Consider the following 266,476-nt stretch of genomic DNA (forward strand, 5'->3'; position numbering starts at 1 on the left):
TGACACACTGTTAGTACCAAGCGATGCATGTTGTGGCATGTATGCTTATGTGGCAGCCAGCTTGGGGCTGTCGGGGAAAGGAGCGGATTGGAAGGCATCTGCACTTCTGTTCAGCCTGAACAGGGATTGATAGACTCTTCAGGGTGACCCAACATACAGTTTTCATCTCTGTAACATCCTGACCATTCATACATGTCTCACATTTATTCAAATTACTCTTATTAAAACTGAATCAGAATGCACACATCACTACAGCTTTGTTTATCTGTAGGGCCTACATTATGAGCAGTGTTGTTAAGTTTGGAACTGTAATAGATTTCAAGACACATAAAAGAAAGTTACAGGTCAGCAACAAACTCCCTTGTGATGACTTGCTTTTCCTGTGGCATAGAGATCATAGAGGTACAATGGCTTTTGCCACCCTATAATATTTAAAGCAAATTGGCAAGGTTGCATAGCAATTCACTGCAAAGAAATTACAATGCAGAGCAGGTGGTTTCTCATTGTCAGTATCTCCCAGCTTGAGAAATCTGTTGCAGAACAAAACAGAGCTAAGTGTGAATTGATTTAGTTGGTGTTGGTCCTGCTTTGAGCAGGGGGTCGGACTAGGTGATCTCCTGAGGTCTCTTCCAAACCTAATCTTCTATGATGCTATGAAGTGGGGGGATTTTCTTAATGTTTTGTATGAATACTGTGTGTGCCTCAGTTTCCCTTATGTGTTGCACAATTAAGTAGGTGGTGGGACAATGGTGTTTGATCTTTGCAGTGAACCCTAGGGGACCAGATGTGTCTGCTGTCTAGCTTCCTGTGCCCAGACAATGACCAGACATTTCGTAAATTAGCAACTGATGGCTGGGGGACCAACCCTCTGCAAGAAGCCAGTTGGCTACAACGAGTTGGAGAACAAAGAGAGAGATGGAGGCCAGGTGACCAGTTTTGCTCGGGAAACACAATAAAGGATGGAGGAGGGGCAATAGGATGTGACTGAAGGTGGGCTGTTGGAAACAGGACACTCTACTGGATTGGGTCTTGGAAGGTGCCTGGGGGGGAGGGGGAAAGCCAGGTGGACTTAGCACAGAAACCAGAAAATTATATCTAACAAAGAACTTTTCTATGCTGTGTTCCAGACAACTAATAAACCCTTCTGTTTTACAACACTGGCTGAGAGGCGGTGCTGACTGCAGAAGTTGGGGGGCATGGCTCCTTTGGGACGTGTAAGGCTTCCCCAGGTGTCCTATTCAGGTAGACTCACTGCAGGAGGCTCCCAGCATGGAACAGGGTAGCTGAAAGCTCTGAGATCAATCCCAGGAGGCGCTGAAGCCAAAGAGGCTTATCCTAGTGAGTGTGTGCCTGGAGGTGTGTCATACTGAGGGTCCTGCCTGGGGTTGATTGAGAGCTGTTCCAGAGCACTGACCCTGTGCACCCATGACAGGAGCCCATTTGCTAGAAATGGAACCATTTATGAAAGGTGCCAAATATGTGGGGCCACAATAATTGCTAATGCCCTGCCAAGGAACAGCAAGTGCTGCATCTTCTCCACAGGACACTGAGGCAACCTTTTCTTCCCTGGAAGGAATGAGGCTAGTGTCTTGGTTTTCATAATAGAAGTGTCAGCGCCCTGTCAGTGTTCCCTCCACGAGGTGACCTGACAAAGCAGAAAAAACTCCTGCTGAATCTTAGGACACAAAAGCAGAAGTTGCCAAAAATAACAATATACATAGCTTCCCTGTCCTGAGTAGAAACCCCACTGCATCCTGCAGGCTGCCACCTCACTAGACAAGGAGGGTTCAGCAGGGCCAGCAGCCCATTAAAGGCCTTCTCCTGTTTTCAGAACCTGTCCATGATGCCCTGTCACCTGCAGATCCCACAATGACACGCAAGGATGGAGGTGAGTTGCACACACGAAGTCTCAGCTGGTATTAGGACCAGGCGCAGCAAAAAGGTAAGAGGAGAATGATATTTTAAGTTTGTATTTAACAATTTTTCTGGGAAAGGGAAAGTGTTGATGCTCCCCAGGGGTAAAAGGGCTTGAGAAAATACCAAGTGTGTGTGTGTGTGTGTGTGACTCCTTTTGTGTCGGATGCATTTCCTAGTTATTTCTTTCCCCCTCCAGACCACATGCTCTTCTTATCTCATGGGCTCCATAGAGACGTCTTTTAAAAGCTCCATAGAGATGTCTGTAAAAGGCATTTCTGCCTGCTTAGTGATTCGTGACGTGCTTGCAAAAGCTCCACAAGGATGCGGTAGGAGACACGTTTCCTTGTGCATGCTGACAGCACTTGCAGAAATAGCCTCATCAAAAACAATACAGTATTTGACAGTATTAGCCCCCTACACTTTATGGTTGTTGTTACTGATTTGGTATTACTGCATACTGCAACTTACAGTAAGTCTAGTTCTATCAATGTTGTTGTAGCTGTGTCCGTTCCAGGAGATTAGAGAGAGACAAGGTGGGTGAGGTAAAATATTTTATTCGACCAGCTTCTGTTGGTAAGAGACAAGCTTTTGACCTACATGGAGCTCTTCTTGAGGTCTGGGAAAAGTACTTAGAATGTCACAACTAAATACAAGATCAAACCGTTTAGCAAAAGTAGTTAGCACAGGGATCGGCAACCTTTGGCACGCAGCCTGTCAGAGTAAGTCCCTGGCGGGCCGGGACAGTTTGTTTATCTGCAGCGTCCGCAGGTTCGGATGATCGCTGCTCCCACTGGCCGCGGTTTACTGCTCCAGGCCAATGGGGGCTGTGGGAAGCAGCGTGGGCCATCTCTTCCCACAACCCCCATTTGCCTGGAGCGGTGAGCCGCGATCAGCCAAACCTGCGGACACTGCAGGTAAACAAACTGCTCTGGCCCGCCAGGGGCTTACCCTGATGGGCTGCGTGCCAAAGGTTGCTGATCCCTGAGTTAGCACCTATTCTAAGTGACCAATCAAGAAGCTTGTCTCTCTCACTAGCAGAAGTTGGTCCAATAAAAGATATTACCTCACCCACTCTGTTTCTCTAATATCCTGGGACCAACACGGCTACAACAACATTACATATAACTCCAGCCAGTAATTTCATCACTTCTTCAATCTAGTAAGCACTGAATAATGTGAAATGAGTTAATGTTTCCAAAAAATCTCAGGATGAGAATCCTAACACATTTCAAATCTAATTGGATTCAAAGTGGTTCTATGTTCCTGAAATTCAAAGTGCTCCATTGCCCCCTGAGGGTAAAAGAGGGGGTTTATTTGTCAGTGTCTGTTCTACGAAAGCCCAATTGAGAGCAGATGTTGAAATGCATGTAAATGTGGTGGAGGTGGGGAAAAATGCATGAAAAACAAGCCTTGAGGAGCCTGACTTTCAGAGGATGAGTCTGGGAGAGCATTTCAGGCCCTGCTAGGAAAGCCTCAAAGGGGAAACCCAGCAATGAGCGGAACCCAGGGAGCTGTTATTGGCTGGGGCCACTCTGAGAGCAGGATTATTCAATTCTTATTAAGACATGGGGTGCGATAATGTATCCAGGGAGGTGGACATGTGTGTGACCCCTGTCACTCCCCTCAAGAAGCGAGGAGGATTTGGGATCTGTGTAGGGAAGCACTGAAATAAAACAGAGGAGGCTGTTACTGAAAGTTCATCTGGGAGATTTTTTTCAGTTGAATTCCATGCTGGTGAAAGGTGCTGGATTTAGGGCCCTAAAGGAAGAGTCCTCTGTTGACCCACTGAACAGGGATGGCACCCCTTTCCACTGCCCTGCCACTCCTTAGCTCAGCCTCTATGGCCCCTTCAGTCCTTGGCCTCTCCGCTGAGAGGGTTTTGCATAGGGTGACCATGGAGCCATGGCGCCCTGGGCAAACTTGTATTTTAGTGCCACTGGCCCCCATGGGCATGGCATCCCCTCCTGTTGCCTCTGGCCCCCATGGGCTCCTAGCCTCTGCACGGTACCCCCTGTGCCCCTAACTCCTGCAACCTCCTCCTGCACCCAAGTGGGGAAACTGATCTGGGTGCATGGAGCAGCTGGCTTTACTGCCCCCCCCCCCTTGAACACTGCTCCTCTGTGCACCCCAGGGGGCTGTGAGGAGGGGAGTGAGGGTTCCCTGCATCCAGGTCACTATCCCCACCGGGGCTGCATAAGGGGAGGACAGGGGAGCAGCGGCTCCTGATGCCCACCTCACAGAGGTTGCAGAGGAACAGGGGGGGGGAGTGGGGAGCAGTATTTGTAGGGAACCGCTCACCTCCCTCCCACAATGTTCCTTCACCAGGAGGAACCAGGGAGAAAGTTGGGTGTGTTCCTCCCCCACACACACACGTGGCACTCCCCTGCCAGCCACCAGCAGCTTCTGACTCCACACCGGCAGCAGGTACCTCTGTGCTGCCACATGGCACCCCTCGACCATGGTGCTGCGGGGGTGGTGGCCCGGGTGACCCACCCCCTAAGGCTGGCCCTGGGGGGCCATATTTCCCACAGGGAAAATGGGACACCGCAGAGGGATCGCTCCCCCCGCCTGCTCCGAGAGCCCCCCGCTTCCCCCACCAAGGGACCGGCCGGAGCCGCTTGCCCAAGCCCTGCCCCCCTCGCGGCGTGGGGCTGGCATCGCTGAACCCCCCCCCCCCACTTTTTGGCCAAGGGTGGGCTCGGGGCGGTGCCTGCGCTCCAGTGAAAACTCCTGGCCAGGTGTATCCCCAGACAGAGGGGGTGACCGCTCTAGCTGGCCTTCGAGCTCGAGGGGGGCCCGGGTAAACGAGACACAGCCGCCGCCAGCCCGGGCTGGATTCCGTGTGCCGGAGCCCCGGGGCGGTGGTCGCTGAGCGCCCCCCTCCTCGCGCCATCTTCATCGGCAGCTGCCCCGCGCCGCGGACAAGGGGAGATTCGAACCCGCGGAGAACCTCTCAGGGAGTTGTAGTACCCTAGCGCATCCGGGTCCCGGCCCTCTCTCCGATGGGCGGGGCTGGCATATGGCTTTGAGGGCGGGCTCTGTTGCCAGGGGGAACGGAAGTGAGCACGGGGAGGCGGGATCTGTTGCCAGGGGTAACGGAGAGGGAGTTCTCGGCGGGAGTTTCGGAGTCGGGGCCCGAGCGGGCATGGGACGAGAGCGGATTGCGGAAGCGGGCTCGGGGGTGAGAACGACCCGGGGTCATGGGGGGGATGGGACACTTGGATGGGAAGTGCCTGGAGCGAGGGCAGGGTGAGAGGCGGCTGCGGTGGCTGCTGGCTGTGGGGGCTTGTGGGGCTGCAACAGGGAGTTACAGAGGGGGGTGGGGTGGGGTTGCCTAGAGCCCAGTGGTGCCTGGAGCCCAGTGTGGGATGCCTTTAAAAACAAACACACTTGCAAACGTATGAAAAACTCCAGCTTCGGTGCCTTCCTCCTCTCCCCCCACTTGTCTCCCTGAACTAGGGTTGGGTGTGTTATTTATCTGGTGACACGGGCCACTGAGAGGTCTGCCCACACGTTTCTGTGTTGCTTTGTCCTTTATTATCCCTGGGAATGTTTGCCTGGGAAGAGAGGTTTTTGTTCCTTCACCATAGGGGCTGTGTCGTGTTTTAGTGTCAGTAGAGAACTGTATGTATCTGCTAATTCTGCCTCTGAAATGTCATTCTTCACTGACATTGCAGATGTTTCTCAGAGATTGGGCAGCTGGGTTCTTATGGAGCAAAGATCGTGTTCTCATGCAAATATCCCTCCTGATAATTATAATTAAAATGAAAGCCCTCTCTTCCCCCTTTGTGCTGAGTGCTTCCTAATGTGAATCTTCTGCTTGTTTCAGAGGTGATGACAGCTCTATCTGGAATAAAGCTTTGAATCTCTGCATTTTTGTGAGGCCAGTCCTGTGCTGCTTTGTGTTGTCTTTTCTGTTAAATTGCTCATCATTCCACATCCTTTTGAACTTTCAGGTCACAGATGTGATGGCCAGCCAATTAAAAAACAGACTGTTAAGGGGTGAAACTCTGATAGAATGCCCTATACCAGACAGAATGTCCTAACTGAGAATGCTGCTGTACTTTGAATGACTTATGTTAACGGGATGCTTGGTTGGTACTACACTAACATTCTGTGTCTGGTTACAATTCTGCTTCAGTGATTTCTCCCCATACCTCTTTGGTGCTGCCTATAGATGGTTAGTTGTTGACCAGTGCCATTTCCTAGTTATGATTCCCATCAGGAGCGGCACCAGGGTTTTTGCCGCCCTTGGCGGCAGCGCTCCTCCACAGTAATCGGCGGCAGCTCCTCTTCTGAAGCTGTGTTCTCGGCGGCGGGGGTCCTTCCACTCCGGGTCTTCGGGGCACTTCGGCCGCGGGTCCCGGAGCGAGTGAAGGATCCGCCGCCGAATTTCCGCCAAAGACCCAGAGCGGAAGAAGCCCCTCGCTGCTGAAATTCCGCAGAGGGCGGTGAAATGCTGCCCCCCACATCCTGCCCCCCTAGGCGACCGCCTAGGGTCGCCTAGTGGAAGCGCCAGCCCTGATTCCCATCCTTTCTCTCATATGCCATTGCTGTGATGTTTCCATTGTTTTAACTTGTACATTGAGAGACATTTCTGTAAAAGACTCATTATAAAATCGAATTGTGTTGTAGTGGAGAATTGATGAATGGGAGGAGTTATTCCTTGAAAATCCTCTTGAATAATATTTTTCTGCAAAGGTTTATTGTGGGGAAGTACTAGGTGGTTTCCTGTATTATTCCCCAAGTGCTAATGCTGCTGTCATTTTCCAGAGCACATTCAATGTGTGACTGTGCTGCAAAGTCTAATGACACAAGCCACAATGGACCAGAAAATCTTATCTCTAGCAGCAGAAGATGCACTAGACAGACTTCAGGAATGTCTGCAAAACCTGAAGGACAGTGAGGTGAGTTGCGTATTTTTGAACATTTGAGGCTTTACTTGGATTCTGTGCATGGGCTGTAGCAGGAGAAAATGGCTGCTAGAATTGTCCTTCATTTGAAGATGTTGTAAAAGTGTGCCCCTACCAATTCACTGGACATTTGAGGTGAAAAAAATAACCGTAAGATGGTACTCTGAATGAATAGTTCTGGCTGTGTACTGAGTTTCCAAAAGCTAAAGAAGAACTTGGAATGGATTGGAGCTGTGGTGCATGTTCTGTGGCAGGGGAGGGCAAACTACGGCTCGTGGGTTGAATCCGGCCGGCCAGGGCTTTCAATCCAGCCCGCGGGGTTGCCAGCCCCGTGGCGCAGTGGGGCTAAGGCAGGGTCCCTGCCTGCCCTGGCTCCATGCCACTCCCGGAAGAGCACCGCACAGTGGAGCCGACTGCCCCACCCCGCCTCACCCCACCCCAGGAGCCACTGCCGGACATGCTGGCCACTTCTGGGAGTGGCGTGGGACCAGGGAGGCAGGAAGCCTGCCTTAGCCCCGCTGTGCGCCGCTGCCACCCTGGAGCCGCTCAAGGTAAGCAGTGCTGGGCCAGAACCCGCACCCTGAACCTCTCCTGCACCCCTGCCCTGAGCCCCCTAACTCCCTGCCTTGAGTCCCCTACCTTGAGCCCTCTCCTGCACCCCAGTCCCTTGCCCCGAGACTCTTCCTGCACACCGCACTCCCTCCCACATGCTGCACTCCCTCCCGCACTCCAACCCCCTGCCCCAGCCCTACATTCATGGCCCTGCATACAATTTCCCCACCCAGATGTGGTCCTTGGGCCAAAAAGTTTGCCCACCCTGTTCTATGGTGTACCCAGATTGGGAACTGATTTAGGACTGCCTTGTGCCTTGATATGTTCTCTGATAGGCTACAGATCAATGTAATGCTATTAGGAGGGTGTAGTTAGGTTTATCCACTCTATAGGGATGGAAAAATGTCTGACATTGCTGTCAGTCATGGTGCAATATGGCAAGGTGTTCAGGTGAAGGATAATAGCTATGTGAGTCCCAGACGTTTTGTTGTGGAATTAGTTCCTGGACAGGCAGTGCTTTTCCTAGAAGGGGATGGGATGAGCCTGCAAATGTAAATGTTGGAAGTGTGGAAATAAGCAACTGGTATCTTACAGCTATTTCCTTCTGGTTGCAGCTTGATGACCTTATTACGAGGCAGGCTGTGAAGGGAAAGGAGACTGCTGTACTGCTGAGGGGAATCTTCAAAGGTAATGGGACAACTTGGGTTTCATTGACCTCTGGATGACTTACTTTCAGAAGGCTCTTGGCTTGCCCATATAGATAAGTAGATAAGTGGGCAACTGAACTAGGTCTTCTAGATATCGTGGAAGAAGTAGGTTTTCGGGTAAAATGCTGATCATCTCTCTGTGTGATTCTGTCTAAATCCAAGCAGTCAGGCTTCCTGACCTTGGGATCAATTGAATGTGGCAATGTTACACATGTATTAGGGAAGGGGAAATAGGTCTAACCCAGGGATCGGCAACCTTTGGCCCGCGGCCCGCCAGGGAAAGCCGCTGGCAGGCCGGGATGGTTTGTTTATCTGCAGGTTCAGCCGATCGCAACTCCCACTGGCCGCGGTTCGCCGTCCCAGGCCAATGGGGGCTGCGGGAAGGGTGGCCAGCACATCCCTCGGCCCGCGCCACTTCCCGCAGCCCCCAGGGACAGCGAACTGCGGCCAGTGGGAGCTGCGATCAGCTGAACCTGTAGATGCTGCAGGTAAACAAACCGTCCCGGCCTGCCAGGAGCTTTCCCTGGCGGGCCGCTGGCCAAAGGTTGCCGATCCCTGGTCTAACCTAAGTTTTCTCAGATACCACAAATGCACTCAGGAATTAGCTAAGTTCTTTAAGAGTAGCCCTAGTTTAGGGAGCCTCTAATAGGATGTGAGCAGAATCTGAGCTGGCCTGCTGAATTGGTGAATTGTCTAGCTGGCTCCTTTTAAAATCTGCATTTCCCACCCCTGGAAAATCTGCCTGAGTGTCACAAGAAGTAACAGGATGGGTAAGAGAAGAATTTCAGATCTTTGATTCTAGCTGTTCCTATTTTCTTTTTCTTCTGGTTTTATCAGATAGATGAATGGGGGTAAAGTCTGGTCCTTCCACTTGTGATCCATTTCCTATAACTTAATAAGATATTAATCTAAGTAACATTTTTTTCCTTTCCCTTTTTGTTTCCTCCCTCCGCTCTCCTCCTTCAATAAGGTTCCCCTTGCTCTCAGCAGAATGGTGTTCTAAGGAGACTCCAGGTTTACAAACATTGTATCCAGCAGGTGGAGTCGGGGGACCTGCAGTTGGACATAGTGTCAGAGATCATAGGGCTGCTGATGCTGGAGGTAGGTGCTCATTTAGAGTGGCTTATATGTGGCCTACTGGGTCTAGGTGGAAGGGGAAGTGCCCTTTTACCTGTGAGGTGAGTATTCCAATTATTAATTAGGCCACTGGGAAAAACGAGTGGGTCACCTGCTTGAGTCTCACCCAGGATGAGGTTAGTTAATGTTTGGAAAGTGTTATCTGTGTGATTATCAGAGTTGGATACTGGGAAGTAGTTCAGACTCTCCAATCCCTTGACTTAGTCAACATGACTTATCCCCATTTCTAATGGCCAGTGTGACACACTGTGTTTCAGGGTGACTTCCTCTACTAACTAATATTGGGCTGCACCAGCAGTCTTTAATGTGGTTCTCATTGGCTTCTTGAGAGTATACTTGCTTTCCTTTTAATCACTTGTATTTATGTCTGGAGTCTTCTAGTGCATCTCCTCATACTCTTTTTTTAAAAAAAAATCTTTTATCAGGCTCGTCAATTACCAGGCGCTGCATTGGCTGAACTGGCCACTCTGTTTGTTGATGTTATTAAAGGAGGAAGCCTGTCTAATGGGAAATCCTTGGAGTTGTTTTCCACAGTTCTTACTGCACTGGCTACCTCGAAAGAAAGCCTGGTTTATGGGAAAGGTAATCCCTTCGTTTCCCACTCAGTGCCCAATCCTTTGTGGGGTGGAAAGGGAGGGGTAGTTTTAAATTGTTGGATGCCAAGTAATTTCATTTTAAAAATTACTGTAAATATTTAAAGAAACATGAAATGATAGGCCGGCTCTTACTAATTGTTTCTCTTACTGCCAGCTCAGGGATGTGAGTCTCACTACTTAGTCACAAGGAGTCTTTTGCATACCTTAGCAAATACCATTATCAAGACCAAGCAAAATAATCACAAATTATTAACCAGGGCTATTTTTGTTATTAGAGAAAGAAAAAATATTAAACAACACAAATGATTAAACCGGTTATTTCTGTTATAATCTCTTCTGTATGTTTCTGGGGAGAGCTTTTAACAGATTACACCGTTGAGCGTGAACCCTGCCTTTGGTGGGTCACTCTTCTCTTGGTAATGTGACACCAAAGTATATTGTTTCTCCAAACTATTGTGAATTCAGTTTTAGTATCTTATTAGATACTTACAACTGTTTATGTAGGGCAAAATAATTTAAGGTCTGGTAAGAAGCCTGTCTCGTTAATAATAACCTTAACAGTTTATAATTAGGCAAAGAAAGCAATCTTAACTAAATCTTTTGAAATAAAACAAAATATTTTTAAACTAGTTAGGTAGAAGAAGCCTTTTAAGGCGCTGTCTTAAAACAGGTCAATTATGAATATTAAGAATCTAAATCCAGTTAAGTTCCACTATTTCTCTGTTTATCAGTGATTGGCCCCCATCTCCTCTCCACAAATACATGGTCTAACCATCTGGTGTTTAACAGAGAAACAGTTAGTCATTTAAGTGATAGCAGCATTTTCCTATCCCAAAAATGTCAGTACAAGAGTTTAAATCTAACCCCTTGACAATGTTTTAGTTAACTTTCTCTCATCAATCCTTGATGAGGTTTTGGGGGAGGTTTTTCTGGGGTTGGTTTATTCTTGAGTCTTCTCTGTTTTTCTTAGCTGTCTGTGACTTGTGGAGTGCTTGCTGTCTAAACAAACTAGCCCAGAGTATGTGTATGGGGTGCTCACTTCAGAGTCTTTTATACCCTTCTCCTTCCTATTTTCATGACACTATAGGAAAACACACCCCTTTCGGGCTTGTATAGCTTCAAGTGGGTTGCTGTCACTCTTTCATTGGCTCCATGCCTTCCTGGGTAGTCCTTAGGAGCCCCTTCATCTTATGAATATGCAGTTTATTAATGAATAGGCAACATTTCTTTAATTGCCTCTGTTTTTCTGGCAGGAAAGCATCAGATTACTTTCAAAGCTAGCTTTAACTTTTTCTTTTTATTCAGTACATTCTCTGAGAGATTCTTTCAGTTTTATTAGAGTTTGACAGGAAATTTAAATTCTGTTTTCAGAAAGTGCAAACACTCCTGTTCTTTCTATAAAAAGGTTTTGTTCTCAAAACAGTCTTTGAAAGTTAAATAACTTTTAGACATTCTTTAACTTAAGTTGTTAATTCTACACAACAGTTTTTGGAGAATGATTTTTCTTACCTCCCTGAGTTGGATGAGGGTTTGCTTGTTCACTGCAAGCAATTAATTAATTCCCTGTTAACATAAATATTCTATATTTAAATGGCTTGTTACACTTGTCTAGCAAGGTAATTAGATTCCATGTTGGTACATAAAGCATTTTACCATTTACGTAGCAGTGATATTAGAAGCTTTGCATTTAGATAACATATTTGCAAATTTACGCCTTTTGCAAAGGTGCTTGTTATTTCAACTTTTAAGACATAAACAAAAGTTTAAAACATTTCCAACTGTACATGTTTTTCCTGGAGTTTCAAAAATGCAAGCAGAAATTTTCCTTTTTAAAATAAATGGGGTTGGTATGGACACTTCCATAGATTTATGGTTCCACATACCTTTTTACGATTAGGCCTCTGCCTAAAACATGGATGTTTTACACAGTTTTTCTTCTTGATGTTTGCTTAGGGTTACCATATTTAGTGCCTCCGAAAGGAGGACACTCCACGGGGCCCCGGCCCCGCCCCCTCCCCAACTCCGCCCCCCTCCCCAAAGTCTCCGCCCCCTCCCCTGCTTCCCGCGAACATTTGATTCGCGGGAAGCCTGAAGCAGGTAAGGGCGGGTGTGGGGGGAGGAGGCGCGGCCCAGGCTGGCCTGCCCGGCGTTTCCAGCCTGGGTCGGCTCGGGCCCTGGGGCCCCCGGCCAAGCACCCCCAGCACCGCACCGCCCGTCCCCCGAGCCCCCGGCGCGCCCGGCCCCGCTCCGCCGGCCCGGCACCGCTCCGCCGGCCCGGCCCCCGAGCACCCGCACGGCTGGCCCCGCATGTCCCGATTTTCCCGGACATGTCCGGCTTTTTGGGATTTCCCCCCGGACGGGGATTTGGAGCCCAAAAAGCCGGACATGTCCGGGAAAATCCAGACGTATGGTAACCCTATGTTTGCTATCCTTGGGAGATAGAAGTAGAAACCTTCTGGAATGTCTTTGATTAGCATTAATGTTTTGTTACAACAATACATGTATTTAGCTAGTTAAGTATTTCCAAGCATTCTGGCTATAACATACTTGTAGCTATACCTTAATATTCTGTAAAGGAGCAAACAAGCTTGTAATGACCTAATAAAATAGTTATAATTGTATTAATATAATTTTTGCATCAACATTAAGGTCTCTCTCCTACACCTTCCTTTCACTGGAATCTGCTTCTAAATGCCTTTTGCTTCTCCAGGTGAGCTGAGTGGGGGAGAGTTTAAAAAGCAGTTGATCAATACCCTCTGCTCCAGCAGGTGTGTACATCTCCTCTTCATTTCTATTTGTTAATTTAAGAATTGTTATGCATCAATCAGCATCTGGACTTTTTACAAAAAATCTATCTACTACCCACCTGCTATAAAATGAAACACTAGCCTCAGTCTAAAACCCCAGCTGCTTCTGCAATTCTAAGAAAAGTCTGCAGCCAAACTGGCCAAATAATGCCCTTTACATTGTGCTTTGCAGAGTTCCCAACCTGGGCTGGAGAATCCCCTCCACTTTGCCCTGTTCTACTTCCTTTAAATCTCAGCCCCTATGAGAGCTGGCAGTGTGGTGACTTCTCCAGCCTGGAGGGCAGGTGACCCACCTGCTCCACTGCTGCATGAATTGGCCTCAAGGGGTGCTTCGGTCTTTCCCTTTGGTTTTTCTGTTTGGCTGCTCTTCTGCTCGTGACAATAATCAGAGCCATTCCAATTACTGATGAGTAGCTGGTAACAGTTGTGAATTTTAGTGCAAATCAGGCTTCTGTTCTTACTTTGAGATAGTAACAGAAGAACTGTAGAAATGTACTAAATTCGGGGGTGGGAGGAGAACAACCAGCAATTCTGCCCTTTCTCAGGCTCTCTGTTCTTTTGTTTGACCAGGTGGGATCATCAGTGTGTCATTCATCTCACCAACATGTTCAGGTAAATTCCCCCACCCCAGTGTTGTCTTATTTTCCATCTATTTCTGCCTCCTGTTTCACAAGCAACTTGGGGACTGTGCATCAGTAACCTGCCAGTTGCACCTTCGGTATCACATGGGTGCTGAGCGTATTCATTGGGCGTGTTTGGGGACTGCACGCAGCCTGCTAAACATGCCCCAGGGACAGCACTGGCTGTGCCATTTCTCCCAGAGTCTCACTTGGCTCAGTATCTGCTGCTTGCTGTTGAGGAATAGGGACACTTGACATGTCTTCCCTTGTTCACATCAAAAGTATAAATATGTGCGAAACCAGGGTCTATGTCCCCTTGGTGTTTGCAGATACCTTTCCTTAGCCTTAGGGGGAGTTACGCATGTGCTTCAAGGGAAGGCTAGAGACTCTAATGCTCAGTGTAGGTTGTGGAGGAGTCATTTGAAAATAGATAGGATTCTTCTCCCCACCCACCACTCTTACTTCCTTAGTTAGCATCTTAGGGCACACCAAGTGGGGAGTTAAATTAATCATTTAACAGGGAACATCAATTGTGTTAGTAGTTCATAACTAGGGTTACTATTCTGTCACGGAATCCGTGACTTCCAGAGACCTCCATGGCTTGAGCCTGCAGTGCCTGGGAGTTGCAGGGTCTCTCAATCGCATGTGGTGGCTGGGAACTGTGGGGCCCCCGCTGCCACGGGCAGTGGGGGAGCCCCACAGCTCCCAGCCACCGCCATTGGGACCACTGCAGGCGGCCGGGGTGCCCCGGAGCTCCTGGACAGGTCCCCAAGGGTGGTGTGGGGACCCCACAGCTCCCCATCTTGACATACATATTTTTAGTAAAAGTCGTGGATAGGTCACGGGCTTCCGTGAATTTTTTCTTTATTGTCCGTGATTTTTACTAAAAATATACATGACAAAATCTTAGCCTTATTCATAATGTGTATTTTGTACCTGCCAATTCCATGTATATGCCTGGCTATTCATCCCTCTCTCCTTGAGTGCAGGGGACTCTGGGCTGGGTCATGGCTTTGATTCCTTGTATCTTGAAAAGTTGGCACTGTCCATTCATGTGCAAGCACAGTGTGAGGGAGGCTTTGTGATGTGCAACTTGTGCTGGAGTTCAGAATGTGAACCTGAGTTTCTGAGGCAGTTGCAGGGAGCTGAGGGGTCTATGGCAATAACTTCTATCTAGGACTTCAGGTAGCTTTTTTGGTCCCTGTGGTGCGCCTTTGGGAATGCTAGAGTACTACTGGCTAGTTCAAAGATTGAACCTGCTATGGTATTCTAAAGGAAGCAGGGTTGGGAACTGAATGGCAATGACTGGTCTGAACCTTTGATTCTTCAGGGACATCCCATTAAGTGCAGAAGAACTGCAGTTTGTCGTGGAAAAGGTCCTGAGGATGTTCTCCAAGTTAGACCTCCAAGAAATTCCTCCTCTGGTTTATCAACTGCTGCTGCTCTCTGCAAAGGTAAAACCCCAAAGGGAGTTGGGGAAGCTCTCCAAGCCAGAATTTGCATCTAATCACTATAGCAGATATGTACTGTGTGCACATATGAGAGAGAAAATTCACAAAGTGAGCTATGGATTGAATCATGCAGGGGATCAAAATTTAGTTCTCAGCCGGATAGCTCACTCCCGTGGCTGATGGAAGGTGGGAGCAGGCTCTGCTGTGGGGGATAGGGAGATGGTGGAAAGCATGTCACTGAGGAGGCGATCATTCCCACTTCTCCTCAACTGAAAGGAGGATGGCTGTGACATGGAGTCTTTGGAGAAGAAAGCAGTGGGTACAGTTCCAAAATATAATAGGCAAGGTACCTATTAGTCTTCCTAGACATGGACTCCATCTCTCTGTTCAGGGGGTTACCTGTTCTAGTAAGTTCATGGTTCACATAGTGTCACCTGCCTCTGGGTTGTGGTCTGGATCAATCTTAAAGGAAATCTCATTTCTGTGCCCCTGTTCCAAGCAGCTGCTGCCAGTGAGGTACCTGCCATTTAGTTGCGACAGGGTGGCTGTTCCACTCCCATACTCGTTGCTATTATTCCATGAATGACTCAATAAAAGAATGATCCATCCAGAGATGGTCTCTACCTGTATTGTGGGAGGCTGTTTGGATTCACTAGTTCAAGTCTAGAGTCTCAGTTACTGTTTTAGGGCTTTCCAGCTGCTCTGAATGGACTTGTCACTTAAAGGAACCATTCTAATGAAAAACCTTTTCTTTATAAGTGCGGTACAAAGGAATATACAAACAATACAGTGATCAATTGCTCTACCCCAGAAATGCACTGCACACAATGACTTAGCATGGGAAATTAAAAATATTATGAAACTAGCATTGCAAGGGGAAATCAGGGAAGCAGACTGCAATTCCCTGGGGGCTGTGGTGTCTCAGGGTATTACAGAATGTGCAATAGATTAATATAGTTTATACTGCTTTGCTATGTCCCGCCTTCCAGGGCAGTAAAAAGACTGTTTTGGAAGGAATCATCACTTTTTTCAACCAGTTGGATAAAAGGCAAAAAGAAGAGCAGAGGATTCCAGAGTAAGTCCTTTCCTATAATTGTCTTCCTTTGCTGCCTGCGTATTTGTAAGCCTCCCTGCCTTACCTGACACCCCTCTTGTATGAACTATGCCAAGTCCTGCACCAATGTGTCCTGTTCAGTGCTTTTGAGATGGTGTGCATCAATTACAACAGGGATTGTAACGTAGGGTTTTCTACTATGTCTTCTAGGTCAGTGGACCTTGAAGCTGCCACGGTGCCTCTAGACCAACTCCGTCATGTGGAAGGCACTGTCATTCTTCATATTATCTCTGTTATCAACCTGGACCAGGATCTCGGCAGGGAACTAATCAAACTACTAAAGGTACAGCAAATGCAGAGCACACTGTTAGAGCTTTTTGGGGCACGAGAGAGGGGTTTTTAAACTAGAGGGTAGGTTTAGCAGGTTATCTTTATGTAGGATTTGAAATTGTTAATACCACTATGGCTGTCAAAAACATATATAGTGATTCAGTGCGTTTGGGGTAAGAGATTCCCCCACCACCTAGGTCAACTCTGGGGTAGCATAACACCAGTCTGGCCTAAACTAGCAATGCTGGCTTCCTTGATGTTGCAAGAAGCTTCATTAAATCATAAATAACAAGGTCTTTGATTGTCCTGTCTCTTGATGTTTCCTAGGCTGAACAGCAAAGGGACCCAGGCAAGACCCTTTGTCCTTTCAGTGTGGCTCTTGTGCTCTCAGTGGCAATAAAACACAGATTTGAAGAGCAGGTATGTTTTACTTATGTGTAATCTAAGGATTCTTTTTGCATCAAGCTTCCGTGTGTGTGTGTGTGTGCGCGCGCGCATATTATGCTCCCTTTTCAGTATAGTTCAAAAATGAACTTTTGGTAATAACAAAAGAAACAAATACTGTTGGATGGATTAGGAGTCATGCTTCTTGGCTCTTGAGCACTGGAACATCCTTGTCATCAAGGAGAGGGGTTTATCCTCCCATTCTTGTGCCTCGCCTATTGACCATTGAAACACATTATGGCACAGCCTCCAGAGAGACTTCTCATCTAATAATATAATTACATGACAACATGAATGGGGGGAAAGGAGTGTAATGGGGTGAGGATGACAGCAACTTAGCCCTCTGAAAACCAAAATGAATATGTTCAAATGTAGGTGCTGGGTGACCGTATGCCACCCTCCTGGGTCATGTATCTTGGCTGCATCTGTGAGTAACGTGGGGAACAACCATCCTGGAGAAGGAATGTATTGAGATATGTTGGCAGAGCTGTGTGAGCAGCTGGCACTGACACTTCCTATACTGTGCTTGCTCTAGATGGTTCTCTCACTTGGCGGTTACCTGTGGAAATGGCTCTGGACAGACTCCTCCTCACTCACACCATTTTTATGTTTCAGGTGTTTGACTTTCTGAAAATGTCAATTGTGAGAAGCTGCAAGGACCTGCAGTTCCTCCAGGGCTCAAAATTCCTGCAGGATTTGTTTCCTCAGCAGTATGATGTAGCGTCCATAATCCTGGAAGTGGTGGAAAACAGGTTTGCTTTTGGGAGCACACTACCCAGAGCTGAAGAGCTTTTGGGAGGGAGCAGGGTCTTGGCCTAGATAGAAATGTGATGGGATTCTAACTATTACTGAAAACTGATTTCAAACCCCAAACCTTATTTCATAGCTTTATATAAGAGACCTTTGAAAAAATGTACATTTGCACAGATGTTTCCTAAGTTTCAGCCATCTGTGATGCAGAGTGGCTGAATTATAAACCACTAACCACCAACTTCCTACTGGGAATGGTAGCTGACCATTTACAGTAATGCTACCTGCTGTAGTGTGAATGCTTTCTGGACAGTGAATGAGGGATGATCCTCTGTTAGCCTCCCACCCCACCATCATTACCCCTTTAAACACCTCATATATGGTTCCAGGACCTGCCATCAGTCAGCACAATTTCTGAATCTGGTCTGGACAGCATAGTTTAAAATACTGAAAATTCCCTCAGGAATTGTAGGTTTTCTGTCTCTCCTTTGCTGGTTGGGAGGCCCGGGACTGAAGAGTCCTGTGGAGGCGTTCCCTACACTGAGAGTTGAGCATTCTTGTTTCACACAATTCCCAGCCTACATTGGGCCCCCGAGTGACCATGGAAGACTTTATTATCTGAATGTTGCAGTTTAAGACGTTCCCTTTATTAAGTTGCTTTTTTTTTCTTGCTCTGTTTAACATTTTCCTCTAGTGCTTTTGGCTGGGACCATGTTACTCAAGGGCTGGTGGATCTTGGTTTCACCTTAATGGAATCATACGAGCCAAAAAAGGTCTTAGGAAAAGCTGCTGAAACCAGTTATGGCCTTTGCAAGATGCCAGCCCAGCAGGCATGCAGGCTGGGAGCTAATATCCTGCTGGAAACCTTTAAGGTAGGATGAGGTTTAGGATAACATCATGCCCCTGCTCTCTTGTCAACTTTTTATGAGATTTTGTTCATCTCCATCATCAGGGGAACTGAAGGGTAGATGGGGAAAATCAATGGCAGAGATGGGACTAGAACCTAGGCCTATTGACTCCCAGCTCTTTGCTTTAAACTCTAGACTATCATCCACCAATTGGTAGTACTCATCCCACTCCTATGTTTTCTTTTAATTGATCCAGATTCCATCCTGGTTCAGTCTTTGTTAAGCTAGCCCAGGGATCGGCAACCTTTGGCACGCGGCCCGTCAGGGAAAGCCCCTGGTGGGCCGGGCCAGTTTGTTTACCGGCCCGGCCCGCCATGGGCTTACCCTAATGGGCTGCGTGCCAAAGGTTGTCGATCCCCAATTCTAGCCAAAGGTAACTGCTAGGGACAGCTCAAACGTTACCCTTCAAACTTGGACGTTAATAGACAGTGACCAAGCACCTGAAATCACATGAAAATCTGTTTTATGTTTTCTTTTTTCTTTTCCCCTTTTAGGTCCATGAGCCAATCAGAAGTGCAGTTCTGGAGCAGGTCTTGAATAGAGTCATCACAAAGGCAGCTTCTCCCATCAACCACTTCATAGGTAATAAAAATGAGAGAGGGAAATGTATGTGGCTCTCAGAAATCATATCATTATTTTTTTTGTAGAGGAAACTCCTGATCAGGTGACCTGAGGGTCAGAAGTATCAGGTGTCTCAAGTCCATGCAATTCAAAACACACCTCACTACAGAGGAAGAACATTGTAATGTGATAGTTCATCCCAGAACCGTGGTTGTCCATCCTTCTAGAAATGCAAACACCCTATACAGCATGCACTTTAATCCCCTATCACTATAGAACCTAACCACTATGTAGGGACCAGTCCAGAACGGACCATTAGTTCTCTGCCTTCGTCTTTGATTTCATTATTGGTATCTGTCTTTGGATGCACTGTCAGGTTTTCTTCTGCTGTGATTCTTTGGGGAATGGTTTAGTGAATAGGCGAGTCTTGCAGTGTGACCTGAAACTGGCAAGAATTAGATTTCATCTGATCTCCATTGGGAAGATGCCCTTGGGCCTACTGCTGAGAAGGCTCTCCAGCTAGCTCCTGGGTACACCCTGATAAGGTGGCCTCTATACCTGGGCTGTGTGCATATGGCACCCTGTATCCTGGTAGAAGACTGGATTAACAATATGATCATCCCAAATGGGACCTTTCCAGGTAATGGGGAGGCTGTGGATTTTCTCTTGGACTCATTGACCCCATAGAAAGAAACAGAATCCCTCTCTCCCATACCCTACTCTTTAGTGTGGACACCGCTTTGCCCTTGGCAGCAGTTGCTCCTTTTACAATCTTATTTTTCAGATTTGCTGTCTAATATCGTTGTGTCTGCTCCACTTGTCCTTCAGCATTCTTCCTCCAAAGTCACTGAGGCCTTTGACAATTTGTCCTATCTGCCTCTTGACATGGTGCAAGGGCTACTCAAGGCCGTACAGGTAAAGCTTCGCATTTCCCTACAAATGAATATGTTAGAGTTTGGCTCCAGCCGTAGCTGCATGCCACAATTATAGGTGGGAACCAATAACCTTCCTCATCTGCACATATATTTGTTAAAGTGCCTCTAGTCCTCTGCTGTGGCTGGCAGGCTATTCAGTGTAGCATGGTGCCTCTCTTGAACTAATGCCCCTTAGTTGAAAGCTCCCCTCTTGAACTTTAGTGCCCCTTACTTGAAAGCACAGTCAAGGACTCTCCCTGCTAGGACCTTTCATCTGGAAGATGGAAGGTGCCCAGATACCAGCACAGAATAGAAACAGCTGGGAATGGCCCATAGAGTTACCTTCTTCCCAATTCTATTCTAATATTATGTTTTTCTGTGCTGGGGTATTGTCTTAATAGTAGAACTGCCACCTGCTTAGCCCCCAGTACTCCATTCTGAGGGCCGCAGATTTCTCCCCCAATCCTCATGCTCCTTTCTCAACAGCAGGCCAAGATGTCTTGCTGTTGCCAGTGCATCTCTTTTCGTTCATGTTTTTAAAACTCTCTTTGGGTGTCCTTTAGTACTGATGAAAGTGTGGAAAACTAGCATAAAGATAGGAGTGCACGTGCCCATGCGCTCTCACACTCAGCGTGGTTTGCCTTATTTCTGCTCTGTCTAATAGATCCCTTCCCTTCCAGCCGCTGCTCAAAGTCAGCATGTCCGTGAGGGACTCCCTCATACTTGTTCTCCGAAAAGCCATCTTTTCCAGGTAAGATGGGATCCGTGTTCTTTGAAAAGGTGTTTAAGTTATTGTTCAGCTCTGGATTGGAAGTGGTTCTTTTACTTGGTTTAACAATCATCTTTTACTTATGGAGACCCCACCACCCCATCCTCAGTACTGTAACACAGGCACAATACCACCCTCTGGATTGAGAACTCCACAGTTCTAATCAGAGGAGCCTTGACCCTGAGCCTGTCAATTCAGAAAACCAGATGGAGACTCAAGGTAAGGAGATCAACTGAAAACAAACTCCACTATTATGTATCTGCGTAGCCACACACCTGAGCACACCAATGCCATGGGGAGCTCAAAGTGAACGGATGACTAGAAACTTTGAGCTGCCATAGTACGGCTGGTCCTTTTTTGAAATTGTAGAAAGATCTGCTCTGTGCAAAGTTCTGGATGATTTACCTTGCTGTGTCCAGTACATTAGGAGCTGCTGTGGAGTTGGTTGTTAGTCTCTGTTTAGTTACAGATGCAAAAGTCCACATGTTGTCAGGGCCGGCTTTAGGCCGATTCCCCCGAATCGGGCCCCGCGCCCTAAAGAAGAGCACCTAACTTAGGCGCCTTTTTAATTTTTACTCGCCTGGTGGCGGTCTGGGTCTTCGGCGGCACTTCGGCAGTGGGTCCTTCACTCGCTCCGGGGGTCTTTGGCAGCATTTCAGCAGTGGGTCCTTCAGTGCCGCGGAGGACCCGGAGCAAGTGAAGGACCTGTCGCCGAAGTGCCGCCGAAGACCCGGACCACTGCCGTGTATTCGAATTGGGCCCCGTACTTCCTAAAGCCAGCCCTGCATGTTGTTTAAAGCAAGCAGCCTGATCCTGATGAAAGACCTGGGGTATCCCCTAGATGTGTGTAGAGCAAAGATCCTGCTTTCCATGGCACTCACCCAGCTCAGAAAGCTACAGCTCTGCCAGAGGGAAAGAGAAGAGGTGAGAGATGTGAGAAAACCTCCTTTCTATCTCCACTGCAAACATGCAGCTTAATTTGCTGCCTGGCTCTCATTCTAGTTTCCACAGCCATTTAAGTAGCAGGTCTGTGCCCAGCGTTCTCCTTTGCTATATACATCAGTGGGACAGAAAGGAGAAGTCAGTGTCATAAGACTGGAGAGTTCAGGAGAAACTAACTGAATTGCCAAGCTGGTAATTCCTTGGGGCATCAAGCATTGCTTTAATTTTTCTTTTTTACCACTTTTTGACCCTCCATGTGTGTCAGAAAATTGCATGAACTGCTCAGAACAATCTTGTAGCTGAGCTGGTCTTTCTTAACTCCTTCTGCCCCTCCTCATGCTTCTCTATTTTTTTCCCCAACTCATAGGCAGCTAGATGCTCGGAAAGCTGCAGTTGCTGGCTTTTTGCTGCTGTTGAAGAATTTTAAGGTTCTGGGCAGCTTGACTTTTTCCCAGTGCAGCCAGGCCATCGGTGCTAGTCAGGTGAGTGCTGCTTCTGCAAGCCTCTTGAACAGATACATGCCACAGTCCCATGGAAATGGACACTGATTGATTATAATAGGTATTCAGAGTGAAGTGTTTGTCCCAACATAGAAGCCATTCCAGCTAGTGTTAGCAGCTAGAAGTGAGAAAGGAGAGACTGGACCAGGTGTACATGCCCCTTAGAGCTGCTGACCTCACAGTGTCCATCCATTCAAGTGGAGCATTCATGCTGCCAGGGTACCCCAGTGAGAATGGTACAGAAAACCCAATAATATGTGGATGATTTTCTCTTTTGGGGAGTGAGGCTGGATGCTAAATGTTTGGTCGGAGTTTCCTTGGCTGAAAGGACAGGTTTGTCTCCCTTTATGATCCAATTCTTGCATAGTGATAAATGGGAAGCAGAACACATATGCCGTCACTAATGTGCTCTCTTTCAGGTCCAGGCAGACATTCACGGCTGCTACAACTCTGCAGCTAATGAGGCCTTTTGCCTTGAAATCCTGGGCAGCCTGAGGCGATGCTTGAGTCAGCAGGCTGACGTCCGACTTATGTTATACGAGGTAAATTGGCTTTCTGCAATGTCTTCATAAATCACCAGTTTGCTCTGAAGTAGCTGGTTCTAATCCAGCCCAGGTCAATAATGACTGAATGTTGTAACCATCAGTTGGATGTTTGGAGGCCCGTGGGAGACGGATTCCAGGTCCCAGCTGAGTTCTTCCTGGGATGTTGACATTCTAGGGACTCTAATTTGTTTTAACCCTTTTGTTTCTCATTATTTTGAATCTATATAAGCCTCCCAAAGGCTTTTGATTATCACCTGTCCTTGATGTATATCTTGGGGGTAAAATGTAGTGTGGCTGACCTAGCCAGTGCTCTGCTTGCCATATCGGGGACCTGGGTTTGATTCCCAGTCTCTCCCGCTCTCAGGGGGGCTTGGTGAACTGAAGGGACAGCTTGCTTGGCTCTTGGAGGGGGCTCACAATGACGCCTTGATCTGATTACGCAGCAACTTTGACAGGCTCCAATGAGAGCCTTGGCAGGAGGGTGTATGGGGAATCTCCTCAGGCCTCCTGTAGGGGTCCAGAGGATTCTACCATCCTTTCCCTCTGTCTGTGCTTTCTCTGGGTGAGAGGCAACCATTTATTTGTCTCTGCCTTGTGGCCCTTTTGGGACTGACCGAGCTCTGTGTGTGGTGGGTCTAATATGAAGAAACCGTCTATAGATCAGAGTAAGCATTCTTGCTTCTCTTCCCTGGGTTTGGGCCGATTGATTTTTGTCGAGTTAGTGTGCATGTTGGAATGTGTTTGTCTGTGTGCTACAGGGCATGCAGGTACTTTGCTCTTCCATTGAGGTTTCACAGTCTAATTACTGCCTCCTATGGATTGCCCTCTGGAATATATTTTGTCTGGAGCAGATTTCACAAATATAGGTTGAAATTTAGGATAGTGCCACTTAATGCTCCAACGCTGAAAGTCAGACTTGGGGCTTGATGCCACCTGTACTAAAGGGATACAACTTGGGTGTGGACTCCATTTAAGACATCTGTATCTTCTTCCTGTGCTGTCTCACTTTGCCAGTATGTCACTTTTTTTACTGAGCACAACTTTATTAGCTCCCGATTAATTCCAGTGCCAAAGAGTTAAGTTCACTGTTGTCTTGCAGCTCAAAATTAGGTATGTGGATTGTTTCCTCCTCTTAGTAATCTTAGCTAATTTGTGTCTCTCTTCCCTACCTTCAGGGTTTTTATGATGTCCTCCGCAGGAACTCTCAGCTGAGTAACTCCATAATGGAAACATTGCTGTCTCAGGTAAAGTACATTCATGGAGCAATAGAAAGATGGCAGGGGAGGAAATCTAGGCTCCAGGAATTCCAAGACTGTACACAGCAAAGTGTGAGATGCAAATTCCTCAGGAAAATGTATCTTGCCTGGTCCTGATCCTACGCACTGCACGATTGCTCTCCAATAACTGTCCACAGACACCTGCTTACATAATAGTCATTGCTATCCTCCCTTGGAGGAGGGCTCTCCGTGCCCTTGTAGGATTAACTCTTCTCAACTCTGTCACACATGTCACAGTCACATCTTCCCCGCCAATTGGGCAGGTGGTGCTTTCTCTGAGAGATGTCTACACGTCTTCTCTTTCATGATCTGGAGAAGTCACGGCTGACTATTTCTAGCACTCCCAGCCCTGCCAGTACACAGATTGAGACTAGACCAAGAATTGAAGCTGGGCAGCTGCAAGGCAGTAGGGGCCTGTCAATGGGAGCCTGATGCTACAGACTTTTTTCTCTTACCCTGGTGTATGGCCTCCCAGGGGCACACCTCTGTCCCTCTCCTATGTGACTTCAGCACTGCTCCTAGTTTGCCTGTTCCCTTGTGGCGTGCGAAACAATCTAAAATTATTAGGCTGGATTTTCAGCTCTGGCCTCTCATTTTTCAGGCTCAATATCTCACTTGTAATGAATTGTGGACAACTAACTACCTCTCTGCACCACCCCAGTTAGGTAACTAGATGTGTGATTGACTGTGCCTGTAGTTCATTGTAGCGGCAGAATTACTGGAGCAATTATTTACATCCACTGATGCAGGAGTGGGTGATGTTGCAAACCTCTCTAGTCATTAACCGTCAGCTTTGAAGAGGTAAAATGCTAGTGTTGTTGGCTCTAGGTAACCAAGGGAACAGTGAGTGCCCTTTAAACATAGCTGCAACAAGATTACATAAATCAACCCCATTTGTGGTCCTTGCTCTCAGAGGATTAAAGTTCACTCCTAGTTCAGGGATGTATGAGCTGTCGAGGAGGGGCCTCTAATGAATGGTATGACAGGTGCATGTTATCCTGATGGCTCAATTACATACATGGTCCCCATTCCCATGTAACTGAGTCCCTCACAGTCTTTAATGTGAGGTATGGAAATGCTTGTACTTAATTTTACAGATGGGGAACTGAGAGACACAGAGATTAAGTGACCAGCTATTTTTTTATTCCTTGCTTTTTGTGGGAGATAAATAGGGTGACCAGATATCCCGATTTTATAGGGACAATCCCGATGTTTGGGGCTTTTTCTTATATAGGCACCTATTACCCCCCACGCCCTGTCCCGATTTTTCACACTTGCTATCTGGTCACCCTACAGATAAAGCGATACTATGAGCCAGAACCAGACCTGCTTCCCCCACTGAAACTTGAGGGATGTATTGTGGCTCAAGGAGACCAAATCTTTCTGCAGGAACCACTGGTAAGAGATATATACAGTGTATTCCACTCTTTAAAGCTCACTCATTCCATTGGCTTTTAGGTTTGCAGTTGACTGACTCAAGTCACTCCCTCTTTCTCATTAAGCTCAGCCCCTGCAGGCTTGGAGAGTTGGAGACCAGGACTGGAAACTGAATCCAGCTCTTTTGCAGTGAACTTGGGCAGGTGACATCACTTCTTCTGCCTCAGCTTTCCCACCAGTAAAATGGGGATAATATCCATGATGTTATGGTGCTTACTTCAGTGATGTTTCTAAAGTGCTTTGATAGCCCTAGATGGAAGGAGCCATAGAAATAATGTGGTTCTGCAGCTGTTATCCTCTACTGAGCCAGTCCCATTCTTGTTTCCTGCAGCTTAGCACCAAATAGTACAGAAGTACAGGAAAGGAGTCTGTCTCTTCTCTTCTGATCTCGCTCCCTCAGCATGCATTTCCCTCAATCGTTCCTTCCTAATCTGAGGACAGATTGGAGATCTCCAAAAATTCACAGGGTTTCAAAGGGGCCAAATTCAAAACCAGCCCTTAGCTTTTTTTCCTGAAGAATCTTCTTTTCCAAGCTGAGGGAGGTGAGACTGGGAAGAGACCAGAAGCCTCTGAAATGGTAAAGAAACCCCTTTGAAATCTCTTGTCTACACTTTCATCTAATATCCCTTAAATAATTCAGATATAGGTTGAACAGCAAGCCATGTGACAGTGGGTGGCAGCTATGATGTAGGACTGCAGGTAATGAGGTAGGTGAGCTGAGAACTTGCACTGAGGTATCCTCTGTTGGAATTCAGAGTATATTGCATTGTTAGAAGTTCAGATGTGGGGTTACGGGACCACCGCACTTTGAGCTTCCGTTTTAAAGCCTCAGCTGTGAGTGAGAAACACTCCGATTCCCATAGGTTATGAACTTCTGAAGCATGTTGTTGTGGCTTTTCTGCCTCTGGCTATAGTGGTCCAGCCTGTTGCTGTGGAGAATCCTGTTCCGTTGCACCAGTCTCCCTCTCTCCAGCTAGAAGGTTTGAAATGATCCCACTGGCTAAGCCCTTGTTAGCACAGTGAATTATAATATCCTGTGTGACTGCTTTCTTCAGGCCCATCTGCTCAGCTGTATCCAGCACTGCCTAGCCTGGTACAAGAGCACCATGCAGCTGCGCCACGAAGCTGAGGAAGAAGAGGATGAGGATGATGACTATGTGGGATTCCAACAAGACCTTGAAGAGATGCTGGAATCTATCACACGGCGAATGATCAAGAGTGAACTGGAGGACTTTGAACTGGTAACTCAGGTTTTCTCAGCAAGGCCAGGTAGCAGGGAGATTCTTGATTCCTGTGGGGTTTTAGAAGGGTTTTTCACTTATTCATTTTGCCTCTTAGGATAAATCAGCTGACTTTTCTCTGTCTTCTGGCGTCGGCGTGAAGAACAATATCTATGCCATCTTGGTAATGGGAGTTTGCGAGGTCCTGATTGAGTACAACTTTAACATAGGGAATTTCAGGTAAGGTGTCAAGTCCTATCCTTTAGAACACTCACCCACTGGTGAAGTTAAGAGGAATTCCTTAGCTCTTGAGTGTGTCTGGGACAGTGTCTTCAGTGTACCTTGCAAGTACAGCACAGTGCCACCAACTGTAACAGGGGAACAGTGAATGACTTCTCATAGCTCATTCCCTGCATATCATGGTGCAGATCTGCACCTAACCTTGGGGAGAGTCTTTGTTTTGAACATCACTGTACTTGTCATTATCACAGTTCGCTAGGATTTTGAAACAAGGGAAGTGGCCAAGCCAGTATGGACTGGGTGGGACCTGAGCTGTGTATTGGAAGGATAGGGAGCTTGATATGTCATCTGGAAAGTATCTTCTCTAACTGGATTAATAAAAGTTCACATGAAGAAATTGTAGCATTTTGGTCTCTATTATCAGTGTTTTTTACACCTTCTTTTGATGTTGCAGCAAGAACAAGTTTGAGGATGTTCTAGGCCTGTTTAAGTGTTACAGCAAACTCTCCGAGATCCTGAAGGAAAAAGCTGGGAAGAACAAGTCATCCTTGGCCAATAAAACCGCCCGAAGCTTCCTTTCTATGAGCTTTGTATCCACTCTGCTCACAGCTTTGTTCAGGTGAAACTGTCACAGCCTGTTTATCTCTGACTTGTATATATTACCTTAAATTCACTTCTGTGGTGGCTGCCTACCTTTTTGAGCAGTATACACTGCACACACACAAGGGGTGCAGCATGTCACTTCTGCACAAAGTACACTTGGAGCACTCTCCAGACCAGCCTGGTGTAGGCAGGGGCTGTGCAGATTGGCCCCATGCAGCCTCATTACCCTCAGTCCTGATCTGTAGTTCCTCCTGCTGCTCCTGTCCTGGGCCACACTTCAGCTGTATCAGTGCCCCTTAATGCTGACCTGGGTGGCCTCTGATGTTCCAGTCCTAGGCCATCCCCCACCCTCAGAATACCAGTGACCCTCAGTCCTGACCTGCAGCACCCCATGCTGTTCTGGCTCTTGGCCTCTGCTGGGCAGACTGCCACTTGTCCCCAACTGGGGATTTGAGTGAGGTTGAAGAGGCTGTTAAAATTCTGTTTCTTGGGTTTCAGAGTAGAAGCCGTGTTAGTCTGTATCCGCAAAAAGAACAGGAGGACTTGTGGCACCTTAGAGACTAACAAATTTATTAGAGCATAAGGTTTCGTGGAAGTGGGCTGTAGTCCACGAAAGCTTATGCTCTAATAAATTTGTTAGTCTCTAAGGTGCCACAAGTACTCCTGTTTTTTGGGTATTTGCTCCCATTGGCTTAAACGAAGAACTGGACTATGTTGCTTCCTCCCTGGAGAGGATTTTGCTGTTGGGCTAAAGACTCCATTTATTTCTTTTAAATGAAAGTTCAGATTCTGAAGCACATTTATGTGGCAAATTAAAAAGAACAGTTACGTAGATACATAGTTACATTCCACACAGGGCCCACCGAAGGTGCACTCTGGTGTGCCAAGATGAAATGCTTATAGGCTAGCCCTTTGCATTACGTTAAGATGTGTTCCTAGACTCGGAGGTGTTTTTAAAATGTTCATATGACTCTTCAGGGATAGTGCCCAAAGCCATGAGGAGAGCTTGGCTGTTCTGCGCTCCAGCAGTGAATTCATGCGTTACGCTGTCAATGTAGCACTGCAGAAGGTGCAGCAGCTGGAGGAGACAAGTCAAACAGATGGACCTGATGGACAGAACCCAGAGAAGATGTTCCAAACCCTCTGCAAAATTACTCGGTGAGTTGCTATGTAGCTTTGAGACTAGAATGCTGGACTGCAAATATGTTTTTTTTTTTTTTTTTTAAACACCTGAAACTCTCATGTAAAAGTCTGAAAGAGCAATAGTCAGTGGCAATTGTTTGAAACTGTAATTAGCACCAAATTATAACAAAATTGCCTCCTTTGTTCCTGAGACATCTGAGCAGCAGACGCCTTGATTTCTCCACCAAAGTGAGTGATTAACTAAGTGACATCATGAGAGAGATGGAAAAGCCATTCCCTGTAAAACCCTGCTTGCCAGTCCCTTTTTGGTAGTTAGTTTGTTACTCACAGTAGAAACTAGAATGGCTACAGACCAGACTTCTCAGGCCTTTGGGAGGCAATTTAGTTTGAACCCAGTTACAGTTTGAAATAGTTACATGTGAAAGAGGAGTTCACTTTTAGCCAAAAATTGTCTGTTTCCCTTTGAGTTTAAAGCCTTAGTCCTGTATCTTCCTCATTCCTCTGATGGTAGAAAGTAGATGACCGTCTAGTACCACTCTGATTAGATGTTACTTTTGTGTAATATATATTTACATGCTACACAAACATCATGAAAGAAAGAAACACATTCTGTTCTAAAGAACCTATAGTCTCTGTCTGATCCTTCAAACTCCTCCTCGTGTGAATAATCCTTACCCATGTCAATAGTTGTATTGTATCAGGGGGTAGCCGTGTTAGTCTGTATCTACAAAAACAACAAAGAGTCTGGTGGCACCTTAAAGACTAACAGATTTATTTGGGCATAAGCTTTCGTGAGTAAAAACCTCACTTCTTCGGATGCATCCGAAGAAGTGAGGTTTTTACTCACGAAAGCTTATGCCCAAATAAATCTGTTAGTCTTTAAGGTGCCACCAGACTCTTTGTTGTTTTAATAGTTGTATTGAAGTCAATGGAATTACACGTTAGCTAGAACTACCCATTTGAATAAAGGGGTTTTCATGATCAGTCTGTAAATTAAACCAGAGAAGGGTTTAATCACGGCAAGTAAAGGATTGTGTGGAGAGAGAGATGGCTAGAAGTGGGCTTGAAGAAAGGGAAAGAAGATTCTTGGTGGTTAAGAACAGGAAGACTGTTGCATTACAGGTCCCCCTCAGACCAAATACTTCTCATTCTTCAAGACTTCTCTATTTAGTTTCTCTTTTCTGTACATTCACAATCTTATTTATATAGAGCCCAGTACAGATATCTGGCCCATCAAAAACACAAACTGTAGGGAGACAAAATCCTTGTGATAAGTTGCATAAGTCTAATTGACAAATATGACACCAGTAATAAAGGTTCAGACATGGGGCGGGGGCACACTGAGCCAGTGAGGGATGGAAGGCCATGTGAAAGGGAGTGAACTTTTAAAGAGGGATTTGAAGTAGGAGCAGGAGGTCAATAGGGGAGAAGGAAGAATAAAATGATCAGATGGATCAAACAGGAAGAATGCATAGAAAACAATGGCTGTGAAGCTTGTATCAAAACAAATTCTGCCTTTAAAATGAATCTCTCTTCCCCACCCCTACTTGTGGGGAAGAGATCTTCCAGTTCAATTGTACTAAGAGAAGATCCAGTCTGTGGAGTGCAGGACTGGCGCTATTCCAGTTTTTGTGCTGTGCAACCAACTATGCTAGAACATGTGAAACTAACTCTCCACCCACCCCTTTCAGGGTCCTGTTATGGAGATACACTTCAATTCCAACTGCAGTCGAAGAGTCTGGGAAGAAGAAGGGCAAGAGCATCTCACTGCTGTGCTTGGAAGGTTTGCTGAAGATATTTAACACAGTGCAACAGCTCTACAAGCCCAAGATCCCCCAGTTTCTACGTGCTTTGGGTAGGCACTTTGGCTGTGACAAAACAGATCTGCTCAGTCCTGGACTCTCACTAATGGGGCTAGATGTGCTGTGGAGGCTTTGCACTGGACCCCTGGATGAGGAGAGAGTTGATTCCATGTCATTCAGAAGTGATGCTGGTCACTGAGCTCCAGTTGGCTTTTCTTGCCACAGGCCAGTCCCAGAGATGTGAGGGCTCAATAGAAGCAAGCAAATAGTCTCTGTTGGCAGAGCGTGATTGGAGGTCTGGCATGAATCATAGAATATCAGGGTTGGAAGGGACCTCAGGAGGTCACCTAGTCCAACCCCCTGCTCAAAGCAGGACCAATCTCCAGACAGATTTTTGCCCCAGATCCCTAAGTGGCCCCCTCAAAGATTGAACTCACAACCGTGGGTTTAGCAGGCCAATGCTCAAACCACTGAGCTATCCCTCCCCCATGGTACCTTCCTGTTTGAAATCCTGCCTTGAACCATCCTTTTTGCCCTCCACAATTCTCCAGTATGTTTTCCTCAGACTTGTTGTACCCTTTACCACCGCCGCAAAGGAGAATGTGCGTGCATGCTTGTGTATGTGTCTGTACTAAATCCTGGATGCTGGCCTCTGCACTTAACTCATCATCTCTTGCTCTCAGATATTGCTAATGATGATGCTGAGGAAGAGGAAGTTATTAACATCACCGAGAAAGCTACCTTCCAGATCCGACAGTTTCAGGTAAGCAGCAGAAATGTCACTCTGGGTAGCGAGTGGTCTCAAAGCACGAGATAACTTGGGGGTACCTTTGGATGTTTTGCCTAGGCCAGTGTTTCCCAAACTTGGGACGCCGCTTGGGTAGGGAAAGCCCCTCGTGGGTCGGGCCGGTTTGTTTACCTGCCGCGTCCGCAGGTTCGGCCAATCGCAGCTCCCACTGGCCGCGGTTCGCCACTCCAGGCCAATGAGAGCTGCTGGAAGCGGCATAGGCCGAGGGACGTACTGACCGTCGCTTCCAGCAGCTCTCATTGGCCTGGAGTGGCGAACCGCGGCCAGTGGGAGCTGCGATCGACCGGACCTGCGGAGGTGGCAGGTAAACAAACCGGCCCAGCCCGACAGGGGCTTTCCCTACACAAGCAGCGTCCCAAGTTTGGGAAACACTGGCCTAGGCTATTAGCCTGCTACCAACTGAAAAGAAAATGTCCTGTGACTGACCCACTGAGTGATTCACTGGCACCTCCAGAAGGATTTCACACCTGTTAGGAAGCTCAGTAAGGCTTAGTGCATATTGGGACTGAGTGGGGTGTGTATAAGGAGCTGCATCCCTCCATTAATGTGGTCTGTACGGTGCATAAGAAAGCAACTGTAGGGACCAAAGATACAATCCACACCTCAGTGAATATTGTAAGACCCTCACTAAAGTAGAAACTAGCTGTTATTTAACAGCTTGAACAAAATCAGATGCTCACAGATATGTTCTAAAAGCATCTTGATTATCTCTGTAAGAAATTCTGCTTTCCTTCAATGTTGGTGCTGCCTATGCTGGGGGGGCTGCTGATTTCTTTACATGCTCCAGTCTCAGAGGTTTTTTGTTACTTACCTCCTAAAATGGCCCAAGCATGCATATGTACTGGATTCTGTCCTTCCTTCCCATGATCAGAGGTCTCTGGTGAACCAGCTCAGCAGTGCTGGCGATGACTTCAACAGCAAGGAAGCCCTATCGCTTGTGACTATTATCTCCACTTTGTCCAAGCTACTGGAGCCCTCCTCTCCACAGGTACTTAGCAGAGCTAGTGATTGGTGAGAATGTGTGTGGTGCTGGCACTAGTGGAAGCCCATGATACACTGGGAGAAGGTAGTCATTTTGGTTTGATTCCAGAACCCCAGATGGTGATAGGAAGACTTTGAAATGTTCATTCCCCTCTGTGCTTGCAAGCAGACCAAACGCTGCCAGGATAACTGGCAGCCAAACATTAGCCTACAACCCTGAATGCCTTCAGGAATGACACATTTTAGGAAGGCTAAATTCATGAGGGAGCAGTAGCACTGGCTGGAGCCCTGCATAATCTAGGCAGATGCTGTACATGCTTCCCTGTGATACCTCTACTAATTCTCCTTTATTATTTGTATTGTGGTACCACCTAGAGCCCCCTACCCCTATTGTCCCGGTGCTGTCCAGTCATGACAAAGAGACAGCCCCTCCATCCTGATCTCCATCCTCCTGCTGTGGCAGTCCAGACCCCCTGCATAGCTCTGCCAGTGCACCTTAATCCTGACCTGCAGCAGTCCCTGCCCTTCCACAGAAGTCCTGGCCCTGCCCCACACACACCTCAAACCTGGACTACAGTATCCCTGCTACCTGGGCTCCTGACTAGTAGCTTCTAATCATGCTGAAGTGTGGTGTTTCTTCTATTTGGGAACAGATCCACTGGGGGCTCTTTAGCCCCAGCTCTTCAAGGAAGAATGGTTGAGTGCTTAGCCCCTCTAACACACACACACAACGTTTAAAGGGCTGGAGTAAGGGAGACCAAATTTTACCCAGCCAACGGCCATATTGAAAATTTGCCAGGAACATGAAGGCCTCACTTACTTTGGATTAAATGGAGTAGACTGTAGTTACTCTTCTCTTCAGTAAGAGGCTGTGTCCGGGGAGACCACAGACCCTCATGTGAAATGCATCATCTTGAAACAAGCATCTAGACTCTTCCTAGGTGTAGAACTCCACAGACCCTGTCTGGGCATCTGTCTGCTAGAGGTGCCTCTGATTTCCATGGATGGTTGGCTACCATTGTGCTGAGAGTATTTCTTGAATTCAGACCAATTTTTTTCAGTTTAGCATTGTCTTTGTGACTTCATTCATGTAAAACCCCTGTCCCCTTGTGTAGTTCATACAGTTGTTCTCCTGGACAGTCAAGATTTGCAAGGAAAACAATCTGGGTGAGTAAGATTTTTGAAGTAAATTCAGACTTGAGGTTCTAATGTCAATGGAGTTGCACCTGCTCACAATAGATCTGAATTTGGGCCTTTGATACTGTGCTCCTGAGTTCCTCTTCCGTTCATCCCTTTGATGGGTTCAAGCTCAAAGCCTTGTTTTATTGACAAATGCAATGGATTTGCAGAAAATAGTATGGGATGTGCTAGAGCCAGTTTAGAGTTGTCTTTGGTGGCTCTAGCAGGCTGAATGTGGGTGTGAATCTTTAATTTCACCTCCTTCCCCTCCTCCAGTAAGCATGTCAGGACTGTATTTTGTTCTGTAAAGATAGCCACTCTTCTCGGACTTGTTGTCCCGGCTTATGGTCACTCAACTGCTTGCTGATGACTAGAAATTCCAACATCTCCCCTTTTACCTTGCAGTGCAGTAGCATTTGCCTCCTAGTCACCATTCCCCTATGAGCTGACAGGTCCAATCTACCTCATTTTCCCCCTTGAAGTATGTATTATTTGAAATACCTCATGTCTCTAACTTCCTGATCTGACTAATCATAAGCTAAGGGGAATGGAGGGCAGGGATGTAGGGTCAGAGCTAAGGCTGTTTGTGGAACCTTAACTGCAAATTGCCTGACTTCCAAGCTCCTCTTTTGTAACTACAGTGTTTTAACAAGGGTTTAATGCAGTGCGTCTCCGTACAGCCTAAGCTGTCTCTCTCTCCTGAAAATGTAGGCTATAGTAAAATGCATGCTTGATCTCATCCTAGCAGGATGTCTGACAGTCCTTGAAAAGCCAGTGGAGTGTCATGCCTGGTGACTGTCATTTCCTCTCCTTTCTTGCAGAGGATGCTCCTTGCTGTAAGGGTTTGCTGACCCTACTCTTCAATCTCCACGTTCTCTACAAGAGCCCTGTCGGCCTGCTGCGTGAGCTCGCCCAGGATATCCACGCTCACCTTGGAGACATAGATCAGGTGCGGCCCAGAACCCCAGCTCTCAGTGTAAGCTTAGCATCTCCTGGTGCTGCCAAAGCCGAGGTGGAGTGTGTCTGAGCAGCATCCCTGGAAGAAGCCCCAAATCCATGCAGCATGTGACTGAATCCAAAGATTTGATTATCAGAGTCTCTCTCTTTCCCCACAGGATATGGAAGTGGAGGATCAATCACATTTTGCTATTGTGAACATCAAGACAGCAGCCCCTACGGCCTGTGTGAGTTAGAACAGTATATGTAAGACCCAGTCTCTCTGCTACTACTGTGCAGCTGGTGCCAAGACTCGCCTTGGTACGTGTGGGCTGCAGAACTTCTAATGTGCTAAACTATGTTTCAAAAACCTGTTTTGCTTTCTCTTTTCTTCTTAGCTGCTGGTCCTGGCTCAAGCAGACAAGGTCCTTGAAGAGGTGGACTGGCTGATCAAGAAGCTTAAGAACCACTTGGTATTGGAGATATCAGGTAATGAAATGGCCCTCTGCTTTGCAATGGCCATAGAGCTCCACAAAAGAAAGATAGAGATAGGTAGCAAGGAAACACCTCACTATTTTGAACAGCCAACTTACTAAGACTGCTTCTCAATATAGATGGTGAAGGCGCCTCGCTGGTGCTGGTGCCAGGAGGGAAATGTAAGAGTTGACAACCCTTAAACTGATTCATCCACACATATACTCTCTCTCTCTCTCTCCCCGCCCTCCTCGCACATGAAGATGGACATTTGTATTTCACCATCTTTAGTGTTGTGTTGATTGCTGGGAACTGAGAAGACTCCTCTCAGGCATCAAGCCAGATCCAGTCTCTGGAGAAGGCTATAATCCTGCAGCTGGGGACACTGCTGACGGCTTACCATGAGCTGATCAGAGCAGATTACATCTTAGTTCTGAGAAGGGCAGAAGTGGGCGCTTTTTTAGCACCACTTTTAGCAAAATGTGCACTGATTTTTACTTCACTTCCCCCAAAGCGTCAGTGTGTATGTGCTGTGGCTGTACCTATCTCTTCTCTTTTTAGAAGACTCCTCTCAGGCATCAAGCCAGATCCAGTCTCTGGAGAAGGCTATAATCCTGCAGCTGGGGACACTGCTGACGGCTTACCATGAGCTGGTGCAAACAGCCCTTCCTGCAGGGAGCTGTGTGGACACTCTGCTGAGAAGCCTTAGCAAGACTTACACCATTCTCACCTCCCTCATCAAACATGTGAGTGCTCTTGTGCTGAACTGGCAGGATGGGATTTAAACATCTCTGCCCATTCCCCACAACAAGCTAACAGTGGCGGCAGCTCATCTGCGGCTTGGGACTGTCAACATGATGTAGTCAAGCCAATCCTCACCCTCCTCCAGTGGCAGCATGCACATGAGTTTCCTGGCCTCTAGGTGGTGGCAGCAGCTAGCAAAGACGAAGGGTGCCTCTCTCCTGCTTAGTAGGTAAGGGTAGAGCTGCTGCCCTTGGCTGGGAGTGACTCTTGCATGCTTTGTAATCTTGCAGGCCCCTCACTGGAGAACCATGTGTCATTCACACTATGCAACTCCCCCCCACCCCCACCCCATCCCATCCATGGCTTGACACCTAGGAATGTAGAAATTAGCACATAAGGACTGACCAATGGCCCATCTAGTCTGAGATGATGCTTTGGAGGAAGGCAAAGAATTCCCTATGCCCCTGGGCAGTAGTGACATGCATGATGTGTGGGGAATGCGTCCTCTGTCCCACTGGTGACTAGCTTACACCCTGATAGTTCCTGTAACTTCCATCCTAACTAGTGTGGGCTGCAGAGGTTCTTCCTATAAGCACTCATACAGTGCAGTATGGTTGTTCCAAAGGCAACCTCAGAAACATCTAGCCCAGTGGTTCTCAACCAGGGGTACGTATACACTTGGGGGTATGCAGAGGTCTTCCAGGGGGTACATCAACTCATCTAGATATTTGCCTAGTTTTACAACAGACTATGTAAAAAGCATTAGTAAAGTCAGTACAAACTCAAATTTCAAACAGACAAAATGAGAAAGGCAGCAATTTTTCAGTAACAGTGTGGCTTGTGATGCTTTTGTATTTTTAGGTCTGATTTTGTAAGCAAGTAGTTTTTAAGTGAGATGAAACTTGGGGGTACACAAGACAAATCAGATTCCTGAAAGGGGTACAGTAGTCTGGAAAGGTTGAAAACCACTGATCTAGCCTGCACTGCGGTGAACATCCCCCTTGCTCACAATCCCTCCTTTGCCTCCTAACACTTGCACAGGACAGGAACTTCACTTTGCCATGTCCAAATAAGGTGTGACTGCATCGGAGAAGGATAACCCCTTCCCCCTAAGTGGGGAAGCAATTAGCCCTCTGAGCACAGGGAGTCTTCATTTTGTTTTTGTCTGAATTCCCTCTCCCATGTGCTCAGTGGGCCAAGGAATGTCACAGAGTGAATTGTCTCCAGCCCTTGCCTGGAAAGACAGGTTTCAGGGGATGAATGGAGGTGTCTGAAGAAAGCTCACTCTTGTGTATTTCTTGCAGTATCTCCAAGTTTGCCGCAGTGGCCTGGGCACAATTTCAGGGAGGCTGGAAAAGCTGGTGAGTGCCACCTTATTATGCTGAGGGATGAGCGCACTCACTTGTGTCAGGAATAACACTGGTATCTCGGCTCCTTCATAGGTGAAGCTCTCCGGTTCCCATTTGACTCCACAGTGTTACGCCTTCATCACATATGTACAGGTAAGTGGGCTAAGTTTCCTGTGAAACACATGCTTCAGCACGAAAGGGGGGTATCAGGAACAATGAGAAAATCAGCAGTGCCTGTTTCTGAACCCTCCATGGTGTGCCCGGAGGCTGTGATCATTCCAAACTTCAGCTTACCCTATATAAGCATGGCAAGAGACACATTCTTCTTCAGTAACGAAGGGATTAAACTTCTACGCAGACAGAGCAAGAATATTGATTTCAGCTTGGGAAAGGGAGGGAAGTGGCTGATGTGCTGGTCTTTAAGCCATGTGTTAGATCACTTTCTATTTATATGCACGTGTGGATACTGACATGTGGCTTCTTTGGGCAAGTTTGGTATTACTATTAACAGCAAATGGAAGAGACTCTCCAAATACAACACAGCCACACACCACAGACATTAATATAATTGGCAATCTCTGCTCCAGGTGATGGTGTGGGTCAGGATTAAGGTACTTTGACAGATATGTCTAAGTATGGTTGAGCAAAGGGTGCTTCAGGTCAGGACCAATGGGCATTGCCAGAGCCACGTAGGGGAGACCAGAGCTGGAATTACAGGGGGAGCTGTAGCTCGGGGTTAAGCTATGTTGGCAGAGTTGGGGAGGAATGGGGGAAAGCTTGCATAAACACCTATCCCTGGCTCTGGCAGTGCTATTAGCTTCTCACTTTTATAAACCTCCAAATCCCTCAGTGAACTGTTAACATTGCACTAGCTGCAAAGAGGACATTTGTCTGCCATGACTTGGCTACGGGCTGTTCTTGCTAGCCCTATGCTAGCCCTAGCCGTGCCCTGTGCTTTCTTCCTTCAGAACATCCACAGCGAAAGCCTGAGCTTTGCAGGGGAGAAGAAAAAGAAGAGAGAGGATGAAACTGCTGCAATTGCTACAGTCATGGTGAGCTTGATTCACTCCCTGTTAGAATCTGGTTGCATGCAGTGGATATAGCAGTGGTGTTGATTCCTGAGATTTTTATCATGACGCTTGTGATGTTTGGTGTTTTCTTAAAGCTCTGTCTCTGGAAAGCAGGTAAATATACCACAAACTCAGCTTTCATTTAAGTAAAAACAAAGTTTGTAGCCCTCCTGGCTGTGGAGAAGTTTGAAAATAGAACCCAAATATACCCTAAAGGCTCAAAAAACAAGGCCAAGAACCTGACTCTTTTTTTAATCTCCTGATTTTTTTGGTGCTTGCCTGATTATTTTGAACATTTGGGGTTGGCAATACTAGCACATTTCTGTTTCAATGTGCTGGTGGAGTGTCTTGAGAAAGATGGAGCATTTCATTTGACTAAATTAGATCAATAATTGCAAGTGAAAGTGACTGAGTTGGAAAAGTGAGAGTGGGAACTGGAGGGTTAGTCTCACTGCTTAAAGGTGCGTGACCCTTCGTATTCATCAAAAGCATTTTGCTATCTGCTGTTAAGTTTACAGCTGGTCAAATTTCAGACACTCCTGTGCCATTCAAGTGAACCAGTGCTTTGCTGATAAAAAGCAGTGAGGATAGCAAAGACAATGACTTCCTCACTGCTCCCTGAACGTAAGGTGATGCTGCTAAGGACAGCAGATTTACCTGGAGTTGGATGCTGTCTCCTGGTTGGTTATTAGAAATTAAGGTCATAACAGAAAATAAATGGAGCAGAAATGCAGTGAGAGAGTCAGAAATGGGTGCTGCCTAATGGAAAAACTCAGCTCAGGAATGGTCAGAAGAAAGAGTTCAAAGCCCTGGAGAAGTACCATGGAATACCTGCTCCAAAGGTACTCCTGATCCAGTCAGTTTAGAAACAATCCTGAACCTAAGTTGGCAAGGTTTGGTATGGAGTCGATACTTGCTACAAGGGAAGGGATGGTGCCAGTGGTGTGGTACTGAAGTAGTTCACTGACAGTCTGGGGTTGTCTGAACCAGAGATGGGCTAGAATTACAGTAATGAAGCATCATGTTCACAGTGTTCACTGAAGGTAGGATGAGAAGTAATGGGCATAATCTGCAGTAAGGGAAATTTAGGTTAGCTATTAGGAAAAACTTTCTAATTATAAGGGTAGTTAAGCTCAGAAATAGGCTCCCAAGGGAGGCGGACAAACACCTGTCAGGGATGGTCTAGGTTTACTTGGTCCTGCCTCAGCCTAGGGAGCTGGATGTGATGCTCTCGAGGTCCCTTCCATTTCCATGACTACGTCCCTTGACATGAGAAAGTGGAGTTCTGTATAATGCCTTTAAGCAATTGGCAACTTTGGTAAATAGGTTTTTAAATCTCTTCCATTCGGTTATGGAGATCCAGGCTGATGGCTGCAATTTGAGATTCATATGAATGTGTGCATTGTTACATACCTGGGCTGCTCACACTGCATTAAGTTTACTATGGGAACCTTCAGAGTTCACTTCCAACCTTCCTTTTTTTGTATTATAGGCCAAGGTGCTTCGGGAGACCAAGCCAATCCCAAACCTGATTTTTGCTATAGAGCAATATGAGAAATTCCTTATCCATCTCTCCAAAAAGTCAAAGGTAATCTGCCCTCCTCTCCAGCAGTCTGTGGCTGAAGGACAGATGACAGACATACAACAAAGCAACATCAGTGTGAAAGGCTGTCGTACCTCTACTTGGTTTTCTACATGAATGTTACTACTGCGCTTATCAATGCAACTTGCCATAGAAGAAATTAACCATCATGGCAACTTTCTCACAAATCCTGGCCTGACTTTCTATTCTAAATTGATGTTACATTCAGCCAGCTGGCATCAATGCAGGCACTTGGAGAAGTATAAGCTTTCTGACGACTTAATCATTTTGTATTTTCTTGTTGAGTAGAAACTGAAAGGGTTAATGCCATTGTTCTGCCCATTCATCTCAAGTGGTGTGAAAGAACCATTCCTAGCCAAGGCTCTCAGCTAAGATGACATCAGGGTAATATACACATTTAGGGTTCCTGCCTACTCCTACCCAGGGCTGGCTCTAGGATTTTTGCCGCCCCAAGCAAAAACAATTTTGGCCGCCCCTCCCCCCCATTTTTTTCTTACCCCACCCCCGGCCCCGCCTCAACTCCGCCCCTTCCCCAAATCCCCAGCCCTGCCTCCTCCCCCCAGCCTCTCAAGCCTGGGAAGGAGGGAGGGAGAGGGAGAAGCAGCGCGTGTGCCGCGGCCACTCGGGATCTCCCCCTCCCTCCCAGGCTCTCAAACCCGGGAGGGAGGGGAAGATCCCGAGCGGCTGCGGCGCGCGAAACAGCTGTTTTGCGCGCTGTGGCCGCTCGGGATCTCCCCCTCCCTCCTGGGTTTGAGAGCCTGGGAGGGAGGGCGAGCAGCGGCGTGTGAGCGGCAGCAGCGGAGGTGAGTTAGGGCGGCCGGGGCACATTTTTAGGGGCGGCATGGCCCGTGCCAGAATGCCGCCCCTAAAAATGTGCCGCCCCCAAGCACCAGCTTGTTTTGCTGGTGCCTAGAGCCAGCCCTGCTCCTACCTCCTTAAAAAACCCATAAGGTAGGTAGCTTTGTCCCTTTGAAAGTGGTAGCAGGGGATGTTGAACACACCCAGGATGAAAGAAAAGGAGAGTGAAAACATCAGTCTGTCACCTAGACTTTGCCCCAGTCACACACTGCTATTGGGAGGAAGGTGAGCTAGGACTCTGCCCTGGCACTAAGGAGAGGAGCGGGCAGTGGTAGAAAGCTGCATTACAACAGGTATTCATGCTGTAGCATTCTCTCCTAGCAATCAGCCTTGAAATACTCATTTTCTTTTGGTTACGGTAGGTGAACTTGATGCAGTACATGAAGCTGAGCACCTCCCGGGACTTCCGCATCAACGCGTCCACGCTGGAGAGTGCGCTGCAGGAGAACAACACTGAAGATGCTGAGAATGAACCAGCCAATGACCAGGTCAGAATTCACAAGAGCAAATGCCAGGGCTCACGGAGGCCACTCTCTCTGAGATCCAGCTGAGGTTGGGCTTTCCTTGGGCATGTGTTAAATCAGTGTAAAGTGAGCCTACCCTAGTTCCATCTTTACAGGGGAACCCCTAATCTACTATCTGCCCATTTAATGAGCAAAATGGTAGAGACCCCACTCTGCTGAGCTAAGCACCACAGTGTCATGTCACAGGGATGGCACTTTGCCCTGATCTAGCTTTCACTTAAGATGCCAGTTTTATTTTAAACTGAGACATTATATACAGTACTTTAGAAAAGCCCACATATTCATTCTGCTGTGTGTTCCCCATAACTATTGATTTTTCTAGCACAGGTGAAAAGAATCAGGTTTGACTTGTGCCTTTACACTCTTAATGATTCAGGGCTTTAGGACTGTCAGTGGTTATAGATTTCTCTTAACTCAGTGACACTCGTACTGCATTCTGTAGACTATAGACTAGTATTGGCCCAACAGGCTTGTACCTAAGTTGGGGGAGGGTGTGTCCAGGATAAAATAACTCTTATAAAGTGCTCTGCAGAACAAAAACTTCAAGAGAAGCACTGCCTTAGATTGCTTTCCATTCCTGTAGTGTAAAGGGGCCCTTTCCTCATTTCCAGTGCTGAAAGCAGAGTAGCCTATTGGCCTTTCTTAAGCTCCCCGGGAAAGGAATCTGTTCCCCTCTGACTGATGCATTTGTGAGAGTGCTAGAATGTCCTGGATCCTAGAGGCTTAATCTGTTTGCTCCCTTAAGGATCTACTGTAACACAACAGTGGTCAGCACCCTTTTGGAGTAGACCCTACACACACAATAAGGAGGCTCCTGCCTCAGAGCTTATACTCAGTCTGATTTCCAGATAAAATAAGCATGCATTAATGGGGCTTTTCCCAGTGGCAGGATCTGGGTGAGGAACACTGGCCCTGATGTGGAAAGAAGAGAGCTAGTTCCCATTCTGTGTGAGTGGTTTCTTGAAGTAGATAAACTGTTATGAGGTTAGAACCACAGAAGCCTGTTCTTCAGTAGCATAACTCATGCTTTTATTGATATTCGTTCCCCCCTAGACTGTTGCAGCAGAACAGCCAGCTGAGAGCCAGGAACCCAAAAAGAAGAGACGACGAAAAAAATAGAGCTCCTGCCTCCTTGTCAGAGTAACACTCACCCGGCACAGCTTTTCTGTTGCAGACGGGCAGCAACGCCCTGGACAACTGTACCTATAAAGAAATTGTTCTGGCAGTGGAAAATAACGCGTACTCATGAACTCTCCCTGGCCTGCTTGAGCTATGCTGGTCCAGTGATGCACAGTCGGTGCAAGACCTTGTATTTTACAGCTAAAAATTCAGCCTTGGGTAGGCTGTTTGGACACTGGTCTGGGAGCTGCCTTTGCCATTAGAATGTGCTGCTTCAATGGAGTCCTCTCCCCCAGCCCAGTCCCTTCTTCTTAGAGCAAGACAAGATTTGTCACCTGGGCTGGTTTGCTACTTGGAGCCCTGCCCTTGCAAGGACCCCCAAGCATTGGCATTCCCTGCCAATAAGTTAACTGTTTGAGAGTCTTACAGTCTGGTTGTCTCCAGCTCTATTTTCTTTTCTCCAGTGAGCCTTTGGTTATTTCGATAAGCTGATATATATCCAGAGCTTCACCTGAAAGACAGTTGAAAGCTAAGTTACTTCCACTTGGGCACTTTCTGAAAGCCCACAACATAAGTGATAGACAAACACACACCCCAAACACCATGTTTTCCACTGTTTTGTTGCTTTAAAGGCCCTAACGCTGCTCCCTCTGTGAATACAAGATCACTGCAGCCGTAGGCTGTAAAGATAGGAACAGAGAAGCCAACTATGGTGGTACAGTGAAAAAATGGAGCAGTTTATTATTAATATTCCTGTGGTTGGACTCTAGTGTTCTCTTGTTTCTGCTGACTTTAGCTGTCATGCACTTGGCTGCTTTGGTCCATGTTCCTGGAGAGAAGTTAACTGAGGTTCCTCTCACTAGGACTTGTTCACTTGTTGCGCCTTTCCTAAAATGCACTTTAGCTTAAGCTTTACCAATAAAGGTTGTTTAAAGGAGTATTGCGTGGCTTATTCGAAAACCATGCATTGAACTATTCACATTTCCAACTGCCTACTCATCTGTGCTTCTAGAGTTAGGCAGTTGGTTCTTTACTTGAAAGAACAGTCTCGCATTTCAGGAGGTATTTAAATAGCTGCTACTTAAGTTACTTATTTGCATCAATTAAAAGATGTTTGTCAAGTGATGAGTAATTATCACTTTATCCTGAATTGGTGGGTACCAGTATGACTTCAGCTTGGATTGTCTGCAGCTTTCTAAACAAGGCTGTGCTGTGCTAAGAATAGTCAATGGGAGCAAGAAGAAAGCACTAGTGTAACACTGAGAATGTGTTTACGCTGGAGGTGTAATTTCAAGGTCAAGTGCACATACCCCCACACTAGCTCACAAGCTAGAGCACTAAAAATAGAAATGAGGGTGCAGAGGGCAGAATGGGCTAGTCACAGTGAGTACAAGTCCCATCTGAGACCCCAGGTATGTACTTGATTGGCTAGCCTCTTATGGTGCTGTGGCTACAGTTCTATTTTTAGCATGTAAGCTTGATGAGAGATAGTGTTGGTATGTCTACTCACCCTAGAATCTATACCTGCAACTCCAATGTGGACATACATGTAGGGGTGACAAAGGGACAGCAAGTTAAAGGAATTCGCACAATGTTACTGCAAACCCATCACCCAGCAGGGAGGTGGCAGTCCTCTAGGACTTGCCCCAGAATTTACACCTAGAACAGGCTTTAGCTGGGAGTTCCACATAGTGCCATTGGATTGGAAATGCAGGCTGGCCTTGATGCTGAGACAGGAACTTTCTAACAGCTGGTACAAGCAAATATGTGGTCATTTTCAGGGTGCCTCGTCTTTATACAGAGCTAGGCAACTGCCTTATGGGAATTTGGTAGTTTGTACCTAGCAGGTGACCGTGACAGAGCAATGCTCAATCATAGAGCTCCTAGCTGAACACAGCTCTGTAACAGAGCATTTAAGAGCAGGAGATTAGCTGTTCATGCTTCAATAAGCTATAATCTGCTTCTCACTCCTAGCTTGTGTGAGATGATACTTACCTGGTGGGATGCCATATCTCCTCTCCAGCCCACTTGGATTTGACGGAGTTAGACAATCCATGGTCACCTCCTTCCTTAAACACAGGTCAATATCCACAGCACTGAAAAAAGCCACTGACTGAGGCAGATCCTGTAGGCCTAGTTTATAGGCAAACATGCACCTGAAAGAGTAAGAGCCACTGCATGTAAATACTTAATCCTTAGGAGAGTCTTTCCCTTCTCAGAGTAGGCAGTTGATACTAGCTCTGTGGTAAGAGCTACCCTCAGACCTGCAAATGGGCCAATTAGTGCTTTGTCACAGCTCTTCACTAGAGCCACCACTACTTTGACATCATGGAAAAGATCTTTACACAGACAAGGGGCAGGACCCTTTATCCTCCGAGACTGCCCTGGCAGGTGGGAGACTCATCGAGGCGGGCTTATTCTACTAGCAACCACCACAAGGCAATCGCTGGGTATTACAGCTTGTTTGCCAAGAGCTTTCCTTCAGTGCTGACACTCACTTTCTGTTCAGCTGGTTCTATGGGACTTTAAAAGGCAGCAAGGACCCTGATTTCACAGTTAGCAACACGCTTGGTCCCCTCTAACAGAAGGGGGAGAACTGCTTTAATAAAGCCTAGTCCTGCCTGCAGTAATAATAGCTTCAAAGAACGTTAGTCAGTTGTTAAAGATTATTTTGCATCCTATTTGCACAGCACTTTGAAGATGTAAAGTGCTTTATAACTACACAGTAGCAGGAGGGTTTGGTATTGCTGAAGAGGAGGTGGGAGGAAGAGAGTCAAGATATGTTCGGTTTCCCTTCTAAGAAAGGAAGAACCCAGACACTTAACTCAAGTTAATCCTCCCCGTCAGCGTGGGTGTGTCAGATTTTCCCAATGTGAAGCCCACTGCCACCAATGGATGGTGCAAAGCCACAGGTACCAAGGCATTAGCACCACATGGGCACAGAGATGCTCCGTTTACTGGCAGCTCTGCTTTGGCCTACTTCACTGTAACAGTGCTGGGATGTGCAGATAAGGGGACTCGTGTAAAATTACCTCAAAACTAATTTTTAAACTACAGATTAAAAACCATGTGGGTTTGACTCACTACAGCTGCCTCACTGCTCTGACCACAATGCAGCCGCACAATGGAAAGCTACTCGTGGAAGGACCCAGGGGCCAGGAAGGAGTCATGTCTGCTCTGGTGGTACAGGGCTTTAACGTGCGCACATGCTAGGAGCAGTATAGGAGCATTTCCTGACACAGAAGCCTGGCAGGTACTGACAACCATTCCTGCCCCTGCTAGGAGAACCATGACGCTTAACTGCTCTGCATTCGGTTATATAAAGGAAGATTCTTGACACACACACAAGCCTTCAAGATTTGGAATTTTAAAAGCAATTAGGTTCTAGTTCAATTCCCACCCAGTGGCTGTTGGGCCTGTGTGAAATTGGGTAGGGTGGGGTGGGGAGGGATGACAGGTATTCACATCAAAAACTCAGTACCCCAATTTGCCTGTTAGAGTGGTTAAGGACTGACTGCTACAGAGCCTGATAGCCCTCTCACTCTATAGATCCCTGTTTAGATCAGGAGTGAGGCTCACAGAAAGAGGGAAGCTTGATCTGTAATTGCCTGGGTGGTGAATGAAAAGGAACTCAGTCTCTGATGCTTCTAACTTGACTCTTGACCAACTCCACATTCACTAAGGACAAAACATAACTTAAGTGATGGACTGTTTCTTAACTTTCCTACCATACCAACACTTTCAGCCTATTCGGTCTCATCAGGAAGCACATGCCCTGCAGTTTTGCCCCTATGAAGCAGCATGGTTGGAATGTGGCTGGGTTTTTTAGAACCTTTACCGTGTTAGGAGGTTGGTGATCTGCAGGGCTAATGCTGCCCGGTAGCGATCTTCATCCTGGACCAGGTAGTGCACCTCATCATGAATGCTGATGCAAAAGCGCCCATCAATGTTGAATTCTTCAAAGAGCCATTTCATGGACACCAGCATTAGGTGCAAGTAATCTACAGCTGAGCTCTGCACCACCCAATTCACTCTGCTGGTTACAAACTGGAGGAAACACAAACCAGAAGCTAGAAGGGTTCCAGAACTGATTCCTATAGCAGGCACAGTCCCTAGGGAAGTCTGTTCCCGTAGGGTCACACTCCACCATGGAACAGTTGGTGGTAACAAGCCTCAAAGGGTTGTGTCATTGGGGCAGTGTTTGAGGATACAAAATTCCATTCAAAAACAAAAAACAAAAAAGCCCCAAACACCCACTGGAGAGAACAATTACAGAAGGGCATTGTGATAGGAAATAACAAAAGAAGTTGTATCCTAGACACTAACCAATCCTCACTATACAATTGCCCTTTTATAGGATCATGTTCCCAGCATGCATTTCAGGGGGGTTGACCCTTTAAATCTAGCAGAAGCAAGCAGCCTCACCCCTGAAGGAGCCATTTACAACTAGTTATTGCAGCTGTCTACGTGCTGGTGAGTATGCTGAACTCCTGTTATGTTATCTCTTATTCCTGAGAATATGGCACAGGCCTCTATGGTGTCAGTGGGTTCAGCAGGTACTACTCCCACCTCTGAGTCACAAGGCCATGGGCTTTAATTGTTTCACCGGGACTGGGGTTCGTCCCCAGTACTGACACTGCAGAGCAGTACTAGGTGCATGTTGCACTTCTGAAGATGCCATCCTTCACATGAGACTTAAACCTACCCCCGTTACGGGCTGTTCTGGGGGGAAATGAAAATGCCTGCGGCAGTTTCTAGAAAGCATTGGGGCTAATCCCCTTGTCTTGACCAGCTTCCTTCCCACAGGGAAGTGGCTGCAATGTTGCAGACTATGAACGGGATGGGGAGAGCTCAGTGGTTTGAGCATTGGCCTGCTAAACCCAGGGTTGGGAGTTCAATCCTTGAGGGGGCCATTTAGGGAACTGGGGTAAAAATCTGTCTGGGGATTGGTCCTGCTTTGAGCAGGGGGTTGGACTAGATGACCTCCTGAGGTCCCTTCCAACCCGGATATTCTATGATTCTATGAACTGCTGCTGTTGCATTTGGACTACAGAGGCTCTAAATTGCCAGGGCCCAATTTTGCCCACACACCTGTGTGACTTCCTTGATGTCAATGGTTCAAGTGAGGGCAAGTTAGACCCCATTGTCTACTCCATAGCTGCAGAGACCCCTGGGGTATGAAAGGCACTGTAAGAATCTAGCTTTGATTCCGTCTGTAACTCAGCTTCTGACAATTGATTCTGGAGCATTTGCTGAGTACAGAGGGGTTTATCCTCCAAGTTAAATGTTGTCCTTGCTGTAGCACAACCTTCAAGCAAAGCTGCTGTGCATCACTGTCTGTCATAGGGCAGCATTACTGAGAACTACAGCTGCACCAAAACTTACATAGGTGGAGCTCCAATAAACCTGTGGTTCCACAGGATGATCCAAACCGTTCCCAATCCAGGGCAGTATTGGCAGCCAGCCAGCAGTCCCATGGCCACTCAGACTTTGCACAAAATAGAGCCGGATGCAGTCACTTAACTACTACAAAGTTCGCCTGTTCAGACTACAGTTCCCAGCATGGCAACGTGGAGTGTTGCTAGCTGGGCGCGCCAAGGCCATCTCACTCAAACCGACAAACACCAAAAGCAAGAGTTCTGCAGGGCCGAGTCAGAGGTGTGCGTCAGGCGAGGGTTTGCGCTTACCTCGCCCTTGACAGCAGCTGGCTCCAGGGCTCTGCTGATGCAGCAGCCCAGCACTGGGGTTCTTGGGGAGGCAGACATAGCAATGCTTTCCAGCTTGTTGAACATTTCTGACTCAGTCCCTCCAGCCCACACACGCTGGCATACCACATCCCACTTTCCTCTGTGCGACCTGCAGTGTGGGGAACAGAAGCGTCACATCATCTTCCCCCAGGAACCTGCCACAAAACAGTCTCTGCAGAGGCACTGGGGTCCGAGCTTTCAGGAGCTTCACGATCGATAATAAGGGGCTCAGCTGACTAGCTTTTCACTTCTGCAGATTTAGGTTTCTGGCACATCAGCGGACTGGCAGGAAGCGAAGCCCCCCACTAAAGGAGCAGGGGATTCTGCGTCAGCAGAGCAACATGGAGGTTCAGAGGTGGAAAAGCAGGGATGCTCTGGTCAGGACTGAGATGCATTGCAGAGTTGTGGGGACAGACGAGAGTAGGAAAGCCCAGGATTGCAATAGCAGATTAGGCTTGAAGTGCATTGGCAGAGGCTGGTGGGGAAATCTGAACAAAACCTGACTATTTCATGGCTGTCTCTTTCCTTGCACAAAAGCTAAAATTGCCCTGGGCCTCCAATTTCATTTGATTAAGAGAGCTGTTGACTTGCCTCTTTCACCAGCATCCTCTTTGTGTGTATACCAGCTCTTCTTTCCCCTTGTTACTGGCACAGGGCGCATTGAAGGGCTTGCACATCCGATTTCCCACCCCAACTCCCTTTTCACACAAACAGAGGCTCTTCTCAAGCTTTGCTCCCTCACCTCTTCGTGGTTTCTCTCCGTATCCTTCGCACGTCCTGCCAAGACACAGAGCCATCCTCTGCCCTCTCCACCAGTAAGCCCAGCTCTCTCACTAGCCACTCCCCTTCCTCAGAAAGGTGATACCTAGAAAAGAGGAACCAGGAGGGATAAATGGCATCTTAGACTTAGATCTCCTGGAGTTTCAGGAACAAGAGTCATGGTTATGGAAAGGAGCAAGCCTGCTCAGAGCCTTCAAATTAATTAACTCTTGATTGGCAAGAAGCATGAGCTCCACATTCAGGACACTGAGACCAGGACAGTAAGAGAGCCCAGCAGTCTGCAATGTGCTCTACCTTCACCTCATTAGGAGGGATTTGTCTATGTCAGAGACAGACACCGCTTCCTCTCAGGCAGCTCCATAGGGGCAGCCAACCTACCAAAGGACCCTTCTGGTCCAAATCCCAGGAAGAATGACCCCGCTGGAGACAAACTGAGCTAATAGTGCAGCAAGTTTCTGGCCAACTCCTTCAACAGTGGACACAACAATGCCACAGGCAGATCACGTTCCCCACAGACTTCTACGTCAAAGCTCTGCTAAGTTAAACCACAAGGCAGCACTCACCGCCGGATCCCCTTGGTGACTGCATACATCTGCCGAGCCTTCTCCGCTGCCTGCTGCTGCGTCAGCCGGTGGTTAAACTGCATAAGCAGGCGCTCTGCGAAGGGCTGGCCTGCCCCATAGATGCGCCCGTAGTTGAAGACTTTGGCATGCTCCCGGCTGATCCCCACCGTAGAGGCTGTCTTGCTGTGCAGGTCTGTGGCGTTGCTCTTCTTCCCCTGCAGAGTCATCCAGCCAAATGCAGTACAGCCTGGGGGGCAGGAGAGAGGAGGTTAATGCAGACTGGAAATGGGTCTGAGTCAGATGGCAATGCTACGTCCTGGCCCAGCACCCTAACTGCCGTCTATGTCACATGATTGCAGGGCAGTGCTGCTCCAGCTGAACCTCTCACCATGCATGCCAGCAAAATGAGCCTCCCCGAGGACAGCAGCTATCCAGAGCTCCTGGGAATCCACATCTGCTCCAACCAGGTGGTAGCCCGGCGGGACCTGGACCATGGCTTTAAGCTCGCTGCCTACCCGGTCAGCCTGTGAACACAGATTGATGCCACTTTGAGCATGTCCTCCTACACCTCCCTCCCCTACACCATTACCAGGCTAAACAACTTTTCTCTAGTGACTGTCTGGCCTCTGCTTTCCTGGAAGATCACAACATGTGGTGTTAACAGCACACAGCTCTTCCAATGCAGAAATGCCAGCCAGAGACACTCCTGACAAGGGGAATACAGGCAAGGAGACCAACTATTGCCTTGCTCCACTCTTACCCCCCTTCCTTTGCGAGGGCCTCTGCATCCCAGATGGAGTCTAGAAGGTCTCCACTGATTCTAACTCCCTTTTCATTGAGGTCTTGCTCTCAGGCCTTGATCGTCTGGATCTCGTCAGCCCTAGGTTACTAGGCCAACTCATGTCAGCGAGGGAAGAGGGCAAAGGATTATAAAACCAGCCTCTGAGATCTACAAAGTTCACACCCAACCCAAGACATACCCCCGCTCCCCCAAATCTGATTTCTAATCCAGGACAGTTGTCACTCGCTTGAGATCTCCTGCCCTGAAATCCCACACTACTGTGCTCCACAAATAATCCCTCTCCAGAGCACTAAAAGATAGTTCTGTACCCGGGCGTTGCTGGCAGTCAGCCAGGTGGGTTCCACAGCCCGACGAGTGATGGTCCCTGCTGTTATCACCTGTGGCAGGATGGCTCCATAATTACTCTCCTCATCATAGTCTGGATGTCTGGAATAGAAGCGGAGTGTCACTGTCTGCCCACTGGAGAACAGTAGGGATGAAGAAGGCCTGGCTCTGGCTTTTCCCACACTGAGAACTCAGTAACTGAAGGACTTCCCAGTGGCTGTAGCCGAGAAAGATTCATCACATGGGACTGAGTTTCTGAAGTCCTTTTATAATCCCAGCTTGGGGTCTGATTGCTGAGCTAGTTCCACAGTCGACACAGGCCAGAGAGTTGAGACTGATGGGAGGATGTAAGCAAAGAGACTATTCCCCCTGTACTGCCCCAATTCTGACCCCCTTAAGGATTCAGGTTCCCGTAGTCTCAGAGAAAGGAAGGTCCAATAGTCAAAGGTCAGATTTAACTGAACAGGGGCCACTGACCTGTATGGCATTTCCTCACATACCTAGTTACTGATCGAGGCAACTCCCCTTTCTTCAACCACACCACCATCTGGGAGCTGTCGAAACAAGAACACATGAGGCCAGGGCTCCAGTGAGACAGACTGGGAAGAGAAAGGCCATGAACAGCAGCAGCTGAGGCAGGTAAAGGGAAGATCACCCTGGATCTTCGATTCTATTTGGGGAACCCCCAAGTTTGCATCCCCTTTTCTCATGTTCTTTCCTTCAGCTGCCCAAGGAAGCCTAAAAACACACTAGAGCCAAGCATGCTGTCTCCACTGTGCTTCTAGCCCCGGCCATGCCAGCATGTGCCGAGGGCAAGGCAGTTTTAATGATCAGTTAAGTATGTTTTTGGCACTTATGGCTGCCAAAAGATTAGTTTGTGGGAGATGTTTGTCCTCTTGCTTGGGTTGAAGCAGCACATTCTGGCACAGCGCACACACCTACAGCCCAGTTCGTACCCGTTCCCATTAACAGTGGCTGCTGCTCACTATGGAGGAGTAAAAAGGTGCCACCAATGGGCAGAGTGATCAGGAGCCACTCAGACATTTGCCATTTTCCCACCTTTAACTGAAAGCTACATGGAAATAATGCTTTAAACTGAGGGATGAAAATTTCAGCTTAATCCAGACCATGGGGCAAAATCATTCATTCACAGGATGGGACATTGAGGCTGTGATAAGAGATGGGGCTTCATCCCTCAGGCCTGCTTTCCTCCCTCAGATCCTGCATCTCCAGTACCGCAGTTCAGATTAGTCCCCTGTACTGTGGTCAGCAAACTGCCAGGAAACAGACAGTGATATTTAACATGGGAGGAGCTCCCTGTCCAAAAAACAGCAGTGGTCAAGGGGCATGTTACAATTTAGAAGTTGCTATACTCTGCTAAGAGGAGTTAGTAGCAAATCTACCAGACCCCCAATGTGTGCATTTATCTGCCTGACTCCTGGAAGTGCTAACAGTGGGGGCACATGTACTCTCAGACTATTACAGATCTACAGAAAGCTCCTTCTGCAGCACTAATGTCTAATCCCCCCACCCATCCCTAGGAATCCTAGTGGAGAGATTGTCCATATTAGATCTAGCTGGGCCTTGACATTCCCCCGACCCTTACCCATAGGAGCGCCTGTTGAACTGCCACTGCATTCCTTGGGAGTTGAAGAAACTTGCCCCTCCAGCCCCAGGTCCACAGTGCTAGGATGCTTGACCCAGTCTGCTTGCTCATTGTTTGAACTCCCTTCCTGCACTTACCCATGATTAGAGTTTCATTTTGGCTCTTTGCCTAATCCCTTTTTTTCTTAAGTGTGCAAAGTTTGTGCCCCAGATCAGCCTCTTTGGAGGCCTTCAGTGCTCCTTCCCTTATCAGCGCTAATGATCCTCAGTGCCTTAGCATACAGAGGTGCAGTACGCTACAGTTCCTGTGCAAGTCCCGTTATCAGTCACTCAGCAGCAGATCTCCCACGGGTGGGGGCTTTGCAGTTTAATTGGGGGAGAAGAGGAATTAGTGTCTATCTCACCTAATTCGCTTGTGAGCGTTCCTCCAGAACGAGATCATTTTGTTAATTTCAAGGGCCCTTGTCCCATCAGTGCCCCCAATGCCAGCCCGCAGGGTGCCATCCTCCATCTTGGGCAAGAAATCCTTGGCAAAAGGGCTTCCAACGTTGTTGTCATTCCCATCCTTTAACAGCAAAGGACAGGAGGTTGGCTTGGCTCAGCACGTTGGGCGGTTATTATTATGAAATAGAAAGGAAGCCCTGATCACTTCCCTGCCCCATTCCATATCTTTACAAGCACGTCCTTAACACCAGCCCTATCGCGAGCTGCTGACCAGGGCAGGTGGCTATATCAAAGAAGTGGGGTCTGAAGAAGGAGCGCAAGCACATTCAGCAGACAGGAACTGGGAGGCTAATCACAACCCTGAGTGGGAGGAGGCAGAGGAGGGAGAGTGAGGGGAGATGAGAGCAGAGAGGATGAAGAAGATGAGACTGTGCAAAGCCTTGAAGGAGACAGTGAGGAGCTGGGACTTGGTCCAGTTAGGCCAGTAAAAGGCTTTAGGGGGATGGGTAAGGGGACAATCCCACAGTTAAAACACTTGGCGCCCATGTGCATTTCAGTGTGGAACTGTTCAGCACACCCCAGGATTTAGCATGAGGACAGCCAGAGCTTAGTTGGGTCAGTGCAGGAGGAATGGTCTCCAGATGTCACTCACTCACTCCCCCTTTGGAGCCAGCCCTGGGTCTCAAACACCATGCCCTGCACTCCAGGGAGGGCTCAGCAGCAAACAAGAAACAGCCTATGGACTCCACACTTACCTTATGAGGCAGCCTGAAGAACCAGCAGCCAGGGATGTTGATATCATTGTAAGGGCCATTGCCATGGTGATATGTAGGCTGGCTCTCGGCACACTCCAGCTCCAGGTAAGCAGACTCTCCCTGAAACCATCCAGCATGAGACACTTGCTAAACTTAGAGCCAGAAGAAGGAAAAGCCTCAGGGGTGGGGGAAGCACCCAGTTAATGAAGTGCCACCTCAACTACACAAGCACCTGACTCCTCACACACTATAATGGAGACATCCACTGGGCTCCTGAGAGCAGCATCCTAAAGGGTCCCTGCTATGGAGGGAGCTGCTCCTCGTCAGCCATGCACGATCCTGGGCCCTCTTGTTCTGCTTGGAGCAGCACCTGTACAATGAATCCCAGTTAGTTGACACACTCGCAGTAGGACGTTCCATTTACCTGTCCGGGCCCTTTAGCTGTTCTGCCTGTTTCAGCTTCCACATCAGTATCCATCTCCAACCGGCTCAGCTCCTCCACCTGGGAACAAAGGGGACAGAAAGATCAGAGAGCTTCTTAGTATGTGCTTTGGCTTCCCAGTTAGATCAGGGGCTGCCTGGATAGCTCTTCCAGGAACCTCTCATAGTGTGAGGCTGCTGTTCTCCAGCATGTTGTTGGGCCCACAGCTCTCCAGCTTCTTCATTTTTAAAGTGAGTTGTGTGTTGGTGAAAGGTGTCGGCTTGATATCTAAGAAGACTTTAGGTATCTGTTTATCCTTGAAACAGGTACAGACTAGGAAGCCGCAGGGCAATAATGTGCAGTAATGACCTGGAGAGACAACCCTGGGGCAAATGGGGAATTCAGGCTCCATAGCTATTAGTCTCTGGCCTCTCTGCTAAGACTCTCAGCAAAGAGACCAGTTCTTTTCACACAAGCCGCTGAAGAGCCATCAGAGGACAATAACTCAGTCACTTATAACTGCGCTGGATTTGAATCAGCAGCATAGACGAAAGAGGCTCTGTACCCCATTCCCATCCAAGCCGGCCAGTCCCCTTTCTTACATCACTTTAAGTGGATGTAAGCACAACAGTGTTTAACCAGCAAGAAAGTAGCTGTGCAGAACAGGATGGGAGCTTAGTGAATGTCTGTGAGAAGAGGGCTGCTGGGCTCCAAAATGGGGTTCTCTGTTTTGGGCTACAAGAAATTCTCTTGCTTCTCACTACTTCAGATCCTTCCTTCTTTCCCTCAACCCTCTCTGAAATGACTTCTCAGTTGCTCCAAGTCACAGGCTGCTAAGATTTGGCATTAACAAATCTCTGAGTAGGGTGGCACCTGGCCAGACTTTTAGTAGCTCAAACCAGAGGGACTATGGGAGTGAAGAGGTCAGATGTCGTTTCAGTGGAGTTGACCTGAATTCAGTATTTTTTAATGTTCTGTTCATATATTGTGGGGGGGGGAAATCAAGATTCCTTTCAGGGAAATGACCATGGAAAGCAACACCTATGTGAATCAGTCAAGGCTAATGGAGACAGCCAGCCACAGGAAAAATGATCAAGGAACCCAAGTGGATAGTTGGTTTGTTTGAAGGTGCCAGTTCGTTTGCAGGGCAGGAGCCAAAGGCAGTCGGGCCCTCTCTTCTAACTCAAGCAGGTGGACTTTCTGTCCATCACGCTTTTCCAGGGGGAACAGGTCCCTGGGACAAGTTTTCTGAGCCTCTACTCCAGTGTTTCCCAAACTTGGGAGGCTAGTTGTGTAGGAAAAGCCCCTGGCGGGCCAGGCAAGTTTGTTTACCAGCTGCATCTGCTGGTCCAGCCGATCGCGGCTCCCACTGGCCGCAGTTTGCTGCTCCAGGCCAATGGGAGCTGCTGGAAGTGGCGCAGGCCAAGGGACGTACTGGCCGCTGCTTCCAGCAGCTCCCATTGGCCTGGAGCAGCGAACCGCAGCCAGTGGGAGCCGCGATCGGCAGGACCTGCAGACGCAGCAGGTAAACAAACCGGCCTGGCCTGCCAGGGGGTTTCCCTACACAAGCGGCGTCCCAAGTTTGGGAAACACTGCTCTACTCCCTTCATCCCTCAGTTCCAGCAAACCCAGCTTTACCTTTTGCCAGATAGTGCTGTTGTCTGTTAACATGAGCTCCTCTTCAAGGCAGTTGTTCAGTGAGCAAGGCTGCTCCTTCCCTCTCTCCTTACAATGCTCCTTGTACATGTGCTCAATAACCCTAGAGGGAGAAGGCAAAGGAGAGATGAGTGGTACTCAGGAACCTGTGTCTTTGGGAGTGGAGACAGGTTTCATATCGAGCATCTGAAATGGAATTTATCACCGCAAGCAGCACCCTCGGACAGAGAGTTCCCAGGCTCCACAAGGACATCTGTTCAGATAAGAAGATGAAAATAAGGGCAACTTACTCCCCAGCATCTTTCAGAAGGAGAGGCCAAAATTCCCAGCCAAACACTGTTAGCCAGAGAGGTTTTTTCTCTGATCGGAAGGGAGAAAAGCACAGGCTTCTGTTCAGGGAGGAATAGATGCATCTTTAAATGCCCTCAGGTTACTGCCTTATTTGATTGCCAAGCAGTTTGAGACTTTGGAGCTCTGGATTAATTTGCTGACCTTCTTCCCAGAATCTCCCTCCCCAAAACTGTTCAGTAAATAACCACTAAAGATCAGAAGTCTTAGCAACATGGGACTCTCTTCCAGCTTAGTGAATACAGTAACTTTACTGCTGACATCTCCTTAGATAGCCCAGCCCATCTCTCTCACTCTCCTACCTGTGTGGACAGGATGGCTCTTCTGTCTCTGAGATATCCTTTGGCAAATTGTCCTTCCTCCCAGGCACCAAGTAGCCCCAGCCATGCTTCTCAGAGTAATGCACTGGGAAACCATCCCAGGTTAGTCTCATTAGCTTTGGTGTCACTCTCATCTGAAGGCTGATGAGACTGGGACCTGGCACCCAATCTGGATAATTCAGGCGTGGGCAGAGTTTACGGTACCATCTATAGACCCAAGACAATAACAATTAGGGTGGGGAGAAAGGCTTCAAGAGCAGTTCAAAGTTTCCTCCCCATCTACTGACTTTCATTTTGGTTAACAAGGCAATATGAGAAATTCCCTTCACTATTCATGTTTCGAGGTGGTCCATCCTATTTCATCTCTTTTAGCCTAGGACAGGGTTTCCCCAACAAGAAGGACAGCACATCTGTCGAGCCCACTTAGTTGATCTAATATCCAGTGAATGATCAACGGGACCATCAGCAAATGCGAGATCATCTGAATAGAACTCACCCATCAAAAAGAAACATTAAGAGGCTGCCTCCAAACACATGCTTTCCAAGTGCTGCATTTCTTAGGGACAAGGGAATGATTTTGCCATCTCCTCTTATAAAAAGCTATCTGTCTGGAGAAGCTCGAATATTTTTTCCTGTCTCTTTGGGACAAAGGATTGCAGTGGAGTATGAGAAACCTTGGGAGTATGGGGATTTCTCTTCCTCTTCTGGGAAGAGCCCATGGTCCAGCTCAGGAACCCATTCTCAAGAACTGCCAGCCCTGAGAGGCAGTTTCAGATTTTCTTTGGGCATAGAACAATGTATATGTTGAGTATACCGTCAACCCCAGATAGCAGGGCAGTGGGGTAGCTGTGGTGCTTCCAACATGCGGGAGGGTCCATCTTCTCTAGAAGCGGGAGGCAATTTAATTTCCACATTGGCTCAGCACAGGCCACTTTGAGCAGAATACTTAAATGTGCCCAATTCTTAGTGGTGGCTTCCAGAGATGATCTCCTGTCTACTGAGAGCTGAACTGGGACCCACTAATCTCACAACAGCCAGAGTGTAACCCCGGCCTCTGAAGCAAAAGGTACATACTTCATCCACTCAGTTTCCAGGCTCTCCACTTCACTTATCCTTCTACCACCTGTTGGCTATTTAATGCCCATCAGCAAAGGCATTTAGAAAGGGACTAAACAGCTGGAATACCCTGGCCCCATGGGCAGGAAGAGGAGCTCAGATAACACTTACATGGATTAGTAATAGCAACTGGAAATGTTTCTATCTACAAACCAAAGTCACCATTAAGTGGTGAGTTATGCAAACCCCCTTTGAATGACTCACCCCGGGTGGCCTGGCAGGTGCTGGGTTCTCTTTGGTAGCAAACTGATAGTCTCCTTCAGACGCTCCAGGAAGACCCAGCTCTCAGGGACTCTCAGCTCTTCCTCTTCACTGGGGGGACCAGGATCTGATTTTGTAATAAATGTAACCTTAGCAAGGGATGTTCTCTCTGCACCCACTTGGGAATGCAGCATGATGAGAAACAGTGCCTTTTCCGACATGCGCTGCTCTTACACATGATTCCATGTTTGCTCAGTTGTTTCTGTTCCTCCTGGTCTAGAAAGTTACACTGACTATGCCTCTACCTGACAGCTGCCCTTTCCCGTTGGTTCCGATTTCCCACCACTTAGATCTGTGCTGCATGTCTTTCCTGCAACTTCACTAGAACTTAGAGATAGTTGGTATTAAACCTGTTTTCCACCCTCACCTCCCCACCACGCACACCCACCAAGAGCACTACCTTCCTGCCACTCTAGGGCAGACGGGTTTGCCACCACTTTGGCTGGCTCGCTGTTTACATCTTCATTTTTCTTCCTTACTGTTGTTTTCTTCTTCTGCTTAAATTCCTGTAGGTCCCACTCCAGGTCCCATAGCCAGGGATCATCCTTATACCTGCATGGCAGAACAACATTACACGTAGCTTGTTTCGGCTTTGCATTTCTACATTCTGCCTGATCTAGACCCTGCCGACATCCTGAATTCTGACACCTGGTTCCAGTTTACTTTACCAGGGACAAGGAGGAGAGACACACACGGACCTAATTTTTGACTATTTTCCCTGTCAAGCATTAACCTGAGGGTTATGAACAGAATAAAAGCAGTGGACTGCAGCAATGCCAGATTCCCGCATACTACCCTTTGCCAACATGCCTCACCCAGACTTGAACAGTCAAAGTCAGTCTCCATTGAATCTTCAGCCTCTACAGAGGCTGCTAACCATCTGGTGCCAAATCTAAAGATAGTTTCTGAGCTCTGAACATTCGTCTGCTAGGGATTGGATTGAGGGTCAGCCCTTATGAATATGGGGACAGATTTGGGGATCTAAAGATGAATGGCTTCAGGTCTCCTCAACAATCTTCTTAGCCATCTAGCCACACTATTGTCATATCAGTGCTAAGTAAATTCCTTTGCTGTTTTTAAATGAAAAATGCTTTCTCTTTCTGCACTAAATGCCAGGATCTAAGCCCCTTCCTCCTTTGCATTTCCCCCTGTCATGATGCTCATGACCCAGCTGGTACCTCTCCTCATAAAGCAGCTGACAGGCATCGTTGGCCAGGTTCATCAGGGATTTCTTCATCTCTTTCTGCAGCTCCTCATAGGTGCCCTGAGTCTCATCCAAGTACCTCTCCCAGTTCTGATTGACAGGCAGGTAAGAAACACCCATCTCCAGCATCCCTGCAAAGGTCACAGGATGGGGGCATCTACAGCACAAATACATATGGTATTAAGCACAACCCAGAAGGCATTTGGCCTGTAAGCACTAGGCTATTCTACAAATAAAGATACAAAATCTGTAACTTCAGCTCCATTTCCACTTAGGAGTTTCCCAACCTCACGCTACTGCCCGGAACGGTCTATGGCTTTTGCCCTCCTGCACCGGCAATTACCGAAGGCCCTAATATGAATCTGTATGTAGGGCAGGCAGAAGAAAGTCCATTTCACCAAGATCCCTCAGTCCCACCCAGGAGAGCTTCAGTTCAGAATCCCTCTCATTGAGAGCTGCCCACCTTAGCTGAGTGTGAAATTATGATGCTTATTCCTTCTAGCCAGGAGAGAGGGATCAGGGTCCCCATGCAATGGGGCTCTGTGCAGCCCCAGAGTTCTGGCACCAGTCTGCCATTGCAACCTTCCACAACATAAAGAGCTCAGATGCTGATCGCCAACCTGGAAATGAGTTTATCCCCCATCTCCATGAGGATCAAACTCAGGTCCTCAGCATGGCTGGACAAGACTGCAGCAACTGTGCCAAATTCCCTGTATCTGTAGCCAGAGTTTCGAGGCTCCGTGCAACAGTTAATTTTTGTGTCGGCTAAGGTCAAACTCCTTCTCACCTCTCCATGAAGAGTGGCAGCTGCTTTTGGAACACTTCATGAGTGGCTTGGACATCAAGGGCACAATACTTCATCAGTTCCTTTGGGGCAGAAATAGGCAAAAAGTAGGAAGATTAGACTGTGTGTATAGAGCATAGTGCAATGAACTGGCCGAGCCAAGGGGCGCAATAACCTAGTGTCATTGTGACTGTCAGCCAGTTATACTAAAGACCTCCACAACACAGTTTTCTACCCCATCCTCACAAACTTCCCCTCGGGTCTCTCCCTGGGAAAGAAATCTCAGAAGTCTGGGTCAGAGGCATGCAAATCTTAGTCAACCAATGGCCACATCGGCAATGTGCTGGGAGACTGAGACGTGCACCAACTTTGCAAGAAAAGGGACCCAATTGTAACTGCCCTGATCATTAGTATGGAGATGCTGCCCATGGAGACTACTAACAGTAGCACAAAGTGCTCCATCTTTCATTGCCCGTAGCTGGGGATGCTTTGTATGTCTCCAAAAGCCACTATAAGGAAATGGAAAATATGCTGCTAGAAAATGTTATTCCTGCTGAGAGTTCTTTTTGTTTTTATAATTAAAGGAATTCCCCTGGCCTGGCTCCTCCTCCCCGGCCTCTCCCAGAAGCTGCTCACCCTTACCTGGAAGTTGTGTCTGATGTCACTCATGCTCCCCTTGACAAACAGCTCACGGGCCTCTTTCTCCAGCGGCTCACCCCCAACATACAGGTCGTGCACATCTGCAAGGTTGTTAATGCTGCTGATGTTCACCCAGTCCCACGAGCCAATCTGCAAAGAGACAAGCCAGCAGACCAGCTCAGGGCAGGAAAAGAACTGGCAGCTGACTGACATGCAGAGGCAGTTTGTTGGACTATTTTTAAACTAATATACCTAAAGTATACCGAAAGTACAGTTATAAGAAAACAGACTATATAAAAATTATTATTTGTATTACTATAGTGTCTAGGAACCCCAGTCATGTACCAGGATCTCACTGTGCTAGGCATCATGCAAACTCAGAACAACAGATAGTCTCTGTATAATCTAAGGGTTTTGTAGGCATCATGGCAAAGGAGAGTTTTGGAAGGGGATTTGAAGGAGAATAATGAGGTAGCTTTGCAGATGTTTACAGGTTGCTCCTTCCAAGCAGTAAGGGGCAGCATGGGAGAAGACACAAAGGTGCTTGTTTGAAAATTTAGCAAGTGGGCACTGGAGGCAGACATTGGAGGCAGGAGTTGATATCTTGATAACGAATGAGAGGAGATAGGTAGGGTAGGGATAAGTCATGAAGGGCCTTGAAAGTGAAATGTTTGACGCAACAGAGCCAATGGAGGGATGATATGGTCACAGTGACAGGCGAGGACAATGATCTTTGCAGCAGTATTCTGAACAGATATGATTGGGGCACGACTGTTTTTGCCAAGGTAAAATGGCCCTCTCTTATTCCACAGACTTGCTCCTCCTGTGTTTGCAAGTGAGAGCCACTGGCTTTATTGTCACTGACCACTTCCTACTCCTGTTAGACCTGTAGCTCCTTTGAAGCTACAGGAGTGCAAGATGGCTCCACTGTGCCTTATGCACTAGGTCACCAGCAGAGGTCTGACTGCAGTCCCTTTATTACATGTGACGACAGAAGAGACAGAAAGAGCCTAGCTCAGTTTTCAGACCCCAGCTGGAGTGTACAGAGATGGCCAGTAACAGCACAATATGAAACATTCATTACAGACTCTTCTCCTTCAAACAATGCAATGGAGCAGTCTATTAAACCATTCCTTTGGGGAGGCTAGAGCTAGGTCCCCTGTGGAGGGGAAGGAGCGGGGAGGCTTTTAAATGCGAAGGAAACAAAGTGAAGGAAAACAAGCAGTTGGGATCTCTAGCACAGTTAGCAATGCACAAATTTCCTCAGTGATTCTCCTACTCACTGCAGACCCTTCAGTTTTACTGCGTGTTTTCTTCATGTGCTGCTTGACCTCTTGCAGTCCTTTCCTCTTGCCATGCTTAGCAGCCATCCAGAGGCTGCGCTGAAATCCCGTCAGCCCTGAGATGGCCATGTGCATGCTCATTGTGTCCAGGAAACGCATTCGGGAGCCCTGAAATGCACAGCAGGTTAGGGGTTCTCAAACTTCATTGCACTGTGACCCACTTCTGACAACAAAAATTACTACACAATCTGGGGAGGCGGGGGGGGAAAGAGGGTGCAAAGCCCAAAGCCCAAGGGCTTCAGCCCCAGGCGGGGGGAGGGGAGGGGCGTAACCTGAGCCCCACCACCCAGGGTTGAAGCCTTTGGGCTTCAGCTTCGGCCCCAGACGGTGAGGCTCAGGCTTCGGCCCTGGGTGCTGGGGCTTGGACTTTGGCCCAGGCAACAGGGCTCAGGCTTTGGCTTCAGCTTGGCTGACCCACAGTTTGAGAACTGCTGGGTTAGAGAACAGGCAGTCGAGGAGCCACTGCCTTTTTCACAATTCACGCACTCAGGCTTCTCAAGAATGGAGCTAGGGGGCTGGTGGGGAGGCAGTCTGGTGTCTGAGCTGCTAGTGTTCTGTGCACACAGGCAATCAACTGAGACTTGACTTTAACACTCAGCATCTTGCTCTTCTTAGTGCTGAACTGACAGAATTGGACACCCAGATTGGACAGCTTGCCCTGAAATCAGTCACACAGATCCAAGCCCTTATACAACTCCGGCAGCAATGGGAGTGCTTGTTTCTTCTGTGTTCTAAAGGCTCCTGGGGTTAGAAATGAAAGAATCCAGGCCTGTGCTATGGCAGTAAACCAAGATGCTACCAAAATGTCTTGCTTCGTTCCACTACTTACAAGCTATTTTTGTCGCATATCTTGAACTACTGAAGTCCATGTCATCTGCCAGCGCTGGCCTTCGTGACTTTCCTGATGCTAAGCACAATGTCTCTATGCTTTGGCTCACAGGGAAAGGAAACCGAAAAGCACCAAGAGGCAGACTGCTGCCTCTGTAGCACTTTATAGTTGAGAATCTCAAAGCAATTCACAACCCTTAATGGAACAAAGCTCACAATCCCTCCCATGAGGTGTGGAAGTCATGTTATTCTTATCTTACAGTTAACTAAGGCACAAGACCTGACCTTCAAAATTAGGTGAGTCCAATTATACTTACAAAAACCATGTCTAATTTGTGGATATTTACAACTGCAGATGCAGATTAGGTGAGCGTACATACAGGTGGCTGGTTAAATGTGTAACTAGCAGTAACTGCCCTAGCAAATTAACTTTGTAAAATAAATTATACATTTAACTAATTTATTGTATATACTAAATTTTGAAAATCAGGTCCTAAGTGGCTTTTCTCAAAGCCATGGACAGAGCCAAGAAGAAAGCAGGTGGATGAAATGGACATAAAATGAGGAAAGTACTTACTTGGATCAAGTACTGCTCTTTAATGTGTGCTCGATCAAAGGCGACATTGTGACCCACCACCAATCTCTCTGTCCAGTCCTGTTTGGTGAGACAGCTTGAGTTCAGAGCAGTTTCTAGTGGAATAAAGTCAGCCAGAGTCAGTTGGCTGGACCAGGTATAGCGTTCTTCTACCAGCCGCTTACTGCACCAGGAGTACCTGGAAAGGAAGCATGTTATCTTTTGGATTACTTAAAATTGTGAAGACTGATTCCCCTCTGCTAGTCTTAGTAGAAGGACTAAGGAGGGATGAGCCAGGAGGCCAAATTCCTCTCTCCCTCTCCCCAGAATTTGACTTTTCAAGCAGGGCTAAGCTACACTGGCAGGAAGCAGCGTAGGGAAGTTTGCACTGCTGCTGCCCAGGTTTTACCTGTTCATGTGCAGAGGCTGTGAAACCAGCGCTGAATTCACTAACTAAATCAAACTGCAATTTCACAAGTAGGCTTTAGAATGGGCCTATGTCCAATAGCTACAGCTCCATGGGACCATTTACTCGCTATCAAACCAAGTATTTAGCACAATGGAGAAGCTCAGCTCTGCTGCTCCTCCATCCATCGCCACTGTAGTAACAGTTAGTGTTGTGGCTTTTCTTGCATATTACAGTCATCACATCTTACCAGGCACTTGGAGAAACAGCCACTGCTAGTGTTGGGCAATGGCCTTCTGCCATGCACACTTCAACATCAAACACTAAGGCTCGTTCTTCAGGGAAGTCTACAGCCTTCCTCTCACCATTGGGTCCGTACTGTGTCCAACCAACTTCCCAAGCCCACTGTGAGGGCATGGGGGGCACCTCGCAGTGGAGCAGCTGATTAGCAGCTTCCAAGTAAGGAAGGCTCTGCTTCTGCGCCAGAATCCGGAAGTGCTCATCAAGATTGTTCCCGTACATGCGGGGCAGCTGCAGCTCCACATCAGGGAGCATGGATGTCTCTTTGCCCCACAGGTCATGCTTCTGCAGATGTTCCACACTCCTCTGGATGTCAGCATCTGAGTACTGCACTTGAGCACCCCGGAAAATCTGCTCGTGAAGAACCTTGGACAGCATCTGGATGTTTAGTGGGTTCATGCGCCGTTGGCTGGTGCCAGAATCTTGCATGACCTCCTCTTGCACTGGGCGACTGGCTGAAGAATCTGAGGCACATCTCCCATGCCTGGCTCTCGATGATGGAAACAGACGTGCTATCGACTTCCTCCAGAGTAAATGTGTCATCTTCAGCCAACTTTAGTAACATGGAGAACGGGCAAGAGTCAGCCCTTTTTGGTGGGACAGGTCTGCAAAGAGAAACGCAACAGAAGGATTGAAATTTAGCATAATTCATTTGGGGCTTCCCTCCCCCCCAAAGAACCTGAGCACTTGCAACCACCACTAGCATCACTGGAGCAGAACCAGCTTGGGACAGTTTAAGAAAAAACCCTCCAGTGTAGACAAGGCTATAACATTGTGATACTGCAACTACTTGGCTTATCCCATTCCAGTAACTCACTCCACCCTCCCATGGGTCAATGAAACCCCATGTGTCCCATCACTCAGCTCCTCCCCTTGGGCTTTTCCCTACCAGCCAGGGGAGTGTCCCTACCCTCAGGCATCTCTCTGCCAATCTGCTCTCCCAGCCCCACAACGGGGCTCAGTTTCCCCTCAAAGCTGCAGTCCCCCCCTTACGTGTGTCAGCCTCCCCTTCTACAAAGGGTCTCTCCCCTCACACCCAGGCTCCCTATGGGTCTCAGCCTCCCCCCCACATTCCCCTCCCTGCAGGTCCCCTCACCACCCCCCGCCTCCCTCTGGGTCTCAGCCTCCCCCCCATTCCCCTCCCTATGGGGCTCAGCCTCCCCTCCCCCCACATTCCCCTCCCTGCAGGTCCCCTCACCCCCCCGCCTCCCTATGGGGCTCAGCCTCCCCTCCCCCCACATTCCCCTCCCTGCAGGTCCCCTCACCCCCCCCCGCCTCCCTATGAGTCTCAGCCTCCCCCCCCATGCCCCTCACCCCCCCATGGGTCTCAGCCTCCCTCTCTCACCCCAAGCCCCCTATGGGTCTCTCCCCTCCCCCGGACCCCGCATAGTTCTCAACCTCCGGGGGTGGCTCCCCCCGGCCCCCTCACCCGCTGCTCCCGCCGCTCGGGGGCTGCTCAGCCCAGCCCGGCCCGGCCTGGCCCGGCGGCGGGACAGTTGCTGCTGGCCGCGTTGCGAGCGGGGTCTCGAGGCTGCAACTGAGATCAGATGACCCTGGCCGGGCAGGGGGCGGTGCCCGAGGGGACCAGCCCACACCGCTGGGCGCTCTTTCCGGGTTTCCGGCTCGCGCTCTCCTCCCCGGGCCTCGCGGTAGATGGACCCATCCGCAGCAGCCAGGCCGCTTTCTCAGCTTCCTAAGGCTGTCTTTAGAGCTCTAGCAGAAGGTGGCCGCGTGGCCTAATGGATAAGGCGTCTGACTTCGGATCAGAAGATTGCAGGTTCGAGTCCTGCCGCGGTCGCAAGTTGATGGGCCAAGTGGGCTGAAATGAATTTTTATAAATATATTTATAAACCCCCTATTTTAAAGTGGGAGAAAAAGGAAAGAATTCCAGAGCAATGTCCACAGGGCAAAGCCCAGACCGGAGGAGTGAACACGAACCCAGTGCTGATGCAAAAATCACCTAGCCAGTGATAGCAGTTAATGTTTATATTTATTTTTATTTCATATTAAAGAGCTATAATTGTATATGTATTTGTTTTCAAAACGTTTCAGATTATTTTTGAACCATCTGGGTGAAATTGCAATAATAGTAATAATGAATTAATAGTTGTAGCTAATAAGATCCTGGAGCATGTATCCCAAAACACAGAAGAATATTCCATAATGCAGGGGTAGGCAATCTATGGGACGTGTGCCAAAGGCAGCACGCAAGCTGATTTTCAGTGGCACTCACACTGCCCGGGTCCTGGCCACCAGTCCGGGGGGCTCTGCATTTTAATTGAATTTTAAATGAAGCTTCTTAAACATTTTAAAAACCTTATTTACTTTGCATACAACAATAGTTTAGTATATATTCTAGACTCATAGAAAGAGACCTTCTAAGGACGTTAAAATGTATGACTGGCACGCGAAACCTGAAAGTGAATAAATGAAGACTCGGCACACCACTTCTGAAAGGTTGCCGACCCCTGCCATAATGAATCCCATAGGGATGCCACAGCAGATCCTGACTCAGTGCATGAGTGGGAGAATATTCCAGAACAAGGCCTGTTGAAAATATAGAGCCTTGATCCTGCAAACAGTTATGCATATACTTAACTTTACTGCCCGGAGAAGCCCAATTGACTTCCATGAGGTTACTCACAGTAATAAAGTTAACCATGCTTGCAAGTGTAGCAGGATCTGGGTTTATGGCTGTACATTCCAGACCATGTCTTATTATGAGGATGTATGAGTGTCTGTTTCAAAGTCAACACATCATACTGGGCATCCCAGTTACCCTCTCCTGCAGAGTTTCTCAAACTTGGGACACCGCTTGTTTAGGGAAAGCCCCTGGTGGGCCGGGCCGGTTTGTTTATCTGCCGCAACTGCAAGTCTGGCCGATCGCGGCTCCCACTGGCCGCGGTTCGCTGCTCCAGGCCAATGGGAGCTGCTGGAAGCGGCACGGGCCGAGGGACATACTGGCCGCCGCTTCCAGTAGCCCCCATTGGCCTGGAGCAGCGAACCGCAGCCAATGGGAGCTGCGCTCGGCTGGACCTGCGGATGCAGCAGGTAAACAAACTAGCCCGGCCCGCCAGGGGCTTTCCCTGCACAAGCGGCATCCCAAGTTTGGGAAACACTGGTCTACTGCAATGCATAAATGGATATAAAACACTGTATATTATTTTAAAATATATGTGTGAATATTCAGGAGAAACATAGTATCCCCAAGTTCCATTCTTGTTCACCCTCTTTGCAATTCATTTTTCAGCCTTTTTTATCAGGGTACAGTATTTCTCACACGTACACACATGCTGAATGCAACATTCTTGACTTTTCATTTTCCATCCTGTGTCCTGCAACCACCTCAGGCATGTCTAGGTATTTGCCAGTGCATACATTTTTTTTTCTTAGTAGTCTTTTGAAGAGGAGATGTTTCAGGATGATCGTATTTGATTATCTAAAGATCTACAGACAGTTACTTGTCTCCAGCGTGGATGCAAAATGACCCAGTATCAAGAAAAAAATTATAAACCAGTCCAGCTGCTCCTTATCCAGCACATCCAACCATAGGACAGCATTTTTTTTTTTTTTTTTTTTTTTTTTACACACACATCTCAACTTGCTAAAGCCCAAATGTGGGACAAAGACCGTGGCAGTAGAGACAGTGTAAATCACTAGACTCCAGGATGCAGAATTTTAAAACACATAGTTTATTAACAGACAGTTACAACGTAATAGTTGGGAAAATCTAAAATAATGGACAATGTGTTAAACAAAGATCAGCATTCCTGCCCCCGGAAATCTTACACACTAAGGCTCAGATCCTCAAAAGTATCTAGGCACCTAACTCCCATAAGCTAGACACCTAAACATATTTGAGATTTTGGGCCCAAGGCCCTGATCCTGCAAGCTGTTCTGCACAGACAGACCCTTATGCCTACTCAGAGCGCCACTGAATTGACGGAACACTAAAAAGGCACAGGGCCCACCTTTGTGGAGTAGCTTTCAGGACTGGAACCTAAATTCTCTCAGATTATAGCCTGACTCAAGCATCACGTAATGCCTAGCTCTTAAAGTAAGAACCACACACCTGCATGCAATTAGCCTGAATTAATCACCCACATAGTAAAACACATGAGCAGCGGAAACTAACAGTTTCTATAAGGGGGAGAAACAGCAACTAATTGGCTAACAGAGTAATACTGCTGCCAGCCTGCCACCTCTTTCCTGCCCCTTAGGTCAGTTTGTTCCCTTATAAAGGCTACATTGGGGGGGGGGGAAAGGAAGCCTGGTAAGGGAAAAGATGTGAGCAGGGCTGGCCTAGCCTATGAAAAGCGTGTTTTAGAGAAGTGGTAAATCACTTTAATGCTATTTTTAATTGTGCTAGCTGTGAAAGCAAATGTGTACACAGCATATTGTTAAATGTTATGGTGCTTATCTACTAAGGCAGTGGTTCTCAAACTGGGGGTTGGGACCCCAAAGTGGTCATGACCCCATTTTAATAGGGTTGCTAGGGCTGGCTTAGAGTTGCCTGAGCCCAGCCTCCTGGGGCTAAAGCCTAAGGGATTCAACCCTAGGTGGCAGGGCTGGGTTACAGGCCCACTGCCTAGGGATGAAGCCTTTGGGCTTCGGTGCCCCCTTCCCCTGCCTGGGTGGTGGGCTCAGGCTTTGGTCCCCCCTTCTGGGGTCATGTAGTAATTTTTGTTGTCAGAAGGGGGTTGTGGCGCAATGAAGCGTGAGAACCCCTGTACTAAGGTAACAAGCATTATTAAAATACCAGAGAGAATTTTTCACAAGAGAGTCATGATCCTGTTTGCTCAGAGAATATATTATCTGAGTTTTTATGGAGTGGTGCTGCTTAAATGAGCCAAACAAGAGTCTGCCTGAATATTCGTGCATCTGTTGTGCAATGTGGTGGTGCTTGAACATAGAAGAGTCAGTACTCATGCCACAAACCTCTTCCAAAGCTGGAAGTAGAGACTACCAGGCTTGTGCAGGCTGGATGTATCCTTCCTGAGGGTGAAAAGGAGGATGGCTGGCAATAAAAACCAGGTGAGAGTGGTGTCTGTGGTTAGGACTCTCTTTAAAGCAGATCATGGTTCTAAAGTTGTAAGTGTAAGGCTTGTATAAGCACAACCAACCCCACCAGAAGTTGCTGGAGGAGCGGGGTGGGATGTGAGACGCCTCCGAGTATTAGCGCTCCCTAGTTTGGCCATAAATACCCAAAAAAACCCGGTTCCCTTTTAGGTTTAAAATCTGGCCATAAGTGTCACCATGGGAGCTGCTGAATGCTCTTGACAGCCTGGTCTTTCTTTAGTTAGCCCTAGGTGTGCATTTTGGGAAGTGTGGGGTGAGGGTTGGCCCCTGTGCTGAGAGCTCTCTTGATTATCTAGCTCTCAGGAGGAAACTGAAGGGTATAGGAGCAGATAGTAACTGGTCAACGTGTTGCTAACTTATCTAGCCAGCACATGGGGTGACCCAACAGGGCTGCCATTGGGAAAGGTCAGTATTCACTTTGCGGAGGTGAAAGTGGAGCCAAACAAAGTGCAACTTACACTAATGGGTCATATGCTTTGTGGCTTCTGTCGGTGGAGCACATTGCACCCCCCAGGGACTCCTTGTGTTCTTTCACTCCCCAATTCATCCCCTTCCCTCTCTAGACTGGCAGCAGTGTTCCGAAGTTAGTGTGTTACAGACACAGACCAACCGAGATTGAGTTGTGTGAGATCTCCCCTCACTCGGCCAACAACTAACTTGGTGCACTTGGGCTGTACAATGAACAAGGTTTGAACTATGCAGCTGTCTAAACAAGGTTTCTATTGCATTCAAACTACAATGGGGAAGCTTTATGAAACACATCTTAAAACTCCCCACTTCCCACGGAGGTTTAGCATAGGCTGTGTTGACATAGGCTTCCCCACTGGTATTTGTGAAAATAACCAGTTCACATCCCCTGAAGGGTGTATTATTAATTACTGACAATTCACCAGTATGTGATTGCCACCTCTGAGTTACATAAACTCACAAAGGACAGGATCAAGTAATTTGGCTTAACTGGGGCTGATTTTATTAATGTCTCACTAAACTTGCCCAGTTTTGCTTAAAATTGGTATTAAACATCCCCTTCAAATGTATGCAGATGCCTTGGGCTAGTGCATGAGAGCCAGAAACTGACTAGGCTGGCCAAACAGAAGGGAAACCTGTAAGGGTGGAAACAAGTGAGACCTGACCTCTGACATGGTCTTGGTTTTGATAACCAAGTGCTAGCACAGGAATGAAGGTAGTGATTAAAATATGTTTAAACTGGCCCTTCCCTTTATCACCAAAATCTGTACAGTTAATGAAAATAGGTCTAGAGTCCTCTAGCAGATAGGTGGCTTTGTGGTATATGAATTCTTCTGGGGAACACATCCTTTCTCTCTGCCTTTTACTTAAAGCTTCCTACTTTCCCTGTATTTGCTTATGCAAATCTAGAACAAAGAAATCTACAGCAAGGTATTCAACCAGTGAGGAAACTCTGCTAGTGATCTGCAGGAGGTTCCTGGCTTTCCTGTGTCTGGTTTCATAGGTGTGTGCAGCCTATTTCATTAGGGTGTGCGCCCAGGGAGCCCTGCCCTAGTCCTGCCCCATCCACTCCCTCCTACTTCCTGCCCCCTGACTTCCCCCCTCAGAACCCCCCAACCCCCCTGCTCCTTGTCCCCCCCCGACTACCCTCTCCTGGGACCCCTGCCCCTAACTGCCCCCTAGGACTCCACCCCCTACCTAAGCCTCCCTGCTCCTTGTCCCCTGACTTGCCCCCCTAGGACCCTACCTGTCTCCTGACTGCCCTGACCCCTATCCACCCCCCGCCCCCTGAGAGACCCCAGGACTCCCATGCCCCATCCAATCCCCCCTGCTCCCTGACTGCCCCCTCCAGAAACCCCCCGCCCCTAACCACCACCACCCCCTGGGTTCCCACCCCCTATCCAACCCACCCTGGTTCCTGACTGCCCCCACCCCTTATCCAACTCCCCTGGCCCGGGACCCCTTACCATGAGATGAGGCTGCTAGCCTCCCTGGGGAGCCAAACACTGCCCTGCAGGAGCGCACAGCTCCGGCCCCCAGAGCACTGCGCGCGGCAGCATGGATCCAGGGTGTGGATTGCCACGGGCACGCAGGGGCGAAAGAAAATGCAGGCCTGTTATTTACCAGGCTGCACGTAGCAATAGACTATATTGGTAAGGGATGCAAGGAGAGTATGGGTCACGATGCAAGCTGCAGACACACACACACACACACACACACACACACACACAACTAAAATTAATCAATTTAAAGTTTTATTGGGGATAATTACAAGGGGTAAGGGAGCAGCGTTTGATTAGCTAATAGAGTTAATGAAACTTAAAACACACAATGACTAAAATATCTACTAACAATATTTATAAACAAAGATGCAGCATTTAGTAATAACTGATACTTACAAATACAAACCAACGCATAACGACCGGCAAACGTAGACACTCTGTTAGAAACACGTGAGCTGAGAGAGAGGCTTCGAGGTGATCAGGCTCGGTTACGGGTGTATACAGGATACACAGGATTCGTTTTTCTTTCTCCTCTCCCTGCCTGCACATGGCAGGCAGGCCCATAAAGTACCAACTATGACATCATAGAAGTGTCATAGGGGACAGGGCCCAAAACCTGTTTGTGTTCGTTTCTGATTGGCACAAGCAAAGTTTACACCAAGTAGGGGAGCAGGTGCCTCAAAGTCTGGCTTCGGCCCCAAAAGGTGAGGAAATGCATATTGTTTTAGAATGCGTGCAACACTGAATGACAAAAGAAGAGGCCAGGGCAATACCGGTATGGGCAAGTTTTACAGGATGCAGACAGGAACTCATCTCAACACAGGGGAGGAGGGAGCATGTCTGCCTCACGGCGGAGCCAAATGCTGCCCTGCGGGAGTGCGCAGCCCTGGCCCCCATAGCGCTGCACGTGCGGCAGCATGGCTCCAGGGGAGGGAGGAAGGCCAAGGAGGGGCCGGCGGCTTATTGCGCTCGGCTGGGCGCTCCGGCCCGGGATCGCAGACCCCACGGCTTGCCACGTCGGGGAGTGGAGCCATTTGCCCGCCCCTGCATTAGGGTGTGCCTGGGCACACCCGGCACACCCCGTGCACATGGCCGTATCTGGTTTATGTGCTCTCGAGTCTGCGGTAGCTGCAAGTCTGTCTGAATTGTTCCCCTTTAAGCTTCAAAGACTCCTGATGCTGCTGCATTGCTGGGTCATGCTGCTGGGTGGCACATCTTGGCTTACTTCTTGCAGTCTTGCAGTGGCTCATGAGTGTGGGTACCAACCCCAGGGAAGACTGTTAGGAACCAGGCCACAAACCCCAGATTGGTTCTATACTTAGCGCTATACTTAGATTTCACCAACCAATTTTCAAGTGTACACTCCTCAGGCACTTAACAGCCTCAATGTGGGGTCACAGACAGTCCCATGGGGTATTCTGATCTGTCTTGCCACTCAGGTGAGCCTACCATTGTGATAGATGGTCTCTTACACCAAAGATCACAGCAATATTCAGGTTACTTACTCTAGGTCAATTACATCTTTGATCTCACACCAAAGACTATCCTTGTAGCCAACCCTATAATAAATTATCTGAAGATTCCTTATATTGGAAAAGGAAATGAGAGTTATTTACAAGGTTAAAGAAGGTAAACATATACACACAAATTACTTCCAGTCTTCAATTAAAAAAAAAATAGAAGCTTCTATAATCAAGCTTTATATTTCCTTTTAGGGCTAACCCAGACTAAGCACTGGGGATCTTTTGCTAAGTAATCCTTTTCCCTCAGAGTCAAGCAGCATGAAGATACAATTCTTCCTCTTATGGGGGGTTTTACCCTCCCTGCTTCTAGTTGGAAACTCAGCTGTTGAGAGGAATTCACTTGTACATCTCTTCTTAATGGAGTAGGGGGTAAGCAATCAGTAAAGTTTTTCATCCTTTTTGATGTTCCACACTAATTGATCTGATGCCGATGGGCCTTCCTTGTGGGGCAGAATATAACACTTTCTGTTGGAGGCCACCATTTCACACTAATGTCTCTCGCCTTTCTGGTGCCTTACAGCTACAGAAGCTTACAATGCAAATGCTCAAATATTACCTTATAAGATGGGATACAGATGCTGTAAGGGAGACCAACGCATGCAGAAATGTACAGACATTGAATAAAATCTAAACACTGAGCATATTCCTAAAATAGGGATTAGAATTCTAACAATACTAATACAGAGGAGCCAGACTGACTCCAGCTACGTATTTGTCCATGTTTGTTTGAGATGTGGGGGGTTAGGGGGGTCTTGGCATGAGCCGGCACCTGGTCTGCCAGCGTCACACCAGTTTCCACTGCAGCCATGCCAAGTGAGCATATTGGCTGGTATGAGCCACTGAGAAAGCAAGTGACAGTGTGGGACAGGAAGGTGAACCCTCTGGCTACCTGGCTAAATAGCTGCCTGTCCTGTCTGTTGGGTTGGGTCAGAATCAGGTTACAAGCTAGACTAGGGGTCAGTAACCTTTGGCATGTGGCTCGCCAGGGTAAGCACCCTGGCGGGCCGAGCCGGTTTGTTTACCTGCCGTGTCCACAGGTTCTGCCGATCGCGGCTTCCACTGGCCGCGGTTCGCCGCTCCAGGCCAATGGGAGCTGCTGGAAGTGGCGCGGGCCGAGGGACGTACTGGCTGCCGCTTCCAGCAACTCCCAATGGCCTGGGATGGCCAGTGGGAGCTGCGATCGGCCGAACCTGCGGACACGGCAGGTAAACAAACTGCAGGGCGCTTACCCTGGTGAGCCGCATGCCAAAGATTGTTGAACCCTGAGCTAGACCATAAGATCACCTGGCCACTGGAGTTTGAGACAGGGACCAATGAAAACTGATCAGAGGTTTGTGCAAGTATTGACTTAGTAGTAATTCTAGCATAATTTACATGGCCTAGTTAAGTGTACAATGTATGCATTTGTTTATATATTTTTAACTCCCCTAACCTTTCTCTCTAGCGTATAAACTCCTTAGTAAAAGGAGCATGATCCCTGTCCTGTTTTGGGGAATGCAGTGCTGGTGCTGGACGTAGACTCTGGAGATTTCCTGGGGCTAAAATACAGGAACAGACTACACAAATCTGCATGCTGAATTGAAAATGGCTAAGGTTATGTTAGACTCAGCTGCACCTAGTGCAGAGCTAGGTGGTGTGGCCAGACTCCAGCCTATGTATGCGGGGGGGGGCACTTGATGGAAAAAGTAGAATGAGGAAAAGACTAAGTATCTTTGGTCTCCCCCGTCACATCACAACCTACGTCATCTGGTTCCACCTCCTGACTCTTGTAGCATTCAGGAAATGGATTCCCAACAGGGTGACTTGCCACTTCGCAAAAAGTCACTTGAATTTTCTCTTTCAGCAAAAGTGAAAGGAAACATTTCCAGCTATCCTCAAGGTGATAGGACACTCCAAACTATTGACTCTCAGTCTCTGCCTTCTGAGCTTGACTCTTGCAAGAGGCTTGAGCTTTGGGATCTTAAATCCTTTACCTAATTTAGCCTTCAAGTAACTGACGGCCAACAAAGTGATTGTAGAATGAGGAAACAACCATTGTGCCGTCTAACTTGTCTTAAATGTATGCAATGGATTCCTTGGTTGCAATGCCCATACACATTGGGCAAGACTGCCCTCCATCTCTGCATGCTTATTTCCCACAGACGACTGGCATTTGCGTTAGTGGCAAAGGCATAGTGGATGTGTGTGCCCTGCAGAGCAATGGAACACAGAATTCCAGTGTGCTTTCCAAGTAGTTTCACAGATGCATTCACCAAAACTCTTCCGCAGCACAAAACGGAACTACTTGCCACCCACCAGGTGGCAGTCTAGACTACTCTTTAGTTTTTTAAATAAGTACTGAACAGCAGGCTCTGAGTCTCTGACTTCTGGCACTTGAGAATGTGTGTGTGTGGGGGGGGGGGTTAAACCTGTGACCTGGGAAACTATACTGAAAACACACATAACATGTGATTGAGGTGGCTCCTCTGTCATGGCCAATGTAGGTAAAATAAGTGGTTAAAAACCTTACGTTAATTCAACATTAAAGAGCTGCTAGAGACAAAAAGTGGCTACATATTGTACCACTTCAATCACCAGGCTGATCCCTGTGGGGCTGGGCTTATCATAGTTCAGACTTCAGTAACAAATAATTACTTCTGTCAGACTCTCACAACAAACACTGCCCTCCTAGATGGACCTGGAGTTCATTCTGGTTCATGCACCATCAATTGTTAAATGCCAGTTGTAGGAGCAAATTTGACCCTAGGCTGGGGTTGTACGATGGGTTTACAGAGGTGGTGCTGCTGCTGGCAGAAGTTGGCTTTCAGAGTCTTACTGATGCTGATGCCCAAGCCAGAAAGAATCAGACTTCGTTTCCCAAATCCCAGGTTGAGTCTGCAGGGTTGGCAACAAGGAAAAAATAATCTTGTAACTTGTAAACTTGACCTAAATTCCATGCTGTGAACCATGGAATACCACCAAGTGTCTCGGCTACTGCAGCATTGGTCACAAAAGCGTTGCTGGCAAGTCAAGCGAAAGTTGAAATATTCTTAACAACACTGATTCAGCCAACATGTCTGGCCACGTAGGGTACCAGGTAGACTGTTATGGCTCTGCTGTGAGTTAAGCATTGCAAGAAATATCTAGTAGTGTTGACTCTGGCTTTTAAACATGTGAACTTAGCTCTCCTCATCTTCTCCATCCATTCAGATTAATCACAATTGCAAAATGTTCCCCTTTGGCTTGTTTGGTGGGGGGAGTCTATGTAACCCATGTCTGAATAGGTCAAGCTGGGATCTGACTTCACAATAAGCAACACATGGGTGGGGTGGGGTGTCTTGAAATGACAACAGCAGGAGAAAGGGCCCTTGAATGGCCGGAATGGAGCACCAGCTTGCACCAGAGGGGAGGCAGGAATTGAGCCCCTCTGACATCCAAGCCCATAACCTTCAAGCTGGGCAGGGTTATGAATGGTTCTTCCCAGTATCCCTGTGTGGAGTGAAGGACATGCTGCCTCCGTGTGGATGGAGTGGACTATCTAGAATACTAAAATCTCTGGGAGCTCCCTACTGAGCAGACTTTTATCCACGTTGTGTTACGGTGATGTGAGCAAGCTCAATAGGGAGTCTTAAATCCTTACACACGCTAATATAATATAAACTTCTCCTGGTTGAGGATTAGCCACATGCCAAGTTCAGGGTTACTTTTAACTGTAGTGTTGATTACTAAGCAATGGAACAGGAGATCTTCAAGACCATCTGTCCTGTTGACTATCCATGGTACTCTTGAAAATGTGACACTTCACTTCCACTACTCAGACTGCTGAATGGGCTTCTCCAAACTTTACAAAAGTGAAACTGGGAGATTCATTGAATGAAGCTGTTACCTTAACTACCTAGCATTAAGTGCCATGAAAGCTACCGTCCTTAACCCAAAAAGGTCCAGTCTTGAGATGTGTGTAACACTGAATGCCTAGGATATGTTTCTACACTAACCATCACTTATTCCTGCCAAAGAGATGGCAGAGGTGTCCCCACAATGGCAGACCCTGACATTTGATGCTCTGCCTTGGTGTCGAGAGGTAAAAGCTGCTCTCAAATCGGCCAGTGAAATATTATTGGGACGGGAGGCTGTTCTTTGGATACTGACTGTAAATGTGGTGCTTTAGAGAGCTTAATCAGCTGGCTCTAAAGCCGAAGCCAACTTCACCAAAGCAAAGCTACTGGGGGAAGTCTCAGACTTCTGAGTTGTCAACAAAGTGAACCTTGACTCTTGCCTTTCTCTTTCAGTGCTCAGAGTTCTGAATTGCACCACTTCAGTATTTGCACCGTGAAGCATAAGTAACACCGGAGCACCTTGAAGACCAATAATACCCTGAAGCACTAATGGCACAGCTTGGTGCTCTAGAGTTCCAGTGAAGCCACAGACTATCCCAGACACAAATTCTCCATAGAAACATTCATTGAATGACTTGGCATCAACCAGTGTGGCTCAAACTACTTTCTCCTCTTTGCCAACAGGGTCTTGTCAATGACCTTGGAAAACATCATTCTTTAGACATGACACCATGATGTGCTGGAGAGCAGGAAAGATCCTGGCGTTAAAGTAGAACACAATGTTGTTGTGTGTGTGGAGGGGAATCCCCTGGATATCAAATCTGATGGGGTCCCTTGGCCAATGTTTGTAAGACATTTCTGCTATATAGGAATAAGACAGCTGGAACATCGGCTTGGATTGTTTTCTCAGACACACACAGGCAGTTTGCAGAATGCAAGAATGAGGGGTCAGAATCTCCAACATCTAACTCACTCACTGGGAGCAAACAATGACTAACTGTGTATTTATCTCCTAACTTTAGCTTCCGTATATGGACCAGCCCTTCCAAGATCTATGCTCGTGTCCTTTAAATTGCGCACTCCTATATTACATCTTAACTACTATTGCTCCTATCAATGAAAATGGAGTTAGATTGATTTTTTTAAAATAATTAGGAGTTGTGTGAAATTTTTCATGATTGGACTTGAAAGCTTCCCTTCTGGCACTTTGTATAATCTCTCTGCAGCCAGCCTGAACTGAAGTGTGGGGAAGGAGGATTGAGGGGAGGAGAGTAATGGGTATATTCCCCCCCCCCAGTAATATTTTCAATTCTGTCCTGCCACCAGCCTTCTCAGGCTGGGGAAATGGAGCCCCCATACATGGTACTGAACTCAATGCATAGTTTTTCAAGCCTGATTCACTCCTCCTCCCTCCTCCCCAAATGGGCTGCTCAAAATAAGTTGGAGGCAGGGGCTAGCACTCCCCACAGTGGAGTCATCTGGCTTGTCCCGGTATACTTTGTCCTTCACTTCTGCCCTGTGGGCTTGCGGTATGCGCTGGTTGGGGAAAGGAGCTCACAAACTAAGCAGCAATGACTAACTCTCTCTGACATGAATGAGGCTAGAAGCTCTTTAAAAGAACAGCCAAAGACTGGACTGAAAGGGCCTGCACTGTTGGGCCTGGGGATATGCTGGGAGCCTGAGAGTAAGGGGGAGGCTTGAGTCTCCCTTACAAACTGTTGGGGGGGCAGGGAGAGGGAGGACCTCCCCAGTGCCCCAAGGGCTGCCAGTTGCAGCCAGGAGAGGAATGCCCAGGGAGGGAGGCAGTAGTGTGGGATGTGAAAGTGGAGAAATTAATAGAGTAGCCGCCCTGCCAAGGGGAGAAGGCAAGCAGGAAGTGGAGAATCACTGTCCATGGGGGGAAGAGAAGCAAGCCACTGGGAAGTGTCTGAAGGGGAAGAAGAACAGCCTGAGGGAGGTGGGGGAACACAGAGCATAAAGAAAAGGGTTCAACTCCTAGTCTAGAAAGACATATTGGTCAGTAAAGAGCTTAAATATGAAACGCTCCTGATAACCTTCTTCCAGGCAGGCCTGCGTCTGCCATAGTGCGCCCCCTGGTGGCGTCGGAAGGTAGATTTCTGGCCAAACTCAAAAACAACTGAAGACTTTGATTAGGTTTTAAGGGGGAAGAGATGAATCACCTGGCTGTTGGGTAGAGACTGCTAGGGAAAAACTAAGCTCGGGGAGAAATATGTGGGGAAGCTGAGTCTTGTCTGCAAGGAGTCTGATGACAAAGTGGGTTTTATGTAGCGTTGTTGGTCCCAGGATATTGAAGAGACAAGGTGGCTGAGGTCATATCTTTGATTGCACCGACTTCTGTTGGTGAGAGGGACAAGCCTTCCAGCTTATGCTGCGCTCTTCTTCAGGTCTGGTTTCAAAGCCGCTGTGGCAGTCTTGCTATGTTTAATACTGCAAGCCCTCTGTGTCGTTAAAGCACTCAAGTGTGTGTGTTCTGATTCTTTATTTAACCAGACGATCATAAATACCTTAAATGTGTGTATAAGAGAAAGCAATGGGAGGGGAAGGTGGCTCTGGCTGGCCTAAGTGTGAGTACAGCTGCTGTTTCTAAAATTTCTGGCTGAAGTTCTCCCTTTCCCCTGTACTACCCGACCTCCTGATCCCCGCGCCTCCTACCATGTAACTGGGAGAGTGTCGGTCTAGGAGCGGTATGTTTCTTGGGGGGCGCTGTAGCTCCATGCAGTGTAGTGACGGCTTGTGTGGGAATGGCTCGGCATTGCACGCTGCGCTGGGGCTAGTATGTTAGAAGAAACGCGACTACTGGGCGATGCATGTGGTATTCTGACGTCTGGGGTATTTTAAGAACAAGTAATAGTGAAGAGAGGCCTGACTCTAGCTGCGTGAGATACTGACTCTGCAGGTCTCTTATTTCCACACGTCCCATGCTGGCACTCACCCTAGAGAGGGCGATAACGGTTTCCCAAGCAAGACGCAAACACGTGAAACAATAGACTGAGCTCCGTATTCCAGTAACGACTCTGGGCCTGGAAATACCCCCGCCGGTAACAATGCCCAGCGTGGCTCTGGGCTAGCAAGCTAGGGCTGCAGCGCAGCGCCGGCCGAGATGGGTTTCCGTATCTCGATGGTGTAGAGTAGAGCTCGGGGAAGGGCAGGTTCTTCGAGTCGCGGGGCTCTTGCCTTCCTTACAGGCGGTGCTGGTATTCCGGGCAAACCGCGCCTCACCGCCAGCGTTTACACGTGTGATGCCCCATCCAGCGCGCTGAGTCACAGCTCGGCAGGGCCCCTGGCTGGGTGCGGCGTGAGGCGCTGCGGGGAAGGGTGAGCCGGTCTCCTTTGGGGCCGCTCGCTAGAAACCCCCAGGTGCAGCGTCTGCGGCCACAAGCCCCGGGGCTCGGAGGAAAAAGCAGGTCAAGTCTCTGCCCCGCTCTCTCCACCGATTGGCCTGGGCCAGTCCTGGCTCGTCCCCCCGGCACCGGTTCCTGGGCGCGGGCTGCTTGGCCAGTGCATGGAAACGGGCCAGCGAGGGGCCCTGGCGGGCAGCGCTAACTGGGAACGGAGCGCAATGGGCTGCCCACCCCTGGACTACACTGCCAGCCCGGGGCGGAGGTTCCTCACGCCGGGGTCTCTGCTGGAGAAGCCGAGGGGGGCTGGAGAGTTCAGGGCCGGGGGTGCGGCTGGCAAGGGCGCCTGGCGTCAGAGGGGCGCCTCGGGGCCCGGGCGTGCAGACCCCTTCCCTCGGCTGCTTCCAAGCGGCCCTGTAGCCCCGCGGTGCGCCCGGGCCCGGCAGCGTCTGGTGCCGCCTGTTTGCCGGCTCTGCTCCCTGCGTTCCGCTCCAGATGCCTCGCCCCAGGGACGCCAGGGCAGGTGCCCTGCGCCCTCCACCCCGTGCCCCTTGGAGCCCTGGTCAGGGTCAGCAACAGGAGACGGGGTGGCCCCCGTTGGCAGCTCCCTCTGCAGTGCCCTCCTGCTTGTGGGACAGCTGGGGGCAGCCTCTGCTCTGAGCTCCCTCTGCGGCCAACTTCCCTTCCATCGCTCCAGCGTGGGCCTTGGCAGGCTGCGGCGAGGCCCTTCCCCGCTCAGTGCATCTGTGCACGGGAAGGGCAGGGCTCCAGCCCCGGAGGCCAGAGTGTGAGCCCCTGCGCCCCTAAGGATTCAGCTTGCTGCCTGTGGGCCGCCCCTGAAGCATTGGGGGTGGGGAAGCCGGACCTTGTGTGTATGGATGGGATCGGGGACGCCCCCCCAGGGCAGAAGATGCGCTTGGCGTCGGTATCAGGGACTAAGCCCTGTCTGGTCCCTACTCGGCCTTTTCTCTAGCCCGTGCTATGTCCTTAACTGAGCACGGGGTGGGGTGTTTGCTTCCCCGCCGCGTCCTCTGCAGCCGAGCTTTGTTGCACTAGCCGGAAAGGGCCCGGCGATGACCTAGGAGCGTGGCCAAGGGGCTGGGGTCACTCGCACACTCAACCCGGACTGGACTAGCGATCCCTGGTTCCTGCAGCTGCTGTCAGGGGCTGAGGAGATCAGCAGCCTGGCCATGCTGAATAGCTAGGGGAGCCCACGCCGCCTTCTTCCCCCGAGGGCGGTGCGAGGGACTGCTGCCCCCAGATCAGGGGCAGGCTTTCACCAGGGCTGCTCGGGCTCGGGGCCAGGAGGCTGCTCCGGGGGAGTTATAGACCCCACAGGCCAAGCGGTGAGCCAGCTCTGGGGAGTGACTCTCTGCGGCGGAGGAAACTAGGCGGGATTTGTGCCTCTCTTCACAGCAGAGCACTTGGGGGCAGATCTAACCTGCCTGGAACGTGTCGGCCTTTGCACGGGGGTAGATCTTGTTCTCGCCACGTTGTGCAGGTGGTTTTCCTCCTTCACCCGCAGAGGTAGGAGCGACGGGAGTACTAGTCCTGGCTCAGCCCTCTGGGTTCCAGTGGGGCCTTGAAGTTCAGCGGACTCCCTGTCACCCCCACCGCACCTCTTCCAGTGACCCGCCCTCAGCCAGTCCCCTCTTAAGCACAATAGGGAGAGGCTGGGACTGTGCACCTGTGGGATTTGACTTCTTCCTTGTTTTTATTTTGCGTATGTTCCCGAAGAACTTGGAATAAAATCCCAGAGCACCAGGGCTTTGCTGAGCGCCCCCCCCCCCCCGGCCATTGAGTTTATACTAGATTCCCTTTAGCAGGTGCAAGATGGAAATGCAAAGCCTGCTTTGAGTTCTCACGGTGCCTGAGAAAATACAGATTTTCTACCTATCCGGTGCTACAATATGTATTGGGATTGCGTTTTCTTCAGGCAGGCGAAGGGCACTCGTGAGGTCTATCAGCTCTCTCACTGAGGATTAAAGACACAATCCAGATCCTTTGCGATGGTTAGATTGATCAGAAACTGTTCTGTAATATTTCTTCGGGTTTTTTTTAATGTCATGTACTGTTTTGTTACCCGCAAACTGACAACAATCGATTTTTGTGGACAATATTTGATCTTAAATTACATTTTAACAGCAAGCAGCAGTCATATTTTGTTTTATACTTCCTACTCCATATACCCCCTTAAATCACCCAACTCTCTGCCATTTCTAGTTAATTAAAAACGACACATTTTAATAAACATACCTGGCAATATTCTCTGCTCTGTATTTGAGATACGAACTAGAGGCCCTCCCATAAATGTGCTTCACCTATAAGCTACCTCTAGACTGGTTTAAACCTTATAGACTCCAAGATTTCGATTATCTGAGAACTTGGAAAAGTTGTGTCAGATAGGTTGAAATAATTGTTTCCAATATCCGGTCTCCTACACTAAAACTGAACGAATTAAGCAGATACAAATGTAAAACTTGCATTAAAGAGAAATTATGTCCATTTTCAGCTTAAAATTCATTTGTAAGATGTTTTCAGGGGTCTCTCTCTCCTCTGTCCATCTGAGAATCAAGTTCTTCCTACTTCTAGTACTGGGATTAAAGAAAAAACGAAATTCACAACTGCAAAATACGTGCACGTTAATTTTTATCTATATATCTATATCCACACACAATATTTTGTTAGTGTCATTAACTTGGTAAAAACATCCCCCAACCTCAGTCCAATGAACATTCCTTCAGTCAAACCCTATGGCAACAAATAAAATCATCCCGATGATACAAGAGCAGCAGCATTTAATTTATGTCTTAATTCATGGGGAGGGGAAAAATATAATTCATTGACAAGCTGTCTGCGGTTTAAACCAAATGCAGCATAAACAGCAGACAAGCCCAGAATCGAAACCTGTGTTTTCAGTAACAATATTATTATTATTATGACAAGAAGTTTTAATGCAACAAGCGCGAACCATCTCAAAGAGGGAATTTTAACACTATAGATTTGACAAATAAGATTGGAATGAAACAGTTCTATAAATTGCATCTCTACTCTTGGTCGTACATACATTTCAGCTCCAAAATGGGCCACTAAGTGTCGCTGTTGTCCACAGCAGCTCTGACAGTTCCACTCAAAACAAAATCGGTTTCATTAGGCTTTAGCGTCAAATGCAACCCTAGCTCACACTCTTTAAAAAAAATACAAAAATTATCGTCAAATTATCCAGATTTTTACTTCTATTTGCAATACACGCATTTAACAAACTCTGTAATATTTCTTCACGTTTTATTTTTGGTGAGGGCTTGATGTTTTAATTTTGCAATAGCATCGGACTCTCATAGGAGACCGATTTAAAGTACAAAAGGGAAACCAATGAATTTTGTGTCATAAAAATCCTAGCAGTGATAACGTCTCCTATATTTGACACGTGTTTGTGTATGTAATATAGATATAAATATTGTCCATAATGTCTCACACCCTGTATATATACATCTCTAGCGGACGTTGTGTAGGATTCAAACACAAAGATGCCGTGTGTAATGTTTGTCACGTTTAGTTCTATAGCTATAGACCGATGTAATACATTTTATACAAGAAGTGCCGCGTTAACTTGATAGATTAAATAAAAAAGACGTTTTTCTTCTTCAGCACCTTTAGCACAATCCCAAAGTGTGTCAAATTCTCAGCCCTACAGTTAAAGAAAACAACTTTTTATCGTTGGCTGGTTTCTTTTATTTTCTTTTTAATAGTGTGGTCTTTGTTTTGATATTCCGGGAAATTTAAATTTACATATTTTTTTCTGATATTTTTACATGGGGGGGGATCGATGTATGATTCCCCCCCCCCTCCATTTTGTTCGTTAATGGAAACTATCGTGCGTTGAAAGAAAGGGAGACAGATTTATTTGTTCATTGCAAAATCCCTCTGAACATTGCAAAACGTGAGCCATTCTTTATGGCGGAGTTTGTCCATTAAAAATAACGCATTCCTTATACAATACCAACGCTCACGATTTTGGATTAAAATATTGTCTTTATTTTACATCCGAGCACATTACAGTATCATTGAATATTTTTTTTAAAGAAACTGTCTCGAGCACAACTCAGTTCGAAAATCAAAACGGGGCTTTTTGTAGTGTAAAAATTAAAGCCATTCTAATGCCAACCCTTCCAGAACATCACACTCAGTGTTACACCGGGAACGAAAAAAAGAAACCCACCCACAACGGTTTATTTCCCAAATGAAATGCCCCTTTGAAATCTAAATATATTTTTTAAGGAAGGGGGGATTCATCGGGTCTGTGCCTCTCCACAACAGCTGCCGATTGAAGCCAGAACCCCGCAGTGCTATCAACAACTGTCCAAGCTCTTCCTTTCCCCCCCCCTCTTTTTGGAAGAAGTAAACAAGCATGTTACCTTAACATGATCGCAATAAACAGGCCAGACAATGGGGACACGGGGACTTTGCTTAACCTCGCATGTCCTTCTTCATTGAGATAGACCGGACCCGCATTGTTAGCATCCTGCTTCAGAGGGAAAAGAACAAAATCTAAAGGTCAGGGGTCAAGGACTTTCCCATTCTTCTCTCGTTTATTTCTCTGCCCTTTTCACTCAGGGGATCATAAAGAGGTCGCCTGGTGGCACAGAAGGGCTCCCGTGCATTCCTTTACTTGAAATGAGGGTGTCTGTGAGCAAATACATCCGATCTCTAGCTGGATCCGAAGCTAGAGACCCAGAGATCGATAGAGCCACACACAGCTTGCACCTTTCTCTATATAATAGCATATTAACATTATGCATTTTCTCTGTGTATACATGTGCTCCAATATCACCCTGCCTACTGCACGTCAAAGGGCAACTTATCATGCCATGGAGCCTTTTTATTTCAAAACAAAGGGAGAAGACTGAATAAGGCCCGGCACTATTATAAATGGTGGGCCAGGTTTGAATTTCAACTTGCCTCCTTCTAATAGACTAGTAAGATTAAGCAAAAATATCCAGGTGTATTTAATGGGTTATCGATAGAAAAACGAATCTGTCTAGAAGAGAATTGCCTGTAAAATAGTAGGGGGAAGAGACATTTTAAAATGTACTTTTTCTGGGGCTGATGGCACCGCCTAATGTGAATCTTTTTGGTGGTTTATTCGGTTATTTTATCTATTCCGCAGGCGGCCAGGTAGTATCCAAAATACCATTTTTGGAATATTGTACGGATCCCTTCAATTTCGACTGTAAGATATGAACACACCGAGCAAATCCTTTATTAAATAAGCTCAAGATGGTCATGTGCAAAATGGATGGACTGGTGGGTAATATAGTTACACGCTGCAAGGCTAAATATATGAACCGCGGGCATGCAGATTCACGTGTGTGTAACTAGATAGATGTAGGGAGAGAATGTGGTACTATAGTGTGTGTGTCACACACGCGGGAAAGAGAGACGTGTTGGAGAAAGATTCTCGGCACAGCCTAAACTCGGACCAGGGCGCTAGAAATGTCGGTATCCTCCCCAACTATCCTCTGCTCGCCAGGGTTAGGAAATGCTACTGCAGCGAGCGCATCGGGGGAAAGGCTGCGCGCCCAGTGCCGGCTGCTGCTTCGCAAAAGGAAATAAACGCCAGGCAAAGAGAGGCTTGCCAGGGCAGGCTTTCCACTTTCTGCAGGGGAAAGTGCCCAGGGAATCGGAGCTCAGGGAGGGAAGCGGCTGCGCCCAGGAAAGTCAGAACGTAGCGAGCAGGTGTCCGAGTGCCCGGCCTGGAGCTCCCGGCCAGCTCCAGGGGATGCGGGGCCGAGCAGTGTCCTGGGCGGTGCCTCTTACCGGGGGGCCGAGAAACCGAAAAATGCAGCATCGGACAACCGGGGATGGGACCCGAGGGACTCCCCGTTTGTCCCCCAGCTGCCCGGGCATTTGTGGCTCCGCTACTAGCAGAGAGAGTGTGGATCCCTTAGCCCCCGCAATCCGCCGAGCTCCCGTCGCAGCGCTGGGCAGAGTCCTCAGCCCGGGCTGGTCCATCGCTTAGCAGGGCTGATGGCCGGGCAGGCTCCCCCCCACGCCCTGGCTGAAGGGACGCCAGGTTGTTTGGAAACAAACCCTGGAGGAGTCAATTCCGCCTGGCGATCGGTCTTTCTAGGTTCTGCAAATGCTGCTTGTCCGGGTACGTCCGCGTCCCCTTTCCCTTTCCATCTCCCGCGAACCGGCACCGGTTCCCAGCCGACTCCAGAGCCACAGGCCGGCCTGCCTGTAACAGAGTGGGATTTACAGGTAGTCCCCTGGATCTCACCATAGAGCGCCCATAGAATTCAGCTCGGATACAAGTTTTTGCCCTCTCCCCCCTGCCCTGCCTTTCCAACCACTAGGCTCGGGGAAAGTTTCCTAGGCGAGAGAGAGCCCGCACGCCAGGCCCCCGGCTCGCTCTTCCCCGGCTGCCAGTGTCTCTCTCCTGTGTGCAGCTCGGCGTGCGGTTCGTCCCCATGTTCCTCTCTTTCCAAGAACAAACTTTAACCCAGGTGGGCATCGCAGCCATTCGCTTCTCCACCCTTTTAAAAATCATTTCACACCCCCCCCCCCCCCCCGCCTGTCTCTCTCCCCATCACACGAGAAGCCCAGGGGAAGAGTTTACAGAATTTCTTTTCTTTCTCTCTCTCTCTCTCTTTTTTTTTCCCAGGGGCAGAGGCATAGGAGAGCTGGAACTGCCAACGCGTTTTATAGGTGACGTATGGGCCTACGTGGGGAGCCTGTGCCCAAGTACCACATCTTATAGGCTTTTTCTCCTGAAATGACATCTCCCTGCAGTTCTCACCCCCCCCTTTCAGTCTGAAAAAGCAGCCCCCTTTTTCTGCTCAGGAGATAAGCCCCAGAGCTCCAGAAGTGCAGAGAGAGAGCGAGGGGAGGAAGCTCAGACTAGATATGTGTGTGTGTGTGGGGGAGACCCTCCCTTTTGGGGCTCAGGGCTAGCCGAGGAAGCCAGGCGGCGAGGCGAGAGGCTGGGCATCAGGTGGACCCCCCCAAGGTAAGACACCTCTCACATTTGGATGCGTTTCTTAAAGCGTAGGCGGCAGCTATTAATGTCCTCGGCTAATGCCCTGCAAACTCGGTGCCTTCTGTGGCCTCGGGTGAAAGGCTCTTTAATTGGGTTTGATTAAAGGGGAAAAAGGGAGGGAAAATGCCCAACAGCCCAACTGGGTCCTCCGCGTCCTGAAATTAAGTACCGCAGCCCCCTTGAACGCCTCCTTCGGCTGCAGGTCCCGGGTTTCGGGTGGGTTTGTTTGCCAGCTTAAAAAAAAACCACCCAGAAGCGCGTGCGTGTGTTTAAAGTCTTTTAAGGCTGCTGATTGTCTTTCCCCTGGTGATGGAGTTCGGGTTATCCCCCATCTCCCTTTACAAAGGCGTTCACACTCTGGAGACACCCTTGTCCATGTTTGTTTTGGTCCGAGATCTGTTTCTCTTGGCTCACTGTAAACCGATGCTCTGCAGGCGCGTGCATATATAATCTATGTTACATATGCCCTGGGTAGTAACTGTTCATTCCCTCCAGAAAGGACTGGGATACGCAGCAAATAAGCCCTGCTCCCCAGCCTCGCACTAATTTCGGTGTGTGCCTGCCTAAATGCATTCAAGCTCGGCTTGGCAATCGGCTCTCTCAATAGAGCCCCAGTGTGACCTGAACAAAGAATTTGAAAGTAGTTAAATTGCAGGACACGTCCGCTGCCTGGGTGCTTAAATTTTTTTTTAAAAGGAGAAAAGGAAAGGAGAGAGACTTTTCTTTGGGCTGGTGAGAAAATGCTCAGGGTAAAAGTTGGTTTGGCGTCTTCATTTCAGCGGCAATGGAGCAGAGCTAATTCAATAGGAAACGGGGGGATTTTTTAATGAAAAGACCGCCAGGGTTACAACAAAGTTAAGCTCTTGTGAATTAATTATTAGGGCAAATAAACTTTGAAGGGGGGGCGGCTTTACCGTGAAAGGGTGCGACTTATTGTTATTTTAATGTTTAATGACAATGCAATGCGATTTCGACCTAGACTGAGCAAAGGGATTTCTGGCAATTCCAGGGAAGATGGATGGATAAATAATCTAATAACTGATTTAGAATCAAATACTGTAAAATCCAGAGAGCTTTGATTTCTGTTCGCCATGTCATCTGCCTGATTTCTTATGGCAACTTTCAGCTGCAAAAATCTAAAGGCATTCCGGGTGAGGAGTTGTTTTGTTGTAGATAGCCTGTTTATTTAATATGATATCAAACAAAATAATACAGTGTATGGTATCTCCACTGGGTTTAAAATAATTGTTTCAAGGCTAGGAAAGAGCTAGGAGGCAACACAAATAGGGAATGGGCAACTGGCTGGAAAGATTTTTAAATACAAATCAAAGCAAGCTGTAAAGCAGGAAATCTAGGGAAAGGGAGCAAGATAATGCAGAGGGAAAGGTTGTTTAAGGATAGTGGGTTTTTTAAAAGAAGGTTGCATGACAAAATTAAAGGAGGAAGAGAATGACAGAAAGAGAAATAGGAGAGAAGGAAGAGAAGGAAAGGAAAAGAGGAAAGGAGAAATGGAAATGAAGAGGGAAACAGCGAAGGAGAAATTAAAGCGCCTTTTTATATCCCCCAAGAATAAAAAGCCAGTGGAAGCCTGGACACTTCGAATTATACGTTGGATGGCAGGGAAGCGGACTGCAATGGGTTAACTCGATTGCTCATGAACTTGGCCTGTCTGTCCGTCTGGATTTTGATGGATGGGTAGACCCCGCTGACAAGTTCAGACGGCGGGACCTCCCCTGCTGCTCCAGCGGACTGGAAAGCCAGGACAGCGTCTCAGAGCCGCAGCCCCGCGCCCTGACACCCAGCATCCGCTCTTGCTCTCTGCATGCTGCAGAATGGGAAAGCGGCGCCCCCTGCCCCCACCCCCCAAAAAGTTCCCCACTCCTGCGCTTTAAGCAACCCTGAAAGTCCCGCCGATCCGCCTGCTGTTGGGGAAGGTTGGGAGTATAAGAGCCTCGTGCCAAGAGTACTGTGCGTAGGGCCGTTGTTGAGTTTCCAGCCGAGCCGGAAAGCTTTGTACTTTGTTAATCCGAGTTAATTTTCAGCATTTGGACAGCGGCTAGGAAAGCGAACCGGGGGAGCCGCAACATTTCCAGGGAAGAAATGACATTGACCCAGGGAGATGATCTTGTGTTGTCACAATGGAGTGGAATTAGTAGCAATATTCTGAAGAGGGGAAATAACAAAACACCCCCATCTGCTGGAAGGGGCAGGGGCGAAGCGGCGATCTGGTTGACTGGGGAAGGCGATGTTGCAGTTGGGGTGATTAGAATGTCTTGCTCCCAAACGCTGAGAGAGGAGCATTGTTTTCTCACTGCCTATGGCAGGGGTGTGAAGTAGAGAGGGAGGCGGGTGTCTTGCTGTCTCTCCCATCTCCCTCTCGGTATTTTCGGTGTGATGTGGCTGAGGATATCACTGTGAACATGCCGAGCTGCACATGTACAATGGGATGTAAATACCCTCCAGGAGCTATAGCTATTGGGATCCCAATAATATTATTAGGATTCACCTGCAGAATAAAATGCAAACCCTAGACAATAAGCTATTCAGAGAGGCATTTATGACCCCAGCTTGGCCATGAGATAGGCTGAAATCCAGGAGAAATGCAATCGGGATCCAAAATCCCAGTTAGCTCGGGTGGGTTTGGGGCTGGCATGCACTCCCCCAACCCCACGCCTCCCACTCACTCCCCATCCCGAGAAAACGAGAGCGAAGCATTTACCTTCCCAGAAATCAAATCTCTGCCTTTCAGTTTAGCGGCTAACCAGGGAGGTTTGAGGGGTTCGCTGGAGAGCTGGACTGTTAAAAGGCTTCCCGAGCAGCCTATCAGATTAAGAATTGCCAGGGTTTAATTGGGACGCCTTCGGAGTCTTAATTAAAGGGTAAGATCAGGGGGCTGCGCTTCCCGTTTGGTGGAGACTGCAGGCGCCCCCCCCCACACACCGCCTGTCTCCCCCCTCCCGCTCCCCTCCTCCCCTCTGCCATGGTTGGAGTGAGTAAAATGCTGCTGGGCTGACGTCACTGCGGGCTCAGCCTGCCAGCAGAGGAGGCTCCTGGAGAGGAACCAGAGCCTGGAGCTAAGAGAAGCTGGGAAGACACAAGGAGCCCAGCCAGGCTCCTGGCCCGCGCATCGCCGCCGGAGAGGTCCGGGGTAGAGGGCCGAGCCCCGGCAGGAGGAGCCGCTAGAGGGGATCGGCGCCTGCCTGGCTGGGGATTGCCACCGCCACCGCCTCGCTCGCCTTCCCAGAGATCGCCGCCGCCTGCTTCCTTCCTTCCCTCCCCTTCCCTTCGTCCACGCCTGGCCGCGGAGTGTAAGTGCGCGCTCGCCCCTGGCCGCTGCCTCTCCGCCTCCCCGGCGCGGCTGGCGTGGGGTCGCCCCTCGGAGGAGGAAGGGAGACTTGCTTTGGGTGCAGCGCGAGGGGACTTGGTACAGTGACCCCCCCCCCGGCTTCCAGTGGGGCTGGCCCTAGGCCGGGGGAGCTCGGCTCTGGGGGGACTCACTTGGGAAGGGGCGATTTCGCCCTGCTCTTGGACGTGCCGTTTAAACAAGCAACGGGCAGAGGGATGGAGCTGTCGCTCTGTGTGCCAGGCGAGGTGTGTGAGGGGCTGTAGGGATCCTCCCTCCGCCAGACAGAGCCTTGACCGGTTGGCACCGTGGAGCGTGACAAGGCCATGGTCAATGGAAACTCTTTCTTCTTCCTTTTTCAATCCCACAGCCAAGTCCATGGGTGGGGGGGGGGGGGGGGAGAGAAGAGGCGTGATCCGGGGCCAAACCGGAATCGGGCGGCTTTGGGTCCAATGCACGATTATGGATGCTTTAGAGAAGGATACTAAGCAGAAATTGAGGGCAAAAATATAATTCCAGTAGGCGAATGTGTATCCATTAGGGTAGCATCTCTCGCTCTCTCTTCCCCCAGGGAAGGGTCATAGGAAACAACCCAGGGCGAGAACAGGGACCTTTGTTGTAAAAGGGATAATTTTTAGGGAGGCCTTAGAATATGTATTTCGGGAAATAGATCAACTCCTATTCCCCTTGGAATTTTTGTTTCTCTGAGACCCATTGGGTGAGCTGGGGTCATCGTCTGCTTCCAAGGATTTCAGCTGATCGGATGCCCGAGAAGTTGGTAATTTATAATCAGAGCAAGCTTTTGTCACAAGCTTTTGTAAGGTGTCTCCATTGAACTCTAGCCGAATCCAGCTGTGATTTAAACAGTCTTAAAAGGCGTGGTGCAAATGTGTGTCTGTCTGTAATGTCGTGTACATTTTATTAGTGTTCAGAACAAACAAAGCGGGTTCTAACGCTTATACTGACCCATCTCTAAGTGTGTATGTGTGTGTTTCTCTCTGTGTGTGTGTGTGTGTAATGCAGAATAGAAAAGGTTTCAGAGGGGTAGCCGTGTTAGTCTGTATCAGCAAAAACAATGAGGAGTCCTTGTGGCACCTTAGAGACTAACACATTTATTTGGGCATAAGCCTTCATGGGCTAGAACCCACTTCATCAGAATAGAAAAGGATTGGCTGTTACTCTGAAATATCAGTAGATCTCAATAGATATTTTTAGAGACAGGGGTTAATATGAAGGTGAATTAAAATTTTAGGGACCCTTTCAAATAAACCGAAAGGGGAAAACGTTGTAGTACTGAGAGCCCGTGATTCCATCGTCTGGGCCTAGAGTTAAATAAAATAACAAAAAGGGAAGTTTTACCTTTTGCGAAGTGGCCGGTCTTGCGAACTGGGTGTCAGACAGAAGAGAGGTTTGCGGTGATATGCACTTTGCTTGAATGATTAAATTCGCTGAATTTCAGAAATGGTTAAAGTGAATCCCTGGAATTTTGCATTAGAAAAAAATGTCGAGGACAGTGTTTGTTAATTCCCCAGATATTCACTGTCACATATATACTGCCCTTGGAGTTGTTCCGTTTAGGGACTGAATCCCAATGAATGGTTATATTGGAAACCAAAGAGACCATTGAATGCACTTCTTTTGCTAGAAATCCTCCCTTCTCTCTTTTCGTCCTCTTTTTCCTTTTTTCTTTTCCTTCTTTTTTCCGTACAGTTTTTCGGGACGGTTAATATTACCTCATTCTCCATTTTTTTTGTTTTAAATTCTTAAGTTCGGTTTTCAAATGAATGGAACAAATAGAATCATTTTAGGCCGCAGTCTCAAGAAAAAAAATGTGTGTGTACACACATGCATACAATTGTATATAGCGGAATGTATGTATGGGTATACACACTATAGGCATTATTTTTCCTTGAGGCTGCGGCCTAAAATCACACACACTCACAACTGTATGGATTTTGTATAATCAGACAGCCCGCAAAAGAGCAGGTCGTCCCAGAGAAAATTTCATAGTTTATGTATCAATTTCAAATCCCTGACGATATAAAGAGAGCGATACAGCGCTGGTGCTATTGTTGCTCTGTTTCTCAAGTGCGTGGCTTGCATTGATATGGCTCTTAATTACTAAATAAAGCAACACGTTTCCTAAACGCCCATCGGGAGCTGCAGCGTCAGTATAAAGTTGGCAAAGCCCCGATTGAGAGAGGCAAAGAAAAACAATTAAGACGAGATGCACTTGAGACTGCAAGGAACTGGGGTTACTCTAGGTTGGCTAAAAATAACTTCTCCTAATTAAAGAGAAGTGACGTCAGACGTGCAGGACGTAGAAAGGGGGAAAGGCAGGGGGCTCTTTACAGGATGATCAAATTAAAGAATTCAGGAGCGGCCTGATTATTACACGAGGATTTCGAGGAATGGAGAAGCAGCGTTTCTTTACGCCGGCTGCTTCACAACTAAGCTGGCCCGGGGACATTTCAGAGGCTCGGGTTCGTGGGAATGTGATGCTCCATTGATTCCTGGGTGCTAAATACACACTAGGACACGCGGAGCATATGTATCTTTCGCTAGCTCTCTGCACCCACAGAGGCGCAACATATACAGATTTGTTAATTTCACAGGGCAGTGTATATGTGCCGCCCACGGGCATGTATACATGCTCCCGAGCACACGGAGACCGGGCGCTGTTATTATGCAGGCAGGAACATATTTCTGCACACACACACACATCCCCTATATCCATATCTCCCTCTACATATCTAAATATAGATACCCAGAGACAGACACGCACAGCGCCATGTAGATGACTATGTGTTTTGCCAGTGAAAGCTCCTCGTTCATTTCCAGTTACGTCTCTGCACACACAGACACCGAATACCGATATTTTTCTGGATCGGACCGAGCCGCCAGGGAGATGGGGCTGTGAAGCGCATTATCCAGAGCAGAGAGCCTGCTTGATTGGAACCTGGAGGAAGCACAGACGCGTGTCCTTGTAGCAGGGCCTCTCCCCCATCCAACACACACGAATGGGGAGCGTGTCACACACACACACACGAATGGGGAGCGTGTGGCCGAGCCGCGCGGTCTGTCTGGCCTCTGCTTCGCGGGATTGAATTTCATTCAGGCCTGGTGGATTAGTTAGGTAGCAGGAGCCCCCAGATCAGGTGGGTTCAACCCCCATTGCCTAAGGCTTGCCGGGTTGGAGTGTCTCCCCCGCCCACCCCCAGGAGAGAACCCTCCGGTGCGCCGGAGAGGGCCTGGCTTGGGCTGGGATCTCTGGAGAATATCTGGATCGGGGGACAGTCCTCGGCGGGTTTTGTTGCAGTCTCGGGATGGAGCTGGTGCTGGAGGGGCTGCTCGAAGCCCCGCTAGGGGAACAGCAGCGCCGGGGGGATGGCAGCAGGTTTGCAGCACCATGGTCAGTGCCACTGCCCGGCGGCGGTAGCGCTGTGCCCAGCGCGGGCGGAAGGAGTCTGGACTTGTTTCCTGGCTCCAAGGAAACCTGACTGAATGGAGCCACCCGATGTATGTCAGCGCCGGGGCGGCTCGCTCCGCATCCTCTCGGAATGGAGGGCTGGGGCGAGGCGGCTGGCCTGGCCCGGTTTGGCTGATGGCACACAAATGAAAAGGGACCCCGGGTCGCTTCATTCACAGGCGCCTTCGCTCCTTTTTCTGCGCCAGGGCTAATTCTAGAATGTCCCCGCTTCCACGTTCTGTCCGTGGAGTCATTCCACGATGGACTGGATTAAACCAACGGCAGCCGTGTAACCCGGTCTCGGAGTGAGATGCCCTCTTCTGTGGGCAGAGGCATTGCTACCGATTTAGAAACTGCCAGCTGCCAAGTTTGGGAACTCAGGGGGCAGCTGAGATGGATACGGCTCGTTTTAAAATCGGGGTCATTTCTTTTAAAAGCAGGCAAAGGTGGTGTTTGTATGGGTCCATTTTATTTGTACGTGACTGACGACTAACGGTGGCTCTGCAGGAAGTGCTGGGAGAGCTGTGGGAGGGTTGTTTTAATAGTAGATGTTCTAGTTATTCGGATTTTAAAAGTAAATTCTCCCTCTGCACTATCTATCTATCTATCTATCTATCTATCTATCTATCTATCATCGTTATGGGTATGTCTCTCTCTCTCTGTGTGTATATATGTTTAAAATCTATGGCTATCTCTCTGTATTTATATATAAATAACATATTGTGTGGGGCGATTAAAATAGCCCCTCTGAGGCTGTGACATCTCTCAGAGAGAAGAGGGAAAGAGAAACAAAGGCGCCGATAAGTAAAAATGTATCTCGGTGTCATTCCAAGTCTGGGACACCCGCGCCGGATTAATTTAATGAGCATTTAAATATAGAGAAGAAAGCCGCAAACATGGATTAACCTCCTAAATCCCGTTTCCCAACATTTCCATCTGTCTCGGGAAAGGCCTGCGCCCTGATGTGGGGACGAATCTGGTACCTGGGTTCCCCGGCGCTGGAATGAGCAGAGGCCGAGGGAGCCGACGGCTGGGCTGGTTTTCGAGTGTCAGCTATCAAGGAATGAGTTTGAGTCCAGTGTTCCAACTTGATCTGATTTCTTCAGGTGCCCCTTTTAGCTGCCCAGGGGACCGGGTCTACGAAGGCTTTGACTTGCCTTCCTCCCAGGAATACCGGCCTGTGGGAGGCGAGTTCCAGAGAGTTACACTCATATTGGGGGGGGGGGGGGGGTTTCCTCCTTTGCCCCAGTGAAATCCTTGGCAAATAGAGCCATTGGCCTGGCTGCGCCCCCCAGTCTGCTTGTTAGTTATTTGCAGTATACCAAGAAGCCATTTTGTGAGCATCTTGCTTAAATTGCACCAAAAGAGACACTTTCTCTCAGGTATGATGCCTCCCCCCTCCATAGCAGTAGGATGACTAACAGAATCAAATACAATACAGTAAAAATTACTTGGAAATGCTGTATACTCTAATTTTCTTGCTCGAGGTGAAATAACAGAGGCCGTGAGGATCCCCCCTCAATTTATCTGGTCATCCCCACTACAATTCCTACCCTCCATGCAGAATAGACACCCCGAGTGGGAGATTTAGAAAGGGCCCCGCTCTCCTCATTGCTCTATGTGATGTCTACATTAGAGAGAGCAACCGAGGGCTTTATTCGTTACCTGGTCAGAGTGTGATCAAGCGCCCTCTCATTGTCTAGTCCTGCCTATTTTGGGGATTTTGGCTTTTAGTATTTTACAGTGTGCTAGAATCCAAATTTTCTCCCTCGGTGCAATGAGACCAAGAAAAAGTATTTTAAAAAATGATGGTATATTTCGTTCAGGTGCTATTAGCTAATAGCCCTTCGATAGCACCTGATATTTTGAGTACTGAATGACCATTACGGTAAGCAAATAGTGTAACCTCAAAATTCCAGGTAGGGAAACCGAGGCAAGGGAGTTAAGGGATTTGCCCCAGGCTACACAACGAGTCGGTGGCAGGGTGGAATTAGATCTAAGGTGGTTTCTAGTCCTGTGTGTAGTGGACTAGACAACTGCTGCTTGAAAGCTACTAAATGCACACAATGACACACAGAATGTCCGGGTACACAAATGCAGATACTGGGGGAGTTTTTCTCTGACGTGGCTATATCAGTGAGTGGCTGGATTGCACAGAACATATAAAGAAAGTGAGGGAGGTGCTAGCCCTAAATCTATATTCTTTAGTCCCGGCTTTTGCCATATACGTCCAGGTGAAGAGACTCTTCCAAGCGGTCTGTCACCAAATACCTCTCAGGCTTACGGCTAAAAATCTCGGGCTAGAAATATAAAAAGAAATCATGTGAGGGGTTTGGGTTGATGCTGATTTCATTGCTCGGGAAGATTAAAAACGTTTGGTCTCTCCGGGGCTGTGCGAAGGAGCCCAGAGACGGGAGAATAAACAAAGACGGCTTTAAAACATATAGCTATATACGGACTGAATTAACAGGTAATAGAAATGTGCTCCCTGTAGAAATTTGAACGAGGGAAAATCTGATTGACTACTGCACAAGAAAGAGAGAAATAACTGGCGTATTGCAAAACGTGTGCTTAAAGACACCGGATCATTTCATTGGGAAGTGCCAAAACCCAGCGCGGAGCTCTCATCATTTCAGCGTCTTATACAGTTGTCTCTAAATATGAGCGGATAGAGTTGATCTTTTAGCTTTTAACCTGATTGAGTTTCCAGTTGATTTCTGAAGAGAAGGGGGGGGGGGAGGGAATGAAACTATCAGCCTAGAATGGCTGGGAATCTGGATGGTTGTGCTTAGCCAGTGGTTTTTATCTCTGTAATCTGCTCATTTTTACATATTCTCTGTTTTGCAGAAGGTCACATTTTACCTCCCCATCAGATGTAAGGGAGCTAGAAATGGAGGGAGATTACGTATTTGTTGTTGTTGGGTTTAGGTCAGATGACCCAAGATAATCACATTTACCTCGTGTATTTCTCACATGTGTCTTATATGCCGCTACATATATACCGCGTTAAAATCCTGTATTCAGCACACAGAGAAATGATGCTGTGAAGTAGCAGAGAAGAAAGGGATTTTGCATGTTGGTAAAGACGTCGCTTTAGATTCATTTTCCATGTCGGATGGTATTTCTATTAGAAGTGGTGTAGCAGAGTCCCGGTTAGTCCTGGGAGGCGATTCACACTGGGCTGTGGGGCTCGTGTTTAGCGAAGTGAAGCTGAGTTCCTCCCTCTGATCGCCAGTTCTTTTTGGGGGGAGGGGCGCGCGTGCACGTTTGAGTGTTTTAGGCGCCTGTGCACAGTGTTATTTCCCCAAATGTCCCGTGTCCACTATCATCCCCGCCCTCACACTACCGAGAACGGTGCTCTGGGTGAAATGGCAAGATTTAAAAAGAATGACTTGATTAGATCCCAAATTAAAAACAACAACAACCACCCTGTAGCTACAACCCATCCTACCCCATCTGAACCAGTGAATGAGCCAGTCGCTGCTTTTCCCTTGTACCCTCGGCTTTGCCAGGGCTCCAGCAAAGACACATTGACAGGTAACGTTGAGACCTTCGCACTACATTTCCGCTACCTTCGAGTCCCACCCGCTACCCCCATCACAATGATATACATTAATAGACAAGGTTGGCCAAATGCAGACCCTCGCTAGGGAGGTGGGGAATAGCCCGAGCTTTCCCCATTCCCTGTGCCAAACTGGTGCAGGGTTATTACTTGTAGTTTGTCCTACAACTGTCCCCACTTCCTTTAGAGGGACCTAATCTCCCAGTCTGGAACGGATGTACTGCTCTAGACGCTGAGAATCTCTTTGGTGGGGAGGATGGACACATTTGTTGACGTGGCTGAGAACGTGCAGTTTACGAAAGTTTAGTTGAAATAATTGTTGAGATTTAATTGTTGGGAGAAAAAAAAAAGAGCGGGAAGGAGCCCTGATTTGAATGCAAGGCCTCTCATTGGCTCTGCCCGTGGTGATGTCACTTCCCAGAGGGGTGATTAACATTAGAAAAGAGTAGAAGTTGGTCTGCAGTGAGTGAGAAAGAAGCTCTCTCCTTGTCCGGCATCTCAGTACCTCAGTGCATGACTGCCATGCAAACCAGCTACTTCCCCTAGCGTGTCTCACCTCCATGAAGCGATGGGTGGGCTTCAGAGGTGCTGAGGGCCCCTGCAGCAGCAGCTCCATCCCAGCGAGAGCCTGCAAGCAGAGCGTGCCCCTGTCTTTCCATTGAATGAATTGCGTTCATAGGTTTCTCTCTCTCTTTCTCTCTCCCCTTCTCCTCTGGTGGCAGACAGAAGAACGCCCCAGCCGGTCCCCGGTCCTTACCCAGCCCGAGAGCTCTCTAGCCTTTGGCGGCCCTTGAGAAGGAGGGCTGTTTCTGTCTTTGGTTATCTAGCTGTATGAGTGTTATTAAGCCATCATAAAGCTAGATAACCGAAAGTAGAAATGACTTCCAACCCTTCCTGGAGCTGGGAAGCCAATGGACCAGGAGAGACGTGGAGCCAGACGCAGTATGGACCTTGGAGCAGAGCAAGATTATCCCCAGATCATCTCCGATCTTCTGCCAAGGATTCGCCGGAGTCCTTCCAGACCCAGGTACGTTTCTGCAGTCTCTGTTGTGGCGCTCTCAGAAACGCCCTAGGGGATGTTGTGCCTTTTTCCTGCCGGGCAGCTGAATGGCAGGAGTATTGCCCCAGCCAGGGGAGCGGGGAGCCAGGGGGCAGGTAGCGGTAAGGAAAGATGAGCTACGAAGCCAATATTTTTACTGCCCGATACATCATTTCGCCCCAATCTGTTAAACGTGCCTTGGAATTCGCTCCTGGATCAGGGGATGTGAATCGGCTCTCCTGTGAGACAGCCTAAAGGGGAGGAGGGGATGGGGTGCCTTAGACTCAACTCCTTCTAACAATGGCCCTTGATCAAATTTATTCGGCGAGTCAAACTCCGAAGCGCGCATTAGCATTCGGATTTTTTTGGTCTGGGTTTGATTCAAGCCTCCCAAAGCTTTGCCCCTCCGAGAGGTCAAGTTCTTGATAATTTGATCACTTTTCATGGGCCTTGGCAGCTGCTTTTGTGTGTAGTCGGGGGTCTCTGTGCAGAGTGAACTGGAGCAGAAATGAAGGGGGGGTATTCTCAATAGGAAGGGGGCTGGATCCTAGGGGCAGGCCTTAACATTGCGACTCTGCCTGCATACAAACTACCTGCTTTAACTGTTGGGACTTTCTCTCTCCACGTCGCCTGAATGGTTAACATTCAGAAAGGATTCTTTACCTCCGCCGCAAACCCGAGAAGTTGAAACATAATATATATTACACTGTCTAGCAAATAAAAAAGCAATTGGGAAATCTGCATTCCGTTCCCATGGTAACACAAAGCCCCGTGCACGCTGCTAAGTCTCTTCTGGCACATTTTGGCAGCCGGTTTGAGGCAAACCAGCTTCTTTGCCTTACTTGGCTGAAGCGAACCCCAGCCAGCGAGCAGGAGTGAAGGGGGGGGGGGATGCCGATCTGAGGGGCTCCGCTCCCGGCTGAAACATTAAACCCATTTCCCCGGGTGCCTTTGGGTGCACAGCCCGGACAGGCAGGGAGTGGAAGGGCTTCCATTTGGGGCGAGGGTAGTGTTGCGTTTCCTTAAAAGGGGAGAAGGCTTCGGTTGGATTCGTTTTCCTGAGCAGCAGGTGGACTTGGAACATTCTTGCTGCTTCCTATCAAGGCCAGCCACCTAGCTAGTGCGCCCTGCTGTCTCGGGGGCTTGCCTGGGAGCTGGAAAGAGAGGGCCGGTTGTAGCTATAAACGGGCACCCTCCCCGCCGCCCAGACAGGGCTGTTTCTCTTATGATACACACAGTTCTTCATCGGACACTTCCAGCTTGGTGTATTTTGAATGTAGCTGTGTGTGGGTAGGAACAATTAGCAATCCACTGTGCACAGATCCAGGCACTCCACAGCTCGGTATCTCATCCCAGAATCTCCTTAGTGCTATCCTTACCTGTGAGACGATGGAGATTTTACCCATGCTGCTGGGAATTCTCTGAAGGTTCCCGACACTGAGAGCTGCAATAAGGTTTACAAGAGCAATCCTTGTCTTTTTGTTCCCTATCCCAATTTTGCAGCCTGATTTTGTTTATTTTTTTGATGTGTTTGCTCTTGGGGAGGCATAGGATGTTACCAGGTCCCTAGAGGGCATTAGGGCTCAGCATGCCACGGGCTGTTCTTGTCTTCTCTTTCTCTGGGGTGTTTGGTTTGGGGCCTCATCATGTGGCCTTTATGTGTTCCTTGTCCAATGCAAACTCTCGCATTGATTTCAATAGCAGTTTGGCTTGAGTAAGGACTGTGGCAATTTGGCCCAGTGTGTTTATTAGCCTTTGTGGGGCCTTCCCTCCTCTTCAAACTTCCTTTCCCTGCCCTCCCTGCCTCCATCTCTTGCTCCTTTCTTGATCATATAATGCTCTGCCGGTCTGGGCAACGTGGGCTCTGTACTCTGCTGCGGGCAGTTCAGTGTGGAGAAGTGTTGGCTTTAACTCTAGGAGAGGCATTGTTTGCTGCATCTGGCTACACTAGAAACTCTCCATTGAGTTTAAAACACTTTTCCTGAATATTAAGTAAGTAGATCACTCTGGGAGCAAGAACTCTTCTTTATTTCTCAGACAGCACCCGCCTCACCACTGAAAGTTCTTGCAACCCAAATCTTCTTTATAGTGCGCTGGTGTGTGTGTGGGGGGGGGGGGGAGGGAGGGCAAACTCATGCAATGCCAAAGTCCCATAAGAGAAGGGCTTTGCTGGGTGTGAGCTTTTAGTTTACATCAACAGGCTGAAAAGGACTGGGAGAGTTGGGAAATCCTGGAGATTTTTTGTTGTGGCCTTTTTGAACTTCCATTCCACCTTACATTTGTGGCAGAATCCACATATTTCCCAAGCTATAGCAATGTGCTCCCCAATCTAGCAACTGAGGGTGAAAAAACCTGTAGTAATAATAATAATAATAAAGGGAGGAGGATCTAGAGTAAATCTATGACTATACAGCAAGAAAAAAGTTTTGAGGAGTTCTCATTATTTTATATTCTAATGAGAAGTCATTGGAGAAATTAAAAAGGGAAGAGGAAGAAGACGCCTGCACTAATTCCACAGGAGGCCTCCCAGGGAAAAGGCTGTGTGAGTTTGAACGCTGAAAAGCATGAAGGCCTGGAATTAGACTATCATTTAGAAAGCGTTACTAATCCGAAGTTACAGCAGTAATTCCATGATTTGCTGGGTCCCACACGCAGTGCCAGAATTAAAGAAACGGATTTTCTAGAAATGGAACTCAACTGTGGCACAAAGTCTGGGCAAGATCAGGATGAATCATTCATTTCAAACACAGCAAAAAAACGTGTCATTAAGAGTCCAACTTTCTTCTCTCCAAACCATTTGCAATATGTGTTCTTGATGCAATCCCAGAAAATCTGGAAAAGAGTGGAGGTAGGGAGAATAGAATTTAGCAGTTTCCACTCCTTTCTTTATTTTATTATTAAGAAATAATTTTCCAGTGCTGAGTCCATGCTAATGTGCAATGGCACTTTTTAAAATAATAAAATCGATCCTTATGGAAACTGCATAATATGAGGTGCTTTAAAACAGGACTGAACAAAGCAATGGAGAACAGAACTGCCCTGCTAACAAACACTTTATTCATTTGATGGAAAATGCCAAAATTCACAACAAATATTATTCACAAGGAATTATTCGACCAGGTGAGCTGGAGAATATGTATTCTGTTGGGAACAATTCTGCACTGCCAGGGAGATTAGCTAGCTGATCTCTTCCATCTCTAACTTCTATAATTGGATGAAGGTGGCAGTTTAAAGAGGTGAACTCTGTGTGTGTGTGTGTGTTTGTAGACAAATGTGTGTGTAGACAAACACACGCACAAAATCAAATTTGTAACATTACTAAATAAAAAATAGAGTGCAGAAATTGGTGTCCACATGTCAAACTCGTAGAAAGAATCTAATGCACATAAAGTATTTTCATATTGATATCTGGCCAGTTTTTAAAATTCCTAGATTCATAAGGCTTTTGTCCAAATCTAATATTTGGAGCCATTTTCAATCAGACTCTGCATTTGTGCATGCAGCTTGGCAGATGCACATGGAAAATTGAGGCTAGTATTATTCTGTACACATTTTGATCAGTGGGTGGATGCTCAGATCCCTGTTTTTTGCATGCAAGTGTTTGTTTGCATACCCAAAACAGATGCCTGCCCAAGTGGATAGAGGTGGTCAGTTTCACATGCAAAATTGGAGATGCAAATCTGGACAAAAGGGCTAAACACTTCACGATTTAGCTCCCAATTTTCATGCCTGGTGGGACAGATTTTACAAATCATTTTGTTAATTTGTCATTACCCAAAAGAAAATAAAAGGAGAGGCTTTTCTCTGCAGTGCTATGTGTCAAAATCTGTCCACAGATTGGATGATAGTCCATCTGGAGGAGAGAGAAACAGTGCTCAAAATCCTCTAGCTCTTCACTCTTCTCTCCCTCTGCAGCTATTGTTGGTTGTTTGCACAATTCACAGAAGCGACATCCCCATCACAGGGTTACCATTCAACGTATCCAAAAGCTGTAGGGTCAGTTGTATTCACTGCATCTCTTCTTGCAACTTTTCCTAAAATGAGATGCCCGCATCAGCATCTCGTAGGAGCTGTCCTCGAGCAGGACAGAGTGTGACAAGGTGCAACATGATTGCGAGAAGCCCCAGGCCCACAAAAGTCCATTCAAGGTCCAGTTCCTCAGCTCTTATTTTTCCCAAATTCTTGTTGGCTTCAGTGAGATCCTGTGCGGCACATCTGGGCTAAAACCTACAAGTAAAGGCATGTCCTAGTCTTTTAAAGTTTGTGAGTGCTCCTTATCCTTATCCTATATGGGTCAGATGCAGACGTAGTGATCAGATTCCACAGTGATGGAAGTGATATAGGAAGCGGGAAAGAATAGATCAGAACAAGATAATAGGCTGGGCATTTACTAGATTTTCCCTTTGTTTTCTCTCCTCTGTGGGATTCTTTAGTTCCTTTCCACACCTGGTGGATCTTCTTCAATATTCAGCATAAGCAATTTGGATATGAGATTTTCCATAAAGTTATAGCCAAGGCGTCTATGTCTTTGTCCTCCAGGCAGTGCTTGGAGTGGGCAGGTAAAGGTGGGGAGGCATATACTAGCTGAAAACATGAGGAAAGGATGATCTGAAAAAACGTGTATTGGGGGAAAGGAGAGCGAACCATCACTCACACCTTCACCCCTGGCAGGAGTGTTTGCACTGCCTCACTCTGGTCCCAATCTCTTTTCTTACTTCCTGAGGTTCTAACCTTTCAATCCTCCATTCAGTCTAGATCAAGGCTGGCATCAGGCTGTAGGACTAGCCAAAACGCAAAGGCCCCCCAGGGTGGATAGGAAACTGTTTGCTTCCTGCTGTTTAAACAAGCTGTAAGCTTTGGTCCAAAATCTGTTGGGAATCAAGATTGTTAGCAGTGCCCATGATTTGTTTTACTTTTATTTGTCCCCTTCCTGGGGTCATGATGCCAGGTGACCTAGTTTGCCCTCCATACTATTACCTCTCTTGTCTAGCTTTGTCCATAAAATCCTAGATGGTAGAGATGAAAAAGGTCTATTGGGTCCCCCCACCCACCTGATGGTGGCCAGTGCAGGAGTGTTCTCTATCTTGCATTTTCCAGTAATTTGTCCAATCTAGTTTTAAATGCTTGAGTGATGGGGCATTGTTTGACATAATGGGGTAAGTCGGCAGCACATGTTAGAATTTGCCTCTCTAGATCCCCCCGGGAACAATGGCTCTGTGGGTGCAGGTTGTAAGCCTTGCACACATGCAGGTGTGAGAATGATTAAGTGTGAGCTCACGTGTTTGCACCAAGTGATGGTGCAGGTACGTATGCACAACTCAGCACATGCATAAGTGGGAGATAAGTAGAGATTGGGCCCCAATACCCTATTTTCATCTTCTGGGGGCCTCACAAATTCCTGTAAAATGTCAATTTTATTGCCCCGAACCTCCACGAGGTCCCTGCAGGTGTGTGGTTGCTGTGTATAGTGTATGTAAGATGGCTGCCTTCCTGGCTCTCTCTGCACCATGTGGCTTAACGGAGTCACTGTTTTCAGGCTTGTTTGTGGCTTTGGGTATTCCTTGTCCTTGTCTTCTCTTATATGCTTTTCTGAGCCAAATTACCTTGAGAGTATTTGCTGTCCAAGGATCTAGGCAGCAGAATGGTTTATTCAAACTGTTTAGCACAATGTCAGCTGTAACTGGGCCTGTGACCCTAATTTGAATATTATGGACCAGATCCTGTGGTGGTGTAAATCTGCATTGACTTCAGTGAAGCTAGAGCAGTTTACAACAACCAAGGATCTGGCTCTAGGTCTTTTTAAGGGGAATCACAATTCCAGGTGTTGCTGGCTGTGTTTATTCACTGGCTCAGGTTTTGTTAGGGGCGTCTGTCTCAAAACTCAAGGGGGAGAAAAAAAAAAAAAAAGATTTGAACACAATCTTGGTCAGTTGTCTCTTAGAAACCCAGATTGCTGTTCCTATAGAGATTTTCTCTTTCCCTTCACCCTGGTCCTGGCTTAAGCACCACTTTAAGTGGGCTCTGCTCATTCACATCCCAGCTTCTTAGAGCAATTGAGACTGCAGGGGTTTGAAAAGCAGGGACAGTCCTTCAATGGCAGGACCTTGGGCCGGGCTAATTGGTTTTGGTTCAAGGGGATACTGGATTTGTGAAAAGCCCAAAGATGTCTTTCCCACGCCAGATCCCGGCTCTTCAGGGGAATGGTGGGGGGTACAGGGTGGGGAAGAGTGGAACAAGATGGCTTAGGAGGTGAACCCAAGTAATGACACAGAAGCCCACCTGCTTTGGGCTGAGTCAGTGTCTGACCGCAGGCTTTAAAAGCTTAACTCCCAGATGTGCTGCCTCCACCGGCTGTGAGGAAAGGCCTTACATGATTAGCACAACTGTATCTTTGTTTATTTATTCATTTATTTATTTTTCCACACAAGATATCTTGAAGATACAATGAGTGCAAATCAGGCGGGACCAGAATTACACTGCTGGTGTGAAAGCAGAACTGGACTCAATAATTCTGAATTCTTTTCTTTGCTTTGCTTTTCTATGTTGAATTTTGGTGGAATTGTGTCCAATAGCTCTGTGACCTTTTTCTCTCCTTTATCCGTAAAAGTTGTTTCACTGTGGAGCTGCAAAGCATGACCTGGAAGCATGGACAACTTATGGGAGCACAATTTCTTGATACTATCCCCTTTAGGACACATTTTTGGACACCTTGACAGAAATGCATAATGCAGCCCGTAGGAAATGAGAAATAAAGGAATTACTTATCAAGGGTCTCTTTACACTCCACATCTCTGTTATAATTAACAGATTACAGTTTTTTTCTTATGTTGAGAATATGGGAGAGAAGTATAGTTAGCACTGAGGCTAGATACTGCATTAAATGCCTAATAGAGCAATTTATTCTTATCATTTATTGTACAAGAGCGGGTAGTGACCACTATATGTGGGTTGCCTAACACCTTTTTATAATAAGAGTCTTGTAACCCTTTTTTTTTTTTTTGGAGATACTCTGACACTGCCATTGTTTGTGCAGGCCCTTGAAATTCAGTAGAGGGAAGCTCCGGGGCTAGAAAAATGCCTTTCCTTTGTCCTGTGAAATTCCATTCAGGTTTAGCTGAGTTATAAAGCATTACAAATCACCCTTCTGTTGCTTGTATACCTCAGGAAAAATCTGACATCCTGCCAAAATAATAACTAACCACAAACATTCCAAAGAGCCGGGGTTTACACCACCAACAATGCAATATCATTATCAGACACTGCGCTGGGAATGCCTGGGAACTCCTGGAAGAGTTGTAGCAGGTGAGGGAACTGTGAGGGTAGATTCCGGCTACTTCCTCCCCTTCCCGCCTCCTCAGCATGTGGACCCTGTAGCCAATTTCTCTCCCCCCCCCCGCATGCACTTTCCCCGGGATATCAGAGGAAAGTGCATGCTGTCCCTTCTCCTGCTGTCAGCTAATGTTAATCCCATAGTTCAAGTGGTGGAAGTCTGTGCTGAAGTTTCAGGTTTGAAATTCTGCTTGCAATGTAGGATGTGGGGGAGGGGGGTAAGGAGGAGCAGGGTTGTTACAATTGCACATCATATAATTTGTTTTAACCTTCTTTTAAAAAATCTGGGAAATGATATATATAGATATCGATAGATATAATACACATTATTTAGGTTGCAAAATCAAGCATTCAAAGTTAGGAAATGCCAGGTCTAAGATTGTCCGTGTAATCTTAATTCGGCCTCATCGTGCATATGCATTATGATCCAGTCTTTAATTACATGATCACATATTCTAAGCCTGGTTCAGAGCCAAGGATGGACGTACAAGGGAGCTGAATTAAGGTTGCATGAGCCGCCTTAAATCTTGCATTTCCTAGCTTTCGAGTGCTTGATTTTCAGTCTACAAATGTTCTTTTAATGCAGTATTTTTGTATGGAATATAATCTACATTTTCAGGTAGTAGCAAATATAGGAACCTAGAAGCTAGAGATGGAAAAAGATTTACTAGATTATTTAATGTGTTTCTTTGGATAGATGGGAAGAGTACATTGATTAAAACTTGTATTAGAAAATATTTAAAATAATAAAACACATAAATTGTTGAATACATATTACAAATACCCGAGGCATGTTGGTTCATGTACGTCAAAAAAGAATAACAAAAGAAGAGAAAAAAATACAAACCAGCAATTGTCCAGATGGGGAGAATAAACTGATAAGAACAGATTTAATTTTTTTTATTAAAACTAATGTTAAAATTACTTCATACATGTGTTAAGGAAAGACTATTTATATATCTGGGTATAATGCTTACATTGTCCAAAAGTACAAAGTTTGGTTAAAAATTCATAAAATGCATATAGTACATAATCTGCAATATCCCAAATTAAGGCTAGTAAATTCCGCAATACAGTTAAAATATTAACATCCAAATATTCGGGTACATCACTCATAAAAGGTTATACTAAGAGTAGGTTGTGGAAAGCAAATATAGCAATGAGTATAGATTGTCCCTCAGTAATTGAGATTTAGGATAGGTTGCCCCTCAGTAAATATCCCGAATTTAAGCGGATGCTACACTTGATCTTAGCCAAAAAGCAAGAAGACATAGGCATGCTGAAGGGGACATTTCTTTGTTCCCAGAGAAACAACCTTATTGTTTTCTTGGCCTTCACTTCTGCACAGTTCTTGTTTCAGATGGACATTTTAGCTCCTTATCTTGAGGAATCTTCAGCTTGTTTATTGAAAGTCCACACTCAAGAAGAAATAGATGTCCATGGGGATGTATGTGTTGTGTGCATGCACACAGGCGCATGCACACACACTCCCCTGTAATCATGCCATACAGATACACATTGCACTCTCCCAAATATTTGCTGCCCTTGCATTCTTTCCTTGATTTGCATGCTTGTTCTTTCCACTGTCGCTAATGGAGGCTGTTCCACGTGTTGAGAGGAGAAGGGAGGCCTTTGTATATTAAATAGGAGATCTAATCTTTTTTAACTGCTGGAAGAATGGCCCATATTTTACTTTGGAAATGATTAGACGCAATGCAGATTTATCTGTGCTTGGAATGGCCTTTTTCTGTCTTTCTTTACGGGGAAATTCCATAATTTGGGTTCTGATGTCAGTGAACGGATAATCAGATTATCCCCCCCCCTTGCAGCAAACCGGACTCTGGTTGAGCAATTTTTTTTATGTAGTTAGTTTTTGTTTTTGTTAATGTGAAGGGAAGTAGCTGATATTTCGGTTACTCATTGGACAATAATAATAATAAAAAATCAGTTCTGGCCCCTGTTGCATGTGCTTTTCTGATCAAAAAGAGTTTTCTGTGGCCTGCAGTATATTTGGTGTTGGTAAAAATATATGTGGTCTGTTGAAACCATATTTCCCCCCAAGGGATTTCTAAACTCTGACATCAGTGTCTCATGATGTGTGTGTACAGAATGTTTGTGTGTCCATTGTGTATGTGTATACATGTTGTGCATGTTTTAAATATCTCCCCCTCCCTACCTCCACAAAAGTCAATCCGATAATTAGACTGAGCAAAAGGAACCTGTCTCTATCTGTGATGCACGCAAAAAACGTCTGTTCTCACCCTGCCTTCTGTTAATGAGATAGAGACAGGTAAGCATCACACATACCAACTTTCCTGCCTTCAGCAACATCAAGGAAACAGTGACAAGCTATTAATGGAACGTGATGGACCCAGCGCTAATTAGTGCTTCCTTTTCAACTTTTACCTACATGTGCACCAAGATCTCCAACCCAGCTTTTCCCCTAAGCTTAGATCCCTTTGTTTTCAGTACATTTCTCTTCACACAGATTAATCCATTAGTGAATAAGTGAAGGCATCATTTTTTCCCCAAGTCATTCCTCCCCTCCCATAGGGTTCATACAGTGTTCTTTAGGTATCACTTCTCTCTTCTCCCCATCCTCACACTCTCACTGGTTTCTGTACTGATCCTATGTCTCATAAGGCCACTCACAGCAAAAGTGACCTCCCTCTGCTGGGGGAAGTGGGATTGGTACTATAGCAAGATCAGATACCATGGTGATGGGTACCATATAAGGACATAGACAGTCTCCTATCCATGATCAATGTGTAGCAAACGTTCATTTCTGGTCAACAGAGCATGTCTAGATTGGATGGTTCCAGAGACACCAATGCACCTGCTTGTTTCCTCTTTTCGCTCGTTCCCCTATGTGTCTGTTTTCTAGCTGCTTATATGGCCCCAAGCATCACACTGTTTGAGGGCCTTTCAGAGAGAAGTTATCCCTGGAGCAAAGGTATCTGAGACCCAGGAGCTTCTTGCAGCCTGACGGGGAGAGGGTATAACCCTCTTGCATCAAACACTGCTGTGTTCTGCAGTAACATCCCCCCCAGTAACACTGAGCTGTGGTATTGTTTTATAAGCAGGGCATGGGAATGAGGGCTCAGTGTGGTGTCGCCAGCCCAGTGGACAGTGTTGGCATGAGGAAGACACCTGCCTGGCTCACGGTTCTCAGTTGTTGAACTGTTATTATTGAACATTTTTATTGTGATAGCACCTAGAGGCCAACTAGGTCAGGTCCACCCTGCGAGGTACTGTGCAAACATCTATGACAGCTCCTGCCCCAGAGAGCTTACTGTCTAAAAAAGTGTAGGCTTCCTGGTTCTCAGTACAACTGTCACAACCCACTGGAAGCTGATTAAAACTAGACAGGGCTGAGACCCACCAAAACATCTGGGCTTGCAATAAATACAAACCCCTGCCCTGCACACTTCTGGATAAAGATTTCCTCCCAGCCTGTACCCTGGACTCCTCCCTAGCCCATATCCTTGATCTTCCATTCTCATCCCTTATGCATGGACTCTTGGTTTCTCACTGCTGTGTCAGGCCCCTTCACACTGCCAGGCCTGGATCCCAAGGAGCCTGTCTTAATCTGCTCCTGCTATTTGCAGTCACAGTCCGCAGACAGCGCAGCTTGGTGGGGACACTTGCAGGGCAGGAGGCAGAGGCAGCCGGGGTTTGAACATTAGCTAATTAACTTTCATGACTGAACTATGTTGCTTTGTCTTTTTTCTGCACCCTCCCCTTCTCTGCCCCCAAAACATGTGTGAACATGTGTGCGAGCGTACACGCACACACAGAGGACACATTTTCTGCTGGCCTCACAACTCTTCCACAGCCTTGAAATGCAAAGTTATGCTGTTTGTTTTCAGAGCAGGGTTTCCCTGCTACGTGGTATGCTGGGCCCCCTGTTTCACATTAGCTGAGTCTTATTAAATCTGGTGCACAAAGGCCAGTCACCCCCAGCAAAGCCCTCTGCTGCACCCCATCCATAAATCCAACCCTAGAACAAAGTCTTTTGTACCTTGGACCATCTTTCTACCCAGCCTGCCTGATTTTCTCTCTCTCTCTCTCTCTCTCATGCTGAAGGTTTCTTAGTGCCAGGAAGATATGATAATTCTTGTGGAGAGAGCATGAAATGCCTCTGCTCTTTGTGTCTGTTTAATTCAATGAGAACCCCAGCCCCGCACGTCATGAATGGTGGCTTTGTGCTGGCCTTTCCTGAGCTCCAACTGCCAGCCCTGCTCTCTGCCTCTAGTTTCCCACCATTGGATACTGATTAACAAACTAAATTATTTTTCCTCCCTAATGATGTTTTCCCACTTTGCCCACCAGGCTGGAAGAAGCCATGGGGAGGAAAGGATTCTTGCAAAGGATGAGCTAGCCAGAGAGAAAATTAAAGAGACAGTGTTGCTTTCTGGGCTCTGGCTACACAGATCCACTTTGCTTTATTTCCTTCTTAGTGAAAATGATAGTGTCTTGCTGTCTTTTACATGGCTGCATGTGTTTCAACTAGGGACCGGTATCCAAAAGCATTTGCATGAGGTGTGCTATGAAGCATGCATGTAAGTACATAACGTACACACAATTATGTGTGTGCACATGTAGGTATATATAATATAAATGAATGTTTGTGTGTAGTCCCAAATAGGAGATCTGTTTTACAGCCATTTCTCTGGGAGTGACATTCAGTAATTACTTGACATCCGTCCGTCCGTGTGTGGGAGCATCTTTCTAATTGAGATGAATTCTCTCTTCTTTAATCAGACGTGACTGAAAGTTCATGGAGTGGGATGCAATGGGAAGAGACAGGACATCTCTGGGCGAGCAAGGAGAGGTGAGTCAATGAACCTAGTTGTTAGAGGAATAAGTTGAACTTAGCTCTGGAGGCCACACACACACACACACACACACACACACACACACACACACACACACACATATCAGCCAGCCAAACCTCCCCGGCTAGTCTTTTGAAACTGGGCCAGTTGATGTTCGCTGCTGCTGTGTAAGACAGGAAGCAATAATTCCGATTACCCTAAATAGAATGGGAGGTGGGAATCAAAGGCAGGTCAGGATGCAGTCACCTGCCTTCTGAAGCATAGCAGTGCATCTCTTACTTTTTTGTGAACTGGGAAGAAAAGCAGCTTGCCGAATTTTTGTATTTTCTAAAAGAAAATGATTGTAATCTGCACAGAAAGAAAATGCATGTGGGGAGGCAGAGCCTCCTTTTAAATTCTGATTAACAAAACCTGAAGATTTGAAATGTTGTTTTTATTGAGTTATTCCAAGCCGTGGACTCTGAATTGCTCTGTTTATTCACTGGTTTGTGTGATATGGGCATCTGCAGAGCAAGTTTTCTCATATCTCCCCAGCAACGTGCCTTTCCTCTGGCCGGGAGTCAGCACTCCCAGCCGGGAGAGAGAATGGCAGGTCCAGCTGATCTCTGTGGACGTGATCAGCAGAGAAGACAAAGGGGCTGCTTAATGCTAGTGTTTGAGATTTGGGCATCTGCCTGCTAAGCAGTGGGCAGAGATCACCAACTCCTTTCCCATAGGCCGCTGGGCAGATGTCAAATGGGAGCAACCATTTTGTAGTGAGCGAGGCCCTGTCTGCCATGTCAAAAGAAGGACCACTGGTTCTTTTGGGGCAGCTCCACATGTGGTAGCAACGATGGAAGCTGAGGTGTAGATAGGACTCAGGTGTTCCTGTTTAGAGCAGGGTTAGGCAATGTAATAAAAAGACCTGAGCCCTGTCTATACTACTGCTGCTACTGGGTGGAAGTACACAGTGGCTTTTGTAGCAAAAGATGGGTCCCATTTTCACCAGTTTAGACGTAGCCCAAGAAGATAAATTGATTGGGATCCAGCCAGACCATGCCTCTCAATCCTATTTGATGCTCACTAAATCCAGGAAAGCACCACATTCTGTATAGTCCTTTCACCACAGTTCTAATCACTGTTATTACTTCTGCAAGGTAGAACAGAAAAGGAAAGATGACCATACAATGGGTTTTTTCATACACCAGGATTTATTAAGAACAATAGGTGGAATCAATCCATCTAGATAGAATACACTGCAGGGAGCAATGGGATAGAGCATTTATTCTGCTCTTGAAGGGTAGAGCTATAACTCTCAGGAGACAAAACCTGGAGTGTTTTGGAGTTACGTCCTCTTATGTGTGCAAACGACTACTCCAGCCCATGGCAACCCTCTAGGTATTTCATTTGTGTGTAGTATTTCCCCCCCCCCCCTTTTTGGAAGAGATTTCCCTCAATAAAATGCACCTCTGGAAGGAGTAAGGGGCCGTGGGTTCAAATAGGTCACAGAATTTAGAGTTTCTTAAGCCTTTCGATAAGGAATTGAGGAAAAAATACATCTTGCTACCTGGATGATCTCTCTCTAAGTGGGAGGCCTGGAATGGAAATTGAAGGGTACAAGTCAGTGAGCCTTGGAGGTTATCAGAGTTTGTTGTGGTTTTTTTAGTCTTTCAGGGTGTGTGTGTGTGTGAGGGGGTGATCTAAATTGAAAGAGCCTTTTCACTAAGTCTGCTTTCACTCAGTCTGATCTTTCTTGTGGCAGGTGTGTGTGTGTGTGTGGGGGGTGGATCTCCTCATCTGAGCAGAATTCAGGCAGATGCTGGGAAGTTGAAAGAATGCTTTGGAGTAGCTTGGAAAGGGTTTAAGAGAGCTGATCAAAGTGTGCAAGAGATGCACAACAACTTAGCAAAGATGGCTACAATTGCCCTCTTCAGAAGAGAGGGCTGTGTAGGTTATGCAGCATTGCCCACACAGAGTTAACTCTGTCACCAAAATCAGTAGGAGACAAGTGGGAATGCTTTATTAATGAAACCAGCCCTTTGTGAGCCTTCATCTTGAGGCACATTTTCTCCACCTTCCTCATCCTCCTTTGGCTACTGTCTGACCCAGTGTCTCACTCTGTACCTGTCCTTCCAGTTAACCGCTTTCGGGCTTCATCCATAAATTCCTCATGATCACTTGAGTTCTTGACCAATGTGGCATCACTGAGTGTCACTGTGCGGGTTGGCTAGGGAGGGGAAGAAACCATTTCATCTGAAGGACATGAACATGCCTAGTAGGCTGGATGACCAAAAAATGGGCGAACACAACTTTAGCAGCAGACGCAGTTTAAAATAACATGGCTTAATATCTGTAACATGACTCACACTGGCCTTCAGATTTCTGATGCAGCATTTCTGATATCCTCTATGTCTGTATCCCCTGTCTCTGTCTCAGTGAGAGAAGCCCAGGCTTTTGTGTTGCTGGAGGCAAAATGTGGGTGTATGTTCTGAGGGACAGTTGAGGGGTGTGGTTTCTGGGGGGATTGGGGAGCTCGCACTGTTCTGGGGTGCCCTGGGCAAGGTGCATACAACATGCTGGAGTCTTGAGCTCCCTACCAACCAACCAGCAACACCACTCATCCCATTGTATTTCTGTTCCAAAAAAATAACAGCTTAATAAAAAGAAAAAATAGGAAAGGGGATTGCAAAAGTGCTAGGGAAGATGGACCAGTGACAGGCCATGCCAGAAAGATAAGAGAAGGGCAGCAGAATCAGGAAGTAACATCCTCAGACCTGTTTTCACCCCCCTTCTCCAACTCCTGCTGCTCCCACCCCATACTCCAAGCATCGGAAGACACATGGCAGCTTGGTATTGATAAAGGAAGGGGGCCAAGGGAGAGGGAAAGGCGGTGAGCAGAGTTGTCTTCTCTTGCTTTGTTAAAAATCAAATATATTTTATGACAATTGATTTAGAATGGGAAAGAAATTGAGCTCCGTTCCCAAAGCCGCCTGGAAAGAAGATTTTTGTGTTTGTGTGTGCCCTTTGTCTGCTGGATCAGAAAACCTGGGGGATGCTGGGCTTGGAAACATGGGTGGAACAGGGGAAAGAGACCTGTCATGCTGCAGCTCCTTCCCTGAAGGGAACCCCTTAGGGCTAATGTTTGATCTGAGGTTTAGTTGTACTACTCAGAAATCTCCAAATGTCAGGGGCTGGGATAAAGCATGGAATGGAACAGGGCTGTATTTTCATTTGCATATGAATGCCAATGTTTGCATAAATGTGAAGTATATGCCACTTATGTATGTGAGCATGCATATACACAAATACATGTGTGAACACATGCTCACACAAATTTTGAGAGACATGCAGCCACCATTGCATTCCCAGTTCAGTGACACACTTGTCCTTAGTTCAGAATGCACGTCATGACTCTTCTAGGAGGTGCAGTATGTCCCCTCCTCTGTCTACATTTAGAGATCAATTACAACATTAGGAATACTTCAACATTTTAGCCTACATTTTCATTCTGGAATATGAAGATTCCACCACATCCCCGCAAAATTTGCACACACAGTAAACCAGTCTTTAAAAGAAGGTTCTAACAGATCATTGTGTAATCAAAATGCCAAGCTGTTGTCTATGTACTCCTTTGGGTTGGCAGACCTGCTCTGACTAGCATCAAAAGAAAGCAGGGGGTGACAGTGTTTCTCGGCACAGTGAAAGGGCCAGAGTTATATTAAGTACAGCAAGGTGACTCGAAAAGCATGCCTACATGGCCAGTTCCATTGGTATAAGGGCGGATGTGAATTTAAAAGGTTATAGTTATATTGATAGGACTCCCCATGTGGACACTTATTCCAGTAGATGAGGGCCTATTTCTGGTTTAGCTCATACTTTTTGAAGCAGTTTAAGCTAAACCAGAAAACCCCATTTTTATTCTGGAATAAGAGTATCCACACAGAGTTCTAGCAGTTTAACTATATTGGTATAATTATAGCAGTTTAAATTCCTGTGTAGACAAGCCCAGAGTTTAGGAGCTAGCCATCTGCCCCTTGTGTTTAACTGCCTAACAAAGGTGTGTATATGGCACAGAACTCCCTACGTCTATGTGTTTATCCCCACCCCCTTACAGACCTATCAGCTGTGTGCACATATTAAGACCTAATTCAGCAAGATACTTAAGCATGTGCCTAACTTTCCACACATCAGATGTCCTGCTGAAGCTAAAAATACATTAAACACTTCTCTAATGTCGCCTTTCACGTAAGCGATTGTTGTAAATTGTCTCAGGGATGGTATTCAATCTTGAATGGGAGGGGATGTGTTTAGGAGACACTCGCTCTTTAAGATAAAAGTCTGTGTTATTTAAAACCTGTCCTCCCACCCCCCTCAAAGTTTAGGAACACCTGACTACATCATCAAATCTCCAGGAAGTGCAAGGTGTGTGAGTCAGTGTTGCTGGTGTAACCTTAACATTTGCATTTTCTGACTTATTTTATTTTGACTCTAGCATTGCAATAACATAGGGCTGGGGGTGGATTGTATTTAATTTTCTTGGTTTTTAAAGGAAAAGAAAGAGAGAGAATTTGCATGTACTTAATAATATTAAATCCATCCACAGAGCAGAGCTCATATTCTTTTCTGGTCCCTAAACATGGATCAGCTAAATTTGTAAATGTATAGGTGCATCCTTCTATACGTGAAAATCCCACATCTGAGATTGTAGAACCATTAAATGCATGCACAAGCGGGCTGTGGGACTTGTCATTACCCATTCTAAATGACTTCACAAATTCTGCAGCATGCTGAAAATGCTGACCCATATACATACATAGGGAGCTGATCCTGCTCCCACTTATACTGAATTGTGACTCCAGATGCAGTGAAAATTTCAGGGAGAGGGTAAAATTCATCGCATATCGAAGAGTTTGTGCAAGGCATTTCACATCACCTCCATGACATGCTAAGAACTTACATGGGGTTTAAGGACCCTTGGCAGTGGGGTGAATTTTACTCAGAGTGAAAGTGTGCATTGAAAAACCTAATTTCACTGTGAGCTAAATCTTTGGGCATCATCAGGAGTTGTACCTGGGTAAGGACTGAGTGAAAACAAAGGACTATGGGATTTGACCCTAGAAGAGACATAACCAGCCATCATTTCCATAGGCCTAGCCTTGAAACCATAGGGGCCAGAGTTTAACATTCCAAAAACAGTAGAAATGTGAACTCCTCTTTCTTCTGACCACAACCTTGCCCAGAAAATGTTGTAATGACCTGCTGGACAACTCTCAGTTCTACCTCTTTCCCCTATAGCTGGACTTCCTACTGTATAAGCATATTTAGGGAGAAGGTGCTGTGCAGAATAGCATTAAGTATGTCTGGATCTATGGTACAGTGTTTATGCCACACACATGCATAGGCCTTATCCTGCAGTCTTTATGCATGGACTGCACTGGGAGTTTGGACTGCACAAGAACTGCAAGTTCAGGCCCTATGTCTATGTTTTAAACATTCTTTTTGTATGTCATAGGGGCAGATCCCAACACTAATTCTTGCAGTAAGGGCATAGCGTGTGGTACTTCCCAAGGGTGCCTGCCTGGGTCTTCAGGCTCAACAAGCACTTCAATGTATTGCATGCTGCAAGAGATGTCTGCATCTCTATACCTTCAGTAGGCTGTTGCCTAGGCATTAGCAATGGGAAGTGCTCAGGTTATGTATTCCTTCCTCAATGGCCACTGCAGGATTGTTCCCTCCAGGACATTTCCTAGTGCTTTGTCCAGTCTAGTTGTAAATATCCCGAGTGCTAGGGCTTTGGTGGAATCATGTGCCCGGAGATAAACAGCAGGATAAACAGGTGCTTGGGAGTTTCATTCATCCTTGAGTCTAAGCAAAACAAGGAAAACGCCCTGCATTTCTGTCTTAGAGGAGAGCATTGGTGGGAAGGATGAGCCGGTCACAAACGGGCTACGCTTTTGCCCCAATCTCATATACTGAGGGGCTGCAGCCATGGGGTGCAATACAGTGATCAATCAGTTAACAGGGATTATCTGTTTTCTCCTTTCTGTGTGTAACCATGGCATTATGCCCATGTACAGTTCTCGGTGAGTAATGGCTGTGCCTTATTCTCTCCTGCATACAGCCTGTGTGACGTTCTGCAGCAAAGATAAGAAACTTCCCATTCGGCACAAGCAGCACAAGAGAGAAAGGTGGAGAGTCGCTCCTCCCCGGTTAACCTCCCCTTCCCAGTCCCCTCTGGTATTCTCCCCTCTCCCCGAGACCATCAACTCAGCGTGGGGCCCTCAACAAACAAGAGCTGGAGGAGGAGGACAAAAAGAGAGGCAGAAAGAGGGAGAAGGGCAGCCCTGTGAAGACATACTCTGCCACACCGGGCCATTTTTGCTGCAGTTTGTAGGCTGCTAGGTGCCAGGAAGCCATTTTGATGGAATCAAGTGCTGTTTGTAAGATGGCCGCATTGGCACGAGGTAGGTTGCAGAGCTGCCTAAATCTTTACCATGCTACCTTCCTCACGGCCGTCTCCTTGTTATCTTGCTAATTTCCAATGAAGGCAGAACAATAACTGGAGCTGGCATGCCCCAGTTCTTTCTCTGCCACCTCCTTCCTCAGGCGGAAAATCTGCACGTACATCCTCCCTCCAGCCCCTCTGTGATATTAATTGAATTAACATACTTCCTAATTTGCCCTGCGTTTTTTTGTGCGCCTGCTCCCATCCTCCTTGTTGTGCTCATCCAGCTGGTAGGAAAGGAACAAACGCTTTATTTCCATTTGCCCATTCGGCTGCATGCGAAAAATCCTTAATGACATATAAAAGGGGTGGGGTGGGTGGAACAACAACCCATCGGGGATTTGGCACACAGACCTCACAATATTCTGAGATAAACCATCTCTGCTGCCGTTTTATTGGCAGATTAAAATATCCATTTTCCTTGTGTTCACTTATTTAGTTATTTATTTTTGTGCTGAGGGAGGGGGAGAGACCCACCAATATTCTGCCGTTTTGTGCTCCTCTTAACAGGCCGCACGTGATTTTTCACTGTCTAAGTTGTCTCCGACAGCCCAGCCAGCGCCTCGGTGACAGAGAGAGCCCCTCCATTAGACTCACACGCAACAAGGACAAAAGCCTTTAAAACCAATTTATTGTTTATTTTTCCCCCAGTGATTTCAGAAGGCTTTCCCCTAAAAGGAACTTAAATACATATCATTAAATCGAAAGCGCTGAGCTCTGCACCCGGGAAGTAGGCCACGCTTTTTATTTCTAAAAATATTTGTCCATTTGCTAAAGAGTAATCAAGCCAGGAAGAGAACCGCCCTCCTCATCTTCTCTCTTTGTTTAAACCACATCATATTTGTATTTACGATTTTAGAAAACAATTTTTTTTTCATTTGCTATCATACAAAGTACATATCCCCCCCTTTCCTACTTAATGGAGCCAAATATCCATGATGATCGCTTTTCTGTGCTTTATGTTAAAAAATGCGACAGTATTTTGCCATAATACACTGAAAATGCAGCAATAATGTTGTTATGGGTTCTAGAGTTTGGGGCTTCCAAATATTGTGCTATTTTTTATGTGGAGGAAACTGAAAGCCATGACCTAAGTATCTAATACAGAATACAAATGCCATGCATTGTAAATACATTTCAGGGGCATACCACCCAACACAGAGAGACAGCATTCCACAAAAGCTAGGAATCCAAACGATAACGATAAAAACAAATTGTTTGGTCAAGTCATTCAGATCTTCACCAGGTTTGCTAGAATTACACTATACAGATGTATAACGTATTGGTAGAAATGTTTCATTTAAAAATGCTGATGATAAACTGTAAAGGATCTGAAAATGGTACGAGAATGATTATTGGATACTGTGGGCTCCCACCATTTAGTTTCATACTTGTGTGGCTATTTACCTATCAGTCCATGTTTATGGGTATAGACTTAAGCTTCAGATAAATCTGTCCGTCTGTCTCACCCGTTTTCTTTTCTTCCCTGCCTCCCCATCTGCTTCTTGTGGTGTCTTGTTCTGAATCCCATATAACAGTATGTGATGGGGATAATGAGAATGCGCCTCTGGTCTGCATCATAAACATGCCAACACGAGCCATTGTGTCAGGAGCTGTCATTGACCAGATGGTGCTTAGTTGCCCAGCATTCCTGTTTGTGGGTTCCTCCTTTCTGAAAGCCAGCAAACACCTCAGGGTTAGGGTCCACCAAGATCTACCTCAGCTCTCTAAGAAAAACAGAGTGAACTCAGATAACCTACTGTGCAAGGGAAACATTTTCGGAAGGCAGGACTTCATTGTGGCCATGTGAGATGCAGACATAAGTGTCTGGGCCTCTGGTTGCCCAGCGGAGGGTGCAGATCTGGTGGCGCATGGAATTAGATGTGTTCCCTCAATTTATGTTTGCGGGTACAAAACTTTGGGCCTGAGTTTTGTAGGTATAAGTTGTGCCCTCACATGAAGCTGGGCCTCAACCCATCTGAACTTGCATTCCCCCACCATAGAGACGCCAGCTGAGTGCCGTTCAAAAGCCTGTGCTTTTAAAGATGATTCTGATGTTACCTTGGTTTTGCAGTTTGCGAGGAGGGTGGGAGTGGGGTTCGAAGCACCTCTCTATTTTCTATCCTCTCAGATTCTCCCATGTCCCTGTGAAGAAACCTGCCTACACACACGTCAGTGACTTTGGTGGAGGCAGCTGTCAAGAGTGACTGATAAAGTATTGGGTTCTTCCTATGAACAATGCCAGGGAGATCCCAGACAGGAGAGAGACAGTCAAGTCCTGCTCTCATTACGGGAATTCAACTCCCATTAAAGCAGTGTTTCTCAAACTGGGGCCGCCGCTTGTGTAGGGAAAGCCCCTGGCGGGCCGGGCCGGTTTCTTTGCCTGCCACGTTCGCAGGTCCGGCCAATCGCGACTCCCACTGGCCACGGTTCGCTGCTCCAGGCCAATGGGAGCTGCTGGAAGCAGCACAGGCCAAGGGACGTATTGGCCGCTGCTTCCAGCGGCCCCCATTGGCCTGCAGCAGCGAACCACGGCCAAGTGGGAGCCGCGATCGGCCAGACCTGTGGACGGGGCAGGTAAAGAAATGGCCCGGCCCACCAGGAGCTTTCCCTACACAAGCGGCGGCCCTAGTTTGAGAAACACTGCATTAAATTCAATGGGAGTTGCAGTGGGTATCAGTGAGGGGAGAATTCATGCCTGAGAGCTCAAAACAGTCCAGCAATAATAATAATAATAACAATTAATAATAATTATTAATAAATCTAGCTACAGAAATACCGATTCAAAATATAAACAACTGCTGTTCCTGACTCCAGACAGATGGAGAGAACCTGGCATAATTACACTTACGGAAGGCATTGAAGGACTGCCATGAATGGAACCAATTAAAGAGCGAGTAATGCTCTTGTGAGAGATGAGGCTCTGTGTATGATGAATAATAATCACCCCCTTCATTCCTCCCTATACATCCACAGTCTGTGTCATGGTGGTTCCCGGATACTCGAATCATATGGGCGAGCATGTGTGCCTGCGTTCTGGGTTACCAAGGCTTTGGCTGTCTCTCTAGCAGGGTGAAAATGAACTAAATAGGAAACATATAGACTCCCAGGGGCAGGACCCTAGCTGGCTTGCTGCCAGGCCCCGCTTCACAGTCTTCATTGTCTAATATTTCTAATGCATGGCCAGCAATCCATTATTTAGGATTTAGGTTAGAGTTTTAAAGGAGTGTGTTTTTCTTGGAATCATGTGGCATGGATTTGGGGAATAGCTCTTTTGTGTGCATGTGAACATGCATGTGTGTCGTTTTTTGTGATAAGTGTTGGGTGTGCACCTGAGCAGGTTCATGTGTGAGGGCTGTGCATGTGAGAACATACGTATGACAGGTGTCAGCGCATCTCCACCTGAGTTTGCGTAGGCATTGGTGTTTGCTTTACTCTGTGTCTAATATTTCCTGCTTGCTGTCATTGATGGGGATTGTGGAATGGAAGGAACCTTCCCTTGGGCTCTGTTAAGGATGGTGCCTTTTTAAAGAGCCAGGGAGTTTGTACAGCAAAACTGCACCAATGAGATGGGTGTCCAAAGTCCCATTTCTAGTGGGCAGATGTCCAGGTCATGACGAATACCATCACAACTGGCTGGGCCTCCCTTATGGGCAATCATTTTCAGGATTGAATGAACCCTAGAGACAGAACTCACCTCATGCCTTTGGGCTGAGGCACATTGATTTGTGTGTTTCCGGGGAGCAGCTTGCTAGTTCTGGGTTAAATTAAGAACTTTCCTCTCCACAGCTGTCTGTCAGAACCCATCTCTGGACCTAACCTCACCTGCTAGGGAGATTTGCCTGCCAGGGACTTTCCTTCGGGAGGGAGGGGAATGGAAGTGGGACTTGGGAGAGTCAGGACTAAGCCTATGCTCATCATTTTCTCTAGCCCCTGTCAGTTCTCCACTCAGGGCCAAGTCAAAGTGCTTCCCAATGTTAACTACCTAGTATAGTTGTTCCTGCCACCCCTGTTTAATGTAAAACCTCCGTTTGGCATATCTTACACAGCAGGGGCATATCCGTTACCTCTTTTAGAGGCTGTGTTGCTAATTATAGGCAGCTCACATTAGGTGAATGAGTGAGGAATACCTGGCCTAATCAGGAAAGAGACAGATGTGCTCTGATGAAATCTCTCCACTCATAGGCTGTTCCACAGCAGGGTGGTTGTTTGTAAATTCTGGAAACACTTTGTTTTCCTGTTTACACCTGCATGTGCAGATCATCTTCCACTCTGTGTATCTACATCTCTAGCCAGGACATATACAAACAGGCATCCCTCCAGCCAGCACTGATGTGCAGACACCTTTAGGATGGAACGCAGCAGCTCCCAAACACTCGGCAATGCTCAGTGCAGGTAACTCTTGCTTTTTTATCACGAGTCTTGTCATTTTAGGTGTATTTCTTAAAGCCCCAGCCCCTGGAAGCAAGCAATTGCATCCTTTTTTTTAAGGCGCTAGCCATCATCGTTGCAGAGAAAAGCCTTGCAAACATGAAGTGAGTGTACAATAAAGCCTCAGACACTAGGAAGAAAATTTAAAAAACCCAAACAAAACCCAAATATAGAATTTAAAAACATCTCATAATTTTTTGTGGCCTGACTCATGATTTTTGAAAGCTTGAGGTTGGCCATACTGAACGCTGTGCAACTGTTTGGAACAGGGAGTAAAGGAGAATCCTGCATCCAGTCAAACCACACCTGGAGTTTAGGGAGGTAGAATAGAATTTATCCAACTCAGAATGTGGCCATGACAAAGACGTTAACAAGCCAGCCATTCATGCAGCCTCTTGGTCCTGAGAAGTAACTGCACTGGGATGTCTTTCAGTTATACGATGGATGTGCAGAACAGGTCTAAGTTAAGTGAGTGCCCAAATATACCTGGGGCAGGAGGAGGTGGGGGCGCATGTCTCCTCTCCCTGTCACTCAAACATGCTTATGATTCCCATGAGTATCTCATGCAGCTGCCTACAGAGATGAAGTGGAGGGTTGTGAATATCTGCCGTGATACAATCGCAATGGCAGTTACTAGGTAACTTGGCCTGTGATGGGTGGGAGGCCTCCCCAAATTACAGTGTATGCATGTGTGTGTGTGTCTAGCTTGTTGGATTCAGGGGAATTTGGGCAGAGGCTGGGATTTTATTAGCTGCATGATCTGGTGCAAAAGAAATCACCAGCACCAGGAACTCTGTGGCAAATGCCCCTTGGAGCTGCCTTTGTAGTTTTTGGGGGGGATGAGGGGACATAAGAGTTAGACGCCAGGGTTCCCTTCCCTTTCTCTAGCACAGAGTGTCGGGAAGGAGACTATGACAGCAAACTGACGCCACAATGCTGCATCTTGTGTTTTACTAGCTCCTGAACCAGCGACTCCCAGCCCTTCCCTTCCCAGCACAGTGGGGGAGAAGCCCAGGGTTGTGTTCTTGGGAAGGCCAGTACCATAGACAGTTCTCTGGGTAATAGGAGCTTGGGGCATGTGGCATGGGCTGGCCCCTAAGGGAAGGAATTGCTGTATTTACTCACAAGAAGTGCTGCTTATTACACCCCCACCCTGCCCCTGTGCGCGCACACACTCTCTAAATTATCAACACAAAAGCCACCCCCCTCTCCACAACCCTTTGCTTGCAAGTTTCAGCTTCCCTGGGGGTATTCCTATGAAACTTGCAGGCAAAGGGTTGTGAAGGGGGAGGTGGCTTTTGTGTTCATTTTCTTTTTTAGCAGAGTGGTTCTTGCTGCTGGTCACTGGGACTCCCCTTTGTAAGAGAAGAAGCAGGGAGAGTGTGCGGGTGCATGTGTGAATGCGCGGAGGCATGAGTGCACACGTGTCTCTGAGCACTTCCACATGTGCACTCATGTTTCATGCCGGCCGGCTTTTGAATCAGCTTTTGCCACCACTCTTCGCGGTCTCCTGAGCCTGGGCATAGAGGCCCTGCAAGGTCATGGCACCTGAGCATGGAGCCAGGGTTCCTAGTGCCAGGACCCGGAAGACAGACCTCTGCTTTCTTGTTTTACGTGGGCCCTGCTTTGGCTGTGACGTGTTATGCTCAGAGGAGTGGGTGAGGATAGCCTGTGCAGAGCTCTGTGTGAGAGACAGGAGCGGAGACACGATTGCTGAACAAAGACAGTGTTACCCTCCAGGGACTGGTGAGGAATTCTCCTCGGTTAATACAACTGTGTGTCAAGCTGGCACGTTAATTGGGCTCTTGCACCCCCCAAATCCCCAAAACACTGCCTGAGGGTTCTTTTAGCTGTTCCCTGGTTGCATCTCCGTGATCCATTGTGTAAGTCTTACCATTGCCCCTATTGTCCACTGCTTTTACTCTGTTTTTAAATCAAGGTGTAGAGAAGTGAATTTGCAGCTCATGAAAATGAAGGGCTAATAGCACACACTAGAGTTGGGCCTTGTGCAAACTTCATCCCTCCCCCATCTCTGCCACTGCATCCCAATCCTGACTGGCTGCACCCATGATTGGCAGCACCCCTGGCGGTTCCAGTCCGGGGCTGCTCTATCCCACACAGCTCTGCCAATGAACCTCTGTCTTCACTCCTAGCAGCCCCAGCTAGTCCAGTCCTGTACCTTCCCCAAGCCGTGCTTGCACATCATGTGAGATGGACAGCTATCGACTAGGTACTAGGCTGAGACCCGTCAACCTCATCTCACTTGTGATCAAATTAATTGGGTGCCCATGCATAGAAAGCTAAATATATTGGGAGCAGACTGATATTTCATGTGGTTGGGGTGGGAATATCTTCCAAAAATGCCCTTTTCCAGTCTGTTTGCAAAGAAGAGAATAGGGGAATAAGTCTCCCTGTTCCTCAGCACCCTTCCCTGTGTATCTGTAGGTTACATCTGGCTTTCAGACCAGGTGGATTGCCTGAGCCTCCTTCCATTCTCAAATGTTACAATACAGCTTCATTTAGCTGCCTGTACTTGGAAAACTATAGGAAATGGCTGGTTCACTATTCTGCAACATATAATGTGCCTGGGGAATAAAGTGACTGTCTGTGTAGGTACCTATATAACCCCCATCACATGGCATCTGAGCACCCTCAAGGATTTAAAAATAGAATGAACCATCTCTTTCCCTCCTCGCCTATGGGAGAAATAACTTGATTGACACAAAAGGTTTTTTGCCTTTGTGTTACTTTATGGGTGTGTGAACAGGGCTGGCCTTGTGGGAAACTGGACTAGAGCAGGTGAAGGGATTTTATCCCCCCCATGTATTGGATGCATGGCTGGAGGAAAGGGATGTGACTAGATCATCTCTGTGCTCTGGCTATCCCTGGCTGCCAGAACAGCTTTGGCCATACGCAACCAAGTGTAAGTTTGAGGAGCTGGTTTTTCTAGTCATCAAAACCAGAAGGGCCATTTATTTTGTCTGTATTTCTTGATCTACCCACACCAGAGCCAGTCTCAGCATTTTTTAGATCAGCATGTGAAACAATTCCCCCCACCCATCCTCTTCCAATTGTAAAGGACACTTGCCCACTATGACTGCACCCCTACGGACAGGGCTGGCTAGAGGAGATGGGGAAGAGTTGGGCCCCATCATTCTCTGGCACAGAGCCCAAATTTAAGCCTGACCTCCCTGCTTATCCATTCTTGTATCTTACTGCATCTGCACCCACGCCCCTCCAGGCCTCAGTGCTGCCAGCCTGGACCCCTTGTTTGTCCTCTTCTCACACAGCTGTCTGTGCTTTCTTTCACATCCCCTTTCACATGTGGAGCACCTTCCCCGAGCCGATCTACAGTCTCTGCCCTCCCCTTCTTCAAACTCGTCCTCAAGACCAATTTCTGTCTTGTTACCTGCAAGAAATTAACCAAGTTGGAGAGAGCTGATAGTTATAGGGAAAAACAGAAACAAAAAATGTTGACTGTATGTTTCCTCCCTCTCCCCAACCCCGTTTAATGCTTGTTGTTAGACTGTGGCCTCTTCAGGGAAGGGACAGTGTTTTATTTTATGCGTGGGCAGTGCCTAGCATATTGCAGGTGCTACTATAATATTCCTCCAGCATCATTTATAACTGATGCACATTGCGTGTAATGGGCTCTTGTGGTCTTGCCCACCCCCCCACTTCCCTAGCTCCTCCAAGAGCCTCCCAGGCCAGCTGCTTGTGTTGGGGTCTGTGGGTAGCTGCCAACATTTAGAGAAAATGTGCCAGGGATAGTTGTCCACTTAAGCTGGGAGATGCTAGGGTCCCCAGCCACTGGAGGGCTTTATGGACATTCAGGTGAATTTTGGGACCTATACCTGTGACACAAATCAATTCCCTAATTGTCACAATGACGCTGAGAGGTAGGGAAGCGTTGGTATCCCCAGTTTATAGAAGTGGAAACTGGCACAGAGGCTCAAATTTAAAAACATGGGTATACACCATTAATTACCTGAATCTGCACCTCAAGACTTAGATCTCTAACTTTGGGCACTCAAGTTTGTAAACTTTTGTCTACGTGACGTAGCAAAGGGAGTCAGGGTTGAAATTGAGATTAGTCTCTTGCTCTGTCCACTAGACCATGCTGCCTCTCATTGAGACCATGCTATCGAGCCACCCATCCTTGCGGTCAAAGGTCACATTAGCTGCTTAGCAAAGATGCAGGCCTGGCCACAGGCAGTCGACAGGGAGGCCCCCTGGGTGGCATTGCCCCCTCAACTGTGAACTTGCTGTTTGGGAAGATCCCAGATCAATGGGCCTATATCTAGCAAGAGCTCTCAAAGGTCAGTCTTCAGTGATTGTAATGGGGCTGTGAATACCTTGTGTTTTTAAGAAAAATCAGGGACAAGCTTTTGGACTCCAGGACTGGCTTGCATTTTCAAGGCCATCTTTGCAAGGAAAAGGGCTGGAAGTTTGCTTTCTTAAAAAATGAAAGCTGAAATTCTCCTTTAAATTTCTTGGTTCTCCAGATGGACCCGTGGTCAGAGCTCTGGTGTGCCCTCAAAGCCAGCTCTGTGTGTGAATGACTTGTCGAGCTAGAGCTAAGATGAAGAAAGGAGTTTTGCTTTCCGTTCTGAACGTGGAGAGGTTCGCGCTCATTCTTCTTTCTTGTGGGAGTGAGTTCCAAAGTCTAGTTCCATCCCCTGAACTTACAAGCCTCCCCCTATTGGTCCATATTACTCCAGTGGAATGTAGTTGTTGTAGGAGGTCAGTCATGGAGGGCAAGGCGATTACTCCTAACAGGTGCCAGGTCCATGAGGGGCTTTGAATATCAGGATATAGGCCTTGACTAAGGCTCTGTAATCAGTGGGGCACGTGTGCAGGGAGTGGATGTGTGTCCTGTGTGACTGTGCATTCTGTAGCAGCTGGAGCTTTCAAGGTGTGAAGGGGTTCATTCCTGGCCACTTCCGTGACTGATAGGCTAGGTTGCAATTTTCCGGTCATCAGAGATGGAAGTGGGATTTTTGCCACCACAGCCCTTTGGGCTCCCAACAGCACTGAGGAATCTGGAGGAACCCCACAAGCCCCAGACAGATTTAATTTGATGGCGGGGGAGATGGTGTTATAGAGGAGGCAAATTCCTCAACATGTGAATCTTTTCCTGCCAGCATCACCCCAGTCTTGCCTGGGTTCAGCGTGAGCTAGTTGCTCTCCACCCAGTTGCTGATTTTGGCCAACTCCTGGAGAAGAATGGGAGATGGTGCTGTTTGTGTTCCATGCCAAGGAGTCGGGAGCGGTGCGGTGCCTGTATCCTGCTGGCATTTAAGCCTGTGTCATTTCAGTAGCTCTCCCAATGGCTTCACATAGATATGGGAGAACGGAACCTTGTGGGACTGGAGAGGTGAGGGATTTTGGAAGCAGAGGAGCTGTTGCCCATGACAACTCCCTGGGCTCAGTCTGAGAGAAAGGAGCTGAGCTGTTTCTAGGCATTATTGCTAACACCAGCAGCCTGTGGAGGTGGGACCTGATCAACTGCATTAAATGCCACAGACAGGCCCAGTGGCATAAGGATGGACATATTCCCATTAGCTATGAACAGGAACAGGTCGTTCGCCAGAGCAACAAGTGCTGTCTCTGTCCTGAAGCTGGAGGGGGAGGGATCCAGGGTACTGGCAGGTGGCACTAGAGCCTCTTTATTGCCATTTCTTCATCAGCTTTGCTTCGAAAAGGGGGTTTAGACACCGGGCAATAGTTCACGAGGCCTCTCAGCACAGGGAGAAGGGAAGGCCCCATGGATGAACATTCACGTTGCCACTCTAGGAATGAGGAGACACAGGCTGCACGACAGCCTGACTTACGCTTTCTGCATCTCGCCCGCCCCCAGGATCTGGCCCGTAGCCTTTGCTATTTTCTTCTTTTGCTGTTGGTGACACATTTCTGTCAGGACTCGAAAGGAGAATCCACATGGGCTTCTAGTCATGTCAGATGTGATCAGCTGCCAAACCAAACCATGGCAGTGGGCAGCGAGGAAAGCAGCTGCTTTGATTACCAGAGAACACGAAAGACCTGCCAATGGTAATTCCCGGGTAAAAGTGGGGTTCTGTTTACGCTGCATGCCTAATGCAAAAGCCAGGTCCTGAAGGCCTGACAGCCATGTTGCTGAAAACGTTGCTGCTGGAGTGACACTTATGTTGCCACAGGACTCTTTGTTACTTATTTTGGCCTTAGATTGAATTGGTTTGCACTGGATTAATGGCACCAGTCTGATGGCAAGTCTGGGGCAGTGAACAGCTGCTAGACTTCACTTTTCACACTCACTCCTAGAGAGTCCATAGCTCATGTCTGAGGATGGGAAAGCTCATCCCCTTCCAAGTTCTTAGACAGCAAATACCATAGCAGCCAGAGGGGGGGAATGGATTATTGATTTCTCCGTAATTCCATCTCCCGACCCACAGTCTGAGAACCGCTGAATTACACTAAAATCAGTGGGATCAGAATGGTTTAAAACTGTACTCAGAGTGGTGAATGAAGTGTACTATCAAGTGTGTGTATAGACACAAACAGGCGCTAACACACATTGTGTTAAGCACTGTTCCAACACAGAAAACCTTAGTCCTGCCCTGAAGAGTTTACAGTCTAAGGATTCTATGTATTAGCATGTACAGATATACCCTTAGTGACTATTTTCCAAATAGTCTCAACACATCCTTTAAAATTTTGCCTGCGTTTGTGCAGCTAAACAACATTTGCACGCTCCAGTAAGGAAGCGAGACATCTATAACTGTCTAGAAATAAATGCAGGTCATGCCCAAACACAAAATCATATGCTCAATTATAGAGGCCATTGGAAATTTTAGTCTATAATGCACATTTATTTTACGTGATTTGAAGGGCTAGAATAATGCAGATGTTGAGATTTCTACAGGGCAAGGTCTAAGAAGGAGAGAAGTATATTTTACTTTTTAAGGGGAACAGAAAAGCTTTGAGCTTGCCAGGCCTGAATTCAGGATTCTCCATTTGTTTCTTCCAGCAGCTGTGACCTCACTCTTGCCTAAAATGGTGCAAGTAAGCTGGTATTTTGTTACGCGCTGCCTCTGAAACCTAGAATCTGAACTTGGTTCTTTGCTGATCATTAAATGAGACTTTCAAAAACTTTGCCTTAAAATCAGGGGCAGCTTTAAAATTGTCTAAATAGAATATTACTAAGGTGGGATCTTAAACAATATTTTGAAAAGAGTAACTAATTCTTTTAAAAGTATTTCAGGAGAGCATAAAACTCAGCTTTAGAACTGTGAATCTTTTGGTGTTTGGGGGAAATGGCACACCTGTTTCCTGTTTGCAATAGGCATGTTAAACAGTTACTGGCTCACAGAGAGATTGGCACTGACTTTCCTGGGTAACCAAGGGTCTGGGGCAGTGTTTCCCAAACTTGGGATGTCGCTTGCATAGGGAAAGCCCCTGGTGGGCCGGGCCGGTTTGTTTACCTGCCGCGTCCGCAGGTCCGGCCGATCGCGGTTCCCAGTGGCTGCGGTTCGCTGCTCCAAGCCAATGGGAGCTGCTGGAAGAGGCGTAGGCCGAGGGACGTTCTGGTCGCCACTTCCAGCAGCTCCCATTGGCCTGGAGCAGCAAACCGCGGCCAGTGAGAGCCGCGATTGGCCGAACCCGTGGACACGGCAAGTAAACAAACCAGCCCGGCCTGCCAGGGGCTTTCCCTACACAAGCGGCGTCCCAAGTGTGGGAAACACTGGTCTGGGGGAAGGAGAAGCCAGGGCAGTGAATCCTCTGGCTCAGGAGAGAACGGCAGAAATCGGAATGGAAAGGACTCTGAAATGGCCACGTCTGCTGAGGAGTGAGATAATTTTAGTAACACAGGCCCAATTCTTCTCTCCATGAAGCCGGTGGAAGCTGCACCAGTGTAAATTGCTGGTAGATCTGGGCTCTATCTGTCCGTCAGTCTATATTTGTAGACCCAGGACCTCAAAGGTAGCGAGGCACCTATTCCGATGGAAATCAGTAGGAGTTAGGCACTTCAATACCTTTGAGAATCTGGGCTGCAGATACTGTGACTAACATTTTCAAACATGGGTGCCTAAATTTAGGCACCTAAAACCATAGTTAGGCATCTAAATAAAAGTACGCTGCTTTTCAGGTACTCCCGGTTCCCGCTCGGCTCTGTAGGACTACTCACGTGAGGAGGGGTTCAGGATTGGGCCCCAAATGGACCAGATTCTGTTCTCACCTGCTCCAGTTTAAATCCTATATCACTGTATTGACGTCAATAGAATTGTTGTAATGTTCACCCATGGAAATGGGAGCAGAATGTGGTCCTATATAATTATGGCTGTAATTGTCTTTCGTTAGTATTGAATTATTTTGTTTTTCTTGGTTCATTGTGCTGTTATCCCCAGCTGATCTCTATAGGTTTAATGCAGTGTCTGTGTTGCATTAATTACTAATATAGCTCTGTTCCTGTGTGTGCATCTGTCAGTGTATGTCTGTGTGTTTATCTCTGGGTTATAACTGAGGAAATATGTCAATAAAACCATTTGTGAATATTACAGACATGCTTCCTTGGCATTAGCTTCCCGTTTGATTTGTATTCCACAAACATTTGTGCATGTGATCGCCCCCCCCCTTTTTTTGTTCACAAGAATGTTCATGGGAAACAAGTCTCACAAATTCTCAGGCACATTCATACATGTTTGTGTGAAGATTTGCCCCTGGCCTGTTCAAGCAGCCATCTTGAAATCTCTTTGATTTACCTCCTCTTTATAAAAGTTTCAGTCATCAGATCCAGGTGCAGAAATAATATCATGTGATACAAGTGCCCAATCACATGCCATGAATAACTCAATTATAACCAATCAAAGTCTCTTCATGGAGAATTGACAAACAGAAAACGGGGGCTGATTAATAGGAAAAAGTACTCTACAAGAATAGCTTGCTCACCTCTAATTTGAGCACACTTGTGTAGTGGGGGTATTTTTATTTGTGTCTGGGATGTTTGTGTTTATGGGTTTTGCTGGATTTGTTTAATACCCCTGTTGGGCTAATATCATGCAAGACCTGGTCTGATGGTATTTCAGGTCCTGGAAGGTGGAAGTTCTAAGAGAAGCTCCAACTCTTGTGCTGTGCAAGCCTCATAAGTAGTTTCCTGGAGCAATGAAAGTGGGAACATAAATACAAGTAGTGAGATATTTGGCTTTGTGTGGGTACTAGGAGAATTAGAATGCACAGCCCATGTGGGTGTCTGTCTGTCTGGCCCCTTCCCTCCATGGAGGTCTCTTTGTCTGGCTTTCTCTGTGTGTATTTGCATATTTGGAAAACTTTCTCCCCTCCCGCCCCCATTTTCCCTTGGTTCTGCAGAGCCCTGGGTATTTCCCAGTGAACAATATCTGCACCCATTACCCCTCCCACCAGGTGTAGTAAGGTCGCCTTGCTAAGTCCTATCTACTCAACAGTCACAGACCTGGCTCCTCCATAGGGAAATGGGGCATTTTTCTAACAAGTTCTCCTGTAATCGATTAGCTGGAAAGAGGAAGAAAACAAACCTCTGAAGCTTGTTCCCTTGCACAGCCCTACAGGAGCCACAGCGGCCTTCCCCGATTTTCCCTTCCTGCCTGCTCCCACTCTGCCTTAGCCAGAAGCAGTGATTACAAAGAATCCCAATGCTGAGGGTCTGATTTGTTGCTGTGACATTGATCCGCAAGGCCAGGTTTAAGCAAATGTTATTTTATCTGCAGAATACCAGCATGGCGGAGCCTATTGCTCCCTCAACGCCGTGCTCTCCTCCCTGAACTTATAACCACCCTCAGCCCATCCTTTCTGAGCCCATAACATCGCTCTCCTCTGGAGCACCAAGCTCCCCCCCCCCCAAAAGCCCCTAACCTCCAGCCTCCCTTCTGGCGCCTATAACCCCTATCAACACCCTGTCTCAACCCCCCAAGCATGTAATCTCCCATCATCATGAGCCTCTAATCACCCCACCTCCCCAGCCCCTCTCTCTGATTCTCTGTGTCTGTTAAGGCGGGGGGGGGGGAGGTGCGGGAGATGGGGCAGCTGCAGGGTAGTGTTAGTAAACACTCTCTTGGGTTCACATTTTAATTCCCCCTCCCGCTCCCTGTCTTCTCCCCCCATCCTCTCCCTTGTCTAGATGCTCACACAATGAGACCATTGTCAAGGGGCGATTTGAATGCGGGGTCTCCAGGCATGTTCCCAGCATTGTCAAACGGGGTGGGAAGAAAAAACACAACCCTCGCCCAGGCAGGAGGACCAGACCAGACTGAGACAGATGCCTAAATTAGCGACAAAGCCTTTTGAATGTCCCCAGCAGACAAGGGCTGCCTTGTGTGTGTGCGCGCGCACGGCCGCGTGTGGCTGGATGGCAGCTTGCATGTCTCCCCATGTTAATTAGTTTTGCATGCATGTCTGATAAGGTGCCAATGAATATGTTTGTCCTCCTTCCACTGGCAAAAGCTGTTCTAATGGTGGGGGAGGGGGAGGGGAACTTTGGGGGTGGAGTGTGGATGTGTGCTGGAGGCAGCCTGGCAGACTTGGATAATTAGCAGCCACAAAAAGAAGGGGGGAGGTTTAAAGTGACTCCTTAGTTCTCAGAGGGGGCGTGCAGGTTGCATCTTAGGACCTATGATTTGTGGAAATGTGATCTGACATATGAGTTGCTAATTCAGGAGAGGTTACAAAAAATTGCAGCCATTTTTGCTCCTTCTCTCTGTCTTTTCTGTTTCTCTGCCTGTTTGTCTGTCAGGCTTTCTTCCTCGCTGCCCCACATATATCCCACAACTCCTTTAAAAGATGTTTATTTCCAGTGGATGTTAACACACTTTTCTACACACGCAAAGCATGAACAGCAACAAACCCCCAGCCTAGTACACGGAAGAGATGTGTGAAAAATCCACCGGCAATAATGAGCATATTTTACAGGAGATGAGACATGTGGCTGGGGGAGAGGGTAGCAGAGAAAAGAGACAGACAAACAGAAAAATAGAGAGAATATTTGGTGTGGTCAAAAGGTTTTATTGGCATTTGTTTGGGATAGACTCATTAAGCACCAGTGCCCTTTCTACCGCCCTAGCATTTAGGCTGTATATGAAACAGACTTAATAATATTTAGCATTTTAGGAACCATTAGCGAGTTATATACATATGTTTATTGTTCATAATTGTTGCATCTCTCCACCTATAGTGTCAGGCACCCTTAGTACCCTGAGTCCAACTGTACAAACTTCTTTAATGAGTACATTTAAAAGAAACCCTCTGTAATGATCTAGAAGAGAGAAGGGACTTACATGGCTGAACAATGACTGACCAAATGTCAGGTGTGGAGCTGAAGGTGTTCCTGAGATGTTTTGCTGCAGCCTAAGTTAGACTCCTGGGCTGAAACCCTGACCCTATGGAAGTTGATGGGAGTTTTGTCATTGACTTCAATGAGGCCAGGATTTCAACCCTGTTCATGAGTGTTTTGCCTCTTTCTCTCTCCATCTCTTTGCACTCACTGAACCCTGGCTCTGACTGTTCCAGGTAAGGGAGCAGCATGATAGAAAGGATAAAGCTGAGAGCTGGAGAAGGAGCTGAATGGATCAGCAAGGCAGGGGACAAGGAGGGGTGGTGGAGAAGGGGGGCTAAGATGCTGCAGGCCCTTTAGGGTGAGGATGGGAAGCTTGGTGCAGTGATGGACAGAAAGGCGATGATGGGGTTGGAGGCGGGTGAGTGATGTGACTACAGTGGCAAGAGAGGGAAGCGACTCCTTTCACCAGTCTGAGGTAGATGACAGGAGAAGGTTGCAGTGATCAAGGCCCGAGATGACCCAGGTTTCAGCAGTGGGGAAAGAGGACGGGTGAATTTGGTAATACAGAAGAGGAGGCAGTGCAGGACTGAGGGGCTGATCCAAAGTCCAATGAGGTCCATTTCCACTGAAATATTGTGTGCTTGTCCAGAGGAGGATAGGACTGAGCTGACTCTATCCCGCTGTGTGTGCTGTGCTCTGGAGGGTGTTTCCTGTATCCCTGCTGCCAGGTGCCGCAGCAATGGATGTGGACCGAAGCAGTGGTGCTGGGCGTGCGGCAGCACCCCCTGGCTAGACGTAGTAATAACAACCAAAGCCACGGTTTCTGCTTCCAGCACCCCCACTATCACAATTGTTCCAGCACCCCTGTATAGCAGGCGCGCTGGGATCTCTCTCTCTCTCTGCCGGTGCGTAACAGTAGCCTGTGTATGCAGTGCGTGTGTTTACATGCAAAGGGAGTTTGTCCTGTATTTGCCAGAACTTGGTTCCCCTGACACTCACCTGTCCCCACCCTCTCTGAAGCTCACAGATTGTTCAGCAGCAGCAGGCAGACATCTTGGACTACCAACCAAGAACAGAGTTAAAGAGAGAGCCACCTGCACACACCCGCCCACCCATGGGGCTTTTCTCTAGCCTCTCCTCTGCACTCCATGCGAAGTTCTCTAGGAGTTCCCTTGAATTCTTTATTGGCTATACACACACAGCAGCTCCCCTCCTCCTATGTTTAACCCTTATAGTACCCTGGGTCCAGGCATTTAGATTGCTAAGAATCAAAGGGCAGCCTTTTCTATACTATGGGGCTGTACTTGCTAGGGTATATTTCTAAGTCATCTAATCAAATAACCTTCTTTTTACATGAATGCTTTTGTGTTTAGCCAGTGATTTTATTTGTCCCCTTCTATTGTAACAAGGGTCTGGGAGTTTTGGTTGGAAGTTGTGCCTCCCATGAAATAGTGAGAATCTATTAGAGCAACCAGTCAATCAGGGAAATGCTCCAGGCATCCCAGTCACCTGTAATGCAAGGAGATGGGAGAAAGAGAGCTGAGGTATTCCTAGCAATGCAGGCAATGACTGCAGGGATTGGGAGCTTTATTGTACATTTAGAGAAGTCACTGAGAGTGGTTATGAGTGCACGTGGTCATGAGGGTGTGAGCCAGTAGCAGTTTGGTAGCGGGTGTGTATGAGCCGCTAGCTGCATCTCTGCATGTGAATGCATAGAGCATGTGCAAGTTTTTTCTCTCGTGGCCATTGTGAAAAGTTGTTTTCAAAACTCTCTCTGCTGTTTTCTCACTAGACTCACTGCACAGCCATGAAAGTCTGTGGATAATTTGTGATCAGAAAAGGGGATTCCTCCTGTTTAGAAAGCATGGGTCATCCAAGCAGAGAACAAAAGCAATCATAGAATCATAGAATATCAGGGTTGGAAGGGGCCTGAGGAGGTCATCTAGTGCAACCCCCTGCTCAAAGTAGGACCAACCCCAACTAATCATCCCAGCCATCAAGCCGGGCCTTAAAAACCTCCAAGGATGGAGATTCCAACACCTCCCTAGGTAACCCATTCCAGTGCTTCACCACCCTCCTAGTGAAATAGTTTTTCCTAATATCCAACCTAAACCTCCCCCACTGCAACCTGAGACCATTGTTCTGTCATCTGCCACCACTGAGAACAGCCGAGCTTCATCCTCTTTGGGACCCCCCTTCAGGTAGTTGAAGGCTGCTATCAAATCCCCCCTTACTCTTCCCCTCTGCAGACTAAATAATCCCAGTTCCCTCAGTCACTCCTCATAAGTCATGTGTTCCAGCCCCCTAATCATTTTCGTTGCCCTCCACTGGACTCTCTCCAAGTTGTCCACATCCTTTCGGGGTGGGGGTGGGGAAACTGGACGCAATACTCCAGATGTGGCCTCACCAGTGCAGAATAGAAGGGAATAAACACTTCCCTCGATCTGCTGGCAATGCTCCTACTAATGCAGCCCAATATGCCGTTAGCCTTCTTGGCAACAAGGGCACATTGCTGACTCATATCCAGCTTCTCGTCCACTGTAATCCCCAGGTCCTTTTCTGCAGAACTGCCACTTAGCCAGTCAGTCCCCAATACCATGTGACTTACTGGTAGGTGACCAATCATATGGTATGAATAATGACCCAGCATAGTCCAGCACATATTCAAGCAAATTGTTTAGTGAATATCTGTACTGCAATCCCAAGGGCTCAAAAATCATAGTCAGGCCCCAAAAATTATGAGATTGGCTAAAAATCATGAGATTTAAAAAAAAAAAAAACTAAACGTGGGCTAAAAATCATGAGATTTAAAAAAAAATACTAAATGTGGGATTCTTTATATTTGTCTTTGGTCTTCTGTGCCTTTAGATGCACTCGGGTCACATTTTCAATCTTTTCGCCACAAGCACCTTATAAAGTGAAAGCTAAGATTCTCCTTTAATCACAGGATTCCAGGATCTGGGGCTTAAAGAAAGACACAAAATATCACAAGACTTGTGATAAAATCATAAGCGATGTCAACACTGGAGTACTGAACAAATTTGCAAGTTACAAGCTGTTTGGGGATGATTTGCAAATGGAACGAAAAAAGTAAAAATCAATCAGTTAAATGGTTCCAAGTGACTAATTCACCCAGACCTAGCTGTGAATCTTAATTCACTCATAAGACAAATCCAGATGTCCTCACCCAGACCGTATTCTGCCCTGACTCAAATTAACCCCTTGCCAAGTTCACCTGGATCATACAAGGGGTGAATCAGGCTGTCAGTCTTAACTCCTCCCTTTCCCAGGCAAAATCAGCGAGAGCTTTGCCTGAGTAAGGATTCAAGGCCTTGGCCCGGTGTTTGTCAATTGCCCTGAGGTCTTTGGATGCAAGGTATTAGGGAAGGGACAGGTTATTATTACTCTTTATTCCCAGGTGACAGGCAATGTGATTTAAAGGACTGACTCGTATCTTATTTTAAGCTGGCATGTTGAGTATGTCTTTGCTTTTAGGTCAGAACCTTTCCCCCACCTCCAGCCCACCTGCCTAGGTCATAGCATCCTGGCAGGCTGAGGGCAACATGTGAGTAGAACTCAAAGAAAATGGCTTCTGAACTTTACTGAGGGCCATGCAGACACCAGCTCCCCCAGTGCCTGCGAGCAGCGGCCTCAGGGAATCTACCAGCAGAACTGTCTCAGCAAACAGAAAGGTGATACCCTCCCACCCCGCATTCCCAGGCTCTGCAGGGTCATGCCTAGCTTGCCATTGACTTGCATGATCTTGGCCAGTTCTCAGGTCAGAGCTGGAACTCAGTCCTGCAAAAAAGCCAGCCATCTCTTGGGCATATCAGAATACAGCCATGAGAATGATCAGCAGCGCATGCTAAGGCACCATTAACATGGGCCATGACCGAGCTAAGGTAGAATTTGGATGAGATGCCCATGCTGTCTCAGGTAGAAGAAGTCAAGGCCAGGGCAGGAGATGAGGGTGCTGGGTTACATGAGTCCAACAAAGGACTCTGTGAATGTCTCTGTACCTCAGTTTCATCCCTGGGCATAGAGAAAGGCACTTGGTTCCAGCCTGGCTTCTGTTCTCACTGGCTGTGCCCACCTCTCAGCAGCAGCATGCTAAGCCTTTGGAAGCCAGGCAAGCTCTCTCTGGTGGCTGTGCTCCACCAGACAAGCCAGGGAAATACCAATTAAGCCTGCTCAGTTCTTCCTCTCGGGTTGCAGACACAAAAATTCACAATGAAAAGCTCCAATACGTTCAGGGGAACTGGCCCTCAAATTGCTGCAGGAATGTGGCTTTTGGCTCCAGCCACACTTAGACCCAATACACCCCTATCTTATACAGGAACTCTGCATCATCTACTGATGGGTTTTGGATGCCTTGACATTTGGTCTTTTTAATGCCCAAGGTGAAGTGACCCCTAAATCCAAGCTCCGGTAGAGTCTGATGACATCTAATAGTGGGTAGGAAAAACTGATACGCTATGTTGTGCTCAGAGCCAGGGTGCAGCTAAAGACCAAGCTGTATCTGACTTAAAATGGTGGATATAAAATTTGTCTTGCCCTCTGGAATGGCCAGGCTCTGAATTTACCCTTTAATGCTTCAGTTCTAATTGCACGGAAGAACTTGGACTGACAGAGGAAAAATGTCCTGCAAAGAACTGGAAACCTCCTCCCTCTGCCTGGGCCTAGCCTCAGAGCAAATACCCCTCTGGAGACTTGTCCCAACAAAGCCCTCTCCTCCTGCCTGCCCCACCTTTCCTCTTTCGCTGCATCACTCACCCGTCCAATCTCTGGTTAATTCAAGCCCCTCGCCCCCTCACAGCGAAACACAAATTTGCTTTGTCAAAATTCTTTGCCGGGTTGATCTGCAGAAGAGTCGTCCTGTTGGGAGAAATATTTCCATACGCGCAAAGCCTCTTAATGAATCCGTGGCAGCAAAGTGGGTAACGCGCTCTCCTTGCCAAGGCTGCTTGGCACAGCTCGAGTCACGTAACCAGACTAGTGTGCCAGCAAGGGACAGTGCAGGAAGAGTTAAACTGGGGGCCACTAATCCATGTGCATGAAGCATAACACAATTCTCTCGCTCTCCCTTCATTCTCATCTAGTTCCCCGCCCAGGCACACACACAGACACCTTTTTTCATCTTCCTCATCTCCTTCTATCCATTTCTCCACCCCTCTCTCTCTCTGCCTCCCCCTAGCCCCAATATTCCCCTTATTTAGTCTGGTTCTCCATCTCTTTCTTTACCCTCTTATTCTCCTTCCCCTCTCGGTCAGTCTCTCCTGTGTTGTCCCCCTCACCATTGCCCCGCACATGCCTCCCTCACACTCACTCTTTCATGTCTCCAGAGCTGGATATTCAAGTGGGAACGAGGGGCTGTATATTTTGGCTGTGGTGGAGGTCACAGCTATATGGGGATTGTTTAAAATAGATTTGCCCACATCCCAGCCCATGTGACCAGCCTCAGCTGCGGCTCTCTCTTTCTTAATCTGGAGATAAGCGTGATTATCCGAAGAAGGGCTGTTCTGAGCTTTGTAACTGTGACAGGGGAGCTTTCAAGTCGCACTTTGCTGGCAGAGCAGCGTTTAAAGCCGGGGAATCAGATTCCAAGCGTGGCTTTGCATCTCTTTTCTGCTGGGAGCATGGTGCAGGGCTGGCAGTGGGGATGGGAGCTTTATTAGGACTTTGCTTATGGTGCGGAAAAGCAAGGGGAACAAAATCCAGATTCACTAGCCCATTTCACAACCCTCAGCAGAGTTGCAGAAAGCGGCATTGAATAAAGAGGATGGGCCGGTGTGAGCCCTGATCTAAGTGGCTCGGACTCTCATTGACTTCACTATGCTCACACCATGGCTGAATTTGGTTCCTTGCATCTGCACCAGCTCTGCTGATATTTCTCTTCATTGCAAATGAGTTGTGTAGCGGCCCCAGTTCCTCTGTCTCCCAACCAAACGAAACCCATTGCCCCGAAACCACATGAAGGCAAAGTGATTGTTCTGGAAGGCGATAGAGATGGCTCAGGGAATTGGCAGGGAGATCTGGAACGTTTCCCTTCTGGATCATTAGCTTGAATGCTGCCCACGTTAGTAGCGACTCAGTGCTGTTATTGGGTGACATCTGTTTGGCCTGCATAAAATGAGTCCAATGCTCGGACTCTTGGCCTGTCTCTTAGCAGGCCAGGTATTCATGTTGCAAAACTCACCACTGCCACCTCACATACTAACTGACCCTGTTGAAAGGCTCAATGGAGACGCCAAAGTCTGAGGCCAGTGTTGGACAGTGGCACAGTGGTGGAGGGTAATTCGTTTGGGAAGCTTGCCCTGCCACTGCCCATGCTGTACTTCTGTGGAGAGAGGCCTTCAGCATCTAGGGTGGGAAGCCAGCGTTCTTCACTGGCAGCAAAGAGAGCCCTTAAAAATTTGGATTTGGGAAACTGGGAGCCAAACTCTGCAGGTTGTAGGGCCTTAGGTATTGGTTTGGGGCCAGGCTGCAGTTATTGCTACCTGTCTTGGGTGGACTGATCCATGCCACGGCCAATGGGACTTGATCATTGGCAGGAGGGCAGTGCAGTTGCTAAGATGGAGCCCCACTTTTCATTTGATCTGTCTTCACAAGTGGCAATGGGGCTTTTCCTTGCACTTCTGGGACTCATTCGTTCAGCCTGAATGTCCCCACTGCTCCCCCACTGTGCGACCTGGCATAATTCCAGGGCTGCCTTTAGGCCTGGTCCTGCAATCATAGACTCCTAGAATATCAGGGTTGGAAGGGACCTCAGGAGGTCATCTAGTCCAACCCCCTGCTCAAAGCAGGACCAATCCCCAACTAAATCATCCCAGCCAGGGCTTTGTCAAGCCTGACCTTAAAAACCTCCAAGGATGGAGATTCCAACACCCGCTTAGGTAACCCTTTCCAGTGCTTCACCACCCTCCTAGTGAAAAAGGTTTTCCTAATATCCAACCTAAACCTCCCCCACTGCAACTTGAGACCATTGCTCCTTGTGCTGTCATCTGGTACCACTGAGAACAGTCTAGATCCATCCTCTTTAGAACCCCCTTTCAGGTAGTTGAAAGCAGCTATCAAATCCCGCCCCCAATTCTTCTCTCTTCACACTAAATAATCCCAGTTCCTTCAGCCTCTCCTCATAAATCATAAATCATAACTCAATGAAATCACTGGGGCTGCAGGATCAGGCCGTCAGATGATAGCTGCTCATCTGTTGAAAGACAAGAACCTACATGGAGTGAAGGCTCAGGTCCTCTATGTCAATTTTGTGTGAACGTGGTCTGCTGGTTTGATGGGGTGAAGGGATCTTTGGATGTGTTGGGGGGGGAGGAGCACTGAAGTGATGCCAATAATTTCACCAGAGACTCCTAGAAAAAATGTGTCCCTGATGCTGTGCTAACCCCTATGTCCCAGGGCAAGGGGTGCACCTGGGAGAGGGGTGCTGGAGAGATCAGCTGGGGAATTTAGGTATGTGTTTCCCTTTTCAAAGAACGCCCCTTTCCCATACCCAGGGAAACCGGTGACATCCCTGAACAAATAAGCTTTTATGTCATGCTCCTGCTGGAAATGTTTCAGTGGTTTGAGCATTGGCCTACTAAACCCAGGGTTGAGTTCAATCCTTGAGGGGGCCACTTAGGGATCTGGGGCAAAAATCAGTACTTGGTCCTGCTAATGAAGGCAGGGGGCTGAACTCGATGGCCTTTCAGGGTCCTTTCTGGTTCTATGAGAGAGGTATATCTCCATATGTTGTTATAAGATTGAGGTTGAAGCCTTGGTCCCATTGATGTCGAGGTCAGTTTTGCTGTTGACGTCAGCGTGGCCAGCATTTCACTCTGAGCGTAGTGCTAGGGCAGCACAGTGCATGGCTGAGCAGAGAGCTAATGAGCTGATGCCAAAGTTTCCTTCTTCCAATAGAATAATTGAAAATGACCTTCCCGCTCCTGGGGGTACTGCACCCCCAGGTCTCACCCGATAGATTGTGGGTATGATGTACAGGTCACTGAGCGTGGAAAGGGGCAGAGAGAGGCCAGGGCCATGCCTTCGTTTATGTTTGCACAGCGCCCAGCACATTGTAATGATAAGAAAGGGCTACAGGCACAGTCATAGGTGCTCTCTGTACCTGACTTCGCAAGGGTGGCCAAACAATTATCCAGCTTACCTCAGCTCTCCCAGCCACATGGGAAACACTTGGCTAAGGTGGGCCAAGGCCATGCTAGTCTCTGGTAATGCCAGCAGGAATGTGTTTTAATTTGAAGTGTCCAGGACTGGACTAAAGACTCGGAGGGGGCTCCGAAATACAAATCCAAAAAAGATTTTTCTTCGTCAGCTGATTCTGCAGAGCACCTCTCTCTGCCCCAGCACCGGTCACTCACTCCAGATCAGACCCTGAAATCTTGAATCCTCGCCTCTGATCGGCGATGATGCCAGGTTGATGCAGTTTAATACTTATAGAGCCTCGGCCACAACCAGTCATGTGTCATTATTAGGAGTGAGACAAACCAAATGTTAGGGTGACCATGTGAGCTGCCGAGTTACCAGACAGACTCCTGGCGTGGCCAGAATGATGGCATCTGGTGCATTATTATTAGTGCTGGTGGTGCATTAGAAATCAGATTGTGTAGCTACAAAATTGGGGTTGGTAGATTTCTATTTCTGAGCTTTGTGCACATGCTCTGCACTCCCCTCCCATGGGTCATGGTGTTGGGACAACTAGATGGCTGGCCTCTGTGGAACCAGTTCCCAATCAAATGTTCTAGGCACTCTTGTTTCGCAAGTTCAAGTTGCAAGCTTGCTCCCAGGGCAAGCACTGTAGGCGCAGCACATTCAGCCCCAGTGGGAGAGGAAGCACATCACCCTCCAGTGCTTGGGGCAGCTCTGACTGGCTTCAAAAGGAGCCACATACAGTCATCCCTGTCCAAAGGATGGGTTGCTGGAAGTGGGGCAAGTGAGGATAGGGAGTCATGGAGGAAATGTAGTAATACTTAGTATTTATATAGGATGGATAATCCAATAGCATGGTGGAGTCTTATGTAGTTGGGGGACATAGCACTTCCATTAAATACGTGGAGGTGGTCATAGAAGATCTTCTCCCACAAAGTCAGCCTGCCACACAGAGAGGCCTTTACTTGAAAGGATTCTCTCCGCAATGGGGATTCCTTTGTTTTTGTTTGGGTTTATGGTAGGGGTTTTTTGAGAGAGATGGGCCAAGGAGACGGTGAATGGATCAGTATTAGGGTCAAGACAGGGACTGGAGTTTGGGTTCAGATCTGATCAGGACTAGGGGGCAGCTTTGATAGCTGCTACCTCGCTAGTGGTTCTCATGAAATTCTGGCTGTATCCTCACTGAAATGGGAAATAGCCCTTCCCAGTTTGGGACCCAACTTGGGATGAAAATTGTTGGGGCAGTTTCCAGTCTGGCAAGTTGAACCTGAACCCAGCCAAAATTCAAAGAAGGTTGGATTCAAAGATCTACTTTTGGCCTATCTCTAATTTTATCTGATGGGAATTTGCAGTGAAAACTCAGCAGGTCCCTCAGCTGGGACAGCTTGTAGAGATGCACTGGTTTCCCTGCATGGTGATCCAGTGACATTTCCTTTCCTCCACGCCGCAAAAACACCGCAGGCTGTCAAGGCTGTTGTGCATCCTTAAATCAACCTACTGTGCACCGGAGGCAATTCATGTATCAGATGTCCAGGGAAGAGGTAGGAGAATTGGAATGTGGGTCCCCCATGAGGGTTTTGCCCCATGATCTTTAGGGACAGCTCAACTGGCTTCCACCAGTAGCGACTCCTAGCAGCTGTTTTCAAACTGTGTGCTTGCAACTGCATGTGCATGTTTGTGGGTACAATTGTATGCCTGATTTTTGCATGCAACTACCATGTTTGGGCACATATATTACTTGCATGGACCAGTAGCCGGTGGGTGCATATAATCCTGGGGACTAAATAAGCAAATGAGGTAAGGAGTTGCAAGTGCATAATTCTGAAAAGCAAGCTCTTAACTATTACCCACACTGCCTTTGCATGTTTATGGAGTGTCATGCAACCAGTCCTTATATGGATGAAAGATCTGTCTTCCCCACTGCACCCCAGGGTGTTTCTATCTTGCTAGCTAAATTGGCAAATTGCTTGCCTGAGCCCTCCTTTTCATGCCTATGGCACACTACAGTGCTTTGGTGAGGATGTGGCCCCAATGTGTAGCCTTGCTCCAGTGTATTGCATGAGGAACAATGAGGTGGACACAGGACCACATTTTCTCCTAGTGACTCTGAACTACTGGACAAAAGTTTTGGATTCAGTGCAGCTGCCATGTTGCATGTTCTTTATATATAAAGAACATATAAATATAATATTCTTGATTTTCTTTAACAAAAAATGAGTGGAGAATGGAAAAAAAGACAAAAGAGCAAAAAGTAAAGAACTGGGAAGGGAAGAGAAGGGAAGGGAAGGGGTGCAGAGAGAGGAAAGGAGCATGCCATATCTGTTTACATCCACTAAGAATTAATCAAAGGTTACTAAAAAGCCCAATTTTTTTCAAATTTGTCTATGGTCTCCCTTCTATGAAATGTTACCCATTCTTTAGCCGCTAGGGCAGCCAAATTGCTGCGCTAAGCTTCTATCCCTCCCAAATTGCCTATGCCAAGTCTGGAACAAAGATTTGAAGCCTAGCCAATGGGCAAGTGCCTTGCAAAACATTAAACTCTACTATTGATCTACAATTAAGGCTGATCTAGTCATGTTACATGTTCTGAAGGAACTGAGCCACAAAATGAAACAGGGGGACAATGACATATCTCTCTGGAGACTTGTGCAATCCCGCATCCATGAGAAAGAGAATGCAGACATAGCCGCCATGTGTTTATTTGCATTTGTGCATGTGTGTAATGGTCATGTACATATATTTGCCTATGTAGTTACACATCAGTGTGTGTATTCATGCATTTGTGTGGATGTATGAATCTCTGTGTATGGACATGTGTGTGTGGGGGGGGAAACGGGTAGGAGAGGTCATTGTCTGTTCTTAGAAATCTCTTAAAACTGGTGTGAGCTCCTAGAGAAAGTGTTAAAGTTTGAATTGCAAGCAAAAGATGAAAACGTCTCCCTCCAAGTTGTTCCTATTAATTTCAGGGCATGTAGCAGGAGTTTGTGTGGTAAATTAAAGTGAAGAGGCAGTCAGTGAGTCCGCCTAGTTAAACCAGGGGACTAGGAATTAGAACAGCTGCATTCTAGTCTCACCTCTTCCACTGATTCACTGGGCCAAATTCAGCCCTAATGTAAGTGGCTGCAACTTTATTAAGGTGACTAGCATGGGGCTCCTTTGCGCCGACCTGTGACCTTGGGCCAATCCCTTGCAGCGCTCTGTGCCTCAGTTTCTCCAAGTATGACATAAACCTGCCCTTTGTAAAGTGCCTTAAATTTCTCATATCAAAGTCATTACATCAGTGCAAAGGATTTTATTGTTCACCTTACCTGAGGAAGGAGACTCTTGTGGAATTAACTGGAGAGACAGGAAGCTCATGGTTTGAAATTATCACTAAAAGTCAGTGCGTAGATGGTTGTTTACTCTGCCATGCCTGATCAGAATGAGCATCTGAAGCAATGACTATGAGAATCTAACCATATGGAAAGCTTCTTCTCACCTTCCTGGGCTATAGTAAAGACAGGAAAATGGCGGGAAGGGGTTAATCGAGTGATCCATTTGGTGACCTGGTAGAAGATGGTTTCCTGACATGACATACGGAAGAGGGAGCTAGAAGGGTAACTGAGCCGCTTCTGTTTGGAGAGTGCCCGAGAGGACATGTTCACCAAAGGCACAGACGGGGGAGCAGTTCAGGGATGGCAACCAGAACAATGTTTGTATTTGGGACTTGGATGACACCAAATGAGGGTGAAATAAAGATGCTGCATTTCAGGCCAGGGTATTTTGGAAGACTGCAGGGAGGACTGGGTGAAATTGAGTTGGTTAAAATAACTGAGTGAGAGGACAGAGAGGACAAAGATGAACCATTCTCTCTCCAGTGAGAGTCCTGAAGGCCATACAGCAATGAGCACCGAACACTCGAATTCTTACAAAGATAAATGGATGGTTGCCAAAGGGAATTCAGGGGACAGGCAGAGTTATAGATGAGATCCAATCCATCAGACAGAGAAGGGATCTGAAAGGGAAAGTTGAATGAGCACGGAAGATAACCAATACGTATTATTGATTGATACATAAACAAGAAATTGGTGAATGTTTTCCTAGAAAGGGTGAAGGGAAGATTTCAGAGATGAAGGGGAAGGCAATTCCTAATCAATGAAATGGTTAGCTCGGTTTCAGGAGGTTCGTAGAGTTCTCAGGCCAGGAACTGATGCAAGATTTTCAGTGGAGGAAGAAGACACCCTGAAGGAATCAGGATCACAGCAGAAGAAAGAGCAGGCTGAGATAGGATCCACCCAAGATTATGAAGGAAGAGGCAAAGATATGAAGAGCTTATAGAAGATGTATTCAAAACCTCCTGGAAAATAACTCTACATGTATAGGCATAAAGGGCTCCACACATTTCAGTGTGGAGAGTTGATCACCCATTGTTGAAATGCAGCCAGCTCTGGAGTGGAAGCAGCAGCCACTCTCCACCAGCAGCATGACACAGCAGCTTTTCAGGATGAAAAGTGAAAACTGACATCTCCAGTTGAAAGGACAGGGTGGAGTTTAAGTGGGTAGAATGTAATCTCCCAGACTGGAATGGGGCCAGGGCACTGGGATTAACACCCACTTAATCACCACAAGTGACAAGAGCCTTCATGATCCATTGCTGAAAGCCAGCCTAGCACCCCACACTGTACTTGGGTATCAGCTCAGTTCTGACTCAGCTGGAACACCTACGCAGTCAACCCCGCCTGTTCCTGCAGCACCCTGAGTTTTACTTTGGTCTCAGACACGTGCTGATTCTGCTCAGTTTGAAGTGACAGCCCAAGGTAGCTGTGGACCAAAGCTCTACTGATGTACCATTTATATTGAAGGGACTTTGAGACCATTCAGAAGACTAGTTATTGTTATTACAAACCTTTATTATAAGGCCCCCTTCTCCACGGTATGTGAGTCCATTTTTCATTGATTAAAACCTTGACAAAAACATGTCAGTTTATCTGACCCTTATCACCATAGGATCTGAGTTCCCTGTGAAGTAGGAAAGTGCCATTGTCCCCATTTCACAGAAAAGGGACTGAGGCACAAAGATCACACAAACAGTCTGTAGCAAAGCTGAGAAGTGGGCACGCATCCTGAATCCCATTCCAGCATCTTAGCCCCAAGACCATCCTTCTCTTCAAACACACCACAGAACTGGAGAAGACATAGTCAATACACTGGCTGCTGCAGATTCTGTCACAAGTCACAAAAACCCTGGACAAATAGTTGCCTCTTGCAATGCTTTCTAATGGAGCCCAGCTCAGGCTCCCAATTATTTCTAGTGGGAACAAATTTCAGACAGAAGGGCCTTCTCCCAAGAAAGGCCTAACCCATCTCCCTTGTAGTTCAGCCTTGGGTCAGGTGGGTTAAATGTTCTGAACCAGCATGGATGCTGCAGATCAGACAGGAAGAACTGGACTTTAAAGTAGCTGATCTCTAAGTCATTTAGGGCTTTGTAGAGAGTCACCATCACCTGGAATTTCACCCAGGGATTGGCCAGCCTCCAGAGTTTAGCCTAGGTATGATATGCTCCCACCAGCCTACTTTTGTTCTGAAATCCTGCATTCTGTGCTAAATTAAACTTCAGCATGGTTTTCATGGTTAGCCTCAGGAAAAACATCTTCATCAACCATGGAGATAACAATCGGCTAATCTGAGAGGAACGAATGCATCCTCATGCTAGCCATAGACAAACATGACTTCAGCAGTGGGGTTATATAGGAAATGCTAAGCAGGACTGCAAAGCAGGATCAGATGGAGAAGTTCACCTGGATGCAGGAGAGGGAGACCCTGCCTAACCAAACTGAAGAAGCAGTAATGAGAGTCACTGAGGGGAGAAGCCATGGATCTAATTCACCTGAGTGCTAAAGTTTGAATCCTCTCATCTTAAAACCTTTCTCTTTCTTTACTATTAATATCTGAGTAGTGCCTAGAGGCCAAAGTGGAGACTGGAATCCCATTGTGTTTGGTCTCCTTGCATCCCTCCTCTCTGTGACACACGCCCACGCTCACCTTCCCCATCACTGCCTTTTCCTTCCCTCCCTTTGCTGTCTCCTCCCATCCCACCCACTGGAACTATGCTTATTTGCATAATGCTTATTTGCATAATTATCCATTTTCAGCATCCTCTTCCTTTTTTCTCCTCCCCATACAGTGCTTCGCCGTTTCTGCCTGTATCAGTCTCTGTAACTAACTCTGCAAAGCATTGCTCTCAGGGTCTGCATTGGACAGACACTCTATAAAATATAGAACATTACCAAGCCTTTTCCCCCCATGTCATTGACTTACCAGTGGCCTGAATGGGATCATGACTAGGGTGGTTGTTGAGGTTCTATTTTGGACATTTGCCACTGCTTGCAATGCCTGCGCTCGCCACCAATGCGCTGAGATTGAGTTAGGATCCCTGAGGCTAACATTTCCACTTTCCCTTTCTTTGATCTAAGTCTCTTTTCCTGAATTGATGGCCTTGGCAAGTCAAAACATCTCTTACCCAGCTTGACTCTTCCTTTCTGCTAGTGAAAGAACTCCCTCTCTCAGTGCCACGTGGCAGATGCCAGAGCTGAGTATCAGCTGTGCATCTGAATTAGGGTAAAGGCAGAGGCAGGCACCCACATTTTGTCCAACCAAGAGCTTGGCCAGGAATCCGAGGGATCATCTAGTCTGCACGGCAGGAAGCAGTCCTCAGCTGCTTCTGTCTCTAATCTGATGGGGTGGCCTCCACAGGTGACCAGATCCAGACTGCCAAGTGTCATTTTGACTTAAGTAGTCTGGCTGCTGGAGCAGCACATGTTGGCATCTATCATCTCTAGAGTCCATACATCACTAGTTAAGGGGAGAGTGGCCACTGGCTGCTTTGTAGAATTCTGGCTACAACGATGCGAGAAGATTCAACTTTAGACTGATCCACTTGACACCCAAATACCTAATGTGCCTTCAGCTAGCACCAAGCCATTAAGCAGCAGGGGCAATCCTTCTCCCCCCAGGTCTGGGTTAATGCCATGGTCTCCTATCATCAGCTGGCCCATCTCCTTCCTTTCCTAGTACCCTGCTAACTGGCAGCCCTGATTCCAATAAAGCACAGCCACCATTCCAATAAAGTTCAGCCACTCCGCCTCATGTGGCGGAAATAAATATACTCTCATATCGAGAGGGAGGACACTTAGGTTTATGATGAAGGGTGCCCAGCATGTGATGGGTTAACACAGTCTCCAGCTAATTTCTGCAAGCCAGTTCCCCTCCTCTTCTTTGCTTCTGTATGCAGCAGACAGGGCCTCTGCCTAGGTTCCTGCACTGAGCTGTTGCCAGGGGAGCAGTTAGGCAAGTCTGAGCTATGCGGGGAAAAGGCCTGGCCTGTCAAAGTGTCTGAGATGAACCATAGCCCAGTCCCCCTGCAGCTGGGCTCAGGCATGCCTCAGCCCTTGTTTGGAGCCTGGGAATGGCAAAGCCCAGTGAGGTTCAAGGGCAAACTTGCTATTCATTAGTCAGGGGTCCTTGACGTTCCCACTCTCTGTCTCCCTTCTTCTTCTTCTTTTTTCTATCCCTCTTTTGACACATTCCTGGGTGCCTTTGGTGAAAGCTCCCCTCCGCCTCCTCGCCTCTGCATAAACTTCCCCAGGAGACCAGGCAGGGAGAGGAACAATGACTGCAGGATGTCTATTCAAACCAGAGGCCCAGTCAGACTGGCTGGATCACTTGGTGTTTGCTGGCTGGGTCCCTTGCTGGGTTCTTCTTCCCCAACATTTCGAGACGTGTGTGTGTGTGTGTGTGTGTGTGTGTGTGTGTGTGTGTGTGTGTGTGTGTGTGTGTGTGTGTGTGTGTGTGGTTTGACTTGGATTTCAGATCACCGATATTCTTATTATCTTCATATTTGCAGGAAATTGTAATTTAAGATAAGATAAGAAAATGACAGCTGCATTTCTCTGGCTCAAACAGCCCAAACAAAGTGCAGAAAAGTTCCTTCTTATAAAATATAAATGATTGCTTAGGCGCGTGAGCACAGGACAAGCTAGCAAGCCAGGGAATGTCTTTTTACACACACACACACGTATGTCTCTAGTGCACAAGATAAAACAAGCTGTGTAGCCATAACACTCGCAGCCTCCCTTCTTACCCCAGTGAATGGAATATTTCATAGCTCTTAGAAACTGAAGCTCCCTTGTAATTATCCAAGGCAAACAGCACGTGTTATTAGTTTAAAATGGTTTCTCCCTCCCCAGGCCCCTGGAGCAGAATGGAGGTGTAATTGTGCTAAGGAGTTAGCCGGGGAGAACACAGCTTTTGGTCACATTCAAGTTGGAGGTCTTGAGCCAGGGAGCCAGTATGAAAGACTCTTATTTGCATAAGCAGCATGTGCCTGTACAAAAAGAAAGATATCAGGGGCTTTCAAAATTCAATCGAGGTTGGAAGGAAAATAAGGGGAAGGGGAAGCAGAGTGAAAAAAATTGACAGTGAAAAGGGTTTTGCTAAGTATCACCCCAGTGAGATTAAATTGTCCAGAAAGTTTCTCCCTATGAGTCTATGAATTGGGCGATGGGGTGAGGCGAAGGGGAGGGGCAGAATCCATCCTTCCAAAGGGCATGAATAGGAAATTGGCAAAGGAAAAAAAATCTGATTAGGCAGGTAAGCCCTGCATTTTATTTGTTGTTAGTTTGGGGTTTGTGCCCCACAATGTTACCAGCAATGCTGCTTCTGCAGGGGCCTCATCAATGGAGAAGGTGCTTTTTTTTTTTTTTTTTTTAAAGAACCACAAACCTTAACAGAACATTCAGCTGATTTCTAACAACAATAGAAAATAACAGAAGAAGGTCCCTGGCTGTCTCCCACAGGCCCAGGCTAGCAGAGAGTGGAACAGTAATTGCGAATTTTTATGGAAAAACAAAGCTATTTTTCAACCCTCACCTACTGCCTGATCCAAAACCCATTGAAGCGAGTGGAAAAACCTGACTGGCTTGGGATCAGGTCCCTAGTGAGTTTTTGTGTTTCCCAACACTGGTTAGTCAGAGTCCCACGCCTGTACTGGAAATATACCACAGAGTTTCTTTTTCGCGTGTTTTCTTGATACACATAGCCAAAGGTTCAAGGCCCTGAACAATGTGCAGGGACAGAGTATTTGCAATAGACCTCGGCTTTTCTAAAGCCCCTTGGAAGAGCTGGGGGTTGAAATCAGAGGAGTCTGTCCAATCTCCCCGCCCACACACACATGTATTAGATGCACAAAGGTACACATTGCTCAGGATGCCGGATAGCAGCAGATGGCATTGCTGCTTTCAGGAGTGGGTTTCTATCCTCTACCAGTAAGTGCCTCCTCTATTTGCACAATAGATGAGCCCCTCAGGCTGCAGCAGACTGAGACAGACTGCCAGGGTGGAGGGGCAAAGGAGCATGGAGCAGCAGTCCTGTGTTTGCTCCTGCCTGCTTCGATTGCAGGGGGAGCAGAGTGGTGCCTCCATCTAAGGTGGAGAGTGGAATCTTCTGGCTGACCTGCCTAAATTCTTCCCGGCTGGCCACTAAGGTGCAGACTTCCCCCCCTTTTTCTTTTGAAAATGACCTCTTTAGTGAGTTATTTAGTTTCAGTGGCAATCCCCAGCTGCCCTGGGTGCGCAGCAAGCATGAAATTTTAAACAGATGGGAGAGTAAACGAAGCTGCTCTCTCTGCTTAGTAAGAGCTTAACGTAACTAGATGGGAAATGGAGCACAATCCAAACTTAAATCAATGTGGAGCCATGTCCACAAACAGATGCCCACTGGGAGGAGCAGGGAAGGGGATCAGGGATCACCAGCTGAACCGAGCACCTAGAACCCCATCCATAGTCCTTTGCAGTCAGTGGAAGACTCCCATTGATTTCAGTGGGCTCCGAATCAAGCCCCTGTTTGGACAGCTTGGAGTGAGAGATAGTGGGCCCAGTGCAGAATGGAGTAAGCAGGTTCTGCCCAGTGACTTCAAGGGGATCTGCATATCAGCTGGGTGTGAGTTACACTGCATTGCTCACACCTGGTTTATTATCACTCTACCTCTGAGCAGAGGGAGGCCAGTACCAAAGACTTTCCACCAGCCTTCAGGTTTTAATGTAGAATGAATTCACCTAGAACTGGATTTATCCCTTTCCGCTTTATTTTACGGGCCTGACCCAAAGCCCATTAAAGTGAAGAGGAGTCTTTCCATGGATGCCAAAGAGCTTTCGATTTGGTTCGTAATGAATATTCTAGCAAAGATGTTTAGGAGCAGGGATGTTCCTGGAGAGAGTCATTTTCAAGTGAAGGTCCCTGGAAATCAGACTCTGGCTTCTTAAATGTTGGGTATTCACATGATTCAATCAAACAATTACCCTCACTCATCCAATCAAGGAACAAAAATGTGCTCTAGGTGTCCAATCAAACATTGAATTCTCTCAGGTAACTCACAAAAGAGACATATAGCAAGAATTATTCACAAAAAATAGTTTGTGGGTAATTCTGACTATTTTAGGAAATTGTGAGCTGGTGAAAAAATGAGCTGAAACTAGCTGAATGATGGTTCTTTGTTAATTGTTGACCCAGCTCTGCTCCTAATGTGGGTTTACAACCATGGGTTACATCACCAGTGGCTGTGACCTGGCAAGAGAAATGGACAAAGGAAAGGAACTGGATTTGCAGGCAGTCCCAGTAGCTAGAGGCTTGTGACTGGTGGAAAATAACAACAACCAAGAGAAAACAAGGGGAAAGAAGTACTGAGACGAATAAGAAAGAACAGGAAAAATAGCTCAAATTACCTTTTTCCTGACCATAATGGCTTTTGATCCAGCCTAAATCGTTCTATATCATTTTACAGAAGGGCCTGCCAAAGACAAGGGCTTAGAGACCAGGGAAAGTTAACATGAAGATTAAAACATCAGAGGGCTGGTTCTTTAGAGGCTCTGACATGCAGAGTAATCCCATGCCCCCAAAGCTTTAGGAGGAAGGCTCCTCCCACTGACTGGCCACATGTAGGACCTCTGAGGTCAGAGCTCCTCAGCCCCTCACAGACAGAGGTGGGGAGATTTACCAAGAAAGTAACAGTGAGAAAGAGACAGCCATAGGGCGGGAGGGGATCCCAGCATTTCAGTAGCGCAGGGGCCTTGTCGCTCACCCTGCAGTCTATAAAGCCAAAGGCTTGAAGCAGCGGAACTGGGCAGAACGTGTAAACTCTGGCCATGGCAAACATTTTGGGGGAGTGGGTGTTGTTCCTTGGCACAGGGGAGTGTTTCAGTGAAACAATCACTGTGCTTTGGCATTGGCTCCATCCATGGCTGAGAGGCTCCAAGCGCACTGAATTACTTCCTTGCTGGTAACAGAGGGTCCTGTGGCACCTTCTTCAGATGCAAGTGAGGTTCTTACCCACGAAAGCTTATGCTCCCACTACTTCTGTTAGTCTCAAAGGTGCCACAGGATCCTCTGTTGCTTTTTACAGATTCAGACTAACACGGCTACCCCTCTGATACTTCCTCGCTGGTGTGAGTCTAGGTGTGATTATTTTATTGGTGTGGGAAATAATGTTTGGGGGGTTGTTTGCTTTGTTGTAGATTCCCGTGACTGGCGCATGGCAAGCGGTTAGACGCCTTCGGTTTCTTTGTTAAACTTCACCACAGATGAAAACCGCCGGGGACTTTTCGCGTCACACACAACTACTCATCGATCAATGTACCGGGCAGTTATTTTACAAATGGCCCAGAGAAGAGGCTGCTTTGGACACTGGACCTCGAGGGCTTTCGGGATTGCAGTTGAAGAGGGTGAGGTGTGTGGAGCAGGAGAAAACTTTGATTTGCTGTCAATTGTACAATGAATGCATCACTGGTGAATATTTTGCGGTCAACTTTGCTGCTCTGTAACCCCAGGATATCACAGTCCTCCTCGCTCTCCTGTCCAAACTGCCCTGCCTAGCCAGGGAGAGACCGGAAAGCAAATGCCTCGACTGGGAAAAAAATCGATTGCATGTCTGACTGTAGGCGTGTGAAGTACTGAGGAAGCACCACTGGACTCAATGTGGAAAAGTTTGGTCTTTATTTTGCTTTGTTGCACTGAGAACGGCACCGTATTAATGCCCGAGACAACTGTACCTTCTGTGTGTTTGTAAAAACTGCCCATAGTGACAAGATTCCCTGTTATTACAGAATACCCTGTATATGTAGGGCAGTATTTTCACTAAGGCTTGAGGGGCGCGTGTCTGCCCCCCACCTCCCGCAACTTATTTTATCCCTCTTTTTGAATAGAAACTGATTCTTCAACGCAAACTTATTCTTACGGTGCAAACATGCCCAACTGTGGCTGTGTAGATGTGTTTCAGATGTCTTTATTCTTGTAAAAGACACATCCGCTTCCCCCCCCCCCACACACACCACCACTTGTTTAAACAAAGCGATGGTTAAAATAAACAATTCACTTATCAAGATGATTCGTGTGTTTTCGTCCAGTCTAGCAACGCGAGGAATATAACGGGGGTTGCCCCCCCCCCAATAAATCCAGCCACGGAAGCGCAGTGAATGTACTATCAGAGCCCAACCCCCTCCCCCATGTGCTGCACGATCCCACACACAAAAGTAACCCCGTCCCCAAGAACGAACGAATTCCTGGCAGCTAAATGATCAGTGTCCGGTCTGGACCCGTTCTAGATGGCTGGGAAACAGCTGTTAAACCCAGTGCAAACAGTCCCCAGGAAAGACTATAATGAATGTCTTTAAAATGATCTGCAGCCCTTCTGCCTTACAGAGGCGGGTTTCCACCATGGGGCCGATTCCAGGCATGTTCTCTCCGTCCTGCCGGAGGTGGCAGATTTCCCAGATGAAACCCTAAAACCAAAGCATCGGGCCCACACCCGCGTTGCCTCCCGTCAGCACACGCAGAAGGGGCGCAGAGCGCGGCAAGGCCAAATTCAAAGGCTGGGTTGGGGGCGGGGGTTGAAAACAGGCTAATCTGCGTTGTGCTGGGGCCTGGCGGAGGAGCCAACCCTAGAAAACAGGTTTGGGATTATTCTGCGCGATCCCAGCAGCCCCTCAGCTGTGGTCCCCGAGCAGCACGTGAAAGAGGAACTGGATGGGTGGGAGGGCTGATGACCTGCCTCCCGGGGGCTCCTTACCCCACCCTTTACATGAAGAAGGTGATTTCTAGCTAACACGGTTTCTCTATATTTTTAACCTCTCGTTGTTCACTCCTGGTCTTCTCCGGGTGGGTGGGGGGGGTGCCCTGCAGCCACGCACCCTTGTGTGCCGGGGTGGGGCCTGAGTCCGGCTTCTGAAGCGAAAGACCAGGCCAAATGTGGATGAAGCCTGCCTGCAGGAGGGCGGATCGGGCGTGCTAACTCCCCCCGCTCCCGCGACCTGCCTTCAGCGGCCCTAAAGGGTAGGGGAGAGCCGCCCCCAAGTGCGCTTGGGGATCTGGGAATCGCCAGCCCCGAATCGAGCAGCGCTGCCCCCTTGGAAAGCCGGATTGTTCAGGGGCCTGCGCCACCCCCGAAGGCCTCCGCTGCTGGGGTGCAGAGCCTAGCCAGGAGTCCTTGGCACTGGGCCTGGCGTGGGGGGTGGGGGCGGGAAGATAGCGGTTAGAGGCCGCTCAGGGAAGCGATGAAGATGTGGCCACAGGGGAGCTGTCCCATGGGGGCCCTAGAGGCGGGAGTCCCGGTCCTCCCCCTTGGTACCTGGCCGCATCTGCCTTGCTTTTTACCGAGCCTTTCCCCAGGTCTGCGGGGCTACCCAGCGCTGCCACCTGGCCGGTTTGTCCGGGACTCAACAGGGCAGAACCGAGCATCTCACCTGGGCAGATCCCCAGGCTGCGAGAACAGAGCACTGAGCAGAGACCAAGGCCTGCAGCCTTTGCTCCGGCGAACCTACCCGTCCCCCTGCTCTTGGGCAGTGGAAATGCAGTGTGGGGGGGGGATGCCCTGCCCCCCTCCCCCCCAGTGCCTTTAACATCAGTGCCAGCTGCCACTCAGGCTGGGGAGGGCTGTGCCATGAACAGAACAGGTCTCAGTTCCCTGCTACAGGCCTACTGGTCTTGCTAGGCCCGGCAGGGGCAACACCCCCGTTCCGGGCATGGCTGCGGGATCCGGCCCCAGAGGTGTTTCAGCCCCCCGATAAGGTCGTCAGAGACACGGCGTGTCCCCAGCAGCAGACGGGCGCGGGGTACCCTGAAGCCCTAGCGAATAGTCTCCCCTATTTCAGTCCCGCAGGAAACCCTGGAGCCAGCTCGCGAGGGCTGTATGGCGGAGCTGGTATTTCGGAGTCTGAGTCGAAGGCTTGCCAAGGGCCGGGGAGGGTGGGGCCGCCCGGCTTTTCCCTCGTGGAGTTTAGGCTACGGGGCGTCAAGCGATACCACCAAGCGACCCCTGACACTCAGACAACCCCGCGCCTCCCATCACACCCAGCTGCCAAACAAACCCCGCCGCTCTTGGACGTGTTTCCTGCTCGCTGCCTTGCTTCCTCTGAAGGATCCTAACGAGGCCCATGGCAGGGATTCAAACCCCTTCCACTATTTATAGCCCAAAACGGAACAATCCCCCCCCCCCCCACTAGCCCCATTGTGCGGCTCATCGCAAAGGGCCGTTTGCAGCCGGCTCCAGACATTCCTTTTCTCCTGGGGAAAAAAGATGATACGCAACAATCCGCGGTGACATGCTCCGGCTCCCCAAATAAAGTTGGCCGGGCTCTGTTGAGACAGGCACGACTGGCCCATGGAAAAAAACACGCGGCGCGGCCCATACAGGGCCCGCACAAAGGGGGTTTTATTCAAATTTGTTTAGAGTTTAGCGGATTTGCATGAAAAATGTGTGAGAAAAGCCGGCTCCAATGACCTCATCCGCAGCTGCCATTAACGTTCAATTAAGAGCTGAATAGCGGCACTGGGTGAACAGACTGGGACGTGAAGAGAATCCAGCCTGGGACTCAGACTGTGAGAACCAGAGGCCAGCTCAGCCCCCCCTTCCCCCCAAGAACCAAGTCTTGCCTGGCCTTAGCCCCCCCGGAGGCCAGGCATCTGCTTGGCTGTCTTAGCAAACCTACGGGCTACATTCTGTGTCCCGTGACTAAAGGGAGACACCTCCAAACAATCGCTTCTGCCCAGGTTCAAAAGCCAGCACCCCAAGACTGGGTTATGCGCCTGAGAGGGGGCAGCGTACCCCCACTCCCCAGGAGAGGCGCCTTGGCAAGAGGCAATGGGGGTCTAGTGCGCTGGAGGGCTCAGCTGAGTCCGCCCCACTTTTCACACCAGCCAGTGATCCTGAATCAGGTGGAGATGGGAGGGTGGGGAGAGAAGGTGGAAATCGTCCCGGGTGGTGGGGGTGAAGGTCTCCCCCAGTAGAAGCTGCGTTGGGAGAAGGGCCGGTGTTCTCCACACCATGACTTTGGGGGTGAGTGTCTCTCAATGCTGTAGCCTTACACGCTGCCAGGGGGCTGTGAGCCAGCATGACTCTCCCCCCCCCCCCCTGCACAGGCAGACAGAGCACCCGCAGGTGCCCTGGTCCCAGCGAGGTTCTCAGGCTCAGGCTTCTCAGACAAAGTCCCAAGTTCAAGTCCGCGCTGACGGGCTTTTGCCATGGGATTCTCAGCTCCTTTCCATCCCCGCCTTTTGTTCGCCTCTGACAATTGCTCTTTATTCCCCCCCTCCACACACCCCCGCCTTTCTGTACTTGGCACCGTTTAGCAGACTGACTGCAAACTTAACAACCCTGGTTCTTGGTATAAGCACTCAAATTACCCTTCTTTCTACATATATACATTTCCCCGGGAGTGCGCATCTCCCTGCTGCAAGGGCTCGGGGGTGCCAGTCCCGTCCCCTAGTGCACGACACAGGGGCCCTTCACGCGGGAACTCAGGGGCTTGCTCTCAAAGTTAAGCTTCCAAAGCACCTAGAGACAACTTGCTGCTGAAGTCTGTAAGACACTGGGCTAGCAGGAGAGACTAAGCATGAAAAGATTCAGCAGCGCTTCTCTCTGGGGCTTCCCCAAGCCAAGGCAGACCCGGGACTGCGCTCAGGTAAGAAGAACTTTGCATTTACTTTTCTTTTATTATTATTTTTTGATGCCACACTTTCCGAGCTGCAGCCTGGCTTAGCGATGACAGGTTTGCACTTTACGGTCTCTGGAGCTATTTCTGGGGGGGGGGGTCCCCTCCCCCTTAAGCGGCAGGCAATGCATCCGTTTTGCATAAATCAAAAGTCACTGGCGGTTGCTATTTGGTTAAGTGTCACACTTTGACCCGGGACCAACTCACGGAGCAGGGGCTCGCGAGTTGATGCTCTAATAATGAAGTGTCTTGGTGACACAATGGCCGCGGCTACAAAACAAGTTCTCACCCCTTGGGTTCAGCCAGTCACCTTACAAGAGGCTGGTGTGACCGCGCCACTCCTGACGGGTCCGGGGCAGCTAGCCACTTCCTCTGGCTGCGTCCAGGGGAAGGGAGAGCGGGGCAGGAGAGCAGGCGGGACACACGTTAGGGGCGGCACACGACGCCTCTGGCTGCAAACTGTAGCCGGGTCCTTGCAATTCCGAGCGCTCCGTAGCAAGTGCACGTGGCAATCTCGGGTTTCCAGGGCGCTTGGTGCTCTCCGGCTCTCAGCCCTACCCCTGCGTACTTAGAGCTGGTAGAGCAAACAGAGACTTTCGGCTACTTCTGCCTCCCCATCAGAAGCCCCCTGGTTAGGAGGTGACCACCCCCTGCAGCAGCCACAGCTGTCCGGACTGTACTGGGGATGGGGACATATGCGCAGCCAGCGAGGGGAAAGAGAGCTCGTTTAAGCAAAGACCGGTGCCCGTTGGAAGGCGGCGGGGTTACCCGGGGGGGCTGGGGGAGCCCAGCGCAGCCTTAGCCTTGGTGCAAGCCCCCCTGGACGTGTCAGTGAGTGGCGTTCTCTAAACCCCCTTTGCTTAGACAAACCCGACTCTCCCCGCTGAGCGACCCGAGCCTGGGGCGGGGGAGGGACGCAGGAAGAAGGCGATCTGCGGAGGTTCTGCGCGCCCTCCTCCTCCACCGCAAACAAGCCGGTGGCTTTACAGACACTTGTCAAAGTCGGGAGCGGCTTCAGTTTCAATCGCAGCCGCGCAGCCCCCCGGAGAACCGAACCAGGACAGACCCCGGGGGGCGAGACGCCGGTGCACACTAGAGTTCAAAGCGCACCTGCGTTTTCTGTGATCCAGAGTGAAACCAGCGTCTCTGCAGCCGGAGGCTGCTTGTCTGGTTTAAATATTGGTACACGGTTGTTTGGCGAGCTAGACAGTCCTGGCGAGTGGTGGTAGATCGTTATCGGCCTATGACACCGAGGCGCATACACCACAGACGGTTTGCTTACTGCTCTAAAGCGAATACGTCCTTTTCAATACAAAGATTCCCCATAACACCGCCAGCAGCCCGTCAGAAGCAGACCAACCCGAGGCCGCATATTGGAAGCTAAAGGCAGGGTCGCTCTTTTGGCCATGTAGCCCCCTGTCCCACGCCAGTCCCACGGAAGTCAGACGGCTGCTCCCGGACGCCGGGGACAGCTCTGGGTTGCAAGGTTCCTGCTGACTCAGCTGACACCCGCATCGGCCAGAAGCTCTGACCGCCGGGAGTCCAGCTGAGAACAGCGCAGTAAGGGTTGCGCAGTAGTCACGTGACTGTCACCTGCAAAAACTGGGGAGCAGAGGGGGCCCCCGATCAGCCCAACGTTTTTACCCCCCCCTCCTCTTGCGTCCCCCCCCCTTCCTGCTGACAAGAAGAAACGCCTAGCCTGGGCCTTGCTCGTTCTGTATTGGTGCCTGTGGGCGATGCACGTGAGATCAGCCTGACAACTGGAAAGTAAACCCAGACCTGTTCGTGGCGTTGCTGAAAACGCGCTGCAAAAGCTGGCTTCGGCTCGCTGCTGCTGCGGTTGGGTGTCACAGCACGGCAGGGTTCATGTAAAGCGCGCCCTGCATATGCTCTGGCCGTATTAAGGGGGAGGGAACTACATATCCACATACACAAACATATACACACCAGGGACATCTACCCAGACAAATGCACACTCACAACTACCCTTACATAGACACACACCCCCCAACACGCTGACATCGAGCTAGAGATGACATTTCACTATTCCAGCCTACACTGGACTAACAGAGTCTCCCAGGTGTCCAGCGACCCGTGAACACTCACCAACAGCTTATCTGTCTTGAGATGAGACTATTTGCTACTAGAATGGACTTTGGGGCAGGGAGGGTACGTGGAATAGGGAGAAGGAACAGGTGCATTTGCAAACCGACTAATTCTCACTTTATATCATACTAAATAGCGAACAGGCAAGATGGGGTTCTGGTGGGTGGCTAAAGCTATTAGAAACCCTGCATGAATGGAGGAATCTCAGCCTTCTGTAATGCCCCCCCCCCCTTACCTCTATGGAACCTTGCACTTCGGCTCTGCAATTCTAGTGTCTTTCTAGCTCCTTTCCTTCATCTCGTTTATTTGTTTTTAAAATCCCAATGAGCAACTTCAACACAAAAACAATCTAAGGTGAGCTTTATGAGAGGTGGCATTTGATTGGCTGGCACAGATGATGTCTGGTGAGCACTTAAACAACCTGATCAGTAAAAATCCTATAGACCGATCAATACAGCTGGATTTTTTTCCCCATTCGCCTCCCTAATATTCTAGGAGCTTTAAAAAAAATAGAGACGCTTCAGGAAATAGAGAAGTCACAAAAACACTGCAAATAAAGATAAACCAGTAAATAGGAGCAGCTGTTAAGAATAAAGAAAAAAGGACTGAGTGGGGCAGAGGAAAAGGAGACAGATCACGAGGAAGTGGCAGGACTTGAATTACTGGCTTCGAGAGAATTGCAGACTCCAAAATAACCCCAGATTGGGAATAAAAATCGATTGTAATCTGTTTTGAAATTGGTCTGTTTCCTGAAACACCTAACCAAAAAAATTCATCGGGGGTGTAGCGATGGCCTCTGGCCATGTTCCTGGAAGTATCTGGATGTGCAGTATGTTGGTAAAACAAGTATAACCCCAGTTCTGGGCGATTTAAACCGATATCCGCATGTTTCCGGGGGCATTATGTGTACCATATAGTCACATTTTTAGGGGGACTATTTCAGGAGAGGCATTATACTGGACAGTACAGTCACATTTCTGCGGGATTATATTGTACAATGTCCCCACATTTCTGGGATATTATTACGTACAACATTCCCACCTTTGCAGTGGGAATCCATCTGCACAGTCAATTCGTCTTTCAGGAATTCTATTGTACAATATTCCCACGTTTCTGGGGGGCGGGGGAAGGTACACGTGGTGTAGTCCCATATTTCTGGGGTGGAGTATTCTGTGCTAACTAGCCACATTTCTCGGGATTTCTAAATGCGCGATTCCCACATTTCTAGGGGTATGGGTTATCCTGTAGAGTGTTCCCACATTTCTAGGGGTATGGGTTATCCTGTACAGTGTTCCGACATTTCTAGAAGGATTGATCTGTAGAGAGATTGTACAGCCAGCCCTACAGTTCTGGACAAAGGTTTCAGGTACCGTATTCACACACTTCAGAGAGGGAAATGGGGGGAGGGGTTAATGGGTACAATACATCCCCATTTCTGGGGGTGCGGTTGTATACTTATACCAACGCTTCGGGGGGAGCGCTATATACTACTGACCCAGCACACATCTGCTGTAAGCGAAGGGTTTGGCATGTGTCTATGCACGCTCCTCTTTAACAGTGACTTTTTTTTTAAATGTTCCCAAAGCGATGAATGAGTGGGACGCACGTAGGTCAGCATGGCACCCATCATCTAGCTCCCAGAGCCTGGGATATTAATTACAGCCTGTTCTAATTAAAGTGGGGGGCTGGACTGTCAGCCATGGTACCCGAATTCCTCCCTCTCCCGCGGAAAAGTCCTTTACCGTCTTAGTGCTCATAGTGCAATGGAGAGACAGGAATTCAGTGTAATGTCTCACCCCAATCGATGAAACGAGATGCCATTTAGAACTCCAGTGTGTTTATTAGCCCGCTCCCTAGATAGATGGATCGATTCCTCTCTCATTCCCCTATGCATGGCTGCTGTGGTCTAGCCATTCCCAATGCAGCCGTCTTTTGTTGCACTCTGAGCTGTGACTAAGGATTGAAACCTCAGCAGAAAGACACGGTAGTGGTCGCGCTTCCTAAACATAGCAAAGAGCATCTCAGCCCACCCCCGTTCTGTCTTTATAAACCCCTCATTCTGAAAAAAAAACAACAACAAGGTATGGCATGGCTGGGATCTTTACTGTCTCCCAACGCCCTTTTAAGTATTGAATGAGCAAAGCGATGGGGCTATTTTCGAAGGGTTTCCTTCTAAAAGTTCAACGTCTGTTTTGCTCTTTAAAAACAAACCAAACCCCGGTAGAAGCTTCCCCAAACTTCTGACCTCCTTATGCAGGGATGTTAAGGACATGGCTGTAATTTACTTATGGGATCGCAGGTCTTTTCCATGGTAACACCGCAGGAGAAAGGAATGAGGAGATTCTAAGGGTTATTTATTTTCTTGGCACGCCTGCATTTAAAACAATCTTCAAAATACAGAGCATCTAGACGCCAATCACTTGAAATAAACGGTTTCGAAAAATAAATGAATGATGCCGCTTTGAGACCACCACGATGGAAAAGGATAAAAGACCGAACTTCATCCAACTCAGGGACACACTGGTCACGAATTCCTCCGTTCTCAGCGCTCCCGTGTCTGCCCCATGCACAAGGTTGGGTGAGGGTGGGAAGAGACTCCAGTAGAAACTACAAATCATCCTGCACTCCCTTCTCTGGCAAGGATTGGGGGGACGATGGAGAGAAGCCCTGATTGGCCGCTTTAATACAAACTCCTGTGCTGGGTTTTAGGGGGAGGGAGCTGCACCCTGTAGACAACCAGCTCCTTCCCGTCAGATCAGGGATTTCTCTTAGCAGCTGAAGGCCGAGGCTGGGCTATGAGGGATGCTCCCTTCCCGTGGGGAGGTGCACACGTCTCCCCTCTCCTTCAACTGGCTGATGCCCCCCAACCGCATCCTGCACAGGGCGAGCAGAGCCCTTTCCCCTCCAAGGCAGCCATTTTGTAGCAGGTGCCTGCTGCGGTGCCAGGCACAGGGCTGCCGAATCAGAACACGCGCAAGGCAGCTCTGTCCTCCTCCCCCACCGCCACCCAGCCGTTCGAGCCCTGCCTCCTTCCCCATCGCTTACAGGGGGGGGCTCCTTTCTGTGCCACGTTGGGAAATATATTACCTCGCCCGCTTCCCTTGCCCATTGACAGAGATAAACATGCAAATGAGGCGATTTGCATGCTATTAACATACAGGCAGATGGGGGGAGGGGGTTGCCTGTGTGCGCAGTGCAGCATGTGTTAATGCAAAACACAAACACCAGCCATTGCTAAAGGAGATTGCAAGCGGCGCCTACAAGTTCCTGCGTCGCTTTCCTATTTTCCTCTGTATTTAGATCCGTATTTCCCCTAAAAAAAAAATCCCTTCCTTTCAAAGCGGAGTTGGAGGCAAACGTGACTGGAATGACATTACCGCGAGACCCTAGCACTCAGGTCCTGCACCCTGCAGACAAGGCGAGAACCCAGGGCTGGGAAATGCCAGGCTGGGGAAACTGGTTCAAATCGTACTCCACCCTCCCACCCAGATTACATCCTCCCTAACGAGCAATGAACACCCAGGGCACCCCCTCTCCCCTTAACCACCCCTCTACACACCCCGAAGCCACCCAATTCACCAGCACCCCGCGATCTGAGCCTTCCTAAAGACCCTTTAGCGAGGCACTGGCTTTTGAAGCCATTGTTTGCCAGAACCTGGGAGTGGATGACAGGGGACGGATCCCTGGATGATTTTCCTGTTCTGTTCTTTCCCTCTGGGGCACCTGGCTTTGGTTACAGAACTGGGCTAGATGGAACAATGGGTCTGACCCAGGAGGGTCGTTCTGAAAGAGGGTCACCCTGTGTTTCAGGCCCGACTGCCCTTTCCTTGCCCCTGGCTGCAGGGGAGCTGTAACTCTTCCCAGGCAGGGCACTCTGAGAGGAACCTGGCTTCCCTCCGTAAACACAACGAGGGGTTTCCTTTCATTCTCACCCTTATTTGTGTTATTGATTGAAGTGCTGCATCTTTCAGTAATAAGCCGTAATGTGCATTAATTGCACAATTAAAGATTTAGCTTGATAGGCCATTTAAACACCCTGGCTCCGCTGTCAATCAGGGGAAGAAAGCTTCTAATTGACACGACTCCTTCCCGGGGAATTGCTGGAGAGAAGCGTTCGCCACGATTTGTAATCTCGCTTGTCCTACCATAAACCCCCTAGTTCAGGCTCTTCTGGAGGTGACAATAACCGCATGCTGGGAGTTCACAGGGATTAAAACGTGGGGAAGAGGAAGCAGAGGATCCCTGCTAAGCTGATAGGGAGAGAGCTCTGGTAAAGGTTTAAAAGTCATCTTCTGGTTCAGAGGCAGGGCTATGACTTGATTCAAACCCCTTATTAGCAGAACCCTGGGCACTGTTCAGTCCACGTCACAGTTCGGGAAGGATGCACACGCGGCCCCACTGCACACACAAGCGGTACACAAGCACACTCAGGTGTTCTGCACTAACCGCACTCAATCCCAGGGCACCAACTCACCTCGCAACTAGTGCATCGACACACACACACGCGCCACCATTGCTGCACAAACGCTGGACCCACGAAATGACCCGCGCACACGCGACATACACGTGCGGGGCACACGAACCCACAAGTACGGGGGGAGCTAGAGCAGAAAATACAACTTATGGCTGGAGGGGAAAGCTCCCCTTGCCTCAAGTGCTTAGAGCACGAACTCCTGTCCTGCAACGACTCCAATGCAATGGGTTGAGGGGGTGGGGTGCAGGATTCCCCTCAAATGCTGTCAGATACCGTTGCTCAAATGGGGGAACCCCTCCCAATCCACATACGTATAAAGAATGCAACACTGGGAAGGGAGAAGCAAAATAAAGTTCTTTAAAGGATCCGGCGACAAAAGCCCACTGGAAATCTACCCAAACTCCCACAGGCCCTCTTCTTTCTCCCCACCATTTTCTCCAATCCCAGTTCTCCTCGAAAATGGAGAAAAGGGTCTTTAACTCCGGTGCCCAAGCGGGGCTTTCTCAGCAACCCTGTGAATAGGTGCAGATTGGGAGTGGGGCGTTTCGAATTTCTTCCTAATGAACAGGAACGCTTTTTCTGGTCTAAGACCTCCAGTTAAGTGGAATTGGCCCCTAATGAAGAACAAAGCGCTGATGTCTCTCTCTGTTCCCGGCGCTAACCTTCCATTAACACTCTCCCTTCTACACCGCTGCAGTCTTTGTGTTCCCTCTCGGCTGCACCTGCTCAGGCTTAAGTACCTTTGCAGGCAGAGGACACAGGCTATTTTAATAGCAACCGCCGAAGTACCTGCTCATGAATAAACACCAGCCCCCATTTAGACGGTACTTAGCGCTCATTGTGCTGGGAAATTGGCCCTTTTCTTAAAGTCCCTCCGAACCAATCCTCAAGATTCCCCTGTTCTATGTATCAAAAAGCAGCAGGTCTCCGTGTACACACACACTGTAGAGGCTTGTTGTAAAATAAACCCGCTTTTCTTCATGTAAGTGACTTCTTTAACGGCTGTAATAGGAGAGTCAGAAAGGGCAGCAGTCCCATGGTCGCTATTTATTTATCGGAATGTTATTAAAGCAGCCACCCTATGGCATAAGATCTACAACAAAAAGATCCTCTATTCTCCCTGTCTGTCCAGAGCTTGTCTGTGTCTTTCCCTATATACCCTTCCGTCTGCTCCTGCTCGCTGCCTTGCAGAAACATGTGTACATATAGACACACGCAGAGTACAGGACCTTTATCTCCCGCTTTAGCTGAAAACTTTGCAGCGAAGGTTCCCACGCGAAGTGGTCCAGTCCTGTTAGCCGGCCCCAGTTACACTGGGCAGCCTCGCTCGTTAGCTATAATTCCGCTGCCCCCTTCAGCCTCAGATTCGGTTTCTGAAGCAAGGAGGCTTTTGCTCTGAAAAAGAGACAGAGCCTTTAACTCCCAACTTCTTTTGCTTTGCCGCCTGGAAGAGCGGGCTTCAAAAGTACAGTGTGGGTGACAGCGTAACATAAAACGTGAAAGCAGTTCTGTAAACAAGGAACACCAGTATGAAGAGGTTTGCGGGGCATTATACATCGGGGATTTTATACTTTTCTGAGGATGGATTTGCAATTGACAATTATATATTGCATGTAAATGTCAACACTGTGTTGTGTAATATTCTTTGTTATTGTATATAGACTATTATGGGCAGTATACACACACATAGTCAATAGATCTACTCTCATGAATAAGGAGAGAAGGATATATAGTATATTAGGTGTATACAATACACAGTAAATATACCAAACTATATAGTTATCCTTGCATTTCTTTTCCCTAGACTTTTGTAGAAATATATTTAGTTTGGGTATGTGTTTCCACTGAAAATACAATCTGTCTTGGCTTCCACCAAGAAATAAAATTGTACAAGCCCCTCTCTGTGTTCCAGAAAAGAAAAGATTCAATAGGCGATTTATTTGTTTTTAAAAACAATCAAAAAAAAAAACCCAACCCTCACGTGTCCGTACCCTTTTACATATTTTGTCCAGGTGTCTGAAATACACGAAGCAACTTCCATAATGAATTCTTGCAACTGAAAATACTTTCCAGAAAGAGTGAATAGATTATTATTACTATTATAACTAATAATAATACGACCGCCTTCTAAGCAAATCAATATACAACTGGAAAATAGACCCAGGGATTTTTAAATGTAACTGAAATATAATTTTCACAAGATCAGGAAGCCCGTCAGAACAGCAAGTTGGGTAATAACCAGGGCTTCTGTCTTTTTAACAGACAAACTATTAGGTTAAACCTCCAGGCGAAGCATTCAGTAAAGGACAGTGCAGCGTTTTAGTGTGGAAACGTTCAGTAACGTGCAGGTTATGGGAATAAGATTGTTGTTGTTTTTAATTAAATCCTGTGAGAAAATTCGGTAAATACCAGACAGGCAGCAAAACGGATCCAGACACACCGACCTGTAGACAAATGCACAGTAACACATGGATAGAGAGTTAAACACAAACAAACACACAGCAAAGAGACACACGTTTGCAGGGCGCAGCCCGCCTCCAGACACACAATAGGACAGATCCTGCTCTCCTCACTCATGCAAAACTCCCATTGATTTCCGCATTTGACTGATTCAGCTGCAATGAAATCAGGATCGGCACCAGAAACACGTCCCTGGATTTGAGGGTAAACTCCATTTTTAAGGTCTTAAACAATTGTTATTAAAATAATATTACAAAGAAGGGAGTGTGGGGGGTAGACGTATAGTAATAAGACTCAGTTCAGTAAACTGGCGCCCGATCTGCTTAGTTGGGATTTTGGTTCAAATCTGATACCACAATCCGGTACTATCGATTTTCCATCATTCTCACCAACTGTTCTCATCTGAATCGTTTTCCTCTTAATTTTGTGAGGTTCAGATAAACAGTCGCCTCAGAATTAATAAAGCGAGGATGCTCCTTATTAACTGAACTGACTGATTGATTCGAAGTGTTATATAGCTCCTGCCTCACTAGGGTTTCTGCTAAGGCAGGTAGACTAGTCTTTGTAGCCCACCGAACTATCCCTGTCGCCCATGAAACTTTCTTATCAGGTTAACAATAGAGACACGATGATTATAGAGATGATAGAGACACAATAGAGACACAGTTCTCTAGTAGGCGGGCCGGGACAGGACGCAGTTGAGAGTATAATGAGAAAGCGAGATCCAAATTCACAGCGTCTCAGATCCGTCCCGAGATGCTTTCAGTTCCCCCAAACCAGGACATTACTACTGTGTCATGGCTGAGAGTTCACACCAGTTATGGATTTTTTCCCCCTTTGGGGGGAAAAGGATATAGAACATCATCTTGTATCTGCAGCAACCCTTCTTTCAAAAAATAATCCAGATTTTACTGATGAGATATAATCATATAATATATATGTATAATATTGGGGGAGGGGTTGGTAGCACTTCGCACTAAAGGTACATTTATAAATAGCTGATAACAATTACATGAATACACTAGTGATGATATTAGAGGCACGTTACAGATGCTTACAAGCAGATCGGTCGAATATGTTAAAGATGGTTTAAACCGAGCTAGTGGGCTCTACAACAAGTGCCTAACCGTTTATTAAAACAGCAACTAATAACTTGTTAACCCTTTATAAACTATTTATAAATACACCTATAAAATAACGTGCGACCGGATTTTTCTAGAGACAATTCCTTCGGGCTGACTGCCTACTACCTGCGTTTTCAGAGTTTTGCATTTATTAGCAGCGAATACCACGCCTGTAATTCTGCAGACACCGTGCTTCCATACACACTGTCCATCTATTTGCATGACACTGCAAGATAAAAGTCCTCATGCCTCAAATCCCCCAAATCCATCTCTCCAGCCATTCCTAAGAGCCTCTGATCCGAAAAGCCTCTACTAGGATTTTAACGAAAAGAATCTCAGGGACCCACCCCCACGGAACTTTTCGGAGCAATCGGCTACCAAAATGCCTTGGGATAAAGTACTGAAGTTTTGTTCTTGGGTTAAGTTACAGACTAAAGGGCAGGTAGGAAGGTTTAACGCAGCTCTAGTAACTATTTCTCAAACACATCCGGCTCCAACGGGATGCAGAAATATATAGTCGGAGTGGGATGTAATTATAAAAAGTCTTTCTTTCTTTCTTTCTTTCTTTCTTTCTTTCTTTCTTTCTGTCAGTTTCTCTACTTTATTAGCTATCTAGTAAAAAAATCATGTCTTTGTAATGCTGTATACTGAACAGGTATTTGATTACCAGTCTACTGAAAATACTGGACATCAGAAAGTCTCTCTCCCGAAAAGCCTGTGGGTTTCGCTTGCTCCAGCCCACACCAGACTCAATGGCCAGGGATCAAGGTCCTCCCACCTGTTGTAAAGGTAGATCATGAGTCCCCTCCCTGTGCCTCCTGCCTGCATACCCGGCTGTGATGAAGGGGGGAAATCCGCTCTCCATCTCTTCACATTCTAACTGGAGGGCGTAAGGAGCGGACTACAGCTCCGCATTCACCCTGTCTGGGATACACAGCACATTGTGCCTCTACCATTCAGCCGCGCCGAATACAAGCGCCTTTTCTTCCCTCCCTCCCCACCCTCACCAAAACACAATATTTTGATTTGCTCTTCAGCAGAGAGTTTTGTAGCGGGGGAAAGCAATGGAGACAAATACAGAGGGTCTCCTAAACAGCCCATTAAAACAGCTGCTCGCGTCACTTGCCAGGCTGGGAAGTTTTTGTCTCTTCTGCAAGTCCCCGTAGGTAGAGAGGAAAATGGAGGCGTGTGATGGAAGTGGATGGGCTGCCAAGCGCGCTGGGCTGGGTGGGCTTTTAGGGAACTGTGAGGAGTGAAGTAACCCAGAGGAAAACAGCAGGGCACGATAGTAAACTGCAAGGAGTTATTCTGGGGAGAAAAAGCAAGCAAGCAAGCGAGCCAGTCTGTAGCTGAGCGCTCACTAGGCTCCTCGCTGTGAGAAGTGGGGCTAAATAACCCATTGAGGGTCCTGACTTGAATCTCAGCTGTGTGTTTCTAAAGAAGAAAACATCCCCAGGAAAAGGGGGCTATAGGCTTCACGCTACTAGTCTGCCCTTTGCTGCCCGAGCACCCCCCACAACATAACCCTCCCCCGGCTCTGGGTACCGCCAGCTCCTTCCCTTGCTGCACTCTCTCGGGCCCGGGGCTGGGTGCGGGAAATACTGCCAGGCCCTTAGCTCTGCCTGACCAAGCTCCAGCCTTTGCCTTTGGTTTCCGTGCCGCTCCAAGGGTTCTCTGTCCTCCCCGACTCTAGCTCCCTCCTGCCAGGCCAATGTCAAGCCAGGAGGGTCCAGCCCCCGGGGATCGGGACTTGAATGCTAATGCGGCCGCCTTCTCCCTTCCCCAAAGCCATTCTGCCCGGGCTCCGCAGCTCCCCGCGGAAGGTGGGATTCTTTGGCTTCTCCGTGGCTTGTGGTTGAGCCGCAGATGTCTGGAGGGGCGACGAGACGGTGTGATCCACCCAGCCCCCCTTTGCCCCAGTCAGCTCTGGCAGCGGCACCAGCCCCATGCGCAGACAACGCTGGGCATCTCCGCATGGAACCTCCCTCGGCCATGTTTCCCTCTCGGGGTGGGGGTGATACCCCAGAGCGGGGGCGAAGAAGGTCCCCGCTCTTCCCTTTCCTTGTGTACAGAGAGGGGATCCCCGTCTAAAACTGGGGAAAGGAAGGAGCCGCTTCTCTTCCTGTCCAGGGTGCTGAAATAGGGTTCTCTGCGCACACACAGGCGAAAGGTCTCTCTGCCCGTCTCAGTGGGGGTCTAGTGTTCTAGACAGAAATCATACCTTGTCCTTCATAAAGGAGGCGTTTGAGTGACAAGGCTGTACAAGAAGAATATTGCTTTAATGAAGGCGTACCAGGCAAGTCTGGTACTAGCACTGATGTCTCAGTAACACTGTAACATCAGAAAGAATTAAAAAAAAACCCCTTCTTCAGGCTTCTCTGTATAAGCGCTTTCCTTTCTCCACACTGCCTGGGAAAGCAGGCCCTGGCTCTGCTGGGTAGCTTTTGTTTTAAAGACTGGATTTGTTGAAGTCTACAATATTATCGGTGCTAATAACTGTACACGAGAGAGCTGCGTGCACAGGAATTTGGGAAGGCTGCAAGCCGGCTGAGGCGATCCCCCAGATTTTTATATACATAAATGTCATTGTCAGTGAATTCAACATTAGACTTTTAGGGCGGAGGAGGTCAGCTTGGCAAGGAGACGCGCATGTGCTGAACAACAGAGCTAGCTAAGGGCAGGGGAGGGAGCTCAGTTTCAGGGGGTGGCTCTTTTACATCTATTGCTCTGCAGCCGCCTTGGGGCCTGTTTGCACCGAAACCATTTGCTTTCACACCTTCCCAGAAACAAGGACAACTAACCCCTGCATGTGCATTTCCTGAGAGGAAGTCTCCCCGCCCCCCAAAAAGGGACGCACCTTCAGGATATTTCAGTGGTCAGGGGGAGAGACGGTTTGAGGTGTGCGCTCCTTAGGCAGGTAGAATTATTGGTGGGAACGGGGCACCTCGCACCTTTTGTGTGTCCTGTCAAAACCAGAAGGGCGAGCGGAATCACCACCAGAAGAGAGAGGATAATAGAGTCAGCAGAGACACAACAAGGAGAAGGAGCGTTTCAAAAGGCGTCAGGAAAAATGCCACGGTTGTCCTCAGCCCATGTGTCCTTCGCTTCCAAGCTATCTCAGGCTAGCGCGGATGCAAGCAGCAAAATGGACACTAAGGTTACCCTCAAATGTTGCTCTTGTAAGTTTCGGGAGCAGGCCAACTATACAGGAGTTATTTGGAGATCAGGGCCACGGCTAGGAATCTTTTTTTTACTCCTGATTGTCCTTGAATTCATAGTTCAGATCATTCGCAGGTTCTGCTAACTGACCTGCTGGGTTAGATATAATTTTCAAACCGGAATATATATTAAATTAACCAAGATCATTCAAGTGGCTTTCAAAATACAGCTGCACGATTTCCCCTCTGCCAGGGTTCTTAACTAACTGGGAAACTAATTGCAATTCTACCCACTTTATTACAATGTTCCTAACGTGTAGGTTTGATAGTTGGCGTTTTAGCAGCTTTTAACTATCATCCATCGACTAGCATCCGAGAAGGAGCTCAACTATCTTTAGGCAGGTGCCAGATCCCTGCACAGACTTCGCGTTCTCTCACCCTCCATCTACAAAAAGGCACCAAATATTCCCCCCAAATTAGCTGAGAGACCAGGACGTCAGCAGTCATCGTTCAGCCAAATGGACCGTGTAGGAGGAATTTTAAAAGAGGACCACTGGCTTCTGAGAGACAATAGTGGGCAATGCGACCCTTCTATATTTCATCATAGGCACTGGGTTCTGCTGAATGGGATGACTCACATGTAGAGTCAAGTAATGAATTAACAGGGGGATTAAATAAGAGCTCAGGCAATAAATAGGGTAAGAAGCTAGAGATCGTGATATGTAAGAGTGCTTCCCAACACAGATAACATTACTGTACCCATTGCGCCTTCTGCCTCTGTCGCTCACCCACCCACCCCCCGTATGTTATTTAATGTACACTGAGAGCTCAGTGGATGACCTTCTAACCTCACCTGTATCTGCCTTTTATATGGTCTTCTTCTGGTGCTGTTTTTGTTTGGCCCTGCACGTGAACCAGCTACCCCCCCCCCCCGCAGCTCCTTCTTGCAAACCTTTCTCAACTAGCATTTCTAGACAGAGGGGTTCGCGTCCCGGACAGCAGGGTTCTTTTCGACCCCCCAAAGTTCTTCCGACAACACCAGGTAACTCGAGAGAAAGGGCGATTCTGTCCCTGACCTGCACGTGGATGTAGGATTCTTTCCAGGGCTGGTGCCAGATCATTTTCCAGGGCTACTGTCCCAGGGCAGACCCTTAAAGACCACAAGGCCTGGGACAGCCGGCAGAAATCGATTCTACCAGCTCCTTTGCATGCTTATAGCGCGGGGGGGACCACCCTTGCGTATTATAACTAAGCCATGGAATAGGCGTGAACAATCCGCGGTGTTTTCTCCTCCCAGCACAGCCAGGCTCGAATCCGCTCTCTCACGCGCGTCCAAGGGCTATTTACAACCAAACGCCCCGCTGACCGAGCTCAGCCCGTTCCTTCGCGGAGGAGGGCGCGAAGCGTGGACGGGGCCCGGGCATCAGCCCTTCCTCTCGGCAGGGATCGCTGGAGGGAGGAGGGGACACAGGCTCAGGGCTACTGGAACGAGCAGCGCCTGTAAACAGGCCGGCGGCGGCTGCCGGCCCCTGATTGCAGGTGTGGGGTCACGTGAGCCGAGTTGCTGACTTGTTTCAATGCGCGTCTTCTGCCCTGGTTTTCTGCCTGGCCCCAGCCGCTGAACAGCGGCCCCGGCTCTGCAGAAATTGTTGTGTGTCTGCAACAGTCGCTTCCCCCTCCACCTCCCCCAGGCCTTAGCCAACTGCTTTCTCGGCAAGGCGTGACTTCGTCTCCGAGGGACTCCTGCCCCCTGTGCAGCGCTGGGGCTGGGGGGGGGGGGGGTCTTTGTTTTGAAAATGGGTGGGAGCAGTCACAGTCCTCGCACCCCCCGAACAAAAAAGCCCAACACTCATTGCCTAGATCGGGGCGCGCGGGGGAGGGAGCTGTGTCAGGAAATATTTGTCAAGGGCTCGCGTGGTTTAAACGAGCTCTGTGCGGAGGAAACGCTCTGGAGGGGGAGCCGAGCGCAGCAGTATGCAAGCGTGGATTGGCCGCGCTCATCAGGCCGCTTCTTCACCCCAGCGCTGACTCACTGCTGAGAATAAACCGGGAGCAAGACAAGGAGTGGGGCTGTGTGCACGTGTGCTCGCGCTGTGTGCTGGGGGTGTGACGTGTCCGCGTTCCATCTGTGTGCTGGCGATGGGAGGCGTGTGCTGTGTGTGTGTGTGTGTGTGTGTGTGCTGGTGCCTGTGTCTCTGTGTTGTGTTTGCTCTCTGAGCCGTGTACGTGCTCTCCCTGTGTCGTTTGTTTCAACTGTGTGTGTGTGTGTGTGTGTGTGTGTGTGTGTGTGTGTGTGTGTACCCCTCCGTGTGCAGCGGGCTGTGGGCGCTCTCTGGGGGTGTGATGGGCTAGAGACGCTATGCGTGCTGGTGCCACCTGTCTGGGTGTGCAATGGCAAAGTGGTGGCCTAAAAAAAAAAAAGTTTCAGACCGTCCCCTGCTAACTTTGGAAAAGTTCAAGAAGTTGGCTGGCCTGATCCCTGCAGTACAACCCAGCCCAAACAGCAGCGTCTGGCTCAGAATATTTCAGGGGGTGGGGGGGGGGACTCCTCGGGTCAAATCTCCCGGGCATCGTTATAACTACACTCATTGAGGAGTAGGGAGCAGGACGGCAATTAGCTATAGAGCCGCTCGCCTTGCAAACAGAGGGGCTCGGATTATTGCAAATTCATCTCTATTTTCCAGGCCAGCGCTTGTATTCTCTGTTAGCATAAGAATGGAGCCAGGCCCTGTGAACTCCCCCGACCTACTGACCCTTCTCCACAGACGTGAATAGCAGCACTTTCCGTCCTCCCCCCAGCCTCTCCAGCAGACTTGAGCCATGCCTAAATTCCTAACCAGGGTAATTTAATATATCTTAAACCCCTAGCTGCTTTATTTTCGCTCCTTTTTTAGTTTGTTTTAGGCATTCACTGGCTCTCACCCCATCATTAGAGCTCCTTATTTGACGGATGTAAGGAGCTGCTATGAGACTACAAGTCTCTTTTTATCTTCTAAATAAGCTGTGCTTCCCTGTAATTAGAATGGTATTCCCAGCCATTGAGTCCTTTCAGGGCTGCTTAACAAAAAGCTTGCAGGGGACGAATAATCCCAAACTATAAACTCCACATCCAAAGCAAATAGCCTGGAGTTTAAAGGAGGCCTTGGCAGTGCTGGGCTAGCAAGCTGCAAAACCCAGACTGAGGGGCTAAAAAGGAACTGGCTTTGCACTGGGCTTGTTTAAAATACACAAAGAGAGCGAAAGAGACTCACACAGCAGAGACATACTGTACACACACTCACACATCATACACACACATACACTCACATCAAACACAGACACATACACACTCACACATCATACACACAGGCACATATACACACACACACATCATACATATATTATACACACACATCATACACACATATTATACACACACTCACACACATCATACACAGACATTCACATACACACAGACATATACACACACATCATACACATATATTATACACACTCACACATCATACGCACAGACATACACACACACATCATACACATATACACACACTCATCATACACACAGACGCATATACACAAATCATGTACCCAGAGATATACACATGCACACAGATCACACACAGCGATAAATCTATAATACTCACACATCATGTACACAGACATATACACACACATAGATATCTATTATACAAACTCACATATTATACGCACACTGGAACATACAGATTCCTCCTCACACACAGTCGCATAAATTACACACACACACACAGAGGCATAAACACACACACAGACACCCTCTGTGCTCACATCTTATACAAACACAAGCTCTCTCACCCGCACACACATGTAATACACAGTCTCTCTCTCTCTCTCTCTCTCTCTCTCACACACACACCTATTACAAGAGAGAGAGAGAGAGAGAGAAGAGAGAGAGAGAGGGGGGAAATCGTCCTATCTTTCAACTGCACAGGACTTACATTTTTATTTGGAGAATAGCTATTTAATCCACTCGGCCAGTGAGAGTTCTGTGTGCGGAGATTAAAAATTAAAAGGAGATTCTCAAGCAGTATTTAAATAAGTATTTTTATAATATCTATTGTTTGTGAAACTTAATGGAAGCTGGAAAATCCCATTTCTTTCCTTGCAAGTTGTGCCCTTTTCTCTCCCCTGATCTGAAATGCTGAAGATTCTTTGTCAGACCACTTCACTTTACAATAGGTCTTGTCCTGCCACAGCCAAAGTGGTTTGTCCGTCAGCCTCAGCCATGTTTCATCGCTGCAGCTTTAGGAATGGGGTCTGGGCATGCGCTTCTGCCGAACATCCAGCAGGGGGAGCACAAAATATTGTATTTTGGTAGGTCCTGAAAAACTTTTGGCATATTTAGCTAGTCTCTTTCTTGCCGCTAGAGCCTAGGAGGGGTTGATTAGTCACTCAGTTCGGACAGAATGCAGAGGTTCCGAGCCGGGGACTCTTTCAAATAGACCATAGCAACTTTTAAAGATAGATCAAAAATTGGGGTTGAATAACTTGACAATGAATGACCGTTACAAAGACGTAACCGAGAATCTCCTCAAGTACGGGACAACACAGGAATCTGTCAGGCTTCACAGGAGACAACCAGAGAAAGAGCTGTGTCTGAAACACTTCTCCCGAGAACACTTATAGATTTGGACCAGTAGCACCTAGAGGTCCCACTCAGGGACTCGTGGTGGAAGGTGCTATATAAATACCAAAGCTGTCTCCTTGTTCTGTGCAGTGCCAAGCACACTGGGCTCAACAGATTAATACGTTACAATAATAACAACAGGTCCATTCTAGGCAATATACAGAATAGACATCAAACCCCACTGACTTCAGGAAGAGTAAAAGTACCCACACCTCTATAGCAATACTCCTCTTGCGGGGCTGCATGTGCTCTCCGGGTCCCTAAGTCCCAGGGATCTTCAGGATCTTGGACACTGACAAGAGATTTCCCATTTCCTGGGATGTTTGCCTTTATGAGTCATGTTTATTTCCTTTCCCTCCATTTATATCTCTCTCTTAAAAAGGACCTCGCCCAAGCGCATCAAAACAAGCTGTGGTGAAGAAGAATTCTGGCAACATGGCAGATGCCAGCTAAAAAAGGTTGCCCTGGTGTCACCGAAGGCCCACTGAATAACTACTCTGCAGAGTTTGGTCAGACAGGGCCTTGTTTATATGGGACTCTGGCCCTGTGTCAAACATGAAAAGGAACTAATTAATCAGGAAACCTCCTGAAGCCACTTGTGGGCTGCATTCTCCTCTGTAGACCTGCCTCATGGTAGTGGTGCCATGTAGGGTCTAGGTCCATGGCCCAAAAAGCAGCAATAGCTGGGGTATACTGCACTGCGCTCACTTCCTTCCACTGCACTCGATTCCTTCCACCACTGCAGCATGGTCCGCTGTTGTAGGGCTGCCACTGGCTCCCTGCCTGCAGCTGTGCCCTGGGATCCTTCCAATGGGAGATGGATATTGATTAATGATGTAGCTAGCACTCTGCATGTACCCTGTTCTGTACAGTGACAGATCAACACCAGATAACAGGCCCTTGCAGCAAAGGGCCTGCAGTGAGAGGGCACCCAGGAAGGCAGACGGAGAGGGCGAGGGGACCATTCCACATCCCCCATCTCTGCAGCCCCTGCTCTGCACCCTTTTTCTGTATGATTAGATAGGCGTCCTCCCATGGGCAGGCAGGAAGAGGCAGATGGGGAAGAGGGGGCTGGTTGGAAGAGGGTAGCACTGCACCATCTGAATTCCTTTTAGGAAAGGAAGGGATTATTCACACATGGTCTGGAAATCATAATACACAGGGTATTGGCCTGAAGCTAAAAATCAAAATGTTCTGACTAGACAGTAAGGATATTCCTTAACTGCAAGAGCAATTAGGCCTTGGAATAGGGTCCCCAGGGAAGAAGTCAAAGAACCCCACTAGAAGGATGCTGGAGAAGAGATCAGATAAAGCACTGGAGGGATGAATGTAAGGAAATGTCCTGCACAATATAGGGTGTCAGACCAGATGGCCCAGGAGACCTTTTCTATGGGGCCTTATGCACTGGGGTTAGTAAAGGGCATTTTGCATTTAAAAAAAATCCCAACTGTTTTCCTCTTTCCACTTTAACCATTACTGTGGGGGAGAAAAGGCATTGCATTTTATAACTCAGTGTTACGTTCATTCTAATGGCCTGGCTCAAACCAGCAAAAGTGCGGCCCTTCTGAATTCTACCCGCTCTTTTGCATGCAGAGATCAACCTTTTACTCCCAGGCTCCCTTTGTATATCGCAACACTGAGATCCCACGTCTGCATGTGCAGAGTGCCAGACTCAGGGCCTGGAGAAAGCGGGTGTAACTCCTCATGGCAGTTCTCCAGGAGAAATTCAGCAGCCGTGTCAATGTAAGCGGTAGGATGAATGGAAGTTGGTCAGGAAACAGGCGTAAGCAGTAAGGCAGAGTAACTTGAATGCATAAGGAATGGGATGTGAATAATACAAAGAATATTATAATCCTTTTATAAAAAATCAATGGTGCACCCTCCTCTGGACTACTGGGTGCACTAGTGGTCACCCCACTTCAAAAAATATATTGAAGAACTAGTGGGGGTTAAGATAAGGCCAACGGGAATGATCAAAGGCCTAGAAAAACTCTGATATGCAGAGAGATTGCAAAGACTGGGCTTGTTTACCTTATAAAGGAGATGAATAAGAGGAAACATGATACAAATATATAAAATAATGAGTGGTATAGCAAAGGTAGATCAAGAACTTCCATTCTCCCGGTCTCATAACACAAGCAAAATGGGACAATCAGTGAAACTAAAAGGTGGGGCATTCAGAACCATCAAAGGAAATGCTTTTTCAAACAACATGTGATTAAGCTGTGGAACTCATTGCCACAGGAAGTTGTTGAGGCCAATAACATAGCAAGATATCCAAGAAAGGAATTGGATATCAAGGCTATCCAGAGTTTTTCATAATGAATGATGACAAAACTTTTGGAACCTCATGCTTCAGGCTCAAGTCTATTAAACCTCATGCTTCAAGCTAAAGTCAATCTCTAATGATTAGGTACCTGGATGAAGGGGGCAGATTTTCCCACCTCTGCTTATTTCAGGGTTCTTGCACCTTCCTCTGCAGCATCTGTTGCTAGCCACTGCCAGACACAGGATACTGGACTAGGTGGACCTAGGGTCTGATCCAATCTGGCATTTCCTATGTTCCTATCTTGCACTGATCTGGTGTTGTGTGCCTGTGAGATGTGTGCCAATCTTTGTGCCATTGAAGTCAAAAGCAAAATTTCTGCAACCCTGTTTGTATCCTGTGGAGGGGGAACACTCCCATTGAACTCCCATTGAGGTATTGGTATCCTGTGGTGGGAATATTAAACCCCCATTGACAGGATTTGGCCCAATGAGTGCAGTTTATTGTGTTAATAATAACAACCCTATTTTCCCCTGCAGGATAACTAAAGTCCCCCTGAAGTTCCGGAGCATATCCCTAGACTATGAGGCAGTAGTGGGGAAACAACTGAGCCGCCACAGGGTGAAAGGGGGTCTACCAGGAGAATCAATTAATAGATAGGTGTAATACAAAGCGGCACTCCCTGCTTTAACCCCACCCCAATGTACCCGAAATCCAGTTCTTTCCTCTGGATAACAGGAGTCACTTCAATCACATTCATTTTGCAACCCATCCACACACCAGTTATGCTATTTTGCCACTTCTACCCACTCTCATATATTTCCTAAGCAAATTACATCCGAGGGTCAGTCCTGCAAGCCCCCATGTGCAGGAGCCATTGAAACCATTGTACAGTCCTTTGGACAATAATTGTGACACTGGCAGACCAGGGGCCAACTCATGCCAGGTCCCCAGGCCTCAGTGGAACACTGACAAATACACAGCTGAAATCAGGTTGGCTCACCTGTGGGTTAGTATTGTTAAAATAGGTATTTGAATTATTAGAATGTGATAAGCCTTTATGGGATGCTTGTAAGTTGCTACATGCATTGATCTCACTTAGAATGCACATGCACATGCACTGATCTCTCTCAGAAGTTGATATGTCCTGGCCAATGAGGAAGGCTAATAGACACTAGCTGGTGTAGAGTGGAACATTAAAGAAGACACAATACTTTGTTTACTCTCTCCAAACCATGAAGAGGAATCTTGCAAGTGAATTCCTCCCATCAATGGAGTTTTCAGCTCCAAGCAGAGCGGGGGAAGGGAATAAAAACAAAGAGGAACAGTATCTTTGTGCTGCTTGGACTCTGTCAGGGGCAAGGATTACTAGGCATAAGCAAAAGATCCCCAGTGCTTAGCCGGGGTTAGCCCTAAAGGACATACAGAGATTGCTCACTATACGAGCTTTTTTACTTTTTGAATCTTAAGATTGGAACTCATTTGTGTGTGTATATGTTTACCTGCTATAAACTTGTAAATAACTCTCTTATTTCCTTTTCCTATTAATAAATCTGTATATAGTTTATTATAAGATTAGCTTACAAGTATTGTCTTTGGTGTGAGATCTAAGGTGCAATTGACCTGGAGTAAGTGACTGATCCTTTGGGACTGGAAGTATCCTGAATATTGCTGTGATTCATGGTGTAAGGGACCATCTATCACAAAGAGAAGCTTACCTGGGTGGCAAGAGGGACTGGAATACCCAAGGGGACTGTCTGTGTTGCCATGTTCAGGCTGTTATAGTGCCTGAGGAGTTTACACTTGATAATTGGCTGGTGAAATCTAAGTACAAAACTCACAACTAATGTGGGGTTGTGCCCTGGATCTTAACAGTGTGCCCTGAGGTTGGTACTCACGCTCTCGAGTCACTGCAGGACAGCTTGACCCTGGTGCAGTTGGCAGGATTCACATACCACAGGTCAGTTAAGGTTATAGATCAGAATCCCAGCGCTGTTAAGGTTTTAAACTTGATCGTGAGAGTTTTAAAGTGTAAAGAATAGACACGATGAACCACAGCCATCTAAGGGTCTTGTGAGAGAATAACTTGAACAGTTATGTTTGCAGAGGGAAATATCCTACACAAAGAAAGCTCAAGTTCGGGAGCTGAGCATTGCCCATAATTTTTAACCAGGTGGCAGGTAAAGAAGAGGTGGTGAAGCCAAAGAACCCTCCTGCCCCAGTCCCCATAGAGGAGAACATTGCAGTGGAACTGGCCTGATTGCAGCACCTGAGAGCCCAGGAACTATGCAAACACAAGAGACTGAGAATTGCAGATCAGGGAGACTGACGAGACTTAGGCAGCTGGGGAGAAATCCCACCAAAGGTGTATGGAACAAATACCAGCATCAAAGACAATGAAGATGCTGAGGAGAGGGCACACTAGAGAGGTAGATGGATGTTGAAACATTGCAGTCAAATTACTGGAGAAGCAAAAGGAGCATCCCCACAGCGCCCCTCCCCCCCCCACACACACAACACAAGGGAGTGGAAGAATGTCTGCCCAATTTATGAAGAAACTGTACAGAAGAGTTCCTGTCCATGTTTGAGAGACTATGTGGGATGCACAATATCCCAGCCATAAACAGTTGCCTATCTTCTTAACCAGGTTAACTGGGAAAGCTGGACAAGTTTTTAATGATATGGAGGAGGGTGATGCTAAGGTGTATAAAAAACTTAAAGAAAATGTATTGAAAAGAGTTAAGATTACTGCTGAGACTTAACCACTGAAGGATAGAAACCTCAAAATGTTTGACAATAGCACTCATGTTGAATACGTGCATCAAATGTGTAGTTTTATAAGAAAATGGATAATGGGAGTGGGGGCTGAAGGTGATTATGGGAAACTGTTTGAGCTGATAGCCCAGGAGTAATTGTTATGGGTAGTTACGGATGAGGTGAAGGCAGCCATCTGTGACAAAAAACCAGCCCCGATTTTAGAGACTGCAGAAATTGCTGATCAACATGTTGGATCAAGGGTCCATGGGAGGAGGGTGCAAATCCCAGGGAAAGGAAAATCCCCATGTCACCCAGGTTAAAAGGGAATTGGAAATAAACCTTACCCCAACTTTGATTTAAAAAAAAAAGCCCAAGGGAGCCTAGGTTTAAATCCCCCTACCAAAAGGGAAGGCAAGCAGTCTGCATCATTGTGGGGCTCCCAGCCATATAGAACCAAATTGCCCAAAACTTAAGGCAAACCCACAATCCACAGTGAATGCCACTACCATTACCCCATAAATCAGGAGGAAATTGTAATGAACTATATTAGGACTGACTGAGCCATGGGAGGGTAGTGAAGAATGTATCAGAAATGCTAAGGTAAAAGGCATAGATTGTAAGGGCTGGAGGGACACTGTCCCAAGTCACTTTGGTCAAGGAAAGTTTAGCGAGGGAGGAAGACAGACTTCCTGGTAAGAGTTTAGCTTTGGCTGAATTCCCTGTAACTGTACCACCACTGGCCAAGGTCTGCCGCGTGTTTGAAGATTTCGAAGGAGATGTTATTGTGGGCATTAGGAATCCACTTCACGCTGCTGTTTTAATAGGTAATGATATGTTAGCCATGTCTATGCAGGTTAATATCATAAAACAGCTGGAAGAGGATAGCTCTGCCCTGCCTGGCTTGTCTGAGGACAGCAGAGAGGGTTGGGAGGGGAAGAGAAATGACCTCAGTCCTCTGTCAGCAGAAAATAACAATTTGTTATTCACTGACAAGAGTGTACACCCCAAGCATCTATGGGGTTTGCCCCCTTTGATCTCCTTTACAGGAGACAAGGGAGGGGACCCCTAGATTTAATTCAAGGCTCTTCGGAGGGTAGTACAGAAGAGTCAAGACAGCCTGTAGGGGAGTATATCACTTGTTTTAAAGAGAATTTAAAGGGCATGGTGGACTTAGTGCATCAGAACCTTGAAAGGAATCAGGCGACTTGGAAAGCTTGGTATGACAGGCCTGCTGGAGAAAGATTTTGTGATATAAGTGGCTTGGTGTTATTGTGGATTCCAGTGAGGAAGAACCAGATGCAAGATTGTTGGGAGGAACCTTTTGAGGTGGTAGAGAGTATGAATGAGGTCACTTCTGATGTAAGGAAACTCCATGGCAGGGAAACAGTGCAGAAAGTACATGTCAATATATTGCAAGCTTACCATGATGGAGAGATGGTGGTGAATATGATGTGCAATGGGGAAACATTTACAGCTCCTTGAATTGATTTAGTCAGGGAAAGTAAGGGACAAACTTCACTGGAGAGCACTGAGGTTGGGAGGATTTGATTGCAACCCAAAAGCAGGAGATGCTGGCAGTCTTCAAGTACCACAGGCAGGTATTTTCCAGGTTTAGCTAACAGAGTAGTACATTCCATTGAAAGGACAGAGACATGCCCTGTCCCTAGCAGAGCACAGCTGCTAAAGGAGAAAGTGCAAAGACAGATTCAGGATGAGATGGAAAGCATGCTGGGAATAGGGGTGATTACTAAATCAAAAAGCCCCTGGATGTCTCTCATTGTGATGGTAACCAAAAAGGGATAAAACCATGAGCTTCTGTGTGGATTTCAGAAGGGTAAACGCCATCACCTCACCTGATCCCTACCCCACACACCAGATAGAGAACCTATTGGATGTATTGAGGGGGGTGCAAAATTTATATGTACTCTGGATTTGACGCGTGGATATTGGCAAATTCCCTCAGATGCTGATGCCCAGGAAAAGTCAGCGTTCATAGTGGAATCTGGCCTATGTGAGTTTAAGGATTTTGGATTAATTTAGGCAGGGCCTACATTTCAGAGGCTTGTCAATGAGGTGCTGCAGGGTTTGCAGACCGTCGCCAGGGCCTATGTAGATGACTTGGCTATGTTTAGTGACTCCTGGAAAGGCCACTTGAACCTTGTGGGAATTGTATTGCAGAGGCCTGGAGAAGCCAACCTCACCATCAAAGTGTCCAAATGCAAGATGGCAGCCATGGTGTTGCCTTATTTATGACACAGGGTGGTCAGTGGCTTTGTTTGCCCTGAACCTTTAAAATTAGAAGCCATTTGGAATTGGCCTGCCTCACAAACCAAGAAGCAGGTCCAATCCTAATTGGTCTGGCCAATTATTACTGGAGGTTTGTGAAGGGGTTTAGCAACACCGTGGCCCCCATAACAGACCTTACAAAAAAGGGAAAGCCAGACTGGGGGAGATGGACTGAGACCTGTGAGGAAGGCTTCAAGGTCATAAAAGAAGCTTTGTCTAAAGAGCCAGTTTTAACCAGCCCTGATTTCAGCAAACCCTTTGTGCTGTGCATGGATGCTTCTAATACTGGGCTAGGCACAGTGCTAATGCAAGCTGGGATAGGGGACAAGAGGCATCCCTTGCCTTCTTGAGTAAAAAACTGACCCCTGCTGAATAGAAGTAAGCTGTCACTGGGCAGCTTAAACCTTATCTGTATAATAGAAAATGCCGGGTTCTAAGGCACCACTCCCTGATAATATGGTTGCACAAGGCCAAAGGGACAATTTGAGACTCTTACATTGGAGCCTAGCTCTACAAGAGTATGACATGGAATTAGTCCATATCAAGGGACAAGGAAATGTGGTGGCAGATGCTTTGTCAAGAATAGGGTGCCCTGAGGCGGATTCAGGAGCATTGGTGACACCCCTTCCTACACCAATTTTCCATTGGGTTGTGATGGGCCAGCTTATGCCAAGGTCCCCAGGCCTCAGTGGAACACTAACAAATACACAGCTGGAATCAGGCTGGTTCATCTGTGGGTTAGTGTTGTTAAAATAGGAATTAGGATTATACAAATGTGTTTAGTGTTTAGACTATATGGAATGCTTGTACATTTCTGCCTGCTTTAATCTCAGTTATAGCATCTGTATCCCATCTGATAAGGTAATATTTGAGTGTTTGCATTGTGAGCTTCTGTAACAGAGTAAATCACCAGACAGGAAAGGGACATTAACTAATGTAAAGTGCTGATCTCTGAAAGAAGGTGTCACATGCTGGCCAACGAGGAAGGCCCATCAACACAAGAAGGACTACAGTGGACAAAATAATTTGTTATTTACTCTACCCCCACCATGAAGAGGAATCTTGCAAGTGAATTCCTCCCATCAATGGAGTTTGTAGTTCCAAGCAGAGTGGGGGAAGGGAATAAAAACAAGGAGGAATGGTATCTTTGTGCTGCTTGCACTCTGAGGGGCAAAGATTACTAGGCATAAGCAAAAGATCCCCAGTGCTTAGCGTGGGTTAGCCCTAAAGCAGTGGTTCTCAAAGCCGTCCGCCGCTTGTTCAGGGAAAGCCCCTAGCAGGCCAGGCCGGTTTGTTTACCTGCTGGGTCCGCAGGTTCGGCCGATCGCGGCTCCCACTGGCCGCGGTTCACTGCTCCAGGCCAACGGGGGCTGCGGGAAGTGGCGCGGGCCGAGGGATGTGCTGGCTGCCCTTCCCGCAGCCCCCTTTGGCCTGGAGCAGTGAAACGCGGCCAGTGGGAGCCGCGATTGGCCGAACCTGTGGACACGGCAGGTAAACAAACTGGCCTGGCCCGCCAGGGGCTTTCCCTGAACAAGCGGCGGACCAGCTTTGAGAACCACTGCCCTAACGGACATATAGAGATTGCTTATTATAGGAGCTTTTTTACTTTAAGATTGGAACTCATTTGTATGTACATATGTTTACCTGCTATAACCTTGTAAATAACTCTCTTATTTCCTTTTCCTATTAATAAATCTGTATATAGTTTATTATAAGATTGGCTACAAGCATTGTCTTTGGTGTGAGATCTAAGGTGCAGTTGACCTGGGGTAAGTGACTGGTCCTTTGGGACTGGAAGTAACCCGGACATTACTGTGATTTGTGGTGTAAGGGACCATCTCTCACAAAGGTAGGCTGAGTTGGGTAGCAAGACAGACTGGAGTACCCAAGGGAACTGTCTGTGACTCCATGTTCAGGCTGCTTTAGTGCTTGAGGAGTTTACACTGGATAATTGGCTGGTGAAATCTAAGTACAGAACTCACAACAAATGTGGGGTTTGTGGCCTTGAGGTTGGTACTCACGCTCTCGAGTCACCCGAGACAGCTTGACCATTATTGTTATTCACTACTGATATTACTGTAGAACCTAGGAGCCCTAGTCTTGCACCAGGCCCCATTGTGCACAAACAGAATAAGATGACAGTCTCTGTCCCATAGAACTTACAATCTAAGAATAAGACAAGAGACAACGGATAGATGCAGATATACAGGCCAAGGGGGAATAAAGGAAACAATGAGATGATACTGTCAGCACGATAGGCAGTGGCCTCTGCACACCAGCAGCCTAATCACTGTCATGTATTTTTGTGGGCATCACGACAAAGGAGAGTTTTAGGGAGGGATTTGGAGGAGGAAGAGGCGGTTGACTTGTGGGTGCTTACAGGGTGCACCTCCCAAGCTTGAGGGGAAGCATGGGGGAAAGCACAAAGCTGCTTGTTTGAAAATTTAACAAGTGGGTGATGGAGGCTGGCATCATAGGCCAATCGGAGGCAGGAGCTGACATCTTGATAGTGAATGAGAAATGATAGGGAAGGAGATGATAAGTTATAAAGGCCCTTGAAAGTGAAGACAAGTAGCTTATATTTGCTATGACAGAGAAGGGGGAGCCCGTGGAGGCAGGCAAAGAGAGGGATGCTATGGTCAATGCGATAGGCTAGGAAAACATCTTTTCATCAGCATTCTGAGTGGTTATGAGCAACGCAAGATTATATTTGCCAAGTCCAGAGAAAAGGATATTGTAGTAATCCAGATGTGAGATAATGGAGCCTGGACAAGAGTTTTAGCTGTGTGTTTGTGTCAGAGCAGAGCTCTGTGAGAGCAAGGCCTGTGTGTTGGAGTAGGCATAGGCGTGGGAACTAAGGATGTGGAGGGTGCTGCAGCACCCCCAGGTTTTATACAGGACTCCGCACCACTGCTGGCCCCCATGCCCGGGGCTCCGCTTTTGGCCCCGCACCCGTCCCCAGCTGTGGCCCCTTTGCCCCTCCAGGAGACATGGCCCTGCTCCCGGCCCTAGTTCAGGGGTGGGGCGTGGACAGGGTAAGGGGGCTAGCTTTCAGCACCCCCACTATTAAAAGTATTCTGGCACCACTGAGAGTAGGGCCCATCCAGAGTCGTGTGTGCGCACATGTGTGTGTGCGCGTGTATGTGACAGTGAATTAGTGAAAATTTGGATCTGTCTACAAAACACACACATAGGAAACAATTGCTTAGCATAGCTTCCCTGAGGGCCTATGGAGACAAGCTGGTGCATATTGAACAGAAATCAGGAACATTTTCATATTTAGCAGAGTTTGACCAATTCTGGAGAAACAGGAGATGTCACCTATAAGTGAGTGCCCTCCTTAGTATCTGAATGGCCTCTCTTTGGCCCTTTATATGTGCTCCACATAGTCTCCTATCCTTATAACAGTCGTGGTAATCTGCAACTCACATTTTCGCAAAATTAATATCATCACAGCCAAAACACTATGTTAAAAAAACACTATTACAGCAAAATCAAAGGTTAGGAAATGCCAGGATTAAAGTTGTCCATGCAACCTTAAGTCACCCTCCTTGTATGGACGGGTTAGGATAGAGTTTTGCCTGACATCATGTAGGAAGTCTGTGATTTGCCTCCTTTTTCTTCTTACAGGCCTCTGCCTCCTGCACACATCATCCCGTGCACTGAATGAAGCAGGGGCGTATAGAACAAATAGCGTATGATCATGTCGTTAAAAACTGACTCATCATGCAAATATGCACCATGTTAAGGTCATGGACCTCCTTTCTTATCTTTGGATTGCATGGCTTTGCAACTTTCACTTCCTTCGGTATGTCACTTCCTTGAATTTTTAAAAAGAAAACTGAAAAAAAATAAATTGCATCATGTGCAACTATACTGACCCCTATCCCCAGAGATCAGCATTATAGGTGTATCTATCTATCTATCTAACACACACACAAAATGGACTACAGGACCTTTAGATCCACAGCTCTGAGGTCTCTCTACCACCTGAACTAAATGCATAATCAATAATACTAGTAGGCTGCTACCCTCTATATGGTCAAGCCCCCTCTGTGTGGACTACAGGGGGACACAACTCATGCATTGCAGGGCGGAGAGTTACATAGCTACTAAGGAGACAGCAGAGGGATATTGGGAAACAGGATGATGTAGATTCCAATACTGTTTCTAGCTGAAAAATCTACTGCTGAGAAGAAGAGACCACAGGGCCTGGGAGGATTTTTGCAAGCAACATAGATGGTGGTGGTTGGTGGGGTGCTTTAAGAACATGTCACTCTAAGCCCTGGATAGTATATTGACAAGTACACACAACTCACCAGCCACGGACTAGTCCCAGCGGTAGGTCTTGGGCCGTTTGCAATTCGAATACTCATACAGGATGCACCCAGCACCTGTACACACGAATCTATCCCGATCCTCATCACTGCAGTGCCCATGAGCAAATCTGTTTAACTAACGGCGGGGCTAAATGTGCCTTTTGGCCAGAGGGTTTGGGCCGGATCAGTTCCCAGCCCCTAGGTCCCATACCGGTGCTGCTAGGTGGTCTGGTCTTTGTATTCACCTCGGTCTAGGTTTGCACCAGAGAACTGGGGTTTGCAGCTGTGACGAGTGAAGGAAAGGTGGAAGGTTGCTTAGCACAGCAAACGCTGCACCTGATAAACGGGCTACTGCCCCAGCTGTGAAGGAGGCTTTAGAACTAAAGAGGCCATGTGGGCAGCATGGCATTAACCCCTTCCAACAGCGAGTCCCTGAGCCCACAGATCTGCGGTTCCCCTTTAGCAGGAACTGACTGGGTACCGCCTCCTCAGAGAAGCCTCAAGGTGAAAGTTGCCCACCCGGGTGCGATCTATTTTCAAACACCTAAGTGGGAGGGGAGGGGAAGGGGGAGAAAGGCCAGGCCCCTTGCGCGGCTCAGCCCAGGAGGATCTGTGGCTGCAGCCCGCAATAGCCCCTACTGAATGGGCTTCATTGGAGGTGCCAGGCTGGGATTCAGGCGAGGAGACCCCGCTCTCGGCTAGTCGAAGAGGCCTGGCTCAAAGAGAGACACGCAGGAGGGTAAATACAGAAACACAAACCAAACAAGGAGGGCACAGAGCCAGGGATCCGGGCTGCCCATGTCAGGCTGGGCGAAGGCCTAGGTGCGGGCACTTCTCCACACACCTAGGCTGGGAGACCCGGCGCCTGCACAGCCCCCCAGCTTTCTCGCGAGGGTCCTGGGGGTACTTTGGGATTGACCAGCCCACCAGGAGTCCGGCAATTGTGTGTGTGGGGGGGTGTTAATTAGCCTGTTACTCGAAGGGCAAATTCTTCCGCTTAAACTGTGACCCTCAGCGATTCAATCCTTCACTGACCTCAGGAACCTCGGTAAGAAAGGGGGGCACGAGTTTCCCCTACCCCTAGGAGAGGAGCTCGGATAGACTTGTGGGGCTAATAGGCACACGTGAATATGCGTTTTTTTTAAATCCACCACATTAACCCCCTACTAAAGCTGTAACTTGCCCCATGTTCCTGCCTTCCCATAACTCCTCGCACACTGGATTTCTTATTATTTATTTTAACATGTACATCTCCCCCGCCCCCACGTGCTGTTGTTTATTAAAAGACTGATCATTCCAGCCCCAAACTCGTATTTTGAAGGGGCACGGGGATCGGATGGCACTTTTCAAAAATGATAGATATTTAACAGGTCCATTCCCATCTCTCTATACCTCGTCGATGTTTGACTAAATGGAGGGGGGAGAGAATATTTTAGAAGGCAAATGGCTTTATTCGGATTTAAAGCATTATAGGTCTGTCCATTTAACACGTACGCACGCAATGAACAATGGCATTTGACCCTAGCCTAGCTAAGCTGCGTGGAAACGCGCTTGCGGGACTGGAGATGATTCTAGTTAGGAGGTGGCACAAAACGAAGGTACATTTACATTGCTCGAGTAAGCATCTCCCCACTCTCCTGCAGAGATGGAGCTCTAGGCAGTCCTGGTTGGGGGAAGTGCGCACATTCCCCCCTTCCCCCTCAGCGCAGGGAATTTATTTTGAAAATAGGGAGAAAATCGCATAACAAAACAACAACCAAAAAGGCGCAAACTCTGAAGGTGAATTATATGCGGCCTGAGGACGTTCTACAAACTTCTCACCTTGACTAAGCAGCGCTCAAATGTGGTGGCACTGGGGGGAAAAAACATGCTTTGAGGAATACGCCCCAAGTATTTGGAAGGGTGTGGGTGATCTAGTAGGAATTTCTCAGTTCTAACAGGCAGGTTAGACAGGCAGAAACACAGACCTTAACTAGGCACACAGACCTGTCTCTAGCAGACCGTTCATTGAATCTGATGTATATTATTTAACTATGTAGTAATATGATTTAATGTGTTACAATTTCTATATTGCTCATTACCGTAGGACCTGGTGTGTCAGAGACAGGTTTGTGTGGCTGAATGAGGTCGGTGTTCCTATTTATTAAAAGTGGAATAGACCCACTTTGACCCCAGCCAGATCTTTAATAAAAAATACTTATTGCAAAAATTGACCCCGACTTGCAATTAGCTCTGAGTCATTTTTATCTTTTCAAGTCTGTTACAGCTCCTCGCCCATTTGTTCCGACCTGGGTTTCCCCCCCCCCATCCTTTTTCCAGATCCTTTTTTCTTTACCCCTCTGTTTGTAAGTGGCACCCAGCGAGAGAATTGCTACTCGCTGGAAACATATATCATGTGGAGAAATCAAATTTCCTCACAGACTAGAACAAGAATTTAAAGATTTACGATAAAGACCAAAAAAAATAAATTAAAAATAAAACCCTAAAATATCCTGCCCCATTTAACAGAACCCGCGAGGGGAAAGAAATAAGTTTAACTAAAACTGAGCAAATAACTGATTTGTAGACTTTTATTTATTTTTCTGTTTTCAAAATGTCAATGAAAGTCTCAGATTTATTCATCGCTTGTGAATATTTCTGTAAAAGGTTTTCCGCTGTGAATAGTGCATTCAGAGTTCATTCATTGAGAATATTCAGAAATCAAACTTCCAAATTGGAGCTATGCCGGTCAATTGTATGGATTCAATTCGGGGATTGGGTGACCCATGTACTGTAATTAACCAACACAGTGTGAATTTCAAATGTCACAATCGAATACATCATTAAAAATTCGCCTTCTGCAATAATTTGACCATTCAAATTTAAAACCAGCTTTCCTAAAGGAATCCTGCTACTAAACTCCAGCATGGCAATATTTCCAGAAAGTGAACGCAAAAGGACCCCAAATACCGTTGGATCAAAATGCTTTTTCGAGTTCAAACGAATATTCAGAGATTTCACCACAACCATTTGTTCAGCTCTAATTGTAAACCTGAACAAAAGTAAAGCATGTACCGTCAGACTAGTATTTAACAGGTCCATTCCCATCTCTCTATACCTCTAGTGTTAAATGTACTGATGATAGATAGATAATGTAGTTCGCAAAATCTAAGTATATACAGCACAACCAGACAGAGTGTGTGTTTGAGCAAGAGAGGCAGTGTATGTATATGGGATATAAGTGTACATATCTATAGGTGCAGGTGAACCTATAGCCATGTTAGAGAGTTTATGAATAGTAAGCGAGTCTGTGGGTGCATATATACATACATATATTATGGATATGTTATACATTATTCACCTTAATATTAATATAAATATCTATTAACCTTAATTCCAAGATTATCATCTTCTAAAATGATCTTTACAAGACCAAATGGACTTTTCTGTTCTGTGAAGAAGCTGCAGGATTAGGAAGGAAATTTCCAATTCCATTAATAATTTCTACGGCCAAATTCAGCCCCCCCCCCTCCACCCCCAGTTACATCCCCACTGATGCCAAAGCCGCGGCAAACTTTCGACTGTAGTATTTAGTTCACACTGACAGTCCCTAGTGACGTGACCCCAGACCTGACTGTCTGAATAGCTGAGTGAATAATTCACAATTAGTAGATACAAGTAATGCAGCCCCTCTATTTTCTTTATGAAATATCGGCCCGCAGGAAGCAGTCCCCTTGGATTTAAACTTAGCCGGGGTTATTTGACAAATATATTGTCCTTTTATTTTTTTACTCCAAGGATTGGCTGCCAGTATTCCAGATTAGAGCCGTGCTCCTTAGTCCTCATTGGACAGATACCTCAGATCATATTGGTTTTAGTCTCCGGACTGGAGAGGGTGACACAGCCCATTTCAAATCTGGCTTCCACAGACACGGTTGCTAGTATTACTTTATTACAGGAGGGCATAAATAGTTTAGCTAAAATAGGGCCTCACTGCTAAACTCTGTACAGACACATCATGTAAAACAGTCCCTGTCCCAAGAGCCAATCAACTGCGATTCCTTTAATGTTCTTAGGAAAAGAAGAGGGTTAGTGGGGAAGGAGGCGCGCTGGCTACCAGTGTGTAGGTTCTACAGACTGAAAGTTCCTCGGAGTAGCAGAGACTGGCTCCGTTACGGTCTTCTACTGGCACTGAAGACGCGGTTGTATTTGATTAGTAACAAAGAATAGCACACGAGCTGAGAATTTCCTTTCAACACCGTGCTCCAGCAACAGAGACTTTTCCCTGCCCCAGCACAGACCCGATCGCTTGTGTACAGCCGCTGCAGACAATGAGCATAAAGGCAGAGTTTCCCACTGCTCTCTATCCTTCCAGTTATCCCTCACAGTCCTGAGTTTTACAGACGGAGACTGCTGAATAATGTGGGAATTCTCCGGACCCTGCCCTTGGGCTCCCATATCATTACTCCTACTGGGAGCATCCCCCCTATGTGCACCCCCAAACAGGGCCTTCCGTTTGTGAGTTACTAATAGGGCCCTCGTGGGGGGGTTCCTCGCACGTGGGCAGCTGCCGCTGAAACTCGCCTGGGGAAGGCTGCTGTTGCCAGGTGCAGCGGCTTGGCTCCCGTGATTTATGTTCTGCTGGGACGTGAAAGACACTGGCCAACACACTAGTATGCGCGGTGCATCCCCACAGACAGGCCTAGACGGATTCTCGTCTCTCCCCCCCCCCCCTTTTAATGTATTTGCATCCAGGGACCTTTCACTGCAAACTGCAAAAGGGGAAAAGAAGAGTGCAGGCTGGCCAAGAGCCACACAACTCAGCTGCAGACAAAGCGGGCGGAGCTCTCACGCCTCACACGACTTTTGTAATGTAGACGAGAGCGAGAGAGGGCCAAAGCGTCTCTCTAAAAAGGCTAAACACAATGATCGACGCACCGACCGTTTTTAAAACCCGCCCCAAAGCCGTTTAGAGCCAATGAGCGACGGGGCTGGGGATTCTTTTCTCTAGGGGCCTGTTCCAAACCCCACTGGAGTCAAAGGAAAGACTCCCGCTGACCTCAAGGGGGTTGGGTCTGTCCCTGGATTCCCCGGGCATGGCACCAGAGCCGGAATAGCAGCAAGGGTTGGGGGGGGGGGGGGCTGGAGAGCCTCTGGGAAGGTTCCCATTCACACCTCTGATTACCCAGTTTCGTGAACCGCTTCGCAGGACTGTGGGGGTCTGTGTGATCTCCAGCTGGCAGCAGAGCGGCAGCTGCCTAGTCGGAGCAGATAGTGCGGGGAGACCGCGGGATTCTCTGCCCTGCCAATTGACTGGCATGTGCTTCATTTTGATGCTGCCTTTCTTGGTTACCTCCTAAGGGAGATCCGCTGCCCCTTTCCCAAAATCATTCTGGGCTTTATAACGTCGCACGCTAATGGCTCTGCCCCCGCTGCAGATAAAGCCTTCACAACAGTCAGAAAGATGCCTTGGTTCTGCACAACACTTTTCCTTGACTCTTCCCCTACGGGGGGAAAGGTCCCAAAGCTCCCCCCCCCCCACACACACACACACCATGTCTTTTAAACAGCGCTGGGCACCCTAATTCCCATTCAAATCAAGGGCGCTCAGCACTTTCAGGAGTTGCTCAGGCAACAATAACCCATCGCTCCTATCCCCCATAGATCTCAAAGCGGCTTACTGCGTCCGTGGTAAGTATCCCCACCTGGAACACGCGGCTAGTGAACCAGAGATAAAGTGACTTGCCCAAGATCAGGAAGCAGGTTAGTGTTGGGGGAGGGGGAGAGAGGACTCAGGTGACTTGAATCCTACTCTAGTGCCCTGCCTGTTAGGCCGCACAGCCTCTCCGAAGGCAATGCGCCTTTACTTTTATGGCTCATATACGGGTGTGGGCCTCTCAGGCGCGGGAAAGCACAAGACCTTGGGTGGGATCCATGAAGTGACATAGGCCTCGCCATGCTGCTGAGAGTCAACAAGGCCTAACTTTTAGGCGCCTAGCAAAATCACCGGAACAACACTGGCATGCACAGAGGTAGGCACCTAGGCTCCCCAATGAATGGGGGGAGAGATGCCTAAGAACGTGCTGCACAAAGCCAGCAGTCACCTAAGCCAGCCAGCGGGAGACGTGGAGGAGAGGGGTGGGTGGCAGGCCCCTCCCCTCTCTCAGAAACAGCACCCACGGCCACGCTGTAGCCTGCAGGGAGGCACCTATCTCTGCTGGTGATCTTCAACCCCAACCTGTTGCCCGCAGTCAGGCCGTTTAGGGCTAAGGCGGTTCTTGAGGGAATGAGTTAGGCTGCCTTCATCCACACAGGCACCCCCTCCTTGGTTAGAGCAATGGGATGAGGATAGAGAGGTTCAATTCCCCCTTCAGCCAGAGAGGATCTGAACGGGGATCTCCCACCGCTTAGGAGCGTTGATTGGCGGGTCTGATGCGGGGCTCCCTCCCTCCCTCCCGTTGAACCGGTTCTGCGGCGGCTAAACAATGGAAAAGTGGTTGGTGTCAGGACGTGGGTCTCCCCCCTCCCAGAGAGACGTCCTGAGCACTGGGCTACAGAATCAGCCCCGCTCTGGCTCAAGGACTTTTCCACTAAAACAGCCCGAGAGGCAAGGCAGGGCCCGTGTGTGCTGCACCGTGGCTGGGGGGTTGCCCTGAGCTCTGTGTAGGTTGGTAGAAGGAGACTCTCTCCACCCACACCCACCCTCTTCTAAGCTGCTAGCAGGCCCCGAGGAGAGAGGGGGGAATCTAGTGACTGAGGGAGAGAGTGCCAGGATTCCCCCCCCTCCCTCCGCGATAAAACCAGCCCTCCCCAGATCAGATCACAGAGGGCAGCAGTGGAGGCCTGGCAGGTGAGGCGGAGGAGGAAGGGCTGGCTAAGATGCCATGCTCCGTCCCAGCACCTCTGCCAGTGCTGCTCCCTCCTCACGTCTCCGCATTGGTCTGCGCGGTGCCCTCCTTGCCCGGGCATATCCCCAGCGGAGCCAGCTCTGCTCTGGTTTTTCAGGGCCTTTGCCATTCCCTGGGGGCCGGTTCACAGCGGTGGGGGGAGGACGAGGGCACGTGCTATCCTGGCGGGGACCTGTCACGGTGCCACCTCCCCGGTTTGGGATCTTTCAGGGCTCGCAAGTAGCAACCGGGGCCGAGACTCAGAGGGACGGGGGAGCGCAGCGGGGACTGCCCCGGGCTCCGCGCCGCGCTGGAGACAGAGTAAAACCCGGCATTTCTCCATAACCGTCCGTACATCGCCCTCTAGAGGCCCGAAGGGAGCTGACCCGGGAGGGCGAACAGACCCCCTTCGCCCACTCCCCAGCAAGGGCCGCCGCGATGGGCCCAGAGAGCCAGGGCCGGCCGGGGCGCTGGCTGAGCGCACAGGCGAGGCCGGTTCTAGGCCCCGCAGACAAGCCCGGCTGGAGGAGGGGCTCTGCGCGCCTGCCCTGGTGCCGCTTGGCCGGGCGAGTTGGCTTTGCTGGGAGCTACCAGCGAGTCCCACGGGCACGGGCAGGGGAGGGTGGGGAGCCCTGCAGGAGAGCCGCGTGGCTCCGGCTCCAGCTGGCCCCGATCCTGGGAAAGCAGCGCCCGTCGGAGTTCATCTTACATCCCAGTCCAGAGCGCGCCAGCAGCGTGCGATCGGCAAGACCCGGCCTAGGTGCTCTGCGCCCCCCGACCTCCCCAGGTACTCGGCACGGGATTGCGCCCGCGCGGGTGCCAGGGAGCTGAGGTCACAAAGCAGGAACCAGCCGGGCTAGCAAATCCCAACACGCGCAAGACAATTGCAGAGGAGTCAGGAGCTCTCCATGACACCCTCGGTCTGGGCTAGTCACTATTGCGTTAGCCAGGACTCCCCCGACGGCCTCCTGTCTGCGAGCTTGTAGCTGGAGGGGTGATCGAGGCAAAAGCAAAGACACCAGCTGAAGACTCCCCCCTCCCGGCAATGAAATAGTTCCCTAGGGCGCCCCATAGGTCCGTTAGCAGAACCACACGCGTGGTAACAAGCAGGCAAAAGAACAGTGTAGGGGAACCAAACTCAACTGCCAGATTCACCCGTGGTTTGCCGGGCTGTAATGTGCAAAGAAGGGCATTGCGGGCTGAATCCCTTGTATTGGCCTGCAGTTACACTCTTTTAGCAGTCCAGTGTAAACCGCTACAGGTCCTTATCCTTTGCAGTTCAGACTCGTTTCAGGCTTGGAAAAGCGGGGGTTTCTCGTCCCTGTTTCATATTTCTTGCAGGCGCTTCTGGGAGACGTGACTAACCTACAGACCCAAAGGGTCATCACAGACCACCACAGTCACCACCAACTAGGGAGGCGTTCATGATGTTACAAAACCAGGCCCACAAGGCACCCTCCTGGGCAATCGGAGTTCAGGGGCTAAGGATCCGTGCGGGAGACTGACCTCCCTTCTGAGCCCTAGAAGGGGGTCATTTCTAGGTCCCAATCCTGCAAACATTTACCTCCGTGTTCAGCTTTACCTAACCCACTACTCCCGTTGAAGTCAAACGGACTAGGCACGAGAATAAAGCCAAGCACGTGAACCAGTGGGTGCTTGCAGGATCCGGGCCCAAATGCGCCGCGTAGCACATTGATAGGGGTGGAGGGAGCTTGCGGGGTCCCATCTGCTCTGAACTGGGAACTCCAGGACTCTCCTTCTGGCTCTTTTCCCCGATGCTCCTTCTGCGCCTTCGTTTTACACGAGGCAACCCCAGGGCTCCAGAGAAGGCCTCCTCTCCGGGGTCCTTTCAAACCTGGCTCCTGCCCGGTCGGGAGAACTGCAGGGAGAGCCCTGCGCGGGCCAGCTCTCAGCGAAATGGGGGGATCCGTTGGATAGCAGAGGGCTTGGGCCCCAGCGTTGCGGGCTTGCAAGGTAACGTGCGGGGGTCACCTTCCAGCCCACGGGGAAGGAAACTAGGCGGAGACAGGTTTCTGCCCCGTTGTAGGGATGGCGCTCAGCTACTACGGTGATGGGTGACCTCGGGGCATCTCTGACTGTAGCACCAGGGGAATCCGCTGGTGAGCAACGATCAGATGGAGGCGGAGGAGGAGCGAGCTTTAGATACCCAAACCGGACAACCCCGCAAGGGGTAACGCACTGTGAGCGTGACCCCGGCCACTACACCACACCATCCCCCGGGTGTCGAATCCCCCCTTGCCAGCATTGCAGGAGCGCTCCCTTACTTCGCGACCCATTTGCCCTAACGTCTCAGAGGGTTTCCTAGAGATTGGGGCCCAGAGTCCAACCTCCCCGCTGCACCCTCACACCTGCGCCCTGTGGTTTACAGGACAGCAGGCGTCTGCTGCTAAACCCAGTCTGAAAAGCAGGGAAACCATCTAAGGGTGGGGGGTGGGAGAGCGAGCGAGCGCTGGGCAAAGATTTCAGAAGCATCAAATAAAAAGATGCGAAAATGTGGGGAAAGTGGTTTTGGGATAATTAGCCTTCTTGATGTGGTTGGAGAGCTATCTAATCCAGAGGAGCCTAGAGGCATCATTACCGAGACAATATTTCAGGAAATCCAATTCATTGGAGCAAAAATATGACATTCATTTTGCTGGTTATGTTATTACAAATATCCTTCAAAGACGACATTTCATGAGCTCACTGTCTCACTTTCCCCCCTAGTTAAAAAAAAATACCAACCAGCCGACACCCTATCTACCTGTCAGTGTGGAAAGAAGTCACACCTCTGCGGACTGCTGACCAAAAAGACGGCACCCCAAATCAAACGACAGAAAAGCATGAAGGGGGAAACCCCATATTACTAGCATCCCCCTACCATGCAAAGGCCCGATGAGATTTACAGCCCGCTGCAGTGGGATAAATTGGGCTATAGAAGCGATCTCGGCCATGTCAAATCTCTCTATATTTTTTAAACACTCAGAAGAAGAAGAAAAAACCCAAATCACTATTTGAAATCTGCCGTTGAGGGGAGGGGAAGGTAAATTAATGTCACCCAAGCTTTAATATTAAGCAAGGTACAGCTTGGATGTATGTTGACTGCCATGTCAATATCATTTTTGTATCATCACCTTTTCATTTCTCATATTCTAATGTGTTGCGTGCCCCGAAAATGTACAAATGGAAACCCTCTTCTCATCTTAAGAATTTCATCTCTCGCGGTTTGATGCATGTTATTATTTTATATATATATATATATATATATATATATATATATATATATATATATATATATATATATATATATATTCCTTTCTAGAGGAATAAGCTAGAACACCTGCGATGCAGAATGCATTGGCACACACAAGCTCCGTGCAGGGAACTAAAGCCAGCTAGATGCAAAAAAATATACCCTTCCATGCCCCAAATCTCTATTAAAATGCCGTCATGTTAACCACTGAACACTTGAACTTGCATCTTTTGTGTGTGCAATCCTCACGCACACTAATATTTCTGTTTAAATCAATGGGACTAATCACTCCAGCGAGGATTACTTCACACAAGTGAGGATGGCAGGAGCAGGCGAATGCGTCCTATTTTCTTTAATACGTGCAATGATTTTTCCCTGTCCACCAACATTTGACAAATCACTGAGTCACTGGACAAAAATCTCTCTCTTCCGTTCGACATCCTCACGCCTTCTTGTGTTTTTTCTCTGGTTTTGTGTGTGTGTGTGCGTGTGTTTGTTTTTGTTATTGGAGCGAGTCTAGGAGTGCTGTTCTCTGATCTGAAAGCAGGGAGGGATAAAGCTGCTGTTGTAGATTATGGAGGAATAACATTTCGAGACGCTTCCAGAAGTTTGACAGGCGCTAACCACTCCGAGTGAAATAAACACACAGCGGACAATACACGTTAATCGAGCTGGTGGGTAAAACTCCCAATTCAGCAATTGCAGCCTCGCTGCAGATTCTATATCCATTTCGATATGACAAACCATTAACCGGTAAAATAAGAAATTAGCTCCCATTCCCATGAGGGGAAGGGGCATCTTACATGTGAGTTGAAAATATTCGCTCCAACCCACTTTCACTTATGGCTTCCAGGTGCTGCAAGTGGGGGACTCTCCTTTGACTTTCGCGCATTTTGGCCACCTCGCAGTTCCTGGCTATTGATTCCTTCGAGGAAGGAACTGGGAGGAGGACCACGAGGGGCTCACAGCACCGAGGGGCTGCAGCTTTGGGATACCCCAGTCCCTGACTTCCACCCTCACGTTTATTCTCATCCAAGTGCAGACCGGGTCCGGAATGAAACTTTCAATATCCAAACTGCTGATGGGACCTTAGTGATTCGGTTATTTAAATGTCAGGGATAAAACCCCAGAAAGCTGAACGGCAAATGACTCCCTGGCCACTCAGCGTGGCAATGTTTTTAAATCCCCTTGATTTCTAAAGATTGAAACCCGGTTGTTTTAGAGTCTCCCTGGGCATTTGGTTCCCAACGGCCTTAAAAGTGGGCAGGAAATCCTCTTAGATTTTTGTTTTAGCAGCCACGCAGTGAATATTATATATTCAACGGTGGGTTTAAAGCATTGGGTGTGCGGCAGCATTAGGAGTGAATCCGGATCGCTGTTCAGGGCAGGTAGAGAGATCAAGTTGCCCTTAAAGGAGGAACAGGGAGGGACTCACTCCAAACAAGCCAGCCCACCCTCACCCCTGCACGGGGCTCCCTGCCGCATGCGAGCGAGAACATTTCCTCCTGTACTGTTGGTATCCGTCTCTTGGCACTCTGGAGTTGCAGGCTCCAAAGACATTTCAGAGCCAGATCGTACTAATCCAATGGCGCAGACGGGCATGACTTGTGTGTAATAAAGTAGACGACACTAGAGCACACACTGAGCATACACACCCCGCAGAAATCTGACTGTGCTCCCCTCGAATTTGCTTCATACGCAACCAGGGCAATTTGACAGTCCAGGGGGAGTTTCCAAAGGGGTAAAATGAAGGAAACTCGAGGATCACCTTGGAGAAGCCCCCGTTAAAACGCAAGTCGCTGCTGCTGGGAAGTCCCTGCAGGTTAAAGAGCTCAGCCCTGCCCTCCTTTCATCAGGCAAAACTCCTACAGAAATCAGCTAGGGCACCTGTTCATTTCGCCTGCCCCTCTTCCACCTGGTCAGATTTCTCTGCTAGTGAGTCAGACCTTGCACCTCTGACTCGGGGAAGTGCTACGGGCTCCACTGGGACATCTGGACAGTGCATGATCGAGCCCATTGTCCCATCTCTTTCCAGTCCTCTGGAGTGACCCCCGCTCTGTGAGCAGAAAGAGGAAAGGAAAACGCACAGAGCGATGCGAAAAAACTGGGCTGCCCTTCCCCCCCCCCCTCATTCTCACTTCGAAACAGCGAAGAGCCAGGAAAATACCGGGAGCTTCATTACAGGCTGTTTGGTGCTTCGTGCTGTGTGTACAGAGAACGAGAAGGAGAGAAAACGATGAGAGTTTCTCACCCACCATTCCTCCAATGCAGGAATTATTAGGGTGTCTCTGTGTACCCAGGAAATGGAGGGGGGTTGAATTCTTTGAAATGGCACGCAAAATATGTGCTTACAAAATACTGATAAGTGCAGAGATATATTGTGCATGATAGATTTAAAAGAATGCAGCCGAATAATCTCTGGAATGTAAACTACCTCGTTTTGTATTTGTTAATGAGGAAATATGAGGTGGGTGCGCATTTTTGTATGTTATGTTAAAAAGAATTCACCTGCATATGCCTTGGAAAGTGAGTCGCAGAACACGGCATGTGCCAGGGTTTTGTGTCCGTGTACACTATCATAGACATACTACATAACGGAGTATGTACACACAGACACAGGGCCCCAGCAAACCCAGAAATCTGGAGTTTACTTTCCATGGGATATTCAGTTGAATTATTTGTAACAGATGCAAAAATACACACACGCGTGCGTATATATATATATATGTGTGTGTGTGTGTGTCCGTGTGTGTGACAGTGCACACACAAACACCAACAAATACCAGTGTGTGTGGCTTACTTCTCCCGAGCTATTCGGCTGAATTCTTTTTAACCCATCATGCAAAATAGATAGAATTCAGCAATTCCCTATAATCCGAATTCCTCGCTAATTGCACCTCGCCAACCTTATATCTGTCTATTAATACAGAGCCCCCACTTTGCCTCCCGACCGGCTGCGGGAGTGTGGACACGGTGCGCCCGGAGTCTCACCAGAAGACAACCTATTGGCGTTGTTCTGTTTCAAAAGGGCCATAGCTGGGGTTTTACTCGCGTTTTATTTAGTCAGAGGCTGCTGATGTTTGGCGTTCACACCAACACATCGTCATGCAGGCACTGTGACTATCTGAAGCCACTGGCTGGCAGTGGTACTTACTACCGAGGGCAAGGCTGGCCAGAAGGCCGCACTGTTCCAGCTGTAGATAAGGGAGCGGGCACTGACGGTTTATGATCAGATCGTGGCCAAGGCTTTGCTGATCCCGGCTCTCCCAACTGCTATAATATAACTTTCAGATTCAACTCTGAGTCTGGGTGTTTTGTTTAATTAAACTCGATGTCAGCTTTAATTTTCTGCATGGACGGGCAGCCCTGCCTTTATCGAGATTAGCATGTTGTTTATATATGTCATTGCACTTTGTATAGACTGGAGCTTACATGGGGCTCGGGGAGGTTATTTCCAAGTGTGGCCCCGGCATACCCGGACGCGGGGCTGCCCATTTGTCTAGGTAGCTTCAGTCGCGAAGGCTCCTTCCCCGAGCCGTGCTGGGGCCGGGACGCACTTGGGTCCCTAATAAAAGCTCCGCTCCATGCAGGAGTCCTGCAGCCATGGTGCCCCGTGGGCAGAGGCGAGGGGGCTCTGCAGGGGGCTGGGGTGAGCTGGCCGTTGCGATGCTATGTCAGTGGGAAGGTCCAAACGGTGAAGAGGAGGCTTTGGTGCTTGCAGAGGCGGGTTAAATGGCCACGTGTGGGGAAGGCGCTTTTAAAACGGATCAAAGCCGGATTTCAGGCTCTGAGTTGAGGTACTCCAGCCTCTGGCATCCCGCGGACAGAGCAGCGTGTTTCCCGGGCTAGTAGAGGAGCCGGTGACAACGCAGCATCTACAGCACCAGCGCCAGCCCTCCCCAGACACGTCCAGCCCTGCCCGCTCTCCCCCTGCCAACTCTTGCCCGGGATCTGACCCTCACTCTCCAGGGAGAGTCTCCATCAGCGCTGGGCAAACAGCCCCGCGACGCCTACAAAAGGGCGCGCGCCCCGGGCTGCGAGTGCACACACGTGTGAGAGACGGGGGAACCAGCCTGCTCTCGGGTCGGTGTCTCCAGTCCTGGCTGTACCTGGGCGCGAGAGAGGCTACAGAGCTTGGCATGCGACAGAGACTTGAGTGGGGCAGGAACCTCGCCCTACCGACGTGTCCCAGGGCTCGTATCTCCGGGGGCGTGTCCGCGCGTGTAGACATGCACGGCGCGGTGCGTGTGTGTGCCCTGTACCTGTGCAGGCTGGCGGATAAACACGCCCCTGGCTGTGTCACTTCAGGAGCTACCTTAGCTGGTGAATGTTGTGTGGGCAGGACCCGGGAGAGGCGGCAGAAAACGGCAGCGCTGGCCGCTCCTGTAAGGCGCACAAAGGAGCCGGGTTTACACGGTGGATTAGCTAAAGCCGATTCCTGCCGTCCGCCCTCCAAAGCTTCCCCCTTTTGTGGTTTGAAGGTCAAAATCCGCGACGCGTTTTATCACCCTGCTGGGGGGCAAGGCCTGCTGCAGGGAGCCCAGTGACTCCTGCTAACGAGTGTCAGGACCTTCCCCCGCCCCCTTCCCTGCCTTTCCCAGCCTGGGTTTTGCGGTAGCGTTTGGCACCAGGGCAGGCGGCTCTTGAGAGAGCCTCCCTGATCACCAAGCGAGCTCCTGGCGCAGCTCTACGGCTGGGGTAGGGAGAGTCGCTCCCGCCTGGCGTTCACTGGGTCCTGGGCAGGCCTTGCCCACAACATTTTGGCACCTGAGGCGGGGAGCTCAAATGATGCCCCCATACCCCCTCACTTGGGCCAAAACTTTGAAAGGTTTCAATTCTGCCTTCTTCCTGTTCTACTCCTCTCATGGTACTGCTCTGCTACCCAATAAAGGAGAACTAACAACTTAAAATGCCTTGTTCAAAAATTTTAAGTAACACTTAACTTTCAAATGCCTGAACAGCAAATGTAACTTTTCTTGTCTGCATAGTAAACACTGGCATTTTTATCTGTTTGAATAATCAAAGTGGTGCTTTCCGGGCCTTCTTGGTTGCAAAGATTTGAACTGCTTCCTGAAGGTCCACAGTCTGGGACAGCTCATGCTCTACTGAGATGGTTGCAAGGCCGCCCAGCCTCTCCTTTGTCATTGTGGAGTGTAGATGTGTTTTTATTAACTTTAGCTTGGAGAAGCTGCGTTCTTCACTGGCAGCTGTTACAGGAAGCCTTAGAAGTATGCACAGAGGAACAAAAGCATTTAGAAAGAGGGTGGTCATCTTATTTGTGCACATATTTTCCAGAACAGCCTTTGGAGTTGATCCTGCTGAAATGTATCTTGAAAGGGTTTTCAGTTCATCACCTAAAATCACTCGCATCAATATCGTGCATCTCATCATGTGTCAACACTGACTCTAGTGCCCTGCATTGCTGGTGTAGGTCTTCTTCAGGTATACTGAGGAGTTTTGGAATATCATACAACATCCTAAATATACTGCTGTGTTCCTTGAGCTGCATGAAATGTTCTTCAACAGACTATTGCACAATCTAGCACCTGGTTAAAGAATTCAACTTTGAATTGTTGTTTGAAGTCTCTTATGGGATTATCCCATGCCTCGTAATCAAAATGTCTTCTTCTTCAGTGACTCTTGTATTCTGGAATGGGTGGGAAAATAGCTTCAGTGTGAAGTTCCTCTACCAACTTCTGTGCATGCCTCAGAACATTTTTAAATCCCTCATCTGACCAGTAAGACTGTAGGTATCACTTTGCTTTATCCAGTTATTCCATTGCTCCAGATATATCAAGGTCAACACTTTGGAGTCTCTTGCTTACAACATTTATTTCAAACAGTATGTCATGCCACAACACTAAGCCACACAGAAATTTGAAGTTATGTATGTTTCTGGTGATTCCATTTCCCTCTGCCACTGTTCTCCCATGAACAGTTCCTGTCATAGCATTATCCTCCATAATGGCAACTATGGCATCATCTATCTTCCCAATTTGGTGTTTGACAAGCTTTATCGCCTCCACTCGACTTTCCCATCATGTGGCACTCAGTGGTTTCAGTGTCAGAGAAGATGTTCCCAGATGTTGCTTCAAAATTTGCCATCGATGAGTTGATGCAGAGAAAAATACAGAGATGCTTTGAATTACATTAAAAAATCCAGCAGCCTCACTAGAAGCTGATGCTGCACCACTGACTACCAAGTTCAATGAATGAGAACTGCATGGGACAAAAAAAAGCTTGAGGATTTAACTCTCGGATCCGTGTCTGCACTCCTCTGATCTTTCCTCTCATCTTGGCACCATTATCGTAGCCCTGACCTCTCATGTCAGCTATCGCAATTCCCATATCTTCCAGCTTTTTAAGAAGCATATTTGTCATACCAGCTCCTGTAGTATCATCAATGTCAATACATTCTAGAAAATGCTCCCTGACAGTCACCATTGCAGGGACATTTTCACTAGGTTCCGTTGTTGTTACAAAACGCACCATTAAAGTCATTTGTCCCATATGGCTGATGTCAGATGTGCAGTCCAGAATAACAGAGTAATATCTTGCTGACTTCAGATCTGCCACAATCTTCTGTTTGACTTTTGTTGCCAGTAACTGTATGATCTCATTTTGAATTGTTTTTCCAAGGTAGTGGTGTGTGTACATTTCTTGGGTGGTGACTCTTCTTAGATGCTTCTGGAGTACAGCATCAAACTCAGCCATCAGCTCCACAATTTTAAGGAAGTTTCCATTGGTTTGGTGCATACAGCTGATCTGAAGTGCCACGCAGAGCCAAGTTTTGGGTAGCAAGCATTCTCACAATGGCAATGAGCCTTTTTCAGAACATTTTGCCAGTAAAGAGACTCTGATGCAATCTTCTCTCGATGCTGGTCATCTATGGTGAGCTTTAACCTTAGTCTCATCTGAAGCTCTTTCCACCTATGGAATGCTCTCTGATGATTTGCTGTCTTCTCATGGCATGCCAGATTTCTCCAGTCCTTTGTTCCCGTAGAACTCAATGTGGCTGGAACATTAGACTGGAAGAGTTTGCAACAAAAACATGATGTAGCATTCTGGGTTTTTGAGTACATAAGCCATGGCCTCTCCACTTTGTCACCATTGAGGATTTCATGCCAGTAATGTGTTGGATGGAAACTTATATTTTCATGGTCTTTGGGGAACATGACGTTTTTCACTTGCTGTGGCCCATGTAGTACAAGGAAGTCCCTCAGGCTACTGCTCAATTGGGTCCATAGTCCTGGATCATCTAGACGTAAGGAATTAAACTCAGCAGCAGCTGTTTCTTGCACCTCCACCACACTCTTCTCTGATCTACACGTTTCTTCAGGAACGTGCATGGTTACATCCATTTGAGATGGAGATATGGATGCTGCAGTAGCTGCCAGGTCACCTGCACTCTAACTGGAAGATCAGGCATCTCCTCACCACTCTCATCCTCACTGGGGCCGGAAGGCTCACCGTGAACATTTGTGTCTATGTATCTCAGGAGAGCTCCTTCCTGCTTAGATAGAAAAGCTTCCTTTGCTTGCTTTTTCTGAATGCTGCCCCAGAGGGTCGTTTTCTTCTTTCACTCATGACTGCTGTTCTGTGCCAGCTATAGTGGCTCTCAACACTCAGTTGAAGGGGACAAATAAGTAGGCTGGTAGCAGGGCCTGAGTGAGGGAAGATATCAGCATCTTAAGGGCCTAACTGGCTCCTACTACTTCAGTCGACTGCTGTTCTCCTCAACTGGGTTCAGGGAAGCAGCAGGAAACCGGAAGCTCCCTGAGAAGCTGGTGTTAATCAGTCCAGGCTCTTGGGGGTGCTAGAGAGGTACATAAGAGGCTCCTCCTCCTCTCTCTCCCTGCAGCTCCTGCTGCTTTCTGTTATTCCCTCTCCCCTTTTCTCCTGCCTGCCTGTTACGTCTCTTGTGCCCTCCTTCCTCCAGCACAGCACTCCATCTCTGTGCATCTAGAGCAGAGAGAATACATATGCCCCAGCAGCAGACACAATGTTCTACACTCTGGGTCCTAGTGGCTCCCCCCAGAGTCTGGCACCTGAGGCGGCCACCTCAGTTTGCCTCATGGTAAGGCCAGCCCTGGTCCTGGGGTTCCCTCTGGGGTTCCCTTGTTCATGCCCTTCCCCTGCTCTGCTCACCCCCATCTCCGCCCCTCCCCTTGCTCTGCTCACCCCCAATTCCCCATCTCTGCTCACCCCATCTCTGTCTCTTCCCCTGCTCCCCCCATCTCCACCTCTTCCTCTGCTCATCCCCCATCTCCACCCCTCCCCCTGCTCACCCCACCCCCCATCTCCACCCCTCTCCCTCCTCTGCTCACCCCCCATCTTTGCCCCTCCCCTGCTCTGCTCACCCCCATCTCTGCCCCTCCCTTGCTTGGCTCTCAGAGTACCGCAGAGCCCTGTTATGCTGGGACGGGGGGTAGCAAGGAGGCTGGAAGCCCTGGCTCAGCACCTGCGCTCCCAAGGCCGCCCGGTGCGCTAGCTGGTTAGGCGCGGTGGCAGCGGGCAGCCTTTGCCGGCAGCGCCCCCCCTGCAACGGGAGCCGGTTCCCAGCGAGGACAAGGGGTAAAGACCAGGCTCCGCCTGGGGGTGGGCGTGGGGGGAGGGGACACGCCGCAGGGGGGCCGCGATTTAATCACAGCCACAGTCAGCTACGAAGTTCGTTCCTCGTAATGATGAGACATGTCTCCCCTCCTTCCCAGCCGCCCCGTCACCAGCAGGTGCCCACCATATCATCCCCCCTCCTGGCGAGAGAGGAGGGACCGCTCGGTAACTACACACCAGGCAGGGCGGGCTTGACCTGCCCCGGAATGGGCCGCTGTCTAATTACCCCCGCTGGCTTCTCCTGCCTCCCTGTCCTGCCCCCTCCAGCCCCAGCTTCGAGCCTGACGCCTCCGAGCCAGCGCTCCGGACAGGCACAGGGCAGAGCGCTGCTGATTACAAGTCAATCAGTCCAGCGTTTGCTGAGGTCCCGATCCGGCGCACACGTGCTCCACTTCACTACCACCCGATTTCCACGGGGGCTGGGCACTCCGAATTGAGCACAGGGCGGAGATCTTTGCAGGACCGGGTCTTAGCGGTGGGATCTTTGCGGCAGGGCTGCTGCCTCGTACGATATTTTTAGAAAGGCGGCTTGTCTTATGATTCCACCCCCTTGCCCTGCTCGCCAGGGGATCCACAGAGGTGCTATTTCCCCACCTCGTAGGGGCTAGTCAGTCTCCCACTGTATGAAAATACTTCCACCCCCAGCGCTGGCTTCTGCTTCGCCTCTGGAGCGCAGATCGGAGCGGGCAGAGCAAGGAAGGAGCTTTGAAGTCTGTAAGAGAGCAAAAGGCGGTTCCAATGAACGCTGTCAGCAGGCTCCCCGGGAATGCCAGAAACCAGAGAGGAGCCCAGCCCTCATCTCCCTGCAGCGGGGAAGAGGTGCACTGGGGGACGATTCACAAGATAGCCAGAGGGAGAGGCGCGGCTAATGCCCGTCAGCCCAGCGAGGTTCCGCAGGTGAATGACAACGTGCGGAGCAAAAGAATTTGTATCTGACAACTCCGCTTTCACTCCCCCCCCCAAACTCCGCTGTGTGGCCAGACTTTCCGTGCTCGGTCTTGGCCCCAAACGCGCAGTGCCAGCAGCCCCCCTTCGATTTCTAGGTCATTTCACTTTGGTAGGCGAGCAGGGACGTCTCTCTTTGGCCGGAGGCTTTTTCAAACCAAAAACAAAAAAAGAAAAAAAAAGGGGGGGGCTCCAATCTACCCTGCTCTCACTGGGCCAAACTGAGCTGCCCCGCGAGAAGACAGTGGCCCCGGCACTTCTGGGGCACCATTAAAATGTCACCCCAGTAAGCCGTTCCGGTTAGGGTTATTAAGTCCCCTTACTGTCCGCAGTCCAGGGAAATGAGCAATCACCCGGGTTGGTCTCTGCCATCTCTACAGCCTGGAGCAATTTCAGACTCCGGAGCAGAGAGCCAAGGCAGCTCTCGCAATTGCCATCGGCTGAGTTGTGCAAATCCACCACCCCACCGTGCCACAGCGCGGCTTTTCTCCCCCTTTCTGCCCGTACAACTCCACGGGGCTGCAGCTGGAAAGGTCGCAGAAGGGACCGAGGGGAGGCGCAGCAGCCGCCCCTGGCCCAGGTGGTACATCTGGGGGAGTTTTGAGGACTGATCCGAAGTGAAGGGCATTCCCGGGCATGCCGGCCACGCGCGGTGGCTGGATTAAGGGCGCTTCGAGCGAGCTTCGGCATTTCCTGCCTTCTTCCTGTTTATAAACGGGCAAACTGACCTGGCACCAATCAAATACACGTTCGGGATTGCATTGCTTACCGTGCTCTTAACACTATAATTATCAAGTAGCAATGATGGAGACAGTGTAGGATATTCAGATACACTGCACACAGGTATGCCACAAAAATGCTAGTCACAAGCAAGAGACACCAGTGACAGAGGAAAGCTAAACCGAAGAAGCCACTTTCTTCCTCCTAAACCTTCTCTCTCTCTGTCTTCTCTCCAGCTGCCCCAAAGATAGCAAAGGACTTTGCATGGGATAAGTTACTGCTGGCGCTAGTTTTATTGTTCCTGTCTACACAGTTGTTCCTGGCTAGCTCCTCTTTCCTATGAGAAACAGGGGCAATGCGAGCGACAAGCACCGGGGAGAATGATGTTGAGTGAGAAAGGAGGGCTAGAAAAGATTCCTCAAGAGCTTCACAATAGATTTCCTCCGGAGTTAGATAAGACACCAAAGCTCAGCTGTGCTGATCTGCAGCCCCACCCCCAGCCTTTCCAAAAGATATAAGCATTTACTGAAAGCGGCGCGCCTCCACCCAGATTAAAGAAGGATCCGTCTGACCCCAACCCACCGCTCCCCATTTCTATCCCTTCCCCGGCTGTGGGCAGAACCCAGGGAATACGCCTTTGTTCAATTGTCCTTTCTCTGCCCAGAAGCTCGCAGCTCAGATCCGGAATAGGCACTGGCGTCTCCAGAAAATGTTAAATTCGTTCCAGGTGGAAATGAGGCGACACAGCCAGATGCCAAAATCCGAAGTGCCACTCCCTGAAAGGAGTTAATGTGCCTAGGTTGAATTCCTCTGCAAAAAATGGATTCCCTGAATCTAGAAAGGACCCAACCGGGGCTGCATATTTGTTACAACCTAAAAGCTGGACACACACTTCTGGGCTGTAGTTTAATTTATTTCGTAGGGTCCCCGCTTCATTATTGCGACGCATTCTCTTTCCTCCGAGAAACAAGGATCTTTAGGATACTCCGGGTAGTTATTTTAATAAACGTAACATGAAATCATTCCATTGGAACAGGAGGAGTAAAGTTTTCAAAGGCAGATGAATTTTAACCAAATCCCCATAGAAAGTTCCCAGGATAAGCAAAGAAAACGGATGGCGGAACTGACTGCTCGGATGGTCTCTAGCCACTCGAATCGCTTTATGTTACGCACAAACCGCATCCTCCGTTTGTTTTGCAATATTGTGTGTCAAACAGTCACTCCTAAATGAGGAAAAAATCCTGAGATATTTTAATATTGCTGGAGGAATGTTTTTGAAAGTTTCGAATTCGGTCCTAAGCATTCAGGAAAAGACCACCTCATAAACTACATAACTGTACTACTAAAAAGACATAACTGAAAAATTAGCACAGCCATAATAAACAATTTTAAAATATAGAACAACTTAGTGAAAAAGAAGATAAGAAATAACTAATGTGTAAGGCAGAGATTTCGATTCACAGCAAAGGTAGACTTCAAAAAAAACACCAAAATGCACTTTTCAATTAAAAATAAGTTAAATACACAAACCAAAAAGAATTTAATGAACATGTTATTTAAAAAAAACCACACTAACGAACAACACACACGAATCGCGTTTAAAATTAAATCGAATGATTATTAAATCTTGCGTGTGGCATTGGGACAATAGATCTCATTGAAAGAAAACGAAAAACTCTCTCAGATTAAGAAAAAAATGAACGGTAACTCTGTTAAAAAGTAACGGTTTCAGAATTAGGGGAAAAAAAGGTGTCACCATATGGTAATTAAACTATATCTATATAGCCAGCTAGATCTGTTTAGAAACATACTAACTGATGCAATATGAATGTGTGTGTCTATCTTATAAACACGTTAGATGATGAAGTCCGTCCCGCCCCAATATCGATGCTCTTACTGACTAGGAGGTCCGTTGAAGTAGTTTAGTTTCACATTTCCCCGAAGGTGAAAAGGTCGCTGTCCTATAATTTGGTGCTGAAATGGCAAGAAACACCGGAACCCAAATGCTATATAGAGACTCTCTTTCCTCCAGCCGTGAGAAAGTTAAGGTCAGTTTCCAGACACTCATTTCATATGTTCAAAACTTGGTCAGCATCGCTTTGGGTGGGAGGAAACCCGGTGAGACAGCGGAGAAGTATGTCTGAAGAAGGGCGAGGCTTTCTTTGCATTTAAAAGGAGCTCGAAAGAACCCGAGCAGATACTTGATTCCTGTTCGCTTCTCTCAAGGATCGGGATTATACCTGATCAGGCGGCTGCTTCTTTGTTTGGTTTGTTTCCGCTTTAAAGGGTTTGGTATTCACCCAGGAAAGCTCATGCTCCTATATGTCTGTTAGGCTATAAGGTGCCACAGGACTCACTGCTGCTTTTACAGATCCAGACTAACACGGCTCCCCCTCTGATACTGGAGAACCGAGTGGCTCAATCCGGTCTACCGAACTTGTGCGCTGGAGCCATTCTGGTCTTGCTTTGGCTCCGTGTGTTTAGGAGCGGTGGGAACACCTGTGGCTTATGGAGAAGATACAAGTGGTGGAGCCGCTGTTTGCAGTGGGGAAAGCCAGGGATATTCATGTTATGCTGCGGAAAACGGGGGAAGATCTGCGCCATTGGGTCCTGCTTAAAGCCCCACTCCAGCTGACTGAAATGTTGTTTATTTTAAATGTAAACAGTGATGGCACCACAAATATTTATTGTAGGACCCTCTGAAGGGAAATCTGGTCAGCTCTCTGGGTACAAGGAGCAGGTGCTTGGCCTGGGGAAGCAGACAGGGTGGGAAGGCTCTAATCACCCACTAGGAACCAGAAGGGCAGAAGGACTGTGACTCCCCTAGCTTTAGCGAGTAGCCCCCTGGCAAACTAACTAGGTGGAGTGGAAGGAGAGAGGCTTTTCCCCCACTGGCCCTGACACCCCCTCGTTCACTTGAAGGCAAATCATTTGGCCCCAGGACAGTTCTGTCACTGGCTACATTTGCCAACATAGCCTCTCCACTGAGCTCTCCATTCTCCTTCTGGCAGCCACTCGTCCTATGTTTGATCTGACACTGAATTCCATCTGGCCAGAAAGACTGAGCACAAGACAGCAGGGCTGCCCTTTCTTTCCTTCTCTGTAGGCAAGACATTCTCTGGTTGGCTTTGGCCTATGTTCTGTTTTACACACACGCAGTCCGCCACGTGGGCCTGGCATGTCAGAGTGACACTCACCAGCCCCGCAGGGCGCGGTGGGGCTCCTGGTATGAATGTCCACCTGGCACTTTGCGATCTTCAGATGGCAGGGCCGAGAGAAGGGCCAGTAACTTTATATGTGCTCAAGTATATTGGCCTACAGAGCTAGCATCATGCTGGTGCATTCTCCTGTGGGGGAGCAGAGGTGCCAGGAGGTGGCTGGCAGGGCGCACCTGAAAAAACGGGAGTGATGGAGCTGGGGGAGGGGCAGCTGGCGGAATGGCTCTAAGGAATTCAGTGGAGGTGGCCAGGCTCCAGATTGATCCTGGGTAGCGATGTGCTGGTGTTGGGGATGAAGCCATAATTCCTAGCTCCAGGCAGGACTTAGCTCTGAGTCAGAAGCAGAGAGGCAAAAGGCCAAGGATTCCACTCCTGTCTCCCTCATGGAGTGGGACTCTTCCTCATGGGGGTGAGGTCCTGGTGGCGGGGCACAGGGGGCAGAGTTTGCAGTCCCTGCTCAGCTGATAGAGGGGCTTCATTTCTAGGGATCCTCCCCTGGCACCTCCCCTGAGAAGTATTTAATAGCTTTGGTTCCTGAGGGGTACCCAGTCTCATTTCCTCAGTGGCCAATGGCACTGCCAGCAGGTTTTGGGGCGGGGCAGTATCAGAAATGGCAGTGGCAGGGGATGCCACCCTGGAAGTGCGTGTGTGTTTCCTACTCCTGTTCCATGAGTGGGCCAAAGCCTGAATCCCTCCTTACTGTTGTTTAACTCAATGGGATTTGGGAATGAGACTCAGCCGCCCCCTTCCAAATACTGGCCCCTACTGTGCAATTCCCCTGGGGAGACTGTGTTTCGTGCCAGGATATCAGGCAAATGGCACTTTGAGCTCTGAGTTGTCTGGTGTCCAATTCTATGGTCAAACAGCTAATCCCTAGTGGCATATTTGAATTCCCATTTCAGTGTGACCTGAGCCCACCCTCCTTAATGCTGTGCAGGCAGTGAGTATGGAAAATTCCATGGGTCTAGGTGCGGGGATGATGAATAATTACTACTAGTTCTTCTTTAGCTGTGGAGCCACAAAGGGGTGGAGATGTAGCATTACATTCTGTCCATATTATCACGCTGAGGTACAGCACATAGGTCATATGGGTATATGAGGGTAAGAAAGATGGAAAGACAAGATCCGATTGTGGGATGACGCAAAAACTATCCTGCCTGGGCCTAAATCATTGGAGAAATGGTATCAATGTGCAAATAACCCCCTTGCAAGAGAGCCAAGGCCAATAAGCCTTAAGATATCTATTGAGTAAGTGTCCATGGAGCAAGAGCATGACCTACCGCCTCAAAACCTACCCTCACTTGCACCCATGCTACTTCACTGACATTAATATTGTTGCAGTGGTTTAAACAAGAGAATTTGGTCCAGCATACTTAATATCCCTCAACACATCTGGAGAGAAAGGAAACACAATTTCCAAACCTCCGGGGAGGGTAGTGTAAATGGGTACAATGCCACTGAAGTTAATTGGGTTTCACCCACTTTGGTCAGTGAAGAATTTGGCTGGGAACCTTAACAGGAGTCGGGAATGTCACATGGGGAAACGCAGATCAGCTTTTAAGCACATAAATGACCACACTCTGTTCCTAAGGGCTGACCCAAGCCTCCAGTGGAGGAGTCACATCTTAGTAAGGACCTTATATCTGGAAACTGAGCCCGATGTTTACAACCTGCTCATGTGGACCAGTTCCTCCCTTTGCTCTTGTCATTTACTTCATTCCTTTGTGGATACATGCAGCTGTCCCTCATCCTGAGTAGTCATTTCTCTGCTATTCGAGAAAGCAGCATGGACTAGGGCACTGGATTAGGACTCAGGAGACTGTGAGGTCTATTCCTGCCTCTGCCCAACTATATGAGCTTGAGCAAGTCACTTAATCTCTCTCTGCCTCTGTAAAGTGGGGGAAAGAATCCTTTATCCCTTGTCTTGTCTATGTGGACTGTAAGCTCTTCAGGGCAGGGACTGTCTCTGATTATGTGCTTGTACAGTGTCTAGGAAAATGAGGCCCTGATCTATAGGTGTTGCAGCAATACAAATTATGGTTAGTTTTATTCTCCTCTAGTCACCTTTTGCATTCTTGGAAAGTTTTGCAAAACACACATCAAATTGCAAGAGGGAGAATGCAAAAACCAGGCAATCCAAAAGTGGGAAAGCTGGAGGGGTGGCAAAGCACCACATGGTCATTCATCTTAACACAAAAAAACCCCAAAGCACATAAGGTGCCATCCCAGACACCAAAGTGTTTACCTGCTTTGATGTTAGCACTGGCATCCCCTAATCTGGGAGGACAGGGCCTCACTGCAGAGCTCCCATCCCTATTGATTTGATGAAGATGCAGGTGGAAACTGTAATAAAGATACAATACGCACCAGTCGTAGAGCATCCTGAATTAGATCGAGGCTTCTCATAAACAAAAGCCCTTTGAATGGAGAGCATTCAGAGAGACCAATAGCAGCAGGAAACTATAATTACGTTTAAATATTGTTAGCATCATTATCTTTTATCCACGATCAGATTAAGACAATTATGGCATTTTCCAGAATTGTCCTGGCATTCTCTTGACCGGCATTATCTATCATACAGGAAATGTGATTTTCTCCCTGCTTATTTGGAGAATAGCCCAGCTGTGGAGTGCCTCTTACCACATCGGCTGGTGTCACCCTCACGCTACCCAGTGCGAGCGTCAGAGCAGAATGGGTCCAGAATGGACCTTCCTGCTTGCTGCTGCAAAGCCAGCCTCCCTCTTTCTGGAGAAACAGATATTACAAATGAAGCATGGATGCTGGAGATGGGAAAGCCCCATTTGGTCATATTCCCAGATGGATCCCCACAGTATTCTCCAGGGCTTTGAATGTCTGAGTCTCACCCATATTTTCCTCAATTATCACAATCCTCTCTGCACAAAACCAGCAAAAAAAAAAAGGGCCCATTTTTCAGGCACTGCTGCACCAGGGAGATCACTGCACAAAGCTCACCAACTTCCCATGCCAGAGGCCTAATGGCCTATTTTTCAGGCGCTGTAGCACCTGCGAGAGCACAGAGGATGGAGAAGATGGAGAGGAGGTAGCCAGCCATCTCCGGTCACCTTTTAAAATAACAGTAAACGAATGCTGGAGTGAGTGGGCTTGGCAAACACTGCTTCGTGCCCAAGAGGCTTGGTGAGCAATTTACCAGAGGAACTCATTTCAAGAGATCTATTCTAAGTTAATTAAAGATGTCTGGCTGGGGTCATCGCCTTGGCAACACTTAAGGACCGGAAGGACGCCTCATTAGGAATAGTGTTAACAAAAAAAAACCATTTTTTTTTTAAATCAAGACAATTCCTGGCACATTTTTATAAACAGTCTCCTTTCTCCCCCTCACTTGGTTAGCCACCCGGTGGTGAACACACCAGCCTGAAATCCCGGCATTTCATGGGGGTGCTGAAAGAAAGAGGGAAAGTAGAAACGAAAGGAAAGAACATTCCTCAGGTCCAGCCAGCTCAGGCCAGGTTTGGCTTTGGGTCCTTCAGACTGGACCTGGGTCATTGATGCTGCTGCTGCACAGCGGCTGTTGTGAACGGGCGGTGTGGCAGGGAAGCATTTCTAGGATGGGACAATGCGAGCGCAACATTCTCCAATGTGGGAGAGGCAGCAAGGGGCAGGCACCTGCCTGCCTAACCAGGGCAGCCCAAAGGTTCGAGTTGGAGCAAACAAGCGTGCGTGTTTGGGGGTGCATGGAGAGGTGTGTAAGGGAACTCCCTACCATGCTGGGATTCATGGGCCATGATGAACTGTGCAGCATTTTCTGGTGGCCCGCAGAAAGTTGGCTGGGCACGTGATGCTGATCACTAATGAGTATTGTATTGTACTAGCACCTAAAGGCCAGGGCCCCACTGCAGCTGGCATTGTGCCACCCTATAACAAAGACCGTCCCTGCCCCACAAGGCCTACCACCCCCTCCATGTTTCCAGATGTGAGAAACGGAGCAGATGGGACAGGAGAGGAAACGAAGAGCCAAAGCAGACAGTGGGATTCACTTTTTCCCCCTTCAAAAGGACGAAACACGTCTCACACTAACAAAGCTAAAACCGCCCAAATATCTCCCTATGTTACCTTCCCACGTGAGCGATTGCTGCAGCTGTCAGAGTGGCTATGGGATTGTAAATGGGAGGGAAGATGTCCAGAAGACGAGGTCTCTGTTAAGAAGCGGTACATACTTTCCCACCCGTCTTGTATGCAAAGCAGAATATCTGCCCGGCAGATCTGAAAGCAGGGCTTTGCCCCTGGTACTTCTGTACCGCCCCTTGGAAGCCAAGCATTAGTATTTGAAGGCCAGCCAGCCTCCCACAGAGGACAGTACTGATGCCTTGGGAGCCCACAGTGTGAGGATAACAGTAGTGTTGTCTCACCCTGCCTCAAATCTGGGGTTTGTCTCCCTCTGGATCCATGCAGGTTGCTGCAAAGTGAGGCATGAGAGCAATTTGCTGCTGAGATCTCTGATTGGCTCAGCTGAGGCTGTGACGGGGCAAGGCTTCCTTTTAACTTTGTGGTATGGCAGAGCTTGGGCTGGGGGTCAGACTTCCACCAGACTGGGGCAGGTTGCTGCTCTCTCCGGATCCAATACACCCCTGGTGTATTTTCTTTCTAGTGGAAGCAGGATCAGGACCCACCTGGTCAGGTAGGAAAGCATGTCATGGCTTCTGTGAGCCAGTGCATCTGAATATATCTGTTTGGCCGGGAGTAGGTGTGTTGGATCTTGTCAACAAGAGTGAGCATACACACGAGAGGGCTGTTCCCTGGCATGAATAACAATCACTGTTTGTCCTTACCTAGCCCTTTCCATCTGAGGCTCTCCAAGCCTTTACAAACACCTATGCATCAATCCTGTAGGGTAGGGCAGCATTATCCCTATTTTATTCATGGGACACCTAAAGGGAAAGGGGCTTACTCATGGCCACACACTGAATTCATAGCAGTGCTGGACTTAGTAGAACACGTGGCTGTTGAGGCAGAGACTGGGCCTTCATGACTAGAAAACGCTTCCTTTGGCCAGAAGAATGTGCACGAGTATCTATGGGAGTGTAAACAAGGGTATTTTGTGTGCATGTGAAAGTGCCTGTGTGCAACATACACAGGTACGTGTGTGCATGCGTGTGCACATGTGAACGCATGCTCATATGAGCATGCAAATCTCCTGTGTATCGAGTGACTGGGCTGCTCTGAGTGGATGGCAAAGGGACTCTCCCCAAACCACCTCTCTGCCAGAAAAATGGTCTCTTTAACCAAAGAAAAACAAAGCCCTCCACAAGTGATTACTGACTCTGGGTCCCTCCTTTTTTGAGGTGCCCACCTTGAAAGTCCAGCACTTTCTGAAAACCCACCCTGTCCCATTGTCTGAAATTGGGCTTCCTAAATTGGACAGACCCCAAATGACTAGTAAAAAGTAGCTCCATTCCTTTCAGGCCCCAGTCTGTGACTGAAGAGGAACAGGCCTGTCCCTTTGGCTCCCACCTCACCCTTACAGCTGCTGTGTGATGGTATCATTTACCTAGGGCCTTAGAGCCAGAAAATCCACCTTCCGTTTGGTTAAAGGGACCCTGGGCTCATGATTTTATGGCATGTAGCATTTCTGTCCCTGGGCTCTGAGGCGGAGGCTTAGGAGATGCCTGGCGCTATTTTAGTCCAACAGTTGTGGCTTTTTTCATTGTTTTAATCCAGAAATTTTAACATCGCTGCCTGATAACACCAGGCTGGGCAGAGCCCCTTTATTTTCTACTTAATTAACTGTCATCCAGTCACCGATCAATTAATGGTGGAACCATCACTGTAGTGTTCCGGAAGCTGGTCTGCCCAGCCCTGTGCTGGAGTAGGATGTGGTCTCACTCCAACTCCTACCTGCTCCAAGCTCCCCCCACTCTGTGTTCCTCCCCCACGCTTCCCCAAGAGCAGCTCCAGCTGTAATTCTTCTCCTGACAGCAAAGGACAACTTGACGGATGGAATATCCCTTTCTCGGAGGAAATTCAGCCATTTACCGGGCACTAGTGCGAGGAACTCAGAAGTAATAATGAGGCACAATGCACTCCCTCCCTTTCTGTGCTCCAGGGGAGGTGCTCAGAGAAGCACCATCATTTTGATTTCCCCAACGGATACCCCAGCAGCTGATCAGGTGGGGCCTCTTGGGACGTTGAGCGGGTGAGATCTGACCCACCGGCTGGGGCTCTGCCCCTTCTGGTTTAGACTGTTCAGAGCGAGGGAAGAAGAAAGAGATGGCAGAAAAGGGAAGGAAGGGGGGGGAGAGAGGGAGATGGGGAAGAGGGGATTTTGCAAGCCCAGTGAATAAACAACCCTTTGGGTGCTGAATGGATTGACTGGATTTCCTCCTCTGCCATCACTCTGTCTTTATATAGTATTATTTGTATGGGGGAGTTCCCAGGAGCTCCACAACAGAGCAGGACCCCATTGTGATCGGTGGTGTACAAACACAGCATAAAAAGGGGGTGCCTGCCCCAAAGTGTATATTGTACATTCCAGGCCACAGCAAGCTGAACTGAAGTTCTGAAGGACTAAAGGTACAGTGGTCTATAGCCCTGGTCTGAGGGTGCTGTCCCCAGTCTCTCCTCCCTCACACAGAGACACCAGGGGCTTTCCCTCCTGCCATTCACTGGCTCAGGTGGAACTCTGGTGATTGGGTTCCCCCCACCACCACCAGCCCCAGTAGGGGAGGGGACATTACAAGTGTGAAAGTAGAATGAATTATATTGTAAAAATAGAATGGATTAAAGAAATGCTGTATGTACCTTTAAGCAGAAATAAGGAATGTTGAAATACAGGTGTCAGGAAAAGGAACATTAAGGCATAAACAATGAGTCCACTTAAGCTAATGGGGGAACATTAGCCTAAGATCTGTAAAAGTTAGTAAGAAAAATGAATATGTATGTCTAGCCTCAGGTAAACTTGTCAGTTCTGCTTTCTTTGTCCTCTTGTTAAGTTCGCGCCCTTTTTATCTGTATAAAATAAGGTAGTGTGGGTCTTGCATGGTGCTCACATTATCTGAATGTATTAGCAGAGCGCTGTGCTGATAAAACAGAGTGGTCAAACAAATTGTGAATCCTGAATCTAACTGACACAAGGGGAGGCAAGGTTGCCCAGAAGTTACCAGCCATATCAGGAAGGTTCCTGCAGGTGGATTAGCGCTAGTGATTCCAGCCCCCCAGGAAAGTTTTATTACCCAGGGATACCTATCCCAGAGCTGTCATATTGGCTTACTTACCTAGGGAGCTGTGGCACCCTGGGCTAAGAGACACAGAGGAGTTACTGAGGCACACAGGACATTCTGTCCTGTGTGCCTCAGTGGGCTGTAGTCCACAAAAGCTTATGCTCTAATAAATTTGTTAGTCTCTAAGGTGCCACAAGTACTCCTGTTCTTTTTGCGGATACAGACCAACATGGCTGCTACTCTGAAAAAAGTAACACATATGTCCCACATACGTCCATCCCACCCAGGCTCCTGTGGAAATAGAAAGGCCAGGCAATTCCCAGAGGATGGGAACTAAAGCAGGGCTGAAATCTCCTAAACTCTATCTTGAGCCCCAGAGTTGCGTTTCCAATGGAGAGAACGAAGCTGTGGTCCGAAGAGCCCTGAGGGTCAATGCTTTCATTGCTGAGTTTAGCGCCAGTCCATGGACTCTTGCTGTTTCCTGCTCAAGAAAGTGATGGCTGATAGTACTGGCTAGAGCTGAGAGGCAATGTGTGAGCTTCTCTCACAGCAATGCCAATGCCCTCCAATCTGGGCCTGCAGCACCCCCTGCTATTTCAGTCCTGCAGTGCATCATCCCGTCCACATACATACAAGTCTGCAAATGCACGTCAATCCTGGTCCACAGAATCCACTGCTATTCTAGTACTGGGTTTGCCATACACAGCTCTGTCAATGGCCCTCGATCCTCACTCACAATCTTCCTACTTTTTCAGTCCTCGATCCCCATGCAGCTCTGGCAAATCACCTCAATTTCCTATAGATCTTTACTTTGTTTTTGTGTTGTACAGACATTTACAACACATGGGCTGAAATCTAAAATCTATTAAACTATTCATAGATTTTATTAGGTCATCTCCCTGCCAGGGCAAGTTTGTTCCCTTTGTTGTTCCCTAGTACTCTGTAAAACTAGTAGAGATGGTCAGATAACAGTGACAAATTCACAATTAATTTATTAAATGAAAAATAGCAAAACTGCATCAAATAAATTATTTGTGTTGAATAATTTAGCCAGCTGTAAAACTAATATGATGTTTAAAATCCTACATAAAATTTGACACTGGGTCTCTGTGTATCTATATGTGTATCTAAATACACACACACACACACACCAACCCCCCCCAGCTGGGCATATTTATCTATAGGCAAGTAGACATCAGTAAACATTGATCCAGACTGCACAATTCTTAACATTCCACTGTGTTATAGACAGAGAGAGTGAAATTCTATTGGCGCAGATAATGGCTTGTGTCATTTGTGGATTGGATATCCATTTCTAGTTTTTCATGAGATTTAGATTTAGCCCTAGAATGTAGGGTTACTGGTTTGTTTTCCTCTCATTATCAGAGAGAGAGAGAGAGAGAGAGAGAGAGAGAGAGAGAGTGTGTGTGTGTGTGTGTGTGTGTGATTACATATTCTTTAAACCTAAGAAGAGTCCTGGGCTTGGAAGGATCCAATTTTAATTGATAAATGTCAACAATCATCCATTTCTCCCTGCACCCAAAACCTGATCAAAATAATTTCCACTGCTAATAATCCAAATTTACAGAGAGGGGATGTTGAAATGAATGTAGGATATGAGGCATGCATAAGCATCTGTCTATCCAGTAAGTTACAAATATGGCCCTTAACATCTGAACCCTTTTTTCCTTGGTTGTGAGTTCCATTTGGAAATCTGTCAGTAAGACATCAATGTGGTAAAATGTTGTGATTATTTAAGGGAAAAATACTCTGAATCTCTCTGATACAGGCACCAACAGTTAAAGCTAGCATGGCTTCTAAGCACCGTTACTCTTTGTCCTCCAAATCCCCTCCCTGCCCTGTGTTTATCTGTCACCGATCCAGACATGCCCTGCCTTTGGGTCTGATCCTGCTATGCTCTACTCACACAAAGAGTTCTTTTGCATGAGATACCCATTGATTTCGATGGCATTGCTTGCCTAATCAGACCCTTAAGTTATAAGGTCTTTGGGGCAGGGCCTGGTGGCTTTTATTTGTGTATACAGTGTCCTCAACATTTATGGCAGTCTATAAATATGGGAGAGCTGCCCAGATTTCCCCAGAACACAGATACACACAGGCAGGCAGAAACCCTTGGCAGAGACACACAAAACACAGCTGGGTTCTGAGGGAAGCTGCTGTGGGTGGTGTAACCAAGTCAGGTGAGAGTGTGCTAGACCGGTTACACACACATGGTTGTGCCTGTGGTGGGGGCAGTGCCTTGCATGTAGCAGCTCCCAGTTTTGCCAGTACTGAAGCTGCAATAGGCAGGTCAGGGTTACAAGTAGTGCACAGGGTGGCTTTTCATGATGAGCCCAATGGGAAGAGAGCTGCACGGATGGCGAGCCAGACCCAGACCTGGAGCACCAAGGAGCAGTTAGCCTGAGACTCAGCGAACAACATCACCACACAGCAGCACAAGAGCTAAGTGGGGGGCTGGATTCCTTCAGCTTCTCCCCAGGTTTGAGGAGAGGGTGGAGGGGATAGAAAAGGCCACTTCTCTCTCCTGGGTGCTTTCCGACCCAGAGGGATTGTTGGCCCTTGGTGGAGACACACTCTAGGGTTACGGCTCTGCCTCAGCCTGAATGAGAGTCCACTTAGCCGCTGCATGACAAAGCAACAGGGGTCCCTTTCAGGAGCTGACCAGTCGGGCAGGACTAGGAGGGGCAGACGACAAGGGAGGCGGGCTGGGCAGCTCACCCCTCACACAATGAGCCCTTGACCAGCCGCCACCCGGTCACACTGTGACCCCGCGCCCAGCGGCTGCGAGGTCACTGTCATTGTGGTCACTCCATAAAGATGTTACAAGCAGGAGCCGGAGCAATTGAAAACCAGTCAGCAAGCTGTAAACTGCCCCAGCCCTCACAGTTCATTAGGCAACCACAAAAGAAACTTTATTTGAGAGTTGGAGTCCTTTTCAGAGAGCAGCTTTTTAAATATGTAATTGGCTCTGGGAACCAGGCCCCAACGGGGAATGAGAAAGCAAGGGAAGCACTCGCCTTCATCAGTGCAAGGTCCCTGATTTATTTATGTATTTATTTCTATTTCAAAGCAGCACTGCTCTGCGGATCAGGCACTTTAGAAGCACAATTATTCTCTCGACAGAAGACCTAACCTAGACTGCGCTTATTTGCCTTTCCAAAAGGCAGCATTTCCCCATCAGCAGAGGCAGATACCCCCAGCCTCCCACCCCCCTCTTCTTACAGGGATTTCATCCTCTCTCTCTCTCTAGCTATAAAACTCTCCAATAGCCCAACACTAAGCATTAACACTTACTGTTTCTATGGAGCTTTACATCTTCAAAGAACCGTACAAACGTGCATCTTTATTCATTCCCTTTGGCTGGTTTTCAAGGTATTGTAAATAAATGGTGTATGGCCTAACAAAGTACCTGAGGCCACATGTGAAATGAGCTTGGGGCTGGGGATATCAGCCTAATGGATAAAAAAATAAAAAAAATAAAATAAAATAATTTTTTTTTGACCCACCACGGAGTCTGATTTAATTTTGGCACAGTGAAGTGTTTTCTACTCAGGTTAGACCCAGGACTGGAATTTCAGGGGCAGCTGCGGGTAGGGGTTGGGGTGTGGGAAGCCCAGGACTGGAGTATTGGAGGGACACATCATACTACAGGGAATAAAAAACAACAGTCAGCAAAAATTGACTCCTAAAAATCATTGCTGGTATAATTCATAATCGTCATTATTTTCTGGGGAGATTTCGGTGGAGCAGACAGAGAGAGTCAAGATTCCCCCCGACACACACAATATTTATCCACAGCTTTCAAATGGGTCAGTCTTGCAGATCTGGATTCCCATAGGACTCCACCCACTTCTACAATAGGCCCATATTTTCAAAGGGTAAATCCTGAGCCCACACTCCCTGCAAAGCTGCCTTTCTGCCCCTCTGCCTCTGATTTCCCTCACATGGGGTTGAGATTGGGATAAAACACACAAATGCAACTCATTCTTTTTGGACCAGTGCAGCACATCAGTAGGGGTTCATGCTAGGGAAGCTACACCAGGCAAAACCAGTGGAGACAAGCCCCAAGCCTCTGGATCAAATTCGGTGCTACGCAGGGCTAAGGTAGCTTTAAGCCACCTTTGCAGCCTCCCGATCGTGGATTGCTGCAAGGGCTTAAATGGCCCTGCTGTAATTGAGGCAGTGTGGGGAGATTGTCGCAGTTTCCCTAGTGCTGCCTACGGATTGAGACACAAGCCAGAATCCACACGACAGTGTGTGCTATTGTACCACCCCCTCCCATCCCCGGCACGCACTCTACACCAGGGCTTGCAATGGTGCGTGTGGGAGAGGGGCAAGACAGGGCCTGCTTCAGGGGCATTCTCCCCCTGCCCCATGCTGGCTGTTTACAGCTCCTGTACCCTGCCAAAGCAGCACATAGGGCTTGGAGCAGGGGCCAGAACCCCTGTCCGTTCCTTCTTACCTGACCCAGCATAAGCCAGGCCCAGAGTCATTAGCTACCTGACTCAAGCCTGGTGATGCCTTGTAAGAAATTCTTTTTCCCCCTCCTGATGCATATTTTGGGAACATTTAATTGGCTGCAATTATTAACCAGCACGGACTCTGGAAACCTGCCAGTCAGGAAAATAATGAACCATTTTAATACAAGTGCTGCCTGTAAACAAATCCTGCCGCCACAGCCTTTGCTGCTGCCTGACACTCGGAGAAGCAGCAGATCATCTTATCTAGGATGGCAAGGGATGGATTTTTCAAGGAGGGAATTGTAGCTCTTTCTAGCCCAGGAGGCCTCGGGTGGTGGGTACTAGAGCTGGGTGAATAGCAGGGGGAATTATTCAGACACGTTGCATCAACTCTCAATCGCTCTTCCGTCTCGTCCACATTCACACGTGTTTTTCACTTTTGTCTCTGAACACCCGTGCAAATGGATCTTTGTTCACACAAATGTCGGGGAACAGCTGCTGTCTGTGCAACACCTCTAACCATGAACAAAGGGAACCATGCGTCACTAGGGCCTATTTGCTCTGCATGCTGGAAATGCTTGCCTGATGCATAAAGTTCCAGACCTCCAATTCTGGAACCTGAAACAAGCTCATATGCCCTAGATAACATCAGATAGCTGCAGATGGTCCATGCCAGTAGCTGAAACAAGTCTGAACAAGGACATATAATGATAGTCAGAAGACATCTGTTTGCAGGTGGTTTGTAAATAAGGGAAAAAAGCACTATGTTCAGACAAATTATTTGCTGCTCAGAGTGTCCTAAGCTCTAGTGGATACTGTCCACTCTAAGTCAGGTGTCTCTTTGGATTGTGCATCAGAGCCAAACCATGGGAATCAGACAGCTATCTTATGGGAGGGGCAAAGATGCTTTCTTGCCATGGCCCAAATGCCTACTTACCTAGGGCCAGGCTGGGAATGGTGTGTTGGCCCAGATAACTCACGTATGGGTTTCTAATGCTGGCATAGTTTGAGCAGAGCAAACTCTCAATGAAATAGCCACAAGTCTGAGGTAGGCTTGCAAATTTATTTCTCCCGTGGGGAAGTGCATTTTCTTTGCCGACAATATAGTGAAATTCCACCTTCCAAGACAAAATCATGGCTGACCTTGTGGTGCAAGAGTTGGGGAAGTAGCCTGAAATGCCTCCTGCCCCAGAGGGTGGGGAGCAGGTACAGTACATTGGTTTTATTTTACTTTGTCCTTTCCTCAAGCCTTCCTGTTCTAAGGAAGAGAGGGGGCCGGCTGCACAGAGGGCCCATTGTGCTGTCTAGCTCCATTATCCATGCCAATATTCCACTCTTGTTGTACGTACCAGACACTTCATGCATATAGGGAGGGCAGAATGGCAGAGCTGAGGGGCCCAATCCTGCTCCCCATAGCAATGTACAACCCCCTTGAGCACAGCCCAGGTGACGTGACAGCAGAGCCATGCTGTGGAGCATTTTCTCTCTAGCTTCAACATGCCAGAGCTACACGTATGGCTTTAGCATTTGTAAAATAAGCAAAACGGTACCAAGAAACGGACCATTATCTGGAGAGTTCAGATCCTCCAGAAGAAATCACTCTTCCCTGGGTTTGAGCAGCACAGGCCAAATTCTACCCTCACTTAAACCACTGACTTCAACAGAAGCAAGATCAGCCCTTCTTTGAGCGTGAGCAGCACTGGCCCCCCGTAAACAGTGCACGGCCCAGTACCATGCCTGTAGCAGCCTCATCTCTCGGTTCGGTACGAATTCTCTTCACTTGTGCTCACAGGGCCTGATGGAAGGTCCATTGAGGTCAATGGGAGTCTGTCTATTGACTTGAAAAGACTTTGGATCAGGTCCATAATGAGACACCGTGCCCCAGCACTCAGCAGCTCTCATTGAGACACATTTTTCAAAAGGGCTCAGCACCTGAACAGGCCAATTATTTTGGTGCCTAAATCAGAGCAGAGCTCTTTGGAAAAATTGGGGCCTAGCTGAGGGTGCTGAGCTCTTCAGAATTTTGGCCACAGCCCCATGTCACTAAATAACGCATTGCTTCCAAACCCAGCTCCAAAGGAGTAAGGACTCGGATGAAACTGTATTCCAATCAGAAAATGACTAGAACACACACACACACACACACACACACAGAGCTGTAAGAGATTTGGAAATCCACTCTGGCCAGTTTAACATTTATTTTGAGGGGTAAGGTGTTTTTTAAAGCTCAGTAAAATGAGTCAATATTTCTTTCATTTTCCAGGAGTCTGAGATAAATAAGGAGCAAAATTAAAAAAAAAAATTCAAATTTAATGCAAGGAAAATAAAATAAAATAAAAAAATTCCCTCAAATTAACCTCTCCAGACTTTGTGATTCACATTTGAGGCATTCCCCCATTCTGCCCCATTCAAGGAGTGGGTTTTGCCTGAATGATGAAACAAAGTTAACCCAAACTGCTTTTCTGATGTAAAAAAATAAAATAATAATTCTGGCAAGCAAGCGGTTCTCTGATGTCTGAATAGAGACTAACCCTCTCTCTCTTGCAGGCAGCTCGCGAGTACTTTACATGCCATCAAATAAGATCGGGTAAATTTTAAAACAAACCAGGTCTTGTCAATTTGTGTAAATCGGTACAAATATGCAACTAGCTCTCAGCCCTCTCTCTGCACAAAAGACAGTCCTGTTTCATACTAAGCGTGTTGAAGTTGGCCTTCAGAAATGACTCTTTTCCTTGAAATAAGCAACAAGGTAGCTAACGATGGAGCATTTATACAACTAAAAAGCAGACATGATTTATTAAACAGCTACAGTGTGACAATAAATAATTTTAATGTCAATCAAAATCTGATTATTGTCACTGAAATTTGGAGTGAAAAGATAAAAGCCTGGAAAACAGAATTTAAACCAAACTGAAAAAAAAAATCGAATGTCTTTGTTTCAAATGATAAATATTTTGTGTGATTGTTTTAAACATCTAATTCTTAAAAAGGGGGAAACACGCTGAGTTGGATAGGCTCTTTTGAGAGGGTCTGTTAAGATACACAAGGACAATAAGAAAAGCTTTGTTGTCCAAGAAAAGAAAAAAAAAGGAAATAGCATATTTTTAAAATGCTTAAAGAGAGGAGCTACAATTTTCTTCTTCCTTGGTATGGTCAGAAATCTATATGGAGTCAGAAGACGTTGTGAAAAGGACCATCTATCATTGATAGCCTCCTCTTCCTGTTTTCTTCTGTACTGAAAATTTCAGGACTATATCGTCCATACCTTTCAGCCTGGCGAAAGCCCACATATGGAACACAATGAGTGAAAAAGACCCAAATAAGAGACGCACACACAAAACATTATTCATGCAGGAAACTTAAAAAGCTCGGAGAGCCTTTAGTGTAAGTTACTCTCCTCTCTGAACTCCACGTCATGATTCTTTGATTCTGATGTAAATACATTTTCAACAATAAGAATCGGGGGCATCAAATCTGTGTGGAACACAGGAAATTCTGGGACTAAAACAACTGCTGTCTTTTGAAATGAGGAACATTGGAAAGGTGCGATATTACCGGCTATAACTGAGAACAACCTGATTTGGTTTTGCTCTAAGATTTGTCACAAGAATTCGCAAGTTTAGGCAAGGGGTATATTTTTTTTTCCTCCCTGACATACACCATTTTTAGTGGCAGGGTTATTTGGGGTTTTTTTGGTTTTGGTTTTAAACTCAGAATAAATCATGTATTTTTTCAGATATTTCGGCCCTGGCAAAATTTTGCCAATTTTCACCTGCTAGGAAAGTTGCCTTCCTTTTGGTATAGTGAAAAACAGCCAAAAATGTAGAAGTATAACTACAGATTTATGATTCCGATAGCACTGACAGTGAGCAACCAAAGGTCTGAGGACAACAACTTACTTGCTACAGACGAATTCCACAAGCCCCGTTTTGGACGAGTTTCCTCGTTGAAGTCCATGAGACTACTCACACACACAATGTGTACTCACAGAAGTAATGGGTGGGGGATTGAGATCCTAAACAGGCAATATATAGCAAAGGCTGGGGAAGGGAAGCAGCACTGAGCTGAGTAAAGCATTGCTGTACAGGGTTGTTTTTGGTAATGGTTTTGGTTTTCGTGAATCTTTGCCTGAATAGTTAATGTTTAGTACTTAGATACTATGGTGATCAGCAATATAGAAAACCCTCAGATAGATAGTATTTCTGTGGAGTGGAGGAAGGCTTTTAAGGCCTGCAAGGAAGAAGAGTTTGCCTTTCGTACCTCCCTCCCTTGCCCTGGGCTACCCACAAAACCTCCAAATGTTATTCTTTGTGTTTCAGGCATGAACGTGTTTTGTACCTCCCTGTGGCATGCCAATCAGTTTCATCCTCAGGTCAGTTCCCATCCCCTTTGGAAGGATCTGTGCACTACGAAGAAGATATAAAACAGGAAATTCAGCATGTCAGTTTAGTAGCCAAGTTTGGCTTAAAAGTGACCCCAACATTTCGGATATGCATCTGGGTCAGTGTGAATTAACGGGCACGGTTTGTCCTATAAAAATGACTGATGGCGTATGTACTGGTTTAATCAGGATGTGTGTGACACAGAGCTCCAGTGGGGAGAAGGGATGACAGGCTGAAGACCCTTTATTCCAAATAAAATGCATCTTTAGGAGAAGGAAAAATTCAGTCTTTTGAACCACAACCCCGTTTTTTGGTCCCACGTTAACATACAGTAAGGCACAATCCTTTACCATCCAGGAAAGAGTCTCTCAGAGACCTCATAATCTTTTCTCTGGTCCCCAATGTCTCCGATTAAAAAACCCAGTGTTTTTTAAAAGAAGCAGGCGTGACGGGAAAGGAGTTTCTGAGCCGGATGCTGATTTCACTTACACCGGTAGCCTCACTGCTTCCAGTGCAGCCCCTCACGATTTACCCTGAGACACGCGAGGGGAGAATCAGGCCCTCGGCTTGCTGAAGCTGCTCTCACTTTGCTAACACCCTGCAGTCATCGGGCGCCTGTCTATGCTCAATTGCACAGCGCACAAATGGAATCTCTCTCCTTGCTGTGTGTGGCCACGGGAGTGGAAGAATTACATTGGGCTGAAAATAGTATTTACTTTTACTGATTGAAAAATAGAGGTTTAAAAAAAAAAAAAAAAGCAAAAGCAGGAATTGAAACTATAATTACAATAAACTGTATGTAAACTCCCAGGTAAACACTGATTATACTGTGTCATTCCAGCCAGACTTTATTAGCAAGGAAAGACGAAAATCTTCCTCCTTTATCGCAGCCTGCCAAGAACTCAGTACTGAGGGGTTTCAAAATAATCCTGTTGCCCTACAGTTTTAGAATGTTTGTCATCCCAAAGGATCCCAGATTTAGGGCCTGATCCTTCCAACCTGGGTGCAACTTTCCTCATCTGAGTTGAATAGAGCTACGTACATGGGTGTGCACAGAATCAGGGAGTGGACGTAGCGAGCATCTCTCTGGAACGGGGCTTTTAGTGGCCTGAGTTTTGCAGAAGAGGTGAAGTGGGGGGATGATCTGGGTGCGGTCTGACTGCTGTCGGTTTGACGTAGGGTAGGGGGCGAGAACCGGAGGGATGTGCAGACGGGAGGAGATGTGGTAGTTTCTCTTCAGCACTGCAGGCGAGGCAGCGTTGCTGTGGCTTGGTGTGGCACTGAGGAAAGGGCAGAAGTGCAGCTCTACTGAGCTGGAGAGCAGAGTCTCGGCTTTGTGACTCTTTTAGGAGCTGACAGCCTCCTTTGGCGTTTGTTCTGAGGGTCTGGCAGGTAAATAGGAGGCTGAGTGGACAGGAAGAGACAGACAATATGGGAGGGGAAAAATGCCTCAGGGATACAAGAGTGGGCCGAGTTGGTGTCCTCCCCTCCCCAGCGCGTAGAGACAAAGCGACACCGAGAGCGGGGAGACCAATTCTGCTCCCAGCGACGGGCCTGCCACCCCTGCTGCACACACAGAGTGAGCAGGATCTAGCCGAGAGAGATAACGAGCCGTTTGCTGGGGATGGAGCTGAGCCATGAAGACAGCAGGGAGTGCTGGAGATGGGTCAGACTGCCTGAACATTAGACCGGGCCATGGAACCTGGGCCGGCAACAGCGTCGATCTCCAGACCACAGCCTCTCCTCTATGAGGACTCCGGCAGACTTGGAAGGGATCAATTTTACTCTGCAAATACCAGGAATCGCCAATTTTTCCAAACTAACAATTAGAGCGACATCCAGTTTACACAGTGGGAAAGCAAAATGTCATCTGGGCCAAATCCTGAAGTCACTACTTGGGGGAGGGTAGGAAGGAAAGGTTTATTCCCTGGCATGCTACCTAGCGTACAGGGGAATTGCTCACCTTCACAGCAGAATCCCACCCTACCCTGAATCCCATCAAAGCCTCATCAGACAAGTGCACTATGCAGCACCATTAGCTTCTCTGTGGATGGCCCTGGCCCCCTAGCAGATCCCCGAGATTCCCCATCTCTCAGGGATCCAGAGGCAGGGCTGGCCCTAGACCAAATGGTGCCGCAGGTATTAAACTTTTGGATATCTTATTTTTTATTGCATTTGTAGCTCATTTCATGACTTTGGCGCACGATTTGCATGCATGATTTATCCCTGTCCTATAAGACGATAAATTTGCACACTAGGATCTGTAAATCTGTATTTATTCATGCCGTATATAAGCAAATAAAAAAAATTAGCTTCCTCTATGCTTATAGAAACTTTTAAATTCTCTTAGTGAGAAATGAATCCACATACAGAATACCCGAAACATTTACTTCAAACATTCTATTTTCCCTTTTGTCGCTAACAACAAAAACAGCACCCTAAGCCCAGCACACCTCCACACACACACACACACACACTAGCACCCCAGACGGTCACTTGTCCCTAAATCCAGTCCTGTCCACAGGCACTGACGGCTGTACTTGGGGCCTGTTGGTTCCAGCCTCATCTTTCATGAATAGCATCCTTAAGAAGACACAAAGCGAAACGCAGCAGGCAAGGCAGAGGGGACAAGTCTACTTAAGGGCATTGTCAACCAGAGCTACTCACCACGGAATTCAATAGGCAGATAGACATGAGCTGGTCTCCAGTCTCTGCACTATGTAGGTATTTACAAAAGACCCATGCACGTTAGCATCTGCCTGATCCTTTGCTCGCACCAGTCTTCCCTGCTCAAAAGGCTTCTGAGTGGCCTTTGAGGATGGATGGAGTACGCTGTAGCACAAGAGGTGAGTGACGGGGCTAAGGCCTGCTTTCAAGAGGAAGGGAGGCTCTCTTGGCCAGTCATCAGTGGATGGGGGAATTTCTAGCCATCGCAGCTGTGGGTGAGATCCTGGACTACAGCCCCCCCTCGACCAAGAGAGCAGATACAGACTTTGCCAGGCCCTCTGAATGCCTCCCCGTGGCAATCAGCAACACCTCCGCCTTCTCTTGATGGCATCTAAACCTGCAGGCCTTCACCAGGACCCACCCACCCTGTGCCAGACATTAGGAGAGCAAGGAAACAGCACCAGCACCAAAGGAAAGGAGACCCAGAGCTAAGCATCATCAGCATGTTAGCCTTTCATCCTTGCCCCTCTTGCAGGGTAGCCAGCGACTGGGTGGCTGGGATCTCTGGTAGGGGACACATTTGCTGAAGGGCATCTACCTGCCTTTCAATTACCAGGGCACACAGACCCCAGTCTAGAGCACTCGAATCCATTTGCTTTGGGGGCAGGAGGGAAGAAGCAGCTGCTAGCTTGGATTCTCTGAGCCCTGTGCTGGAAGGTATGTGGTCGGGGAAGCATGTGCGATTCCCTCTCCCACGCGCGCCCTGCCATCCCCTTGTCTGTCCAGGCTCAAGTCCCCACTTGCTCTTGCGTGACGTGCCAACCCCACCGCATGCACAGTCTAGTCTCGGAGAACGGTTGAATATTCAGACCAGCTTTTACTGTTTGGGAGGATTTCAGACAAAAATAAGAAAAACAGAAATAAATAAAACGTACAAGACACACCTGCAACGTTAGCAGCAGCCAAACAGGTCAGAACAGGCCTGACCTGCTTTTTACAGCTTTGCCACAGCGGCACCTACTGGTGAAACACCATAACTGCAGCTTCTTTAGGCTTCAGAAGGGAAAAAAGTAGGCCTTTGAGGACTATATAGCCCTGAGAGGGGGCAGCATGCAGCCCCATTATAGGGACACACAGCACGCAGCCCCATTATACAGGCAAATGTTGATCCACCAGCTCCACAAAATTATGGAGAAATGATCAAGTTCCTGTTCTACTGAGCTCTCTTTTCCTACCACAAAATCCCCCAGAGCCTGAATTGGAGACTTCCCCTGCCCTCCTAAAAGAACCCTGCCCGTTTGCGGCTCATTGGTGCAGGATAGCTGCTTCCTCCCCCCACAGAGCAGTAGGGCAAGAGATCTCTGTATTTCACCTGCTGACATAGGTGTCTGGGATGAAGGGCCCTGTAGGAATAGAAGGGAATATCAGCATTTGGCTTTGCATTAGCTCGATGGCCTGTTCCCTTAGATCCCTCCCTCCCGCACACACACAGACCCCTAACTTTGAGTCAGACAGTCACTCGAGAGGAAGCCCATTCACTGGTTAGAATGAGGACACTGGGGTTCCATTCCTGATTCTGCACTTGACTCACTAGGTGACCTTCGACGGGGCCCTAAGGCCTCAGCTTCCCCATTGGTAAAATGGTGATTAGACAACCTACCCCACAGGAGTGCAGCGGGCTTTGATTCATTCCTAGTGGTAAAGCCAGACAGAGAATCATTCTTAGAACATACACACTGCTCTCCTACACATGGCTGGAGAGGAATTTGTTTTTCAGTGGTCATTGGCTGTGCTCCTTCTCATGAAAAGAAAGCAGGCTGGGCTCCAAGTTGTGTGTGCATGCACACTTGCATGACAATGTTTATTGCTGTGTGTGTCTGTTCTCCGTTTCTCCCTGGGCCTTACATTTCCAGGCTGTGTTAGCAAACTCTTTTCATGATGTTGTGCGGGTGTGCGCGTGCAAAGGCCTGCATGTGTGCGTATGACGGTTAGTGGGATGTGCATCGGTGTGGAGGAGCGTGTGTTTTTTCTCCTCCTGGAGCAGACAGAGACTGACACAGTGAGTTCTTTGTCTGCCTGTGCGCCTGCCTGTCACAGCTCCCCAGCATTTCCAAGCCACCTTTCACAGCACAGAGAGACTTTGTCAGGAGCTGTCTTGGAATTTTAATGTGCCTGATGATCAGGCTTGTGATGCAATATGCAGAGCTTGCTGTATCCCTTTTCTGAACCTCTCCTTAACGCAACGGATAAATAAACAACACAACAAAACACTCACAAAATGAACAGGGTGCGGCATGCTCCTCACAAATAGGCATGGCAGAGCCTTCCTTTCATGTTGCTGCAGCTCAACTGTGACAGACCACAAGCCCTCCGTGCCATGATCTGTTCGAGGCAACAGAAAATGGGGCTTCTATCATAGAGAGGGAGCCAGTAGAGAAGGACTCCCTGGCTCAGTCCGGTAGTGATTCAGGCACTTAGAATTCATTCTTAGAAATGCTTGAGTGCGGCACATCAGAATAATCCTGGCTGCAGAGGCAGGTACACAGGGCCTCGATGATCATCCCACTCCAGTGGAAGAAGGAGGCACTCCGCCCCTTGCAGGATGATAGAGTTGTACTAATGGAGACGGGGCCAAAGGCAATGGCTTTTTAGGGCCCAGAGTCAAGGCAAGGAATCAGATGTTAGAACCGGCAATCCTCCATCTGTGCTGGTCTTGGGATTGACACCAAGGGCTGGCCCAGAATGTTGAACTTCAGTGGCGGCGTGGATTGTGCACCAGGTTATTCACCGTTTGCCTTTCTGTTGGCGGGTGGGTGTGTATGCTCAGATCCCCAAAGGGGAGCACGTTCTGGTGGCATCCGCATCTGAAGTGGACTCTCTGAGGCAAGTTACAAGAGACATTACAGTGACTCTTATCCATTCTCTCTTCTTTCCTTTCAGCATTATTCTCTCCAGTTTCTAAGGAGCCACATGCCAGAGGGACAAGACCTGCAATGTGGAGGGGAACCCTGGAATAGGGAACCAGTCCAATATTGGATACTACCTAAAGAAAGACACCCAGTGGCACCTGCCATAGGTGCTGCTGATGGGTCAAGCACCACACTAAGCACAGTGCTGACCTTCAGAGGTGCCGGGCACAGCATGTAGAAGAGTGGACACTTTTAGAGAGAAGACCACTACCCAAGTGCATGGGGCGGAAGAGGGAGCAGCCAACAGAAGCTGTTGCAAATGCAGCCATCTAAGAGAGAAGGCACACCTAGCAGCCAGACTGTGGGGAGCCTGCACTGAAAAGCCCTGTAGCACACCCCTCACCTTAGCCAGGGAAAGAGAATTAGTTACATGAAAGTGGGGGACACACTAGGCAGAAGTGTTAGAGTCTGGTGTGCAGTCACATGTCTGAGGCACTGTGATGCTGGCAAACCAGGTGCCAGCCTATACCGAGGTCCCCGTGCCTCACTTGGATACTGACAAACACAGAGCTGGAATCAGCCTGGTTCACTGTTAAAACGGGGATTAGAATGATAAAAAATGTGCTTAGGATACAGACTTCATGGAATGCTTGTAAATTGCTGCTTGCATTAATCTCACCTATAACATCTGTATACAGGTAATATGTGAGTGTTTGCACTGCAAGCCTCTGTAACTGTGTAAATCACCAGCTAGGAGCGAAGCATTATCTAGTATAAAATACGAGTCTCCAACAGGTGTTATGTCTGACTCCTGCCTGACAAAGAAGGCCCATCAACACCAGAAAAACTATTGTGGAACATCAGAGGACAAAAGAGTTTGTTGCTTGCTTTCCCCCACACCTCAGGAAGAGGAAAGGTGCAAGTGAATTCCTCCCATTAGCTGAGTTTGCAACTTGAAACAGAACAGGGGAAGGAATAAAAACCCTTCACAAGGAGGAACTGTAATTTTATGCTGCTTGGACTCTGAGGGGCAAAGATTACTAAGCATAACCAAAAGATCCCCCTGGGTTAGCACTAAAGGACATATAGAACTTGCTTATCATAGAAGCTTCTATTACTTATTGAAACTTAAGATTGGAATTCATGTATATATGTTTACCTGCTTTAACCTTGTAAATAATTCTCATTTCCTTTTCCTACTTAATAAATCTTTAGATAGTTTATTATAGGACTGGCTAAAAGTGTTGTCTTTGGTGTGAGATCTAAGGTACAATTGAATGGTCCTTTGGGACTAGGAGTAACTTGAATACTGTTGTGATTTTTGGTGTAAGGAATCATCTGTCATAAAGACAGGCTTACTTGGGTGGCAAGAGAGATCAGAGTACCCAAAGGGTCTGTCTGTGACTCCCTGTTAAGGCTGCTATAGTGCCTGAGGAGTTTACACTTGATAATTGGTTGGTAAAATCTAGGCATATAACTCACAACCAATTTGCGGTTTGTGCCCTGCTTCTGAACAGTCTGCCCTGAGGTTGGTACTCACACTTTTGAGTCACCTGAGACAGCTTGACGGACACATCTGGTTTACGGTCGCCCAGGTGCTAGGGTAGAAGACAACAATCTGAGGGCAGGTCTACACTACAGGGCTAAATTGACCTAAGTTTCGCAACTCCAGCTACGTGAGGAACGTAGCTGGAGTCGACTTATGTTAGGTCGACTTATTGTGGTGTCTACCCTGCACTGGATCGACGGGAGAAACTCTCCCATCAACTTACCTTACGCTTCTCATTCCGGTGGAGTACTGGAGTCAACGGGAGAGCGATCGATGGTTGATTTAGCGGGTCTTCACTAGTCCCGCTAAATCGACCCCTGGTGGATCGATCCCCCGGTAAGTGGAGATAAGTCCTGAGCCCACATTGGAAGCACAGACATAAGCAGACTTAAGCCTGGTTTGCAGATGAATCTGAGAAATTCAGAAGAAATTTGGAGCCCAGAGCCTCAAGAGAAGCAGTTTCAGCAATACTAACACTGTCAGGGAGAAAGCAGCTCATGACGGGAGGAGAGTCTGAACATAGTATGGTGGGGGTGAGTTAGAACGAGACCAATCTAGGACTGAGTTAGAAAACTCCAGATGGCACAGAAACTGGGGAGACAGAGCTGGGGAGCTGCCTGTACAGTAACAATGACCATGAGAGAGTAATATTTGTAAACTTTTGGAAGAGAACACAAAAAGCTGGGTGAAAATGGAGTTGATTAAAACAATAGATGGGGAAAGAATTGAAAGGAGAAATGGAAAGGGTCCGACAATAAAATGAATGTCTCTTCAACGAGAGTTGTACTATGAGTAACACCACAAGCTAGCAAGAGGCCAACATCCAGAAAGTAACTGCAGAGAAGAAAGTGGCTTCTGAGAGATGAAAAATTTCAGGTAGAGGAGAGAACTAGGAAAGGGAGTGGTAAAATAGAGAAGAGTCGAGAATGAAAGGAAACCTGTATACCAATAAATAAGGAACAGGAGATCAGCAAAGGAGATAGCGGTGCTGCCTTTGAGAAGGCAAGGGGGGGGAGGAATTATTGACACAAGGAGCACGCTGCTAAAAATGAAATACATTCCTTCCTCAGTTAGTATTTGCAAAGGAGGGCAGGGAAGAGATATCAAACCCAGGCACACATTTCCCCGGAGAGGACAAAGGAAATTGGGATTGCCCTGGACCAGGAAATCAGAGCTGCTGCAGGCCCAGGCGGGATCTGCCCTAGAATTCTGACAGACGAGACAAAGAAACAAAGAGCCAACAGTAAATAGAGTGAAAGGGAGGCATCAATGGGCTGAGAGCACTTAATGACACAACCAAACTTATGGGCTGTAGAGGAGATTTAGGAGCCCTCCAGACATGTAAGCATGATGTCAGCAGAGGGGAATGTACAGGGAGTACTAGTCAAAACAGAGGAGGCCCTCTCCCCGCCCCTCCTACCTCCAAGAGTTATGTAAGGGTGACAAGGAGGTGCTGCTGGAGAAACTGTCTACCTGAATTTTAGCTGAAGTTTTTGATATAAACACCAGGCAAGGAACAGGACCCACAACTACCGGTAGGGGACAGGGGAAGAACTACTATACCTGAAGTGATAGAGACTGGTGATTGTAGGCTTTTGATTGTAAGCCATCCCGGGCAGGGTCTGTCCCTGTTTACAGTATTTTGCATCCAGTACAATGGGGCTCCAACCCCATCTGGGGTTTTTGGGTGCCAACAGAATATAAATATTTACCGCTGCTATTACCACCAAGGCAGAGGTAACTGGAGAATGAAAGCTGCTGGGGATGGAGCTGGGACACTGCCACAGAGAACAGAGTTAGGACAAATGTTGTGCACTTTCTGTACCAGTGACCCGGAAAAAGCAGAAATTCATCAGCTACATGATGAAGTTTACTTATGACACAGAAGTGGAATAGGAGATGCAATTCTGTATTATTTGGACACGCAGAGCAGGGGACAGACAGATGAACGACATGAGTCAGTGAGGAGAGAGATAAAGCAATAAGACTCAGAACCAAAGAGAGAGTGGGAAATATCTTCAGTGTTTTGTGGCGTCTGACCACTGAGCAGGAGAAGAGGAATTTGGGCTCCACTGGGGAGAGAGGACTGAACCTAGGCTGACCAGACAGCAAGTATGAAAAATCAGGACCGAGGGTGGGGGGTAATAGGCTCCTATATACGACAAAGCCCCAAAAATCGGGACTGTCCCTATAAAATCGGGACATCTGGTCACCCTAACTGAACCCCAGAATACACAGAGAGAACGGAACAAACACTTTCAGGCAAGCTGTGCAAAGCGAGGGCCATCTGATCAGTGCAGCGCACAGCCAGTTCAGAGGAAATGGTTCTGGGCCACACCTAGAATTCTGTGCACAGAGCGGGTCACCTCATTGTAACAGGGATATTATCGGAACGGAGAAACAGAAGCAGCCAGAACAGTAGCAGAGGAGGACCTCAATGACTCAATGTTAGAGAAAATCTGTAGGTACGTGGGAGGAACTTTCTGAAGACAAACACATTGAGAAGGGAGAGGAGCTCTCAGAGGAGAAGTCACAGACTATTCGGAAGACGTCTATTTAAGCTGGCCAGATAATAAGGACGTAGCAGAGCTGGCACTGAAGGAATTACACAGGTTTCTCTCTCTAAGAATTTAGCAAGATTCAAAGAGGGACTGGATATTTAACATGGATTACAAGAATACCCACAGTTAGAATAGTAGATGCTAAATAAATTTTGGAAGGGAGATAAAAAGCCTCATGCTTTCATGGCTTAAGCCAGTCTCTAACTATTAGGAGTTTGGGGGACACTTTCACAGGACCAGATTATTCCCACATCTGACTACTGTGGGGCTTCCTACTGTTTCCTCTGAGCACCTGGTGTTGGCCATTCTTCTAGATAGGATACTGGACCAGCTGCACCAGGGGGTCTGATCTACTACGGCAATTGCTATGTCTTTGCAAGTCTTTCCTGCAGGAATGTTTCATTGACAGGCGGGGACCTTCCCTTAGGGCAGTGTTTCCCAAACTTGGGACGCCACTTATGTAGGGAAAGCCCCTGGTGGGCCAGGCTGGTTTGTTTACCTGCCGCATCTGCAGGTCTGGACGATCGCGGCTCCCACTGGCCGCGGTTCACTTCTCCAGGCCAATGGGAGCTGCTGGAAGCGGCGCGGGCTGAGGGACGAACTGGCCGCCGCTTCCAGCAGCTCCTATAGGCCTGGAGCAGCGAACCGCGGCCAGTGGGAGCCGCGATCAGCCGAACCTGAGGATGAGTCAGGTAAACAAACCAGCCCGGCCCACCAGGGGCTTTCCCTACACAAGCGGCGTCCCAAGTTTGGGAAACACTGCCTTAGGTGACTGACAGCAACAGACAAACAGCCAAATTTGCAGCAGCATCTCTATCGGGGATCCATGAGTGCATGCAGAGCCGCATATTTGCAGACATGCCGCCATGCTTTGCAGACCCAGACACCTGCAGAGTTCAAATAGTGCACACAGGTGTTAGAATGTCTGGGCAGAAAATCTAGCTCTTGTATGCACACACATTAGAATAGTTTCAGTGCACAGAGGTGTTGGCACCAGTCAAGGACAGGCACAAGTATTTGCTTGGGACTGAAAATTAACACCAAAACATTCGTCATCTTCACAAAGCAACTGAAAGCAGAACAGCTGTGCAGCCAAAGGGCGAAGGTGTTTGATGGCAGCTCAGAAGATTGCAGGTTTGAGTCCTGGTTTGGTTTCCCTGCGTTACAAGTGCAAATCTTACAGGCTGGTGTGATGGTTGCCTATTGGCTTTTAACTTCTGAGCGCTGAAAGGTCACAGCTCCTGGGGGCTGAGGCACTTCAGCAGAGCCCTGTTCAGTGGAATTCAAGGGCATCCAGAAGGCCATACAAATACCAGTTTGCAAGGGACACACGTTACAGTTTTATAGGGCTCTGAAGGCAAAATGAAATTTGGTACCAACGTAGGTTTGGGTTTCTGGTTAGCACTTCTTGGTGGCTGCACTGTGACTGAATCCAAGAGAGTTTTGCTAAGCAGGCTGCATGGCGTTACACAGATCTTGGGCATAAGTGGGAAGTATAATGGCTTAGAACAGGGGTCGGCAACGTTTGGCACATGGCTCGCCAGGGTAAGCACCCTGGCGGGCTGGGCCAGTTTATTTACCTGCTGACGTGGCAGGTTCGGACAATCGCGGCCCCCCACTGGCCGCGGTTCGCCGTCCCGGGCCAATGGGGGCAGCGGGAAGCTGCGGCCAGCACATCCCTCGCCCACGCCTTTTCCTGCTGCCCCTACTGGCCTGGGACAGTGAACTGTGGCCAGTGGGGGACACAATTGGCCGAACCTGCCGTGTCAGCAGGTAAATAAACTGACCCAGCCCGCCAGGGTGCTTACCCTGGCGAGCCACGTGCCAAACATTGCCGACCCCGGGCTTAGAACAAGCATGAAGACTCAGGGTGACCAGGCCACATGGAGAAGAAGTGGACTGAGGACCAGACACTCCTCTGGTTTGAGCAGATGTAGCACTATTAACTGCAGTGAAGTTATGCTGACTTAAATCAGCCAAGGATTTGGCCATGAGAACTGACTTAAGGCTAAAATCTCAGCACTTATAAATAAAGCAAATCTGAATGGATCAATCCAACACAGATCCTGTAAAGGAAAAAATTGTCTCTTTCTAAACTTGTAGGGCTCCCTGGTTAAGTTACTCAAACAGTAGAGAAAGGTGATCCAGGAAACATCATTTACTGGGTTTTTATAAAGCTCTCAGTGAGTCTCTTACGAGAGAGCTATTAAGGAGACTAAATAACTCTTGGATAAGGAGCAAAGTCTTTTTATAGATTAAAACTGGGTTAAGGAATAGGAAACAATGAACGGCAGAGAAATGGCCACTCTTCAGAGTGAGGGAGGTTAATACTAGACCAGTCTAAGGGGTCTATATCGGGCCCATTGCTATACCAATTGTTTGGTGGAGGAAATGGATAGCAAGTTGGTGCTGTTTGCCAAGAACACCAAGTTCTCTTTGTTCATAAAAATCACAGGGTATTGGGAGGCATTCCAGATGGACTTTAAAGCCTTGAGGGAGGAGAGAATCAGCAACAGATGGAATTCAGGTTGCATACAAAAAAAAAAGAAAAAAAATCCTGTAACAAATCAAGCAAATAAATTAAGCGTGCCCCAAGCAGAGTTTTTAACCACCACGGAGGGCAGGGGAAGGGTTTTTTTCTCCCCAGGCATTAAGTGTCATGGGAGCTAGGTGAGCTTCTGGAAAAGAGCATAGACTCCCCAGCAGTGCGAATACACTGCTATGATGCAGCCATATCTACCTTTAGACAGTAGTGTTACAGACCAGGGCTGTAAATATCCAGATAATTATACTGCAGGTAAAGCCCAAGTTCCAGAGCCCTAGAACTGATAACTATGGAATTTTCCATACAAACATCCTAGCTTCGGGATCTTCTTTGGCCGATGCTATCGCCCCAACAAGAAGGGGAAGGGAAGAGAAAAACGCTGGGGCCAGAGAACTAATGGCCAATAGTCTTGCTGCTAGGAGAGACTCAGGCTTCGGCTAATAAAGAGACAGTTTTTATAAACACACACAGCATCCCTCACCCCTTCCCACCAAGTAGCCAGGACCCAAATGCAAGCAGGCAGTTGGGAATGAATCTTTCTGCTTCCTGCACAGCAGTTGTCGCCAAGAGATAGCCAGGGTCGCGCTAGACTTTCATTTGTGGCAAGAAGGGAATGCAAGTCTTCCCCCACATGAGTGGGGGAGTGAGATCATAGGGGCTTGGCACATGGTCAGCTCTGGAAGAGGGAACTCAGTGTCCCAGCTGTAGCAGTGAGCGGGGTGGAGACAGAGGGGAGGGCTGCTGTCTGAGAAAGAGGCACTGTCTTGCTCAGCTTCAAGCCACCACAAATCCCCTGGCTAAAGGAAGAACTCCCTTCCCATCACTTCCCTCCCCCTAGCAGTTCACTGATTCTCAACACGATGAATGCAGAAGGGTATTTTTAAAGCCCTTGCTGGCAGTTATGTGAAATCGAAGCAAAGATGTGAATTGCCAGAAAGCAAGTCAACTCTACCAACCCAGAAAGACTGTTAAATATCAGCATTCAGATGAAGGAATCTGCACAGGGATCAGGAAAGATGAGGCCTTTGTATGGCGATTCCCAGAACTCTTCACTGGAAAAAACTCCCCCTAGGGGCAAGGATGGACATAGGCCATATGTTTGAATAGCACAGGGATCGGCAACCTTTGGCACGCGGCTTGCCAGGGTAAGAACCCCGGTGGGCCAGGCCGGTTTGTTTACCTGCCGCGTCCGCAGGTTCGGCTGATCGTGGCTCTCACCGGCCGCGGCTCGCCCTCCAAGCCAATGGGGGCAGCAGGAAGTGGTGGCCAGTACGTCCCTTGGCCTGGGAGCTGCTGGAAGCGGCGCATTGGCCTGGAGTGGTGAACCGCGGCCGGTGGGAGCCGTGATCGGCCGAACCTGCGGACGCGGCAGGGAAACAAACCGGCCCGGCCTGCAAGGGTGCTTACCCTGGCGAGCTGTGTGCCAAAGGTTTCCAACCCCTGGTATAGCACATAGCATTGTTGAGTCTGAACTTTTGATGAGCTTAAACTTAACCCAGACTTGATGTCTCTGTCTGAACTTTTAATCAAAGCTCTGACCTGCGAACTACTCATGACACCCTCTCCCCTTAAGTAGTCATCTCCCCTTTTCTCTTTCTGAATTTACATTTTAACCTGTTTTATCCTGTAGAATCTTGATTGATTATACATGACCATTATGATCTGTTAATCACTTTGTTTACTTCTGTGTATAAATATTGATGCTCACCCCTAATAAACTTGCCACACTTACTCTGAAGCTTTTCAAGCTAAGGATAGTGTGAGCCCGTTGATCAACGAATTGGTGTCTGGTCTCTGACAGATTGTGAGCCCCATACCAACTCCGCACGAACTCGGGTGCTGGAGAGGTGAGTGAGGACTTGCTTTTTACCTAACAGCATGATGGGGCCTAACCTGCTTGAGGCCTCTAGGCATTATTGCAATAGAAACCCTAATTTGGGAGAGTCTGGTGTGTTCTAAAGATCTGTAAATAAATGAGCATCCAGAAGTATCTCGGAGATGGAGATAGGAGTCACCCCGGCAGGGCTGATTGATCAGGATCCAAGCAGAGGGATTAAACCTCAGGTGTTGGGAATCCCTTCCCAGACCCCCCCGCCCCATAGGCAGGGGAATCCTCCATTCCCCCCGCAGCTCACGCCGTTCAGGGTTGATTACTGTACAACGTTCTCAGTGTAATGGAGTCTGAATCACATTGTACCCATCTGTATTTACCCAGGAGGATTCATTTTATTTTGGGAGATTATTCATGTTTTGGAAGTGAAGTCTTGTCCCATTATCGACGAGCCCCTGGGATCCGTGTCTTTGACAAACAGCGTGTGTTCAGCCATTTCTGTTCTCCTGGAGGTTGGCAGTGCAGATCCAGCCGAGCTTGACTTCTTCAGGCTGGAAAGAGGGACTGACCATAGGGGAATGCGATTTGGAAAGGGGAGAAGAGAGAGAGCAATGCATACAGGGGCCCAAGCCTCTCCAGCATTTTCCCTTAAGCTATCTCAAATCATCCAGGCCCACTCATTAATGCTTCCATATCAATTAATGCAAACCAATCCCAATAACACAAGCGGGGCTGCTAGCCAGAAGCACACCATCGTCGCTGAGCAGAAGAAAACCAAACAGCCAAACCTGCTGTGACAAAATCTGCTTTTACTACTCAGGGCCATGGAAACACACCCACACCCCAGCTACTCAGAATAGTCTGTCCCCTCCCAGTGTAAGCTCAGGAGACGTTTTGCTCTCTGACACGCCAGCGTAAATCCAGAGCAAAGCCACTGACCGCACGGCAGTTACTGCAGATTTACACCAGTGTAACAAAGAAGAATCTGGCTCTTCAATTGTTATTAACAGTAATACAGTAAATAACCCAGTGCAGCATTTGCCTCAATGTCTTCACAGGCCAGGGTAAGAAATTCAGCAAATCCTTCCCTTCCCAACAGGAAAGCGTCCGGTTAGCGTCACAGTGTGCAGAACAGCTTCTTAGTTGAAATTATCTTGATTTGAATCATGTAGGTACTATAGAACAATCTCTGATCTTACAAAAATCAACCATGAGGGAATGTCACGTTTTGGCAAAGCCACCAGAGAAGAAGGGGAAACAAAGCCATGTTCAGTCAGCTTTGTGGGAGAACAGAATTTGTCCTGTTTTCTTGGTGCGATAGTTATCCCCATTTCAGTGGGCCACCATGCAACCTCTGAATCCACCTGCAGTTTCATTTCATCCAACTCTCTCATTTCTCCCGAAAAAGAGGGTAGCTGTTCCCCCTCCTCCACACACGCATTTCATAGACTCACAGACATTAGCAATGTCAAACCCCACTAGGTTCCATCACATCCCATCTCAGTGACTTCTGCAGGATTCTTTCCCTGTTGCACGTCACAGTGTTTTGTCCAGTCTAAACGTAAATGTCCCAAGCAATGGGCCTCCCACTTCTTTCCTGGGGAGATAGTTCCACCACCCTGTCAAGATTTTTTTTCCTGATATTCAGCCTAAATTTGCCCTTTGTTCATTCCATCCCTAGTTTTACGCTTCCTTGTGACAACCCTGTTAACACTCTTTGGATACCTGTAGACTGCTTCCAGGCCCCACACCCTGCATTAGCTGTCTCTGAGCCATAGTTGAAATATACTGTATGTGGGAGGAAAAATTCAGTCTGACAGCCGTTTAACACTGCACCATTTGGCAGATTTAAATGCTATTTTAAATATAGGCTATGACACAACATACAGAAATAGCACTGAAAATCCCCTGTCATGTTCCATATTGTGAGGAGCCGAGAAACAAGCCAGGCTGGGAAGCTGGGTTATTTTTATTTATGTCTTTTTAATGTGTCTGTGGAAATGTGTTTTAAGGCGCACGGAGCCAAACAACCCTCATAGAAATCTATATATTCGTTTCCACCTGGCATCTGTCCTTGTCACCACGCCGCCAAAGCAGCTTTGCTGGTCAAGGGCTGGTACGACCATATATTTATTACCAAATAGTCCATGACCTAGATGAAGAGACCTCAACCCTGAACTGATCCAGCTTTGCCACCCCCAGGCCTTGCCTACCTTTTAGTTATTTACACTTTTTTAATAATAGGATTTTTCTCTTCCCCCTAAAATAGCTAGTGGTAATTATTAACTTAAGGCTTCTGGTTCACTGACCCCTCTCACCAGGCTAGAACCTTGGAGCAGGGCCTTGTGGGTAGAAACGGTACAAGAGCAGCAGCCCAGAATTAAAAGGGAATGATGTCTGCAACGACTAATTTATGCAGCTAAGTGTAAAACACACAATGAATCCCCCTCAGATCAGCACTAACACCCCTGCAGCCAGAGCATTTCTGCTCATTTGCTGATTAACGGCTGCGGAGCAGATGCAGGCTGCATCCTGATTGGCTGGCATGGGGCAATCATTTAGAAAAGGACCCATAGCTGTCTGCTTGGTTTAGGAGAAACCTGCCTATACAAGTTTAAAAACAGAGCCAATGAACAGGCTGCCTTAAAAGGAGCGTCCAGATTTGAATGCGCTAATTTATCACAGTAATCAGCTACGGATTTTGCTCAGAAGCCAGGCCAAGATGACAGCAGAGCGAGATGACAGCCTCACACAACTGAGCAGAAACACGGCGGAATCACAGGCCAAGCCAACACTGTCAGTCACCAGCCTTGATTTCTCGAGGGGTGGGGGGAGGGGGCGGCTTGATGAGCTTGTGATCTGGTAACAGCTGCAAAGCAGTCACCAGATTTGGATTCTCAGGGCTGGTAGCCGGATGAGGCTGCATCCTTGACATTGAACTTGGGGTGCTAGCGGGAGGGCAGACAGGAAATTCCTCCTCAGATGCTACCTCAAAACGTGGGCTTTGCAAGCTTCCATTTTATCTGTTTTTTCCTCTCTTAAGCTCCTGTCCTGTACACACCCCCAAGGCAGGGCATGCGATAGGAATCATCACCATTCTGTGCTCTTACATAGTACAATAACACAGGGAGGATCATGGTGGCTTTAGAGCCAGAGGGTCGAGAGCCAGATCACTTGGCTCCATCACTGACTTACTACGTGGCCTTGGGCAAGTCACTTAGGACTAAATTCTCCCTTGTTACAAGGGTGTAGGTCTCGAATAGCTACATTGGCTTCACTGGAGTGACTCTGGATTTGTACCAGTGTAACTGACTGCAGTATTTGGCCCTCTCCCTCAATACTCAGCTTACCCACCAATATAATGGGGCTAACAACATGGACTACTCTCATAGGAGGAGCGAGAGGGTTAGTTGATTCTTGTACAGCACTTTTAACACTTGGGCTTGGCACAGCTGAGGAGAGGGAAGGAGGGAAAGATAGCTCCAAGGTAAAACCACCATTGGGCTGCTCTAAACTACACTTCCTGCAAGGGTCCTGTAATCAGTGGCAATAGATGTCTATAAAGAGAAGATCTACTTGCCTCTACCCTGTTCTATACCCACAAAAAGTTGTGGAACATGAAATTGACATGCGGTGGGGTTTTTCTAAGTGCCCCTCAATCCCTGTGCAGCCCTTCCACCAGACTACAAGCAGTTTGTAAGCTCTTAGGCTTTCCCACATGGCCACGATACTGATTGATCAAGTGCCAGACTGAAGTCCCTGCTGAAGTTTCTATGGAAGGCCACTGGACTTCCTCTAGGTGCTAACTGATGTTGACCTTCTGTGTGCCTTCTGGGTCTATTGTAGTTGTTATGGAGTAACTTACCCATGTGAAACGCAAACTTAAGGATGGGTCGCCCTGTGAGCGTGGAAAACAAAACAGACCCAAAGAGCCAATCACAGGCACTAGGCCCACAGCTTGTTTGCTTGGAAGCCAGAAAGGAAGAACACATGTTTCTTCCCTCTTTGAACAGCTTGGGCCAGAATCTGATCTCAGTTAAAGCAATGAAGACCCCAAGTAACTCCATGTCTCCTTCCCCTTGACTATGCAGGCTAGGAGGAGGCAGGAACCTCCCAGAAATTATAATCCTTCATCCCTTCTAGACCCCTAATCGCGGTGAAGCGGGAACATGTGTTCCCATGAAAGAAGTGCACTAACCCACCACTGATATGCAGAGTTATGCAAAATGCCTGCAGCATCTTAACTCCTCCTTGAAGGCCTACTTCTGCCATGATGCTTGCTATGTCTTCTACTTACTCCTCTCCATTTATCTCAAAATGGGGTTTCTGTCCATCATGCAATGCACCAGCCTCACTGACTGTATCATGTTATTGCATCATCTTGCAAGCTGGTTAGGACAGGGATCTTGGGTTCTTATCTGTACTGAAAGCACCTAGTACAATTGCAGGGGGGCACTAAAAATAATAGACAAAACCCTCAGCCTCATGACACACCTGGATTCGGGTCAGACTCAGCCCAGTCTGTCAAAAGATTCAAGCTCCTTTTCAGTGAGCCAGTGGTTGATTTCTCCCACCCTCTAAAACCTTGCAAAACTCATCATTCCCCGTAGCTTCTATGCAAAATGCCAGGGAGGCTCTGCAGAGAGATCTCAGTTTTGCCTTGCATTTTGGGTTCACTTGCACCTGGAACTCTGGCAAATTGATATCAGACTGTGTTTGCACAATCTCCCTGCCAGCCACAACCTATGTGTTTCACAGGGCTCTTCTGGTCAGTGCAGATTTCAAGTAACCAAGTTTTTTGCATTTACAACAGCCTTTGTCCATCCAAAAAGAACAAACTCAGCTTGTGACTTTCGGAAATAGAAGTGCTGCGTGTACATCCATGGCAGGTACCACAAACAGAGAAGCTCGAAGATGGCAGCATTCTCCCTGTCTGTGCACTGAGCTGGCATCGGGCACCTGATGCTGGATTTGGTCCTCCGCAGTCAAATCTGATACTGCATCTTGCTGCCCTCATTTGTTCCATCACTGGCTTTCCCAGTGCAGCTGGTAGATGCACGTATTCCCAGACTGATGGAATATGCAATAGCCATTCAAACTGATAGACACGATGAGCCAGTTCTATCCACTTGCATGAAAGAGCAGAGAAACAAAGTCTTTTGTCCTCTTTAATGTTCCACAATAGTCTGTCTGGTCTATGGGCCTTCCTTGTTGGCCAGGACATAACATTCTGTGGGAGATCAGCACTTTACACTAGCTAATCTCTCTCTCCTGTCTGATGATTCTCAATGTCACAGAGCCCAAATGCTTAAATATTACTTTACAATATGAGATACAGATGCTATAAGTGAGATTAATGCATGCAGCAACTCACAAGTATTTAATAAAGTTTAAACACTAAACATCCTCTTATAACTGCAATACCTATTTTAACAATAGTAGCTCACAGCTGAACCAACCTGATTCCAGCCATGTATTTGTCAGTGTTCAGCTGAGAAGTGGGGACTGTGGCATGAACTGGTACCAGGTCTGCCAGCATCACAAAAGCAAAGATCCCAAGACTTCCTGTTCCTCACAAACCTTAGTTCATTGCTTGTTTCTCATCTCTTCTCCAGCCTAAATAGTATTTTTCCCCTCAGACGTTTGGCACCAAGACAGCTTCCTCTTGCAGACACTCCCGCTCAGAATAGGCCTGGAGCCTCAGGGCGACATCTAGTTTGCACAACATGGGGCAGATTGTTGCCCCCTTCATGTGGCATGGCTCCTTCAGAACCCAACATACAATGCTCTGCCTTGATCCAAGCACAGGACGCTTAGATCAGAAGATCTGCAGCATCCAGCATTCTGCATAGGCAGCATTGGAGAGCTGAGTGGGGCCCATATGACTCTCAGACCATAGTTTGCACTCGTGCTGGTCAGAAAAACTTCAACAGAACTCTAGTCCATCAGAATATGCGGTTCCGTCAAAATGTTCCATGATATAAGGTCAATTTCACCAGAATTGTTTTGGAAGAAAAACAGGAGTGGGTGGGGAAGAGTTCTGACAGGATGTTTCGACATTTTTGCAACAAAATATTTTGATTTTTCATTTTGAAGTGACTTTTCACTTCAAGTTTTTACAAATTTTGCATTCTAATGTATTGTTATAATAGAATACCAAATAAAAATCACAACAAAAACAAGCCTTGTAGATCAAATCCAAATGATTTCTTTCCCCAGAGTTTTTCCCTTTGCAGAGAATTTTGAAAAAAAAAAATTGGGGGGGGGGGGGGGGGTTCTGATTAGAAATGAAGCCAAACTTGAAAAATCTCAAAATCCATTGCAAAAATGGAACTTTCATCCTCCACAGAGGTCTGCTTTGGACATCGCTGATATAGGTAACTCTTATAGAAATGCAGGACTGGAAAGGACCTCAAGAAGTCATCAAGTCTAGCCCCCTGTGCTGAGGCAGGACCAGGTAAACCTAGAGCATCCCTGACACTGGTGTTTGACAAACCTCCACTGATGAGGATTCCACAACCTCCCTTGGAAGCCTATTCTAGTGCGTAACTATCCTTACAGATGGAAAGGTTTTCCTAATATCTAACCTAAATCTCCCTTGCTGCAGATTAAGCCCATTATGTCTTGTCTTATTTCCAGTTGACATGGAAAACAATTGATCACGGTACTCTTTATAACAGCCCTTAATATACTTGAAGACTTATCAGGTCTCCCCGCACCCCGCAGTCTTCTTTTCTCAAGACTAAACATGCCCAGTTATTTTAACCTTTCGTCACAGGTCAGGTTTTCTAAACCTTTTATAATTTTTGTGGCCATTCTCTGGACTCTCTTCAATTTGGCCACATCTTTCCTAAAGTGTGGCACCCAGAGTTGGACAGCTGGGGCCTCACCAGTGCTGAGTAGAGCGGGACAATTCCCTCCCGTGTCTTACCTACGACACTCCTGTTAATACTCCCCAGAATGATATTAGCCAGAGGAAGGAACTGTTTATTTATCACTTATCCAGGATACTGACACATGCAAAGGCAGATCCCAGGGCACTTTTAAAGAGACAGACAATTAAATAACCTTTTCTGCTGTCTGAAAGCTAATGTGTCTCCATCCCAAGGGGGAGTTAGACCCATAGATTCCTCCTCTCTAGATCCTCCTTCAAAGAGTCTGAAACAGAAAAAATGATCTACACTTTCCTTGCCTGCATCTATATATTAAGATTTCTCCTTGTTCTTCAAACAGATTGGCAAAAATTCTTCATTATGGAAGAAAATGGCAGCCACTGCTTTTCCTTTTCCACCTCCCCTCCTTGTGCATGGACATGAGCAGACAAGCCACAAGCCACAGTGTTCTCCTCTCCCACCAGTAGATTGCAGATTTGCTGTCACCATCCTTTCATCCCATGAAGCAGAAGGGCAGTTCATATTTCTGAACTGCAGCCCTTGCTGAGTAATAGAGCAACAGCACAGATATCCACAATGCACCGGATTGAGAAAATGCAGAAGAAGAAAGTTCACCAGGCCTAAGCTCCAAGACATCTTAAGACACCAGGGTCTTCTCAGGATTCCAGGCTAGTGTGTCTGGAGTCTGTCGTAGCAGCTACAACATACAGATTTTGAACACTCTCAAGTTTGAGGATGTTTGGAGCCAGGATTTTGGCTCAGGCTACTACAAAGATAGATTTGCAAAAATTCAGGCCCAGGTTCAGACTGAGCTGAGAATATGGGGGGTCTGAGCTGGAGATCCTTGCTCAGGCAAAATCTCCTGCTACAGCAACTAGGAACTTTGCTATATCAGGCCCTTCTGCATCCCAGTCCTTTCCTCTTTTCTTGAAGCTTATGTTTCCCATAGTACCAGCCTAACCCACATGCATAATCAGAGACTTCCCAGAGAACATAATACCTTGTCCACTTACTTAACTGTGGGCTCTTCCCAAGTACAGATTGCCCAGCCAGGGTCCCATGCAGCCTTATCTCTGTATCATTCAGAAACACCAAAGAACACCATCACCATTTTCCTGTGACCATCTGTAGCTTATCTTAAATACCTTTGGAAATACCTTTTGGTCCATGTTGGCTGGGGGTTGGACTTCATTTGGGATCTGCTTCCTGGCTTGTCCTTCCTTCCTTGTTTCTCTCTCCTACTCCTAAACTGCTTCATTGCACTCTAAAAAGAGAGTTTCCACTGAAAGCATTACGGTCACTGCCGTGTGAGTCTAGCTACTCCTTGGACCTCAGGAGAGGGCAAAACACAGAGAAGCTGAGCATGCCCAGAAGCTGCTAAATGGAGTTCAGTGGGAATGCTGGGAGGAGGCAGGGTCTAGAAGGAGGCATCTCAGCCCACACCACTGTGCTATGGAATATTCTGATGTGGGGGTCCCGCAATCTCTCCTGTTGAAGCTGTTCCACCTTAATTAAACAATTAAATAATTAAATATTAATTGGACCAACGACAGTGGTAGAATGACTTTATAGCCCAGTGTTTCGGGCACTCCCTTAAGTGGTGCCAGATCCCCATTCAAATCCCTTCTTCCCCCTCAGGAGACAGAGGGACTTGACCTGGGAGTCACCCACATACTTGGTGAGAACACTAACCACTAGTAAGCTCTCCCCTGCAGCTGTTTAGTTTCAAGTCCTGCACGGCACTTGTGTGTCTGAGCGTCGATCTTCCCCAGCTCATGGGTCACTGGCAGAACAAGGCGCAGCCCTGCAGCAGGGACTTAGGTGCCTATCTTTGAGGGAGGGACGGGGCTTAGCACACACCTCTCTCTCCAGCATCTCCCATTGTCTAGTTTAGGCGACTGCCTGCCTAGTGGGATGGCTTTGTGGATCACAGTCAAAGGTGCCTGTGTCTCCCATTCGGGAGCCTTAGCACCTAACTGAGGCTTTGTGGATCTCAGTGTTGCCGTGATTTAAAACGTAGGTGTCACATGTTGCGACACCAAAAGCCCTTTGTGGATCCTGCCTTCAGCATCTCCTCCTTGGGGAAGGGTTCTTCATGTCCCCAATAGAGCCCTGGGGAGGAATTGAAACTGGCCCAGAATGTGCCATTAGGCACAACCCCATGTGAGACAGAGAGGTTCTAGATGGTACCTGAGGTGCAGAGAGGTTAAGTGACATGTTCAAGGTCACATAGAAAGCCAATGGCAGAGCCAGGAATAGAACACACAAGTCCTGGTTCCCAGTCTCCTGCTCTAACCAGTGGACAATACTCCTCTCCAAGAGCTGGCAATACAACTCAATGGTCCTAATTCCTAGTCCCACCTTTCTCCTCATCCCCTGCTAGTGCCCCAACCTCCCACCGTGCTACCAAAGGCGGAATCTACACCACAACCCACCTGCCTGCCTGCCTGGGGGGAGCATCGCCACCACCTTGCTGTGCACCTTCACTCCTGGAGGGGGCAGCCCAGCAGCAGCACGTGCTGGTGCTTCCAGGAACAGCACAGGGGGATAGAACAGGGACACGGTTTCCCTTGTCCTCCTTCCCATCATGCATGACATGCGACTGTTTTGTCTCATCTTCCACTGGGCAAGATCTTGTCTTCCCATGTTTGTGAGGCACCAGCACAAGCCCCCCCTGGCTCCTGATCAGGACCTCCAGGCTCTGTGATAATGCAACTATAATAAATAACAATGCTCAGTGGGAAGGAGAAGGCCCCTCTCAGAAGCACGGCCTCTGAGAGGGCGTGATGGCATCACAACGTGGTGTTGCCATTGTCACCGTACCTTTCCATGGTAGAACAATCTGGTCGCTGGGTACAAAGTGAGCTCTGGGCATCGCCAACCCAGTGGGCATTGTGAGCTTCCTGCTCATGTGTTGCTTTTCGCATTGGGGACAGGGAGTTGCACAATATATTGGTGCCACTCAGAGGGGTGGGAGGGGCAGCTGCCAGCCACACTCCTGCCCTCCCCCCTTCTCGCCCTCACCAGCTGCGCTAGCAGCTCAGCTCTCTTTCTTTGTTAACCGCTGAATTCATCTGACAACTCAAAGAGAGCCAGCGAGAGGAGAGAGACCTCAGGAGAGAGACCTCGCAGCCCCCAGTGGCCTGTGCCTTCCCCAGCTCCCCCTCTGCCCTCATTTGCAATGCTTGAGTGGGGATTTCTCTATTTGCTAAGCTAACAATGCAAGTTCCCAGGGCCTGGGATGATGATGACATCACTGCAATGCTGGGGGGTGGGGAGGGGGATTGCACAAGGCAGAGGCGGGCGTGGGAAACCGAAGCATCTGCTGTACAAGTCTCTGCCAACTGCTTTCAGCCTCACTCAAAGGAATCCTAGGGAATCAAATGGGGGCAGAGAGCGCAGGGAGGGTCATGTGACCAGAGGAGAACCATAATTAGCCTCAGGTCCTCTCCCACCAGCCTAGTAGGGAGGGGGATGGTGGATAGGGGGGCATGGAGAAATCCAGGCCTTCCTCAGCTTTCCTTCCCTTTGGTCTCCTGTACCGTGTCTCTAGCTCTCTTCCACCCCATCCCTTGCTGTCATCCTACTCACTGTGGGCAAAATGATCCCCTCTCTAGCAAAAGAGCACCAGGAGCCTGCTGCGCTGGGGGAAGTACCCAATGAGCCCCAGCATCCCTCTAACCATGCTCAGGCCCTTGGGTGTGTCAAGAGCAGGGTGTCCTGTGAGTAGTGTGCACCAGGCCCATAAAGTGACAGAAGCAGCTATAGCAGAATGAGCCCCCCCCCCAAGGGCCGGTAGGGATGGAGTGGTTAGGGAGCAGAGGGGGAAAGGGAGGGGAGGGGAGGAACTAGGCCAGGACTGGGTGGGTATAATGGCAGTACGAGGACGGGGGAGTTGGATGTGTAGCAGTGATCTCCCACAGTATTAAAGACGGCAGAGGTGTAAGCTCAGGACAACCAAAGCAGCTAGAAGCATTTATTTGACAAGAACCGTTTGGGCTATAACGGTACCAAGGCGATGGTATCACTGCAAGCAGGGAGGTAGAAATGCCAGAAAGGTGGTACAGCCAGGACAGACTCATCCCAACTGAGAGTACAAGCAAACCAGGTGCGAGGAGGGCACAGGAAGGGCAAACAACAGGGTGAGAGGGTACAATTAGTGCCAGAGAGCAGACTAACTTTAATGATGTGGACCTGGTCCCTGAGACCCTCCCACCAATTTATTTCAGCTATCAGACAGCAACAACTGCCAGTCACAACAGGCCTGGGCTGAAGGAAAACAGAGACCTGGGAATAAAAAGCTTATCCCATCCCTGGACCTTGACCCTCCAGGCCAACCACACCACCCAGTCCAGTATCCCTGATTGCTCACCTCTACCCCTCCCAGAATACAAGGAGAGGTGGGCCTGTCTCCTCTTACCAGATGCCGTGAGGGGGCTCCCTAGCTGCTGCTTGTAGATACAGCAGATTCTTGCCCCTTGCGTGCAGCTCCATGAAAGGGCTGTTGGGGGTTGCACCCTGACACAGACCTGCCCCCACCCTGAGGCCAGTTCGTTACAGGGTAAATGTGGTGATGGTATTTGCAAATCCCTCAATTACACAGGCCAGAAGGCTGCTCAAGAAGAGGCTTTATTAGCAGTTGCCTTCATTAGCTGCTTCTCCTCCACAGCTGCCTAATTATGGCCACCATTAAACTCTCACTGTCTTCCCTACCACTGCCCTGACTAGGGTGACCAGACACCAAGTGTGAAAAATCAGGACAGGGGGTGGTAATAGGAGCCTATATAAGAAAAAGACCCAAAAATCAGGACTGTCCCTATAAAATCGGGACATCTGGTCACCCTAGCCCTGACCCATAACCCCCTTATTGACCTTAATTACACCTTCTTCCTGGGATGAGCTGGGTAAGCCTGCCCACCTTCCTGGGACTCAATAGGTGAGCTGGGTAAGACCATGGAGGGAGGTTCACTAATTGTTAGCTTCCCCTGATCAGAGGAGAGTGCAGGGGGTGGAGAAAGGCAAGCCCCAGCCCTGTGTCTTTCAGCCAGCCACATGCTGTATACCAGATGTTTGCTGCTGAAAGGCTGAGGGCTGCCCTCTCACTGAGCTAAGAGATGGTAATTAGATCACTAGCGGGGCATTGAGGAATGCAGTGAAAGAGGCTCCCACCTGAGCTGATGGGGCTGGGCCGGGCCTGCAGCTGAGCTTGCCAATTTATTAGAAAAAGGAGGGGAGAACAAGGCCCCTGGCCTAGGGAACCCATAGAGCCCACTAGACAGATTTGCACAGCAAGTGTAAGGGGGAAAATGGGGGGCAGCCTGTAAAGCACTAGATGGGGACTCAGCTGCTCGGGGTTCTAGGCCCAGCTGTGACCTTGGGTAGGTCACTTCACTTTTCTGTTTCCTCTCTCTTGTCCCTTTAGGCTGCAAGCTCTTCAGGGCAGACATTGTCTCTTCTAATATACATGCAGTGCCCAGCACAATGGAGTCCTGCCCTTGATTAGGGCCTCAAGGCTCTCCTGGAATGGAAATAATAAATATACTCAATCAATACAGTCACATATTCCCAGTCGTGTGCATTGTAGGGAGGCACAATCAAGGGGTGGATCTTCATCTGCTGCTGGGACTGGCTTGGAGACCGTTTTCCCTTCCTATCTTCAGCCATCCCCATCACAAATACAAAGAAATACAGGGGAGATGCAGACATGTCCAGAGACAGCGTCTACATGTAACAAACCCAAATAGCCCCTTCTCACTCCACGCCTGGGTTGGCTACTGCTTAGCTCTTCCTTTCCTCCGTCTCCTCAAAGGCACCAGCACTACGATGACATAATTCACCTATTCGCTATTAGTTTTAACGCACTTGCCCTCTACCCTTTCTTTGTCTCTTTACTTCATGTGTTTGCCTGACATGCTGTGTAAGCTCTTCAGGGCAGGGACCCTGTCCTCATGTCCCCTGTAAAGCATCAGACACTGTCTGAACATTTAATAACAATAACAATGTATGCAGGGGGAAACCCTGCCCTGAGGAGCCATGCTGAGGGCTGAGTTAGTCCCTATGCCAGCCTGCTGCCACAAACCAGCATGGCTCAAGGCAGACTTCTAGGCACAGAGCCCTGAAAATACTAAGCACCTAACTCCCATTTATTTCATCAGAAGTTAGGAGCCTAAATACCTTTGAGGATTAGGGCCTTGGCACTTTAGAGCTGCTGGGAAAAGGAGCAGCATGCACCCTCATTAGTCTTAGCATATGTTGGCAGCTGTACTTTTCCTACAGGGGTCACACCCTATGGCAGTGGTTCTCAACCAGGGGTATGCGTACCCCTGGGGGTATGCAGAGGTCTTCCAGGGGGTACATCCGCCCATCTAAATATTTGTCTAGTTTTACAACAGGTTACATAAAAAGCACTAGTGAAGTCAGTATAAACTAACATTTCATACAATGACTTTTATATGCTATATGCTGAAGTGTAAGTACAATATTTGTATTCCAATCTTTTATTTCACAATTATATGGTAAAAATGAGAAAGGCAGCAATTTTTCAGTAATAGTGAGCTGGGACACTTGCATTTTTATGTCTGATTTTGTTCACAAGTCGTTTTTAAGTGAGGTGAAACTTGGGGGTACACAAGAAAAACCAGCCTCCTGAAAGGGGTGCAGTAGTGTGGAAAGGTTGAGAACCACTGCCCGACTGGCTTGCGAATAACATGGTGCCCTTAAAGTTCCTTTACAGGTGGTTTCTTTAAAATATCAAACATGGGCATTGTCCCATCACATTTGCTATGACCATCCCTGTTCCTGAGTAAGGAATAGAGCACTTCAATTCTTCTCCTCCCTTTTGATGAATGTGGCCAAAGCAAAGGTCCTCAGATTAAAGGGAGGAGATTGAAATAAACAGCCCTAGCTTCCCACACAACCCCTCTCTGCCTTGCATTTGAAAGATACCAACTCTTCTCCCCACCTCCCTCTTTGGGAAGAGATCAAAAAAAAAAAAAAAACCCACAGGGTAATAAAGTTCTTATTTCCACCACATTTGCCATTTCCTGGTCTAAGTAAAGAGTGTCATAAGACTGACAAGCTAAAAGCTGCTGATTACTGTGGATTCATGGCATTTATTCTCCCACTGAAAAGAGCAAACATCAGAAATAATGTGGTCCAGCCTGCCTCAGAACCTAACCCTGCAATTAATCAGCATTCATGTGAAGAAGGTGCAAGAGCATCTGATATGCACAGGGAGCGAGTAATTAAAGTCAGATGCATTCGTCGCTTCTCAGAGGCATGGGAAGAGCCACCACAATCCTGACCAAGGATATTGCTCTCAAAACTCCGCGGGTGCTATGCTTCCCGTACGTATCAAGCCTCTCTCAGCTTGGCAAAGGCCTCTCCGTTGCTGCCCTTTTCTGTTCACCCATCCAAACTGCTCTCAACAGCTCTGCAGGAGAACGATTCTCCAGCTCTGCCCTTTTGCCCGTCCATCCCCCTCCCTATGAGCCTCATTAGCTTGTTTCTGTATACCCAGCCCCATGCACTGTGAAGCTCTGTTCAAAATTATTCTAGTCTGGCCCCTTCATCCATCTCAGCCATTCTCGGCCCATCTCAGGGTGAAGGTCTGTTAGCACAGCTCCTGTCCAGCTGTCCATCTTGTCTTGGGATGAGATCTACAATAGGTAAGGCTATGATTTAGTCATGGAGGTCACGGCAGTCACGGATGCTGTGACTTTATTGGACCTCTGTGACTTCTAGGGCTTCAGGAGGAGGAGGTGGGACTGTGCGCCCCTGCTCTGCAACTAGGGCTGGCTGGAACAAGGACCCTGAACCCCCCGTCCCGCATATTCCTCTGGGGGCTGCAACTGGGGCCACACGCCTCAGCCCCGCGGCTTCAGCTGGAGGCTGCAGACGGGGCCATGTACTCCAGCCCCACGGCATCCCAGACTTGGTGGGGGCTACAGCCAGGGCCATGTGCCCAAACCCCACAACTTTCACCAGGGGCTGCATCTGGGGCTGCGCGACCCTGCTCGGTGGCTGCACCTGAGGCTGTGCGCCCCCCTTGTGGCTTCCCAGGGCCATGTGCCCACCCCCCTCCCCTGCTGTGGCCAGGGCTTGGTGGGGGCTGCAGTCGGGTCCACGCACCCCCGTCCCGCAGCTGCGACCAGCTCTGGAGCGGGGGCTGTGTGCCCCCTGTGGCTGCGCCCCCGGCTGAGGCCACTGGAGCTGGAGCCCCCCCCATGGTGGGGGGTCTCAGCCTGTCAGTCCCCCCTCTTCCATGGGACTCTATTTCTCCCCTCTACCTCGCCCTGCCCCCAGTTATTTTTAGTAAAGTAATGGACAGGTCACAGGCTCCATTAATTTTTGTTTATTGCCTGTGACCTGTCCATGGCTTTTACTAAAAATAACTGTGATATAATCTTAGCCTTAACCATAGGGACTAACTGTGACACTGGCAGAGCCGGTGCCAGCTCATGCCAAGGGCCCCATGTCTCAACTGAACACTGACAAACACAGAGCTGGAACAAGTCTGGCTCACCTGTGTGTTAATATTGTTAAAATAAAGAGTAGAGTTATAAGTGTGTGTTTAGTATTTGGACTTTATGGAATGCTTGTACGTTGCTGCCTGCATTAATCTCACTTATAGCATCTGTCTCCCATATTGTAAGATAATATTTAAGTGGCTGTATTGTGAGCCTCTGTGACTATGTAAATCACCAGACAGGACAGAGATATTAGTTAGTGTGAAGGGCTGATCTTAAACAGAAGATGTTATGCCAGGGTTTCTCAAACAGGGGTCACCGCTTGTGTAGGGAAAGCCCCTGGCGGGCTGGGCAGGTTTATTTACCTGCCTTGTCCGCAGGTCCGGCCAATTGCAGCTCCCACTGGCCGCGGATCGCTGCTCCGGGCCAATGGGAGCTGCTGGAAGTGGCACGGGCCGAGGGACTTACTGGCTACCGCTTCCCGCAGCTCCCGTTGGCCCAGAGCAGCAATCCGCGGCCAATGGGAGCCACGATCGGCCGGACCTGCGGACGTGGCAAGTAAACAAACCTGCCCGGCCCGCCAGGGGCTTTCCCTACACAAGTGGTGACCCTTGTTTGAGAAACCCTGTGTTATGCCCTTCCCAAAAGGAAAGGTCCATCAATACCAGATGGACAATTGTAGGACTTTGCAACTGGAATTTCCCTACGTGCCATCAACACGTGGACAAAGGACTTTTGTTGTTCTGCTCTCCTTCCTGTGAAGATGAGTCATGCAAATAGACTCCTCCCATCAGCTGAGTTTGCAGCTCAGAGCACATGCTAGCAGGGGAATAGAAACCCCAAACCAAAGGAACTTGGTATCTCTGTGCTGCTTGGACTCCAGGGTGCAAGGTTCTCTAGGCATAAGCAAGAGATCCCCATCTGATTAGTCCTAAAGAGTATATAGATTTTATGAATTATAGAAGCTTCTATTACCTTTTGAAATTTGAGATTGTAACTCATTTATGTACTTATGTTTACCTGCTTTAACACTGCAAATAACTCTAATTTCCTTTTCCTACTTAATATATCTTTATATAGTTTATGATAGGACTGGCTACAAGCATTGTCTTTGGTGTGAGATCTAAGTTGCAATTGACCTGTAAGTGACTTGTATTTTGGGACTGGAAGTAAAGTGAATATTGCTGTGAGTCTTGGTGTAAGGGACCATCGATCACAAAGGTAGGCTCACCTGAGTGGCAACACAGACTGGAGTACCCAAAGGAACTGTCTGTGACTCCATGTTAAGGCTGTTATAGAGCCTGAGGGTTTACACTTGTTAATCGGTTGGTGAAATCAAAGTATGGAACTCACAGCCAATGTGGAGTTTGTGCCCTGGTTCCTAACAGTCTGCCCTGAGTTTGGTACTCACGCTTTTGAGTCACTGCAGACAGCATTATACTTACCGTTTGTGCTCCATCAGATCCCAACGCCCTTTCCTCGGGACTGGGGCTGTTAAACTTAGTTTGTGACCACATTCCAGTATGGGTCATTACACTTCTGCTGACCTTTCTTGGAATTTCAGATGGAGAGAGGATTCTTCTTCACTTCCTTTCCGATGCTGCTTCTTAGTCTTACTCTGCAGTGTGAAACAGCATGCATCGTTCCACCACAGAGGTAGCTGCATTCCAGCAGTGGGGGAAGTGGTTCCTGTGTACGTATTGCTCACAAAGAGCGCTGGGCTTCTTTGAAAATGAAAGGCATTACAGGAATGCAAAACATTATCTTCTGCAGCTGCAAAGGCATTTATTGTCACACCGCTGCAGCAGCAAGACTTCTCCAGCACTGCTCCTGTCCCTCCATCCTCAGCATTGTTAGCCCACTGCAGGTCAGATTACCCACACATCCTCCTTCCTCAAACATGCCCAAAAGGACACCCCACACACAGACATGCACCCGGCACATGCAAAGAACCACTTTCACCCATGCACACACAGACCTGTGCTGACACACAGATCACCCCCTTTAATTGTGCACCCTGTAATTCCCAAGCCAGCACTAGCACATGCCCTTACTGCATTTCAGCAGCCTTGAGGCTGCACAGCTTGCCTTGGGGCAGGGGGAGGGAAGAGCCGCTCTCTTTTCCCCTGGCTCCAGTCCTATTCCCCACAGGGGAATGAGCCATTTGTTTAGTGAAGTGAACGAGAGGATTTGGGGAAACGCTATTTAGTTTAGCTTCCGCTTATTTGAACCTTGCCATGTCTCAGTGATGCAGAAAGGGGAGGGGGGCAAGGGTTCCTGCAGGAGAAGAAATCCTTCTTGTCTTCAGGTTGCCTTGGACTAGCGCTGGCTCACCCTCTCTTGGCGTTGGGCTGGCTGATCTCGTAGAGACCTTTAATCCACAGGGGATCAGTAAATTAATCCACTAGAGCATGAAGGGCCTGAGCTGTGTTTAATGGCTCCCCTTTGTGCAAGGGAATGGCTAAATGATCATACAAGAGAAAAACCCACACAGGGGTCAGAGGGGATGCAATAGGAGATTAACCCTCCTAACCCCTCTTCAGTCGACAGGGAAGGGTCAAAGGGGCCTGACCGGCCACCATGAAACGATCAGAAATAAGAGCTCTGGAGACCAAGATCAGGTGAGATGCAAAAATATACCAATTAGTCCAGACCAGCAGAGAAATCCTACTGGCCCCAGCTCCCTCTGACCTGAGCTTGGGCTGTGAGAGTTCAGTGCCTGTCTCTGCTTTGGGAAGCAAAGCCACTAGCTCCAAAACTGTCTAGGCCAAGATGAGCTCCGTCCCAGTTTTTTCATCCACCGAGGCAAGCGCTGTCATGGACCTTTCTGGCGGCAGTTGTTCTCGGAGTAGCACTGTTCGGTTCTAGGTTGATTCCCTGCCTCGCAGTTTAGCAGGATGCGAGCTAGTCACACGTGCGATGGTTTTGCTTCTACATGCCAAATGAAGGCAATTTTAAACCCAGGAGATGGGCAATGGGTTAAAGAGCCTCTCACCTCCAGGCTGCCCTCTCCAATCCAGCCTTCGATCAATAAGGAGAAAAAGTTGTTACCTGTTTCCTGGCCTATGTGATATGAGTTCTGGGAGAGTCTCACACCAGTTCCTAGTGGACTATCACTATTATTAGCACTAATTAATCTTCTTATTGGCAGCCTCAGCAGAGAGGCCAAGGATTGAACGGGTCACATTGACCCTACCCTCCCATTTCACCCCTACAGGGGGATCCCTTCAGGACAGGGGTTGAAGCAGTGAAGAGGACGCTTACGCTGTCCCTGCCCAGGCTGTTCCAGGTGTGTGGTGAAGCAGAGGGCTCATTCTTCGGGCAGCACTATTCATGAGCAGTACATTCACAAGTACCCTAAAAAAATAAAAACTTTTTAAACAAATGACTCTGCCTCCCCTTCCCCAAATCCTCCTGCTCCTAGCCCTCCCCCCGCCGCCCCAGCAGGAGCTGTAGCACCAGCCCTCGCTCTGAGATTCCCTGCTCCCCTCCCCCTCCAATTTTCTTTAAAAGGAGAATAACCTGCGATCATTTTTTTTCCCTTTCTGGAAACTAATGGACTCCTTAAATAGCAAAAATTGCACCCTGTAATTAAGATCTTGCTTTTTAAATGATTAATCATTCTAACCCCTTCGAGCAGCATCCCACTTACTGCTCCTCTCACATTGAAATGCAGATCTGAGAGGGAGGGAGTGGAGCAGATCTGCCACAGACTAGAGCAGCAATTAAACCTTCCCAGCTGTCGCTTGGACACTGTCTCCTTCTGGGAGTAGTGGGTGTTTTCCGTGGCTCTCTGCTTGGTGTCCCCCTCTGGATCCTGCTTTTGACCCTGGGACCTGCACCCCAATCCCTGTTTTGTTTTGGGTTTTTTTTACATTTTTTTGTCCTTGTGCTCTGTTGATGTCTGCATTCTGTGGCCCCTCCCTTACCTGAGGGGGCGGGCCTTCCATTGCTTTGGTGGGCTCCAGCCACCAATCCGTTGTCCAATAGGCTGCATCTCCATCTCTCCCAGTGACCAGCTGTCACAGAGACAGGGCCACAGAAATGTCAGCTTAGCCTCTGGTAATGTGCGTCTGTATTTCCACTCCGGTCTCCATTGCCATCTCATGATGACATGCGGAAATTCAAACACAAAACTACTCCTAGCCTTAGGGGAAGCCACCTGCATGTACTTGCTCCCAGGCATGAGGTGTGAAGAACATCCCCCTTAGGTAACACACAACCACAAAATAAAGACAGCCCAGCAAGGATATGCAGCATGCAGACACTCACAGCAAATGTAGAATCAGCAATTGCTCCCCATCCTTTCCACACCACAGGGGGTTTATCCCCAGCCTCTCTAATGCACACATAGAATGAGGGTTAGAAATAAAATCATTTGGCTTTTGAGGTGATAAAAAAACATACCAAGGGACCTGGTCTCATCAATGATCTGTGGCTCCTAAGTTATTAAAATCAAGGAATGAATATGCAGTATTCTATATAAGCTTGTACACAGCGACATTGGCTATACACAGGCACACATACCACCCATCAAGTGGCTCCCCAGAGCCCTTGGACATGTCTCCCACCGTGTTCACGCTTTCCTGGGATGTGCCATACGTATCTGAAGGACATTGGAATATTTCATCAAGCAAAACATATTATTTAAACCCTATCCAAAGAAGTGTCCTTCTGGCCCAAAGCCCCCCTCACCCTCTTCCAGCCCAAGACATGCTGGAAGAAATACCTTGAATGTTTTCTCTGAACATGCAGGTTAGGTTCCAGCTCATTGTTGGATGGTAGAACTGCAACATGATGCAACCCAGCCAAGCAAAGGGCAGTCACTTTTCATTAATCAGCGTAGTGTAATCCTGCTGGTTTAAGAGGTTAGGATGTCAGAACCTGACAAATAGCCCAAAGTCACCAGATTTCACTAGAGTAAATGAGATGAGATTTTATTCCCTGTATAAATCCCATTAAACCAGCTTCTCTATATTGTTCCCCCACCCTTCGCTCCCGGGCCACCTCACCATTTTTGTCCTCTGTCTACTGAGCCGTATACTGAGACTCCATCAGTGCATGAAATTCTCTTTCTGGCCAGCAGAGGAAGCAAATGGCTTCAGAGGAATTTGGAATTGTAGGGACGAAATTCTGTCCCCACTGAAATCAATGCCAAAACTCCCACTGGTTTCACTGGTGCCAGGATTTCACCCCAGTCTCCACAGGTCCAGAGTGAGGCCTAGCTGGCAAAGAGAGACCTGGACTTTATTAAGAGAGTCTTGGCAGGGGCTGTTCAACAGAAGGGAGTTGATCACTAGAGTTTTTATATCTCTGAGCATCCTCGCTCTTTGCAGCTCTGAGTCTACTGAGATGGGGACAGAGAATGTGAGGGGAAAGAATGGCATGGTGGGGGAGGGAAGGAAGAATGGAACTGAAGATAAAGGGGGAAAGAGAGAGAAGAGAGGACCCTCCCACGGGGCGATGCGGGAGGAGATGAGAGGGGAGCATTTTCCCAATAAGGGTATGAGTGGGAAGGGGGCAGCCCAATTACTTTTACCTTTAATATGCTTCCAGACTGCATCATTTTTTCAAGATATCTTTGGGGAAGGATGATTCTTGGGACCCTGTTGAGATTTTGGGGTCAAAGCCTCCACTAAATCTAGTTCTTCCCTTTACCTCCATCTCCCCTGCCCACTATCATTCTGCATGAGTTGCGATGTAACACCTCTGCCTTCAGCTCCCCTATGCTTCATATCCTAGAGCCCACTAGGGAGTAAGCAGCCTCTTCCCCAACACCACAGGAGTCCACACTTGCAAATTTCCCACTGCAACATTGCCCCTCCAGCTCCACCTCTGAGCTCCAGGATCAGCGATAGCCTTAGCAGGTACAGAGAGGAGTCCAGACAACTGTGTTATCACCAGAGTGAAACATGGCTGTTGTGGCATCTATCAGCCCTGGATTTGGGGCTTGTTTACATTACGACTTCAGCTGAGTTGAGGGGACCTGTTACCACATGGCTGTTCCCTGCCCTGCTTACAACCCAAGCCCCCTTGACTGGGGTCAGGGACACAGTTGGGTGCCATCTGCACTGCCAAGTGGTGTTATATGGCATCCCGGCCTCCTGGACATGGCTGGGAACTGTAACGAGGATGGGCCCTTTGTCTGACAATCATGGCATCCAAACCATGCTTATTGTGTCCCCACCTGTGCCCTTCTCCTCCACCTAAGCCACTCTCGATATCCATTGGTCTCCTTCTCCCACTGCCTTAGGCATGCCTTTTACCAGGCTGGACCCAAGTCCTGGGATGTTCTCCCCATTCCAGTTCACCAAACCACAACCCTTGCTTCATTCAAGTCCTTATTATACTCCACTCCTTCTGAGAGGCCCACAAGATCTGAGACTTTTGATTAAAACAAGCAAACAAAAGACCACTAAGTCCTCCCTCCGCACTTGGGATTCTCCAGTCCAGCTAGGTGGGTGTCTTTTAGGTTGCAAGAAGGTTGGGCCAGGGACTGTCTTTTTTTCTGTGCTAAGGCACTTTTCAGCCCAAACAAGAGTGGTATAACATGGCCCATAATAAGAAACAACGATAATGATGCTAAGAGTGTAGAAGCAGGATAGTTTTTTGCATGGTCCCAACTGCAGAGCAGACAGGACCTTTGTAAATGTATTACACAAGGAGATCACAGGGCGCAAGACAGACCAACTCCTGAATTCATACAGGCAGGGCAGAGCTATAGCTGGGGGCAAAAGTCCACCAAGGGAAAGTGGTGGATGATGCAAATGGCCAAGTGGAGGACGGTGCACATGGTTCCTAATGAAACCACCTTCCCAGGACAGCAAGATGAGAGTAAGAAGAAGTACACTACGCTCTGTATGCATGAGCCCCATCCCAACTCCCTGTTCATTTGAGTGGCCCCTTTTCTCTTTTCCACTCTCTGCCCTCAAAGTTCCAAGACACAAGACGCCAGCCTCTCCCAGAGCCCCCTGCACACACTCATTTGCATTTTCACCAGCCTTGATTAATGCAAGTGCCTGTTTATAGAGTTACAATCTCCAAATTAGGTTGCCGAAGGCATCCCAGGCCAGCCCTGGAAAAATCTCCCTGGCTGAAAGGAGCCATAACTAAGCCTTAAGCAGACGTCTTTATTCAGCTGTAATTGACGTTTAACAGACATCTGTAACTTCGTCTGGACTTTAAAAAAAAACAGTTCTCCCCCTTTCTTTATGTTCTCCCCTTTTATCCAGCAGTCAAAAGTGTAAGAAACCAACACAGAGGCCCCACTCCGTCACTGTTCAGCAGGGGCCGTGACAATAGTGGGCCTGAAAGAAAGAGGCATCCCTACGCTGCACACAGTGGCTGCTTGTATGTCTATTTACCTCCTAGAGTGTTTTATGCTAATCCATTGGCAAGTGGCTACCACTTCTGCATACTGATTTGACTCAACTTCAGTCTGAGCTGGGGCCTGTTGTCTGAAGCAAGGACCATGAAGTGCCCCCCTCCTTGGCTCACTAGAAAAGGACATCTATGTTGTTTGCAGCATCGTCATGAAAGGCAAAGTTCCCCACCCAGCCCCCGTAGAACCGCCATTCTGACTGCATTGAGTCTCTTTCTTTTAGTCACCTTCGGTCAAGTAATGATGGGGTGAAGTGAACTGACTGGCCAGACTAAACAAGGGCTCCCAGTCTGAGATTCCTCCACTGGGAGGGACTCCCACTGGGGAGCAGACAGCTTCCAATGCAAGGAGAAGTGAAAGGAAATCATTACGCACCATTTGGTTCCAGAACTCAGTATATTCATTCATTGAGTTTTGCATGGAGTCCATCCCCCCTGCAAAGGACTAGCTATAGTCCCCTGATGGAAGATATTCCAGATACCAAACTCATACTATGCTGGATCTTAGCATACAGGGTACAGAAGTAGATAGATACAGTCGGTGTTGCTATAGACATAGGTGATATATATATATATATATATATATATATATATATAGAGAGAGAGAGAGAGAGAGAGAGAGAGAGAGAGAGAGAGAGTCTTGATAGTTACATAGAGAGAGCGGCGTATGTTATGATTCTGTTTCTGGTGACATTTGAAGCTATGGGAGGATGGTTATGATTTGGGGAAGTGTTATTAAAAATCAGGACGAAATAATTTCCTTGTTTCTTGCTGGCTCATGCTGTATTCTCTCTTCCCTCACACACAACATGTTATTCCAATATCTGATGAAAGAATTTCCAGTTCAGTTTCATAGGAGGAAAGTTTCTCTCCTCTCCTGTAGGGACACAGTACCCTTCCCCCCTTCAGCCTTGTAAATGTGCCCCTTTTCTACCCTGTAGGTGGCCCTGTTCCCAGGAGGATGTTCCAAGTTTCAAGACACAAGATACCAGCCTCTCCCAGAGCCCCCTGCACACACTCATTTGCATTTTCTGTAGGTCATGTTTTCTTTTGTACCTACCTAACTAATATAATCTAGCTAAGGATTATATATAGCACGGTAGCATCTAAGGACTAGAACATAAAAGCCCAGAACCAAAAAGTGTTTTTCTCTCTCTATGCTGTAGGAGGCATTGCTCCCCACATCTGACACGAGTCTCACACCTGTTCTGGTGGTCAGGACTCTTTAAAGAAGAATGAAGCAAAAACCATAGCTCCTGTATTCCACACACAAACAGAAAGCCTCCTCCTCATGTCTACCTATGTCAAGTGTGACCAGCTGCTCTAAACCATGAAGATGAAGCCAAGCGAAGCAGCTGTGGGATGAGGAAGAGTCAGGAGGTGCCATTTTTGATGCCTGTCTTGCCAGATGTCACGCCTGGAGTTTCTAGAAACACGGTGACCACTGCGAAGACATAAATATTAGGGTTGGGGAAATAAACCAGCAGGTGATGGTCAAACCTAAGTGCAAAATGTTTTTAAAGACCATGAAGAAGCCAAGTAGCTGTTGGGGCAGTTGCTTCACTAGAAGGAAGGCTGGAAGCTGAAGAAAGTGGGTGGCAAGCAGACTGAGATATCTCTCAGGAAAAAAAGAGAGAGAGAAGATGCACTAAGGTCCTTTGTGGGCCTGAAAAACCCATGAGGGCATTAGGATGAGAAGGTAAGAAAACACCTCAGAGATGCTTTCATCCTGCAGAACAGTGGGTACAAAGAGGTTTCCAGTCACCAGCCCACACAGCTTTGCTGGCTGCTGGCACTTCAGCCCGTCATGCCTACTCCTCCGCACCTTGAGGAGCCTCCAGGCTGGGCCCTGGCATGCTGCAACTGCTGCCCATCTCCGATACTAACCAACCAGCCATGTAGCTTGAGCGGATGTTGTAATCACGGTGAAAGATGCCTGGTGAGCCAGAGCACTCGCATTGCAGTGGGGAGGCACTGGTTGTTACAGCTGAGGTTTTAGTCTGGTAACTGGTACATTTGCCCCCCTGAAGTAAACAAGGAGGATAACAGTCCGTAATCTGGGAGTTTGGCCCTGCGGCGCCTGCCAGAAGCCCATGCCACTGGGCATGATATTGACACAGCATGTGGGAAGCTAGCCCCTTCAATGTTGTCATTTCTGTGCACTGATGAGTCTAATTTCCAATTACCCCTTCTCCTTCCCTCTTATGTTCACTGTTGTGTACCCAGCTAGAAGCAGATGTGACAGGGTAATGGAAGCGTATGCCAGCCCCACACGAGATCCCTGCAGGTAGCTGTGACCTACTCTTACGGACCTGTTATGATCTCCTGGAGACTTGACCAAATTCCTAGAAGGAGAAGATCAGAAAGAGACAAAAATAAGCGATTGAGACAGAAAGCGAGCACGCAGGATGCTGCAGGGTTATAAGAGAACTATAGGAAAGAGGGCAGTAAATCTGGGACCTGGTCATTGATGACTTGGAAGTCAGGCACAAGCAGTGGCTGGAGTGTCTCAGCCCCTGAGAAACTGCTGGCTGTGAAAGATCCATTCTACTGGGAGTGGCTGGGGGACCCAGGGAAGAGCAAAGGGAGCTCAGGCCTTGCCTATATGGGAAGGTTTTTTCGGTCTAAGTTAAGGTGTGAATTTAAACTGTTGTAGTTATACTGGCCTAAGCCCCATGCGGACCCTCTTATTCCAGTAGAAGAGTGACTTTTTTCAGTTTAGATTATAATATTGGGGGGGGGGGGGGTAGATTAAACCAAAAAAAGCTACTCTTATACTGGAATACAATGGGCCCGATTCTCTGGTTCCGCTGAGCTCTGCTCAGTGCAGGCCCCAAGTGGAAGTAAAAAGATACTTTATTCCCCCTCGTCCCAATCCTGGGATTGCCCAGAGGCCAGTTTGGTGCCTGCAATTTAGAGCAGCCTCAGGGTTGCTCTATGTTGTACCCTGCTGCCTATGTCTTAAAGGTTGTTCTGGCACCAGCTCTCTGGCCATGCTCCCTTTGCCACAGCCATGCTAAGGGTTCTGAGTGGGATAGTATAGGGCCAGTATGCTGGCTCTGTGCCACCTGGGGAATCTTCCAGGACAAAGGAATGCTCAATTTACGAGCCACGCTGACTTTTCAGCCCCTTTGTGCAACTGGAGCAGCACTACCATGGCCAGTGATCTGGGCCTTTGTATTTCAAAGCCAAGAACAGTTTCTCCCCATTTGCACATAAAGGGGAGATTCCACTGCTCAGAGTGGCAGCAGCTTATACTACATTCTGTACCACTGAGTGTAACCGTTTTGATGGGGAACACAGATTTCTCCCTGATGCTTTTCCCTCCAGTCCATATGACATTACTGCTGCTCTTCAGTGCTGGAGAGAAGCTCCTAATGACTACACAAGGAGGGAGAAATACGGTTCCCGCGTGGGCCCCTTCTAGCACATGACCTGCAATTCTGCTTCCCTGTGTGCCTTGCAATGCAGAGTAGCACTGATCTAAAAGGTCATGTTCCAGGAGCTGGCCAGCTCCATGTCAGCGAAGTATCTTTAGTTCAAGTGCTCTCATGAGATTCATACCCTGAAATTCTCCAGCAGCTGAGGGAGGGCAGGAAAGGAGAGCCTTTCCATGGGTGACCATTCACCATTCACAGTGTTAGAACAACCTTTGAGGAGGCTCAAAGGCTGTTCTAACACCTAAAACAATATGGCTTCCTCTGGTTTGGGTTCTCACCCTCTCAGCCCTTTCTGTGGGGTGTCAGGCAATTCCCTAAAAGCCTGCCCTGAGCATCAGCACTGGCAGAAAAGTGTCTCCCTTGCCAGGCCTGGAGTGGAAGCCAAACCATTCAGTTGTTGTTTCATACCTTTTGTCCCCAGCTGGGGACAATGGAGCCTGGGATCACAGACGTAGACAACGAGGGGCTTAGGGGGACTTTAGCCCGCCCCAAAATTTCGGGCTTGCACTAAGGACACCCTGAGTTTGGAACAGACACGCGTTTATCTGACTTTATCAAACGTGCACAAATGTAGTCATGGGATACAATTACTGATGAAAATGATACTCAGCAGCTCCGATGTTATTACTTTTAACTCTAGCCTCCACCAAATAATAAAGCTGTCTATGCCCCTGGAAACGGTGCAGTGTCAAGCACCCGAGACTGCCAAATCTGGGCCAGCGAAACCAAGCACAAAATGGCCCCACGCCCTGGGAGCAGGAGACAAAGCAGTTTCTGCCCTGGGTTTAGTCTGAGCTCAGTGCTTCCTGGAGCCTCGGGAAAAGAAACTCACCTAGAGCCTAGTAGCAAAACTCTCATTAGCTCTATGGGGTGAAGGATCAGTGCCCTACTGAACCATGACCTCTGACCTCTAGAACAAGTGCAACGAATGCAGCGGTTTCAGCTCAGGGCAGGGAATGGGCAAGACCTTGCGGCAGGGAGCCTGGGCATAGGTGATGACTGAGCACTGGGAAAACCTAAAATAAGCCAAAGAGACTCAGGCTCAAGCGCCTCCCCCTTTCCTCCCACCCCTGGGCTCTGTCTCCTCCCTAGGGGTAAGAGATGGGTAAGTAGTGCCATGTCTCAGCGTGTGATATGCACCGTGGGGGTTACATTTATGAGGGCAATAACCCCCTCCCTTCCCACCACTCCACAGCCTGCCTGCTGCA

The 266,476-nt window shown here is 48.1% G+C and overlaps 2 protein-coding genes, 3 long non-coding RNA genes and 1 other non-coding gene across 7 annotated transcripts; 4 read left to right on the forward strand and 2 right to left on the reverse strand.

The window, feature by feature from the left end:
* The first annotated feature begins 1,831 nt into the window (after positions 1-1,831).
* On the forward strand, positions 1,832-42,721 carry FANCI (FA complementation group I). Its single transcript, XM_054041988.1, has 38 exons — positions 1,832-1,888; positions 6,691-6,824; positions 7,997-8,069; positions 9,060-9,190; positions 9,652-9,808; positions 12,533-12,590; positions 13,200-13,241; positions 14,580-14,703; positions 15,690-15,775; positions 15,965-16,097; positions 16,412-16,504; positions 17,144-17,280; positions 17,973-18,150; positions 18,681-18,768; positions 19,532-19,662; positions 20,342-20,412; positions 21,740-21,854; positions 22,292-22,414; positions 23,593-23,661; positions 24,991-25,092; positions 26,187-26,372; positions 26,470-26,591; positions 27,046-27,210; positions 28,173-28,352; positions 30,029-30,192; positions 30,823-30,902; positions 31,819-31,935; positions 33,044-33,095; positions 33,929-34,056; positions 34,223-34,291; positions 34,442-34,532; positions 35,079-35,263; positions 36,566-36,622; positions 36,704-36,763; positions 37,579-37,662; positions 39,173-39,268; positions 40,504-40,629; positions 41,719-42,721. Exons 1-38 carry the CDS (start codon positions 1,870-1,872, stop codon positions 41,782-41,784), a joined length of 4,092 nt encoding a protein of 1,363 aa, XP_053897963.1. The 5' UTR covers positions 1,832-1,869; the 3' UTR covers positions 41,785-42,721.
* On the reverse strand, positions 42,208-64,601 carry POLG (DNA polymerase gamma, catalytic subunit). 2 transcript variants are annotated; one of them, XM_054041985.1, is made up of 23 exons: positions 64,434-64,601; positions 62,955-63,609; positions 62,302-62,497; positions 60,837-61,004; positions 59,557-59,703; positions 58,918-58,997; positions 58,105-58,287; positions 57,315-57,478; positions 56,870-56,993; positions 55,532-55,756; positions 54,864-54,984; positions 53,229-53,306; positions 52,805-52,924; positions 52,010-52,170; positions 50,501-50,554; positions 49,985-50,102; positions 49,263-49,398; positions 48,875-49,121; positions 48,274-48,396; positions 47,472-47,640; positions 45,623-45,831; positions 43,780-43,940; positions 42,208-42,295 (listed from the first exon to the last, which is right to left on the reverse strand). In XM_054041985.1, exons 2-23 carry the CDS (start codon positions 63,545-63,547, stop codon positions 42,231-42,233), a joined length of 3,642 nt encoding a protein of 1,213 aa, XP_053897960.1. In that variant the 5' UTR covers positions 63,548-63,609; positions 64,434-64,601; the 3' UTR covers positions 42,208-42,230. The 2 variants fall into 2 exon arrangements, with proteins under 2 accessions (XP_053897960.1, XP_053897961.1); XM_054041986.1 differs by having other exon boundaries at positions 57,327-57,478; positions 64,434-64,600.
* Positions 64,602-64,729: 128 nt separating this feature from the next.
* TRNAR-UCG (transfer RNA arginine (anticodon UCG)) lies at positions 64,730-64,802 on the forward strand. Its single transcript has one exon. It is a non-coding gene; the product is annotated as a tRNA-Arg (tRNA).
* A 17,960-nt stretch (positions 64,803-82,762) lies between these two features.
* LOC128844993 (uncharacterized) lies at positions 82,763-88,571 on the reverse strand. The gene is made up of 2 exons (XR_008446586.1): positions 88,509-88,571; positions 82,763-84,988 (listed from the first exon to the last, which is right to left on the reverse strand). It is a non-coding gene; the product is annotated as an uncharacterized LOC128844993 (long non-coding RNA).
* Positions 88,572-96,973: 8,402 nt separating this feature from the next.
* LOC128844992 (uncharacterized) lies at positions 96,974-152,134 on the forward strand. Its single transcript, XR_008446585.1, has 4 exons — positions 96,974-97,190; positions 109,296-109,365; positions 115,470-115,812; positions 151,269-152,134. It is a non-coding gene; the product is annotated as an uncharacterized LOC128844992 (long non-coding RNA).
* A 3,329-nt stretch (positions 152,135-155,463) lies between these two features.
* Positions 155,464-231,829, forward strand: LOC128844601 (uncharacterized). The gene is made up of 2 exons (XR_008446508.1): positions 155,464-155,708; positions 230,633-231,829. It is a non-coding gene; the product is annotated as an uncharacterized LOC128844601 (long non-coding RNA).
* Positions 231,830-266,476: the final 34,647 nt, after the last annotated feature.

Source organism: Malaclemys terrapin, chromosome 10, assembly GCF_027887155.1.
Source record: "Malaclemys terrapin pileata isolate rMalTer1 chromosome 10, rMalTer1.hap1, whole genome shotgun sequence".
Lineage (NCBI taxonomy): Eukaryota > Metazoa > Chordata > Testudines > Emydidae > Malaclemys > Malaclemys terrapin.

Excerpts from the sequence above, each read along its gene's own strand:
- FANCI (XM_054041988.1), top strand. Across the intron at positions 14,704-15,689 it reads TGCTGCTGCTCTCTGCAAAG|GGCAGTAAAAAGACTGTTTT; the intron begins GTAAAACCCCAA and ends CCCGCCTTCCAG. Across the intron at positions 34,533-35,078 it reads CTTGGTATTGGAGATATCAG|AAGACTCCTCTCAGGCATCA; the intron begins GTAATGAAATGG and ends TTCTCTTTTTAG.
- POLG (XM_054041985.1), bottom strand. The coding sequence starts at position 63,547 with ATGACACATTTACTCTGGAGGAAGTCGATAGCACGTCTGTTTCCATCA. Across the intron at positions 58,998-59,556 it reads ACATCAGACACAACTTCCAG|GAACTGATGAAGTATTGTGC; the intron begins GTAAGGGTGAGC and ends TCTGCCCCAAAG. Across the intron at positions 45,832-47,471 it reads CAGCTGCTGTCAAGGGCGAG|TTTGTAACCAGCAGAGTGAA; the intron begins GTAAGCGCAAAC and ends TGTTTCCTCCAG.